General features: G+C 46.1%; 3 protein-coding genes and 1 pseudogene across 6 annotated transcripts; 3 read left to right on the top strand and 1 right to left on the bottom strand.

Annotated features, from left to right (window-relative positions):
- The first annotated feature begins 12,508 nt into the window (after nucleotides 1-12,508).
- Nucleotides 12,509-66,697, top strand: ACCSL (1-aminocyclopropane-1-carboxylate synthase homolog (inactive) like). The gene is made up of 15 exons (XM_045485036.1): nucleotides 12,509-12,654; nucleotides 55,937-56,493; nucleotides 57,722-57,781; nucleotides 58,214-58,284; nucleotides 58,663-58,732; nucleotides 58,976-59,042; nucleotides 60,079-60,176; nucleotides 60,428-60,505; nucleotides 60,849-60,949; nucleotides 62,039-62,128; nucleotides 63,298-63,343; nucleotides 63,437-63,578; nucleotides 64,892-65,034; nucleotides 65,120-65,273; nucleotides 66,300-66,697. Exons 2-15 carry the CDS (start codon nucleotides 55,978-55,980, stop codon nucleotides 66,380-66,382), a joined length of 1,719 nt encoding a protein of 572 aa, XP_045340992.1. The 5' UTR covers nucleotides 12,509-12,654; nucleotides 55,937-55,977; the 3' UTR covers nucleotides 66,383-66,697.
- A 4,948-nt stretch (nucleotides 66,698-71,645) lies between these two features.
- On the top strand, nucleotides 71,646-87,730 carry ACCS (1-aminocyclopropane-1-carboxylate synthase homolog (inactive)). Of its 2 annotated transcripts, none has more exons than XM_045485038.1 (16): nucleotides 71,646-72,020; nucleotides 73,065-73,355; nucleotides 74,456-74,515; nucleotides 77,284-77,354; nucleotides 78,502-78,571; nucleotides 79,068-79,134; nucleotides 81,122-81,219; nucleotides 81,750-81,827; nucleotides 82,528-82,628; nucleotides 83,255-83,344; nucleotides 84,878-84,923; nucleotides 85,033-85,174; nucleotides 86,657-86,799; nucleotides 86,914-87,067; nucleotides 87,203-87,296; nucleotides 87,452-87,730. In XM_045485038.1, the coding sequence occupies exons 2-16, from the start codon at nucleotides 73,065-73,067 to the stop codon at nucleotides 87,480-87,482; spliced, it is 1,536 nt and encodes a 511-aa protein (XP_045340994.1). In that variant the 5' UTR covers nucleotides 71,646-72,020; the 3' UTR covers nucleotides 87,483-87,730. The 2 variants fall into 2 exon arrangements, with proteins under 2 accessions (XP_045340994.1, XP_045340995.1); XM_045485039.1 differs by lacking the exon at nucleotides 71,646-72,020 and adding an exon at nucleotides 72,060-72,264.
- Nucleotides 87,731-95,400: 7,670 nt separating this feature from the next.
- Nucleotides 95,401-243,168, top strand: EXT2 (exostosin glycosyltransferase 2). 3 transcript variants are annotated; one of them, XM_045485042.1, is made up of 14 exons: nucleotides 95,401-95,508; nucleotides 106,197-106,762; nucleotides 107,940-108,029; nucleotides 114,110-114,226; nucleotides 123,350-123,545; nucleotides 125,397-125,536; nucleotides 128,255-128,348; nucleotides 167,589-167,720; nucleotides 195,987-196,176; nucleotides 205,368-205,534; nucleotides 230,834-230,977; nucleotides 233,946-234,074; nucleotides 235,813-235,895; nucleotides 242,404-243,168. In XM_045485042.1, exons 2-14 carry the CDS (start codon nucleotides 106,227-106,229, stop codon nucleotides 242,540-242,542), a joined length of 2,157 nt encoding a protein of 718 aa, XP_045340998.1. In that variant the 5' UTR covers nucleotides 95,401-95,508; nucleotides 106,197-106,226; the 3' UTR covers nucleotides 242,543-243,168. The 3 variants fall into 3 exon arrangements, with proteins under 3 accessions (XP_045340998.1, XP_045340997.1, XP_045340996.1); XM_045485041.1 differs by lacking the exons at nucleotides 95,401-95,508; nucleotides 242,404-243,168 and adding exons at nucleotides 104,847-104,966; nucleotides 239,566-240,675; XM_045485040.1 differs by lacking the exon at nucleotides 95,401-95,508 and adding an exon at nucleotides 104,851-104,966.
- LOC123602862 lies at nucleotides 155,396-155,571 on the bottom strand (annotated as a pseudogene).
- Nucleotides 243,169-257,030: the final 13,862 nt, after the last annotated feature.

Here is a 257,030-nt window from a genome sequence, read left to right on the forward strand (position 1 = left end):
GAGACAGAGCATGCGCAGGGGAGGGGCAGAGAGAGAGGGAGACACAGAATCTGAAGCAGGCTCCAGGCTCCCAGCTGTCAGCACAGAGCCCCATGCGGAGCTCGAACACACAAATCAAGAGATCATGACCTGAGGGGCGCCTGGGTGGCGCAGTCGGTTAAGCGTTCGACTTCAGCCAGGTCACGATCTCGCGGTCCGTGAGTTCGAGCCCCGCGTCAGGCTCTGGGCTGATGGCTCAGAGCCTGGAGCCTGTTTCCGATTCTGTGTCTCCCTCTCTCTCTGCCCCTCCCCCGTTCATGCTTTGTCTCTCTCTGTCCCAAAAATAAATAAACGTTGAAAAAAAAAAAAAAAAAGAGATCATGACCTGAGCCAAAGTCGGATGCTTAACCGACTGAGCCACCCAGGCACCCCTTGACACCCTCTTTTAAGGCCGGCCCAAAGGCAAGGGGGACATATCCTGGGAGGACTGGCAATTAGATTTTACACAAATGCCACCTTGTAAAGGATCTAAGTACTTACTGGTTTATATAGATACCTTTACTGGATGGGTAGAGAGCCCTTTCCTTGTAAAATAAAAAAGTCCACTGAGGTGACAAAAACTTTGCTAAGAGAAATTGTCCCTAGATTTGGCCTCTCTTGGTCCTTACAAAGTGACAACACTCTCTTTTACTGCACAAATAACTCAGCAAGTAGCTTGGGCCTGAAAAATTAATTACTATTTGCATTCGGCCTGGCATCCACAGTCCTCTGGAAAGGTGGCCCTCCAAAACTGAATTGCCCTTGATATTCTGACTGCAGTTCAAGGGGGCTGAAGACTAGATTGCTGGCCTCTAACAGGGCCCCAATGGCTATGCTGCTGTAACTTGTGTCCATGGCTTCCACAGGCTGGTGAGGCTGCTGTATTCTGGGTTTTGCCTTGACGCACAGATGCATTATTAAAACCACTACCAACCCAGCCAACCTTCCAAGTTTAAAACAACGGTGAACACATTCTGTGTTTCATTGGTGTGACCACCTAACGTCCACCCTTGTTTCCTCTTTGGGGCTGAAGAATGTTGTCTGGCACACGGAAACTCTTAATAAGTACATAGTCAAAGCCCTAAATGACACCCAAAATAGCATTTCCCTATAAACACTTAAGTAACACAAACGGGTAAAGCAGTTTTACAAAACAGAACGGCATTAGATGTTTTAACGGCTGCGCAAGGCGGAACTTGTGCTCTCATAGAAACAGAATGCTGTGTATACATTCCAGATTACCACAAAATATTTCTGGGTTTCTGACAGACAAGAATACTCAGTTTGGTGCTTTAAACGATCCCTCTCTTTCCTTTAATGATTGGTTAAACTCCTGGACTGGAAGTGTAATGCCCGACGTTCCAAAACCTCCCACAAAAGACCACCAGAGTCGTGAGTCAAAGCCAAGCGGCAAGGGTCGTTTATTGCAGGTTCGAACCTGGTCCTCTGCGCACTCGTCGCTGGTGACGCAAGAGGCCCCGATCAGAGTTAGTATAGGGTTTTTATAGACAGGGACAAACAGCATAGGTGAGGTTTCAAATTATGAGGGGCCTGATTAGTCGATTTTAAAGTACAGACATTTGTGGTTTTCTGATTGGGCGTCCTTTGTCTGTCCTTTGGCGGGAAGGCTTTGTCCGTTACTTGTGGTGGGAGAAAAAAAGGGGAAGGGGATAGGTGAGGAATGTGCTAAGCAAGCAGGTTTACAGAAGCGAGAAACGCCGGTTAGTTTATGTACAACCACTCATTCCATTACATATCAGACTACATTTAGGAAGGTTTACAACCCATTCTACTACACAGCGGGTTACATTCAGGAAAGGTCTCACAATGCTCATAGCAAACAGCAAGCAAAACAGACTTCTCAGCAATTGTATTTCTTATCAAAGATCCATAATAAGCAGAAAAGAGAACCTAGCTTTAAACTAAGGTAGGGCTGTCATTTGGATTGTTCCTTTCAGAAGAATATTTTGTCAGCTATCGAAGGACTCTTATTTGGGCTCCTTCTTCTTTTTGCTATTCTAATGATGTTTTACCGATTTTCTCCCATGTCTCTCCACCTGGTGCTGAGACTCCTTCACTGACATAACTTCAAGGCAACAGATAGCGCTTTCCACTCGGGAAGATCCATACATGCGGTCTCCCATAGATTCAGCTGCCTCTGCCTTTCATAACTCCCGTAAATTCCCCAACTGACCGATGTTGACCCATAGGTAGAGACATCTCTATGCCCCTCATTCAGAAGATGAGACTTTCCTCCCTCAGCAACCTTAAAGATTTAAGGGTCAAAATTGTTCAGGAGGGAATGACAGGGGAAACAAAGGCAAAAGAAAAATTAAATTTCCTTACTACTTACTACTACAGCCCAGTGACAAGTCCTTGAGACAGGCAGTGACCTTTCTCTGCCTCGAAGATGACACTTTGCTAAGAGCAAAGGGCAATCTTATAGCCCTCCCCGCCCCCGGGATGCTGTGAGTCCTACTTTAACATATAAAAATTCCTTTGGAAACTTCCTTTATCTCCAGCCCCTGAGATATATGTTAGCAATCATCCTCCAAGCATATGGTCCACTGATAGACATCTGAAGGGTCTTGTGACTAAGGTTTTATTTTATTTTGTTTTGTTTTATTTTATTTTATTTTATTTTATTTTATTTTATTTTATAAGGTTTTTGTTTGTTTAAATGTTTATTAATTTTAGAGAGAGAGGGCTCGAGAGAGAGCACGGGCTTAGGAGGGGCAGAGAGAGTGGGGGACAGAGGATCCAAAACGAGTTCTGTGCTCACAGCAGAGACCCTGATGCAGGGTTCTGTGGGGCTTGCAGAAGGGAGATCATGACCTGAGCAGCAGAAGTTAGATGGTCAACTGACTGAGCCACCCAAGTGCCCCTGTTTGTTTGTTTTTAAGTTTATTCATTTATTTTGAGAGTGAGAGCAAGTGAGCGCAGGGGAGGGGCAGAGAGAGAGGGATAGAGAATCGCAAGCAGGCCCCACATTGTGGAGCCCTGATATGAGGCTTGAACCTACGAACCATGAGATCATGACCTGAGCTGGAATTGAGTCAGACGTTTACCTGAGCCACCCAGGTGCCCCTCATGACTGAGGTTTTATTAGACAGTAATAAATGACCTTTTCCTAACAATAGCTAGCTCCTCAAGATGCTGGAAAACTTGCTTCCAAAATTCCTTAGAGACTTACGCTATCCCTAACCCCATCCCAACTTGAAAGTATGCAATCAGTCATCCCATCACAACCCCAGTGCAGCTTTTCCTGGCCACGGGTCCCACCCCTGTACTTTAATAAAACCACCTTTCTGCACGGAAGACATCTCAAGAATTCCTTCTTGGCCATTTGTTCTGAACCCCAACATTGTCACCTCCATTAAAAAGGGCTGGGGACATGGTCCAGGGGACCATGTGGGCTGTGGGATGTCTGAGTCTAGCTGGAGCGACTGGGTCCAGCCTCACTCACGGCATGGAGACAGTCGGTTTCCTGCTGGCCTGTGCTCCACGTGTCCAGCCCTCCTAGCTGGTATCTGGGAATGAAGGGAAGTGGGACAGGACGTGAAATCTGGGTCACCAGCCCACCAAGCACACCCGCCCCGCCATGTTCCCAGACTCTCTCTGCCTCCCTCTGAACTGAGCTTCCTCACAGGCTGTGGAAGTGGCCCAGGTCTCATGCAGTAACTGTCCCAATCTATGGGAAGAGCAGGGTGGGGGGAGGGGCAGGGCGGGGAGCACAGAGCAGGCAGACTAGCCAACTTCCCAAAATAGGCTCACATCTCTTCCCAAGTGAACAGAATCAAGATAATCCAGCCTTCTGAAGTTCAAGGCCAAGGCGGGGCAGAGGTCCCAGCAGAAGTGGGTTTGAGGCTGGGGATATGGCAGGAACAATAATGTGCATTTGGCAGGCAGAGAAGATTTTTCCTTTCAGGCACTTCAGGCGGATGCTTCTTCCTGCACCTCCTGCAGGGAATTTCCTTGGGCCAAGGACTAGCAGACCCTGGAAGAGTCCGCATGGAAACTGGTTTCCCTGGTTTCTGTCCCAGGGGTCAGATCTGCATCCCCATTCCAATCCCAAGCAAAACAGGATGGATGAATTCCCCTGAGGCTCTCTCTCGGCTCTCTCTTGGCACTCTCTCTCTCTCTCTCTCTCATCTCTGTCTCTCTCGGCTCAAGCAAGAATTTTCCATGGTGTGAAACCTTTTCTTCTACAGACTTGGTCATCTCACTAGAAAGTCCCCTTCCCCCTTTCAAGGACAGTAGTTTGTTAAACTAATTCATATCAAGGCGTGAACAATTCCCTGATGGCTTTCAACCTGCTGTGTGCATTTGACTATGAACTCCTGCAGCAGGGGGTGGTGGGGGAGGCTGTAATTAGTGTTTGGATAATAATAAAGACGATGACCGTAATAAGTAATAGTAGATAACAAATCGTAACAGCCAGCAATTACGGAATGTTTTCTAAATGCGATGTAATCTCTTAAAGGCTTTATGTATATTACCTTATCTCACTACCCCTTATGGTAGGTACTATTCTTACCCCACTTTACAGAGGAGGAACCAAGGCTCAAAGAAGGTAAATAAGGTGCCTAGAATCTCACCAGAGCGGGGTGGGTTGGAGCCTCAAATTGGAGAGTCCCTTCCAACAGGTGTGTGGATGGTGGCGGGAGCAGATGGGAGAGGACGGAGCCAGGCCCCAGCTTTGGGGTAGAAGATGGGCCTATGGCCTCTGCAAGGTTTGTGTCGTCCCTGCCTTCCTCCCAGGCAGAACCCTGAGTGCTGAAACCACCCTCACTACCAAGCCTCGTATTGCTGGGGCTCTCCCAGGCAGCCGCGGGGCAGGCATGCCACAAGACTGGTCCTTCCTGAGTCACAAACTTGGCTTTCAAGGGGAGCTGGTCTCACGTTAGGTTTAGGCAAAAGGTAGGGGATTAATAGCAGACCGCAGGCCTTGCCGTCCAGCCTCATGGCTGTGAGGACAGCTCAACACCGTACGCGGGCCTACCCAGCTCTGCCCCTTGCCAGCTGTGTGGCCTTGGACAAGTCACTTTATCTCTCCGAGTCCCAGCCTCCTGATATTTCAAATGACAACAACCCTGGCCTTGCAACCGTGCCATAAGAGTCCACGGAAGATGAACAGAAAACCTGGCAGGGAGAGGTGCTGGGTGAATGGTGGGCGCCTGCTTGGCTCAGGGCTGCCAGCCCATCCACACTCCGGCTGGCCCCTCCCCCGCCCCACTTCCGGCCCAGGCTCGGCCAGATGGTGGGACCTGGGAAACGCAGCCGAGCTGCACGCTCCTGGTCTATTTTGAGAACCCTCCTGTTTCCTTTCCTGCCTGGGGCCATGTGGTGGCTGCGGGTCTCTGCTCACAGGATGGGCTCAGAGCTGGACCTTATCCTTCCCCTGCCCCTCACTTCTAGCCCTTCCCTTCCTCCTGGCCTGGGCCCTGTGAGCCCCCACATCCTGGCTCCCAGCTCAGACACTGCAGCCGGTGACCAGAGGGGCAAAGGTCGGGAGCCCAAAGGGGCTTTGAGGTGGGGGCTGGTCGATTGCCTACAATATCGAGAAGGTGGGCAGCTAGAGCCGGCCCCTTGTTGCCCTGGCCTGGGCCCCACTTCTGCAGAGCCTTGTCCTCAGAGGCCGCCAGCACCCTGTTGTCACTTCTAGATTGCCGGTTGGGTGGAGTCATCTGTATTCCACACACTGTTTCCTTCACAGCCACCTCGGGATCCTACAGAGAATCCTGGCCCAGGCGGAAAGTGAGAATGTTCCCTGGCCTGGGCCCTGGCTGGTTTAAATTCCAGGGGAGCAGGGGAAGCAGAGGTCCCACATCCCTCAGTCACCATGCTGGAAACCTGGGAGTCCTCCCTGCCTCCTCTCCCTCCCTTCCTCCTCTCTGCACAGAGCTGTGATGCCCTCTGCCTGGCTTTCAGTCCCCCCTCCCTCACTTATTAAACCTGTGACCTCTCACCTCTCGGTGCCTCAGTTTGCTCATCTGAGAAAAGAAGGGTACCTACTTCATGGGCCTGTGGGGAAGTGATATTGAGTCGATACTGGTAAAGTGCTTAGGAAAGTGCCTGGCACATAGTAATTGCTCAATAAAGTGTAGCTCCTATTCTCTAACTGGTCAACAAAGTCTGCCTCCTCCAATTCTCTTACGTGGTTTCATCCCTTCTGTTGCTGTCCTTGTTCACCCTCTCCTGGAGTGCGGCCAAATCCTTCCACCGGTTTCACCTCCTCTGTTCGTCACCCTGCTAAAACTGGGCATCTTTCTAAATAAAGTCTGATTTGTGTTGCAGGGTTTTGGAATCAGATCGATTCACTAATTTGCTCAACAAACGCTTGAGCACCTACTGTGCCCTCAGCCCTATTCTGAGAGCTGGACCCCCCGAGTGCCCTAAACAAAGCATGAAGTGAATTTTCTAGTGGGTTCCAGTTCCAGCCCCTACTACCCAGTGGCCATGGGCAAGTTCCTTACCTCTGGGACTCTCAATTCTGTCAGCTACACAACGGGATCATGGAGAACCTGCCCTGGGCTGGCTGTGAGGATTAAGTAAGGATTAAGTGAGCGCATGGCTCTACACGCGGAGTGTATGAAATGTTGTCCCAGTGGTAGCTCCAGAGGAAGGCCTGGGAGGATGGTGTCATTCCACCCCTCATAACCTTCCAAGTTGCATGCTGGCCTCAGGCGTGGCATTCAAGGCGCGTGTGATCTGGTCCCAGGAGACGCCTCCCCACCCCCCACCATTCCTGTCTCTGTGCAACTCCCGCCAACCCAGGTGTCCCCCCAGGCTCCCCCCCTCAGCCGCTCTGCAGGAACGCGTCACATGTACCTTGTGCCCCCAGAGCCTATCCCTGGTGTGGCGTACCGGCATACCGTGGATTTTGGTGGATGCGTGTGCGAGGGCACATGCGTGTGGGGGGTTCAGTGTTAGAGATTCACGCTCCACTGGGGGGGAGAGGGTCCCCACAGGCTGGTGGGACGGAATGCGTCAGCTAGCATCCACTAGCTAGCAACAAGCAGCAACAAGCAGAGCCCAACGTGGATAATGGGGCAAACATAATAGGTGTTCATTTCTCACTTGAGCCTCAGGCCAACGCTGGCCGGGCTGCCTGTGGGTTTCCTCCACGCTCTGATCTGGGGAGGCCGAGGCCGGCTCCCTCCCTTGAGCTGGTGGCTCTGCCACTATTTAGGTGTCTTCTGCATCCGACTGGCAGAGAAAGAATGTGGAGGAGGTACAGCTGCTCTTCAGAGCCTTGCTTCAGCTCATGTCCCATTGCCCAGAGCTCCGTCACACGGCCTGGCCTGGGAGCAGGGGACGTGGGAAACGGAGTCTAGCCATGTGCCCTGGAAAGAGCAGGGAGCTCGGGTTTCGGTGATCACTGACCATCCCTGCCAGTACAGCCACCAGGCTGACGCCGGTTTTCTAGTCGCCCCTCTGTGTGTGTGTGGAGACCGTTGGGCAGACCCCCCAGGCCACCGTGAAGGGGGCTGGGCTGCCGGCCTGGCTGCCCCCACGCGCCTCACCATGTGGGACTGACACAGCTTAATTCACGGGTTACAGCCCCTCCTCTTCTGCTGGGCAGAGAGCGAGGCTGACCCACCCCCCCCGCCCCCGCCATGCATCAGGATGGGGGTGGGGCTCAGGGAAGCCCACGTGGGGCTGGAGGGTGGCTCGAGGTCAAGTGCTCTCTTGGTGGACTGAGGGCTCTGTCAGGGTTTCGGGGACAGGGCTTTCGAGCTGCGTGAGTCCAGACCCCTGCCGACTGCTGCTCTTCCTCCTTCGTCAGGAGTAGTCTGGGCTGTGTCCTGCATAACGTCCTAATCTTCCAGATGGTCACAGCTGCTTCTCCGAAGCCGCAGCACACCATCCAGTAGTGGAGACCAGGCTTATTTCTATGGCCAAGTGCGCTCGGTTGCAGTTTGAAAGGCTCTTTGAGAGCCAAGCCTCTTTGCCGCTCAAAACTTCCAGCCATGGGAAGCAGAAAACAGGCCTCCCCCACCCCTCACCCCCACCCCTCACCCCCACCCCTCGCTGTCGCTGTCGGGGGCAGAACAGTGTCACCTAGAGCACCGGGCAGCCTGGCCAGCCCCGCCCCTCGGCTTCCTGCCCCACCTCCTGCCCAACTGCAACGCCTGCCCCCTCCTCAGCCAGCCTCACTCCAAGGCCAAGAATCTCAGGAAACCCTAGCCCAGGGGTCCTCCCTGGGGAATGTTTAGAACTTAGTGGGGGCATTTTATATTGCTGCCGGGACTGGGGCATACACTGGCCGAGGAAGCCGCAGAATCTGGGCCATGTAAGAACCATCCTGCGCCCTGGGCCACCTCTGCCCGTGCAGCCGTATATTCCTGTAGGACAGTGCTTCTCATCCTCGAACATGCAAGGCCTGAAAACAGACCGCTGGGCTTCGTCTTACAGTTCCTGATCCAGTGGGTCTGCAGCGGGCCAAAGGGTGTGTGTTTCTAACGGTTCCCAGGTGATACCGGGGACCATGCTCTGAGAACTGTCGTAGGGGGAAATCTGTTTTTAAGCATCTGAGCCTCGGTATAATTCTGTTTTACATCTGAACACAAAGTATTCCTTGCGTTTTTATATTCGCGTAATTTTCCTGGATTGCAACTGCTGCGTCAATTAATCTCTTTTGTTCTTTTGCGAACTTTACCAGGAGTTTTTCACCTCAGAAAGCGGCCTCCCCGGCGATGCCCCTGGGGTGTCCAGGTCGTGGGTTTGTCGCTGTAGCGATCTGTGTTCACAGCGGCCACGTGACATTTGAAGTTTGTATCTATCTCTCTCCGTATGTGCCAGTCTCTGTTTCTTCAGGCCTTCGATGTACTCTTAGCATTATTCAAATAGTTTTAAAACGCCCATGACTTTAAAAAAAAAAAAATTTTTTTTAATGTTTATTTATTTTTGAGACAGAGAGAGACAGAGCATGAACAGGGGAGGGGCAGAGAGAGAGGGAGACACAGAATCTGAAACAGGCTCCAGACTCCGAGCTGTCAGCCCAGAGCCCGACGCGGGGCTCGAACTCACGGACCGTGAGATCATGACCTGAGCCGAAGTCGGACGCTTAACCGACCAAGCCACCCAGGCGCCCCTAAAACGCCCATGACTTTATTGCAAAATGCTTTCCTTTTGTTTCTCCCTTGTATCAGAGTTAGAACACTGTGTTGTATGTGTGTGTGTGTGTGTGTGTGTGTGTGTGTGTGTGTGTGTTTGTATTTCAGATTAGCGACTGGATAATTTTTTGTTTCTGAGAATTTCATTTGGGGAGGTCAAGGGGGTGTTTCTAAATATTTATTTTAAAAACGGGGTATTGCATCTGTTAGAATTGAGACCAATGGTTTAGTCCAGTTCCCACACTGGACAGGGTAAAACACACCCCAGATGGGGGAGTGACTTGGGGGAGGCACAGGGACTCCTTCCACCCCCCACCCTGACTCTGGGGTCCATACTCTTTCTCAGCAGAGGAGAACGAACCTCCATGAAAGCCTACTGGGTGCTGGGCACCCTCGTGGGTATTACAGGAGATGGGAGAGGGTGTTGTTAGACCCATTTTCCAGCTCAGGAAGGTTGGGTGACCTGCCCAACAGACACACAGCTGTGGAATTGTAGCACTGGGATTCCAGCCCAAGACTCTGGTTCCACAGCCACTAAGAAGGCTGCTCACCGCTATGCGGAAAGAGGATATTTTCAATGACTGCTGTTCTCACCACGCAGCTGATAATCCACACGTGTTGAGGACATGCACGAGACCCTATGTGCCTCAGCTGTCAACAGAATTGATTTAGTGTCTCTCTTCAGGGAGCTTATGTTCTGGTGGAGAAGCCTGAGCATAAATAGCTCATTGCAAGGTGGATGTTCTAACAAGGTGGAGAGGACAATGAGAGCATGTGCTAGGAAACGTGACCTGACCGGGGAGTGAGGGTGGGAAGGCTGGGGTGGGGAAGGGGGGGCAGTGCAGTCGGTAAGGAGGCAGGAAGGAGAGGGCTCTGTACCCAAGAAGACAGTGGTAGGAACTGTCCGATATGACTTGTGTCCAGTTGTGAGGAACCCAGTGCATTTAAGAGGAAGGAGGCTGGTGTGTTTGGAGCCTGGAGAGCAAGAGAGAGAACAAAGCAGGAAAGGTAGCCAGGTCAGCCCCCACCGGACCAGTTGGGACAGAGGACAGGGGAAGTGTTTGATTTTTATCCTAAAAGCAATAGGAAGCCGGGTGTTATGGTCAAATGTGTCCCTCCTCACACATGCCCCCTAAAAGATGTTGAAGTCCTACTCCCCAGTACCTGCAGATGTGACCTTATTTGGAAATAGGGTCTTTGTAGACAGTCAAGTTAGGATGAGATCATTAGAGTGGACCCTAATGCAATATGACCAATAGCCTTATAAAAAGGGGAAACGTGACCCAGAGGCAGGAAAGGCCATGTGAAGACACAGGGAGAGCTGTCTACAAGCCCAGGAGTGCCCGAGGCTCCCAGAAGCCAGAGGAGAGGCATGGAGCAGGTTCTCCATCACAGTCCTCCAACCCTGCCCACACCTGATCTCAGGTGAGGGCCTCCAGAATGGTGAGACCATGCATTTCTGTTGTCAAAACTGCCCGGTCTGGGGCACTTTGTTTTAGCAGCTCCAGGAAACAAATGCACCAAGGACGGCTTTTCGCAGAAGAATGGTGTGGCTAGATTTGACGTTTTGAGATCGTCTTGCTTGTCATGGCATAGAGAATGGACAGAGGCACACAAGTGGCTGTGGGGAAAAGACTGCCGTGCTCCAAAGACAGTTGATGGTAGCATGGTGTGGGTGCAGCAGACAGAGATGGACCAAAGTGGACAGATGTGGGAGATGCATAGAAGGTAGAGTTTATAGGGCATGTCCAGGATGGATCCTAGGATGCTGGCTTCTGCTAAGGAGAGGATGGCAGTGCCCGTCCCTGAGATGAAGACACCTGGGCCAGGTCTGAGGGTAAAGATCATGAGTTTGTGTCTGAACTTGAGGTGCTTTTCGGGCATCTGGTGGAGCTACAGATTCTGTCCCTCGGGCAATTTGAACTGGAGATGAAGCTTGGACCCACATTCCAGATGTTTCCAGAAGCTTCTGCCTTGGGGACTCAGGGCAGCTTTCATGGGCCTCAGTGTGGCAGAACTCATGTCCTTCAACAGAAGTCCTCGCCTTGGCTTCACATGATGCTCAAGTGGGGAGATTTTAAGGTCCCAATGCCCAGGCCATATCCCAGACCAACTAAACTGGGACCTCCTGCGGTAGGACCCAGGCATCAGTGTTTGTGTTTTCCCTTTCAGCCGAACAGAGAGTGCCATGTTGCTGCTCCGCTGTGGGGTTGTCTGACTGAACTGTTTTTGGAAACCCCTGGTGTTAGTTTCTTTTGGGCTGTTGGAGTTCCAGAGATTCTTCTAGTTCCCTCGCCTCTTCTGCTTGGGTGGGGTTGGGTGGGAGAGCCAGGGTGGGAGGGGTTGCCCAACCTCAAGGAATGGAAAAGGGGATCTGGGACTCTAACTGCTGTTCTAAGACCTTTCAGCCAGTCCCCTTATTTTAGCTCATCTCAAACCTCACTCCCCCCAACATCCACTTCCAGGCATCCTGATCCTCTGGGAGATTCTGCCGTGCAAATGAGGTGAACTCCCCATGTTTCCCCACGCGCAGGCTCAGGATTCAGCTTGCCGGGGTCTGCGAAGTCAGAGGCAACCTGCGTGGCTGTTTACCAGTAGCAAACTTTTTCAAGCAGCTTTTTCCTTTCCTGACCTCGCGATCCTTGGAGCTGCGTGCCTTAGAAATCATCCTTCGGCTATTGTTTCAGTGAGGTTTGGGGAAAATCAAAAGTAGATGTATATGTTTAGGGTTCACCCAGCCAAGAAGCGGGTGTGAACACCCGGAGATACGGGTTACTTATTGCCAATGTAGCATCAGGAAGGCTTTGGGCCGTGTGTGATAGAAACCCCAATGAACAGTGGCTAAAACAACTGTGGCTTTGTTTATCCTCCACGAGAGGCTAGATTCAAGCAGCTGAAGACTTTGGTTCGAGGGCTCCGCGGTGCTGGTGGCTGCTCTCTGCAATCCTCTTGGCCTCGCCTCATGGGAAGAGAATGCCTTCCTTCTTCATCTGTGGGGGAGACAGGCAAGGGAGAAGGGGAGTGGGTGCTGGGTTAGCCACGCAACAGTCTCTCTCGCGGTCACCAAATCGCCGTCAGCATGGCATGGTAGTTAAAAGTGAGGCGTCTGTGGGGCGCCTGGGTGGCTCAGTCGGTTAAGCGTCCGACTTCAGCTCAGGTCACGATCTCGCGGTCTGCGAGTTGGAGCCCTGCGTCGGGCTCTGATGGCTCAGAGCCTGGAGCCTGCTTCCGATTCTGTGTCTCCCTCTCTCTCTGCCCCTCCCCCGTTCATGCTGTGTCTCTCTCTGTCTCAAAAAAATAAATAAATGTTAAAAAAAAAATTTTTTTTTTAAATAAATATTTAAAAAAAAAAAAGAGGAAAAAAAAAAAGTGCGGCGTCTGGAACCAGGCAAACCTTGGTGTAAATCCCAGCTCTACAGTTTCTTAACTGTTTTGAGCCTCGAATTCCCCATCTGTGAAAAGAGAATTATAGCAGCACCTCCCTAAACAAGGGATCGTGAAAATGAAACGAGAGGAGGTATGTAAATGGTTGAGCCGGGGTGGGAGTGGAGGGGTGGGGTGTCCTTTTGGAGGAATTGAGTACATGGAGGTGTTCCACATCATTGTCACCACCAGGTATAAATGTTAGCCAGGTTAGGCTGGCCAGAGCCATTTAATCCTGTATTTGACCCAATGAAATAAATACTGTCAGCACATTTCACAGAATAGGAGGCTGAGGTTAAGAAAATTGAGGCTAGATTCAAACCCAGGCAGTGTGATTCTCGAACTCATCCTCATGACTATTTTTTTAAATGTGTATTTATTTTTGAGGTGGGGGAGGGGCAGAGAGAGAGAGGGGCACAGAGGATCTGAAGCGGGCTCTGCACTGACAGCAGTGAGCCCGATGTGGGGCTCGAACTCACTAACTGTGAGATCCTGACCTGGGCTGACGTCAGACGCTCTACCGACTGAGCCACCCAGGCACCCCTGGAGCTTATAACTTTTACACCGAGCTGCCTTCTTGACATACGGTAGCCAGTATTGTTATCATTCATTAATAATAACTATTCATTAATAATAGTAACATTAAGTAAGCTCCTGTTTTGTGCCAGGTTCTGTTCTGGGCATAGGGGTCACAGAGATGTGCTAAGATAGAGTCTCTACCCGCAAGGAGCGAGGAGTCTTGTAGGGGAGACAGAACCATAAACAGACACATAATAACAGGCAGTGTGGACACCGGGACCCATCTACCAGCAGAAAAATTGGTGAGTGGTACTCATTATTTGTATGCAAAATGAAATCCCAACGGTGAATTGTGCTTGCAATCAGGAGCGAAACAAGCTTCCCAGCTTTGGGTGGTGGCTTGCTTCCAGCTTTGCCCACGGGTCTTTTCTGGCTCTTTCCGTTCAGACTTTTGCTGGCAGCAGCAACAGGCATCCAGGTTTAAAAAAAAAAAAAGGAGGAGAAATTTCAAAATTATTAAAATTGGGAAATGCTATAAGATTTAGGGGAAAGGAATGGAAGTCGGTGTCTCTTGCGCTGGTGACCTGCCAGTGGCCTCACTTTGCCCATCTGTTAAATGGAGACTCACTCACGCGTTCCCGCATCCATTCAGGAAACTGTGAGACAGATCCCACCCACCCTGTTCGGAGCTAATTATAAACACAAACTTTAAGTGGACAGGAGGAATTCTAGAAAAGGAGGCTCGGCTTCTGCCTTAGAACGCAGGGGTTGCAGGGTGGGAAGGGCTGGGATGAAGGGGTTTAGTCCGAGTGTAAGAAGGAAGCTGAGCCCTGCTTCCCCACAGGCTCCTTCTCCCACCTGGATGTTGAAAGGGCTGCGGAGATCAGAGTCCCTTTTTCCCTGGTACCCCTCACCCCCCTGCACCCTGAGTAACAGGTCCTCTCAGAGGCAGAACGGCTTGTTCCCAGTATTAATGGCTCAGGGAGGGGGCCTTGGTGACAGGCGATCAGGGAGAAGGAAATGGTTTTGCAATTACAGTCTTTATCTCTCTCTCTCTCTCTCTCTCTCTCTGTTTTTTCCATCTGCAAGCAAGGAGGTAGGGAAAGCCTTTGTCCCTGCTCCTTTGTCCCTGCTTCTGGGCCAGGTGACACAAGCCCTCCCTCCTCTTGTGCTCTGTGACCCAAGACCGTGTGGGCGTGCATTCTAGTGGGACTGAGCGTCCCCATGCTGCTCTGGGCTTTGTTGGAGCCTGACCTTGAAGGACTATCTCCTCAGACTCCTTCCAGACCTTCTTGCCTCTGAGCTGGCCTGGTGGCACCCAGGTGGGGTACAAAGGACCCCCAGGAAAAACCCACTCTTTGGAAGAAGATGCATCCCAGATGGTTTTCAGAGCAAGCTTGTGACATGGGGGTCTCTGGCAGTTAGTAAACATGTCTCCTCTGGTTTCTGTTTATGGCTTCTCTGGCCTGACACAGGAAGGCCAAATTAGTCCCTGCAGCCAACTCATGGTTTTACAGCTCACTTCCCCAAGAGACTGGGCCTTGAGAACTGCCATCAGGCCATCATTCCCCAGGGGCCACCCCTCCCTTACTCGGGGCCCTCCCAAGCCTAAATTGGCATCTGGAAAAGGGCAATTTGGGAAGCTGCCTTCTATGGGTCTGAATGCTGTGTGACGTTTTAACCTCTCTGGGCCTCAGAATCCTCACTGGCAAAATGGGGATAGTCAACTTACCTGGCAGTGATTTTTGTTGTGGAGATTCGGTGAGATAAGATGCAAAATCCAGTGCCTGTGGAGAAGCTAGTCTACAAGAGAGAGTGACTGCTGCTATGGCCTTGTTCAGGGCTACAGGGTCTGGATGGGGCACTGTGAGGGTGGCCCTTCTGGGAACGAGGAGGGAGAAAATGTGACCCCGCCGACGTGCAGAGGGGCCACAGCTATGCAGGCGGTGTTTTATTGCTTAAACTGGGTGGGTGTTCATGGGTAAGACTTTTTGGTTCATCTGAATTATTTCATAATAAACATTCCTAAATATAAAAGGTTATGGCATTTTGCAGAAAAGTAACTCAATTACTAAAAACCTGTGGTTAAAATTTTTTTTTTAAATTTTTAAAATGTTTTGTATTTATTTTTGAGGCAGAGGGAAAGCACGAGCTGGGGAGGGGCAGAGAAAGAGACAGGATCCAAAGCAGCCTCTACACTGACAGCAGACAGCCCGATGCGGGACTTGAACTCATGAACCATGAGGTCATGACCTGAACCAAAGTCAGACACTCAACTGGCTGAGCCAGCCAGGCGCACCTAAAAATTAAAAAAAAAAAAACCTTTTTTTTTTTTTTAACATTTATTCATTTTTGAGAGAGACAGAGTGTGAGTGGGGGAGAGTCAGAGAGAGAGGGAGATGAGAATCCGAAGCAGACTCCAGGTGCTGAAGTCTCACACTGACTGTGAGATCATGACCCGAGCTGAAGTCGGACGCTTAACCGACTAAGCCACCCAGGCACCCCACCTAAAAAAATTTTTTAAAGTAATCTCTACACCTAACATGGGGCTTGAACTCATGACCCTGAGATAAAGACCCACACATTCTACTGACTAAGCCAGCCAGGCACCCCAAGAAACCTGTTTTTAAAAAGAGTGAGAGAGAAAAATTATAACAAAGCCCAGGTTTCAGTGGCCAAGGGCTGTGGAAGGCGCTTCTCAGGGCCCATTAGTCCTTCAGACTCCACCCTGTCTTTTCACCTGCCCTTCTGGTTGCCGGCATGGGGAGGCAGGCTGGGAGGTTTCCAGAAGCTCACTACCAGATGCTGCCTGTGGGCTGTGGGTCTGTGTCCTGCTGGGGGGGGCACCTGTTACCCAGGAGACTGTAGGTGCCTCACAGGGAAGAGCCTCGCCCAGGTCCTCAGCTGGCAGGCAGGGAGGCACTCCTTCTGGAGTTGTGGGCTGGAGACAGGAAGGTGACGGTGCGTGAGAGGGGCTGCAGCTGGCTGAGCAAGGCCAGGCATCTGGTGCGGGGGGTGGGGGTGGGGGTGGGTGGCAGGCGCTGGGGACAGGATCACCAGAACCAGGCCCCCTGGCCCTTGAGCAAAGACTGCCTCACTACCTGCAACCAAGGGAAACTGAGGCCAAGGAGCTCTCGGGAATGAGTCAGGTGAAGGGGAGGAGAGTATCCCAGGCAGCTAGAGCCACTGCACAGAAGCTTGGAGCCGGAAGAACCTGGAGCAGGACAGTCAGGAATGCAAGTCAGGGGAAGGGCACGGATCAGGTTGTCCTGGGCCAAGCTCTTCTTGGTGTCTGCCCACCCATGTGCCCCCCTTGGGGACCCCCAAACCACCCACAGACCCAAGATCAAGAGGTGAGAGAAACAGTTCCGACATCTGAGCTCAGGCTGATCCCTACCCCCACCCACGGCTTTCTGGGTGAGCTGCGCCAAGCTGAGGTCCCGCTGCTCCCCGACATGCCATTCTGCAGCTCACGAAGGCGTATTTTCAGCTGCTTTTCCATTTTGTTCATAACACAGCCCAATGATACAGACACAATGTCCCCTTTTTTCTGTGTTAGGATAACGAGGCTCTGGGAGTTTAGGGGGCTTGCTCAATGTCACAGAGCAGGAAAATGACCCCAGGGTCTTCCTCTCCCTTCTGCCCACGCCATCCCCAGAGATGCATTGGAACCTCGCTCCTCAGACTGTGGTCCAACATGAGGACATCGGCAGCATCTGGGAGCCGGTTAGAAATGCAGAATTTCATTGGGTGCCCTGGTGGCTCAGTTGTTTAGCATCTGACTGTGGCTCCGGTCACGATCTCACCGTGTGTGAGTTCGAACCCCGCCTTGGGTGAGCTTGAGCCCTGCTTGGGGTAAGACATGAACTCCGGCGAGCCCCACCTCTCTCTCTCTCTCTCTCCCTTCTCTCTCTCTCCCCCTCATGGGATTCTCTCTCTCTCTGCCCCTCACTCACCTGCACCCTCTCTCTCTCTCAAAAAAAAAAAAAAAAAAAAAAAAAAAGAAATGCAGAATTTCAGGACCCTCCCTGGATCCCCAAACCAGAATCTACATTTCAGCAAGAACCCTGGTAATTTGCAAGCACTTTCCGGTTGGAGAAGCAGCTCTTTAGAGAAGTTCTTTCCTGTTTAGATGAGACTTCCCAACAGGGAGGCGATACCTACTTCAAAAGGGTGGGCCCCTAATGAAGGACGTTGAGGACACTTGTGGAAGATCTCTTTTGTGGGGCATGCTGCAGTGATGAGGGTGGCCCTGTCTTCAGAGACCCTCCCCTCCCCACCCACCACTTCTCCCCCATGTCAGTCTGCCTGGCGCTTTCGGATTCCAGCAAGTACACCCTCACCCCTTCATCTACACGACAGCTGTAGAGGGGTGGGGGGGAGCTGTTTCAATGGCTGCCTCCCCACGACTCCCAATCTTTCCCTGCCCCCAGCACCCCTGCCTGGTGAGGCTGATTGTCCCATTCAGCACCCCCTCGCCGCGGCATCGGCTGATGGGCTTTCAAACCCCCTTAGATGCCTAATTACCGCTGATCGGGGGCTGCACGTGCAGGCTTCTGTGAATAAGTGATTCTGTAATTATGGCTGGCACCCAGCCTGCCAGGATGGGGAGGGAAGGGTTCTGAGGACAAAGGGGTTCCTCTGCGAGGAGGGCCTCCCTCCCCGCCAGGGCAGTACTGGGCTTTGTTCTGCTCTGGGACTCCAGTGGCAAATCCCCTGCAGTGAGGCAGGGCTGATGTAGGGAGCCCCAGCTGAGGAGTGGGCTTGTTAATGCAAAACAGTTTGTGTGCCTTGAGTGTGTTCTGGGCCAGGCTCTCTGCTCCGTGCTTTGCATTCTGGATCTTACCGGGTGACAACTCATCTTGGTTTCCCTGGGGCATTCCCAGTTTTAAAGCTTCCCCCAGAGACCACACCCGCACCACCACTCCCCGCACCAGTTCCAGGCAAACGTGGACAGGTTGTCATGCTACATCTAATTCTCTCAACAACTGGAAGATCCCGGAGACCCATTAACCCCATTTTACAGATGGAGAAAGCAATGCTCCAAGGCGTTGAGGATTTTGCCTAGGGCCGAACAGCTGCTGAGTGGCAGAAGCTAGCTTTGGACCCAGGTCTGTCTGATCCCAGAGATGTGTGGTGCAAGGAACCTGCCCAAATGCCAAAGTGCAGTGGAAGGCTGGTCTGTGGTGTCCCTCTAGCCCCATCTTTTCTCCGAACCGTGGCTAGGGCCCAAAGCCCCCTCCCACCCCTTCCCCAGCTGCCCACAGGGTTTCCAGCCTTTCTCTGCGCAGACTGTTTTCTCTTGGATCCCAGCACTGGACCTGGCTCAGGAGGGCTGGGCTGTGTACAGCCAGGACGTGGCTAGAGGCTTAGGGGCAGGGTGCCCAGGGCAGGGTGCCTGGATCTGCCACCGACGAGCAGCCTGGAGACCCAGGCTCCCCTGTGGGCTGGAGGCGTTGGCTTGGATGCAGGCTGAGGCCCCTTCCAGCTCCGTGTGCCAGCTGGATCCAGCTCGTTCGAGTGGCTGAGAGCCAATGCGCCTGGCTCTGCAGCCCCTAGATGACCATGTGACCTTGGGCAAATTACCTAACTTCTAGAAGGCGCTTGGGAAGGAAGGATAATGATGCTGCCCACCTCTTTAAGGTCTTAAAGAAACAATGGATGAAAAGCTCTTAGTATGATGCCTGGTGGAAATAACAGCTAGTTGTGGCTATTGTTATTATTTTTCTTATTATTTTTGGTGATCTCCTTCTCCCTGAGATTGGGGACTCAAGCTAATTCCCCCCATTTCCTGGCTGCGTCAGGGTCCTGGCAGGCCTGGCTGACGTTTGAGCCAAGGAGAGCTGAGGGGAGAGACTGACACTACCCTCGGGGCCTAAAATAGAGATAAAGCTTGCTTTGCAGGAGGATTTTGCCCGTACAAGGCCAGAGGCGTGCCACCTTGCAGCCCCTTGGGGCAGGGAGCCGCGGGGCGGACTGCCTCGGGTCTGCCCCAACGGTGTCACAGGCTCTTTCTCCCTCTGATGGATGACTCTCTGGGGGCTGACTTTTATTTAAAATCAGTTTAAGAGAAGAGGCCCCCGGCTCCAGGCCCCCCCTCCCGGCCAGACAAGCCAGAGCCGGCCAGGGAAAGAGGCCCCACAGCCCGAGATTTCCCAGATGCCCCTCTTGGATGCGGAATTTGGAGCCGCTGCTTCTGGGGAGTGTCTGGGCAAAAGCGAGGGGCTTCAAGATCTACCCCGCACTCCCCCGCGAAATAGACCTCTAGGTGGCTGTTCAGTCATGCGTCACTTAGGTCCTCTTTGTCCTAGAAGGAAGCTGGTCCCTCAAACCACGTCCCCGTTGCCTCATAGGGGAAGGCCTTGGAATCGGTCCAAGAAAAGACACCCAAGTGTAAGGGGAAAGGCAATTCCTGAACCTGGCCTCTGACACCCAGGAGCTGTGTGACCTTAGGCTAGACGCTTAACCCCTCTGCGCCTCGGCTTCTCCTCTGGTAAATAGGGATAATAATGCACGCCTTGTGGGTTTGTGGTGGGGGTTGAACGAAACAACGAAGGATGGAACGAGCAAGCCCAGGGCTGGCGCACTGGAGGCGTTCTGTACACGCTCCCCTTACTCCTCTGGTCATAAGACAGTGTGGGTGATGGTTTGGGTGGTGCAGTGACACCTGTTTCAACTCCTGGAAATAGCACACGGGGTTCAGCTCTCTCTCTCTCAAGGTTGCATCAGGCACTTGAGGGTAGGAAGAAGGCACCAGACGGCGTCCACCCAGGACTTGCGTACATGGGGCACTGGTCTGGCCTGGAGCAAGGCGTAGCTGCTGACCCTCCAGCCAGTTTCTGGGCTTCTGTCCCATCGTTCCCATCAACCTGGACGTGGCGATACTTCAGTACCCAAGGGACACCTCCCAAAAGCCTCTCACACCCCAGGAGGTCGTCCTGTATGGCTGCCACTCACTCCAGGCCATAAGCAGGTGCTCAGTGACTGCTTTTGGGGGTGGTGGTGGGGACCCCGACCACTGTGAGTTTAGATACGTCCTCCTCGGGATGTGATCAGATTATAGAAAGCTAAGAGAGGTGACCCACCGGCCCAGGGCCAGGTACCTGGCCTGCAGGGATCTGTTTGTGCTCTGGTCACCTCTTGGGCATGTCCTGGAGCTGTCAGGGCAGAGAGCAGGGCTGGGGGAACTGATCGACACCCTAGGGACCGTCCTATTCTGCTGCTGCGGTGAGCAGGACTCGTCTGCACCTCGTTTTCCTCGTCTGTAAAAGGAGGATTTGCTGAGACCCTGAGCTCAGTGGTTTAGAAGGTGAGCTTGGAGCCAGCTGCCTGAATTTGAAGAGTAGGCCTCCTACGTGTGACCTGTGCCCGCCTGGGTGGGCTATTGAGTCTTTCGGGGCCTCTGTTTCCCCATTTGTAGAATGCCAATGGTGACAGAACCTGTCTCCTAAGTTTGCTGCTGTAAATGGTCCAAGGCACCTGGTAACACAGGCTGAATGCCTGCCAGATGCGGGCCGCCTGCATCGACGGGTGCCATCTTCCGGACAACTCTCGGAAGAAGGTGCCAATGCTAGTCCTGTTTACAGATAAGGAAACTGAGGTCCAAGGTCACGTAGCCAGTGATTGTCAGAGCCAAAGCGTCTGTCTCCATGAGCCCACATTCTTTTTTTTTTTTTTTTTTTTAACGTTTATTTATTTTTGAGACAGAGAGAGACAGAGCATGAACGGGGAGGGGCAGAGAGAGAGGGAGACACAGAATCGGAAACAGGCTCCAGCCTCTGAGCCATCAGCCCAGAGCCTGACGCGGGGCTCGAACCCACGGACCGCGAGATCGTGACCTGAGCTGAAGTCGAACGCTCAACCGACTGAGCCACCCAGGCGCCCCGCCCACATTCTTAATAAATAATGTTACCTTCTAGTGTTCTTGTTGTAATTAAAATTAAACACAATTCCGGTGTCCCATAAATGTGACCTGCCTTTGCTGTTGAATAGGACAAGGGTGAGGTGGTGTCAGTGTCCCCAGGCCTGTGCTTCCCTCAGCTGCTAAAGAGGATTCTGTTGTTTCTCTTGTCCGCCTGGGGGATGAGGGCTGCCTAGTGCAGGGCAGTCCATAGCCATAGCCAGGACTCAGAGAAGAGGGACCAGGAGAGCTGGAAGGGAGCACCAGAGAACAGAGGCAGGAAACAAAATTGGGAGAAGAAGAAAACTGAATGTAAAAAAAAAGTCGCCCAGAGCTATGAACTGGTCTCTTAAGAACCCTTTAAGAAATGAGAGTTAGGATGGGGCGCCTGGGTGGCGCAGTCGGTTAAGCGTCCGACTTCAGCTCAGGTCACGATCTCGCGGTCCATGAGTTCGGGCCCCACGTCAGGCTCTGGGCTGATGGCTCAGAGCCTGGAGCCTGTTTCCGATTCTGTGTCTCCCTCTCTCTCTGCCCCTCCCCCGTTCATGCTCTGTCTCTCTCTGTCCCCCAAAAAATAAATAAACGTTGAAAAAAAAAATTAAAAAAAAAAAAAAAAGAAATGGGAGTTAGGGGCGCCTGGGTGGCTCAGTTGGTTGCACGTCAGACTTTGGCTCAGGTCATGATCTCACAGTTCAGGAGTTCAAGCCCCACGTCAGGCTCTGTGCTGACAGCTCAGAGCCTGGAGCCTGCTTCTGATTCTGTGTCTCCCTCTCTGCCTCTGCCCTACTCACGCTCTGTCTCTTAAAAATGAATAAACATTAAAAAACATTTTTTTAAAGAAATGTGAGTTAAGAAAGAACCTATTTAATTGTGAACTGTCATTTGTGCTGTCTGAATCCAACACCACCTACAGGCTTAGCCATCAGCAGGGTTACATTTGGGGTTATGCCCGGGCCTCAGGGAGGCCCTGGATGCCTGGGGGAGGCGCAGGGAGCAGGCTGACTTCTGGTGCCTCAGAACGGCAGGTGAGTCTTGACACTATTACGTGTGCCTTCCCTCTTGGTGAGGCGAAATCCTCCACCTTCCCTTGTCCTCTGGCCTTCTGAGGTCTAGGGGGGCTCAGGCCTCTCCTGGTGACCCCTGATGAGGGGCCTCAGCTGCATCCCAGTGAGTCCTGAAGCAAAGCCCCTCTCTGGGAAGCCCCCTCTGGGCAGTGAGGACCGGAGGCCGGGACTGCAGTGGGGACCCATCAATGTCTGGGTCAAAGGCCCAAAGAGCCCTTGTTCTTAGCATTCCTGGTGCAGCCTAACAGGACTGTGAAGGATGAGGGCCACTGGGCAAGTGCAGAGTCAATGTGTGGCTAGGGGAGCAGACAACGAGGCTGACCGCTAGGGCCTGCGTCCCCAGTGGAGCGCCGAGATGTCTTGTCGGGCTGATGTGATGAAATGCGCTGGGGGCCAGGATAGTGTTTTATTTATTTATTTGTTTGTTTATTTATTTGTTTATTTAATGTTTGTTTATTTTGAGAGAGAGAGAGAGAGAGAGAGAGAGAGAATCCTGAGCAGGCTCCATGCTTTCAGCACTGCACGAACCGTGAGTTCATGACCTGAGCTGAAATGAAGGGTTGGTCGCTCAACTGACTGAGCCATCCAGGCACCCTCAGGATAGTGTTTTAAAAATGAATATACTACATATTTCCATCCATTATAAGACAAACCATTGACTTTATCCTAGTTCTTTGGAGGGACAGGAAAAATAGATGTCTTTTTAAACGTATTTATCAATTGGGAGGCCCATTCAGGTACCCCTACTATAAAAATGTGAACAAATTGTGTATCTCAGAATCAGGGACTCTGCTGCTCATGGAAAAAGTGTCCTCACTCTGAGAAGACAGGTCACCCTCACCAGCCCTCGGTTCTCTCTTCCCTCTGTCCTTCCTGGTCATACACATCTTCTCTCTTATTAAGTGATGCTAAATGTGAGGCCAGAGCTGCCTGCACCTGACTCTTTGGTGATGGAAGACTAAGGGGACTGACACATACATGAGCGATAACAAAGCATCCTCCCATTCATTCATTCATTCATTCAACAAATATTGAACACTTCGTACGTGCAGACAGTAGTCTGGGAGATGGCGATGAAATGGAAAAATGGTCCAAGTTGACTTGGGTCTTCGTAGTGTGCTGGCTACATGACTGGCAACATTGAAATCAAGCCCTCTCGTGTCCAGGTAGATAACAACATAGGAGGCAAAGTCTCCCTTCTCTCTTGAGCTCTCCCTGCTGAGTGGCTCTGCAGGTCGCCGAGCAACGCATTGACAATGCCCTTACCTTGCAGATCCTGGGTAGTCGAAACTGAGACAGAACCACACAGGCAGATATGGTGTAGTATGGTGCAGGTAGCTAGAAGCAAGCAATGAACTTGCTCATCTAAAGTCAAAGCCCTTTCCTGGGTCTCCTGAGAAGTTGTCTGCACTGGAAAATGGCAACGAAAAGTTGAAAAATAGAAGAGGGAACGAGAAGTACGGATAGCTGAGTGAGGTTTCACTCCCGTGAAAACCAGGATTAAGGAGCTTGCACCCAATTTTTAGCAAGAAGTTGTAAACATATCCATGTAAGTTACCTCTGTCCCTAGTCGGTGAGGGTGACTCAAGTTAGGCAAATGGCATGATGGAAAATCTGGGAATTAAAAGTCCAAATAAGTTAAAATATTGTGTTGCACTCAGGGCCTGGAATCTGGGACTTTCCCAATGTTTCCATCCTCTGGAAAAGACTCCACCGTGAGCCAGAAACCCAGGAGTCCCCTATTCCTCCTTCCCCTTGTCCTACTGTGATTTTCCTTCCTAAGGATCTCAGATCTGTTCACGTCTCTCCATCTCCCCTGCTACCTATTGGATTCGTGCTGCTGTCGCCTCCTGCCTGGACATCTTCTCAACTGGTACCTCCAGCCTCTCAACCCCCATGAGTCAGGCCAAATTCCCCCCATCACTAGCTCTGGCACTAGCAGTTTTCCACGGTGCTCATCGTGGTCCTAACCGTGGATTTATTAGTGAGCTTGTTTAAGTAATGGCTGCCTCCCCCGCTTCATTATAACCTCCTTGAGTGCAGGGACTACATCTGTTTTTGCTCATCATTCTGTCCCCTGCACTTAGCACGAAGCTAGGAAGGAGTTGGAAACATATTTTGACCAAGACTTTGTAAACATACCCATATAAGTTAGCTCTATCCTTACACTTCCCCTCTATCTTTGCTTATCCTTAGCCATGGCGGGTGCTCAATAAATATTTGTTGAATGAATAGATTAATGACTAAAGCTGTTTTAAACATAAAAGAGAGAGACATAATTTTTACATGTATGAAATCAGCTTTTTTTTTCTCCCCCACTAAACAAATGCTGAAGACATATTTCAAGACTGTCCATTTGGAAGGACATTTTGGCCTGTTCGGAGGCCAAAATGTGGGTGGTGGAGCCCCTTACAAACAGTGTGTGTGTGTGTGTGTGTGTGTGTGTGTGTGTGTGTGTGTGTGTTTGAGAGATTATTCCCTGGGGAGTGCACAAAGAGGAAGACAGTGAGGATTATCTATGATCTGATCATCTATTATCTGATTATCTAATTATCTGTTAAGACAAACACATCCAACTGAGAGTCCCGGGGACTTCCATGAAGTAAAAATAAAATCCTGCTAAGTATTTGCACACTGAATGCTGACATGAAGGAAGCATTAGCCTAGTGCTGATGCTATGAATGGGTGTAGGAGAAAAGATAGGTATCTTCTTTGCAGACTTTCTCTCTCCATCTTGTCAAATCTTTTCCTGGATGCTGCTGCGGGTTCCTGGGAGGAGGTGACAGCCCCGGAAGTAGTCTGCTGTGGTCAGTGGGGCTACCGGTTGGTCCTTGCCCCTCCCTCCGCTCCCCCATCCCCGCCTTTACGCCCACTTTGTGCTCAGCCATCAACAAGACCTGTGCTGTCTAAGTTAGAGAAACAGGCTCTCTTCTTTACTGTTTTGGGGGCTGTAAATTTGACCCACATTTTGCAGGGCAATTTAGCAGTACTAGCAAACATTTAAAGACATATCCACCTTGATCACGGCCAATTCTCTTCGAGAACTGTATTTCCACAGATATACTTGGACTTGTTTGCGGAGATGGATGTGTGAAGATGTCCGTTGCAGTATCATTTATGCCAGCAAACAAAAATTAGAGCAATTAAATGTGAAATGTAGGAAATGGCCTAATAAATTGTGTCCATCTGTACTGTGCAATATTATAAAGCTGCGGGATGGCTTTCTCGAATGGTTCTTCCAGACTCCAGAGTGTTCCTTCTCAGTGTCCTTTTGAGTTCACTTTCTCTCGACAACAAAGAATTATCTGGCCCCAAATGTCAATAGTGCCGAGGATGAGAAATCCTGGGCTAAACCCGAGCCTAGAACGCAGAAAGTGCTCATTAAATGTGTCATAAATGAACAGAGTCTGGCACGTGTTAGGTGCTCTGTGAGTAATCAGTAAATGATTGAAGGAAAGAAAATGAGGTAGATCCACACATTTCAATAGGGAAAGAAGTCTCAGATACGGTGTTAAAAAAAAAAAAAAAAGCAAAATTGCAAAACTGTGTATATTACTATTACTTTTTGGTTAAAAATGATATAAACAAATGAATATGCTTGTCTATGCATAGGAAATTCATGTAAGAGAACGTAAGTAAGTCTTACTGGTTATCTCTGTTAAGTGGGACAGAGTTTGGAGTGGGGAACAGGGGAAAACATTGGCTTTTCATTTCATAGGATATTTGAACTCTTTTAATTTTTTTTAAGTTTATTTATTTATTTTGAGAGAGAGACAGAGCACCTGAGCAGGGGAGGGGGAGGCAGGGAGAGAGAGAGAGAGAGAAAGAGAAACAGAGAATCCTCAGCAGGCTCCACACTGCCAGAGTAGAGTCCAATGTGGGGCTCGAACCCACAAACTGTGAGATCGTGACCTGAGCCCCTGAGCCGAGGTTAAGAACCGGATGCTTAACCGAGTCAGCTGCCCTTGTGCCCCTGAGCCATTTTAATGTTATATCATGAGCATACAGTGATTCTAGAACACCCACCACCACCACCGAACCCAGCTTAATTAAAAAACCCAAACCAAAACAATAGGACGGCCTGGTCTACCTCAGCGGCAACAACACTCGGTGTAAAAAGTGGCACGTGGGGCCTGGTGGACTGAACCTCTGGGTGGGGGGAGCTGTATGTGGTTTTCGCAGCCTAGAGTGGTGCCTCACCCCCCCCCCCCCCCCCCCCCCCCCAGTAAGCCACCTCCGACTCTCAGCTCATCTCGGTTGGTCTTCATATCAGCCCTGAGAAGGCCTGTCATCATTTTTACTGTTGAGGAAGCTGAGGCTGGAAGAAATTATAGTGCCTTGCCGAGGGGGTGACAGCAGAAGAGTGTCCTTTTGTGCTTTGACCCCACGGGTATTGGTGGGGAGGGGGTGTGTATTAGTTATCTAATGCTGCGAAACAAAAGATCCCGAAACAGCATCTTAAGACAAGAAACCTTTATTGTCTCACAGTTGCTGAAGGTCAGAGGTTCTGGTTCGTGGTTTCTCCTAAGGTTGCTGTCAAGCTGAAGGCTGGGACTGCTGTCCTCTGAAGGGGGAGGATCCGCTTCCTCTCACCCTGTGGGCATTGGCAGGCCTGGATTCCTCAGTGGCTCTTAGAGATTCGCTTCCTCACCATGTCGGCCCCAGGGCTGTCGGAATGTCCGTATGGTGGGTCAGCTGGCTTCCACTAGGGCAATGAGCTGAAAGATTGAGGGAGAGAAAGAGAGAACCCAAGGCAGAAGCGCGGAGTTTTATGGCCTAATCTCAGAAGGGACATGCAGTCACTTCTGCCGTGTTCTGTTGGCCACACAGTACAACTTGGGAGGAGACCACACAAGGGTGTGGGTTCCAGCAAGTGGGATAACTGGAGGACGTCTTGGAGGCTGGTGGCCACAGAGCAGCTTCTGGAAGTCTTACTCTGAAAGCCCGGACTCTATCTTTGGGTGGCCCCTGGGGCGGGAGAATAGGAGGACCCACCTGGACCGGTGCTGTGGTGCAGCAGGGGGTACCATGGAGAGACATCCGGAGGGACAAAGGGGTACGGACCTCCGGAGCACATCCCCAGTGTGGGCTTCTGTCCCAACCCTGAGAAATCACAGGCAAATCGTCGTGCTCTCTGGGTCTCAGCACCCTCCGTCCAGGGCCAATGGCGACTTGACACCTTAGCCTTCCCTCCGCTCGGGAACGTGGTGGCCCAACTGTGGGCAGTGCCCGGGAGCCAGTGAGCCCTGTCAGCGCCATAATCACAGGCCTGAGTGACCCGCTCTGGACAAACGACCTCGCCGAGCTGGCCACGTGGCGAGTGCTAGACAAGCGCTCGGTGACAGGTCAATGGCTCCCTTTGTAAACACATGTACTCATTGTTTACCGCATGCCAGGTCCTCGGCTAGGCCTCCAGTTCACACATTACATCGGTGTTCACCCCCAGCACACTCTAAGGTTGGTAGTTATATTAGGCCCCATTTTACAGATGGGAAACGGAGGCAGGGAAGTTCAGCACGTTGCCCCAAAACCACACCGGACTTGGGCCCCAATCAGCATGGCTCTAAGATCTCTGTTCTCCCTGCTGATGCGGCACTGCCTCCCATTCGCTTCCCTGCAGTGGGAGTCAGGGCTCTTTAGCGGGAGGGCATGAGTCTGCGGCCTGAGAGGCTTCTGGGTCCTCTATTCCCCACCGAAGGGGTGGAGAAGGTACGGTCCCAAGACAAGAAGCCTCCTCTTCCCTCCTTGAGCTGGAGGCAGAACCCAGACCCAAAGCCTCCTAAGAGCCAGACTGGTGGTCTTTCACTTCCGTCTGGAAGCCCAGTCCTCATACCACCTCCTGCAAAAATACTTCTGCAACAAGCAGGAGACTGGTTCATTTTCAAGGCCGGAGCTAATTCCTAGTAGGCAGCCTGCTAGAAAGAGCCTGGGCTGTGGCAAGAGGCAGATCTGTGTTAAGTCCTTGGGCAAGCAGCTAAGCTTTCTGAACCTCAGCTTCCATATCTGCAAAATGGAGACAATCGCACTAATTTCTAAGTTAGTTGTGAGGATTAAGTGAAACACAAGAAGTGAAAATACCTGGTATGTGGTAAGTACCAAATCACATTTGTTTCTTGGTTGTCTTGAGTCCTTTTAGATCATATTGCAGAAGCTCCGAGTCTCCCTCCAATAAAAATGTTCTTCTTTGCATTAAAACGGGGCCCTCAGGGGCACTTGGGTGGCTCAGTCAGTTGAGTGTCAGACTTTGGCTCAGGTCACGATCTCACGGTTCATGGGTTCAAGCCTCACGTCGGGCTTTGTACTGACAGCACGGAGCCTGCTTTGGATCGTCTGCCTCCCTCTCTCTCTGCCCCTCCCGGCTTACACACTCTTTCTCTCTCAAAAATAAACATTAAAAAAAAAATTAAAAAAAGGGGGGGCCCTCAGTCTTGCCTGCTAGGGTTTTTTCCCTGTGTGACCGTAACATCTCCAAACACTTCTTCCAACCAGTGAAGACCTCCACAGCGTTGATGGGGGCGCTTTCTCTTCTGCACCTTGTTAGAGCCGGACCTGAAGCCCCCAAGAAAAGGGAGCCTTGATATAGCCGACCTAATTCCACCAACTGCTCCTCTAGTGGGCCAGGTTGGGGGAAGTTCCTGCAGTACTTCTGGAGTGGAAAAACCCCAGGTCTCCAGGTGGTGGCTGTTGCACTACATTTGGCCAGCTTAGTCACTGGCGGCAGGCCTAGGAAGTGGTTGGATTCCAGCAGCTGAGGTCCCATGGGGAGCAGCTGCTTCTGTCCTAGGGAGCTGGGGGAGGGGGCATGGGAGAGCAGACATTCTAGAGACTCTCATCTAGTCCACAGTGGGATTGGAAATGAGGCTAAATTCTCTCCTAGCTACTCTGGCCTGAAGTTTTAGGGTGAAAACCAGGCCCCTGTGGCTTGCTTACTCACAAATGGTTTATTTAATAGAAACAGAAAAAGATAGTATAGGGGCGCCTGGGTGGCTCAGTCTGTTAAGCGTCCAGCTTCCGCTCAGGTCATGATCTCGTGGTTCGTGAGTTCGAGCCCTCACCGGACTCTGTGCCGACGGCTCAGAGCCTGGAGCCTGCTTCGGACTCTGTGTCTCCTTCTCTCTCTGGCCCTCCCCCACTCACGTTCTGTGTCTCTTTCTCTCAAAAATAAATAAACATTGAAAGAAAGAAAGAAAGAAAGAAAGAAAGAAAGAAAGAAAGAAAGAAAGAAAGAGAGAAAGAAAGAAAAGAAAAAGATAGTATCCTTTCAGGTAGGGAGGCTGGCTCCTGGTAAAGGTTGGGTGGCTCTCAGGGAACTGAAAGGTGGTCAGACCAGGCCTTGAAGGTCATTTCCAGTCCCCAAAATGCAGGGCTCCATGATTTGGGACATTGCTCTAGATCAAGTAGATAAGAATGAGGGCTCATAGCAAACCCACCACAGCATCCCTAGGGGAGAAGCAGGGCCAAGAGCCAAGACCCAGGACGGAAAAAGTACCAGAGCAAGTCAGACCTCTGACTGACCTTGTGACCCCAGGCAAACCACTTTCCTTGCTGAGCCTCGGTGTCCCCGCTTATAAAATAGGGAGGGCATGCTCCTTTACAGACACTTGCAGCTCTGAAAATCCCTGCTTCATTTCTGGAGTTTTGGCCTCGTCCCTGGTAATCTGGAGACCTGCCAGTACGCAAATATTTATGGAACATTTGGCACCTTGTCAGGTGAGGTAGGAGAAACAAGTAATTTCAGAGTCAGCCTCTGTCCTCCTGGAGCTCATCAAGGACACTCAGATGTAGGCAGGCACACACACAGAAGCGGCTACCTGATACCCAGTGGATGGTGCCTGTTACAGGACCACCCAGCGTGGTCCACAAAGACTTTCTGGAGGAGGCAGAATTTGAGGCAGGCTTTGCAAGATGGGAAGAATTCACTAGTTTAGGGGAAGGGACTAGGGTATCTGTGCAAGGCCTGGTGAAAAGTCAGGGCTCACACATACAGCTGTGTGGGATGTGCACTGCACAAGTTCAGAGGCACTCTGCATTGTAGCTCATGTGACTAGCACTCCCTCCCTGTGTATAACCTCCATGGCCTTGTGTAAAAACCCTGGAAAAATGCTGGGATAGGTGTCTTCCAGGGCTGGTGGGGTGGGGCCCATTTGCCCACCCCTGGCCTGAGGTGATACGATTCTCTCGGCCTTGGGCTGTAAGCTGTGCTCCTTCTTGAACAAGTCTCCAAGGGTTCATGAAAAGAGCTCAAAGAGATCAGATTCGGGTGTTTCTTCCATTGCTTTGTGGGATCCTCAGCAAGTGGCACAACCTCTCCAGTCCTCGGTTCCCTCCTGAAAGTGGGCATCATCAGAATTCCACTCTCCTGGGCGTGGAGGAAGTGAAAGCAGATCACGTATTTAAAGCGCTAGCCCTGGGCTTGAGAAATGATCCGTGCGATGATGACTGACTTGGGGGCAGAGAGAGAGGACGGAGACAGAGAGGTTGGTTCCTGGAAACTACTGGGTTCTGGGGACGGTTGAGTGGGGGCAAGCGGCTTGCAATTGGGCTGGGCAAGAGCTGTTGCCAAATAGCAATGATTTTGCCATGAACTTTTAAATGGCTCCCAGGGCACTAGCAGGGTCTTGTGGGAGAACTGTTTTAGGAAAAAATATTTTGTGAAGAACATTGGAGCCGGGTCCTCAGGGGATTGGAGTTCTTTGCTTCGCCCAGCAGGGATGCTGGGCCACTCCCTGAATCTGAGTTTCTGTGTGTCCCTCACCCCATTAGGGGAAGGACCTCACAGTGGCTAGACTCCTTGGCCACCCTGGGCACTGCCCACCCCAGGCCCGGTTAAGGAGCCGGAAAATGCAGGTATACCTGGGGGAAGTTGAGCTTTCCAGGGAACATCAGGACTCCAGGCAGCCAGACTGGAACCTGAACTCACAGCAGTGGAGTCTATGCAGTCAGTCTTAGTTTCACTCTGCTTACACCGCTCTGCAGACACAAGGCTGAGCAGCCGGAGGCTCCAGCTCACCCCCAGTTACCCCCAGGTTTGCCTTCTGGACCCAGGAATCTACTGATAGGACGGAAGCTTCTTCCAAAGGCTTGGACTCAGCCCAGGCTCAACTTCCTCTTCCAATGGCAGGTGCAGACAGGAAGTGAAGGGGTCTTCACTTGGTGGGGGCACCAGCCCCTCAGTCCTTCAGATCCCATTCTAGAAGCGTGGCCAGGCTCAGGGCCAGCATAATAATAAAAAAATAATAAGTGTTCATTTTTAAATAAAACAGCTTTATTATAATTCTCAGATCTTAAAATTCACCCTTCAAAAGCATACAATTCGGTGGTTTTATTTTATTCACAAAGTTGCGCAATTATCAATCCCTATTATCTAATCCCAGAACGTTTTCAACAAAGACACCCGGACCCAATTAGCGGCCAGTCTCCATTCCCTCTTCCCCCTCAGCCCCTGGCAACCTCTGGTCTCCTTTCTGTCTTCATGAATGTAATTATTCTGAGCATTTCACATAAATGGAATCACACAAAGTCTTTTATGACCGGTGTGTTTCACTTAGCATACTGTTTTCAGTGTGGCATGTATCAGCACTTTGTTCCTTTCTTATGGGTGAATGATATTCCATTGCAGGGATAGGCCACGTTTTGTCTGTCCATTTACCAGTTGATGAACCAGGCTGTTTCCAGCTTTTGGAATACTATGAATAATACCGTTATGAATAGCTAAGTTTTTAATATGGCAGGGGGCCAATATCAGCCTTCACATGTGGATGTCCAGTTGTTCATGTCATTTGTTGAGGCTCTTCCCGCCCCCATTCAAATGTCGTGGCAGTCTCACTGAAAACAAATTGACCATAAATGCAGGGGTTTATCGCCAGGCTTTCAATTCTATTCCGTCGATCTATAATATACGTTTGCCTTTCTTTCAGTTGATTACTGCAACTTTGTAGTAAATTTTGAAATTGGGAAGTGTCAGTCCTTCATCTTTGCTTTCTTTTTCAAAATTTTGTGGGGGCTGTGGGGTGCCTGGGTGGCTCAGTTGGTTAAGCATCCGACTTCGACTCAGGTCACGATCTCATAGTTCGTGAGTTTGAGCCCCGCGTGGGGCTCTGTGCTGACAGGGCAGAGCCTGGAGCCTGCTTTGGATTCTGTGTCTCCCTCTCTCTCTGCCCCTCCCCTCCTCACACGCTGTCCCTCTCCCTCTCAAAATTAAATAAATATTTAAAAAAATTAAAAGACAATTTTTTTGGCTATGTAGGTCCCAAATGAATTTTATAGTATCAGCTTGTCAATGTCTGCAAAAAAACGCAGCTGGCGTTTTGATAAGGATTTTTATGGAATCTGTAGTTCAATTTGGGGTTTATTACCATCTTAACAATTTGTTTTTCATCCATAGACATGTCATTTCATTTATTTAGATCTTCTTTAGTTTCTTTCAGTGATGTTTTGCAGCTTTAAATGTACAAATCTTACACTTCTTTTGTTAAATTTATTCCTAAGTATTTTATTCTTATATCTTTAAAACAAGTATGAAATTGTTTTCCCAATTTCATTTTTGAATTGTTCATTGCTCGAGGGTAGAAATGCAACTGATTTTTATATTTTGATCTTGAATCCTGCAACCTTGCTAAATTCATTGCTTAGGTCTAATTGTGTGTGTGTTTGCACGTACCTGTGCCCATGTGTTTCCTTAGGATTTTTTATATATAAGATCATGTCATCTGCAAATAGTTTCCTTCTCCTCCTCCTCCTCCTCCTCCTCTTCCTCCTTCTCCTCATCCTTCTTCTTCTCCTCCTTTGCAATCTGGATGCCTTTTATTTTATTTTATTTTTCTTGCTTAATTGTCCTGGTTAGAACCTCCAGTACAATATTGAATAGGAATAGTGAAAACAGATATTCTTTTCTTGTTCCTGATCTTAGGGGAAAAGCTTTTAGTCTGTCACCATTAAAAATGATGTTAACTGTTGGGGTGCCTGGCTGGCTCAGTCAGAAAAGCATGTGACTCTTGATCTTCGGGTTGTGAGATTACTAAAAAAAAAAAAAAAAAAAAAAAAAGAAGAATGATGTTAACTGTGGAGTTTTCATAGATGTCCTTTATCAGGCTGAGAAAGTTCCCTTCTATTACTATTGAGTATTTTTATCATGAAAGAGTGTTGGAGTCCTTTAAATTCTTTTTCTGATTCTATTAAGATGATTATATGGTTTTTGTCCTAATTCTGTTTTTTCAAATATATTTATTTATTTTGAGAGAGAGAGAGAGAGAGAGCAAGGGAGGGGTAGAGAGAGGGAGAGAGAGAGAATCCCAAGCAGGCTCCGCACTGTCAGCGCGGAGCCCGGTGCAGGGCTTAAACCCATGAACAATGAGATCATGGTCTGAGCTGAAATCAAGAGTTGGAGGCTTAACCAACTGAGCCACCCAGGTGCCCCTGTCCTAATTCTATTAATATGGTATATAATTATACTGATTGATTTTTGGATGGTAACGCAACCTTGTATTCTGGGATAAATCCTACCTGGTCATGGTGTATAATCCTTTTTATGTGTTGCTGGATTCTGTTTGCTAGTTTTCGTTTAAAATTTTTATGTCTACATTTATAAGGGATATCTTTGTAGGTTTTTTTTTTTCCTTGTGCTAATTTTATATGGAGGGTAATACTGTCCTCGCAGAATGAGTTAAGAAGTATTCCCTCCTTTTCTGTTTTTTAAAAGAGTTTAGATTGGTTCGTCTTTATATATTTAATATAATTCACCAGTGAAGCCATCTGGGTCTGGACTTTTCTTTGTGGGAGGATTTTGATTATTACTTCTGTCTCTGTACTTATCATAGTTTTGTTCAGGTTTTCTGTTTCTTCTTGAGTCCATTTTAATAGTTTGTGTCTTTCTAGGAATTTGTCCCTTTAATTTAAACTATCTTATTTGTTGGCATATAGTGGTTCATAGCATTCCCTTATAAACATTTTCATTTCTGTAAGGTTGGTATTCTTGGTACTATGTCCTCTCTCTCATTTTTTATTTTAGTAACTTTAATATTTTCTTTTTTTTTTTTTTTCCCTCGGTCAATCTAGCTAAAGCTGTATCAGATTTTTTTTTTTTTTAATTCAGGAAATATTTATTGAGACCTACCCTGTGCCAGGCATTGTTCTGTTTTGTTTTTGTTTTTGTTTTTTTTACATTTTTTTCCTTAAAAAATTTAATTCCAATATAGTTAATATACAGCATTATATTAAAAGGTTTGTCAATTGTGTTATCTTTATCTTTTCAAAGAATCAACTTTTGATTTTGTTGATTTTCTTTAGTATTTTTCTATTCTTTATTTCACTTATTTTGTTTCAGTTTTTATTTCTTTCCTCCTGCTTCCTTTAGGTTTTGTTTGTTTTTTTTCTTATTTATATTTTGATTAAGATATAATTGATATGTAACATTATATTGGTTTCAGATGCACAACAAAATGATTTGGTATTTGTACATATTGTGAAATGATTATCCCAATAAGTCTACTTAATACCTGTCATCACACTTAGTCACAAATTTTTTTCTTGTGATGGGAACTTTTATAATCTACTCTCCTAGCAACTTTCAAATATATAATAATATAGTCATCATGTTGTACATGATATCCTAGGACTTATTTATTTTATAACTAGAACTTTTTACCTTTGACCCCCTTCACACCCATCTCACACATTTCTTAACTACTTAAGGTGGAATATTAGTTTATTTATTTGAGATCTTTCTTCTTTTTACTTTGTATTATTTATTTTTAAATATTTTATTTTTAAATTTTTAAATAATTATTAAAAAAAATTTTTTTTAACGTGTATTTATTTTTGAGAGACAGAGAGAGACAGAGCATGAGCAGGGGAGGGGCAGAGGGAGAGGGAGACACAGAATCCCAAGCAGGCTCCAGGCTCTGAGCTGTCAGCACAGAGCCCGAGGCGGGACTTGAACTTACGTGCTATGAGATCACGACGTGAGCCGAAGTCAGACGCTTAACCGACTGAGCCACCAAGCCATCCCTTAAATATTTTATTTTTAAGTAATCTTTGCACCCAACCTGGGGCTTGTACTCATGACCCCAAGATCAAGAGTTGCTTTTTCCTCCAACCGAACCAGCCAGGCACCCCACCTTTTGTCTTTTTTTTTTTTTTTTAATTTTTTTTTTTTAACGTTTTTATTTATTTTTGAGACAGGGAGAGACAGAGCATGAACGGGGGAGGGTCAGAGAGAGGGAGACACAGAATCTGAAACAGGCTCCAGGCTCTGAGCTGTCAGCACAGAGCCCGACGTGGGGCTCGAACTCAAGGACCGCAAGATCATGACCTGAGCTGACGTCGGCCGCTCAACCGACTGAGCCACCCAGGCTCCCCTCACCTTTCTTCTTTTTAAATATAAATGTTTACAGCTGTCAATTTCCCTCTAAGCACTGCTTTATCTGCATCTCATAAACTTGGTATGTTGTGTTTTCATGTGTACTCATTTCAAAGCATTCTTATTTTCTTGTGTTTTCTGCTTTAATCTATTGGCTATTTAAGAGTGTGTTGTTTAATTTCCACATATTTTCTTCTGTTAATTGATTTCTAATTTTATTCCACTGTGTCCAGAGAACATACTTTGTATTACTTCAATCCTTTTAGATTTATGGCCTAAAGTTTGGTCTGTCCTGGAGAATGTTCCAGGACATTCTGTGAGTATGCTCACAGCCCTGTGCATGTATGTGGAATTCTAGATTCCCCGAATATAAGGGCACTTTTCACAGCCCTCTATGGACATTCCATTCTTGTGTCTACTTTTAAGTTTAAGTTTGGTGAGCATTTACTGTGTGCTAGGCCCAGGGCTAGGTCTCATGAACCTCTTTCCCTGATTCTTATAAGAATTCAGTTGATTTTTTTTTTTTTTAATTTTTTTTTTCAACGTTTATTTATTTTTGGGACAGAGAGAGACAGAGCATGAACGGGGGAGGGGCAGAGAGAGAGGGAGACACAGAATCGGAAACAGGCTCCAGGCTCCGAGCCATCAGCCCAGAGCCCGACGCGGGGCTCGAACTCACGGACCGCGAGATCGTGACCTGGCTGAAGTCGGACGCTTAACCGACTGCGCCACCCAGGCGCCCCCAGTTGATTTTTTATTGGAGCATTTACTTTATGGATTAAAAGGCTGGGGCTCAGAAAGGTGGAAGAAATGTGCCCAGGGGCGCATAGCTGGTTGAATGGTGAAGTTCTTCTCTTCTTCCCATGCCTCTACTATACCAGTGTTTCGACATCACAAGATGATTTGAGGTAATATATAATCACTTAACAGTTTTTTTTTTTTAAAGGACTTTTTTTTTTTTTTCAACGTTTATTTATTTTTGGGACAGAGAGAGACAGAGCATGAACGGGGGAGGGGCAGAGAGAGAGGGAGACACAGAATCGGAAACAGGCTCCAGGCTCTGAGCCATCAGCCCAGAGCCTGACGCGGGGCCTGAACTCACGGACCGCGAGATCGTGACCTGGCTGAAGTCGGACGCTTAACCGACTGCGCCACCCAGGCGCCCCGCACTTAACAGTTTTAATTGCGCGCGTGCGCGCGCATGTGCACGTGCGTGTGTGTGTGTGTGTAATTTGTATACCCAATCCATGCCTTTACGTTTAGGACAAGGCATTAATCCGTGATTAACTTTGAAGAGTTAGTCAATCTAAAAACAATTTTAAGGGCACCTGGGTGGCTCAGTCATTGAAGCATCTGACTCTTGATTTCGGTTCAGGTCATGACCTCAAGGTTCATGGGATCAAGCTTCATGTGGGGCTCTGAGCTGACCGCATGGAGCCTGCTTGAGATTCTCTCTCTCCCTCTCTCTCTGCCCCTCCCCTGCTCTCTCTCTCTCTCTCAAAATAAATACATAAATATCAAAAAATTAAAAACAATTATTAAATAATATATGGTTACAGGTGATATCTGTCAGGACAAAAGTTGAGCATGATGGAAGTTGGCATGACACCACATTCTGCCTACACGCCCTCCACTCTGACATTGGGAGTTAGGGTGGGGGAGGGCAGAAGGCGTGTCTATACGGCACCATCCGGTAGGATTTTCTGTGATAACGGAAACATTCTGCTATCTGTACTGCACAATATGGTCGCCACTGACCACATCAAGTACTTGAAATTGTGTTTAATTGTAATTCTTTTAAATTCGAATTCATACAGCCACATGTGATTAGTGGCTGCTATATTGGAGAGGTCAGCCACGGCCAATTTCAGCTCACCTGCTCCACAGGTCTGCCGGCTTCACTGAGCTGGGAGTTGTCGTCCCAGAAGCTCGTACCCAGGAGAGCAGCAGTCGACAAGGCTCCTGTCTCTAACTCTGGATTGTGTGGCTATTCGGTCTTGCCCAAAGGACTGAGTCTTTTCACGCCTCAGTTTCCTTATATGTAAAACAGGACTAATAATTACTGCCCCATATATCACATAAGCTTATGATGAGGGTCATGTGACTAATTTAGGAAAGAAAGTTTTATGAACCATTAAGTAGTGGAGAAATGAAAAAAAACCGTCTAAAAATATTTTCAGAATAGATGCGTTTCTTGGAACAAGTGTGGTCAGGCTGGGCTGGGTGTGGGGAGGCAGTGTGAGTGAATTTGGGGTCATGGAATCTGACCTACACTACAGCCTGGACCTTGGCTTGTCCTCTAGACCACACAGCCTGGGTCTGAACTCGCCTGTGGGCTGTTCCAGAGTAAATGCATCCGATGATATGATGAGAGGCCCTCGGGGAACCCGTACTGACCTCAGGCTGGATCCACACCATTTTCCCGTGGTTTCCCCTACCTCCGTAAATGGCAACTCGAGCTTTCCAGCAGTCGTCCTTGAGGCCTTTCTTTCCCTCCCATCCCACCCCTGAGGACTTGACTTCTATCCAGAATCAGCCACTTCTTACCATTCTCACATTATCACCAGCTCACCCCGGAGCTATCATAATATCCTCCTATCTGGTCCCACCCTTGACCCGCTACAACAGCATCTTTTCCACTATCATCAGGGAGATCTTTTCCAATGCTAAATCAGATCAAGTCTGCCTTAAAACCCTGTAAAGGCTTCCTGCTCCACGGGGGAAGCCTGCATCCTTCTGGTGGCCCACAGAGCCTACCTGCCTGTTCCCTCTGACCTCCTCTCCAAATACTCCACTCCAGCCATCCAGCTTCTTGCTGGTCCTTGAACACATTAAGCCTCAGGGCCTTTGCACTTACTGTCCCCTTGCTTGGAATGCCCTCCTGCCAGATACCCTGTTGGCTCACCGCTAGTGCCTCCAGGTCTCTGCTCAAATGTCACCTTATCAGACGGGATTTCTGTGTACACCTGACAAAATGATCATCTCTGTCTCTGGCCCTTGCATGCCAACTTCCCGAGGACAGTGCCCGGGACGTACTTGGCAGTGTCATTCTTGCTGGATGAATGATGTTCTGGGCAGATGGGATCACTAGCAGCTCAGGAAACTTGCTATGTGGTTTGGACAAACTGCCCTCTTTGGACTTCAAATGCCCCATCTGCACAATGAGGCCTAAATAAGGGACGGCACAGTCTTGAAGATTGCTCACAGTTTGAAAGAGTCCTTAGGGCCCCCGATTCTGCTCTCGCGTTCGCCTGATGTTGGTGAGGTGGCCCTCCAGAGGGGTGTTGGACCTCGGGCTGGCTGAGGCATCACTTAGGAAGGAGAAGGATGATGGGGCGCCTGGGTGGCGCAGTCGGTTAAGCGTCCGACTTCAGCCAGGTCACGATCTCGCGGTCCGTGAGTTCGAGCCCCGCGTCGGGCTCTGGGCTGATGGCTCAGAGCCTGGAGCCTGTTTCCGATTCTGTGTCTCCCTCTCTCTCTGCCCCTCCCCCGTTCATGCTCTGTCTCTCTCTGTCCCAAAAATAAATAAACGTTGAAAAAAAAAAATTTAAGGAAGGAGAAGGATGAGATCTAAGTTGGGTCCCTGGGGTGGTCCACAGGGCCAAAAGACAACTTCTGCAGAACATGGGCCTCTTGGAAGCTGCTCCGTTGGCCTCGGATCCTTTTAGATACTTCAGTCCAGGTCCCCTGGGCCTGTTTTGTTTTGTTTTGTTTTGTCTTTAAGGTCCTCAGGAGCTCCTCTCATCTTTCTTGCTTAGAGGCACGGTGGCCTGCCGCTCCCCTTCTGGTTTATCAAGTCTAGCCCCCGGCACTTCCTCTCCCCACTTCCTGAGCAGTATTTCCTTAGGATTTTCTGGCATTTCTTTCTCCTCTTCTGGGAGGTCTCATCTCCCCACCATCCCCTCAGACCCCAAACTGCAGAGCCCCACTCCCCCCGCCCCGTTTCTCATGGACATGGGCGTGTGTCCAGGAGCCAGGCCCGTCCCCTCTGTTCCTCCCTTTTCTTCTCCAGCCGCACAAGGGGCTGTCTGCTGCTTGGGCTATTTTTATCCCAGGAGCTTTCTCAAGGAGAGAGCAGCATGGTCCCCGAGCCAAAGCATGGGGCTGTGTCCCTGTGGAAAACCTCCCCTCATGGGGAAAGAATCTGGGGTTTTGGGGTGTTTTTTTTTTTTTTGGGTCCTGGCTTCAAGCCTTCAATTTTTGTGTGTTCCTTGCTAATTTATCAAGGTTTCAGTTGTTGAAATGTTGTGTTTTTATAGGGACGAAGGCAACACCAGATTATGAGTCAGGCTTGGATGTCGTCTCTTGTGTTGTTGTGATCAGCCTGCGTTTGGGTTTTTAAAAAAAAACTTCTTACCTTATTTCTGTCAATAGTGGAGTGGAACAAAGAGGTATAATGAGGCAGGAGTGGCAGTGCAGAGCAGAGCTAATAGGTCCTGAACACCCACTAGCATCAGATTCTGTTTTCTATGCTTACAAGGCCCCTAGGAAGAAGGGACAGTTAGTGTCCAGGTTTTATATGTGGGGAAACAGAGACTCAAAGAGATCAAATAACTCGCCCAAGGTCGTCCCGGAACACATGAAAGAACAGAGATTTACCCCCAGGATTTGGGAAGCAACTGATGGCTCAGCTTCCTGGGTTTAAGTCTCGGCCCTGCCACAAGGTAGCTGCGTGACCTGAGGCAGGCAGCTTCACCTCTCTGAGCCTTGTGTCCTCACCTGTAGAGTAGGGATCGTAATACTGGCCTTATGGGCATTTGGGAGGATCCAGCGAGATGCTGTGTAAAGGGCTTGGGGCAGAGAAGAAAATATATGTTGGCATCTGCACTCCCCCTCCCCCCCCCCCCCCCCCCCCCCCCGCCTTTCCTTCTGGGTCACAATCGTTCCAAAGAGCCAGCTGCCTGTCGGGCTCCCCAGGCATGTCTGTGGAGGTTCCTGCACCTTGTTTTTCTTGTCCTGGGAGTTTTCCTTTTCCGCGGCCTCAGAGAGTCTGAGGTCTGGACAGTAGCACCCTTTGAAGATGGCTGTTTTTGCGGAGAGGAAAAGAGTAGGGAGAGAAAGAAAAGGAAGTGTCAGCGGAGATTCCAAGGGTTGAGTCTCAGTGCTGTCGCTGCGTTCGTTCATGTACTCTGAGAAGCGGGCACCACAGTGCAATTCAAAATATAGCATGTTTATTGGAGGCAACACCTGCGAAGCATGACTGGAGGGGGCAGGAGGAGGCGGGGAAGAGCCTTCAGACCGTGCTTTCCTGGGAGAGAAGAGAGAAGGAAGGGGAATGAGGGATAGAAGACTCTTGCATTGCAAGACAATTGCAAAAAAGCCTCAGCCAGGCCGATGAGGAGTCCTTGAGCCAAAGTAGGCCGGTGGAGGAACCCCACGTCTCCCGGGAAGAGCCTGTGCTGCTGGCACCCTGGTCCTCCATGGGCTGGGAGCAGCCTGGGGGAAGCAGAAGCGGACCGCAGGGAGACTGCAATGGTGGATCCAGGCGGACAGTGGCTGGGGCCGTCAGTCCATTAAGCCCCACCCGACAAGAGATCCCAGTGGTCATTCTCACAGCCACCAGCTTGCTTACTCACTGGGCAACCGTGGGAAATGTGCTGAAGCTCCCTGACCCTCAGAGTCGGCATCTGTGAAAAGGGGATGATGATAGTATATCCAGGTCCAAGGACTTGTCTCCGTGTTCCACTGCTGTGTAACAAATCATCCCTGACAGTTTTGGCTTAAAAGAGTGATGTATTATTACTCATGATTCTGTGGGTTAACGGGGATAGTTAGGTAGTTCTGCAGCTTTGCACATTATGGCTAAGGTTACTCGCAGGGGCTAAAATCAGATAGGCCCTCCTGGCTGGGAGCGGATTGTGCAAGGTGCCTCCCAGCCTCCAGGCTGTCTCTCCACATGGCCTCTCCCCACTACGTGGTCTAGCCTGGGCTTCCTTACAGCATGGTGGCTGGCTTCGAAGGACAAGCATTCCAAGAGGACAAGCCCCAGGGCCTGAGCACTTGTCACACCTCTGGCTGGTACCAGGCTTGCTAATGTCCCATTAGCCTAAGCGTATGGCATGGCCAGTCCAGGGGACCACCCAGGACATTCACAGGGCTGTGGGAGGGGAGGGAAGTGATAATGTTGTTAAGTGCTTCAAACACGCACCCAATGAAGAGTGGCTGGAGCATCATGAAATTGCTCTCAGAAGGGCTGGAGGGTGAGGCTGGGGTGGGGTGGGGAGGGGAGGGTGAGGGGGGGCCCTCTCTGGCCCTGAGGGGAATTAGAAGACTGGGCTGGGGGGAGGAAAGATGCCGGAAGCTGTGTGGCCAGAAGGATGCCCAAGAATTCCTAGGAAGAAGGGAGGTGGTAGGGACCAGCTTCATGGAGTCTGGGGATGGTGTGTGTGTGTGGGGGGGTGGTTAACTCAGGTCAACAGAAGCCTGATAAGTCGGGGCAGGCCTCCCTCTCAGGGGCAAGAAGACTTCCCGCCGAGAAGTTTCCTGGTGGGAAGGATATGGGCACATGTGGTGTGACTGGAAGGAAAAGTCCTGTGGAAGCTCCGCTCATCATTTCCTGGGTCTGCCGGGTGAGAGTCACAGGAGTCAGCTCCCTCCAGAACATTCCTTGTAACTGCTTCAGTCTTGAGAAACTGGTGAGTGTGTAATACAGCCCAGTAGTGATGGATGGAAAGAATGAAGGTTTAAATGACGGGGTGGAGGAATGCTTTGGTGGATGGATGGCCGGACAGACTCTGGAAGAGGGGAGGCTCCAAATTTATCTGTTATCTCACATAATCTTCGCAACCGCCTTCCCTTATGTCTTCACAGATGAGCAGCCGATGCCCAGAGATGCTTAACAACTTAGAGCCACACAGTGTGTAGGTGGCTGAGCTGGGACTTGAACCCCAGAACCCTGAGAACAGCTCAGTATAGATCCCATCACACCATATCCCGTACAGAGAAAGGGACATCTGAGGGGACCACAGCAAAGAGGGCCAGAGAACAAGCAGATGAGTCTGGCACCTGCCAAGGCCAGTCAGCCCCGCCCCCACCCCCTAGGGAGCTGGGCCACCTGCCTGCTTTCCCTAGTATACCCAGGGCCGAGGTCACTCGGTCTCCCTCCCAGGACCTGGGCTCTTGAAGGGGGGGGGGGCCTCCACTTTGAAGGGTGGGTGACATGCGTAGATAGTGTCACTGGAAAACGAAACAAAACTCTTTTCTTTGTGCCCTCGGCAGTATACCAAGTCCTGGGCAGAGGGAGAAAAAAGCATTTGGAACAAACTCCTCTTTGATGGCCGAAGTAGGAAGACCTTGGGGGAAAAGCAAACAGAAAGAAAAGTCTGACCTAACTGAGCCACAGCTCTGGCAGGGAGAACAGCTTATTCACGTTTGAAGAGCTATCGAATGCTGGCAGCATATTAAGTGCTGAAGGCAGGGAGACACTGCCATCCAAATAAATCTAGGCACAGTAATGAGATGGAGAAGCCAGAGGGGAGAGCATTGGCAGGAGAGGTGGGGTGGTGGGGAGGGAAGGATCGGGGAGGCGAAGGGGCCGGCCAGCATTCCAGGCAGTGGGTTAGGGCGGCGGTTTCCCTAGCAGACCCACTTTGTTTGCCTTGGAATGTGGTTCTCTGTCTTGGGGAGTCTGATGGAAGCTGTGGCCTTTATCATCCCTTCGCCAAACATACGCGCAGATAAAATGTGGGGTGGGAGGAGAGACCCCCTGCGTCCCTGCCACACAGCCCCTCTGAGACAGTGGTTCTTAACGAGTGGCATTCACCTTCCTGCCCGCCCCAGAGACACTGGTTTTGGGGAAAAGCTTCCCAGGTGATTCTGACATAGCGTCCTGGTTGAGAATGCTGTCCAGGGGCTCCGGGAACTCCAGGTGAAGTTCTTTTCGGGAGCAAAGGTTTTTTTAAGCTAGCAGTGAGAACAAGTGAATCCAAGCCAGGAATGTACCTCATATAGCTGGAGGTGTCCTTACTGGTTTGGGACCCCCAGCCAGCTCTACAGGGCAGTTAGTGATTCATATACCAGCTCTGGAAGATCTGTGCTGTCTTCCCGTCATGCTTAGATTCAAAGCCAAAGTCTTTATCGAGGTTCACAAAATCTCACGAGATCCTTTCCTCAAATACAGCAAATACATGCTCCTACCTCAGGGAGGATACTGTCCTACCTCTGGACAGTGTTTCCTCAGAGAGCCCCATGGGTTACTCCCTCACTTTTTGTGGGTCTTTGCCTAATGACCTTATCTAAATAGCATTCCTTCCCGCTGTTGATCCCTTACCCAACTGGAGTATTCCTCAGCATTTATCCAACCATATCTATTCATATATGTCGTTCATTTTCTATCACCTGCTTGAGAAGGTAAATTGCAGGAGGGCTGTATCTGTTTTGTGGCCATCCTTGTCACCAGGACCTAGAATAGTGTCTACCACATGGCAGTTGCTCAATAAGTATCTCTTGAATGGCTGAATAATGCTAATGTGCTTCTCCCGGTTGTCCAACAGGATACGAATGTCATTTTCAAATTTGGTTAAAACCGCCATGTAAACAGCAAGCTGCTTTTTGGATCTGTTTCCCATATGTAAACATGTAAACTGTAAACAGGTAAACAAAGAGCAGTTAGTTACCTGACACCTACTATACGCTCAGCCCCCACAGGCTAAAGGGAGGTACAAGCAAAGAGTCTTTCTCTTCAAGGTCCTTAGGGTCCTGTCAGGTATGAGTGCTAAGGTCAGAATACCCAGGTGGGCAGCTGCTCAGGACCTTGAAAGACAGTGGTCGCTGCTGTGAGGGGCTGGCGGGGTCAGAGGGGCTTAGCGGAGGTGTGCCCTTTGAGGAGCAGGACCCAGAGGGCAACCACGCGGGAACCAGTGAGGTACCTGGCTCTGAGGCCCCGCCAGAGCAAGATGAGTTGCGTGAGCCAGAGCCACGGGCCCCTGACTTCATGGCGTCTCTCCTCCACCTCCCTACTTGGGGTGGCCTCATACAACCCGGAGACCGGCCAAACCCAACAGGACCGTTAGGGGACTGGTGCTTTGGCCAAGTACCCAGAGAACACTGGGAAGAAGGCCTGGATTCAGACATGCCTGGAGTCAGGCATCAGTGCAGGTGGCGTAAACTCGGATAACGTTGAGGAAAACTCGCTGGGTCTCAGTTGCCCCACTTGTAAGGTGAGGCCAAGGGCACTCTCCTCACTGGATTGTGGGGAAGGCCAGAGATGTGGACCCAGAAATGTGGATGTGGACCCCTGGACCCGTGTCAGCAGAGAGAGCCCCTCATTACAGACTCCCAGGTTCTGGTCACAGGTGTGTACGGGCCACAGTCTTCTGGGGTAGCACCCCCCCCCCCAAACTTAGTTTCATGTCTGTCTTTGAGAAGGCACAAAAGACCGTTTGTTTGCAGCCTCCTCCCCCTTCTGCCTTTCTCTGTGCCTCAGGCTCCTCTCTGAAGTGGATCTTCCTGTGGCCGAGTGGCTACTTAAAAGATCAGGGGACTGAAATCAAGGGGGTAAGAGTGATAGAGACAGGGAGATGGTGGGGGTGGAGGGCCCCTGGGTTCCGTTCTTGAGGGAGGAGCTCTGCCTCCCCCCCCCCCCCCCACCGCCTCCCTGCTCGCTTTCCAGACCTGGAAAGAGAACCCAAGGGCCTTCCAAGTTAGGCCACGCCAGGCACAGGACTTGGAATCTTTCTTGCTTTGCTTTTGGAACAGAGAGATGCCAAAAGCAGCTGGGGAGGAGGACGGAGGGAGGAGCAACAGTGCTCGTCCAATCTGGATTCGAATCCTACCACTGATGTTTTCTAGTCGTGTGACAATAGCCAGGGCACCCCACCTCTCGGAGCCTGGGGTCCTGTCTATAAGCCCGAGACCCCCAGGAGAGCCTCAGAGCACAGGGCGGCGGTGCGTTAGAACGGGTTGTGTCGCCGGTCCCTCGCGCGGCGCGCGAGCCGCTCGGTGCCCAGGCTTCCGCGGGTGCGCACTGCGCGCACCGGGCCGGCTGCTCCGGGAGGGCGCGGCCCTTCGCCCACCTTTCCTCGTCCTCCCGCCCGGGCTTCGCCGCGTCTGGGGAGGTGGCGGCCCTGTTCTCCGAGCCAGAAAGGAAAATAGGGGTTTCGCGCCCCCTCTTGGCGAATCCATGTTACGGCTGTTGTGGTCGGAAGTGGGACCACGGGAGAGGCTCTGGCTGCCGCAGGTTGTGGGCAACGTAGGAGGTCGTGGGAAATGGGGGTTTTCCTCTGGACAAGTCTTCACTCCGCCGTCAGCGTTCTCCTGCTGCTGACAACTAATTCCCTCAATTCCGTCTCAACCGCTGATAAGTTGCCAACAACACTGAACAGACATTTTATAACCAAGAAGCCCCTCTGTGCCTTGAAACTATGGCAGAACCAGAGGGGGACACAGACCTTAAATTGCATATGGCATCCGTCCGTCCGTCCACCCACCCACCCACCCACCCATCTGTCCACCCATCCGTCCACAAATATTGAGCTTCCCTAAAGGCCAAGCACGGTTCTTTGCCTTTGAGGAACATCAGTAAACAAAACAACTGAAGAGCCTTGGCCCTTGTGGAGTTTATGTCTGAGAAGGGGGACTGATAACAAGCAATGCAGATAACAAATTAGAAAATATATGGTACACTTGGAGGAGAAAAGTGCTGTAAAAAATGACAGATAGAATAGGGGAGGAGGTACCACGGTGTGGTGAGGGTGGGAGCAGGTTGTGGAACAAAGTAGGTGATCATAGTAGACCTCTGGGGGAAGGTGACGTTTGAGCAAAGACAAGGAAGTGAGGGAGTGAGCCAACCAGGTACTGGGGGCAGGGCAGCGCAGGCATCAGAGCTCAGCTGGAGCAAAGGCCCTGGGCACACTCCCTGGCTTGTGTGCTTTATACCCTTGGCATGGGCCCCTACACCTACCTGGGGAGTCAGGGAGGAAGATTCCTTGGAGGAGCATAGACTTAGTCTGCCGAGGAGGTGAATCTGTGAGTGGGCTTTCTGAGTGGAGGGAACAGCATGTACAAAGGATGAATGAGAGATCCTGGCATGCTGGGAGAGTTACGGGAGGGTCAGTGTTTGGTGTTGTTGCCTGGAGGCGGAATGGAAGAGATGTGCAAAGAATGGGGTTAGGGAGGTAGGCTATCATCGATTATTCTAGAATCTGATATGCCACACGAATGAGTTTGGATTCAGAGGTTGCAAACTGATGGCTGAGGGGCTGACATAAACTGGTCAAACCATTTTGCTCTCTTTGCACATTTGTTACCATTGTGTCCCCGAGGTATTTGAGTTTATAACCCCTCAAAAAAGGGGAGCCGTTGGAGGATCTTAGGCACAGGAAAGATGTGATCAGATTTTTCCATTGGAAGGTATTCTGGGGCTTCTTGAAGCCAGGGACCTTTTCCTGCATTCTGATAGTCTCAAGGTCTAACACAGCCTAACACAGGATCTAACACATGTATCATGGGTACATAATAGGTACCCAGTGAATTGTTTTTAGCTTTAATGAGTGGGGGGGTGAACAAATAAATGACACAAGGAATGGGCCGTCAGGGCGGGCCAGGCTGGGGGACATGTGAGGTCTTAACCCTCTGCAGTAAAGTGCCAGCCCGCAGCTCATGCTTCCTCTCACTGCGGAGTCTGCCTGGGCAATGTGTCTCCAAGAGTAGTCCATAATCACCTGCCATGTTTGTTTTAGAATGCAGACTACCAGGCCCAAGTGTAGAGCTACTGACTGGAATCCCTTAGTGGAGCCCCAGGCATCTGTACATTAAACCAACACCCGCTAAAGTTGGAGGAGAGTCGCAAGGCAGGGTATTTTCAGACTACAGCCTGCCTTTGGCCTTGCTTCTGTTTGTTGGCCCTCAGGGAAAACAGAACAGGAACTGTCAAGCGTGAAACTGATAAGCCCACACATAGTTATGCAGCAGTTCTCTCATTTTGGCATATATCCTCTGATTCGGCCTCCACATCACCCTCTGTGAGGTAGGTTTCTTGATCTGCCCCTTTGACAAGGAGTAACTGAAGACCGGAAAGACCCGCAAGGATATGCTGACAGGTAAGGCTGGGGGGATTGGGACCGGGCTTTCTGGCAGCCAGCCACTCCAGTGCTTCCTTGTCGAGTTGTCCTTCCTGCCCTGGGTTAACCCACTTCAACCTGGTCTCAATCATGGCCTCTCCAGAAATGGGGAAAATTAGTAGCTCATTTGTGCTTTAATTGAGATTTGCTCGCTACCAAATGCTGGTAGTATTTGAATCACCTGACCGTCTTGAGCTACCACACGGCCCCGGCCCTAGTCTACTTCCAAGAGCCCCTGGCTCTTTCTTACCTCTCCAGGTGGTGCCAATGCCTCCAAAGTTTGAGAACTGTGGCTCAATGTGTGGTTCTTCCATGTGTGGATATTGCTGAGCCTTTCCTGTAAAGATGCGAAGAAAGGCCATTTTAGGTAATGGGGAGCTCCTGGGGAGATCCCTGTGGAAGGGAAAGGGTGGATCTTATTATTGCCCTTGACACTACTTTGTACTTAAAAGCAGAGCATGCGAGCACAAAGCAAGCTTAGTGACAGGAGGAGGGTGGTGGAGAGGTCTCTGAGCCCTGACATTCAAGGACAGTTTCACCAGGCATAGTAAGGATTTTAGGCTGGAGAAGAGATGAGTGGAAACAGAGATAAAGGTAAATGTGGAATGGTAAGGAGGGGGAGCCGTGGGATATGGAGTCTGAGGCGGCTTTGGATGAGACATTGCTGTGGCTTCAGCTGGGGCTCCTGGACCCCCAGTGGGGTAGGACCCACCATCTGACTTAGGTTTTGGATTCCCAAAAGTGAGTACCAAGTTTTGAAGGTATGTGCACCCTTCCAGGAAGAGGCCTTGAGGGAGGATGGGGCCTGGGGTTAGCAGACTTGGGGTTAAAGCTCCCCTTTCCCATCCTACTTGTGTGAGTCACCTCCTTCTTTTGGGCCTCTGGTTTTTCGTCTGTAAAGTGACGCTAATGGCAGTGCTCTGCTAACAGAGTCCTTTTGAGGATTAAATCACCCAGGCCAGAGCTTCGCTCCGACAGTGCTCAGTCAGTGTTAGCTGTCACTGATAATATTGTGATTTGGGAGAGTTTTGTGTCCTCCCCCCCTCCAAAAGTTTACATCACTCATGCTCATCCTGGATATATTGGGGGGCCTTGTTGAATTCAATGGACTGTAATAAATTATGTCATTAGTTGCTCCATCCGAAAGCTGGGAATAATTCTTATCACCTAGAGGTTAGGATTAAATGCTGCGTGTGGCTGGGGCTGCTGGGCAGCCGCTAGGCTCACTCATTAGGTAAGTGACCCGGGTTGAAAATGCTGGTCTAGTGTTTATTACCAAAGTCTGGTTGGCATATGTGTGCAACACAGGTGAGGCTGTGTTCCGATAAAACCGTATCTACAGAAACATGAGTCGGGCCTCTATTCTATCACTACACTCAAGTCTCTTGTAGATCATCTGCTAATTCTCTAGTGTCTTCCAGGCAGACACTAGTAATCTGTAGATAGCAGAACTCCAGATTGCCTTGTTCTAACTCTAATTTCTTTCCTTGTCTAATCTCAGCCAAGACCTCTGGTACAATGTCAGCTATTTGACAGTGACAATGGGTGGCCTTTCCTTTTGTTCAGGAGTTCAAACCTTTCAGAATTTCCCAAATGAGTAAGAGTCTGGCTTTTTGGCTGAGAGATGTCTAATGTTAAAGAGGTATCCATTCATCCTATTGTCTAAGTCAAGAATGGGTGTCTAATTTTGTCAGATGTCTTTTTAGTGTCTATAGATCAAATGATTTTTATTCCCCTAGGATCTGTTAAGGAGAAGTTCATTCAAACCATAGGGTTGAACCATCCTTCCATTCTGTATGATTCCATTTGGTCATAAGGTTATGTTACGATGCGTTTGGAGTCTGTGTGCAAAGTGCTATTCAGCTTTTAAATATTGATAATCTGATGATGGGTAAACTTGTCCACAGTTCTTCCTATAAACTTCATCAGATCTGTTATTGTTTAGTTGTAAAATGTGGGTGTGTTTCCTCTTCTCTGGACAGTTTAAATAGAACTGGAATAATATACTTCTTTAAATATATGGTAGAGTTCCTGGTGAGACTGTCTGGACCAGTTACTTTTTTAGGGAATTAGTCCTTTGATAACTTCTATGTAAATTGATTTCTTTTGACTTTATTTCTCACCTGGGATTAGGATTAATACACTAAATTTTAAGCTAAATTAGTAATTTCATCCAGACTTAAACATTCTCTAAATGTGCTTTTTTTTTTTTTTTTTTTGAGAATTGGCTCTTCATTTCTTTCCTACTATAAATAATTATGTAAATGTGCTCCTGTGTCCTTGGCACCTGCCCCCATATGGGTCTTGCCACTTAATGGGCTAGCACTGGAAGCAAACTTACTTGGCTATTTACATCCTAACAGAATTTTAAATTAGCTACAGCTGCATTTGAAAAACCGGCTTCCTAAATATATTAAAATTCCTAAGTGTACAATTTGAACTATGACAAACGGTATAGCCATGTAACCACAACCTCAAGTTATAGATCACGTCATCTCCCCAGAATGTTGCCTGTACCACATTGCTGTCATTTTCCCAACCTCCTCCCCAGGCAACCTCTGTTCTGATTTTTGTCACTATGGGTTACTTTTGCTTGTTCCATAAGTAGAACTGTGCAATATGTACTGTGTCTGGTTTCTTTCACTCGGTTGGCCTTAGCTTTTAAAGGCAAACTTACTTGCTCAGATTAGTAGTATCCTCTGCACAAATCTAGTCCCTCTAGCAGGGAGGAATTGGTAACACCTATTGAAATATTGATCATTTGATGGCTACAGGATTCTAGGTTGGGAGTTACTTTCTCTCTATATGTTGAAAATAACATTTCAGGGGTACCTGGGTGGCTCAGTCGGTAAAGCATCCGACTTCAGCTCAGGTCATGATCTCACGGCTCGTGAGTTCGAGCCTTGCGTCGGGCTCTGTGCTGACAGCTCCGAGCCTGGAGCCTGCTTCAGATCCTGTGTGTGTCTTTCTCTCTCTCTGCCTCTACCCTGCTCACACTCTGTCTCTATTTCTCTCAAAAATAAATAAACGTTAAAAAAATCTAAAAAATATAAGAACATTTCATTGTTTTCAGGTTTCCGCTGTTGGCTGAAGTCAGCTTTTGGTCTATTATTCCTCTGAGGGTAACTTTTTTTCTTGGCTGATTTTTGAGATGTTTGTCTTTTTGTAGATATATAATCTCCTAAATATATACGTATATACATATATGTATGTATATGTAGATTGCTTTATTTTAATTTGCATTTGTTGGGCTTGCTGAATCCATGCTGCGGTGTCTGGTTATTTGGCACTGATAAAACATCTTACTCAGATTGCTTCTGCTCTATTTTTCTCTTCCTTTGGGACTCGAAATGAATATGTATATGTACATTTTAGGTCCTCTGCTATCTTCTTTTACTTTTGTGTCTTCATGTCACGTTTTAGAAAGTTTCTTCAGCCTCTTCTTCTGGGTCATTAATTTTTTCTTTAGCTGTATCTAATTTGATGTTAAACTCTGCCGTTGAGGCTTTTCACTTTTGGTCAGTGGATTTTAACCTCTAGAATTGATTGATTTCTTTCAAATTTGTCCTCTTAATAATTTCCATTTATTCTGTCAGTTTTCAGACTTGAGTTTCTATCTCCTTGAGAAGAAAAGCAATCATTTTATAGTCTACTCTTAGTAGCTGGAGTCCAGTTTAGTCTTTCTGTTGTCTGTACTGGTCTTACCTCATGCTGCTTATTCATGTGTCTGTATTTTGTGTTCTGGACACTGTATTTGAAAAGTCATCCTCTGAAAAATGCAAGTAAGTCTAAGGTAACCACTTCCAGAGTATTTGTCAGCTTCTGCCCAGGGGCTTGGAGTCAATACAGGAGGACAAGATTGTTGGGTGAAGTTAATCCGCCTTCAGCAATTGAGACTTCCTGGACATTGTGACATGAGGCCAAGCTGCTGTCCATGTAAGGGCTGGTTTTCTTCTAGCTTTCTCTTGTTCCCAGGAGTTCTGGGCTAACGTGGGAGGTCTGAGGTTTAAATCCTGGCTCTACTGTGGCCTAGAAGTGACTCATCTTCATGAAGCTTCAGTTTTATCCCCTTGAATTGAGGTATCTTCTTATCTTACATATGAGAAACTGATGCCCAGACAGGGGAGATCATTCTCACAACATGCTACAATTGGTGAGTAGGAACTACAAAATAGAATCTAGGCTCTACAAGGCTGCTTTTACCTGAGACTTCAATTTTGCAACTTGTGTTTAGGGGTCTATTTCCCCCACACCTTGCTTCTCACGCACATAAAGGAGGCTCCGCAATCCGTATCATACTTTCCATAACAAGGAGGAAGTATCTGACTGAGGCCCAAGGACTGGGACACCAGGAGAAGCTGGTACATGGCAAAGGAAAGGAAGGTCAGAGGGCAAGACCGAGCTAGAGAGCTTGTAGGGTCCTAGGGAAAGTGACATAAAAATTGTCCTGCTTGGAGTCAGGTGCTGGCATTGCAAACAAATGAGCTTGTTCTAGCTCATTTCCCATGTTCATTCCCTATTCCCAGCTTCTACTGTTTGTCAGCCCTTTGGCTCTTTTCGGAAGGTTGTTGGTATCAGTTGGGCTCGTTCTGAGCCATGGCTTCTAGCTGTTATAGAAGACCCCTGAGTGTGACCTAATAGGCAGATGGTTGGAAGCTGGGGAATGTTGAAACCAAGGGTATGTACAAGACAACTTGAGGAAAGGGTTGGTACACCTCAATACCAGACAATTTAGGGGCATTATTGCCTTTGTGGGCCAACATTTTTCACAATAGACTTTTCTTATAGAAGATAAAAGTCTTGGCAGAAATCTAACTGCCAGGTTTCCTCCTGGCCTTACCACATACTCATTTCAAATACATTTTGGGGTGCCTGGGTGACTCAGGTTAAGCGTCAGACTTTGGCTCTGGTCATGATCTTGCAGTTTGTGAGTTTGAGCTCTGCATCAGGCCCTATGGTGACAGTGTGGAGCCTGCTTGGGATTCTGCCTCTCCCTCTCTCGCTGCCCTTTCCCCACTTGCTGTCTCTTTCTCTCAAAATAAATAAACTTAAAAAGAATTTGGGGGCACCCGGGTGGCTCAGTTGGTTAACCATCCAACTTTGGCTCAGGTCATGATCTCATGGTTTGTGGGTTCGAGCCCTGTGTCGGGCTCTGTGCTGACAGCTCAGAGCCTAGAGCCTGCTGAGAATTCTGTCTCTCTCTCTCTCTCTGCCCCTTCCCTGTTCACACTCTGTCTGTCTCTGTCTCAAAAATAAACATTTAAAAAAGAAAAAAAAATACATTTTGCCAAGAAAACACACTTCTTCTAGGTACTTGCCTTAGCACTATTTGCTGTTCCATAAGCCTGCCTGGAGAGGTTCTCATCCTAACTGCTTCGAGCAGCCTTTCTCCTCGAATAGCTTGTTGGGCCACACTGGCCTCCAGTTTCCCTACCTGATCCTGATCACTGTTTTCTTTGTACCTGGAGTCCCTGGCTGAGGGCTGGGTGGATGGGACAGAGTCGTGGAGTTTTGGTAACATCAAGGACTTCCAGGGCAAGAAGTTCAAGAGAGCCCCTAATCCAGCCTGAACTTGGATTACTGCTTAAAGTCTGGGACCATGTGCTGGTCTAGTGGATATTACAGAGCTGCGATAGCTTTGGTTTTGTTATTAAGGTGATACAGGACAAAGACCCTCAATATGTGAGAGCGTAGCCCTGGAAGAAAGCAGAAACCCCCTACTTCTTGCCCATTGAAGAGAAATCTTGTCCAGCAGTGTGGCCCTTCCCGCCAAACTCCTCAGAACCAGCAGGGATGATAGGCACCACCTTTTGGAAGGCAAAACCACAGGAATCTCTGTTGACACGTAACTACCCCTCTATGCTATCCGAGTATAGATTTTCCTTGACTTATGATGGACTTCTGTCCTGATAAACCCGTTGTAAGTTGAAAATGCATTTAATACACCTGAACTACTGAGCATCATAGTTTAGTCTTGCCTACCTTAATTATGTTTAGAACACTCACACTGGCCTACAGCTGGGCAAAATCCTCGAACACTGTCCATTTTATAATAAAGTGTTGAGTATCTCGTTTAGTTTATTGAATACTGAAAGTGAAAAGCAGAAGGGTTGTATGGGTACAGGATAGTTGTAAATGGTTTTTACCCTCGTGATTGTGGGGCTGACTGGGAGCTGGATCTTGCTGCCAGTGCCCAGCATCATGAGACGGGATCCTACGGCACATCACTGGCCCAGGAAAAGGTTCAAATTCGAAATTCCAAGTACAGTTTCTACCGAATGCGTGTCACTTTTGCACCATCGTCAAGTCATAAAGTCAAGAACTGAACCATTCTAAGTTGGGGGATGTCTGTATCTGGAAGGACCGTATGAGCTCCTTATCTGCAGGGTTGAAAGCCCCATTGAAATGACCCTTTAACTTGTAGGGGAGGGAGTCTGAGCCAGAACAAAGGATTTTGCTTGTGGAACAAAGGGTTAGTCTAGACATGAGAATTTATATCTGTTCAATCTCTTTCTAAACAGTATGCGTGTTCCTAATTCTGGTGCGTGAAGTTCTTTGTATCACTGCTGATGAGAAGTTGCCACCCTAAATCAAGACTCAGTACTGTTTCATCCTGTGGCTGTATCTGGTCACCGCTCCATCTTCTATAGCAAAGTCCTCATGGCTTTGCTCTTCTCTTCACTGACTTGGCAACATCCTGTGGTTGTGTCTCTCCTCCTAGCTACCTATAAGCCAGGCACTGTGCTAACGATAGAATGATGAAGGCTGACCTGGGGAGATACTGAACATGTAACAGTATTAAGTGTCATGAGGGGGATGTATAGATTGCTATGGGCATATCCCAGGCAGACTGAACATGTTTTGGAGAAGTTGGGCAGAGTGTCCAGTACTTTGAAGCGCTGGTGCAACAAACCTGTGAAGGAGGTAACGAGGCTTTGCATATGGCGGGGATGGAACTTAGAATAAGAACCCAGAATATGGCATCTAGTGGAAGGGCTGTAAATCTAGAATTTTTTAGGAAAAGAGGTCTCTGTGTCTGGGAATATGAAGATCGCCATACAAAGAATTAGAGGCAGCTGTTGGCCTCAGGTTTTCTTACTGTGTGGCTTCTTGCTCTCCGATTTGTTTGGTTGATTCTTCAAGGCTTTTAAAAAGGTGTTTCTTAGGTCTTTCCCATCATGTTGACTTCTCTTCAGATGAAAGGTTGGTCTGAATAGTTAGAGGCTCTAGGGGCGCCTGGGTGGCGCAGTCGGTTAAGCGTCCGACTTCAGCCAGGTCACGATCTCGCGGTCCGTGAGTTCGAGCCCCGCGTCAGGCTCTGGGCTGATGGCTCAGAGCCTGGAGCCTGTTTCCGATTCTGTGTCTCCCTCTCTCTCTGCCCCTCCCCCGTTCATGCTCTGTCTCTCTCTGTCCCAAAAATAAATAAACGTTGAAAAAAAAAATTTTGAATAGAGGCTCTCAAAGTAGAGTCTCAGGAACTTGTTCGAACTGAAAATTCTCAGGCCCCACCCCAGATTTACCGAATCAGTCTGGCAGTGAGGCCTCGCCATCTCTGTGCTAACAAGTCCTCCAAGTGATTCTGGTGAAGTTTGAAGTTCAAGAACCATGTATCTAGCCCCTGGTTACTAGTGATGGAAGTCTGAGGCAGCTGTCACAGGGAGCAGGTTGAAGGTATTTATAAGGAAATGACACAAAGAAGGATAGAAGGACTGAGGAAAAATAGACAAAAAGAGGGGCTGATGTTCTAGAACAAGGGATGGCAAACTTTTTCCAAACAGGGCCAGATAATGAACATTTTATGCCTTGTGAGTCCTATCCTATGGTCTGTGTCACAGCTATTCAGGCCTGCCATTATAGTGTGAAAACAGCCATAGATGATATATCAACAAACAAATGTGACTGTATTCCAGTAAAACTTTATTTACAAAAAGAGGTAGTTGGATTTGGCCCTTGGGCAGTATGCACCTCTATGCTAACAGAATAATTTACTCAGGCTTTTTATTCTTTATCTCTCTCTCTCTCTCTCTCTCTCTCTCTCCCTCTCCCTCTCCCTCTCCCTCCCCCCTCCCCCCCATCTTTCCCTCTCTTTCTTTCTTTTTCTCTCTCTGTCTCTTTATTTCTACAGAATCCCCTTTTCTTAGAACACTGTAAAGCAGGAATTGCTCTGATGGAGGGAGAGGGAGGAGACCCCAGAAGCATACCTGTTCACTTTCCCCTTTTTCTCAAAGTGGGCCCTAATGCTCTTCTTCAGAACACATTTTAATGCCATTTAACTACAGTGTTCCAGGGTCTGGGCTTGGGGCCTCTTAGGCATTGCCCTTGAATGAGTCGGTAATTCTCCCTGAGCCAACATGTACCTATACCCAAGGCATGGAAGTAGGAGGAGGCAGTGAGGAGCCTGAGATCCGGCCTGGATCTCCTCAGGGTCAAGGAGGGTTTCCTTTAATGCACTTCGTGGTCTCTCGCTTTCTCTGCAGGTTCCAGCCAGCCTGCTGAGGCCAAGACAAAGACCCAGAGCATGAGTCATCGATTAGGCATGTTCCGTACGCCCTCTGCCCAGATGAGGGGTCAGGGCCTCAGAAACCATAGAATCCACACCCACCTGATGGAGATGATGCTGCACTTGAAGCAGACCATAGAGAAGAACCTCATGCACCTAACGACCAGGCACCTGCAGCAGGACCTGGTGCTGGAGGAGCAGAGGCACAGTCAAGCCGCCAGCGAGCAGGAAGCCCTCCTGGGCCGCTTAATGTACCAGTTGGTCAACCTCCTACAGTCTGGCGCCATGGGTGGCCTAGGGCTCCAACCGTCTTGCCCTTCCCTGGACGTTAGGCGTGATGTCAGAGGTGGGCGATGGGCCCAGTCCTCCAGGCAGCCTGACTGGCCAGTTCACCAACTGAGTGATCCTGAAGCTACATTTGTCAGTCAGCACCTGTCCAGCCGTGGGATTGACATCTCTGCCTTATACCACTCCAGCTTCCAGGACTACAAGATCTACCAAAGAGACAAATACCACGAGGACAAGAACACCATGGTGAGGATGAGGGCAGGGGGAGACACCTATTCAAGGGCCCCAATCACTAGGGTTGACTGAGTCCTGTGCCAAGTACTGGGCTCTCTTACTCTTCTTAGCTCCATAAAGTAGACGCTATTGTCATCTTATAGATAAGGGAATGGGCACAGAAACAAGGTGACATGCCTAATAAAATTAAGAGCTGTGTCTGAGTCCCCTGCCTTCCAGTTCCCCCAGACTCCCACCACCCCTGCTCCCCCCCGCCCCCCCGCAGCCTGCTTTCCCTGAGTCCATGCTCTTCCCCACTAGGAGTCACTGTGGTCAAAGTGGTAAGCAGACATGCCCTCATGGAACTCAGTCTAGTGATGAATGTAGTCAGCCATTGGGGAAAGGAACATGAATAATAATTCTGAGTGTACAAGGGGTTGCCTGCTTTGGGTGGTCTAAGGTGTCTTAAAGACTAAATCAGCCAGCCATATGGTGGAGGTGGTGGGAGGGGGGACCTCTAGGTAGGAGGAACTACATGTGTGAAAGCTTCGTGGTGGGAAGGGCTGGGAGGGATAAGGGAAAGGCTAGGTTGGGGGAAATGAGTGCAGTGACGAGGCGTGGATGGGGGCAGGCCATTGTGAGGTGTTGGGATGGTATCCTAGGTGTTAGGGAGCCAACGAGAGACTTCCAGCAAGGGAGGTTCACTACAGCTCTCCAGCCAAAGGATGGAGGACAGTGCCTTCTTTTCTGTTTCTAGCTAAGTGATGTGTGGTCAATGGCCATCTGCTTCTCTGGGGACCAACTGAGCCCAGTATCTCCACTGGACTCTGAGGGACCATATCTCCTCCAATAAGTTGAAGGGCCCTCTCATGGAAGCAGAGATGGGTATGAGGCAGGTACTGGGTCAGGCAGGTGGGTTCTGCCCATCGCTGTGGTCACGTGGCTAGTAGGTTATTCAATCTTTCTGAGATTCACTCTCTTTAAATCATGTGCTAGGGTCTGGCACATGATAAGAACTCAACGACTGGTATCTGGTATATAAGTACTATGTGGCTCTGAAGGGGGAAACTTGCAAGCTGTAAGATTTTTGGGTCTGTGAAAGTTTTCTAGCACTTGAAGTTGTTAAACATGGATTGAACTGCCTCATGGGGCAGTGAGATTTCCATTTGAAATAACCTAGGATGAGTATTTACTAGAATGTTTAAGGAGGCCCATATAGGGCAGGGCAAATGGACTGATCTCAGATTCCTTCCATCTGCAGGGCTTCATTAACCTTGGACTCAGTGAGAATAAGCTCTGCCTAGATCTGATGACTGAACGGGTAAGCCAAGCCCTGTGCTATGCTGGGACCCACCATCAGGCCTAGTCCCACTAGAATGTTTCTTAGCAAGTGGTAGATACAGGAGTTGGACTTAGGAGTTTGGGGAAAGAAGGGAGAAAAGAGCTTCTAGAATAGCACATCTAACCTTCTGGCTTACTGACTGTGTTTGGAGGTGGGCTGTGGACGGGTATATGGTGGGTAGGCTGCCAAGGGAGCCTCTGGCCCTGTAGGGTCATCAGACACTCCCCAGTGATTCTCTATTTGTATAGTCTATGACAAGATGGGGCTTCCATTCATTAAGGGGCATGTTTCCCTGTTCGTCTTCTGTCAGGCCCTGTGTTGTAGGGCAAACACCCAGATGTGTCTGAGCCGTGGGATGAGGCCTGTTGGGCTTCCTTGGGCTGGCTGTCCTCATGCTCTGTTTGTCCACAGTTGAGTCAGAGTGATATGAACTACATTGAGGATGACTTGCTGCAATATCCTGATTGGAGAGGGCAACCATTGTAAGTAACTTCCAGATCTAAAGTCTCTTGGCCCCTAGACACCTGCTCTCATCCAGGGAAGGACCCAAAGCACCAGATTCTTGGTTGGCTACCTCCCTATTTCTTTGGGTAACAACTTCTACAAAATATCTAGAGTGAAACCTCATCAGGAGCCTGGTGTCATAGAAATAACACTGCCCTATAATTCAAAAGGCTTGATTTCTTGTCTCCACTCTCATACTTCTTGTCTGTGTCGCCTGGGGAGTTGATCGCCTCAGTCAGTAACCTGTAACATGAGGTTGGATTCCTTGCTCTTTGGAAAAGACTGTAGTCTAGATCCCGAATGAGGAAGGGCCCCTGGGCCTGGGCACCACAAAGTCTCTCTGGGTTTGTCCACAGCCTGCGAGAAGAGGTGGCCCGGTTCCTGACCTACTACTGCAAGGTACCTGACCAGCTTGATCCAGAAAATGTGAGTCAGTTTCCCACCCTCACTGCCCCTTGGTAGAGGGCTTTATTCTTGGGGGACTCTTTTGTATTTTCTAGAGTGAGTAGAGACCCTCAGGGCCAGGACAGAGGAAAGGCCAATGGATAAGGCCAGTGGATAACCAGATAAAGAGGTTCCTGATACCCGTCCTAGGGGGAGGGAGAGAAAAGGGCTAGACCTTCTTATATGGGGGATGGGTTTTGATTTCTGTCTTCTGTCCATCTTCAGGTAGTTGTTCTAAATGGCTGCTCCTCTGTATTCTCCACACTGGCCATGGTTCTTTGTGATCCAGGGGGTAAGTTAATGGGCTTTGCTTTCCCTCTGGGAAATAGCAGCACAATGGGCACTGGACCTTAGGGAAGAAGAATATCTTGACCCAAGGCCTTTCCCCTAAAGTACTGGGACTTCTACATTGATCAGAACATCTTCCTACTATTTCTGTAGTAGCGAGAGATTTGGGTCCCCATTTAATATGGAAGGAAAACGTGTGATGGTCCTCAGTGAGTTATGCTTTAGAAATGTGACAATGGGAGCCAATTCAGTATATTCTTAGCTGGGCTTCTGGACTCAACTCCAATACAGAGAGCCCTGGTAAACTGGCTCACAAGATAGATTTCCTATCCTCGTCCACCAAACAAACAAACAAACAAACAAACAAACAAAATACACACACACACACACAACCCCTCCCCCCCACCTGAACAAACAAACAAAAAACTAATTAGTTCTAGATCAAACAAGGCTGAGGGATCTGTTCTTGGTCTCCCTCCTAACAACACCCAAACAAGAGTCTCAGATCTTGATGAGCTCTGGCTGCATAGAAGGAAGTTACCAAGATGGCGGTTTCATTCAAAGGAGTGAGTCCTTGGTTTGCTCATCAATGAGGCCAAAGGAACGGGAAGAAAAGAACCCATGGGTTCACCAAGTCTAGGTAACCTGAGCCATGCAGAGAGATGAGCGCCCTCTCTGGGCACAGACCTCAGCCTCTTGTGTTCCTACTGGAGCTGGTAAGACTCAGTGGATGACTAGCATTTCACCTGTTAGCAAGCCTATTTTGGTTTGTAACCTGGATTCTGAGCCATTCATAGCAATATTCTTCCCCTTCTCCTTCTCTAGCATACCCCCAAAGAAGAAACTTCTCTAGTGTTCCCTAAATAACATTTATAAGAATGCAACTTTTATAGAGCCTGAGCCCAAAAGCAGTAAGCCCCAAGCAGGATGGATTGCCAAACTAACCTTCTCTGTCTATAGTGTTGCTGCTGGTCTAGGGGGCCTGGCGTGTTCTGACGGGGAGACCATGGACTGACGACTTTGTCTCCCTGTGCTTCCAGAGGCCTTTCTGATTCCTGCCCCCTTTTATGGTGGCTTCGCCTTTAGTGCCTGCCTGTATTCGAAAGTTGAGCTGATTCTTGTCCACCTGGACAGTGAGGTCAGAATGGGGACCCTTCCCCCTGCTTAGCCCACCTAGGCAATGGAAGGTCTCTAGGGCATTTAGAAGGTGTAGGGGAACTCTCTTTCCTCCTATATAAGTGACAGTGGGGGGAGATGGAGAAATTAGAGCAAAGAAGGCATGTGGGGCTGCAGCCCTGGGCATGAAGCGTTGTTCAGTGTCTGTGGGATGAGGAACTAAGGCTTAGAAGCTTTCCGGTAGGCAGTTCTCAGACAGCGTTTGTCTTCCAGGTCACAGATGCAAATCCCCATCCTTTCCAGCTCACTGTGGACAAGCTGGAGCAAGCTCTACTTGAGGCTAGGCTTACAGTAAGGAAGGACTTCTGTCTTCAGGGTGGGCACTGCTGTCCCTGAGAAGGGTTGAGGACTGAGACCCGGTACAACCTTCTCACCACGGTGGTGTGGGCTCCTTCGGAAGAAGGAGTGTCCCAGGGGCCATGTCCCCCTGGGAGCCCTGAGCCTTGTCTATGGCAGCCCCCAGAGCTCCTTCTGGGGCTGCATGTTCAAGATCCCACCTAAAGGAGCTGAGATCCCAATGAGGCCTTGGTTGGGTGTCGATAATGGGGCGTCCTGATGTGACCTTTAGCTGAACTTCAGGTAGATGTGTAGGACTTGTGTTCACTCAGTTATGGTTTTTTATATTTTTTTTTAGGGGAAAAAGGTCAGAGGCCTCATTCTAATCAACCCTCAGAATCCTTTGGGAGACGTCTACTCTCGAGACTCACTACAAGAATACCTGGAGTTTGCCAAGAGGTAAGAGTTCCACCCCTCAAGACTACACAAAGTCCCTTAACAATGTTCTGATCACTCACGGTCAAGAAGTCAGAACCAGACAAAACTTACTCCAATATTTTTACTGCACAGTATACTTTGCAAAGCTATGTAGAACTCACACTGAAATTGAAGGAAAAGGTGCCCACATGCTTCAACCCTACATTTTTGGGCCATTTTGCCTTTTTTCTTTTTTTTTCTTGCCCATGTATAGACACCTACATAACAATTATGATCTGGTTTTGTTGCTTTTCCAATTCTTGTTGTGTAGCCACTCTCTTCCAGCATCCATTTCCCAAACTACTTGGCCTGAGGTGCTGAGAAAGACAAACTTTCAGACCTTGTGGGGTGAAGATGTGTCCCCGGAGAACCTTCATGTCCCATTCCTACAAACATGTTGACATCCGCCATCTCTGGAGTTCTGAAATAGCCCTATTGTTTAGGGTACCTAATCTCCCATTTTCTAGAAGAAACACTTATTCAAATTTCATAACTCTAATCCAGACCAATTCATGGCAGAACAGGAGGACAAGAGGATGAACACTGGAAGTCCGTGGGCTGGAATTTGACAGAACTAGGTTCAAATCCCAGCTCTAGCATCTGCTGATTGAGGAAATGAACTATGTCTCAGAAACTGTTTCTTCATCTGTGAGATGGAGATACCACCACTGCTTCAGAGGGTTGTTGGGAAAATAAACAAGATGATGTGCATTAGCACTGAGCCCACCGAATGCCACTACTCAGTTCGGACCCTGGGTGGGAGCTCCCTGACCACACCAGATATAAAACTCTTTGGGACACCCAGCCCTCCTCGTTGGTCTCTGCTTTACAGTTGAAGGGTTAGATGTTCTCCTGAGTGTCTTTGGGTCCTCTTCCTTCCTACCCCTGAGCCAGGTCTAAAGACCCCTTCTGGTGGCCACCCCCCTTCTACCTTGCCATGCCGCTTGGAAGGGTTGGATGGGCTGCTGGAGCAGTAGGAGTATCTGATCTGTGTCCAGAGAAGACCATAAAAGAAAATGAGTTGAGATTGGAGAGCGCCTAGACATTCTCCTTCTTTTACCCAACCTGCAGGTACCACCTTCATGTAATTATAGATGAGATTTACATGCTGTCTGTGTTTGATGAATTCATCACATTCCACAGTGTTTTGAGCATGGAAAGGTGAGTTGGCCTCAGCTGTTGGGAATGAGAGCCAGGAGGTTCCTGCTTTTGCAGGGTGAGTTCATGTGCCATAAACTTTACCAGCTATGTGCTAGGAAAAGGGCTAAGTGCCACTGGGAGTGTGAAAATGAGCAAAGCATCATCTTTCCTCTCAAGTGTCTTTAAGTTTATTTATTTTGAGAGAGAGGATGTGAGTGGGGGAGGGGAAGAGAGAGGGAGAGCAAGAATCCCAAGCAGGCTCCACGCTGTCAGCACAGAGCCTGATGTAGAGCCTGAACTCATGAACTGTGAGATCATAACCAGACCTGAAATCCAGAGTTGGATGCTTAATCGACTGAGCCCCTCAGGTGCCCCCCAGGTGTGTTTTTTAAATGCCATTTTGTACATGAGATAACTTGACAGCATGGTAGAAAGGTTACTGTCAACATAAAGCCCTACAGAAGGTCAGGGAGGAACTTCTTGATAAGCAGTACACAGGGAGAGAATAGAAATAGGGGGAAACTTTTAAAAAAATTTTTATTTTGAGAGAGATTGAGTGAGCACGAGCAGGGGAGGGGCAGAGAGAGAGGGAGAGAGAGAGAATCCCAAGCAGGCTTGGTGCTGATAGCACAGAGCCAAATGCAGGGCTTGATCTCATGAACCATGAGACCATGACTTGAGCTGAAATCAAGAGTTGGATGCTTAACTGACTGAGTCACCCAGACGCCCCTAAGGCAAAACTTTCTTAAGGATAGTATATGGCCCTAAGATAGGATCCCAGCAGCCAAAGCAAGGCAAGGGCATGCCCAGCAGAAGGAACAGCTTCACCAAAAATGGGACAATAAGAAATAGGTGAGCACATTTTAGAAACAATGGGTGGCCCATATGTGTGAAGAGCTAACTGCTAAAAAGGTGGCTTTGGACCAGCTATAGGAAGGCCACCAGACAGGCTGAGGGTCCTGGACTTCGTTCAGTGGGCGCTTGGGGGTTGTCCCATCTAGTTCGCCAGTGATACCTGTTGTTGATTTCTTGGCTTAACTGGGGCAACTGTTTCTTGAACTTTGGGCCCTGTAGGCCTTTTTGTGTAGGAAGGACCTCAAGTCCATTTTCCCCTTCTTACCCGCATTGACCCCAAGTCTTCATTCTTCACATACTTCTTCATAACCATGATTGTACTGTCTCCTCTCCAGTTTGCCTGACCCCAACAGGACCCATGTGATCTGGGGCACCAGTAAGGTGAGCCCCAGCTTCCTGTCTTTGGGTAGGAAAGGAAAGGGAGCCAGGAGGTGGGCAGACCAAGTATTCCTTCCCTTACTTCTTTTCCTCTAGGATTTCGGCATCTCTGGCTTCCGCTTTGGTGTTCTCTACACCCACAACAGGGAGGTGGCCTCTGCTGTGAGCTCTTTTGGCTACCTCCATGGCATTTCTGGCATTGCCCAGCATAAGTTGTGCCAGCTGCTCCAGGACAGAGGTACTGAGTCCCATCCCGGGCTGGGATCTTGGCTAGACTCCATGGCCATGGGGATTCCTGGGTCTGCTTGGGCCTCTGATGTATGCCTAAAACACTGAGACTCTGTTTGCTGTCTTGGGCTCAGTGGTGGCAGGACAGGAAGTTTTGAAGAAGGGCAGGATGTGGCTCTGATAGTGTAGTAGGGCAGAGATGGAAGACGGAGCTGCTGGTCTGAAACGTAGATGGACCTTGTGTCTAACTGGGAGCTCATGCTCTGCCTGGACAGGGATAGTCAAATTGTACTCTAAGGCTTGAAAGCCCAAAATTCACCTTTATGTGGAGGTCAGTTTTCCCTCCCCAGTGCCCTGCTTGCTTTAGGCAAAGCTTACAAAGAAATGCCATGACTCCTTGAATATGACTTGACTTCATCATCTAAGGTGGCCAAAGGAGGGCTGCCATTTGGGCAAGTTGGTGTGGCTAGATCTATGGCACCTCGATTCAACTTCCTCCGTGGATCACAAGTGAATACTGGCTTCAGAGGAAACACCCCCCACCCCCTCTGTCTAATGCCATGGCCCAAACTTAGATAAGGCCCTCTCTCTTTAATTCCCTATAACAGTACAGATGTCAGGCTGGAGGATTTAAATTAAAAGCTGGTATATAATGTTACAAATGAATGTAATTCAATAATCTGGTTTAGAGACACTGTCTTTCAGCTTTGGCAGGGGGAAAGGGGTAGATAGGAGAAATCCAAGCAGATAGCTCTGGTGGATGGTGCCAGGCCCTTTTGATATTTGGCAGAAACCAGGTTCCTAGCCCCTCGAACACTAGTTCTCAGCCTTCGACACATGGGAACTGTCTGGGGAGCTTAAATGCTGATATATGGGTGTTCTCCCCCAAGATTCTGATTTAGATGATCTAGAGCTATAACCTGGGCATTAGGACTTTTAAAAGCTCCCCAAGCATATCTAGGTTTCTCAAAGTCTGCTGCGTGAGGCTCTGAGGCAGGAGGTAAGGAGGGCTCTGATTATCTGCTACTTGCCCAGTTGACAATAGGAGCATCAACCTTACTTAGGGGGTACCCTGACTCTTTGTATCAGGGGTATAAATCCAAATAGAACATCCCTACCAGACTATTGAGAAGCCTGATATCTCTACCCCGGCTCTAGGTAAGTGGTGGGTGTGTTGGGGATAAAGGTCATCAAATATAATACAGAGTCAGTCTTGAATAGGAACAGCTGGCACAAAGCCCAGGTAGGGAGCCTTGGGTAAGGATCCCTCTGGCAGATCTCTGCCACAAGCCCTGTGACAGCGGTCTTTCCCCACCCATCCAGAGTGGATTGACAAAGTATACCTGCCCACCTACCGCTCCCGGCTGCAGATAGCTCACGGATACATGACCAAGAAGTTGGAGGCATTAGGGATCCCTTTTCTCAACCGTGGCTCTGGCCTCTACATCTGGATGAACTTGAAAATGGTGAGCTCTGGGATGAGGCCCAGTGCCGTTGGGCAGACCTACCGGATGGGTCCTGGGCTCAGCTCTGTCCTTCTGCCTGCCCTAGTACCTGGATCCGTGCACCTTTGAGGAAGAGCTGCTCCTGCATCGCCGCTTCCTGGACAACAAGCTGATATTGTCCCGTGGCAGGACCTACATGTGCAAGGAGCCCGGCTGGTTCCGTATCACCTTTGCGGATAAGCCCCTCCTGCTAAAACAAGGTGAATGGTCCTGACCTCCAAATCCTGGCACCCTTCAAAGATGCCTCACCAACTCCTCTGTCGCCCGATTCCTGAATCTTCCTGTTTTTGGCCTTTAGCAGCCGATAGCGCTAGCCCTCCTATACCATCTGTTCCATTTTCCGTTTTTTTTTTTTTTTTTAAGTCTATTTTGAGAGAGACAGCGCGAGTGGGGGAGAGGCAGAGAGGGAAAGAGTGAGAATCCCAGGCAGGCTCTGCACTGTCAGCACAGCAGAGCCTGACTTGGGGCTCGAACTCATGAAACCTTGAGATCATGACCTGAGCCGAAACCAAGAGTTGGATGCTTAGCCATCTGAGACACCCAGGTGCACCCCACTTTCCTATCTCCTATTTCCCAAGCTCCTTTGCAAACAGGAACAGATAGGCACTTGAAGGACACTGCGCCCTTTGGGTATCTGTTCTGTGCATGCATTGAGCAGGGCAATGGGACTATCAGCTAATCAAAAGCGGTGCACTGCCCTTGTGCAGCCGTGGTTTGGTAGGTGAGACAGACGGAGGACCATGGAGGTCCCTGTACATTATGCTGTGGTGTTTCAGATTCTCCTCTGAAGGTTATAGAGAACATGACCTTTATTTCACCAACTTTTTTATTGCATCTCTCCACATACCAGACACTCTTCTACCTGCTGGGAATAGGAGTGTTAACGAGAGAACGTTTATGTTACAGAAACATCTTTTAGAGCATGGGCTGAGCCAAAGGACACTAGAGGCAGATAGAAACCCTGATGAGGACAAAGCCATAAGCCAGGTTACAGGATCGGAGATATGAAGGTGTCTGGCAGGTGGATGCTGTGATAACGAAGCTTAGCAAGAGACCCTGGGGAGGCGGCAGGTAGACTGGGAAATCTGTCCCAAAGAAGGGAGGATTGAACTTCAGCATCCCTGAACAAGGGGCTCTGTGGTGGTCTGCCATGATCTAGGGATGTCTGGAACCCACCCGCAAGCCCATTAAGTCTTCATGTCTCTGTCCCCATTTGGACCCTCTAGCCATGCACCGGTTCTATCAGGTGCTCTCGGAGCAGAAGCAGGATCTGATCGTGAAGCAACTGGAGAATGCAGAGAGAGAGTAAGTGGGCTGCCACCAGTCACATGCTCAGGGCATCCCTGACATCAGCGTCTGGTCCAGAAGGCTGAGGGTTTTGGCCTGATGCTGTGACAGAGCCGACAAGGGGCTCTTCCAGGAATGGGCTCATCTGACCCAATCATCAATTTTCTCAAGCTGAGCATCTGTCGTTTTGGAAGCGTTGCACCTTTTTAGTCTTTGCTAGCCATTGTGTGCCTATGTGGAATGCTTTTATAGAGTTTGGGGTGGGAGCTTTCGGGGTCCCTATTTTGATGGTTTTACTTTTGTATTTAGTATCTAATAAATTTAATCTTCTCTTAAACTCTAGGCCTATTTTATTTCTTTACATTCTTTTGTATCATCTTTGGGGGATTTTTTTTTTTTTTTGGTCCTTTTTAAATTCTAAGGCAGGTTATATGTGAAGAATACTGCATGGGGAAGGTCAGAAAGGAGGAAAAAAAGCGATCTCTAATTGACAGAGCACGTTCTAGCTGTCAGGATCCTATGAGACACTGCATCCCATGAGATCAGGCCCACCTCACACCTGAGTGGGTAAGTGCAGGGTGGGGGCAAAATACCAGACGTCCCTTCTTCCAAATAGGAGTTCTTTCCATTTGCGCCCCGTTCAAGAGGCTTTTAAAATGAATCTCTGGCGATGAGCCTGGGATCTCCCAGTTTCATATCGAGTGTTTTCAGCTGTTGGAATCACATCACCTGGGAGTTGCTCTGTAAAGCTCTTGGATATCTGCACTCTAGTTGGGGGATTGATGCTGTGAAACCGGCACAGCAGGGACTACCACATTTTGTAGAGGACAGAAGAGCTTTTAGCTCCAATTGATAGCTTTGGTCGGTCACTTGGGTTTGTGATCATCCTCCCTCTCTTGGGTCCAGAGTTGGTGGTTCTTGTTCTTCAATGACAATCTTTCTTCTTCTTCTTCTTCTTCTTCTTCTTCTTCTTCTTCTTCTTCTTCTTTTTCTAATCATCAAAAAATAGCATGCCAACAAATCCTGATTCTTCAGTTTTTTTTTTTTTTTTTTTTTAAGAGAAATTGACTAATAAGGTAATGGACAAGGGGGAGTTCACTGTATGAATGAGGGAGCTCACAGGACCAGAGAGAAGATGAAGATCAGAACCACAAGTGCTCTCGGGATCTCTCTAAGGGACCTAATAGCGAGTCTCATCAGCACACTGTGCTGGGGCAAAAGGGGTGGTGACTTCCATGGAAGGGGTAGACTATTTCTGTCTTCATTTCCACTCAAGATTTGAATGGTTGTAGGGGCGCCTGGGTGGCGCAGTCGGTTAAGCATCCGACTTCAGCCAGGTCACGATCTCGCGGTCCGTGAGTTCGAGCCCCGCGTCGGGCTCTGGGCTGATGGCTCAGAGCCTGGAGCCTATTTCCGATTCTGTGTCTCCCTCTCTCTCTGCCCCTCCCCCGTTCATGCTCTGTCTCTCTCTGTCCCAAAAATAAATAAACGTTGAAAAAAAATTTAAAAAAAGATTTGAATGGTTGAAGGGAGAGAATTTAATATCTCCCTATCTATGAGCATGGAGTCTCCTTCCATTTATTTAGGTCTTTAATTTCTCTCAGCAAGGTCTTTGTGGCTTTCATTGTATGCATTTTGTTTTACACACATTTTAAGTTTATCACTATCCTATGCTTTTCATATTCTGTTAAATGTATTGTTAACTTCATTTTCTAATCGTTGCTAGTACGAAACAGATGTTTGTATCTTGTATCAGGAGCTTTGAAGGCTCTGAAGTTTTACCGTAGTTATAAATGAACAGGTGTTATGGATGCTGGCAGAAGGCATGAGAATCCAGGGTCAGAGATAAAGGACAGCTTATTACTCAAAGAAGTAGCAGGAATCAGAGTAGCTGGTTTTGGCTTCCAAGTCCTGATTCCTATAGGGCAAATTGAAGAGTATCAACTGATGCTTGCATGTGCAGTGTGGTATTTTGCAGAAGAGGAAACCCAAGCTTAAGGAACATGATTCTTTTATGGTTAGCAGTAAGCCTGCCTGAACTTTGGCCCCAAGGGAGACATTATCCCTATTATATTGAGTAATAAACCCACCCTTTGCTCCAGAGGGAAATACTATTGCTATCATTCAGGGCTGTTCACTCTACACGTGTGTGTGTGTGTGTATCTCCTTGAAGATAGCCTAGAACAAAGACAGTCAGTGCTCCTTTTTATAAGACAGGCAGAAACATGAGAGACCCAGAAAGAATCCTCTTGTGACATTGCTAAATTCATTGATTAGCCCTAGCAGTGTCGGGTGAGGGATTTCTTTGAATTTTCAGTGTATACAATCATGTTGACTGTGAATAAAGATGATTTTCCTTCTTCTTTTTCAGTATTTCTAATTTTTCTGTTCTAATTGCATTGCCTGGAACCTCCAGTGCAATGTTAACTAAAAGCAGTGAAGGAGGACATTCTTGTTCTCAATCTTAGGAGGACCTACATCACTCTCTCTCTCTCTTTTTACTTTCTTTTTTTAACGTTCATCCATTTTTGAGAGCGAGAGAGAGAGAGAGAGACAGACAGACAGAATATGAAGCTGGCTCCAGGCTCTGAGCTGTCAGCACAGAGCCCAATACAGGGCTCAAACTCATGAACCAGGAGATCATGACCTGAGCCGAAGTCGGACGCCCAACTGACTGAGCCGCCCAGGCGCCCCACTCTTAGTCTTAAGTACAATGTCACTGTAAGTATTTTTTATACTATCCTTTCCCAGATAAGAGTTCCTTTGATTCCTAGTTGCTGAGAGTTTTTCCATGAATGAGGGGTCAATTTTTGTCATGTTTTATACCTCTAGAGAAGATACAATTCTTTTAATTATTAATGTGGCCAACTACATTAAATTTTTTAAACGATGGGGTGCCTGGGTGGCTCAGTCGGTTAAGTGTCTGACTTTGGCTCAGGTCATGATCTTGTGGTTTGTGAGTTCGAGCCCCACGTCAGGCTCTGTGCTGACGGCTCAGAGCCTGGAGCCTGCTCCGGATTCTGTGTCTCCCTCTCTCTTTCTGCCCCTCCCCTGCCCATGCTTTGTCTCTCTCTCTCTTTCTCAAAAATAAATAAACATTAAAAAAATTTTGGGGGGGCACCTGGGTGGCTCAGTCGGGTAAGCATCCGACTTCGGCTCAGGTCATGATCTCACGGTCCGTGGGTTTGAACCCCGTGTCAGGCTCTGTGCTGACAGCTCAGAGCCTGGAGCCTGCTTTGGATTCTGTGTCTCCCTCTCTCTCTGCTCCTCCCCTGCTCATACTCTGTCTCTCTCTGTCTCAAAAATAAATAAAAACATTAAAGAAAAAAATTAAAAAAAAATTTTTTTTAAAATATTAAGCCAAGGTCCTATTCCTGCAATAAGGCCCGCACAGTCATAATGCATCCTCGATTTATATATTGTTGGATTTGGTTCAGTATTAAGAATTTTGCATCTATTTTCGTGAGGAATATTGTGCTATAATTTTCTTTTTAGTATTGCATTGTTGGTCTTGGTATCAGAGTAATACTGACCTCTTAAATGTTTTTGGAAGTGTTCCTTATTTTTCTGAAAGGAAAATTTCCACATTTTGGCTATTGTGAATAATGCTGCTGCAAACACGGGCGTACAAATATCTCTTCAAGAATATGCTTTCAATTCTTTTGAAAACATACCCAGAAGCGGAATTACTGGGCCAGATTTACTTCTATTTTTAATTTTTTGAGGAATCTCCGTATTGTCCACAGTGGCTGCACCATTTCACACTCCCACCCAAAGTGCGCAAGCGTTCCAATTTCTCCTTGCCAACGTTTGTTTTCTGGTTTTTGGATAATTGCCATCCTCTTATTATTGGCATGGTATATACTTTTTCCGATTCTACTTTTAACCTTTTGTCTTTTTATTTAACATGTCTCTTGCAATTACCATATACTTGAACCTTGCTGCTTTGTCCAGTCTGATGATCTTTTAATTGGTCCTTCATGATTACATTTTAATGTGATTATTGATATGGTTGGATTTCAGTCAGCTATCTTGCTGTTTTCTATTGTGCCATATGCTCTTTGTTCATTTTTTCCTTCCTGCCTGTCTTTTTTCAGATTAATTAAGCATTATTTAGGATTATTTTTTATTACCTTTTTTTGGCTTCTTGGTTATAGCTTTTGATTTAAAAGAAATTGTTTGGTATAGAGCAATGCTCTCAGTGAAAAGTTCACAGTTCTTATCATGGTTGGTTTACAAGGACTCATGACCTGAGCCCTGCCTCTATCTCCAACCTTTCACCCCCAACCCCGCAAGCTCCAGCCATGTTAGATTTCTTCCCGTTTATTAATGTTCCACGTTGACCCTGACCTTCAAGGCCCTATCAAACACTTCCATCTGCTTCCACCATTCCACCCTCTCACTATCTAGCTAGGACTTAGCCTTCAGAACTCAGCCATCACTTCCTAAGTGTTCATAGCAATTTTATGCGTGTGTAGGGCTTCCTATGTGGGGCCAACGCATGTGCCGGGGTTGGCAGTGAATCTCCCTGCTGCATGCTTCCATGGCACTGGGTAACCTCTTTCTTAATAGTCGTCATATTTGTATGTCTGCCTTCCCAATCAACCACGCAGGCCCACTGTTAGTTTTGCTCATCATTGTACTCCAGTACTTTGCAGAGATCTGGCACAAAACAGGCATTCGATAAGAGTACTTATCAGAATTAAACAGAATATGACTTAAATGGGGAGAACTGGCTTGTTTTACAGAACATAACACAGAGGACCGAAAAGTCAGGAGAACTGCTTAAGGTCACAAGGGTAGTGGCAAGGCCAAAGAGAAGACCAGAGGTGGAGTGGGCAGAAGACAGCTCAGTCTTTCCAGCCATACTTGTGTTGAGTTAGCCTGCCGATTTCATGAGAAAGATTTTTCCTACTCAAGGCTCTGCGCAGGCTGAGGCCTAGGTAGCTTCACTCACTGCCCAAGCACCGGAACGTCTAGGGTCCACGGCGGAGTTCAACAAATATTCCATGTAACGCCCGTAAACCAAACTCTCACAGGGGAAGGACGTTTTGAGGATGGCCTCACCTTAACCTAGAAAGGCTGTTCCACGGGTGCAAACAGGCAGACATCTGCCAAGTAACCTCCGTGACTCTAACTGCTTCAAAATCGGGAAACTGAGGCCGAGAGGCAGAGGGAAGGGCGTCTCTGCTTCGGCCGCGCCCCGGCGGGGGTCGGCACCGGGAGGGGCGGGGGCGGGGAGGGGGTCCGGGTGCGCCCGCTACACGGAAGCCGGGCGCCGGAGGGCGGGTCCGGGCGGAGGAAGAGGCCCCGGGGCGCACGGCTCCGCCGCGTCAGCGCCCGCCTCCCCAGCGCGGCTCTGGGGCTGCGGTCCCGCCTTGCAGGGCAGCCCTCCACGCGGGCTCGGGGATCGTCCGCAGGCGTCCACGCCTCCGTCTCGCAGCCCCGCGCCGGCTCAAGCGTCCTCGTCCCGGAAGCTCCGCCGTCTCGTCTCGCGAGGCTCCGCCGCCCGCCCAGGCCTCGGCCGTCCCACCGCGGCGTCCGCCCCTGGCGCAACGCGGAGGCCCGGTGGCGCGACGGCCGGAGCCGCGGCCCTGCGCTCCCGCTCGGCCTCCGCCCGCGCCGCCCGTCCGCCGGCCTGCGCTGTCGCGGGGAGCGAGGTGAGCGCCCGGCAGAGCCCGGCCACTTGGGGAGGGGAGGCGCTGCGTGGAGCAATGTTTAACCGCGGGAGCCCCCTGGGGTTCACGGCCGCTGGCCGTCACCCGTCACTTGGCGTGCGGGCTGGCTTCAGGACTGGGAGACTGCGAGGAGCTGTAATAACACTTCACTGAACTGCAGCCATGAGCCAGGCTTTGTTCTAAGCGCTTTATCTGCTTCTAGCCTCGCTGCTGCCCTGCTCGGCAGGTGAGGAAACTGCCTTACAAAGTGGAGGAGCTCACACCCGCTGGCAGGAGGTGACTGCCCTCCCTGGCACATGCGCTTCCCTCCCTCTGGTGTGAAGACCGGCCCCTGGAGCTCTGCCCAGGTGCCTGCCTACACGCGGGAGACCCCCAGGCGTCCTTCCTTTAGTCCCCACCCATCATCCGCTCCAGACCACCAAATAATCTGTCCTTTACCCCAGCTGTCGTCAACCACCACAAGACCCCTGGGACTCCCCAGTCTTTCTGCCTTTTTTTGTTGTTGTTTAAGTTTATTATTTACTTGGGGGGGGGGGCAGAGAGAGAGGGAGACAGAGAATCCCAAGCAGGCTCCACACTGTCGGCCCGGAACCCACCAACCCTGAGATCATGACCTGAGCCAAATCAAGAGTCGGACACTTAACAGACTGAGCCACTCAGGTGCCCCCAGGCTCCTTCTGCTTTAAGTCAGAAAATTTTAACCTGATTTTTGGAAATCGAGGTCAGCAAGGATAGAAAAGGAACGTTGGTGATCCTTAGGCTGCAGAGTGAACTCCCATAAGCTGTACGTTAGAGTCAAGTACAACCCCTGACACTGAATAGATCCTTAACAGAATTTACTTGTTGAAGGCTTTGCCCACATGGTTACAACCAGTAAGGGACACAGGAAGCGGGGAATGTATAAATGTAAAGGAAGGGGCAGATGGAGAATGGGAAGGATCTCGACTCCCAGTTCATTTCCCCTGCTACGAAAAGCCCTCGAACAGGCGCGCTCAGCGCTTTGAAATGCTTTTGTCTTTTTTGCAGATGTTCACTCTGCCTCAGAAGGAATCCAAGGCACCTACCACCTGTCCAGGCCCAGCCTCCACACAGGACCTGGACAGTAACCATGGGGATGGTCTGGAAAGAGAATGCTCTAGAAAACCAGACTGGAAGCTGCCAGAGTTCTGTGGAGTGGGTGATCCTACTGCCACAGCGTCCTCTGACAGCTCCCACCTGTCCTCTAGAGGAAGCATCATTAAATGGTTCTGGGACTCAGCTGAGGAGGGCTACCGGGCCTACCACATGGACGAGTACGATGAGGATAAGAACCCCAGTGTGAGTGAAATCCCTGTTCCTGCTGGAACCCAAGGTGGGATACCCGACCTTGACCACTAGGCAGGCGCCCAGCTTGCTCTTGTCAGGTTGGAGTTACAGTCCTCTGACCTCCAAGAAGGCTTCTGCTGTAGCTCAGAGAGTCCCCGGTTCGTTGTCTGGATCAGAAAACGGCCCGTTAATGATTGAGGGGACCCTAATTTGTGAGGGAGGAATTCAAGAATCATGGAGAGCTCCCCTGTGGATTCTGACCACAGCCCATCGACCATGCAACTTGAGAGCTGGGACACAACTAGAGGTCAGGCTACAGCCGTCTCACTTAGGGGTTGTGTATTCTTGAAATAATTTATTTAATTTCTTCGAACGTCAGTTCCCCTCTAAGTTGAGATGACGATGTCTGTTCTATAGCAGAGTCACAATTAAATATGAGGTATGTTACTAGCACAGCACTACTGAATAGAGCATCCAGTACATGGTAACTGCCATTATTACTATTCTCTGTCCCAATTAACCTGTTTCTGATAATACCTTCAGAGGGCAGAGAGCTGTCACAAATAATCCTGTAATAATCTTTGTTAAGCATCTAATCAGGGGCAGGGCACTAGGTCCAGCGCACACTCAAGGCTTCTAATGAACAGAATATGGGGGTGTCACATCCTGCAAGAATCGGTCATAAAGTCTGTGGCTTCCCTCTTGGGTATTCACGGTGTCTCGTCCTCTCTCTCGGACGGCCTGCCCTGGGGGAAGCCAGCTGCCCTTTCCCGAGGCAGTGCTGTGGGGAATCCCGTGTGGCGAGGGACTGAGGCCTGCCAACAACCGTGTGAACGAGTCTGGAAGTGGATCCTTCCCCCAACAGAAGATCCTTTCTAGATGGGGTTCTGGGTGGGGGGGCTTCCTGGAGGAGATGGCATTTGAATGGAGCTTTAGAAATGGGAAGACGGAACCAGGGAGCTGAGTGAAGGTAGGGCTCGAACAAGGGCAAGGAAGGGTGTTTGGAAGGGCAGGTTCACTCTGGCTTTGCTTTGCTGCCTCCCTATGCTCCTCGGGCCTTCTTTTGGGACCCCTCGGCTCTGTTGACCCTGCCTCTGTATCTCTGTCTCCAGGGCATCATTAACATGGGCACCAGCGAGAACAAACTCTGCTTTGACCTGCTGTCCAGGCGGGTAAGTCCCAGTGCTCCTCTGGGTGGTATCACCAGTTCCCAGGGAACTGTCCTCTCTTGGACTTCCCCCGAATGCTTCCCTGACAAGAGCCTGCTGCTCACCTGAGGTCAGGAAACCCGGGTTCCACATCTGCCTTGGGGGCAACTTTCTCTGTGATCTTGGGCAAGTCACTTCCCTGTTCTGACCCTGCTTCTTGAAGACCTCCTCCCCATACTTGGTGCCTCCTGCTGGCTGGGATCTACTCTGAGTGGGGAGCACTCAGCAAGGTGAGGTCAGTATTTAACACCTGGCTCTGGGGTAAGGAGGACTCTGATTTGTGGCTTTTGCCAATTCCCATAGTGTAAATACTCCCACCGTGGCTGGTTTCAAGGTACGGATGTGACATCCCTGCAGACAACTTGGGAAAAGCGGTGTTAGAGGCACCCATGAGGTAGTGTCCCCACTGTCTAGACACATAGATGGAAGTAACCTCGAGGGCACACATAAAAATGTAGTAACATAGGGGCGCCTGAGTGGCTCAGTCGGTTAAACGTCCGACTTCAGCTCAGGTCATGATCTCGCGGTCCGTGAGTTTGAGCCCCGCGTCGGGCTCTGTGCTGGCAGCTCAGAGCCTGGAGCCTATTTCGGATTCTGTGTCTCCCTCTCTCTCTGACCCTCCCCCGTTCATGCTCTGTCTCTCTGTGTCTCAAAAATAAATAAACGTTAAAAAAAAAATTAAAAAAAAAATGTAGTAACATAACCAGAAACGGTGATGTTTGAGTTATTACCTTGTTTTTTTTTTTAATTTTTTTTTTTTCAACGTTTATTTATTTTTGAGATAGAGACAGAGCATGAACGGGGGAGGGGCAGAGAGAGAGGGAGACACAGAATCGGAAACAGGCTCCAGGCTCTGAGCCATCAGCCCAGAGCCCGACGCGGGGCTCGAACTCACGGACCGCGAGATCGTGACCTGGCTGAAGTCGGACGCTTAACCGACTGCGCCACCCAGGCGCCCCTATTACCTTGGTTTTTAATGCACTTTACTTATTTATAGAGTTATATAATTTAATTTTTTTAAATGACTTTTTTTTTTTTTTAACACAGCTTGTAAAATTCCTGGAAACTTAATTAAGCAGATTTCTTGAGCTGGTATGAGCCCTCTCTAGCAAACCGCTGGAAATACCTGGGAAATGTGTCTCCCAAGGCCACGGAGTCAGAGTTGGGGACTGTAGAGAGAGTGACGTCTAACCCAAAAGAACTTCTTTCCAGAGGTGACAAATCCAACACCTAAGGGAAGAGGAATGTAGGGAATGGGTTCAAAAGGCGCGTTCTCCCTGACGCCAGGTCCCCGCTGCACTGTCCAAAACAAATAAAATGTGAGCCACGTATATAATTGAAACTTTTCTATTAGATAAGTAAAAAGAAACTGGCAGATTCATCTTAATAACATATTTAGCCCATTATATTCAAAAACAGGGCCATTTCAACATGTAATCAATAGAAAAAAATGAGAATATTTTGCATACTGTTTTTTTTTTAATTTTTTTTTTAATTTTTTTTTTTCAACGTTTATTTATTTTTGGGACAGAGAGAGACAGAGTATGAACGGGGGAGGGGCAGAGAGAGAGGGAGACACAGAATCGGAAACAGGCTCCAGGCTCTGAGCCATCAGCCCAGAGCCTGACGCGGGGCTCGAACTCCCGGACCGCGAGATCGTGACCTGGCTGAAGTCGGACGCTTAACCGACTGCGCCACCCAGGCGCCCCTTAAATTTTTTTTTTTTTTTTTTTTTCTAAGAATTTATTTTTTTATTTTTTTTCCAACGTTTTTATTTATTTTTTGGGACAGAGAGAGACAGAGCATGAACGGGGGAGGGGCAGAGAGAGAGGGAGACACAGAATCGGAAACAGGCTCCAGGCTCTGAGCTGTCAGCACAGAGCCCGACGCGGGACTCGAACTCACGGACCGCGAGATCATGACCTGGCTGAAGTCGGACGCTTAACCGACTGAGCCACCCAGGCGCCCCATTGCATACTGTTTTCGTATCAAGACTTCAAAATCCAGCGTGTCTCCATTGAGGCCAGCCACATTCCGCGTGGTCTGTAGGCAGCTGTGGCTGGCGGACTCCATACTGGACAGCCAGCTCTATGGGATCAGGGAGAGGGAAGAGGCTGGAGTTATATACAAGGGGCTGATTGCCCTTTTTCTTCGGGTCCTCCCCCCAAGACCCCTACCTTTCCTTGACATTGTGTATGTGATGCCCTGGGAGTTCCTAACCCAGCACCTGGTCATGGTGGGGATGGTCTAGACACAGCCACACTTTCTGGAGTGTAATGTTGAGCAGAGCCTGCAGGCCGAGTCCCTCCAGAAGTTGGAGCCAACACCGAAGTGATGGCACCCGATTCTGGGACCCCTTCTGTCACCCCAGGGAGAAGCTGAGTAGCGCGATCTCCTGTCACAGCCTCCACAGATCCACCCATCTGGGTTTTTTAGATGGCAGTGTTGTATAAAGAGCACTGGATTAGAAGGCAGACATTCTGGGTTTTGTCTCAGCTCTGCCACTTGCTAGCTCTGTGACCTTGGCTGAGTCACCTCACTTTTTTGAGCCTCAGTTTCCTCATCTGCAGAACGGGCAGGAGAATGCTGTGCCTGTGCTGTGTCACAGTTTCTCTGATGAGCAGACCGAGCCCAGGCTTTAACGGCCCTGGTGCTGTGTGGATGCGGGTCAAGTGCTGGCGGTCACCCTGAGGACGCGTGGCCCTCAGTCCCGCTCTTCCCTCTGTCCCCAGCTGAGTCAGAGCGACATGCTGCGGGTGGAGCCATCTCTGCTGCAGTACCCTGACTGGAGGGGACATCTGTTGTAAGTAGTTGCCACGAGCCAGTGGTTCTCAGTCTGGGCTGGTTTTGCTCCCCAGGGGACAAAGGACATCTGGAGACATTTTTAGTGGTCATCACTGGGTGGGGGGGGGGGGGGCTGTCACTGGCATTTATCAGGTAGAGACAAGAGATGCGGCCAAGCCTCGTACGATGCCGAGGGTAGCCCCCACAACAACTAGCCCGCCCAAAGGTGAGTGGGGCAGGCGGAGGGCCGGTCCTGGGGACCTGGCGATCGCGTGGTCTCCTGGAGCGTCTGCAGGGAACTCGTACCTCTGCCAGTCCCAGCCCAGCTCAGGAGCTCCCAGCTTGGCTTCCCTGGGTCTGAGGCGTGGGGAGGGCCTTCAGGCATGGGGTCTTTGTCCCTGCTTTCTCGGTAGTCTTAGAGGAACCAGAACTAGCACTGGGGGCGAAGGGGGGCTGGCTAAGGCATTTTCCTCCTGGAAAGATGGGAGGTGGTACCCAATACTAATTGGAGTTTGTCCTCGTTGAGCACTTGCTAGGGGCCACCTGCTGTTCTAAGGACTTAGCGGCCAAGCAGGACTGGATTCCAAAGTGCATGTTCTTCTAGTAATTAGGATGGTGGGTCCTGGAGACAGGCCACTGGCATGAGTGTGGAGTCTGCCGCTTACCAGCAAGCGACTGATTTCCTTCAAGCCTCCGTTTCTTTGTCTGTAGAATGGGAATAATAGTAATAGCATCATAGAGTTGTCATGAAGATTAAATGAGTAAAATTCCCCCAAGTAACTCCTGCATCATGTAAATGCTCAATAACTGTTAGCAACAGTAACTATGATGACAGTTATTGTTATAACATTATTATCTGCTAGATTTACATGCAGATAGAGTGTTACTTTTGATATTCCTCCCCTCCCCTACCCCTGGATCCTACCCAATCCAGCTGATCAGGTGGGTTGGGGGTCCTAGAACTACAGAGAAGGCAGGTTTTTATGCCTGTGGGTGGTGGTGGAGTGGGGGGCCCCGAGATGTGGAGACAGCACTGGCCTCACTGCCCTCGTGAGAAAGTGGAGAAGGATAATGGCAGCTATCTGAAGATTCACCAAGGGACCTTTGGGATGGACTGTGGGTTGGGGACCCTCTGACAAGTGTCCGTCTCTCTGTCCAAACTTTAGCCTCCGGGAGGAAGTGGCCAGATTCCTCTCTTTCTACTGCAAGAGCCCTGCACCCCTGAAACCAGAGAATGTGAGTAGCCCCTTCCTCTGCCTTCTGCTCTTCTGTCCACCTCCCCCCATTTTTGACTGGCCAGGGGTAAGGTAGGGCTGGGATCTGCCTTTCACTCAGTTTTGACTTGTTTCCAGGTGGAATTAGGAATACCCCCTCCCCCTTTCCTCCTCACCCTAGATATTTAGGATATAACTGGGATGTAACTTCTGCTCCACTTGGTTCTGTGGTTCCTTGTTGCCTCGACACCTTTGGGCAAGACCCTCTAAGCAACCAGCTCCCTCTTCCTTGCTCTGTTGATCCAGAGCATCGACCAAAGAATAAGCCACACAAATGCGCCTGGCTGTTAGTCAGGCGGGGCCTGTGGCTGCCTCTGGTGACTGTGCTGTGGCAGAGCCCCAGAGGGCCCCGAGGTGGGGCCTGGCCGTCCCTCTCTGCCAGCCTGGATACAGCCATAGGTCCTTGCTTCCACTTGCACAGGTTATTCATCTTTCTTGTGTGGATGTGTCACCCTCAGGTGGTGGTTCTGAACGGCTGTGCCTCTCTCTTCTCTGCTCTGGCCACAGTGCTGTGTGAGGTGGGGGGTAAGTAAACTGTGGGCTGCTCAACACTGGGGGCTGCCCTCCGCCTGCCGTGTCCACAGCCGCCTGTCTTTGCAGGCTACACCGGAATGCTTTGGGCCATAGTAGACCGCTAGATGGCAGGGGGAAAATTAGCACTTTGACAAGATACTGGATGTTGGCAGTTTCAGGGGGGGTCAATTGATGCCAGGGTTCTGGGCTTCTCTCTGCCATGACTTTGGTTTTTCCTGTCGTGTGATGCTATGGCCTCCTTACATGACAGTGTGTCCTAAGGCAGGATGGAAGGGATGAGGTGGTGCCTTGCCTGTGTCTTTTTTATTGGGAGGGTGCAGGACTTTCCCAAAAGAGTCCCAGCAGGGCTCCCCTTATGTCTTACTGGCCAGAACTGACTCTCAAACCCGTTCCTGAAGCAGTCCCTGAAAAACGGGATTAAGAACCACGGTTGGCTTAAGCCAAACATGGTTTATCCTCAGGGGCTGGGGAAAGGCCATCTTTCCTTCCCTCCCACCTTCCTCGGACTTATTGCTGGCCATATCTGGGAAATCTGATGCTCTCTTCGCAAGAAAGTTGGAGTGGCTGTTGAGTAGGCCACCAGCAGTGTCTGAAACAGGAGCCAAAGTCAGATTGAGAACGGGTCACGGTCAGGGGTTATTGTCGCCAGAATAGAGAGACCAGACCTACTCACCATAGCTTAACTGGTAGTGATTATACTGGTAACAATTACTGACCACATACCATGTTGCAGGCACTGGCCTAAGGCTTTACACCTAGTCCGTCATTTAATCCTCAGTACCTCCCTCGGAGGTAGGTTCTGTGTCAGCCCCATTTCACAGATGAGAACATGAAGGCACAGGGGGTTAAGTAACCTGTCAAATTCACACACACACAGAGCTCGTAACCAGGATTCGAACCACAAAAAGAAGATTCATTGCAAGGGTATAATAGGTAATTTCCTACCCATTCTAGAACAGTCAAGAACAGGATTGGTGTCACACTCTCCATCTCTCATTGGGGTATATAGTTCCTCTTCCTCCCCTTTTTATATGCGAGCCTCTCTCCGGATCTTTCTCAGCTCCCGCATGGCCCAGTGTAGCTGCCCCAGCTCCCACTGCACGTGACCTTTCTGTCCAGGTGCTCATTCTCATCTGATGAGCGTCTGTGCTTCCTAGAGCAAAGTCATGAGAGAGAGCACGTGATGGGCTTCTGGCCAGCCAGTGGATGGGCTCGCTTGGGTGCCTTGTTTACCTCCCGTCCACTCCCCGCGGCTGGGGTAGGGAACATGTAGGACGAAGGCTGTCCCTCCCAGAGCTGCGAGTGGGGCAGGCGGGGGGAGGGGAAGGCGGCCTGACCATGTGTCCTCCCCAGAACTGGAGGAATGCCTTTGCTCTGCATTACGATAGACCTTGGCGGTCATCACCAACCACCCCCCGCCCCCATCCACAGCTGGGGTCTTCTGGATGATATCCCCTCCCCAGCATGCCATCTCAGCCTTTGGTTCCAATGTGCCCAGAGGGGGAAAATCCACTCCTCCCGAACCCACTCTATCTCTGGGCAGTTCTGTCTGCTCTCAAGTGTGTCCATTTGTCCAGCCCAGATCACCCTGCAGCTTCAACTCAGTGGATCCCTGTCTTCTTGGAGTGACCCAGCACATTGAGTGCTTTAGAGGGATCCTCTGAGGTTCAGTTTGCTCATCAGTAAAGTTACTGACATTACAGAGTGATAGCGAGGACCAAATGAGCTAACACGCAAGTGCATGTTTAACACAGTTCCCAGCATGTAGTAAGTATTGAGTAAATGTTGGTTATTGATTATCAGCAAAGGGACTGATCTCAGTGGATCCAGTATGAGAGCTTGAGAGTTGAGAGACACAGTGTGCCTCCACTGTTCCCCTGAGGACGTGGAAGTCTGGGAGAGGTGTGGAGCCCGTGGATGGGGGGATTGGGGCATTCGGGCCAGAGAGTGACAGACCCTGGCCCACTCCTGCCCTCAGAGGCGTTCCTGATCCCTGCCCCTTACTATGGAGCCATCACACAGCACGTCTATCTCTATGGCGGCGTCCGACTGGTCTGTGTCTATCTGGACAGTGAGGTAAGAGCTCCTGGGACCCCAGGCAGGACCCACGCCTTCCTATAGATGAAGACTTTTCTCTCTATGAATTTGAGGGTGGACATGGGAAGAAGTCCATGCTGAGGGCTTTGGGGTTATGGCTGCAAGGAAGTGGAGCCTTCTGTTGCCCATGACTGTCCATACCTGGGTTCCCCAGGGGTTCTCCAAGTCCTGGTTTTGAGAGCTCTGGGGTCAATGTAGAAGCCAAGGGCAGCCCCAGGGAGACTACATCAAAATGGTGGGGTGAGGATGGGGCAGAGAAGATCTCAACATGAAAGTTCTTGGACCCCAATCAGAGTATCTCTCGGGCCTCTTCCTAACTAAGAGTGATGAAGTGTCCCTGATGTGATGGGGTGGGGGTTGGTGGCAATGAGGAGAGTGAGCCTATCTGTGTTTTTTTTTCAGAAACTGCTTTGGGGAGGCCAGAGATGACAAGGGTTGGAGAGGCCCCAGAAGTTCAGGTTTAGGGGATCCCTGAATTTGGCTGGTGGCTTTTCTCCATCTTTGTCTAGGTCACTGGGCTGGACACACGCCCCTTCCAGCTCACAGTGGAGAAGCTGGAGATGGCCCTACAAAGAGCTAATTTTGAGGTCTGGAGGTCATATCAAACCCAAGGCTGGGAGTGGGTGGGTCTAAGCAGGACAACAGACTTCCTGTGGCTGATCTCATCCTGGGAGTGGGTTGGCACTCCCTGATGGGGATGGGGCGTCGGGGGGTCAAGTAGGAGCCTGCCCAAGGAGGGTCTTTTCACTGGAGGAAGACCCTGAGACCTCTGTGTACAAAGAGTCAACCAGGGAACTTGATTAACACCCCCGCCTCTACCACCCTATTTTGATTTTGTGGTCAGGTGTGGAACCTAGCCGTCTGTAGTTGAGCAGTCTCCCTGATGATTTGAGGACATGATTCTCCTCTTGCCTTGAGGGGACCTCCTGAAGAAAGGCAGAGACAAGTACTACTCCTGTGGTTCCTTTCTAGTCCGAGGTCATTAACGCTGTACATGTAGGAATTCCAAAAGTGAAAATCCCCACCCGTTATTCTACCAACAAAGGCAACCTTTACCCTTTGGGCATATTTGCCTCTGGGCTTTGTTCTCTGCCTTGTTTCCTTTCCTGGTTGACCCCATGCTACCGACATTAATTCTCTGCCCTTGTTCACTCCACGTTGGGTGGTGAACACATTCCCATCACGTTTCCCTGGGAGCCTGCCCAGCAACCAGCCCCATCTAGTGGGGCCGTGTGGCTCTGGCCTTCAGGAAGAGCTGAGGGTTTCCTGCCCCGCTGATGGTTTCAGGGTGTGAAGGTCAAAGGCCTCATCCTCATCAACCCCCAGAACCCTCTGGGTGACATCTACTCCCCAGGAGAGCTGCGGGACTACTTGGAATTTGCCAAGAGGTGAGGCACCTTGCAGTCCCCCCCACAAAACGTGCCGGCAGGTCAGGAAACTGACGCAGGCTTTGGTACAGGCCCTTCTACCCTGTTCCCTCCACTGTGGGCTGCCACCCGCTTTGGTCCTTCCCCCCCAGTGGGGTGGGGAAGCAGGGATTCGTGGGATGCCGCTTCTCTTTCTTTCTCTCTTGTTACAACAACAGCTGTCATTCAGTGTATAGGCTCTAGGGGCCAGGCACCCTGCTAAGCACTTCATGTGCTGTGTCTCCTGTAATCCTCCCAGTCACCCTATTATCACACTGTCATTATCCCCCGTTTGCTGAGCACAGAGTGGAGCCAGACTCGAATCTGGGTTTGTCTGTACGTAACTGTGTTGCACTTACTCGTGGCCTTCGTGGAGGTGCCCACGGCCTCTCGGCCTCTCCGCCTCTCCCAGACGGTGCTTCGAAAGCCCCACTGCCGTCTGCTTTGTGTGTGCGGCTTCCTGTTTGAAGAAACAGGCACAAGAAGGCTGTCTCTGGAAGAAAGTTTGGTAACCCTGGGCCAGACTGTGGTCCCCTTGGATTTCTGATTCATTGCTTCCCCCACCCCGGGGAACCTATTTGGCCTGCAAACCAAGCTCTCTCCTCCAGGCACAAGCTGCACGTGATGGTGGATGAGGTCTACATGCTGTCCGTGTTTGAGAAGTTGGCGGGGTACCACAGCGTCCTAAGCCTGGAAGGGTGAGGCTGCCCCACCAAATCTGACTCTGCCAGCCCCCCAGTCCCCCACGGTGCCCTGGCCCCTTGTGGCTCGGCCCTCAGGATGTGGCCCAAGTTCATTTCCTCTCACGTCCAGCTAATCCCGCCGTCCTCAGATCCCCTAAGGAGAACATGGGAAGCCAGGCTGCATCATGGGTTTTCACATTGTTCTGTGGGGTTTCTGTAGAGCCCCAAGGAGGGGCCGGGCCATAGGATTCCTGGGGGGGGGGGGGTGGGGAGGGTGGTGCTGCGAGGGTGGGAACTGGCCTTCTTTGCTGTTTTCCAGAGTAGCTCTAGCTTTATCCATTCACTCACTCACTTACCCATTCATTTATCCTTTCATTCATTCATTCATTTACTCAGTCGTTCACTCCCTCACTCATTCACTCACTCTCTCATTCACTTACTCCCTCATTCACTTACTCCCTCCCTCACTCCACTCCCTCCCTCTCTCCCTCACTCCCTCCCTCAGTTGTTTGTTCCCTCACTCCCTCACTTGTTCACTGACTCACTCATTCACTTACTCCCTCACTCACGCATTCCCTCCCTCAGTTGGTCACTCAGCAAATCCTTCTGCAGCCCCAGGCACGTGCCAAGCACTTCCCGCTGTTTGGGCTCTTTCACTGGATTTGGTATAAGCCAAACATTTGTGGCTAAAACAGCTCTGGAGACTCTTAGACCAGATCATCTGTAAAGTCTGCAAATCCGACATTCAGAGATTCTAACGGTTCCTGATACTTGTTCAGACCTGTTGACCCTGTGAAGTCCTTTCCATTGGTTCTCTCGGCTAGTCCTCATGAGGCCAGGTAGACGGTTGTCGCTTCTGTTTGTTTATGGGTTAGGAAAGTGAGACACAGAGAAACAGTGACTTGCCATCTACTCTGTGCCAGACATTGTGCCAGGCGCTGGGATACAACAGTGAGCAGGAAAGGCATAGGCCCCTCTTGGGTGGAACTTCTATTTGTAGCCAGGAAAACGTAAGCAGCTAAATACACAGTGCTTTGATTGTGGCCGTGAGAAGTGCTAAGACGGAGAAGTCTGGGGAGCTGTGAGGGGATCTACTTAGGGTCCTCCATTGGCCCCGCCTACGGGGAGGTGGTCAGAGAAGTGTGTTTGAGGAAGTAGAACTCGAGCTCTGCTCCAGATCGGGGATTGGCAAATGTTTTTTGGATCAGATGGCAAATATTTAAGGCTTTATAGGCCATACGGTCTCTCCCTCAGCTGCCATACAGCATGAATGCAATCATCGACGGTATGCACACGAAGAAGCATGGCTGTGTTCCAGTAAAGCTTTATTTACGGAAACAGGCAGTGGGCTGGGTTTAGCCTGCAGGCTATGTCTGCCGACTCTTGCTCTAAAGGATGTGTAGGAATTGCTGATTCAAGAGATGAGGCCGGAGCTTCACACAAGAATCGGAACCAAATTCGTCCACCCATCTCATTTGTTCAGCCGAACATGTGTGAGCCTTTGTGGTGGATCTGTGTTCCCATGTTCCCACACTGTGCTCTCTGCAGGTTGCCTGACCCCCAGAGGACTCATGTGATGTGGGCGACCAGCAAGGTAGGTTCCTGTATGGCCTCGGGGGTGTCGGGGAGGTGAGAGGGCAGAGAGGTGGGTGGAACCAGCTTCTCGTGTGGCGGGATGGCCACCGGGTGCCTTTCTCCTGCAGGACTTCGGGATGTCTGGGCTCCGCTTCGGCACGCTGTACACAGAGAACCGGGACGTGGCCACTGCGGTGGCTTCCCTCTGCCGCTATCACGGCCTCAGTGGCTTGGTCCAGTACCAGATGGCACAGCTGCTCCGGGACCGTGGTGACTGCCTGGGCCCCGTCACTTGAGACCTGGGGGGAAGGTTGTAGTCAGTCGGGGACTGGCCAGGCATCATGGGTGCTTCTGTCATGAAAAGAATTCAGGGTGGCGTTTGGAAGCCCCAGTGACCTGACTCGGGCACTCCCTGGCTGTGTGGCACCTTCCTTTGCCTCCCCAAACCTCAGTTAGTGTGACTTGTGAATTAGCGATAGCACCTGGCGTAAAGAGGCGCTTGGTCAGCGTGAACCCATTACTATTAGCTGTGAGCACTTAGAAATAGTAGAAGCTACAGAGGGAGAATGGTTCTAAGGCAAGTCTCTCTCTGTGAGCATCTCAGTGTAGACAGCAAAGGTGGTCTGTAATTGCCCCCGTTTATTGAGCCCTGCTAGATGTTCTCAGTGCACCAGCTCATTTGTCCCTCCCCTGAATCCAGGAGCAGATATTCCTGTATCTTCCCTGGTATTTTGTAGATGAGGACAGGAGGACCAGATACCATACACCTGCTGTAGCAGCTAGAATTAAAAAAAAAATAGCGACACCATCAAGTGTCGGCGAGGGTGTGCAGCAGCTGGAACTCTCACGGGCCACCCTGGGAATGCAGGAAGGTGCGGCCACTTTGCAAAGCAATTGGCCGTTGCTTACGAAGTTAAACACATGCTTACCAAATGGCCCAGCGATCCCTCCCCTAGCTCTTTACCCTTACGGTCACCCAAAACCCACTACGTGAATATTTATAGCTGCTTTGTTCACAATCACCCCACACTGGAACCCGCCCCCCCGCAACGTCCTTGTGGGCATGAACAGGGGAACAGACTGTGGCCCATCCGCACAATGGAATACAACTCTGGCATAAAATCCAAGGCAACGCGGGCTGAGCTCAAAGGCATTGTGCTGAGGGAAAGAGGCCAGTCTCAAAAGATGACGTGATGTGTAATTCTACTTATGTGACGTTCTGGAACAGGCAAAAGTAGAGTGACGGAGAACAGGCCAGTGGTTGTGGGGCCATGGGGGAGACTACAAACAGCATGAGGGTGTTCTGTGGGGCGAGGGAACTGTTGGTGTCCTGCTTGGGTGGGGGGGGGGGTGGTTTACACAAATCTGCACATGTGTTAGAACTCATCAAACTGGACACCACGGAAAGTTAATAAAAAAAAGGTGGGGATGGGGGGGTGAAGTTGCTCAAGGCCCCACAAGTTGTCAGCGGACAGGCTGGGACCTGAACCTCAGCCTCTGTGAGTCGGAAGCATTGCTCTGTGAGTGGGCCATCCCTCGGGTAGGATCCACATCCTGAGGGACTTTGTGTCTGCGGGACAGGGAGCTGTCAGGCCAGGTATCTGGATTTCAGATGCTTTGTACTGGATATTGAATATTTCCATCGCCCCCATCATCCAGCTGGAGGAAGGGTCCTGGCCTTTTTGTTGTCACTCCTGGGACAGAGTGAAGGATTGATGAGAGTTTTGTGTTTTGGCCTCTCTTTGTACCCAGACTGGATCAACCAGGTGTACCTACCTGAGAACCATGCCCGGCTCAAGGCCGCCCACACCTATGTCGCAGGAGAGCTCCGGGCCCTGGGGATCCCCTTCCTCGGCCGTGGGGCAGGCTTCTTCATCTGGGTTGACCTGAGGAAGGTAATGCAGGTGGCGGGGCTGGTGCTGCAGGCTGGGAGGGAGTTTAGGCCTCCCTCCAGCAGGTGAGGGGCAGGGCTGTCCCATTTGCATCCTGAGCCCCTTCCCCCCTCCCAGTACCTGCCGGAGGCCACCTTTAAGGAGGAAATGCTGCTTTGGCGCCGCTTTTTGGACAACAAGGTACTGCTGTCCTGCGGCAAAGCCTTCCAGTGTAAAGAGCCTGGCTGGTTCCGTTTGGTCTTCTCGGACAAGGCCCACCGGCTTTGCCTGGGTAAGCGATCCCACCTCCTCACACACCCTTCGGTCTGCCTTCCCTCCTCCGGTCCCCGCTGTGGCTCCAGCAGCCTTAGCTCGTGCGTCCTGCCGCCCAGCTATCGGTGCCAATGCGGCTGTCCCTTCTTCCCAGGGATGCAGAGGGTCCGGCAGGTGCTGGAGGGCAAATCCCAGGTGCCAGATGACCCCGCTTCCTGTCAGAGCCAGGAGTCAGGGAACCAGCGCAGGTGAGCTGGTCGTTGCCTGGTGACCGCAGGACCTGGCAGCCGCCACCAGTCTGACCCATTTGGGGCTGTGAAGACTGGCGGGGGCGAGCCGTTTGCCAGGAGGGTACCTGACTTGGCCTTGGCCCTGAAGAAGAACCATTGCTTGCCTCTCTCAGTGGCGGTGAGACTCCTCCAGCGGTGCTTTGACTCGGCCCCACCCCCTCTATTAAACAAGACTGGGAGAAACTAGAAGCCTCGGTTGTAATTTGCTGAATGGAGGAGTCGTGACTGCTGCTAACCCCAACCCTTAGGACCCACCCCTCCCAGGATGTGAGAACGAAACAACGCGTACCTTCTTTCTTCCTTCTTCTTTGTTGCCAGGGAAACAAGTTAGAGGAGCAACACATATGAGAGAGAATATGCCCCCGAAATAAACAAGAGTGATAATCCCCGAACTGCTAGGTGAAAGGAATTAATTCTGTATGTTCAGATTGTTCTCCCCACGTTAGGATGTGTGGGCCCACAGTACACCTGGGACCTGGGACAGGCCTCTGCTTGGGCCGTGGTGAAGAGGACCCAGTGCTGGTGATCAGGAAGAACTTCTCTCCCTCCTCCTTCCTGGCAGGGAGCTGCCCTCACTGATGATCTCAAACCTGAGTGATCTAGCCATGACTGGGGCGGGGGGGGGGGGGGGGGGGGGGATACGGGCTAGACCTTGAACCAAGGCTTTCCACCCTACGCATGCAAAGGGCCACTCACCCCATCTCCAGGGGTGCTTTAGTCCAGGGCCCAGATGAGCTTTCTGAACTGGTCTTAAAGCTTTGCGCTGAGGACCCTTCTCTGGTGTCTATGCTCCTGATAAGAAAAGCTGTCTCTTTCCTTGTTTCTGTTTTAAAAGAATGTCAGTGCGATCAGTGTTTCATTTCTGTAAACCGTGGTGCTCAGTTTAGGATTTGCTGTCCTCTATCTTTCTGCCTTTCATTTATTCATTTCTTCTCCCTGTCTTTTCTTTTTTTTTTTTTTTTTCCATTTTTTTTTTTCAACGTTTATTTATTTTTGGGACAGAGAGAGACAGAGCATGAACGGGGGAGGGGCAGAGAGAGAGGGAGACACAGAATCGGAAACAGGCACCAGGCTCTGAGCCATCAGCCCAGAGCCCGACGCGGGGCTCGAACTCCCAGACCGCGAGATCGTGAACTGGCTGAAGTCGGACGCTCAACCGACTGCACCACCCAGGCGCCCCCTCCCTGTCTTTTCTTGAATATGTTCCATGTGCCAGGTACTGTGCTGGCAGTTTCTATGCGTTATTTCTTACTTTAACAACCCTGGGAAGCTGATGTTATGATCCCCCATTTTAGAGATGAGGAAATGGAGTCTCAAAGATATGGAATGATGTTCCCAACGTCACGTAACTAAAAAGTATCAGAGCCGGGATTCAAAAAGTCAGATTGGTTTGGTTGAAAGTCCTGTGCTGTTTTTACTCTGTCACACCAGGTTCCAGCAAGATGCTCTGACTCTCTCCAGGCCTGAGAATCAGGCTTTGTGTTGTCATTGTCGCCCCCTTTAATTATTCTTCAGTGTCTTTGGCTAAGTATTGCTCCTGTCTATTCCCACTTCCGGGAAACATTGGTACTAGGATTTGCTGAGTCACTGGAAAGCCTTCAGGTTTACAGAGGATCAGAATGAGAATGGCCACATGGAGAGCCCTTTGCATCCCCTTCAAAAGCCTCTGTTGTGATGCTTGCCATTGCTTAAGGTCCCCCAGGGAAGGATCCAGGTGATACATTCAGTTTAGAATTCTCAGAAGAATGACTCCTCCTTCTTCAGAGGGAATCTAAGCTGGCTTCCCATCAGAGGCGGACTGAACCGGGAATTGGCCTGAATGTTTCAGTAGGCGGAAGAGGGGCCTACAATCCCAGCTGGCCTGTGCTGTGCTGATGGGCTGTGTTCCACGTGTATCTCTTTGTGAAGTGTGGGTCCGGCATGTTCTACACCCATCTCAAGTCCTCCCTAGTCACCTTTCTGCTTTGCTCTTTACTGCAGCCAGCCAGCCGTGTGTGCGCTTAGCCCAAGGGCACCTCAGCTGCTCCAAATGTCACTTTCTGGCACAGCCTTCTGGCACAGCCACTTGGGGCACATGTACACTGGGAGGTCTGAGGGAGTTCACACTTCTGGGGTGATCCTTAAGCAATGGGGGCTGGGGCAGGAACCGGTGGATAAATATCCCTCCCTGCAGTAGACAGTTCTGACACTCTGCCTGGCTTCTTCAAGAGCCCTGCTGGGAGTGAGCCCCGGGGGGCCCACGACAGTACCCTGCTCTATAACACACCCCTGGATGGGCTTTCTCTTTTCTCCTGGACTCATTCCAATTTCACTATTCCCTTAAGATTACTTCCCCAAATAGTTACCTGCATCAAGCCTCTCTCTCAGGGAAGGGCAAGACAGAGGGCACATGATAGGTGAACAACATCCACCATGTATTTTCTGAGCTCAAGCCATTTTCCCCCACAACCCGGAGATGCAGGCCCAGGTTTGGGCACCAAGTGATTGGATTTCTGTGAGTCTTTGGGAGAACCCTCTACTGTTGGCAGTTACAGGGAGAAAGGTTTTTCATAGGGAAATAATATATTTCCCTTTCTCAATCGATGAGAATTTCTAAGTTACTCTCTTACTTAAGACTTGTTTACAAAAATGGTGAACACAGCTCATATTTAAACAGAAGGGTAGAGGGTTTATTGAATTTACTAGGAAGGGGAAGGGCAGATGTTTCAGGCATGCCTCTAGCCAGGAGTTCAAATGATGCGATCAGATTTCGTGCTCGCTCTCGTATCCTCTATGTAGCCTCATTTTCAGACATGCTCCATTTGGGTTGTGGCAAGATGGCTTCCAGACAGCTCCAAGCGCCATGCTCCTTGTAGCAGATACCTACAGGGTGTTTGAAGGATAGATACCCTTTCTTCCTCAGCATTCATGTCTCTCCTGTTCCAGGAGGCCAACTGGCCTTACCTCAGTCACCCGTATTCCAGGGGAATGTGGTGCTTGGAGCCCAGGTTCTGTTCATCTGCCCACCCTGCTCTCCTAACACATTGATGTTTCCCATTCGGGCTTCCTTCCTCACGGTCTCAATATGGCCCCAGAAGCTCCGCACGTCACCCTCTCACCAAGCGCTTCCAGAGACAGAGAGGAGAGTATGTTTTCTGGTGCCTCCTTTTTGCTTTGTTTCAGTCATTTATTCGCTCATTTATTTAAAAAAGATATTTGTGGGGCGCCTGGGTGACTCAGTCGGTTGAGTGTTCAACTTCAGCTCAGGTCGTGATCTCCTGGTTTGTGGATTCGTGCCCCATGTTGGGCTCTGCACTGACAGTGTGGAGCCTGCTTCAGATCCTCTGGCCCCTTCTCTCTCTGCCCCTTCCCTGCTTGCTCTCTCTCTTTCAAAAACAAACATTAAAAATAAATAAGGGGTGCCTGGGTGGCTTAGTCGGTTGAGCATCCGACTCCGGCTCAGGTTATGATCTCACAGTTTATGGGTTCGAGCCCCACATCAGGCTCTGTGTTGATAGCTCAGAGCCTGGAGCCTGCTTCAGATTCTCTCTCCTTCTATCTTTCTACCTCCACCGCTCATGCTTTGTCTCTCAAAAATAAATAAATGTTAAAAAAATTAAAATAAGTAAATAAGAAAGATATTTGTCAGGCTTCAAATGTGTAGGGGTTTGTTATCCAAGTGAGCACTTTGCCAGATACTCTGAAATTATTCACATTCATACTTCCATTATTTATTTATTTTAAGAATTTATTTTAGAGAGTGCATGCACACAGGGGAGGGGCAGAGAGAGGGGGGGAGAGAGAGAGAATCCCAAGCAGGGTCCACAATATCAGTGCAGAGCCTGATGCGAGGCTGGAACATAAGAACCTTGAGATCATGACGGGAGCCAAAATCAAGAGTCAGATGCTTAACCCACTGAACCAGCCAAGCGCCCCAACATTCATACTTTTAGTATTTTCTTTACCCTTCTCTTAAGCATGGAAACGCCCTTTTACATTTAACTCTTACTCCTTTATTTTCATCTCCTGTGACACTGTTGACTAGTATTTTAGTTAATGCCTAGGTGGTCTGTTTGTTCCTTCTTCCTCCAGAAACTGTGCTTTGGAGATTCATGACAACCCCAGTTTAGGTAAAGACCAGGCAAAATAGAACTTCTACTTTAAATTTTTTAAAATGGTTATTTAGTTATTTTGAGAGAGAGAGAGAGAATAAGCATGAGCGAGGGAGGGTCAGAGAGAGAGGAAGAGAGAGAGAATCCCAAGCAGGCTCCACACTATCAGCACAGGGCCCAACGCAGTGCTTGAACTCGGTAACTATGAGATCATGACCTGAGCCAAAATCAAGAGTCAGATGCTTAACGGCCTGAGCTACCTAGGCGCCCCTTGTTTTTGTTTTTAGATTCTGCAAATAAGAGACATCACCCAGTATTTGTCTTTCTCTGTCTGACTTATTTAGCACGATACCCTTGAGGTCCATCCATGGTATCACACGTGGCAAGATTTCATTCATTATTATGGCTGAATAATATTCCATTGTACGTGTATATATCCCCTTTTCTTTATGCACTCATCTATTGATGGACAAGTAGGTTGTTTCCATATCTTGGCTACTGTAAATAATGCTGCAGTGAACACGGGGGTAAACCTCTAGTTTTTAATCTCCAAATCAGTCATTTTTATTTTTATAGTTTTATACAGTTACTATTTGTTATTGTTGCTTTAGTCAGTATTTGTTTTGATTTACCCATGAGTTTATCAGTTTCATTGTTTGCCATCCATCCTTCATCTCAGTACTTTCTTCTGGTTCTAACATTCCTTTTCCTGAAATACATCTTTCAGAAATTCTGTTAGGAAGGGTCCACTGATGGTAAATTCTTTCTATTTGTGTCTGTCTCTTTCTATTTGTGTCTCGTATTCTTCAAAGATGGTTTTACTAGGTATACAATTTACATGGACTGCTAGCTTCTCTTGGCCCTTTTTTCCATTATCTTATGACTCCTGTTTTTCTTGAGAAGTCTGCTGTTAGTCTTACTGTCCATCCGTTACAGATAGTCATCCCACCCAATAATGGAAAATTCTCAGCTGCTCTATCCCTGGATACCAAAATCGAGTCAGACACTTAAGCAACTGAGCCACCCAGGTGCCCCAGGCACCTTTCCTCTGATGGGCTTGTTCATGTGCTCATTCTGGATTGTGAACTTAACATTTGTTTGGGTTTTATCTGTCAGCATCCTGGGCAGCCTGTGTGGAGGCATGACCCTCTGGGCGGGGGGTCGGAGGGGGGGTGGGCATGGATTTATATTTCCTTCTTCAGGTGCTACCAATCTGGGTTGATGATACTTCATGTTATTCTCTAGGCTTGGAGCTTTCTGGACCATGCTGGTAATATAAATTCAAACCCCACATCGTTGTGAAGCCTGGTGTTAAACGTTCTCAGCAGAGACTCTTCTTTTTCCGCTCTCCGGACAAGACAGTTTTTTGGTTTGTTGTTACTGATGCTGAGTCAATTTTCCAGGCTGCCATCTCAGTGTCCTAGCTTTACATGGCCTTCTTGGTATCAGCTCCCCACCTTATACACCCAACTTTGTAGCTCTAACACTCATTTTTCTCACTGTGCTTCATTTCTGCCTCCTGTATATTTTCTTTACTATTTTTGTGAGCCCAGCCACCCACCTGACAGAGTGTTCATTGTATCTGATGTGGTTTTAATAGGTGTTTTCTAGTTCTCCAGGCTGCCTGCCGGTGTTGTTTAAGCTGAGCCAACATAAAATACCACAGAACCATTCTTTCACAGAGTCTTTTTCCTTGGAGATGACACCTTTCTTCATTCTTGCAAACTGCTGTCATTTAAAGGAAGTGGTAAATCTGGGATTCAACTGCACACAGGCAATTCTTCCTACTGGTAACCTTGCTTTCCCCTGATGATGCCACTTTCCTTGAAAGCCACCCCTTTTCTAACTGCCACCTTTGCTTTTCCTGACTCTCTGGGTAGGTGGGGGTCGGTGCGGTCTCTGTTTTTCTTTCCTTCTGTACCTTCAAAGTGAGTAATGCAACATCTTTCTATAGCCTCTCCTCTTTTAACTGCTGACCACTATAACTTTTCTACCTTCCCAGAGGCTTCAGGTCTGGCTTATAGTTTTATTCCCCACTCTTTGCTATCATCCCCAGCTGCTTTAGCATGGCTTCTAATATCATAACTTCTGTGCTTTCCTACCTCCAATCACTGGCATGGTTTCTACCCCTAGAAATGCAGCCACATCATTCCAGTTACACTGGATTAAAAAAACACTTGGTTGTTCTGATGGCTTCTCCCGTTTTTACACCTCCTCCTTCTCATCTGGGTTTTTGCTCATGACTTTTTCTCTGTCTGGAACGCCCTATTCACAGCAAAGATATTAAATCTTGGGTGAAGGCTTCCCAAACCTTTGCAACTGGATGGGTTGCTTTCTCTTTTGAGCCCTGTAGCACTTGGTGTATATTCTCCCACACCACTTTTCACCCTCAGTTTTGGCTAATCTTGCTGGTATACTTGTCTTATTCTATTGAGGCCCACCTAGTTCTTGGGCACCCTTTATTCATATTCACTGAGCACTTACTGTGTGCCAGGCACTATACATGTGTAGGGTTATAAAAAGTAAATAAGATAGGCAGGTTCCTCAGAGGCTGAGCCTAACATAGGCCTTTAACACAGAAAGTCCTCATTTAATGGACGAATAATGATTAATGAAAAGCATATATACTATAGATATATTTAATTCAGAGGAAGACAAAGAAGAAAAAGTATTTTCCATCTTTCCATTTATCAAATGGGGTGTATGTACCTGTGCTAAATTTCCTATGGTTTGGGGAAGATGTGGACTTGGATAGCAGAGCAATACTCTCTCGGATGCGGAGAAGAAAATGTGGGTTTCCCATCTCCAGAACATTCTCATCCCAGTCTCCCTGGATCTGTGACAAGCAGACATTAACTCACAATATCCACGGAATCACTGTTGCTGCGGGAAGCCCCAGTCTCTGGACTCGGAAACATTCCCATGAATATTGAAGCTGTAAGGGACAAATTCCACCAGGTGGCGCTAAGGGATAGCTGGGCCTAAAATGGATTTGGCTTCTGTCGCCAGTTATCTGTAAACTACACAAGCTCAATGGGGTCATCTCATTAACCTCTCAGTAACATCACTCTGCATTTAGATTTAATTTTTTAGACTCCACTTATGCCTTATGACGGGTTTTACTGTGCCTGGATGAGGCCAGATCATGTAAATAATACAGAAAACAAAACAATCTCTTTCCCCCTTCATAATTACCCCCCCCCCCCCCCAAACTCTTCATCGCTTCTTGGATTCCTTCCAAAAAAAAGTATTATACGTACGCTTGAATATAAACATCTACATGTATAGTTTCTCTCTCCTGTTTTTGCATGTAAATATATTTTACAGAAAAGGGATCATACTTGCTCACCGTTTTAGAGCACGCTTTCATATTAACACATCTTCGAGATTATTTTATACCGACATCCATACGCATTCTCACATGATTCTATTCTAATCATAACTTTTTTCATAGTTTATTTTGCCGGTTTCCGGTTTTCAGGAATTCTTAGGAACAATGCTGTAATGAGTAATTCTGGTAAACGCTGTTGAGAATACCTGTGGGGTAAAATCCACACAGAGGGATTGGAGGGGCAAGGTTGCGGGCATTTCACGTTTGATGGATACTGCCAAATTGTCCCCCGGGAATCTGCACGCTCGCCAGTGCTGATTGTAATAAGACGTTTACGTCTGTGTCAGTTTTGTAAGTGAAGCACGGTGCGTAGCTATTTGGGCCTGCAGTTACTTTGATTATGAGCCTGCGGGTCTTTGCGTGAGAGTTTCAGGTTGGAGCCTGAGCTGCGCGTGCCTGCCAGGGAGACATCCTAAGCGGTGCCCTGACTCCTCCTGTCCAGCAGGGGGCGCGGGCCCGGCCGCTCCCGCATGCGCAGTGAGCCCGGTGTCAGGCGTCACCAAGCCCGGTCGCTGGCGCCTCGCTCCCCGCTCGCTTGCGCCTCGCTCCCCGCTCGCTTGCGCAGACCCGGCGCCGGCGGTGGCGGCCGGCGACTCGGCGCGATTCCTCCTGGGCGGCCGTGGCCCGCGCCCCGCGGCATGCGCCGGTGACCGAGCGCGGGGCCGAGCGGGAGGCAACCGTGGCCGAGGTAAGCGCGGCTCGGAAGGGCCTCGGTGGCAGCGGCAGAGTCAGGCCGGGCCGCCGGGAACCGCGGGCCGCGCGGAGGCCTGGAGGCGGTGAGAGGCGACCCCACCCCCGCCGGGGCCGCTCGCTACTTCTCCAGCTGTGGGAGCGCTTTGATTTCCGCACCGCCTTCTCGTCGCTCCCCTGGCCCGCCCCGCGCTTGGGTGCCCACCTGTCTCCCTTGCCCACGCCTACCCCGCCGGCCCCTTTCCTCTCTTTCCGGACCCCGAAAAGAGAGGGCCCATCCTGCGCGGTGACCTCTGCCATCCCGCGGCCACATCCGTCCCGCGAGCTGCGGAGATCTGCTTCCCTACGCGGCGCCTTCTGGAGCGCTGGGCTCTCCCGTGGCCTGTGGCATCCCGGCAGGTTCTGGTGCGCGGAAAGACTGGTGGGGAAGGTGGCCAAAGATGCCCTGAGTTTGGGCATCGGCTCGAAGCTCAGAGGCGTTTGGAGGTTTACTACTGGCGGTGGGAACCAGATCTGTGTGTACAGTTTCGAGATTCACATGATTGCTTGGTGTAACTTAACTGGGAGTTGCTAATCTGGAAGCGTCCTTGACTTGCTCCTTGTCTGAAGATCCCTTGAAATAGAAACATGCCAATTTTAATTCTTGAAGTCAGTTGAGTGCTCTAAGGACTTACATTGGACTTGGTTTGTAAATTTCAGGGCTCACAGGCTGTTCGCGGTAGTATATGAGTCAGTTTCCAGCATTTCTCACTTCCGCGGACTTAAGCCTTTTGGCTGCATATGCTGGGTATGGATAGGTTTGGGTTCGTCAAGTTATGCTGGCTTTGCTAATTGAGTGAAAAAGGTAGATCTAATCTAGGGTGTTAAAGGTAATTAGGGGAGGCATGGGGCTTGAGAGCTCAGGCTCCAGAGCCAGGCTACCGTCCTCCAAATCCTAGCCTTGGCATTTTCTAGTTTTGTGACATTGTGCAAGTTACTTACGCTTCCCGTTGCACTTTCCCTGTCTGTAAAATGAGGATAATAATAGCTTGTCAGGTGGCACTGTTGGAAAGATTAAATTAATACAAAATGCTTAAAACAGATTGTAGCAGGTAGTAAGTCCTCAATAAAGTTTAGTTATTAGTTAGTGTATGCACTGTATTATAATTCCCACAAAGAAGCACTTTTTATTCCCCCTTGAAAATTTCACCATTTTTAGGGATGGCTAGCCATAATATAGCTTTAATTATAAAGGACCCTATCAGGTAAGGCAGTGAATTGCAGATTTTCCTACCTTTGCTAATATTTGGTTCCTTTGTTTTCAGGCACTGTTGGGTTGAGTTCCAGTGTAGCAGTGGCCCTGGGAGTTCAGTTGTGAGGGCTTTTCTAAAAAGGTTAAGACCAGAGATTGTGACTCAAAGCATTGGACTAAGTGGATTGGATATAGCCCGAAGCACCAAGGAAAGGGTTTTTCAGGCAAATTTTAGGAATAAATAATTCCAGGAACAGAAAATGCAGCTCATCCTGACATTAGAGTGGAGTTAAAAGATTTTTCCAGTGAGTCAGTGCTTGACAGCTAGCCAGATGATTCCAGTGTTTTGCAGGGACAGGTTTGATATGTTTTAAGGAAGATGAAGTTTGTAGGGCTTAGTTATGAAATTCTTGTTTCATCTGGGTTGTGGTATTACATGGAACATTACTTAGCAGAAGCCTCCTTTCAGTCTGTTGTCTTCAGAGAAGCCCAGCATCAGGAGCTTTGGACACGGTGGTGGTAGTGAGTGTCCTCTTTGGATGGAAAGATGATTACTTGTTCTCTTGGATGATGGTTTTGGGGAATACATCTTTCTGAGCTTCAGTGTGTGGAAACTGACTACAAGAACATGACAACCAGTAGAAGAGACTGGCAAATATTTATTTTTATTTTTTTAAATGTTTATTTATTTTTGAGACAAGACAGAGCATGAGCAAGGGGAGGGGCAGAGAGAGAGGGGGACCCAGAATCCGAAGCAGGCTCCAGGCTCTGAGCTGTCAGCACAGAGCGTGATGCGGGGCTCGAACTCACGGACTGTGAGATCGTGACCTGAGCCGACGTTGGATGCTTAACCGACTGAGCCACCCAGGTGCCCCAGACTTGCAAATATTTTATATAACGTGGCAGATACTGTGATGAGGTCAGTAAAAGGTGCGTGGATGCTCACCAAGAAGGTTCTCTGTTTCTGAAACACCACTGAGTAAGGGACTTTTTCGCTCTATCTCTCATCCTTTCCTTTCCTTTTTCTTTTTTTTTTTTTTTTCCAACGTTTATTTATTTTTTTGGGGACAGAGAGAGACAGAGCATGAACAGGGGAGGGGCAGAGAGAGAGGGAGACACAGAATCGGAAACAGGCTCCAGGCTCTGAGCCATCAGCCCAGAGCCTGACGCGGGGCTCGAACTCACGGACCGCGAGATCGTGACCTGGCTGAAGTCGGACGCTTAACCGACTGTGCCACCCAGGCGCCCCTCCTTTCCTTTTTCATTTAAGACTTCCCCCCTCGTTTTAAAATAGTTTTTATTCTACCTCAAGCACTCACCGTATCTGTTAGCTATTTGGCAAAAACTTGTGGGAGCTCGCTTAGCCTGTGCAGGGCATGCCTTGGAAATGTGAGTTTATATCTTGGAATAGCCCTCAGCCACTGGGGGATGGGCTACAGTGGATAAATGCCATAGCTTCTCATCCTTTAAAGAGACAGTTCGGAGGTGTGTTCTGTATAGTCCCGCAGATGGATCCTTCTGCAGAGGACAGAAGCCCATTTCCCAGCTCAGTGCGGTAACCCTGATGGCTTTCTGTCCTTCCCTGACTCCTCTCCTTTGTCCCGCACTCTGGCTCTGTGGACTCCCCTTCTACCAGCTACCTGCTTTCGAGTTTTTTTTTTCTTAGTTTGGCAGAACATAAACTGAAGACAGATGGTACGAGAAGTGGCTCTAGAAAGCCAGCCCTGATGAGAATGGTATTGTGAAACTGGAACCCTTCACCCTCAGATGGCAGCGAGGACCCCTCTGCTGGTGGTGGGAACCATTGGTACTCTCTGGCATCACAGTTACATGACTTGCCGGCGGTGGGAGGGATGCGATTCAGGGAGAAGGGGAAGCAGTGACTACTACAGTGGCTCTAACACTTAAGCAGTATGTGGGCAACGGTAATGATAAGGCCGGCGGAGTTGGCTGTCTCTTGCCTTCTTCCCGGGAGCCTTGAGGTAAGGTCTGGCTCACGTCAGCCAGACACCAACTCAGGATACACCGTGAGCGACAGAAGGCTCTGTGGCGGCATCTCCTGCAGCTGGAGGGCAGGCTGTTGAAAATCAGCCCCAGAGCTTAATCATCATCATGGCAGAACTGCAGGGGAGGCCGAATGCACAGCCTTGGCAGGCGGCCGCTGCTAAAGCGAGACCGGGTGAGACCAGGGTGGAGATGTTTGGTAGAAGCGCTGAGAACTTTGAAGCCCCAGGTTTCCCTGGATCCCCTGGGCCAGCGGAAGGATCCACTGCTTTTCGGACACTCTGCAAAGACCTCGCTTAAGGCCATTGCCTTGCAGGATGGTATATATCCTCCTCAAGATCTGCCTCCCCCTTCACCAGATCTCAGCATTGCCCGAGTGGGCAAGGACAGTCCCTGCTACTGGAGAAATAGCTTTTGTACCGAATGAGCTATGGGACCTGGCTCACAGGCAGGAGCAGGAGCTGGGGGCGCACGCGTGGGAGTGAGTCTGGAGGTCGCTAGGTGAAGAGCGGGCTAGTGGTGGACTGTAAAGCCGCTTGGGACAGGCTGTGTTGCTTTGGGAGTGTTGCCTCAGGATTCAGGATTTAATGATCTCGCAAGAGCAACTGGAGCCAATCTGCTGGACAGATTCCTTGAAACTTGAACGTGACAGTGATCGGTACCACTGGTTCTCAGCTAGGGGTGACTTGGCCTCCCCAGGGGATGTTTGGCAATCCGGATATGTGGTGGGTTGTCACAACTGGGGGTTGTTTCTGCCTCCCCGCAGGAAAGGATGACCTGGCTCAAAATGTCGGTGGTGCCGGTGGGGCCTGGCCTATGGTAAAGGAGGTGGAGACGCCAGAGCTGTCTTGGCAGGTGTTGAGGAAGTTATCAGGGGCATAGGGAAATGGAGATTTGAAATTGATTTATTGCTTGAGGCTGGTGTTCCCAGGAGGGCTCACTCCCTTCTCTCTGGTAACGTGAACACCCAGAGGAGGCCAGCGTCTTTGAGAAGCTTGGTGTTGGTTGTCCCCTGCGGGCCAGAATTGACTCCAGAAGGTGTGACATGGAATTGGGTTCCTGAGGATCTGTGGGCATGATAGGATTCTGAAGTAGCAGAGGTGGTGGCACTAACCATCAGTGACATGCTAGACCAATACTCATAGTGGGATATAAGGCCCAAGTCGTAACCTATGTGTCTTCTGTGATGCTAAAAGAGTATGGTCTTTTTTTTTTTTTTTAATTTTTTTTAATGTTTCATTTATTTTTTTTATTTTTAAAAAAAAATTTTTTTTTCCAACGTTTTTATTTATTTTTGGGACAGAGAGAGACAGAGCATGAACGGGGGAGGGGCAGAGAGAGAGGGAGACACAGAATCGGAAACAGGCTCCAGGCTCTGAGCCATCAGCCCAGAGCCCGACGAGGGGCTCGAACTCACGGACCGCGAGATCGTGACCTGGCTGAAGTCGGACGCTTAACCGACTGCGCCACCCAGGCGCCCCAACGTTTCATTTATTTTTGAGAGAGAGAGAGAGACAGGGTACGAGGTGGGGAGGGACAGAGAGACAGGGAGACACAGAAGGTCAAGTAGGCTCCAGGCTCTGAGCTGTCAGCACAGAGCCCACTCGTGAACCACGAGATTGTGACCTGAGCCGAAGTCAGATGCTCAACTGACTGAGCCACCCAGGCGCCCCTAGAGTATGGTATTCTTGAGGGCAGTATAGATGGGCGGCCAACTAGGGTATCGCTTGACTTGTTTTACCAGAAAAAAAACCCCGAAAAAAACAACAACCCAAGAGTGGGCAAATAGAAGCCTGATGTCAGCTGTTGCAATGGAAAAATCCTGTTTTCCGACATGAGCTCAGACCCATATCCTATGTATTGAGAGGGAGGCTGGATCTCTTTGAAGAGGACTTTGCAGCATCCTTGCAAATATAGACGGAGGTTCACCCAGTCCTTCCTCAAGAAACTGCAGCTCTGTATCAGACTGACGTACATCAAAGAAAGGATAGTATCCAGATATTTTGGGGGTTGTTGAGTACAGAGTATGAGCTGATAATAATACCAGGCAACCCTCAAGCAGTAGTGTGCAGGAGTTGGGAGATAAATGCCTTGGGCTCTCATCCTTCTGAGGGACAGAAGGTGTAGTCTACATGATTCTTAAAGGCTTCCCAGCCCTCCTAGAGTCCCTGTTGCCCACCGCAGTGACCGGCTTAAATCACGCACCTCTTATTGGCTTTCCCTGGTTCCCTGTCTCTCTCTTCTTGATAGCTGCTCTGGCTTTCTGGGGTCACCTTCCAAGTAAGTAAACGACCTGCACCTCCATCCTTGTCTCTGGTTCTTTTTTTGGGGGGGAGGGGGCAGAGGGACCAAACTGACGAGTAGAAGCAAAATGTGATGCCTAGGACTCTAACGTAGGAGCATTAGCTCCTCTTCTCTCCAGCCCTTATGCTGACCACCTGGGACTCTGGAGCCTGTTCACATTCCTACCAGGATGTGCCAGGTCCCTGCCAGCACTGGGTGGTGTGTTTGATTCTTATACTTCTTGCGCTTGTGGGTAGATGGTGTCTCATTGTGGTTGTACTTTCCCTGATTAATGAGACTAAACGTGTTTCTCAAAAGTTGGTGTGCTGGTTTTGTTTCCTCTTCTGTGAAATTCCTGTTTGTCTTTTGTCCGGTTTTCTATTTTTTGTTTGTTTTGTTTTTATTGTTTTGTAGGCATTCTTTATTCTCATTGCTAGTCTTTATTGGTTATATGTATTGCAGGTATCTACTAGTTTATTGATTGTCTTTTAACTTATGGTGTCCTTTTTTTTTTTTTTTTACAAAAAACTGTTTATTGAGAGAGAGGAGACAGAGAGAGTGAGCAGGGAAGGGCAGAGAGAGAGAGGGAAAGAGAGAGAGAATCCCAAGCAGGCTCCACACTTTTAGTGCAGATCCCGACATGGGGCTCGTACCCACGAACCGCAACCAAGACTTGGTCGCTTAACCAACTGAGCCACCCAGGCAACCCGATGAACAAAAATTCTTAATTGTGACACAGAATTTATCATTTTATCTTTTTATGGTTTGTACTTTTTTGTATTTTGTTTTAGAAATCATTCTCTGCTCGGAAGCCGTAGAGATCTCTGTTCTAAACATTTTATAGTTTTGCCTGTAATGTGTAGCTTTTTAATCTACCTTGGATAGATTTTTCTCCCCTCTGGCCGCTTTTAACATTTGTCTTTGGCTTTCTTTTCAGTAGTTTTACTTTGACATACGTAGGTGGGGTTTTCTTTGTGTATATTCTGCTTGGACTTGAGATCTTGAATCTGTGAGTTGGTATCTTTCATTATATTAGGAAAAACTTACCGGAAGACAGCTGGATTCTCATATCTATTTCTGCAGTCTTTGCAATACCATGGATCACATGGCCTCAAAAATGAAAGTGAAAAAATCTTACCAGTATTCTTATAAAAACACTTCAGAGCCTTTGAAAGGATTGTGGGGAGCCCTCAGACATACTTTGAAATCCACCTGTGTGAGATTTTGGTATTAAGGTTATACTAGTCTCCTAATATAAGCCGGGGAATGTTTTCACCTTTTTTCTGAACTTGGAACTTATTTGTGTAAAATTGGAATTATTTCTTGAATGTGTAGTAAAACTTGGGAAATCTTCTGGGCCTAGGATTTGCTTTCTAGGAAGATTTTTAAACCTTTGATTTGATTTCTTTAATGTTATACAAATATTCAGGTTTGCTGTTTCTCCTTGAAAAATTTTATATATATATATATATATATGTATGTATACATACATATATATATATACATATATATGTATATGTATATGTGTATATATATATATATTTTTTTTAATGTTTATTTTGAGAGAGAGAGAGAGTGAGCAGGGGAGGGACAGAGAGAGAGGGGGAGAGAGAATCCCAAGCAGGTTCCACACTGTCAGTGCAGAGCCCAGTGTGGTGCTCAAACCCACAAACCATGAGATCATGACCTGAGCCAAAATCAAGAGTCAGATGCCCCAACCAACTGAGCCACCCAGGTGCCCTGGGAAATTAAATTTTATATATAAATTAAATTTATATATATATACGTGTGTGTGTGTGTGTGTGTGTGTGTAATTTTTTTAAGGTTTTATTTATTTTTGAAAGAGAGCACAAACGGGGGAGATGCAGAGAGAGAAGGGGACAGAGGATCAGAAGCAGTCTCTGTGCTGAAACTCATGAACTGCGAGATCATGGCTAGAGCCGAAGTCAGACACTCAACTGACTTGAGCCACCCAGACGCCCCCGGGGAAATTATATTAAAAATTTTTTTTAAATGTTTGTTTATTTTTGAGACAATGCAAGAGACAGAGTGTAAGCGGCTAAGGGGCAGAGAGAGAGGGAGACACAGAATCTGAAGCAGGCTCCAGGCTCTGAGCTGTCAGCACAGAGCCCGACGTGGGGCTTGAACTCACAAACCATGAGATCATGACCTGAGCCGAAGTCGGACGCCCAACTGACTGAGCCATTCAGGTGCCCCAAGAAATTATATTTTTAAAGAATTTTTCTAGTTCATCTAAGTTTTCAAATACCTTGGCATAAGTTTATTGATATCATCTTATCTTTTAAATCCAGGCATCATTTAGAGTTATGTTCCCCTTTTCATTCCAGATATTTCTTTGTGCTTTTTTTCTCTTTATCTTGATTAATCCTACCAGAATTATATCAAATGTCGATTTTATTCATTTTTTTTAAAAAGCAAACTTTAGCTTTGTTGATCCTTTCTGTTTTGTTTAGTTAGTTAATTACTGTGTTTTTATTATTTCCTTCTACTTAGGTTTATTTTGTTGTGATAGTGCCTTTCTCATAGTCTATAACTTGTGAACATTTGTAAGCTCATGTGTGGATTCTATTTTTGTTCCATTAATCCCACTTTTGTTACATATGAAATCAGTTTTTTTCTAAACTATGGGTGTCTAAATTATTGGCTGATTGAACTGATCTAGTAGGTAAGGCCAGAATTTTAACAAAAGCAGTAGAGTAACAATGGAAAAAATTTAGTATTCATTACATATTCTATGGCTAGTGCTGTATACTAAGATTAAATGTTTTGTCAAGCTTTTATTTCAAATACAAACACACACACACACACACACACACACACATGCACACACCTGTGTCTGTACTGGGTCAATATAAAATGTAAAATGTAAAATGCATTTCTTATGGCAGGTTTTAGTTAAAAAAAAAAACAACCTTGAAAGCCACTGTGTTAAATTGGTTTGTTTAATTTCAGTAAAGACTTCAAACCTGTTTGCACAAAATAAACACTGAGGAGCCTGCTAAACTGACAGATTCTATGACCCTATTTTAGACCTGCTAATACAAAGCTCCCACACTGGGGCCAAGGACTGTTTTGTAACAAGTGGTCTCTGTGATTCTCACCCGTTGGGTGTTCGAGAACCACTGATTCAGGCTGTAAATACACCTGGAGAGCCTGTGGGACGTTCTAACTTGCAGCAGTGAAGGCCGTGGAGCGTGCAGCTGGCTCCTGGCACACATTTGTCCTGAAACTTCCTGTCTTCTAAGTCGCGCAGAGACCCAAGAGTGTGGCAAGAAAGCTACGGGGGTAGGGTGGGGGTGGGGGTGGGGGGGCGGGGCTGGCAGTGGTAGGTAGTAGGGGCAAACTGGTTGTTAGAATGGCAGAAAAAGTGAAATCACTCCCATCTTCCTGGACCCAATGAGTATATATTGGATGACTGATATATATTCCCCAGCGATGCTAATTTTTGAGCTTAAAATGTGTGTGCTTTCGTGCATCAGTCTGTGACCAGCAAATTTTCTAGGTTCTAACTCATGGTCTCAAGAGATGGGAGTTGAAATCGTTCATGACTATTTACATTTTGCCCGAAAAGCTGATAAGGGTTACAGCATTCAAAGCTTGGCGGTATTCAGCTAGCTGGGCAGGGGGCAGTTTTGTGGTGTGGGCAGCAGTTGGGGAGAGCTCCATTTAGCCAAAGTAAAAATGGCTGTTAACCTTTGCGATGGTCTGTGGACTCCTCAGTTATTTTCCCTTTTTATTAATAGCTTTTCTGCAAGACCAGTGAGTGGAATGAGGCCATTTCATAGGCTGGGACTTTGACACTTGGCATGCCAAAGTGGCTTACTGCAGTAACCTCGTGGGTCTGTGAGGCGTGGCACCGCCCACGTGGCTCTGCCCTCCCTACAGTATCTAGGCATCGGATGGGGCAGGTTTGTCTGGTAAGGATCCTAAGTTGTGATCTACAAGGAAAGTCTGTCTTTTCAGTTGAGGACTAAGAATTTTCTATCAGTCAGCGATGGTTATTGGCTGTTTCATTTACGTGTTGCTGTATGACAAACCAACCCCAAGTGTTGTGGCTTAAATGACAGTAACAACCATGGATTTGCTCCAGATTCTGGGGTTGGTTCTTACCTCTTCCACAGAGTTTCCACTGGGGTCTCCCTGCAGTTGCCCTCAGCTGGGAGCCCAGCTTCCTTGCGGTGTGGCAGCCGGAGTCCCAGAGGACAAAAGCAGCCGCTGCGGAGTCTCTTAAGGCCTGAGCTCAGAAGCCCTCGAATGTCACTTCTGCCACATTCTCTTGGTCAGAGCAAGTCACGAGGCTAGCCCAGATTCACATTCTGCCTTTTGATGGGAAAAGTAGCACGCACCCTCAAAGATGTAGATTGCTGGCACCAGTCTTCGGAAATCGATCCACCACATCGAGCCTTCTTTCCCTCCTCCTGGTCTCCCTGTGCTCTTCTTCATTCCTTCCTTCTATCCGAGCGTGTCATCTGTCACCTTCATTATGAAGCACCAGCACCAATGTGTATTTTACTTAAAGATTCATCTTTTCTTCTCTAACAGCCCTTGGCACTTCATTGATACTTTCCTAGTGATATTTTTGCATTTGGCATTTTGTTAGAGTTTTGTCTTACCTCCCCCAGTGGAATATCCGTTCCCATGAGGTGGGGCCTTTGCTTTCCTCCTCGTTTCCTGCACAGTGCATGGTGGGTGCCTGCTCACCCGGGGCTGCTTGGGTAAGTGAATGAAAGCAGATTTTAGAATAACCAAGAGTCAGCTTGTCTAGATGAAGCATCAGTTTCTATTGGGCAAGTGTTAGAGAAAACAAAGCAAAACAACTATCTAGCTATTCTGCTTTTGATTTTTCTTCCTTGGTCAGAGCCCTTCTTCCTAGGCCCCACACATTTACCACTTAATGCTTTCCTCATATGTGTAATTATAGGTTATAGTTCTCTTTTTATATTTATCAATATTTATGTTTAGTATGTGTAGTATTAAATATGTCATGTAGCATTTAATGCACAAATATATATTTGTCTATGTTTATAAGAAGGGTCAAAAATCCCTTTTCGTTATTTCATTAAATCACTTAAAGGAAAGACATAGGTATACTAAGTCATTTGCCACCCTAAAGACTTCATTTTTCTCGTTTCTCCCCCTGGAACTAGGAGCGTGAGGAAGAGGCTGCCTGTGTCATTATGTGTGCGTCGGTCAAATACAATATCCGGGGTCCTGCCCTCATCCCAAGAATGAAGAGCAAACACCGAATCTACTACATCACCCTCTTCTCCATTGTCCTCCTGGGCCTCATTGCCACTGGCATGTTCCAGTTCTGGCCGCATTCCATCGAGTCCTCCAGCGACTGGAGCGTGGAGAAGCGCAGCGTCCGGGACGTGCCGGTGGTCAGGCTGCCCGCCGACAGCCCCATCCCCGAGCGGGGCGATCTCAGCTGCAGGATGCACACGTGCTTTGACGTCTACCGCTGTGGCTTCAACCCAAAGAACAAAATCAAGGTGTACATCTACTCTCTGAAGAAGTACGTGGATGACTTTGGTGTCCCAGTCAGCAACACCATCTCCCGGGAGTATAACGAACTGCTCACGGCCATCTCTGACAGTGACTACTACACCGATGACATCAGCCGCGCCTGCCTGTTCGTCCCGTCCATCGACGTACTTAACCAGAACACGATCCGCATTAAGGAGACAGCACAAGCCTTGGCCCAGCTCTCTAGGTAGCTAGTACTTTCACAGACGGGAGCAGTCCTTGGGGAACTAAAGGGAAGGCCAGGGAGAGGGAGTGGTTCTTCTCTTGATCTGGCTCCAGCTGCTGTCTCTTTGCTCGAGGGAGGGCATGCGTGTGAGTGACTGACTTGGGGGACGAGGCCAACGCCATAAGCACCTGGCCTGTGTTCCAGTGAGAAGCAGTTGGCCATCAGTGCTATTGCTGTGGGCTCTCAGCATCTCAGAGTTTAGAATCTAAGGATGGCTTATCTTCCCACACCTTTCCTTTTATGCTTAAATGTTCCCTCTTTGTTACTTACACAATACATGTTCACTGTAAAAAGTCTGAAAATACAAGGAAGCAAAAAGAAGAACGTAAGGTTTGTTCCATGATGCTGCTGTGATGTTAGTTTCTGGTCACTTTTTTTAAAATGTTTTATTTGTTTTTTGAGAGAGAGAGTGCGAGTAGGGCAGGGGCAGAGAGATTGGGGGACAGGGGATCTGAAGCAGGCTCTATGCTGACAGGCTGACAGCAGCGAGCCTGAGGTGGGGCTCGGACTCATGGACCACGAGATCATGACCTGAGCTGAAGTCAGATGCTCAACCGACTGAGCCACCCAGGCACCCTTTCCAGTCACTTTTGTATAAAAAATAAATACATATGCGTGTAATATTCATTTTTGTATGAAATATATGCATACCTCAGTGTACATATACGTTTTGTCAAGGGATTACACATTATATATTCTTATGCTGTTTTTTTCCCCTGATATGTTATGAATCTGTTTCTGAATAATTCCATATTCTTTTACTATATAATTTTAAGAGTTGTATAGCATTCCATTTTACACGTCCCATTCTGTATTTAAGCCAGCCTTATATATTTTATATATTTTTTTGTTTCTTTAACCAGATGGTGCACATTCAGATAGTTTTCAGGTTGTCCTAATCATGGGCACTTCTGTAGTGGATAAACTTCAAGTAAACATCCACCCATGTTTTTCTTTTGAGGAACCAGGGTGGCCTGGGATGTCCTCTTGGGACTTCTAGGAATTCACTTTGCACACCCGAGAAGTGGGCCTATTTTGGGTTGGGGATATTTGCTGCTTGTCATTCAGTAACTGACCCTTGTATTTGTTTCCTGGGAGTTGACATGTGAATTCCCCTACATGTATACTTTTTTAATAGGTGGGATCGAGGTACAAACCACCTGCTGTTCAACATGTTGCCTGGAGGTCCCCCCGATTATAACACAGCGCTGGATGTCCCCAGAGACAGGTAACTGTATTTGGAGTTGTCCCTGTGAGGGGTTTCTGAGGATCAAGGAAATACAAGACCCTTTCCTTCCTGTGAAGTCATTTTCTAAGCCTAGTGGGACGGACTGCGTCATCAGAATTGTTTGTTAAATTAAAAAAAATGCCCTTGGCATTTACCTCCTCAGGACCTAGATGTAGTGAGACCTGACCTACTTAAATCTGTTGTGTTGAACCGACCAGAACTTCCACTGTATCATTGCATTTTAGTTAGTGTATTTATTTATTTATAAAAAGTTTTTGTGTATTTATTTATTTTGAGAGAGAATGTACACACAAATGGGGGAGGGGCAGAGAGAAGGAGAAACAGAGTCCCACGCAGGCTCCACACCATCAGCACAGAGCCTGATGTGGGGCCCGAACCCACGAACTGTGAGCTCATGACCTGAGTTGAGATCAAGAGTCGGAGGCTTAACTGACTGCACCACCCAGGCGCTCCTGTAGCATCGCATTTTAAAAAACTGTCTTTTTTTCTCGGTCTGACTTATGCTGTCCTTAGTGCCGCACCCCCACCCCCAAGACTGAGTTCATGATTGGCTTGTGTGTGCTCTGTCTGAATTTGGGAGCGTTTGCCAAAAGTGGAGCCACAGCTCACTGTGGGAAGGGGTTGCAGAAGTGTGAAAGTGACACCCACAGCCCGTCACGTCGGAGGACAGGGTGGGGGCAGTCTGGTTGTCATTTACTCTCCATTGCCTAAGTCAGTGGGGCTCTTCCTTCCTCCCTCCCCTCCTCGCCCCCACCCATTTCTTGCCTTCCTTTCTTCCTGATGAAGCCTTCCCGACAGGACTTATGTTACGGGGTGGCCGAGATCGCATGATTATGATTCTTAGTTCATGTACTGTACTCGTCAGCCCTTTCATACAGCGGCTGAACCCCTTGGGCTGGAGGCTTCCTGGAAGGCTTGGGAATGAGGTCCGCTTGGCCTTCCTCTCCTGGTACTTGATTCAAGGCTTTGAGGAGAGCAGAAATGTTAGGCCCAGGGTAGGGCTCCCGGGCAGTGCTCAAGGTACAGGATTGTTGTAAACTTACGTAAAACTCACTTAAAAGTAATTTTATTATGGTTGATATTTAATTCTTAAAGTGATTGTTACTGGCAAAGGTTAGAGAGTAACCTGAGGCCAGCCATGCTCTCAGCTTCCCGGAGGCTGACACTGTTGTCATTTGTGAAAATCTGCACTTAACACTACTTTTCCCTGGAAAATTAAACCCAAGCTCTTTTCGCTTTATGTGATTATATAGGGTCAGTGTTGTGTTTTTATCTGGAAATACTGTTAATGCTACAAGAGACCTACATACACTCCAGGACCACTCTTCACCTTTGGTGTAGGAACCATTTTGGTCGATAGAGGGCAGTCAGGCCACACACATTCGGTAGAAACCAGCCGAACACAAGGTGAGCCCTGGTTTGTCCCTCAGCCCCAGCCAGACCTGAGTGGGCTACTGTTTTATGGATTTGGTTGCTCGGGGAAAGAGAAATACTTTAGGGAACAGAGAAGGGGAGAAAAAGCTGTTAGGAATGCAGTGTCTCTACCTGCTGTTTTGGGATTATTTTGAGAAGGACTTCTTTCTTTCTTTCTTTTTAATTTTTAATGTTTATTTATTTTAGAGAGAGAGAGAGAGAGAGAGAGAATGAGCAGAGGCAGAGAGAAAGGGAGACACAGAATCTGAAGCAGGCTCCAGGCTCTGAGCTGTCAGCACAGAACCTGATGCAGGACTTGGACCCACTAACTGCGAGATCATGACCTGAGCCAAAGTTGGATGCTTAACCGACTGAGCCATCCAGGCGCCCCCCCCGCCTCCGCTTTTTTTTAATTGTTTATTTTTGATAGAGAAGGCCTTATTTCTATATGGGACGTTGCACTTTTTGCTGACATTTTGGTATATGTATTTGCATGGGAGAAGGATTTTATTTTTATCAAGTGCACATGTGAAATGGGGTTTCATGTCTCTGCAGGAAAGTGTCAAGTGGTCAGGAAGAAGTTTGAGTTCCTGCTGGTGCTTAGGTGTTAAGGATCAGGAAGGTTAAATCTTTTTCCCTGTGCATGTATTTTTGTAAGCGGTTATGGCAATCCTATAGCAAGTAATGAATCACTGTTTAGTCTTCGTTATCTCTGCACATGGGAAATTGCGTTTTGAGACCTGGGTGGTCTTCTGGAAGGAAGGAAGAGCAGATTTTTTGTTAGTTTTTCTTATCATTTGTCCTTGCTCCTGGATTCAGAGGAAGCAAGAGCCATGAATATACACTGGTTTTAGCAGGAGCTGCGTATCAGGTTATTTGGAAATTAGAAAGCAGGCAGCCTAGATTAGACTGTCTCTTAAGGTCTCCTGAAGTCTAAGGTCATAGGTGTGATTATTTGAGAATGATTTGACTCAGGGAAATGCAAGGAACAGGACAGAAGGAAATGTCTTCTCAGCATATAATCTTTCGTGCTGCTTAAATCTGTCTTTATTTCTCTTTCAATTTTTAAAGATCCTACACATGATATACCTGATAACGTATACTTTCTTTGTACAAGACTGTAACAATGTGCAAGTGTATAAAGAGTGAAATATAAAAATATGCTTTCAAACCCTCCTCTATTTTCACTCCCTTACCGAAAGATAATTAAGTACTATGTATTTTTTCTAGCCTTTTTCCTGTGGGTTTTATACATAAACGTGTGTGTGTGTGAGACACCCATTTTTTAAAGTTTTCTTTATATTTTGAGAGAGAGAGAGCTAGAGGGAGAGAGAGAGAGAAAATTACAAGCAGGCTGCACACTATCAGCATGGAGCCTGATGTGGAGCTCAGACCCACCAACTGAACTGTGAGATCATGACCTGAGTGGAAATCAAGAGTTGGACGCACAACTGGCTGAGCCACCCAGGTGCCCCGGTATATATGCCCACTTTATGTATGTATGTATGTTTATTTAGAGAGAGCGAGTACGTGCACGTGCATGAATGGAGGAGGGGCAGAGAGAGAGGGAGAGAGAATCCCAAGCAGGCTCCATGCTGTCAGCACAGAGCCCGACGGAGGGCTCAAACTCACGAGCCATGAGATCATGACCTGAACCAAAATCAAGAGTCAGTGGTTTAACCGACTGAACCACCCAGTCACCTCTGTATACACCCATTTTAAGTGGGAGCAAATTATACCTCTTCAATGCTTACTTTACTAATCTTTGTTTTCTCATATATGTTCTGTAATATTATTACTACCCTGGATTTTTATTATCATTTCTTTGCACGTATCTCTCACAGAGATTTCCACTTTGTGTGGGTTTTATTTAACTTGTTATGGAAAGTTACAAACCTGTATAAAAGAAGAGATGATGAGGCACCTGAGTGGCTCAGTCACTTGAGCATCCGACTCTTGATTTCCGCTCAGGATCCCAGGTCATTGGATTGGGCCCTGTGTATGGCTCCACACTGAGTGTGGAGCCTGCTTAAGATTCTCTCTCTCTCTCTCTCTCTCTCTCTCTCTCTCTCTCCCCCGCCCTCTCTCTCTCTCTCTCCCCCCCCCCCCCCTCTCTCTGTCCCTCTGTCCCTCCCTCCAGCTTGTGCTTTCTCTCTCTCTCTCTAAAAAAAAAAAATAAAATAAAAAATAAATAAAACAGACTAGCACAGTGAACCCGTGTGTCCCTGTCCAGCTTTAGTAATCGTCATCTCGAGGCTGGTCTCCATTCATCTGTACTCCTACCCCTGCCCCACCTGATTATCAAGAAGCAAATCCCAGACATTGTATCATTTTATCTATAAATATTTCCATTTGAATCTCTGCATAAGGGATTTAAAAATATATATAACTATAGTACTATTTCTGCACCTAAAAAATTAATAGGAATCTAATATCACCAGATATCTAGCCATTGTTCAGATTTACTTGTCTCACATATGTTTTTACAGTTTGTTTGATTCAGTAAACAAGTAAGGATGACTAATAGAATTGGTCAGTTTTTGTTTTGTTTTTTTTCTTTACGAAATTTGAAGCTTTATATTTGAGGAATTTGCAGGCCTGATTACATGGAAAGGTTGACCTTGCAGACGAACTGTGTTTAGGCCCTGCCGACACTCAGGAGGAGGAAAGCTGGGGGAACATCTGAGGACAGATCAGAGTGGGGACGGTGGAGTGCATGAGTGGAGCAGGTGGCTTGGTGATAGATAGAAGAGCTGTCCTATAGCTTCAGAAAAGCCTGCCACATGCTAAAAATGCTAGAGGACACTTTCAGTGACATAACACTTGGCCTGGCATGAGTCTGATCATCAGATTAATACTTGTGTAGCTGCAAGTTTTCTCTTCACTCTCTTGCAGCTTTGGAACTGATCTCTGATTTTAGGGATACATAATGGGAAAACAGAATGTGCTTTTCAGAACTGTGCTTTTCCCTCAATGTAAAACACATGTTCTGTAAAGCAAGGGAAGCTTACTGTATTGTCTCCATTATAATATTATGGAGGGCTTGGCAGAAGACGATATAGGGACTTGCAGTCTTAGCAGCAGCAGGGCTGGCATGAGGTCTGTTTGACTGATTGCAATCCTGGCTCTTGCCGAGGTCACAAGTGGAGATCTTGAGTGTATGATGTGTGACGTAAGCCATGCTTCAGATGGCATGCTTTCCTCCTACCAGTGCATAACCCCCACCCTACTCTCCTGGAACAGAGTAACAGTTGGGACCCCAGGGACAGAATTATAGGAAAAGTTGGTGTGATGCACACCTGCTTCCTTTCTTGCCACATACACATTCCCCTCTCCTCTGGGGCTGTGGCTGTAATTACCTAACCACCTACCACCCTGGCTTACCTGGACTGCCTGGTGCCCCCATATTGGATCTATGTTTGTTTCTCTGTGCATAGGTCATGGGGCCCCATACAGTCCGCGTGCTGTTGTGGAACTGGCCCAAATTCATGTTGGATGGATTCATTACTGAATGCTAATCAGGAAAAATAAGACCGTATGTTGGTACTAAGGATAGTCATTAAGTTTTACAGAGTAGACTGGCAGCTGGAGAGGTTTTTAGCCTGCACATTACCTCACTAACCAATTCTTGGTTTCATAAAGCTTAAACAAACAGATTGGGATTTCCAGGGGTGGTTGGAAAATCTTTGAACTTAAACTGGTCATGTTAGAAGGGAATGTAGGTTGTCATCAGGGCAGGGAAAGGATTGGTAGCAATCAATATTGCAAAAAGTGTGGTTTCTCAGCTCAGACATTTTGGCTCAGACTGTGCAGTGCGTGGAATTGGCAAAACTCTGCCCCGGTAGGTGATTTTGATGGGTTTGGGGCCCCAGGGACAGAGTAACAGTCAAAGTTGGTGTGATATACACCTGCTTCCTCTCTCTGATGAAGTGTCACCGCACTACTTGCTGGATCCAATTAAAGCAGTGTGTTCACAGCTTTCTAATTAAGGAGAATAAAAGCTAGTACATGCAAACTGCAAGAGAAGCAGTAAAGGTCGTCCTGGATTCTTGCTTCCTGAATGGGGACTGAGTAGCTGGAATGGATGGCGAGAGCTGGTGGAGGCTACATGATCCACACGCAGCTCTTGGACGACACTGAAGGACCTGCCTGGGGCAGCAGTTGCATGGGACCAGATACTTGGCTGTCACTGCTGCTCTCTGTGTCCACTGTCTCCTGAGATTTGGGCCAGAGGGTGGGTAAGTGACCGCCCCGGACAGTCTTCCCATGCAGACCTATAGTTTATTCCTGCTGTCGTGAATGTTGCGAATGACTTTGGGGAGAGGCGAATGGGATCTGAATAGGGAGGCAGAGGGGCTGTTCAGAGGGTGTCCTCTGGGCTGTGATGTGTTTTATAAAATGGAAAATAAGGAAAGACTACCTAGGACTCCAGAAGAAGGCCGATGACTCAGGGATAGAATGCAGCTGATGTCCAGGAGATGTGAGTGTCAAACACGTAGCACTGTGTCTTTATAGAAGACTGGGCCAGTAAACAAGTTTTTGTTGATACGATAATATTAAGACTCAATTCTTCTATCCCTTCTCACAGAGCTTATCAGAATGAAGGGCTTCTTTTCTCATTGTTTGACAAAATCCTTTCCTTTCAGGGCTCTATTGGCTGGTGGTGGCTTTTCTACATGGACTTACCGGCAAGGCTACGATGTCAGCATTCCCGTCTACAGTCCGCTGTCAGCTGAGGTGGAGCTTCCAGAGAAAGGACCGGGGTAAGGTGCATTCAGCTCAGCCGGGTGTGCTGTGAGATGCTGACCAGGTTCAGCGTGGTGGGTATCACAGCAGCTGAAGCCTCGGTTACAAGCCAGTGTCTTGGAGTCTGTCATCTGCCCCCTGCCCCCCGCCCCCCGCCCCCAGTCCTGTTTGTCCTCCGCTTTTCTCTGGCTCGGTGAATGTACCGTGCTGTGTACCCAGCTTTCCAATCTGGAATCGCTGTGATGTCCTTGACTCCTTCCTTCCCTTACTTCCTGTACCAGAAGAGTAAGTCCTATTGATTCTGCCTCCTAAATATGTCTTAGCTCTGCCCTATTTCTCCATCTGCTCTGCTCCCCCGCACACCAGGTTACTGTCGTCTCTCCTGTGGATTGTGGAAATGGACCCCTGTTGCGTTTCCCTGCCTCTAGTCTTGCTGCCCCGACAACCTGATTGTTGACTTCCCGTTTCCCTTTGGATAAAGCCCAGATCCCTTAAAATGTCTTTCAAGACCCTCTGGCATGTGACCAGTCTCTCTGTCTCTAGATTTTTTTTCCCCCTTTTAGTTCTTTTCTCAGGATGAGCTTTGCTGTCTCGGTTTTTCTGGGTTGCAGATATTCTCCACTGTCTGGAGGTCTTTTTCCTTATTTTCATCAGACTGATCACCTGCCTGTCCTTTGGGTTTCACTGGAGTACCTCTCACCACTTTGCTAGCCCTGGAATGGCTCTTCTGCCTTATGCGCCAAGAGCGGTCGTGTGCCACTCACGAGGCCACGTCGTAACGGCTTGCTCGCAGCCTCTCCGCTGGGGATTTTGGATTCTGGTGCCAGATCTGTTTTTTAATAGCCATGTTCGCTGTGCCTGGCGCATGATTGGCTCATATTGTTGACATGTGAGTGGGTAAATGGAAAGAGCTGACAGCATGGACGTGCAGGACATCTTGTGTAGCCTTTTTTGAGGTAGTATATTTAAAATTGTGCTAATTCACAGTGAGAATCTCAGTAAGCTTTAAACAAATATGGTCAGAATAGTATTCTGTGTGCCAAGTGCTCAGGTATGAAAGTGATGGATTTGTGCATTGCCACACTAGAAATCTCATACAGGGGGAGATTTAAAAACCCACACGTAGCATTTGGTCACAGAAATGAGTGTCAAGGAAATAGTTTGCAAAGCATCTCAGACTTCCCCTTAGAAGCCTTTATGGATTCTCCTGTGTATGTGTGTCCTACTATGTGGCCTGGTGATCAAATTCTGAAACTTTCTTTAGACATAGCAAATTTTGTTATTTAGACAAGATTGAAATGTTTTTCTATCTTTAGGCAAGTGCCAAGAAAGACTAAATAGTTCATGAACTTCTTGCCTAGATCAACTTTCCGGATTTTTCTGTTAGTGACTTCCAGAGTTGACTTTTTGTTTTGTTATTTTGTTATTTTTTTATCGAGATGTAATTCAGTTACCATAAAGTTCACTCTTTTAAAGAATATACTTCAGTGGGTTTATTTTTAAATGAGATATAGTGGACATATAACGGTAGGTAAATTTAAGGTATACAACTGCTGATTTGATACAGTTCAGTGGTTTTTAGTGTATTTGTGAACTTGTACAACTGTCATCACTGCTGTCTCATTACAGAACATTTCATCACCCCCAAAATAAGCCCCATACCTGTTAGCAGCCACTTTTCTGTCCCTGCCCTCAAACTTCACACCCTCTACCCCCAACAGCAATTGCTCAGCTACCTTCCTTCTCTGTGGATTTGCCCATTCCGGACATTTCCTAAAAATATAGTCATATAACGTGTGGCCTTTTGTGTCTCTTTTCACCCAGCATAACACTTTCAGGGTTTATCCATTTTGTAGCACGGAATCCACGCTTTATTCCTTTTTTGGCTGAATACTGTTTTGTCATATGGATATACCACATTTTGTTTATCCTTTTATAAGTTGATGGACATTTGGGTTATTTCCACTTTTTAGCTATTCTTAATAATGCTGCTATCAATATGTGTATACAAGTTTTGTGGGTTTTTTTAATGTTTTTTTTAATATTTATTTATTTTTTATTTAAAAAAAAATTTTTTTTTTCAATGTTTATTTATTTTTGGGACAGAGAGAGACAGAGCATGAACAGGGGAGGGGCAGAGAGAGAGGGAGACACAGAATCGGAAACAGGCTCCAGGCTCTGAGCCATCAGCCCAGAGCCCGACGCGGGGCTCGAACTCACGGACCGCGAGATCGTGACCTGGCTGAAGTCGGACGCTTAACCGACTGCGCCACCCAGGCGCCCCTTTAATATTTATTTTTGAGAGAGAGACCGAGTGTGAGCAGCGGAGGGGCAGAGAGGGAGACACAGAATCTGAAGCATTCTCCAGGCTCTGCTCTGTCAGCACAGAGCCCGACGTGAGGTTCGGACTCATGAACTGTGAGATCGTGATCTGAGCCAAAGTTGGATGCTTAACCAGCTGCGCCATCCAGGTGCCCTGGACATTGAAAAACTCTTAGCAGTATTTATCACTAAACATGAGCAAAAATATGCCTCTACTAATTTTTTTTGGATCATCATCAAGATGAAAATACAAAATCTTATAGAGGATTTGTAGACTGGAGAGAAGTATGCAGTTGGTGCTGTGTTTTGAGACTGGATTTTCCTCTGATGAGAAGGTACCGGCCTAGCTGGTACCTGTTGGGGTGGTACAAATTTCTGTCATGTATCTCGGATCTTAATTTGGCATCTTTATGTAGCAGTAGATATAATAGATATTAGCATAATATAAATATATTATGATGGATACTATAATATGAAACTATGATAGTAGAGAAAAGTCCACTGAACTTAGAAAAAAGATTTATCTTCTCTGTTGCTTCTGCGAACATTTAAATTTAAATCAGCTGTGTGATTTTTGAAAGTTGATTTTTAACCCTTTGCCTTTTTTTTTCCCCGTGAAGTTGTTTTGGAAACCGTTTAATTCCGTTCACTTCAGTTCTAATCAAACCTTTATTGAAGGCCTATCTGGACCAAGCATGGCCGGATGAGCGGTTCTCAACATCGGAGGGGTTGATTTTATCTCCCCGGGGATATTTGGCAGTCTGTGGAGCCTTTTTGACTGTCGTGACTGAGGAGTGTGTGTGTCAGGGGTCCCCTAGACCACCTCCGATTTCGATGATTTGCCAGGAGAGCTCAGGACTCGGTATGTAGTCCTACTCGTGGCTATGACTGTAGCAGAAGGAGACAGAGCATAGTCAGCAAAGGGAAAAGGTACGTGGGGTGAAGCCCAAGGAAACTAGGTGCAGGTATCAAAGGCCCTCTCCCCATTGGTGTCACACCGTCACACAGGATGGGCAAGTGGTGACAGCAGGCATGAAATGTCACTTACCGGGGACTCGTTAGAGACTCTCCGTGCCCGCAGTTTTCATTGGGAGTGAATCACATGCAGTCTCTGCTTGACACGTGCCCCCGTTTCAGATTTCCAGAAGGAAAGCAGGTGTTCGGCATAAGCCATATTGTTTGTACAGTTCGGGCCCGGTAAGCCACTCCTCTCGGTTCGGGGGAGGGTGGGAACTCTCCCAAAATCAGCATTCCCATACACCAGCCAAGAGCCAGCCTCGAAGAGTAGTCAGGCCTGCTGTGTTGACTCTGTTCTGCGCGGGGTGCTCCTGGCGGCCAGTGGGTGGAGGCCGGGGGTGCCAGTAAACCTCTGTAGCGCACACACTGCAACAAAGACTCCGGGGCCCACATGGCAACAGTCTGCTGCAGAGAAAGCCTGGCTGAGGCCAAGACGAGCGGCTGGGGCCCGGGTCTGTCCTGTCAGCACGGCTGACTCTGGGCCGCGTTTCCTTAAGACTACTTCGGGGCGCCTGGGTGGCGCAGTCGGCTAAGCGTCCGACTTCACCCAGGTCATGATCTCGCGGTCCGTGAGTTCGAGCCCCGCGTCAGGCTCTGGGCTGATGGCTCAGAGCCTGGAGCCTGTTTCTGATTCTGTGTCTCCCTCTCTCTCTGCCCCTCCCCCGTTCATGCTCTGTCTCTCTCTGTCCCAAAAATAAATAAACGTTGAAAAAAAAAAATTTAAAAAAAGACTGCTTGAACGCTACTCTCTTTATTCACTAATCTCTCTAGTGTGTAACCCAGCTCTCTTAGGACTCTTCCTTCCCTTCAGATTTGACCTAGGGGCAAAAACCTACCGAAAAGAAAAGATTTAGTGAAAACAAAGGAGAACAAACCACCTCTAAAGAGTAAAAATTATTTTCAGGCGATTACTTTTCAGAGATTTAAACTGCTGCTGGTGGCTATTTTCTCAGTAACGACACCTCCCTAGTTTTTACGTGTATCAAGATTGAAATTAAGATCTTTAACCAGATCACTAGATGTCAGAGTGTGAAATTCTGCACTCAGTAGCTAGATGGAAGAAAGTAGATCTTCAAGGAGCAGGGAAAAAGCTAAAGGCTGCCTGGGGCACGATCCTCCCTCTGCTGGCCAGTTGGTGGATTTCTAGAGCTCAGCCCGACCCACACTTGTGTTCCCTCCAGCTTGCAGTTCCCTTGTCTCTGAAAAGAAGAAAAGAAGGAGGAGGAGAGGGAGGAGAAGAAGGAAAAAACAACAAAGGGCAAAAGCAGGCTCCAGACTCATCAGCCTGTCCAGGGACCTGGGAGGGAGGAGGCAGGGAGGTGACCTCATGGCCGTGCTTCGGATTTGTTGCTCTTGGTGAGAGTTGCTTTTCAAGGGGATTCCCACATCTCTTGAGGGCTACATAGAGTAGTGAGAGCTTTGTTTTTATTTTTATTTTAAATCTCTCTCAATATTTTTTCAATGGGAAGCTGAGGATTGTTGCTATTGATAGCTTCTTCTCACAGCTGTGCCGGTCTCAGCTGGAATTCTTGTCATTTTCTTTCTAAAAGGAACTAAATTGGGAGTTTACAACTGTTACTATTGAGGGAGACTTCAAGTTCTCAGCATGATTTTACTTAAACTTAGATTTCAGCGCTGCTGGGAGGAAACATGAAAGTCATAGCTAGTAATTCTAGTCCTTAAAAGAAAAACAAGTCCACCTTAACATTTTGTTTGCTTAGAACTAAAATGGGCACACACCCCATCAACCATCTGTCAGGTCAGGGAGAGCCGGCAAGCAGAGGGAACATTTTTAGACTCTGTGCACATCTGCACATTTATGTTGAAAATGCAGTAATGGTAGAGTAGGGATCCGGTGATCCTGGCAACCGAACGTCTAAAATAGAACTTTGTTTCTCAACAGCGAAACCTCAACCAGAGTCCTCTCCTCAGGAGCTTCTTGGAGCACCACACACTAGCGTCTGTATTTTTTCCTGTATCCACCTGGGTGGGTGGTCTCTATGTGATCTACGTGCGTTCCTATCAGTATCTCCAGTTCCACCCAGCACCGCACGAGCCTTCCGGTCTTCTCTTTTTGCGTGTTTGTAACTCCGTTCTCAGACAGTGAGAAATCTGGCTCCCATTATCCTCAATATCTTCACTTATTTGATCAACCCTCCACGTAACCAAAGTTCTGTGCTGCCACTGCCTCCATCACTGCACGGTGCCCTCTTCGGCCCTACTCAGACACTGACTCCCCCATGTTGGCTCTTGCTGCTGTCTCCTTCCCACCTGCCCCAGCAGATACCCTCCTCAGCCTTCTTGGGTTCCAGCACCCCACACTGGGATGATGGGACTGTTGCTATCATCCTCCCCACAAACATGGCACCCTTTTCAGCCTGACCAGGCTCTAACGCTCTGTCCTGGGATTCCCACACGGCCTGCTAACCTCGCTTGTTCTCCAGCATCCCACTGGGTTGTCATGGCTACCTTCACCCCTGCCCCCAGTGCAGAATCGGGTACCCTTGTAGGACTCTCATACCCTGCATTGAGCCACCTCCCAGCTCTTCCCTAAGTAGAAGCCTTCACTGGGGTGAAAACCTTTGTGGGGAAAGGCTCCAACACTCTGTGTGGGCCATTTCTGTCCCCACACACGCCATGCGGAAATAGAAACACCCTTTTCTCTCTAGAACTCCCAACACTCTGCGCCCTTCTGCATGGACACCCTCCTGGATGCCAGTGTGTCTCTTCTTACTCTAGATGGCATAGAGCCTGCCAGTTTTATGCCAGCAGCTCGACTTAAATAGAAAGTCCCTAGAAACATCTGGCAAGTATCAGTGCCCGATGAGATCCATCATAGAACCAGTGTCTTAGGAACTGGAAAGACCTTTAAAGGCCATTTAGCTCTAACTTGATGCATGGCACTATAACTTGTTAATGAAAATTTTTCTGATTTGAAATAAAAAAAAACCCAGTCCATTTCATTTTCAAATAGCTTTAAGTGTTAAGATGTTTTTAAACCCTGCTTGTCTTGTGATTTTTGCCTATAAATCTTTCTCTTGTTTAAATAGACAAGTTTGATTACAGAAATAATTTCAAAGTAGATGGTATTCACTTCACAATGATCTGCAGGTGCTCTTATATGTGATCTTTCCATCACAACGTCATCCCTCTGAAAGTTAATACTTTTTAAAAAAAGTTTATGTATTTTGAGAAAGAGAGGGAGGTGCGAGCAGGGGAGGGGCAGAGAGAGAGAGAGAGAGAGAGAGAGAGAGAGAGAATCCCAAACAAGCTATGCACTGTCAGTGCAGAGCCTGATGCGGGACTCAAACTCACAACTATGAGATCATGACCTGAGCCGAAATCAAGTGTCGGATGCTTAACTGACTGAGCCAGTCAGGCGCCCCTGAAAATTAATGCTTTTACAAAAGAAAAATTATTGAGGCTCAGGGCTGAACATAGAATCCAAGAGTCCATTTCAGTGTCTAGAAGGAATACTTTTAACTATATATATTCAGCATATTGTTCAATAAATTATAACTTAGGGGGAAGTTGTCCGGGATGACAGGAACCGATCTGTGCAGCTGATCCAAACTCACTTCCCCATGGATTGCTCTTCCACGTCTTTCTTATCTCCACTTACTTTTCCCCTGGTTTCTGGGTCTGAACAACCATTGAGGGCCACTCTATCAAATAGACCTTTCTGCGGTGGGGAGACCATCTGTATTTGAGCTGTTAGGTACCCACTAGCCACGTATGGCCATTGACAATTTGAAATGTGGCTAGTGTGACTGAGGAACTGAATTTTATGTTTTACTTAAATGGCCTCAGGACGTCTGGGTGGCTCAGTCGGTTAAGCATCTGACTTCGGCCTGGGACATGATCTCACGGTTCGTGAGTTCCAACACCATATCGGGCTCTGTGTTGACAGCTCAGAGCCTGGAGCCTGCTTCAGATTCTGTCTCTCTCTCTCTCTGCCCCTCCCCTGCCCACGATCTGTCTCTCTCTGTCTCTCTCTCTCTCTCATAAATAAACATTAAAAAAAATTTTTTTAAATGGCCTCATGTGGCTAATTGCTATTAGACAGTGAGGTTTTAGGAATGCGTGCATCCCTTTCTTTCCTAACTGTGGCATGGGAAGTACCCTTTGCTTTCAGTTTAGCTGCTTAAAGAAATGGTTCTGAGGATTTGAAAGCAATCTGGCTGTGGTATGCGTTGCTCTGTTCTCTGGAGTTTCTTTAGCTGATCTGGCTGGTGAGGTGAGGGTTCCCCTTCTCCACTCATTGCTCTATGTGTCTGGGACCTGAAGTTCAGCGCTGGGTAAAACATGATTTTCAGTTTCAGGATGGGTTGTTCTTAGTGGGTTAGGTGTTCTCTAGCTAGAACCTCCAAGTAAGTCTGAGAAACTGAAAAAACAATAACCCTTCCATTCTCTCAAAGCAAGAAGAGAGAGAGACAGAGAGAGAGAGAGAGAGAATGGGGTCATAGAGTATAGGTTTTGGTCCTTTCTTATGTGCATACTCATATCAGCTTGCCTGGTGGCATTGCCTGTGAGATCTACCAACCCCTGGGACTTCCCCTGGTGTAGACCATTGGGGGTAGATTCATGTGACTGCTGCTTCTAGGTTTAATGGGTGCTTCACTTCTTCCTGGAACCTGCTTTATATTATTTATGTCTTTGTTGGTGATCACTAGTGGTTCCTCAACCTATGTAGTGTTTATGCTCTGGAACCTCTCCGCTCTGTAGGAGTCTTGCCTTCCAGGAGAGAATTACCATCTGGTCTTCCTCAAATCTCCCCCGTAACTTCTGGCTTATGAACTTTGTATTCATGTTTTTGACTCTTGTGGAGATCTAAATGGTACTAGACCCATGGAAATCCTTTCTTCACTCCATTTTCTTTTAGATGTCCTTGCTATCCAGATGTTAAGACTGGTTCCATACTTTGGTGAAGATAGTTTTTTCCACTTGCTCTCAACTACCAATTCCGTCTTCCTGTGTCCAGGTGGCTCTGGACATGGGCCTCTCTTCCCTGCAGCATCTCTGTAGCATGAGGAAGCCATTCAGCACCCGGAAGCAGTCCTTCACCTCTTCCGTTTTTTGTTTTGTTTTGTTTTGTTTTTTTTACATTTATTTATTTTTAAGAGACAGAGAGAGACAGAGCACAAGTGAGGGAGGGGCAGAGAGAGAAGGAGACACAGAATCCGAAGCAGGCTGCAGGCTCTGAGCTGTCAGCACAGAGCCCGATGCGGGGCTAGAACCCACAAACCAGTGAGATCATGACCTGAGCCGAGGTCGGACGCTCAACTGACTGAGCCACCCAGGCGCCCCAGCTCTTCCGGTTTTATAGCCACTACTGCCCATTGTTTGTCTTCCTTCCTGTTTGAAGGATGCAGGCAGCTGTTGGTTCTTTCTCAGATCAGAGACCTCAGATATAGCTAATGATAATATGTTGATGCTTCTTGCAAATAGCCATCCAGTCAGTTTCTCTCTTTTCCCACACACACGCATACACATATTTATGGTATGCTCTCCAAGCTTGGCATATTATAAGCCTTTCCTCAAAACGTGAAGAACTTATCCCAAATAAAACCTTTAATGATTGCGTAAGATTTCAGCACATGAATGAGCCGTACCTTACATTCTGACAGGGTATGATATTGTAAATATTCAGCAATGCTACAGAGTATAATTTCCCAGAAAATCGAGGGGTGTGAAGCCTGGTGAGGACACCCCTCCTGCCGTAGGTTTAACGCCAGAGTTTGTCTCACTTTGACCAGCATGCCGGCGGCAGCGTCGCAGTCACCCTCTTTCCTCTCTCGCAGTCCCCGGCGGTACTTCCTCCTGTCCTCTCAGATGGCTGTCCACCCCGAGTACAGAGAAGACCTGGAGGCCCTCCAAGCCAGACACGGGGAGGCGGTGTTAGTCCTGGATAAGTGCACCAACCTCTCAGAGGGCGTCCTCTCCGTCCGTAGGCGCTGCCACAAGCACCAGGTCTTCGATTACCCCCAGGTGCTGCAGGTGAGTGTCCGTCATCGTCTCTTGAGGCTTGGGAGAGGTCACTTCCACAGAGTCACGTGCACCCCAGCGCAAGAGGCTGGTTTCCACACGCGGCTGGGAGAACTACCCAAGGGGAGAAGAGGAGGACGTAGTGCTGCTCCTTACCGGACACGCAGGCCTGCGGGCGCGTCCATGCCTGCCACGTTGTTGGTGTGCAGCCGCTTGGCCTGTGCGCATCCCTCCTCCTTTCCGGTGTTCATCATATTTCGGAATCGCAAATCTGATGGATTTGCAAAGAAGCCACACGGACAAAGCGGGCACATGTATTTTACTTGTACCCTTGTCTTCACAAGCCCGTCCAGGGAAATTTCCTTCTTTCAGGAGGCTGCTTGTATCCCCTGCCATGCTGGCCCACAAGGCCGCAGTCGGCTTTTGCTGGGAGTGGGAGCTTTTCATTTTTTGTTACTGTCTTGTCCGTTGGTGTTTTGCCACCCTTGGCATGTCCTGCTATTAGTGTGTCCTTTGCTTGGTCCCGGGCCTGGCAGTACTTCCTTAGCCATGGGCAGAGTGGTCCTTTGGGGATGTTTTAAGCATAAGCAGGATGCTTGACATTCCAAGGGCCGGGAGCGGGGGAGGGGGGCTAGGAAAGGAGAAAGTGAGTTTTTTTCACTGAAATATTTAAAATAGCTCAAGGAGAAATAGCAAGGAGCTGGTGTGACTTTTTTTTTTTTTTTTTAAATCTCCACAGAGAACTGGCCCATGCTGAGATTGTTAAAATACTTTCTCTCAAAAAGTGCTGCATGTCCTGTGGAATGTCTGACTGATAGCAGTGGTGATGCGAGTGGGAGTATTTCTAGTAACCTTTGTCTAGACAGGAAAAATGGTTATCGGCGTGCGTGTCCACATCTGGATGCCGACTCTTCGGGGCAGGCTGAGCTGTCCACCTGCACTCCGGGCGCCATGATGCATTGTCTTCTTCAGCCCTCGCCCTGCTTTCTCATTTATTCCCAGAGGAGTTTCTTTATATTTTTTTTCTGGACTTTCTTTTACTCTAGCTGTAAAGGTTAAACAGTGGGTTTTGTTTTTTTTTTTTTTTTTTGCTTTTTATCTTTTTTTTTTTTCCCCCTCCCGAAGGGGCAAGCACTGGGAGAAACTAAGTGTTGGAGATAGGATCATTTCTTACTTTGGTTTACCTGCTGCAACTGCTTGTTCTCCTGCATGTCTTTTATTTTCCAAAATGTTCTCCACTTTGACTAGGCTTGAGGGAGTGAAGGGAGAAGACATTTTTTGATTTTGCTTTCTGTTTGATTTATTGTTCTACGGGAACCTATTTGTCATAGTATGTTTTCAAAGGCATTGCATTCACGAAATGAACATCTTCTGTGTGCAAAGCACACCGCTAGATGCCACGAGGGGTAGAAAGATGAAAGGAGAGTTTGCGGCTTCCCTCTAGGGGGTCCTCGAGGGAGCCCGGAATGCCCAGACAACGTAATCCCGTGACGAGGTAGGCTGAGGTAGGCACTGTAAGCCACGCTCAGCCACCGTGCCACGGTGTGTTTGCATCACACACTAGGGCTGCAGGGGACCGGGCTGTGGGAGGTCACACTCTTGAGTGCCCAGAGGAAGACTTGGGCTTTGGTTTCGGACATTTCAGATGCTGCCAGTGGAGGCAGTGACATAGCACAGAAGCATTGCAGCCGGTGCAGCTTTTCAGGTTCCACTGGGGTGAACTGTTACCTGTTGGCATTTTCCACCAGGATGTCTCAGTGTTGCTTGGCCTCAGCCCTTGGGAGAAGGTGGTCTGCCGCGATCAGAGCAAGCGGATTGGCGAAACTGGCGTGTAATCTCCTACCTCTGCTTGTGTTCCTGCAGGAGGCCACTTTCTGTGTGGTCCTTCGAGGTGCTCGGCTGGGCCAGGCGGTACTGAGTGACGTTTTACGCGCCGGCTGTGTCCCTGTTGTCATTGCAGACTCTTACGTTTTGCCTTTCTCGGAAGTTCTTGACTGGAAGAGGTGAGTGTTTCCTTCTGGTAAACTTTATACCAGTGGCTCTGTGTGTATGGGATTCGGAGAGCCCCTTAGGTAACTGTAATGCATACCTAGGTTTGAAAACTACTCCTTTAGATTATCGTGCTGTATTTTCCATCAGAAGAGTCCGTCTGTTGGCCTAGAGCAGGGGTTCGCAAACTGAGGCCTTTGGGTCAGATATGGGAAGCTGCCAGGTCTTGTAAATAAAGTTTTATTGAAACACATCCACACCCATTCATTTGCATATTATCTGCTGGTTGTTTTTGTGCTATGGTGGCAGAGCTGAGTAGTTGCAGCAGAGATTCTCTGGCCCACAAAGCGTAAGATATTACTTACCTAGCTTCTTATCTAAGATGTTTAGCAACCCTTGGTCAAGAGCAGTGGCTCTCCATTATAACTGCAGTGCATACTCACCTGAAGGACTTTAAAAGATGCCTGGGCCTCATCCTCAGGAACGCTGTACTTGAAGCTCCGCGGGTGTGATTTGTAGCCATAGTTGTGAACCACCGCTCTTAGAGACCAACGAGTTTGCATAATGTTACCAGCTGGAGATGGAGTGTCTGCACGTGGGTAAAAGCTTAGAAACAGTCCCAGTGAACAGATGGACAAACGTAGGTTCCGCTAGGTTGTAGGTTGTTCCCTAGGACTTTGGCAGTTGAAGATTATTGAAAATCAGCTGCCTTTGTGTTTACCTCTCTGGCTGGACTGCCTCAGATATTGCTTTCTCCTCTCCCGACTGTTTGGATATTTCTATTCGCGTCTGACTACCATAAATAGGTATTTGAACAATGTTAAGTAGCACTCATTCATGTGTACGTTCATTCGTCTTGTACTTATTGGAACGTCTATTGCAAGCAATGCGGTCTCTGCTTCTAAGGAGGCTGGCATCTAGTGGGGAGGACAAACCGAGAATTCTCATAGCATGTGATATGTGCTGTGGCAGAGGCCTGCACAGGGGGCAGTGGAGGCCCAGAACAGAGGGGGAGCCTCATTCAGCCTGAAAGAGGGCTCTGTGTAATTCTGTTTATCTTAGAGAAGTGCTGAGAGCCACAGCCAGTCGACCACGCATCTGTGGAAACATTCGTTCAGGGCCCTTTGTCTGCCAGGGGCCGTGTTAGGTATGGGGATGCAAAGATGAGCAAGGTCAGACCTTGCCTCCTGGATGCTCCTAGCCTAGTGGTGGGAGATAGACAAGTAGACCGATAACGGCCAGCTACCGTCAGGGGACGCAGCCCAGGCTGGGTGGGATGCTGGGAGAAGGGTGAGGTGGCCGCACACGCCATCACTGGCAGTGGAGTTGGTGAGGGCTCCGTGGAGGCAGTGACCCTGAGCTGAGTCTGGAAAGATACTCTCGTGAGAATCCGGACTGGCTTGGGTAGTTGTAATTACGGTTAAGTGGAGGCAGGGCTCTGAATTTGGAGCCAGAAGGCCTGGGTTCAGATAACCATCGCTGGCTAACTTTGTGATCTTGTCAAATCATTTTTTTTTGAGCCTCAGTTTTCCCATCTGTATAGTGGAAATCATGGACTGACTTAGCAGAGACTTACTAAGTGCCAGCTCCGTGTGCCAGACGTGGTACCACGTGCTCAGGGTGTGTGTTCGAAAGCAGGTGTGGTTTCCATCCTAACGGACTAGTTTTGTTGGGGAGGGGGTTTCGGGTTTTGATAAGTTCATCTGTACAGATATAACAGCAAACCCTGCTAAATGCCACGATGGGTGGGTCATCGCGGAGCCGTCCCTCTCTCACCCAGGCATCTAGCCTGCCAGCGAGTCCTGCCGGCCCTGTCCGAGCCACTTTTGCCGGCTCTTCTACTGCATTTTGCGATGGTCTCCAGCTGTTCTCCTGCTCTCTGCCGTTTCTTCTGACACCTTAGGCAGAATGACCCCGTTGGAGCTTAGTCAGATCATGCCAGCTCTCCTAAACCCTTCCTTCTAATGGCTTTCTCTCTCAGTAGAAGCCGAGTCCTTACAATGGCCTGCAAGGCCCCGTGGCTTTGCTGAGCTTCCCTCCCCGCCCCCCGCATTTGTCTCCTGGTCTCCTCCTTGTTCTTTACTGTACTCTAGCCACCCTCACCTCCTTTCTGGTGCCAGAGCATTCCCAGCGTGCTGCTTCCTCAGGGCCTCTGGCTCGTTAGCCCTTCTGCCTGGAATGCTCTCCCACAGGTGTTCTTGTGGTGCTCAGCCCTGGCCTTCTCTGTCTTACGTGGTCACCGTCGTGATCCCAGGACCTGGCACGTAACGGGGACTCCATAAATACATGCGGACTAAGCGAATGGATTTGAGTAGGTAGCTGAAGGCCAAAAGTCCTCGTTGGTTCAGAGTGGGCAAGTATGAGAAGGGAGAGCATACCAGGCAGGAGGGAGTTCACAGCCACAGACCCCGTGGCGGGTAGAGCATGGTTTGTTGAAATGACCAAAAGGGTGCCAGTGTGACTGGAGCACGCGGGTGGGGGCGGGGTGGAGGGAGGTGAGGACACGCAGCAGGCAGCAAGCGGGAACTGTGCTGAGGAAGGGGGGGGGGAGGAGGAGGGGGAGGAGGGAGAGGAGGAGGGGGAGGAGGAGGAGGCACGCACCGGAGGGAATGTGGGTGAAGGAGGGTGCGGGTGTTCGTGTCTCTGCTCGGAGGGGCTCAGCAGGACATGCACGTGGAAGTGCTTTGTGTGAAGGCCTGTGTGTATGTAAACTGTTTTGCCGTTGTCTCCAGAGCATCTGTGGTTGTGCCAGAAGAAAAGATGTCAGAAGCGTACAGTATTTTGCAGAGCATCCCCCAAAGACAGATTGAAGAAATGCAGCGGCAGGTAAGAGGCCAGGCAGCCCTGCTGGGGACGTGACGTGGGTGGCACGAAAGGGCGCCTTGCACGGTTGGGGTACACGTCCCAGCTGACACGCGAGCGAGGCTTGTGGCCTCCACCGTGTCGGCTGACCACACTGAAGCGAGGAGAGCAGACTCCGGTGAGTTCCACCAAATGAGGGTTGAAATAGTAACTGTCAGAGATGTGAAAACTCTCCCGAGGTAAGCCTGCCATGTTTTCAGGGTCTTGCATAGCAGTGTGTTCAGCCCGCAAAGCTGAACCTTTGGGTGGTTGTGTTCACAGCAGGTGCCACTTACAGTGACTAAGGCGGCCCTGGAAGCAAGGATGCTTCAAGGTGACGCTTCTGAGCAGCTGTTGACCAGGAGAATGTTGTCGTGTCAGCTGGCCTATGGTTCCAGCTTCCTGGTCCCAGAGGCTTCCTCACCGAGAGGCCTTCCCTGCCTCCTGGAGCGGGTGCCGTGCCCCTGCCTCACTTTCCAGTTTCTCTTCCACCTTCTGATAGTCCTTCCCCTGGGCTGCTCTCGACAGTCTGAAGCACGCCACTGGGGGCCTCAGGTGACCCTGCTTCCCTTTCTTTTCTCTTTCCAGAAAGGAATTTAGTTGGGCTGAAATGTCAAGCGAGTTAAACAAAAAAAAAAAAAAAAGAAAAAAAAAGAAAAAAGACTATCCCAAGTTGTTACTGTGCTTGTTGTTTCTGTTTCTTTTCTTTTTAATGGATTTTTAAGGTTTTTATTTTTGTCAAAATTATCTTTGTAGGAGATGCGTGGGAGCGAGGTTTGGAGGTACTCAGCATTAAGTATGCACCTGTTCCATGTACCCTCTGCTTTTGGTTTGACACCCCCACCCTGGGCAGAGAGCCTGCACGTGACCTTGTCCAGGGAATGGGTGTCAGGCCTCTGTCTGGGTGACGGCAGGGTGGTCACCTGCCAGTGGGGGGGGCGGGGTCTGGGCTTCTGACCACTTCGTAAGTACAGGTTCAGTCTGTCCTTCTGCTTTTGGCTCATCTTTGCCCCCACTTGGGGTTCCGCAGTGGCTGACCTCAGGTTTTTCTCAGCTGATTTTTCTCAGCAGCTCCCTTGGGTTTGCAGAGTCAGCTACCCTGTCTCGTTCTGCCCCTCAGCTTCCGCATTTTATTGCTGTCATCTCGTCTCTCATTTTCTTTATCTTGGAGTGATTATGACTTTGCTTTTAAAAATTTGTCTTAATTGTCGTTTTTGGGTTTTAGGAGGCAGTGAACATTAGTGGATGTGTCGAGTCTCCCCTCTTCATTAAACCAAGGGATGGCGGCATCATGCAGTAATTAGTCTGTAGGCACTGACCTTGGACTGCCTGCACTGCATGCGCACGGCTCTGCCCTTGGCCAGGGATTTGCCGTCTGTGGACCTCAGTAACCTCATCTGTAAAACACGCTGGCATTCTGCTTTGAAAACAAATCACAACTTGATTTTAGCCTCCCCGTAGTAGTTTCACAGCCCGCTCATGTCCATTTTAAGTTTCTGGGCCTCTCAGTTGTTATTTAACTACTGACCTCATCTGAGTTTAGTCAGTTAGAAAATCCATCTAGGGATCTCTAGATTCTTCATCTAAATCTCTGGTTGCTATAACTTGTATAGAAGAAAATATTCCTTTTCACAGAAGAGTCCTCTTGTCTGAGCTCCTTGTGTTTCTTTTGTGGCGTCTTGATTTATTAACACAACTGAGTATCTGCCAAATCAGATACCATCTTAAGATTCCAGTCGGAGAAGGCCGAGTAAGCACCCTGCACCGTCATGTTGGGAAAGAGAATCATTTGGTTTTAGGAGCAGAGCTCCTACGGCCAGCTTCTAGAACACTGTTATTCCGCAGAGCCTGGCTGGGGAACCGCACGTCTGAGACCAGCGCGGCGGGTTATTTCTGAGTCCGGGCTCAGACTCCTAGAACCATGGAGATGGAATGAATAGAGGTCATTTAAAATAGGGTACTTTGAGGTTATTTGGGTTCAGAGAGATATACTTGGAGTCAGAAGACTTGGGTATGAGCCCTGGCTCTGTCCTTATGAATTGTATGACAGTGGTAAGTCACCAGAGCTCCCTGGGCTTTCATTTTCTCCTTTACGAGATGATGGGATGGCTGGATTCTCTCTCATGTCCCATTTATCTGTTTAAAAACTCTGTGAACCTCGGGGCGCCTGGGTGGCGCAGTCGGTTAAGCGTCCGACTTCAGCCAGGTCACGATCTCGCGGTCCGTGAGTTCGAGCCCCGCGTCAGGCTCTGGGCTGATGGCTCAGAGCCTGGAGCCTGTTTCCGATTCTGTGTCTCCCTCTCTCTCTGCCCCTCCCCCGTTCATGCTCTGTCTCTCTCTGTCCCAAAAATAAATAAACGTTGAAAAAAAAAATTAAAAAAAAAAAAAAAACAAAACTCTGTGAACCTCTCGTCCTTAGCAAGAATGTCACTGTCCTTGACAGCATTCATGACCACGTGGCTATCTCTTCTCTGCTGTTCACCTCTAGGCCTGAGGACCAGTCACCTCCTGGGGTGGTGACTGCCCCACCTTGTGTAATTGGACAGAAAGGCAGTCTTGGCACTTTCCTGCCTCCCTTTCCAAGTCTTCCTTCTGCTTTCTGATGCCCTTCTTCTCTGCTGCTTTCAGACTTTCTAAAGCGCTCTGCTGCCGTTCCCCTGTGTAGTCCTGCTCCCCTTTCCCTAAGTATCCTGTGTTCTAAAAGTGACCTTTTTCTTCTCCCAGTCCCAGCTCCTAGATGGACTGATGTCAACTAGAAGTGAGATTATCTGGTTAAGTAATTCCCGGATAGATAGAAAGGAGGACCAGGTTCAACTACTAGAGGCCAATAGCACACCCTTTTCCCAAGTTGTGACAACCAAAAATGTCTCTAGACATTGCTAAATGTCCCATGTGGGGCAACATTGCTTTGATTGGGAACCACTGTTCTTTTGGTGGTGATGATCTCATCCCAGATTAGAGAGAGTTCCTTTGCTCTGTAGGACGCTTTGCAGGATATGTTTGTCATTTTGCCCTCTGTTTACTGTCCATCGATTTAACCTGACCTTGGCAGAAGTAGTGAAAAAATAGCACATACTTGGTGCTGGAAAGTTTTTATACCTAGTGAGTTCTCTTTAGGGGGTTCAGATTCAGATCTTTCTGTAAGATAAGTTGCATAAACTTTTAGGGGAAAACCTGTTGCCTCAGCCGTTGATTCCTTAGAGCCTCTGGTTGATAGGTCAGAATGAGCTGAGGCTGAGCAAGTCTGATTTCTTGCTCAGCAGTTGAAAACAAGCTCGAGGAGCTGCATGGACAGTTGCAGCCAGCAGAGGTCTCCATCCACTTCTAAGTGACTCCTTTTCCTTGGGACCGTTGAAATGTTTCCAAGAAATCCTAAGGTGCTTCTCACTGGCCTTGTCCTCATAGTCAGTCTCTAGAGATTTGTTCTTTCAGATGAGGAAAAATAGTGCCGAGTGTAGGGTTTTTGCTGTCTGTAGATGGAGCAGAGCTAAAGTTTCTGAACTGACCCCAACATTGTGGGATGGGATCTTGACGATGAAAATATCGCAGTGACGTTTTGTAGCTTAGAGCTCGGGATGAGGGAGGCTACAGCGTAACTGGTGGGCACAGCGGCGAAAGTCCTCATCGTGACCTGGGCATTGGGACGCACCAAGGGAGAGACATTTTGCCTGACAAGGAAAAGTGAATCTGCCTTCTGACCGTAGATATGATATCAAAGCAACCATAAAGTTAAGTACAATGCTAGAGCAAAAGGAAGTAAGGGTTAAGCTAAGGTTTGTGAAGACAAGGACCACCTCTGCCTCCACTATGTACTCCTGAAAAATGACAAGAGGGCTGGCATATGTGGCATTGGACAAGCTAGGGGCTTACAGGTTTATGTGTGTGTGTGTGTATGTGTGTGTGAGAGAGAGAGTAGTTAAAAACCAGCTCCTTCAGTTAGTAGAGGGTAAGAGTTATAACAGGATCAAGCCAACATATCAGTTGGCCTTTTGTCATCCTGTGAGCTAAATTAACTAGTTAATTTAGTGAAACACTAATTATTATTTTTTCAACGGGAGATGGTGGGAGATAATAATAAATCTGTGATCCCCACTCACAAAGGCTTGTTCTCTTGGGGCTATAGGGACATAAGCACAAAGAAAGTTGAGAAGACAGTGCGCATTTTCCAAAGTACATTAGGGGTCTGAAATGGAAGGGAGAAGTTATGGGCTGGAGTCAGGGACAGATTTATTGGGGAGGTGGCATTTGAGGTAGGCCCTAAAGATGGAGAGGCCTATCAAGCACCTTCCCTACACTGGAAGGCAGGAAGCAGTATGCAACTGAATATTTTTCTGTAGTCAGAAGAAACGTTCATATCCGCAGTGTCGCTTGAATGACAGTGGAAAAGAAAGCAATCTAGGATCTTGGAAGGCTGGGTAGACACGGGACCGTATAGTTGGAAATGTTTGTGTGGATAGGGAGGAAGGCGTAAATGGATCCCTGGTTTATCTGTTGAGTGGAGTTTCCAAACATTCTTTTATTGGTCAGTGGCTCCACCAGCACTGACCTCTAACCTCAGCCACACTAGGAGGTGGAAGTCAGGAGCCTGCTTTGCCTTTGAACTCTTCTTTGTACTCAATTGACTGGGAGCCTTTGAGGTGGCAGAAACAGTCAGCATCTTCTTTTCTCCCTGGCCTTTAAGCTTGGGTGAGTTAAAATACCAGTTTCTTTTCAGTCTGTTACACTGACCCGTCTCACTTTGCCTTCATATTTTCCTACCAAGCATAGCGAATATTCGTGCCGCTACAGAGTACTTGAAGATGTAATTGGATGATTGGGAAAAAGACAAAACACTTCCATTTAAGAAAATAAAACCCCAGGCCTGTGGCACCCTCACTGACCAGGACTATAGTTAGGTGGCCAGTGTGGCTATGACTAAGGAAAAAGCAGAAAAGAACACAGACAGAGTCCAAATGTGTGCACACCAGAGGTCACATACTTTGTCCACACGACAGCCTCTAGACCGAAGCTTGTATTTTATCCTACTTGCATGTAATTTCAGCACAGTGACTTACCCGGTTTCCATAGCCGTAGTAGCTTAGCAGTCACAAATTTGAAGGGCGCAAGGCTACAAGGGAGGGTCTGTGAGATGGGGCATCTGCCATCTAGTGTGAAGAGCAAAGACAGGAAAGCTGTTTTAACAATAGGACTCTCAGTACGTTGGATAGACGGATAGACGACAGACAGCTCCGCAGGCTTTGCCGTGTCCTGGGTGCGTCGGGGCAAGATGGCGGACTTCCTTGACTCATAGAAGTACGTGTTTGTTTGCTTTTCATATTTTGGATTTCTGACGTCCAAATGAGACCTACCATCAGTTTGAGTATGACTTTTGCTTTTTCCTCTAAAGCTGTTCTTGATGCGGTATCTTAAAATTGAGGAGACACAGAAATTGCTATTCTTGGTGATACCCTCGAATCTTTAAGTGAAGATTTGAATTTTGTTTAGCATATATATAAATATATATATATATATATATATTTTTTTTCTTTTTTAAATAGTGGCTCTTAATGTAACATACTTTATAAAGCTTTCTGTCTAGAATGTTTGTTTCTACAGACTCTTAAATACTCTTAAATACAGAGAACAAACTGATGGTTACCAGAGGGGAGGTGGGTGGGGGATGGGGTGAAATAGGTGATGGGGATCAAAGAGCGCACTTACCGGGGCGCCTGGGTGGCGCAGTCGGTTAAGCGTCCGACTTCAGCCAGGTCACGATCTCGCGGTCCGTGAGTTCGAGCCCCGCGTCGGGCTCTGGGCTGATGGCTCAGAGCCTGGAGCCTGTTTCCGATTCTGTGTCTCCCTCTCTCTCTGCCCCTCCCCCGTTCATGCTCTGTCTCTCTCTGTCCCAAAAATAAATAAAAACGTTGAAAAAAGGAAAAAAAAAAAAAAAAAAAAGAGCGCACTTACCATGCTGAGCACTGAGTAATGTAGAATTGTTGAATCACTGTATTGCACACCCGAAACTAATATAACACTGTATGTTTACTATACTGGAACTGAAATTAAAAATTTAGGGGTGCTTGGGTGGCGTAGTTAGTTAAGTGTCTGACTTCGGCTCAGATCATGATCTCGCACCTTGTGGGTTTGAGCCCCGCGTCGGGCTCTGTGCTGACAGCTCAGAGCCTGGAGCCTGCTTCGGATTCTGTGTCTCCCTCTCTCTCTGCCTCTCCGTCATTCACCCTCTGTCTGTCTCTAAAAAATAAATGAACATTAAAAAAAATCGAAAACTTAATAAAAATGAAGAAAATGAAAATGTTTTTATTTTTAAACAGTGTTTTGTGATTTACTTAAAGGCGTAAGCTCTCCAATGTCTAGAAACCTCGGCAGTGCAGTTCTCTGAAGGTTCCCTGCGCGGGTGGCTTGACCGTCCTGTCCATTGACAGTTATACAGCTGTCCGAGTCCACTTCCCCTCACTCCCCCACCGTTTACAAAGCAAACTGTTTAAACAGAGTAGTGAGATAGGCAGTCAGACAAGTAATCTGAATGTTTTAACGTGAGGAAACTGAGAATAAAGAGATGTAAAGTAATCCTCCCAAGACCGCACACCATGTGAGGGACAGACAGGGAGCATACTCTTTTGCTGCCCACAACTTTATTTAAATCGCAGAGCTGTGTGGCCTGGATTGAGGCAAAAAATCAGACGAACTTGCCAATAATTCAAGATGACTGCTTACTGGATCATCTTCTCAAAAAAGTCGTCGCCTGAGACATTTAGGACTGGATGCCTCCCTGGAAATATATTATGAAGAATATGGAAAATATTTCACTTCTGATTTCCAGAATCAATATTGTAATGTATGTCATTTTTATCCCTCCACCTGTGAAATTGAAAATTTTTTATGTACATGAACTGAACTCTCACAGCTTTTTAAAAAATGCCAGATATTCCCTGCCTCCTTTCCTCCCCCACTCCCAGGCCCCAACAAGTCACTCCAAGCTGTGTTTCCCAATCTCTGCTTTCGTACTTGCCCTGAAAAAAGCTGCTGGATTGCTTGCCCTTAAACAAAACACATTGACCTGACCCTGGAGTTCTTCCTGTGAAACAGACAACCATGGTTCTGACCCAAAGCTGGGCTTTTTGGCCCATGGGAGAGCCTTGAGGACTGAGCATGATCGCTTTGTGGGATATTTTGAATTTCACAATTTCTTTTCAATAGCACTGGACTCTCTGTGTCTGAGTTTTCCTGAATGTATAAATCCACATTGTGAAGGAGATGGGTTAATGTATGTTGTTTAAAGCAGGATAAAATAAGGACTCGTTTAATTGGAACTCTTAGGGAAGAGCATTTTTATGTGTTTCACTTCTTTCCCCCCCACTTTAGTATTAAGAACCTTATTGGAAAAAGACTTCTGCCAAGTATCTGATGGGAAGCCAAGAAAAGCATTTTAATAGAACTGTCTCAAATTTATAGTGCACTAGGGCCTGTAAATAAATTTTCCTGTCTTTAAGGTTTGCGCTGATTTGCAGTTATTTTGTATGGCTTCTGAGATTTAAATCCTCACAGTCCAGATGGAGAGACCATAAAGCTGCTTTCCTTGGCAGCCCTGGCAAACCTTGTCCGTGGGCAAACGGTAGCGAGTAACGTGCAGAACCTAGTCTGTAAATGCCTGCTTATCTTATTATGGCGCCACTTTTAATTCGTTCGGTGGCTTTTCCTAGAGCAGCACACCTACAAGTTCTCAAAATGTAGGAGAGTTAGTCTTTAATCTCATAATGCAAGCCAATCAAATAAATATGTGTTAAGCACCTGCTCTCAACATACTGCATAGGCAAATTGAGAGGGATTTTTTTTTTTTTTTTTTTAAGTAGAGGGCATGGCACAGATCCTGCCTTTAAGAAAGGCCCTGAGGTTGCTGGGGAGAGTACTTTCGGTAGTATACCCATTGAAAGGCCAGAAGTGCTGTCACTCAGTTGTGCTACGGAGAGTCAGGAATGGATCAGAGGTGAAGGGAATCCTCACAACCAGGTAGTCTCAGATAGGAAGACCGGATGCTCTGGAAGGGTACTGACCTCCGTCTGGAGATGGCTTCTATGAGAAAGACTCAGCAGATGGAGCAGAACGAGCAGGGACCTTGAATACTAGTGGCAAAGAACTTTGCAGAGAATTAGAAGGCAGGGAAGGTCAGTGACAAGTGGAGAGTAATGAAAAGATCAGTGATGGAGGGGGAAAGCAGTGTTCACTAAGGAGACTGAGAAATAGAATCAAAGAGCTGGAAGGGACCTTCAAAACGGCTCAACCTGTTCCTTGTATTTAAATTTTTTTTTTCTTAATGCTTATTTATTTTTGAGACAGAGAGAGACAGAGCATGAGTGGGGGAGGGGCAGAGAGAGAGGGAGACACAGAATCCGAAGCAGGCTCCAGGCTCCGAGCTGTCAGCACAGAGCCCCACGTAGGGCTCAAACTCGTCAACTGCAAGATCATGACCTGAGCCGAAGTCGGATGCTCAACCGACTGAGCCACTCAGGTGCCCTGTTCCTGTTCCTTGTATTTTATAAATGATAGGCTCTTGAGTTCAGGTGATCTTGAGAATGAATTGTCAGGGCTGGGGTTGAGCCTGACTGGAGCCCAGGTCTCCTGACTCCTGGTCTGATGATTTGGGGCGGGGGGCGGTGCTGGGCATTGGGTACTGCAGTATTTTCCAGACTGAGGCTCTTGATTTGTTAGGAGATCATGCAGTCAATTCATTGGGTGATGACTGGCATTTTATTTTATTTTATTTTTTTAAATGAAATAGAATAGAAAGGAAAATATCAGCATATTCCGCTGTAAAGATAAGTAGTTCCAGAAACCTCTATTTCAATTATAAATGTAGATGAGTAGTAAGTTGCAGTATAAGATGTATTTGTTTCTTAGTGTGGGTCCGAGTCCAAAAAGTTTGAAAAATGTTGGTAGTGGAAAGCACAGGGGTTTTTGAGTTGGAGAGACCCGAATTCAAATCCTAAACTGTGCCACAAATCCTAATTTGTGACTGTGGTCCAGTTACTTAACTTTCAAAGCTTCCCTTTTCTTATCTCAGACGTAGGGCTAATAACACTGTAGAGCAGTCGTGTTGATCACATGAAGTCATTAAAGCATCTGGGTTCTGGTCTGCCTGCTCCACTCTGACAGTCATTTGGGGTTGCCCTGCCTGGGTTTGTGTTTGAATATCGGAAGGAGCCTTCTGGTATGGAGTTTGGTCTTAAGGAACCACAGTGAGTTACCACCATGGATGTATTATGCATTTGCTTCTGGGCTTGGAAACTTGAAACGGAATTTATTCCTGTGGGTCTGGTGTACTTTCTACATCTTGGCATGGAAGGTGGTTCACCTCTCTGTTTTTCTGTTGGGATCAGAATGACTGATTAAAATCAGTGGTTCGCTAGCTGGCCTTAAAAAAAAAAAAAAAATCATTGGCACATTTGGATAAAGAACTATTACTTTTTCCCCTTTCTAGTGAGAGAAAATTTTACAGTGAGTCTTTTTTCCCCTCTTAAGACGTGTTTTCTGCCAAATGATGATTTTATTCATTTTTTGGACTGAAAAATCAAAAAAGAAATGAACTTAAAGAGAAAAGTCAGTATGGACGTGTGGGGGACGAACAGTTGAAGAACGTGAGTTGCTGAGTAAGAACTAAAAATAAAGGGCATTTTTATGAGAACGTAAGAGGACTGGTCAGATCTCTTTTTGAAATAGCTGTTGTCCACATCTCACTGAAAAGAGGCTGAGTTCTGTTGTATGAGTTTCCTGGTACTCTCTGCTTCTTCCTTTTTCCTCTCCTCCTCCTGCTACCCATGCCTCCCTTCCCCCATTCCTTTCTGGCCAGCTCCATCCCAGATTTAAAATCCCGCTGGAGAGTGGGGACGAGAGCTTCATCCCCCAGATGATTTGGGCCAGGGGCTAAAACACTGCCATAAATCTGCAGCTCATTTTAATGCCACGTTAAAACAGTGTGAGCGGCTGGTTTCCGTGGCCCCTGCCCTCTTTCTTTATGGGCTTCTTTGGCTCTTCTTTATAAAGAGGCCCCGCGGAGTCATTTTAAAGTTCTTATCAGTTTGCTGACAGCTATATGGGTCTTTCTGCCGAGTCCAGGAGCTCAGGCAGGCGTGTGAAACTTCTGATATTAAAACTGAAGAAAAATGCCAGGCAGGAGGGATTGGGTGGTGCAGCCATTATTCGGAGGTAAAAGACTAGTGAGATCATTAACCTTTGCAGGTCCAGAACCCTGCCGTTGGCCAGATGAATCACTTTCTTAGTTGAGGGAGGCCGGGGCAGTGAGGGCTAGGCAAGAGAGGATTTTCCAAGGGCTTTTATTTTTATCCCTTGATTAGAAAATGCCGTTCCGCTGGCAGTTTGTGCTTTCAGGCTTCAGCAAGTCAGTTGGGCAGCCCTGAAGGGCTAGGGGGAGCCAGGTTTACGATGTACTTGTTTTCTAAAGGCCGTCTCACTGGCTAGGCCTCTGCTCGCATGTCTTTGCCAGCGCCAGCTTGCTGTCTCTGTGCCCACGGCATCAGTTATCAAATTTAAAGGGACTTTCATCAGTCTGCTTTGCTGCCCCTTTTAGACCACATTGCTAACCCTCAGTAATCCTCCCAGAGTGCTTCATGGAAACGCCAGGCCCTCTATAAATGTCAGCCTGCAATGCTTGGCCCTTTTTACCCTCTCCGTTACAGAGAAATGGACTGGATGTGGCTCCTCCCTCTTCCCTACCACTTTTCCTTTCTTTCTTTTCTGGAAAACTCCCGCAGCAGACAGCTGAGGGGAAGGAAAAACCATTACCTGGAGCAAGGCCAGCAGCTTGAGGGGAGCTTCAAAATCTCTGGCATCTCCCGACCAGAATGTTTTTCCAGGCATTTCAAAAAGTGCATCCCTGCCCTCCTTCTCCTTTCAGTTTTCCAGCCTTGATTTTCAGAGCAGCTGGGGTGGGTGGAATGTGCCCTCAGGATGGACTTTATATCTGCCTGCTCTTCTAACTGAGGCACTTAGGAAGAGGTTAGTAGAAAGAAGCAAAAATCCAATGGATATATATATATATATATATATATATATATATATATATATATTTAATTGCTCTGCACCCTTTTGGCACATACACATTATTTTTCCTTTTCAAATAGTTTTCGACATGAGCAGTGTTGCAAGTGTATTCAATTTAAAATAGCCATTCAACTTGAGGTTGAGGCAAAAGCAAGAAATTCTTGTAGCAAGTTAGTCAGATTATATGGCTGTTGATCTAGGATTAATGATTTTCATTGAGCGAACAATAAAAAAATACTGGTTTCTTTTATTGCTCATGTAACTCCTGTGGGGAAAGTAATTAGTTATAAAGGCCAAACGAGCAGTAAAACAAAATATCCCAAACTCTAAAACGATAGAACTACTTTTTTATACATTTGCTGGGGACTAAATTGATACCTGGTAGTTAGTTAAGAAGTTTAATGAACTGGATATTATTGCTTATAGTATAATTATAACAGACTTACTGAAAATATTGAAGTTACCAAAGATAAGCCATATAAAAATAACTTAAGTATATTGGACATTTTCCATAAATACGTGATGATGAACAATCATTGCACGGCTTTTTCCAGGGGTCAGGATAGATGGAATGGTCCGTTTCCTCTTTGGGCATTGGTTGAAGAGCTGTATCTAGAGTTAACGTGGGTTAATCCCTTGTAATGAGTCCCCAGTATGGGACATTGCTTCAGGAAATGGCCTCTCTAATAAAAGTGTTAAATATTAATTTGTAGCCTATGTAAGAATTGTCTGACTCTTTGGGGCTGGTTGCCCACAGAGTGGGACTCTTTGTGAGGCATTTCTGAGAAATGATTGCTCATTATAGGAAACTCAGTGCAGCTTTTGTAGATTTGTTTTATACTTACTTACAAAAATATCTAGGTTTGTTTACAAAACAATGACTTGTGAGTTATCAAGGGTTGCTATGTTTGGTGAAGAATTCACTGTATTCAGGTCTTCGGTAAGGGTTCAAGTGATCCGTAAGATCTCTGTCAATATTTATAAATGTCAATATAGGTTATACATACATGCATATATGTGTATATATTCTGTCTCTCTCAGCATTGCAGAGGTTGAGAGGATTTGGTGTTGCATACTTATTTTTGGCATGGCATAATTTTTGGCTCTATAATAGCACGATGTTATAATTCCACGCTACTCTTCTTGGGAATGTGAGACAACAGTCATCTATATTTATTTCATCTCTCTTCACTTAAAGACATTTAATACCAAATCAGACCAGGATTGGTACAGAAGCAGCTCCACGTAAAGCACTTCTGGCAATACGGTTATCTCTGTCCTGTAAACTTAAGGCTAATTTGTTATGTTGAAACGCGTACTTCCCGTTTTGATAAGGGCCTTAGTAGGGCAGCAGTTCGCTTGTTATCTTTCAGATTCCAGTACTTTTCCTTGGAAGGTTTCTCTTCAGCCACGTGCAGTGCATATGTGTATTGAGGTATTTTTAACTTTCAGGTTAACTCGAGCAGGTCTTGATGATCTTCTGTATGTGTCAAAGAGCTTTGAGTTTTTGTTTTAACTATAGACCGAGGGTTGAGTTCAGCAGTAAGGCTGAACTTTGGCATTTGGCCAGAATGGAAAGACCCAGAAGTTGGCGACGCAGTGAAGGGTCTGAGTGACACAGCCAAGGATTGTGGTGCAGTGTGGGCAGGAACGGAGGACCCGAGTGGATTCCCCGGAGCCCAGAATAACCGCAAATCCGTATTCCCCCAAGTCTCTGCCTAGCGAGTTGTAGGTAGCTCTGGATATGGTGTGACAGCAAGCACGACCTTTGAGAATCTTTCTGGAGTAACCCGCAGATGGGAAACTACAGAGTAGAAAGGTTTTAACGGTCTCATCAGCTGCCGCAGTGATTTTTAACTGTGAGGCGAGGGAGGGCTCAGGATTCCCCGCCAGGATTTTCAAACTTCGCATACTTCTCTCACTCCCACTCAGTTCTTTTTTTTTTTTTAATTAAAAAAAATTTTTTTTTTTAGCGTTTATTTATTTTTGAGACTGGGAGAGACAGAGCACGAGTAGGGGAGGGGCAGAGAGAGAGGGAGACACAGAATCTGAAACAGGTCCAGGCTCTGAGCTGTCAGCATAGGGCCCGACACGGGGCTTGAACTCCCGGACCGCGAGATCATGACCCGAGCCAAAGTTGGACGCTCAACCGACTGAACCACCCAGGCGCCCCACTTCCACTCCCACTCAGTTCTTAACTGCGTTCTGGTGTCGGGTTGGGGAAGGGGGGACTGAGGACATGAATTTCTGTTGAGAGTCCCTGCTACGATGAACCTCGCCACTGTTACTCACGGGTATACATCATCCTTCAGGTGAGAAGGGTGGGGGGAAAATTGAGAGCCACTGACATAGCAGGTGTCGCTACTTCAAGCTTCGCCTCTGTTCAGAGTCGCAGCTCGGAGGCTGGACTTTGGGGTTTCCGCTCAGAGTCAACAGGGGAACTTGTCTTAGTCATCTCTAGTCAGAAGCAGCAGGCAGCTTATAGAGGACTCGTGCCTCTGGTCAGGTGGAAAAGTGAAACACAGCATTGGACCCACACTATTCTCAGTTTCTCTCTTTCTGGGAATGTGCAGGGACAGTGGAGAGGGCTCACCTGTGACCTGTCTGCTGAGTTAGTGTCCCCAGCGAAAAAAGAAGCAACCGCCAAAGAATGTCTCCTTAGTTTTCTCTAGTTGGACTGTCACCGTGTGGGAAACAGAGCAGAGGGGAGAATATCACGCTGCCATGGTGTCACGTGGTAACAGCCTCAGGGATGAAGTAAGCCTTCACATCTGCCCTCTTGGTCGCTTCGCCTATTGTGTTTGTTGTGTTTTAATTAGAGGGGGGAGCGGAGCAGTCCCTTCCAGTGTGCCTGGGTGGAGTGGGGCTTCTTTTACACTGGTCTTCTCTAGTCATACTAACTTACACTCCTGTTCTCCTGGTTTTAGCGTAGCAAACACGGGCAGTCTCACCCCAGGCAGAGTGCTGTACAAGTAGTTGGCCCATGTTGTGCTGTTATTTATTTTTTTGATGACAGATCTTGATTCAGGTTTTCCAGTCCACTTTGCAGGTATTTCATGGAAGCAGCTGCGGGGGTGAGGGGCGGGGGCAGAGTTGGCGAGCTGCTAATCACTAAAGAAGCTCCTTGATCTGACCTAGGGAGTAGTGGGATTCAGAGGCGTGGATAGCTCAGAAAACTGGGCACAGCCAAAATGAATCTCTGATCTCTAGTCTCTTTGCTGAGAAGGTTTGACCACGCACAGTTTTATTGGTCAGTGGCTCCTGCTTTAGTAACCTTTCACCTCTGTGACTCTTGGAGGTACAAGCCACTGGCCGGCCTTGCCTTTGAACTCCTCATGGCTCCTGCCACCTCAAAGGCTCCCAGTTAGAGGCTTGTGTTTTGCTTGGGATCTCTCCTCACAGCAGGGTGTCAGCAGTTGGGAAAACTGATCCACCCTTAGAACATTGATATATTTGAAGGTGATACCCCTGAGAGTTGAAACCTATGGCTTTCTGTTTCAGGAGCTGTCTGTCATATGTCAAGAAACACAAGTCAGACTACCCCTTTTTTCTTCCTGGATCCCATCTTGTTTCCCATAGGACAGGAGATCATAACATTTGAGCATTCCCTAGCCGTATTCACAGTCTTCCCCTTCCTTCAAGCTCTTTTACTCCTTTTTCTTCCGACTTGCCCCAAGTAGCATCCATTTTGAAAGAAGTTTCAAATAGCTCTAAAACGTGCAAATCATAGCCATCTTTGGTGTCTGGGATCATAATTATGCTGAAGCTGGCACGGTACAAATGTCACAGGGCTCTCACGATCTGACGAGCCCTCCTCGTGAGATGTGGCTCAGCCGCACTCTTCACTGCCGTCTTGAGTCCATCCCACCTTTTGGGGAAACTAGGTCTTTCAGGGAGACGTAGAGAGAGTGCAGATCACCCTCCCACATCTGCTTGGCCTCCAGTCGGAGGAGCAGGAGTAAAAGCTCTATTACTGAGAGGCAGACCCAGGGACCCATGGCTATGAGATGATTTCAGCATAGCTTCTTTGGCAAGAAATCAAACTTCTCACTCTGAGAATACTGAGTAGAAAACGTCTCTTCTACTCAAGATGCCTTTAGCCTAGGAGAAGGAGCAAATGATCTCTCTTGAGGTCCTCTGCTTTTCGAGAATTCAAATAGAACATTACTGATCATCTTTAGCAGAAAAGACGGTCTGGCAAAGTCTTTTTCCACGTCAGAGCAAAGGTTGAGTTTTTAGCAGAGACTTAGGCGTTGGAAAAGCCGGGCCTCATTTCCCCGCTGTCTAGTTCTGTGGTCACGAGCTTACATTTCCCAGCTGACAGCGGGAAGGGGAGAATGAACATTTACGTTAACTCCTGTGTTTGGCACTGTGTTAGGAACTTCCTTAGGAAAACCTGATGAGGTAGCTGCTGTTCTTATTTTTATAAACGAGGAAAGCAACTCTTAGAGGCTAGTGGACGGCGTGAGCTTACACGGGGTAAGTGGCAGATTTGGGATTAGAAGGAATTTGTGGCAATGTGATCGAAAGGTATGAAGTTTATTTATAAAGCTCTAATTTTCTTCGTTTAGAGCACCTTTTGAACTGTTACAGTAACCTGAAATATTTATAAAAAGCCCGCGCTGGGTGAGGTACTGTCCATGATCCAGAGCTGCTCTTGTTCTTGGGCAGCCAGCAGCCTTTTGTTTTTTCTTATTGTGTATTTCCTTTTTTTTTTTTTAATGTTTATTTATTTTTGAGAGAGAGAGAGAACATGAGTAGAGGAGGGACAGAGAGAGAGAGAGAGAGAGAGAGAGAGAGAGAGACAGAATCTGAAGCAGGCTCCAGGCTCTAAGCTGTTAGCATAGCCCCAATGTGGGGCCCGAACTCAAGGACTGAGAGATCATGACCTGAGCCAAAGTTGGATGCTCAACTGACTGAGCCACCCAGGTGCCCCTATTTACTTATTTTTTAAGAGCTAGAGAGAGAGAGAGAGAGAGAGAGAGAGAGAGAGAGAGCACGCGTGCGTGTGTGTGCTTGGGGGAGGGGCAGAGAGAGGGAGAGAGAGAATCCCAAGTAGGCTCCGCAGGATCAGTGTGGAGCCTGAATCAGGCCTTGATCTCACGAACCGTGAGATTATGACCTGAGCCTGACTGAGCCACCCAGGCGCCCCACCCAGCCAGCGGTCTTAAGGGGTGGTATGTGATGTCTGTGTTAGTTTGGTACAGCTGCCGTACCAAACCACGACAGGCTGTGCGGCTTAAACAACAGTAATTTATTTTCTCACAGTCCTAGAGGCTGGAAGCCAAGGTCAAGGTATCATCAAGGTTGTTCTCTCCTGAGCCCTCTTCCTGGCTTACAGATGGCTGTCCTCTTGCTGCTTCTTTATATGTTGTCCCTCTATGAATTTTGACGGGATACAGTTGTGTCCCTCAGTGTCTATATAAGGTACAAGAGCCAAAGCCAGTAGTTATCATTTAATTGGCTCCATTGAATTGGGTTTTGTGGAATCCACGTCTGAGGCATTTTTTTCCTAATCCCATTCTCAGCTCCTGACTACGTAAGCGGGTGGAAAGGGGGTGCGAGAGGGCGAAGAGTAACCCGCTTTCAGCGCCACCTGCACATCCACATCGTGACACTGCACATCAGGACACTGACAAGTGGACCGTGTGGCTCCACTCAGAATTTGCAAACTGCCTCTGCCCTGGACACCAGTCAGTGAGGGGGGACTTCTGTTGTGCTCTTTAAGCACAGCAGGGTGACAAGGATATTCTCAAAAGAGTTTGTTAAGCCCTATAAAAGCTCAGTTTTCATCTTGTTTTGCTGGATCAGTGGAAAGACTCATAGAAGTGAGATGGTTTTTCTCATTGAAATTTTGAATATCACAATCCATGTTTTAACTATAGAATGGAAAGGTTACAAGTGTGGGATTGTGTGCTAGGTTGAGAACTTTACGACTTTAAATTTTTTTTTTTAATGTTTTTTTATTTATTTTTGAGACAGAGAGAGACAGAGCATGAGCAAGGGAGGGGCAGAGAGAGAGAGGGAGACACAGAATCTGAAGCAGGCTCCAGGCTCTGAGCTGTCAGCACAGAGCCTGACGCAGGGCTCGAACTCACGGACTGTGAGATGATGACCTGAGCCAAAGTCGGACGCCCAACCGACTGAGCCACCCAGGCGCCCCGAGAACTTTACGACTTTAAAAGTACTTGAGAATTTTAAAAAGATTTAATAATGCAGAAAACCTCTTGTTTGTGCTAAAAGTGATTTCATTTTTCATAAAACCTGTGTCATTCAAGATGGTTGATGTGGGGGCAGGAGGAATGGAGTGTGGAAGAGGAAACAGGTGTATGAAAATAATGGATTCCCATCCCCTAAAGAGATCTTATTCATTTATCCTCCTAACCATACATGCCTACTGCTGATTGCCTCACTTAAATACGTCATCTGGATCAACCCCACCCCCACCCCATCTCATCCATGTTACATCCTGGGCATCAGAATCAGGTAGATTGTTAGTTTAGTTTAGTGGTGAATTGTAATAAAGAAGGCATTTGTTGAGCAATTGTTTTTTTTTTTTTACTTTTTTTTTTTTAATGTTTATTCTTTTTTTTGAGAGAGAGAGAGAGAAAGAGAGAGCACGTGCGAGCAAGGGAGGGGCAGAGAGAGAGGGAGACACAGAATCCGAAGCAGGCTCTAGGCTCCGGGCTGCCAGCACAGAGCCCGACGCGGGGCTGGAACTCACGGACTGCAAGATCCTGACCTGAGTCAAAGTCAGACACCCAACGGACTGACTTTGGTTTCACTATGGTTTTCAATGACAGAAACCTTATGTGCTTGTTGGCCAAGATAAGTTCATAGTCTTTAACTACATCATTTGTGTGTTTTTCAGAGCATTGGATTCTCCTTGGCTCATAGCCAGAGCACACGTTTTTCAGAAAACTAAGGACACACAGGGCTTCTAAGTTTATCTTCCGTAAAGCATGTAAATAATCTCTCCAGAAGTTTTCTCTAAGTAAACCAGTTTGCTACTACCGCACTCTTAAAGCCAGCCCCACCATGTGCATTTATTTCTAATGGGCCAGTCCTGGGAGGGAGGAGATGTCTGTATTTTATCGACTCTTTTGCTTTTTTTTCTTGTTCTCTCTGCATTGGTTTTCTGTAGCAAACTTGTTGACATTATTGGTGCACTTAACCTCTTCTATCTTGTGATCTGAGAGATGACATTTCCCATTAACGGACTCGTTTTTTTCATCAGAGCAGTGAGGCTACTTTGCAGGTGATGTGGGACCCCCTTTCCTCCTAAGAAAGAAACTCTCAGGGGAATTGTGAGCTGAGCATCAGACCTGGAGAAAGGCACAGCTGAGTACCAGTACTAGGCAGGAGAGGTGCTGGGATGGTGGTCGTATGCGCTATTTTCATCCTGTCCTTCCCACCGATGCCTAGTGTGTGACTTAGGGTAAGTCACTTGCCTTCAGATGTCTCCATTTTATCACGTTTGTTTTTATAATTTCTAGTAAGGACTAACTCTTTAACTGTGTTACAATAACCAGTGAAAGAGATCCAGGGGGAAGGTGGGTGTTAGGTTGTCTAGACAACAACTCTCTAAACGTTGCTGAGGAAACTTCCTGGTTATCCAGGAATATATATATACACACACATATATTTAAATGCCTCTCTTAAATTGGCTAAAAGCATGTAGGCATGTGGCTGGGAAAGGGAGGCTTCTGGAAAAGCTGAGCATCATGGAGGGGAGGGAATCGAGGTCATGCACTGATTCCTTTCATGAGCTACAGGAAACCACAGTGCGGCTCATGCTCCAGTGCTACTGGAGTTAAATCAGGGGGTGTAGAGAAAAGCGGGACCAGTAAACCCCCGTGAACCTTTCAGTGGCTCCTTTTTCTCATCTGTAAAATAAGGATGCTGACCTTGGGTTGTGAGGATTAAGTTAATACAGGGGAAGCACTTAAAATAGTGCCTGGCTTAAGCAACAATATTTATCAAGTTCCTGCTTTATCTGAGGTGTAGACCGGAGGGCTGGGACGCAGCAGTTAACAAAATAGGTGCGAACCTCGCCTGCGCGGTGCCTACGTTGCTCTGTGGGCAGCACGCGTTAGACGGTGAGCTGATGATCATCCTCTCGGGTTGGGAGTATTGGACACAGCGTTCAGTTCACTTACCCTTTCTCCTGGGGCATTTGCCATTCACACTGAGAGCATGTACGTCTTTTGAGACATTCTTGTATTGCTAACGGTTTATAGTTTGCTTCCTCTTGTCTCCGTTTTCTGTTTCCACCTAATTGCAGATTTTCTTCTCCCGTTCTAAACCCTATGGCGTGACTTAGAGAAAGAAAGGAATTTGGCATCTCCGGTTTTCATTTTCTTCTCTTCATCCCATGTTTTCTAGTTTTTTCTCTCTATCCTTTCTTTGATGATAACGCAGGTTTAAGCTCTTTATAGGAACCAACCATGCAACATGATGCCATGTGAGCTTGTAAAGAGCTTGTAAATGTGTATTAGCCCTTGGAAAAAACACTCTGTCTAATGAAAAACTCTGTGAACTTAGGCAAGCACCCTGTCTTCCCTTCAGAAAGTATTGCCCTGGACTTCAGCTTTCAGACCTGTTCCTTACATTTTTCTGATTACTGGGGAATCTATGCCGTGGCCATTTTCTTTGGTAACTATATGGAGAACTAACTGTATTAATTCTTTAATCACTGCCCGTAAATATAACGACTGAGACTGGAGATGAACAGAAGGAAATCTTTGCTTCGAAATAGACGAGATGCACATATGTACGGGCCTTTGGGAGTTTTCCAGCCAGCTGTGTGGCAGAGTAGGATCTGAGTATTGGTCCGTGTGCTTGCTTGTTTTCCTACCCTTTGAGTGAGTGACTCATAGTTTTGGATGTGAGAATAAGATCTAGAACTTTTTTTTTTTTAAGCTTATTTATTTTGAGAGAGACAGACAGCCTGAGTGGGGAAGGGGAGGGGCAGAGAGAGAGGGAGACAGAGAGTCCTAAGCAGCCTCCATACTGTCATACTGTTTGAGACCCAGCACAGGTCTCAAACTCATGTGGGATGCTTAACTGGCTGGGCCACCCAGGCGCCCCAGATCTAGAACTTTTATAAATAAGCTATACGAAGGGGAAGCTGTGTATTTGAGTATTCACGCAGGGATGTGGCTGCTGCTGCCGTCCTTCAGAAATTCTTGGGAGCGTGCTAGGGAGACACGGCTTGGGGGACTGTGTAAAGCTTCTTCAACAAATCTCAGTGCCAGGAAAATGGGATTAAATTAAGAGATGGTTAACAAAAATGCTAGGCATGGAGAAAATTGGATTTGGAGGAGTAAGTCCTGTGCATGCCACCAAGGGGAAAGCTCGTGAGCAAGTTTTCAAAGCCCTAAGAGGGGCGACAAAGAGAAAACAGCGTTCATTGAGTATGGCAGAATTTCGTAACTGTGTTTCTTAATATTAAGGTGATTTTTTTCTTCCTTTTCACTATTTATGTGCTGGATAGAGACATTTAAAATTTTTTTTAATGTTTATTCATTTTTGAGAGACAGAGAAAGACAGAGAGAGAGAGAGAGAGAGAGAGCGAGAGCATGTGCGAGCAAGGGAGGGGCAGAGAGAGAGGGAGATACAGAATCCGATGCAGGCTCCAGGCTTGAGATGTCAGCAGAGCCTGACACAGGGCTTGAACTCATGAACCGCACAAGATCATGACCTGAGCCGAAGTCAGATGCTCAACCAACTAAGCCACCCAGGCGCCCCTGGATGGAGGCTGTTTTAAACAAGACAAAATAACAACAAATCTACTGTGGATTCTAAATCCTAATGTTCTTTTTAGAAGGCTGAGAATGAGGGATAAGGTGAAAATAAAATTGAGATTAACTCCTAGCAAGAATTAGTGGGCTCTGTGTGGGATCCTAGAAGAGCAAAAATTTGTTCACTAGGGTGTGATACCTGAAATCTTGCACTGGGCAGTGGCTGTATTTAAAATGGTTCTTAGTGGTTCTTAGCTGTTCCCCTGGTTAACCCTACTGGTTACGCCAAGCCTAATCCTGCTTTGTTGCTGCTCTTGGGAAAAAGGAGTTGTGACGTGGTGGATGGCATTCTGTCTCCTTAATCCATTCCAATTTTCCAAGCCACTTGGACCCATCTGCAGGATACCAGCCTACAGAAGCTCTGAGAATTAACAGAAACCCACTGCCCCAAGTCTGTAGGATTTATGGGCTGTTTTCTTGAATGCTTGCCCGTAGGTGGGGGCTAGGAAATTCTGGTTTGTATTGTGGGCCCACCATCAAAGAGTTTTTAGTCTAACTGGGAAGATAAGTTTTTTTCCCTCTATAAAATAACAGTGGGACAGAGGATAATGCTGACTTTTGTGTAAAAATTGTCAGATGAATTAGAAAAGAAGGGCCTTGTATAGTTTCAAGGAGGAGGTGAACCTGGAAGGATTTTTAAATTAGTAAATTTTATTTATGTATGTATGTACGTATATATGTATGTATGTATGTATGTATTTATTATTTTAGAGTGAGGGAGAGTGCGAGCAAGGAAGGGATGAAGGGAAAGGGAGAGAGAGACTCTTAAGTAGGCTCCATGCTCTGCACGGAGCCCGATGTGGGGCTCAATCCCATGACCCTGGGATCATCACCTGAGCCAAGATCAAGAGTCAGACACTCAAGTGACTGAGCCACCCAGCCGACCCTAATTTTATTTTTCAGAGCAGTTTTAGGTTTATAGGAAAATCGAGTGGAACGTAGACACAGTTCCCGTTACCGCCTGTCTCCACAGATGCTCGGACTCCCCCGTATCGGCATTCTGCACCACAGTGATCCATTTGTTATGGCTGAACCTACACTGATACTTCATTATCATCCAGTCAGTAGTTTATGGTTCACTCTTGGTGCTGTATATTCTCTGGGTTTTGACAAATGTACAATGACATGTATCCACCATGTAACTATTTTTAATTTAATTCCATTGTGGTATAAGAGCTGACATTATAAGATCTTTTTTTTTTTTTTTTTTTTTTAAATTTGTTAAGGTATGTTTTATGGCCCAGAATGTGGTCTGTCCTGGTGAATGTTCCATGTGAGCTTGAGAAGACTATGCAGTCTGCTGTTGGAGAAAGTTGTCTACAGATGTCACTTACATGGTGCTGTTGAGTTCCACTGTGTCCTGACTGATTTTCTGGCTTTCGGATCTGTCCATTTCTGACCGAGGGTGTTAAAGTCTCCAGCTTTCATAGGGGAGCATCTTTTTCTCTTCAGGCTTGTGTCAGTTTCTACTCCACATATTCTGATGGTCTTGTGGAGGGTGCATACACGTTCATGACTGTTGTCCTCTTGGGGTATTGACCCCTTGATCATTATGTGATGCCTGAGTACTTCCTGGCTCCAGATTCTACTCTCTCTGAAATTGATATAGCTATTCCCACTGCTTTGGATCAGTGGTAGCATGGTGTATTTTTCTCCGTCCTTCTACCTTGAATTTATGTGTCTTTATATTTAAAGTGGGTTTCTTGTATTTATTTTTAAAGTTTACTTATTTATTTTGAGAGAGATAAAGTGGGTTTCTTATAGGCACGTGTAGTTGGGTTTTGGTCTCGATCCGCTCTCACGATTTTTTAATTGGTATATTTAGACCATTAACATTTAAAGTGATTATTAATATAGTTGGATTCATATTGGCCATATTTATTACTGTTTTCTGGTTTTTCCTTTGTTCCTCATTCCTTTTTCTGACTCCCACACTTTTTATGTCTTTTGTGGTTATAATTGAGTATTTACATGATTGCATTTTCTCTACTTTCTTAGCATGTCAATTGCATTTGTTTTTTAAAACATTTTTAGTGGTTGCCCTCAGGTTTGCGCTATACATATCCATCAAATCCAAGTTCACTTTTTTTTTTTTCTTTAAAAAAATTTTTTTTTATGTTTTATATTTGGGAGAGAGAGAGAGAAAGAGATGGAGGGAGGGAGGGAGAGAGAGAAAGTGTGAGCAGGGGAGGGGCAGAGAGATGGAGACAGAATCTGAAGCAAGCTCTAGGCTCCGAACTGTCAGCACAGAGCCTGACGTGGGACTCGAACTCATGAGAAGTGAGATCATGACCTGAGCCGAAGTTGGACGCTCAACTGACTGAACCACCCAGGCGCCCCCCAAGTTCACTTTCATATTAACACTTTACTGCTTCATAGGTTGTGGAAGTACAGATCTTCCTTGACTTACGATGGGGAGATGTCCTGTAAACCCATGCTGAGTTGAAAGTATTACAAGTTGAAAATGCACTTAATACAAACAAACTGTTGAACATCATAGCTCAGCTTAGCCTCTTAAATGTGCTCAGAGAATTTACATTGGCCTCCAGTGGGGCAAAATCATGTAATGCAAAGCATATTTTATATTCAAGTGTTGGGTATCTTGTAATTTGTTGAATCCTGTAGTGAAAATAAAAAACAGAATGGTTGTTAAGTGTAGCGGTCGTTGACCCTCACGGTCACGCGGCTGACCGGGAGCTCCTTGCCTCTGCCCAGCGTCACCGTATCACAGATGGCTAACCTGGGAGAAGATCCAAATTCACAATGCAAAGTATGGCTTCTACTGAATGTGTATTGCTTTCATATCATTGTAGAGTCAAAAACATGTAAGTCAAACCACCTTAAGTCTAGGAAACTGTCTATACCTAACATTAGCAACAGAATTTTATTTCCTCTTATCCCTTGTATCACTGCTGTCATTTAATTGATACATAAGCATAGGTAATGGAATACATTTGTTGCCATTATTACTTTGAACAACTTGTTAGATGAATTAAGAATAAGAAACATAAAAGTTTTGGGGCGCCTGGGTGGCTCAGTCAGTTAAGCATCTGACTCCTGATTTTGGCTCAGGTCATGATCTCACTGTTGCAAGATTCTCTCTCTCCCTCCCCTTCCCCCACTCATGTGCCTGCATGCACACACGTGCTCGCTCTCTCTCTCTCTCTCTCTCTCTCTCTCTCTCGGTCTCCGAAAAAAAAAAAGAGAGACATAGAGGTTTTTTTTATTTTACCTTTACTTATTTCTTCTGATTCTCTTCCTTCCTTCATGTAGATCTGAGTTTCTGACCCATGTCATTTTCTTTCTCTCTGAAGAACTTCTTTGAACATTTCTTGCCAGGCAGGACTACTGGCAACAAATCCTCTCAGTTTTTGTTTGAGAATTTCTCTATTGTTCAAAACTTCACTTTTGAAGGAGAGTTTTCCAGAGTACAGAATTCTAGCTCGGTGGGCTTTTTTTTCACTTTTAATATTTCTGAGGAGATGTTGCACATAATTGTCACCTGTGCTTCTCTATAGGTGAAGTGTTTTTTTCCCCTCTTCCTCCAGGATTTTTAAAAAATATTTGATTTTCTGAAGTTTTAGTGTGATATGGACGGGAAACAGGTGCAGTGCGTTTGGTCACTCTCCTGCTTGGTGCCCTCTGAGCTTCCTGGATCTGTGGTTTGGTGTCTGACATTAGTTTGGGGGAAACTGGTCATTATTCCTTTAGATATTGCTTCTTTTCCTTTTGTTTTTCTCCTGGTGTTTGTATTGCGTATATGTTCCACCTTTCACGGTTGTCCCACAGGCTTTGGATATTCTGTTCTGGTTTTTTGTCCGGTCTTCAAGCCCAGAGATCCTTTCCTCAGCCCTGTCCATCCCATACTGATGAGCCTGCCATAGGCCTTCTTCATTTCTAACAGTGCTTTTTTTTTTTTTTTTTTTTTAAAGTTTATTTATTTTTGGGACAGAGAGAGACAGAGCATGAACGGGGGAGGGGCAGAGAGAGAGGAAGACACAGAATCGGAAACAGGCTCCAGGCTCTGAGCCATCAGCCCAGAGCCCGACGCGGAGCTCGAACTCACAGACCTCGAGATCGTGACCTGGCTGAAGTCGGACGCTTAACCGACTGCGCCACCCAGGCGCCCCTCTTAACAGTGCTTTTGATCTCTAGCATTTGTGATTCTTTTTTAGAATTTCCATCCCTCTGAATTTTGAGTGTAGAAGAGTCCTCTCTCAATTGTAAGGTATGAAAATTGAGATCTGGAAAGTTAAATGGCTTGTCAACATTTATTTACTATTTAATGGCAGAAGCCCAAATGAGAATCCTATCTGTTTGACTCTCGTACTCTTTCTACTACACGTATTAAAGTTGGTGCTGCAGACAAGCGTTGTAAGTTGTGGGCCGTCCTCCAGCTGATACTCACGTCACTACTTATGCAGCACAATCCCTAGTTTCCCTGGGAGACTTATTGCTTTCATGCACTTTGGAATCATTTAATACAAGGCCTCTTTCACTTAATTTGAACATGTGGTATTATTAGTGGATACTGCCTTGGTGATTGAGAATCATGTTCTGTTTAGTTAATGACATTCAGAGAAACCTGTGTTGGAGAAAAGCCTTAACAGGTGAAACCCAACCTGATTCAAAGCCCGGGTACAGTTCTGGATTTATCCTTTAAGGCAGTCTGTGGTTTCATCAGAACTATGATGAAAAGAACACCGACTTCAGAGTTAGACAAAGTGGTTTTGAATTCTGGATCTGTCAGGTTAAAAGCTTTGTGATGACAGACAAGTTACTATTAATCTTTCTGAGCCTTGTTTTCTTGTCTGTAGAGATATGTTAATTATAGGATTGTTGGGAGGATGAAGTGAAAAAGTATAAACCATATTTAACTGATTCTTCTCAGACCTATATTTTTTCACATTTTAAAATCTCTGATGTCATAGGGCGCCTGGGTGACTCAGTTGGCTAAGCATCCCACTCTTGATTTCAGCTCAGATCATGATCTCACGGTTTGTGGGATTGAGCCCCACATAAGGCTCTGTGCTGTCAGTGTGGAGTCTACTTGGGATTCTCTCTCTCTCTCTCTCTCTCTCTCTCTCTCTCTCTCTCCCTCTCTCCCTCTCTCCCTCCCTCTCCCTCTCCCTCTCCCTCTCCATCCCTCCCTCCCTCCCTCCCTCTCCCCCTCTCTCCTCCTCATGTGCATGCACACACACCCACTCTCTCTCTCTCTAAATAAATAAATGTTAAAATCAAATAAAGTCTCTGGTGTCAGCTTTGTGTTACAATTGATAATGTTTTAGTGTTGTCTCATACCTTGAGAACTTTTTCTTAGGGTTATATAACATAATGGTGCATCTTATGATTCTTGGTGGCAGGCAGCTATCCCACATTAACACAGATGCACAAATCCTAAACAAAATCATAACATTGAATCTGGCAGCATATAAAAAAAGGATACTGTGTCATGACTAAGTGAGATGAGGAATGTAAAGTTGGTTTGACATTGAAAAAAATTAATCAGTGTAAATTACCACATTAACAAACTGAGGGAGAAAACCCATCTCATCATCTTCTAAATGTAGAAAAAAAACATTCGATAAAATTCAACGATTCTTGAGAAAAACTCTCAGCTAAATGAAAAATAGAAAGGAACTTCTGCAATTTGATGAAGCATATTTATGAAAAACCTACATCTAACATACTACTTAGTGATTAAATATTGAATGCTTTCCCTTAAGATTGGGATCATGTGAAGGATGCTCACTCTTACCACTTGTATTCAGTATTGTACTGAAGGTCCTAGGCAGTGGAGAAGGAAAATAAAGACATAAAAATTGGAAAAGAAAATGTTAACATGTCTTCATTTGGAAATGACATGGTGGTATAATCAGAAAAGCCAAAGTAATCTACAAACTATTGAACTAATAGGTGAATTTAACAAGATTATAGAACACAAATGATTTGGCTCTAAAAAATAGACAGATTTTTACTTTGTCCAATGTTTTTTTGTGGTATAGATGGTAGTCTTTTGTGATCTTCTGTAACCTAGCTAGAAGTAGAATCAAACTATTGATTTTGTTATATATATTTCGTAGTTGTTCACCTTCCTGGATTTTATCCTTACTGTGCAGATTTCTAGCTCATGCTCTTGATTCTTCTAGATATAAAGTCCTATCATCTATAAATAATGATTGCTTTATTTAAGGTCATGAAGTTCATATTATGGCCTTCACAGAAGAGGACAGTATCAGGAGGATATCTAGGAGAATATAAAAGAAAACTCTACTAACAATTGCCTAAGGAAATTAGGGTTTACAGGTCTCACACTACACTTGATCTTAGCCAAAAGGCCGAGAAGCGATACAGGTCTCACACTAGAAGAAATGCGGAAGTAGCTCATCCAGGACAATTGTAGTGATTCAGTGATGCTGCGAGGGAAGCAGGTTTCTTTCTGTATTTCTGCTCTGTCACGTCAGCAGGCTGGCCTTTTCTTTTCAGTTACAGTACATCTGCTTCAATCCCAGCCAGCCATGTTTGCATTCTAGGCAAGCAGGAGAGAGAGGGCCAAGGGAAAAGACCAAAAGGCTTGTAGCAAGACTTTAACTTTTTTATTTAGGAAAGCACACCTTGTTTGCATTGCCGCAGAAAAGGCTGGACTATTTTGTTAGTAAAGATGAGGAGGTAAAGGATGTTGGGAAGGCAACTATTGTCGATCACAAGGACTAAGTAATCTGGACTGTGAAAATTGGGGTAATGGGAAGGGCCCTGCCACTAACTTGTGTGTGTCCAGTCTCACTGAGTATTGCTGAGATTTAACAGTTGGGAGTTTTGTTTTATTTGTTTATGAAAAAAATTATTTTGTAGCTGGTTACTTTAGTGATCTTCCTTACTAGTTCTGATAGGTTTTTAGCTGATTCTCTAAGTTTTATGAATAGCCAATCTATGGAAAGCTCTTGGATTTCTTTTCAGATTCCTTTCTTTTTTTCTCTTTTCTTATTAATTACTACTTGTTTTCTGAACTTTGTTTCATTCTTTTCCAGATCAAATTGGGTGGTTGCTTTATTTTTGAACAGTAATTCTGTGTTTACAAGCAGGGTAAAATTAAATATGAGACTGGAACCCATTGAAATTTAGAAATGTTTGAGGGCTCAGTAGATTTCATGTCTGAGCTTTTTAATAAAAAGTAGCTATGTGTTTTCTCTTTTAAATAGATGAGATATATGATTGGGCTTCTACTTAACATTTAAGGCAAATGTCATGTTTTTTATTTAGTAAAATTATTAGTGGGGAAAGAAAATGTTTTAATATTTCCACAAGCCACAAATCCCCATGGGTTTAAGGATTTTTTCTTTTCTTTTCTTTTTTTTTTTTTTTTTTTTTGAGGGGGAGAGAGAGAACATGCGTATGTGAACGGGAGTGGAGGAGGGGCAGAGGGAGAAGGAAAGAGAGGTGGAGCTTAATTATCCTCCCTGGGAATGCAGACAAACACAGTGACTTGCTTCTGACAAATAGAATATGGAATGGGGACAGTAACTTTACAGTGGAGAAGCCAGCAGACCCCACCTTAACCAGGTGATCAGGGTTCATTTCCCCATGATAAGTCATGTTGATAGCGTATGTCCCTTGATATGATGTGAGAAGAAGGGCATATCACCTCTGGAGCATCCTCCAAAATCCATAACCTCAGTCTCATGATTAGAAAACATCGGACTGACCCAAACTGAGGGACATTCTACAAAATGCTTGACGAGTACTATTCAAAACTGTCGAGGTCGTGAAAGACCAGGAAAGACTGAGAAACTTTCTCAGATTGGAGGAAACTAAGGAGACATGACAACTAAATGCAGTGAGGCCTCCTGGACTAGATCCTGGAACAGAAAAGGACCTTAAGGGAAAACTGGGGAAATCCATAAAGAAAAAGTCTAGTGAATGGAATTAACTACATGTTAACTTCTTAGTTTTGATCATTGTGCCATGGTGAAGTAACATGTTAACGAAAGGGGAACCTGAGTCAGGGATGTTTGGGAACCCTCTGTACTACCATTGTTTCTTGAGGTCTCAAATTATTTCAGAATAAAGTTAAAAAGAAAGCAGTTACCACTTTGCATGGTAAAGAAACAAAAAAGGATTTACACCTACCAAAAAACCGCAGAATGACTTCTGATGCTGTTACGTAAACAGACATCTGTGCTTTTGTGAGCATGATAGACGTGGGTTCCTATGGTGCTGTGTTCAGGTAATTGAGATGAGGGGACTAGGAAACTTCACTGGATGGTGGAAGAGTGTCCCAGAGGTATTGGACTTTCAGGCGGAGAATGCATCTGGAGAGGGCAAGTGCAGCAGCTCATGAACAAGGGAGTGAAAAAAACACTCTCGTATTTTATGTTGTAAAGTATCCTAAATGCAATGAAATTAACAGAGTAAGTATTTTAAGTGAAGGAAAAAATGGAGTGCTGATAAATCCTAGGTATATTAATCCTTTTCTTCAGAAATTTTATTTTTTTATTAAAATTTTTTTTAATGTTTATTTTTGAGAGGGAGAGACAGAGTGTGAGTGGGGGAGGGGCAGAGAGAGAGGGAGACAGAATCCAAAGCAGGCTCCAGGCTCTGAGCTGTCGGCACGATGCGGGGCTCAAACCCATGAACCATGAGATCATGACCTGAGCCAAAGTTGGACACTTAACTAACTGAGCCACTAGGCACCCCAGAAATTTCTTTTTATTTTAAAGAAAGTAAATTCTATTTATTATTGTTTGTTTAATCATTGAGTGAAGGTGTATTACCTGTTTGTGAACTTTCTCTGCTCTAGAAAAACCTTCAGTCCAGGAGAAGTGCCTCTGAGGTGTTTGGCTGATATATATATATATGTGTATATATATATATGTATATATATATATATATTTTTTTTTAACATTTATTTATTATTGAGAGACAGAGACAAACCATGAGCAGGGGAGGGGCAGAGAGAGAGGGAGACACAGAATCTGAAGCAGGCTTCAGGCTGTCAGCACAGAGCCCAACGCGGGGCTCGAACTCACAAACCGCAAGATCATGACCTGAGCCGAAGTCAGATGCTTAACCGACTGAGCCACCCAGGCGCCCCGGTTGATATTCTTTTCACGTAACTCTTATGTTTATAAACATAGAGAGTAAGCAAAAGGAAAAACAAAAGTAGTCCTGCCGACAGTAATTGTCAACTAGAAATCAGGATGCTTGGGTTATCATTTGACATCACCGCTGAGTTTTTAGCTGTCAGGTAGAGACGACCTGAGCCTGTCTCTGCTGCCTCCAGGATGTGACATGGTTGTCCAGGAAGGGCCCCCTGCTCCGGCGCTGTCACCTCTCCTGTAAGGCAGTGAGGGAAAGAACCCGTGTAACCCTGAGCGTGCTGCCCAGGAGGCTTGGGAAAGGCAGGAACGCGCGTGGGGTCCATTTTGTCGCAGCAAACAAACGAAAAGGAGATAGTGAGCCTTTGGTCCGTGTGCTTGGAAAGACTTGGAATCCCTTTGGCAGTTCTGAGATTCATCTTCAGACACAGCTTTGAGAAATTAATGTGTGGGGCGTGAAAATACCTTGCAGCCCTTCACTGGAAAGGAACGGTTCCGTCGACCTTAGCGCGCTGAGAGAATCTCCCGTGGCTCAGATCTCTCGAATGTCCTGCGTGCTCAGAGGCAGACGTGCTTTCGCACCTTTAACAGTACAGCTATTCCTTCAGCTTTTTGAGGGAGAAGGTGAATGCTTTATTTAATGCTTGGGTTCTCTGAGCTTCTTGAGCCTATGTGTTGTTGTTTTTCATCCATTTTGGAAAACCATTTAAATGAATACATCTGTTTCCTTGTTTTCCACCCCATCTCCTAGGGCTCCAATAACTGGCATGACAGAACATTCGATACCGTCCTGCAGTTCTTGGATCTCTGTTTTCTTCCACACCTTTTCTTCTGTGCATTTCAGTTTGGATAATTCTCCATTTTCAAGTTCGCTGTTCTTTTCCCCTCCTGTTTCCAGTGGGCTGATAAGCTGGTTGAAGGAATTCTTCATTTATACTACATTTTTACTTCTGGCCTTTCATTTGGTCATTTTTGTATAGTTTCCATTTCTCTATTGAATATTCCCGTCTGTTGACGCAAGTTGTCTCCCTTCTTCCCCAGATTCTGTAACGTATTAATTGTAGTTATCTTAAAGTTCTTGTGTAATAATTCCACAACAGCTTGGTCATCTTTGGTCTGGTTCTATTGGCAGCTTTATATCATGACAGTGGATTGTTTTCTGGTAAATTTTGATTGGATGATGGATACTGTGTAGTAAAAACACCCTAAAGTAGATGTCATATTCAGAAGTGGGCATGAGGCGGACGGGCCTAGTGTATAACAGGCCGCGTTTGGGTTTTCTGCTGCCTGGCTCGCCTTCACACACCTCGACCTCAGATGTTGCCGGTGGCCAGCCGCTGCCTTGTTCTCAGTGTGGGCCAGTGTACTGAGGTTTTCCTCAGAGTTAGCCTCACCCTCTGCTTTGAGCAGGCCCTGCCTGCCTGTGCCCTCAGCAACGGACTCCCATTGCTTGTATGTGGTGCTGGGCTAACGGTGGGGACGGTGGGATTCTCCCTTCTCCCGGTCCAGTGGTAGTCTTGAGCAGACACGTTTGCCAGGGTGTTAGAGGTGGGGCTTCTCAGGTTCTGCTCCTCCTCCCTTTGGAAGCCCTATTTTCTTCCGTACCTGGGAGAGGTCTCGGGTTAGAGAGAGTTTCCTACCCCTCCCGTGGGGGCCGAGGCTTCTGCTTTGCCCTCTCCCTCAGTGGTGGTCTGGAGGGAGCTGAAAGGGTTCCTACCCAGCCCCGGTGGCTGGCTGCCTTTCCACACCTGCCCCACAGCCAGTACGTCTGTGATTGTATCTGGAGTATGGGAGGGCTTCCTGCTCCTCCCCCAGCCCTTTAAGGCTTTGCTTTGGATGAAAAGAAGTCCAGGAAATGGGCAGAGTGTGTGCCTGTGTGCCACTGGGGCGGCCTCTCTTTGATTTCCTTCCCGGCCGCAGTCCTTCTCAGGAACATCCAGCAGCAAAGAGCTTGCAAGGGATTGCTGACTCCCCTTGTGCCTAGAGCTTCCCAGCAGTCCTGCTAGCCGACACTTTTTAAGAATTCATTAATACTTTAGCTGTTTTCTTTGGTGGCTTTTACTGCAGCATCTCTACCTTCTGTGATCTTCCGAAGCTGGAATAATTTGTCCCATCTTTCCTAGAGGAGCTTGTCACCCTTTGAAATCCGAATTCCCTGATTGCCTTATGACCACAGCCTTCTGATGGGCCTAAAACAAGTTATGATGTTGGTGGGTTATTGGTTGTGTTTTCTCATTGTTATGGTGGAGTCTGTGTTCTTGTGGCTTTCTACCTCTTAAACGGAAGCAAATACTTTATGTTGTGACCACCCAGTGGATTGGGGGCAGGGGAATAGAGCAGTATCCGGACAAGTTCTGATCCATAGGTACCTGCTGTTGTTGGGTGTTTGGACAGCATTATCACTTGGAATTCGGGACAGAAGCAAAACCGGCTGATTTGTTGTTTGTTTTGTGTGCGTGTGGTTTTCATTAGAAAACTCCAGTATACTAGAACGAAGCCATCAACATGGGTCACATTCTGGAGGTTCTGATGAAAAGGACCGTTCAGAGTTGGCTGGTTACTGAGAAGGCACTGAGAGCCATTGTTGTACTTTTGGGGTGAAGATGCTCTTGGACCACTTTGGGGTAATTGAGGGGTTCTTCTACATAAACTTTGCACAGTTAGCTATCCCGACCACTCCTAGGTAGCAAACTTACATGGCATAGTTTTTAAAAAAAAAATTTTTTTTTAATGTTTATTTAGTTTTGAGAGAGACAGAGCATGAGCCGGCGAGGGGGAGAGGTAGAGAGAGGGAGACACAGAATCCGAAGCAGGCTCCAGGCACTGAGCTGTCAGCGCAGAGCCTGATGCGAGGCACGAACTCACAAACTGTGAGATCATGACCTGAGCTGAAGTCGGTCATTTAACTGACTGAGCTACCCAGGCGCCCCTCCATGGCATAGTTTTAAAACTGTTTATCTCCCTCATGGTCTATACCTAGTCTATATAGTCTACACTAAGCATAATGTGTGGGACACTGTTAGTCCTGTTTCTGCCTTGATGTCCCAGCTAGGAATGGATTTGCCTTCTTTTCCCTCAAATCCACATCCCCCATGTCTCACCTTTTAAAATTCTGTATACAAGATGTGATCATTCTTATTAAATGATGGCTTGGCACTTACAAGGTTTGGAGATTTCCATGAGGTACCTGTAGTCCCCATGCTGCCTTGGGCCTCAGGGTTGGTGCCAGGTGGGTTCAGTCTTCCGGCAAGTGTGTGCCTGCTTCCTCTTTGACAGGCACCGTGCCGAAGGTGGGGACTTCGTGGTGAGCAAAGCCGGATGTGTTCCCTCTCTCCCAGTTTCTGGAGAAGGACTGTCTTCTTCCTTGGAAGCTTGGAGGTTAAGCTAGAAGGGACGTGTTAATGGCTGTACTTTTCAGTATAAAGTTCTGTCACTCCCATGTGATGTGTTTTTATTATTTCTGACTCTCTGATATGGTGGATTTCTTCACTGCCTTCAAGAATTGAGATGAGTGGAGTGTGACACTGGGGTCCCGTTCTGTCACTCCTCTTCCCCTCCCCGCGTTCTCACTCCAAAACGGTGTGGAATGTATTCTAATGTAAGTGACAAAGACCCTGAGGGAACAGGACGGGTGGGAGTGTTGAGGACAGAGCCAACAGTTTCCAGTTGTCTGTTCTGCACTAGTACCCAGTGAGGAGCTTTGTAAACATCATCGAATCTTTACGGCTTCCTGACCTAGGTGGTATGCTTTCTGTCTTACGGATGCAGAAAAAACGGAGGTTAAGTAACTTGAATTGTGCTCATGGCCATGGCTTTTCAACAGTGCTGCACTGGCTTCCTTTAAACACTGGTTATTGCTCATCCTGGTGGCTTTATGTTACTGAAAATCAAAGCAATTAATCACATTTAGCTGATGTATAAACCGAGGTAGCAATTTTAATTTGATACTTATGATAGTTTTAAGTGGGTCCAATTCCAGATCTGTAGGAACTTTGTAATTCTCAGGATTGGAAGCGTCGTAAGAACTTTGTAGTTCTTATGCTTTGAAATCTGCATGTTTTATAAAATTACGGAGGCATATGTATAATGAAGAAAGGTTAGATGCTTTGTCCGAGATTACGTTGGTATGACCAATGCCTCTGTGACTTAACTCTTCCAACTGTGCAGCTCCCACGGCTTAAGTGACTGAGAAATTTGCATAGATGCTGAAGAGACCCTCATTTAACTTTTCGGGTAGTGATAAATGTGGCCCCTGTTTTGGGGGAAAAAAGGAAACCAAAACATAATAAGCATTTGCTTACTGAATGGGAGCATTGCCAGCATAGCTGAAAACTCCTTCCCCTCTGCTGACAAGTGGCTGATACTGAGTCCTGGAGGGGCCATAAATTATAATGCCTTCTAAATACTACAAGGTGTTACCGAGGTCCTGCAGAAATAATTAAGCCTGAGAAGTTCACTTATCCTCAGGCTGAGACACTTGAGCTATGATTATGTGCAAAGCTTGCTTCCTTTCTGAGTGAACTACAATTTGGTGGACAGGACGAGATGATTTGAGACATCTTAAATTAGAAGCTTTGTCCTATGGTTGTGCCTTTGGCTGGTATGCTAGATGGATTTGTTACCGATCATTGTTTCCTGTAAATCCCAAAGGCTACCGCCTCCACTGTGATTGAATGGGAACATAAAGCTTTGGAATGCTTACGTTTGAGTGTGGTTTAATTTGAGTGCGATTTAAAATGAAAGAATACTGGGGCGCCTGGGTGGCGCAGTCGGTTAAGCGTCCGACTTCAGCCAGGTCACGATCTCGCGGTCCGTGAGTTCGAGTCCCGCGTCGGGCTCTGGGCTGATGGCTCAGAGCCTGGAGCCTGTTTCCGATTCTGTGTCTCCCTCTCTCTCTGCCCCTCCCCCGTTCATGCTCTGTCTCTCTCTGTCCCAAAAATAAATAAACGTAAAAAATAAATAAATAAATAAATAAATAAATAAAATGAAAGAATACTTAATGGACTTGTTGGGGTAGAAAAGGAGGTGAATATTTAAGATGTGTGTGTTTTTGTGCGGGCTCATGCTTCTTAGTGAATTTTCACACCTTTCAGTTTCTTGAGAAAGGATCGTCTCCTAAAACTTAGTGTGGCTGGTACTCCTTATACTCTAGAACAGGGTGGGAAAAGTCCTGGGCTTGAGTTGTGACTCTACCACTTAACATCTTTGGATCTTGGTTTCCTCACATAGAAGAGGAAACTGCCGCAGATAAGTGACATGCTGGTTATAAACAGCAAATGAGATCATGCCTACCAAAGTGCTTTGCAGCAGGTCAGACATCCTCACACCTACAAGGAACTCATAGTCTAGCTGGGGAGAGAAAAGCTATCATCTGAAATAACAGGAAGACCATTCTAGAATAGAATATAGCAGAAACAACCTGTAAGGTAACGGCTATAAGTGCTGTGGGATTTCATGGTAAGGAGAGATTGTTGGTGTTTGGGGTGATCAGTGAAGGTTTCCCAGGGAAGATGGATTCTTTCAGGTCTCATAAAATGTAAATATTTTGACTGGATGATGGGCAGGACAGCAGTAACATGACTAAGCAGGAATGAAATTGGAGTGAGTAGGGTATATCTAAGAAGCAGTGGCAGGCAGCCAGCCAGCCACGAGGCTTACCCAGATGGCAGACTACAGGACAGCATAAGCCAGGTGCCCTTGGTAGCTAAACCTGTGTCAGCTTTTCTTTGAGTAACAGAAATTCTCTTTGTGAGGCTTTGCTTCATTCTTATACTTAGTGGAGAGAGTAGTCATCATATACTTTCCTTAATTATTGGAGCACTGACTGGGAAACAGAACAAAAGTCAGCAGGTGTAGACTAGAAAGTATCTTTTTCTTCTACCTGCTTTAGTTGTCTTTCGAATTTCTCTTGTCCCATTTTCAAATGTCCCCTCTCTTGCAGAACTCCTCATGGCCTCTGATTCCGAGTGGAATCACAAGTCTGAATGAAGCTGGACGGGTCACATAGACCAGCGTCTTGCTTTCTTGGGGACTGAATCTGAACTCTGCTTGGACGAGAAAACTGTCTTCTTTCAAAAAGCCACATTGGGCTGTGACAGAGTAGCTAGTATTAGAGTAACCCTCCTCCTAGGAAAAGAAAAAGAAGTATCAAAGCTTATTAAAATAGATAGAGCAACAGTTGAGAGGCATTGGAGAGCCATCAGCACAGTCAGTTCTTGAGGGACTGTGGCTCCTGGAGGAAGGGACTCACGCTGGGCGGCATGTTCCCTTGAGCTTTTTCCCTGAGGGCACTTTCTAATTCACAGTCTGTACATCTGGAGTCTGAGCAGAAAGCAGCAGCCCCCTAGGGCCGAGAGGTTGGAATTAGGGGTACCCCAAAGTGTCGGGGACATGAAGGACAAAATCCCTGGAAGACGGGAACCGCAGGAAGTAAGCAAAAATTGGGCATGTGGCCTTCCCTTGAAGTGTCTGCCAACTCCTGAGGTGAGCAGAGCAAGACTGTAAGAATCCCTGCAGAAAGAAGCATCTGGGAGCCTGACAAGCTGTGCAAACATCCCAGCCGCCATATATAGTACTGGTGAGATGGAGCTTGGTGTCCCAGGCTGCCAAGATACAGGGGACCTGGTGGACACTCCAGGCTTTACTTGAAGGCCCCAAAGGGCCCCACTACAAGAGAAAGGGAAAGCCAGGAAAAGTTAGCCCTAACAAAAGGTAAAGTCACCCACTGATAGGATTAAAGTGGGCTGACTGCATTCGCTGTGCCCTCCAGAAGAAATGTTACACTCTTAGGAGGAAGATAATTTGGTACATCCAGAACCGCTACAGTTTTTAATATAGAATGTTTGGTGTCCAATAAAAAAATTAAGAGGTACATTGGAAATGGAAACCAGATGACCAAAACGAAGAGTAAATACAGATAGTAGAAAGAGACCCACAGGTGATTCAGATGTTGGGGTTACCAATCAGGAACTATGCTCAAAAAATAAGAGAATTGCAACAAAGATATGAAATCTACTTTTTAAAAAGTCGAATGGAAATTCTGTAACTGAAAAACATATGAACTAAATGGAGAAGTGAATATATGGGTATGATAGCAGTATAGACACACACACACTCACACACACACACACACACACAGGACAGAGGATTATTAGACCAGGAGAAAAATTAGCAGAAAATACCCAGATTGCAGCACAGAAAAGAGAATAAGAAACCTATGGGGCATGGTGAAGACATTTCTGTCTATATATCTGGAGTCCTAGAAGAGAGTGTGATAGAACCAATATTTAAAGAAATATTGGCTAAGGTTTTTCTAAAACTAGTGAAAGACATCAAACCACAGGGTGAAGAAGCTCTAACCTCAGTGGGGTTAATACCATGAGCCACACCTAGGTACATTATAGGCGAACTATTGTAAGCTGAAGACAGAGGGCAAAGTTTTGAAATAACACATGCTCTCAGACTATAGTGCAATCAAAGTAGAAGTCAGTAACAGAAAGATAAATAGAAAATCCCAAAATGTTTGGAGATTAAACGGTATACTTCTAAAAAGTTCATTTTTAATGAAAATGACATACAATTTTGTAGGATGCATTTAAAATAATGCATAGAGGTACATTTATAGCTTTAAATGCATATATTAGAAATGCATAGAAAGAAAGATTAAAATCAGCAATCTAAACTCCAATCTCAAGCTAAATGCAGGGCACCTGGGTGGCTCAGCCGGTTAAGCATCTGACTTCGTCTCTGGTCATGATCTCGCAGTCCGTGAGTTCAAGCCCCGCATCGGGCTCTTCTCTGACAGCTCGGAGCCTGGAGCCAGCTTCAGATTCTGTGTCTCCCTCTCTTTTTGTGCCCCTCCCCTGCTCGTGCTTGTGCTCTCTTTCTCTCTCTCTCAAAAATAAATATTTTAGGGGCACCTGGGTGGCTCAGTCGGTTGAGCATCCGACTTCAGCTCAGGTCATGATCTCACAGCTCATGAGTTCAAGCCCCGCGTCAGGCTCTGTGCTGACAGCTTGGAGCCTGGAGCCTGCTTCAGATTCTGTGCCTCCCTCTCTCTCTGCCCCAACCCACTTGCATTCTGTCTGTCTCTCAAAAATAAACATTTAAAAAAATTAAAAAATTAAAAAAAAAATAAATATTTTAAAAAATTTAAAAAAGAAGCTAAATGCAAGATGAATTAAAGTCCCCCCAAATAGAAGAAAGGGAATAAAAATAAGAGCAGACAAGATAGAAAGATAAGAAAAAAAAAGTATGATAAAGAAAATCAGCAAAACCAAACATTGGTTTTTTGAAGAGATTAATAAAGTTGATAAACCTCTGGTAAGAGGAAATGCAAAGAGAAGACACAGATTATCAACATGAGGAATGAAAAGTGGTATATTACTGCAAATTCTACAACGCATTGAATAGATTTAGTGCAATAAATTTAACAACTTAGATGAACACGTTTCTTGAAAAATACTACTTTTGAAGCCGACACTCATTAAAATACGCATAATCCTGTGTGGATGAAAGAGGACTAATCATGATTTAAAACCCTCACACACCAAAAAACACCTAGCCCAGATGGCTTTTAGGTGAATTCTTCTAAACCTTTCAAGAAAGAAATAATGCCAACCTTGCATTAAATTTCTCTGGGAATAGAAAAAGAAGGAACACTTTCAACATTTTATGAGGCCAGCATAACCTTGGCAGCAAAATCTGACTTAAATGTTCTAACTGTTGACAAAAGAAACCAGGCACAAGAGAATAAGTACTGTTTTGATTCCATTTGTATGAAGTTCAGTAGCAGGCACAATAGAAATCAGAATAATGATTACTCTCGGATGATTGAGAAAGTGCCTGGGAAGCATGAGGGAATCTTCTGGGGTTGCTGGAATGTTCTATACCTTTATATGGGTAGTAGTTGTAAGAGTATGTACATACCTAAAAAATCATTGAATTGTAAACTTTAAGGTTTGTACACTTTATCTAAAAAAGGACTATAACTTGTTCTGCTATAATGTGTTGCTATCATCGGACATAGTTTCTCTTATATTCAGATTGAATCCAGTGTGCACTTGACTTGCTTACACTGTTTTGACTGTATTTGATAAACTATTCCAGCACTGTTCTGCTGCAGCTGGCTTGAACAGCAGGGAACGTTTGCTGTAGGCTCTTTCCCTTTGGGAATAAAGGAATTACCCAGACCCAGAGGTGGCTGTGATGGAGCATCTAGTTCTTCACTCTGTCTCGCTTGCTTACTTAATTCAGTGTTGTTTTCTTTACAGGCACGGTGGTTCTGGGAAGCGTACTTCCAGTCAATTAAAGCCATTGCCCTGGCCACTCTGCAGATCATCAATGACCGCATATATCCATATGCTGCCCTCTCCTATGAAGAATGGAATGACCCCCCCACTGTGGTGAGTGAATTCCGCTGCTAACCATGTCAGCCATGGTCCAGATGTCAAGATGGGACAAAGAAAGACGTCCTGAGTTTGTAAAGATTATTTAAATTCTAGCTATCTAAGATGAGGCTGTGCTTGGGGTCTGACAAAGTCAGCCTAATTCTGAAGTGATAACAAAAGTCAGAAATACAGAAGCAGCAGCTTCTAGTTTGTTTTCAATGTGGTTAGGAAGACGGTGTGCTTATTTATTGCAGAGGTAAATGGGGAGGCCTGGCTCTCGTTGGAAATCAAATGCTTCCCGATGACTTTTGCAGTTATAGTGCGTAGAACTCTGGAAAAGATTCTATAGGCAGCGTAATAATAATAGCTTATATTTTGAATGCTTAGTCTCTGCCAGGGACAGTGCTAAGTGCTTTGCATGGATGATTTCAATCAGCACTGCCATCACTGTGTGAGGAAAATAATCAGCAAAAGCGATCTAGAGACATTATGGATTGCCACAGTCAAAACTTGCTCACGATTGTCCTTTCAAAAGACTGTGCCGGTTAATACTTCTACCGACAACATTTTGGTTATTTGGGCTCTCCCTGCCTTCCGTAACCCTGAATGCTTGAATCTGTGCTCATCCGCTAGGTAAAAAATGATCTTACGTGTGTGTATTTTTCAAGTGGAAGGTTGATATGTCTGTTAGTTTCTCCCAGAATATAAATATAGATCCTATTTGTATTTTGTTGGTCACATGGAATTTTTAGATCGTTTTAGGCATTTATTCATTCAGTAGGTATTTACTGAAGGTATTTACCTTCTAAACAGTGTTCTTGGTACTTGAAGTGTATCAGTGAACAAAGCAGAGAAGATCCATGCCTTTGGGGAGTTTACACCACAATGGGTCTTGCTATCTGGAAGCAAGATTTATCTTTCTAGTTGAATTTTAAAGTTTTCTTAAAAAATTTTTTTTTAAGTGTTTTATTTATTTTTGAGAGAGAGAGACAGAGACAGAGACAGAGTATGAGTGGGGAGGGGCAGAGAGAGAGGGAGACACAGAATCCAAAGCAGGCTCCAGGCTCTGAGCTGTCAGTGCAGAGCCTGATGCAGGGCTCGAACTCGTGAACCATGAGATTGTGACCTGAGCCGAAGTCGGATGCTTAAACAACTGAGCCACCCAGGCGCACCAGAATTTTAAAGTTTTCTTTATATCAGTTCTTCACAATTGCTGATTAATTTTTTCTAATTTTACCTTTCTTATTCTCTATAAAGGAATACTTTCTGATATTATAGTTTCTAACTAGTTACCATTGTATAAAGACACATTATTGTTTTTTTATAAAAATTTTGTTAAGTATTCTTTTACTGAGTTCTACAATTTTTTCACTTTTATTTAGTTGATTCTCTTGTTTTCTAAATCTGCAATCATATGTGCAAATGCTGACTTTCCCTCTTTTTCCCAACACTTAAACCTTTTATGGTTATTATTATTATTTTTTTTTATCTAAACACGTTGGCTAGTACATTCAGCACAATGCTAATTGATGATCTGAGTGTTAAAAGAGAAAGGAGGTGTTATCTAGTCCGAGAAAGGGGGGATATTGGTCCCATGCAGAAGGAACAGCAGATCCAGAGGTTCAGAGGCGCTGGAGAACATGTGGGTTTAAGGAACTGCAAGGAGGTCAGTGTGGCAGGACTGGCAGAGGCTCACGAGGGAGAGGCCAAAGATGAAGCCTGGAGAGGGCCCCAGTCACAGAACACCTCAAATGTCATGGAGGTGTTGGCCTGTTATCTGTGGGTGTTATTTAAGCTGGGAAGTAAAGTGGGGAGATTGTATTTTGGGTCAATCAGACATCAGTGTGGAGAACGGATCCCTCGCAGTGGGATGGGTCGAGAGCAGAGGCAGGGGCCTATTTAAGGAATCCAGGTGAGAATTAGTAGGGGGCAGTTTGAGGGACCACAGGAAGAACTGGCTATGCTAACTGGCTGGTGAATGAGAGCAGTTAGGGAGAGTGAGGCATACGGGGTATTTTATCCAGATAGGGAGTGTGGGCACATGGAGGTTGCGGGCAAGCGTGCTGCTCGAGTCCAAACTCAGTCTGACTGCAGGGCCTTCCAGTCTGGCTCCAGCCTGCCTTTCCGGTTTTATTCCCTTCTGTTCCCCTTTAGGGAGTTCTGGGTTTCTGCCAACACAACCTTGTCCTTCTTGTGTATGATCCATGCTTTTCCTTCTTTGTGCCTTTGAGATGCCTTTCTCCACCATTACCTCCAAGTGTCCATATTTTATCCAAATTTCAGTGACCTGCTCATATACCTCTCCCTCCATGAGGTTTTCCTAGACCCCTTAAATAGAAAGTAATCTTTCCTCCTTGTAACTCTTAGAGCATATTTCTGTATTTCTTTCCTGCCTTTTAACACGCATAGAAGCATAATTTCCCGTAGAGTTTTAAGCTTCTTAACGGAATTTCTGAGTTATCTTGGTATTTCTTGTAATACCTAGGACAAGTTAATTCAGACAGGAGGCCCTTGATGTATAAAGGAGGGAGGGAGGAAAGGAGGGACATTGGGATCCCAGGACATGAGCCATCTAGGGCTTACTCACATGCTGATGTGGCATCCATTGTTTCATTTGACCTAAACCCTGTTGAGAAGATGGGAAAACTGATATATTCTTTCCCTTCTATTAAGTGGACATAATGAATGTCACAATGTGTAATGACTTGGCTGGGGTCATATAATTGGCAAGTTGCATAAACAAGTGAGAACCCAGGTCTTCTGATGATCTTGAATTCTTACGGAGTTTTGTAGGTGCCATTGGGCCTCCTCTGGGCTGAAACATTTCTACTATTCCAACTCAATGGCATCAGCTTGAGACGAAGAATACCACCCTGTTCCTCTACAGGAGAATCATACAGGTGGGGTGTCATGACCCAACCAGAAGGTGTGGAAAGAGTGGGACTTTATTTCTGTACTTTTAATCTAAAACTCTAAGAAAAAGTCCAATGAGAATAAATGGTTGCAATTTTGATTCTCTGTTTTTCATAAGACTGTTGGGCCAGGGGAAAGTAGTACATGAAAATTTGTAGTTTTGAAATACTTGTGTTTTAATGGAGGACAAAATGGTCATAGTGCTGGACTATCAATTTGGGAAAGAATGTAAGTATAAAAAGCTTAAATCTGGATATGCAACTGGAAAATATGATCAATTTTTTTTTTTTTTTTTTTACTTCTTAAACAGTTCTTTTTAGGGGAATTTAGTGCTCACCACATTTCTAGGAGCTCAGGTGATGAGAGCCCTGATTTAAAGCAGTGGGTTGTACATTTCTGCGTTTTCAGCAAAGGCAACTGACAGGAGGTCTGAGTAGTACTGATTTATTTATAGCTAACTTTTCCCCTCCCCTTTGGAAATATTTAACCTACTCTAGATGTGATTTCTATGAGCCCAACCTGCAGGGGAGTCTCCTGTCTAGATTCCATCAAATTTACAATATCAGACACCACGAGGTGGGAGGAGGTGTGCATCTTGGTCAGTAAATCAAGGGATGGTCTGGTGTTTTCAAAGATACGCTGTCCGGGCCTCCAGCCAGCCATGCACTGAACTTGCTCAGGCCAGAGAGGAAAGAGTGAGAGCAGAGTCCTGTTTTGCCAGATGTTACTGCCTTAGTTGAATGTAAACAACAACAACAACAACAACAACAACCACCTGTGTGTGTGTGTGTGTGTGTGTGTGTGTGTGTGTGTGATAAAGATAGCGAGGGGTGGCCTTGTAGAAACCAAGTGTTTCTGTCACCAGATGACACATTTGCCACTTTTATCTTTAGCTAGGTAGGAGGTATGTTATATCATCCACGTCGTGCCACACTCTCGAAACTTGAACAAGTTTGACAAAATAATTCTTGAGCATAACTTTAAAGCAGCAGATGTATCTGGTTTGGAGAGATTGGCACTTTGTTTTCATTCTCCTCTTTGGAAGGAATTTCTCACCAAGTTAAGCTTCCTTACAAGAGCACAACAAGTTTTATTTTACCAATGATTTTCTTAGCTCCTCATGGCAAGGCTGTCTGTATTTCCCTGCCTTTTTGGTCTTTCCATATGCTTTTTCAATCTTTCTCCCCTTTTTTGCAGATATCAGCAAAACTTTATCATCTTCCCAAATACTCCACACCTGCATCACTTGTAACATTAGTGTCATTTCTGGTCTTGCCTGTGGCAGGCCTCATCCGTACATCTGGGCCTCGCCTGTGGAGTGGAGGGGCAGGGTGGGGGGTGGTGTTCCTCAGACACCCTCTCCTGCCTTAACTCTGGTTCTTTGCCAAATGTGAGCATGTCTGGCAGACAGAGACCAGCAAGTGAGCATTCCATGTGCTCTGGGGACGCAGTCGGCCAACAACTGTGAATTTTGGGTTTCTGACATGTGTGACCAAAACCATATCCTCTCGGTGACAGTTTTTTAAAAATTCAAGATATTATGGCCCTCAAGTCATGTTCGAGAGTGCAGTATTTTCCTAGGTCATGTTTCTACGACGTGACTTGAAAGACTGTACCCCACCTTTATCAGTAAGTCGTAACCTTACTTACCCAGTCCCTTTAGACAGACACTTCGTGTTTTTCAAATTTGCCATCCTAGGAAACGCTAACAGAGAGACCGCAGGTTATCCCCTCTTCCGCACTGGCTCTACTGGCCCTAGAGCAGAAAGGAGAGCTAGCTACAGTCCCATGGCCTTTGACAAAAATTGATGAGAAAAATACGAAAATGACTTCAAATGGATTATTGTATCCAGCATAAGAGTGAGGTTGAAAAACAAGAGCTTTTTCCTGTGAAATCTAGCCAGAGGGGCGACTTAGCTGCGAGCAAGACTTCAGATGAGGATCATGTGCTTGGCTGGACTTCTACGAGCCTCGTGTCCGAGCCTCAGCAAGGGACCGGCAGAGGGGGCTTGTGCATCAGCGTCCTTGATTGGTACTTTTCGCCCTTGAGGAGCAGGAATCAGAGTTGTGGCTAAAAGATGGCAGAGCCTGCCGTAGCCCCGTAAGGCCTTAAGGAGGTGAGTGCAGTCTTTCTCCTAGAAAGCTTCTTCTAAAACACAGACTGCTGCCACTCTAGCCCAAGTGACAGATTGAGTAGGTCTGGGCGGGGTCCTGGAACTTGCATCTCTAGCAAGTTTCCAGATGGTGTTGATATTGCTAGTCCAGGGACCCCACTTTAATGTGGAGTTGACGCACTGTGTGTGTCCTGACTCACCCACTGGAGAGGAAGACTCTCCCTATCCTATCCAGTGCCTCCTCTGGACTCCTTGGGCCTGGATCCGAAGCATCCAGAGACAGTTCAGACTGCATCTATCTGAGCCACATGAGGTAGCCCGGGCTGGCCGCACTGAGATGTCCAGGCTGCAGCCCCCACTCACCAATGTTGTGGTTGTACGAGCAGTTGAAAATATCACTCGCTATAAACGCTACCAAGCAGTAAATCACTCGGCAAGCTGAAGAAGCGCCAGCTCACATGCATGAAACAGAGCTCTGAGTTGAAGAGATATGATGTTAACAGTCTGTTTAACTCTGCTCAGTGCCCTTGAACTTCCAGGTTGTGGAATGTTTCTCTGGAATTTGAAAGCCTACCCTGCCCCCAGGAGGCCTCCTGGGCTTATTCTCCCCCTCCTTCCTCCCACTGCCTAGATATGGACTAAAGTATGTATGGAATTTAGAAATTTAAGCTTGAAATTTTAAGTACACGTAGGTTTTTTGAAGTCTTGTTTTTAGAGGTATCACATTTGTAGGATCACAGTTGCACAAGGGGTCCAGTACACTACTAGGAATTCAAACCTTCCCGTGTGTAGACTTTGCCACTGAGCTGTTTCGTATCTGTAGTGACTTCCATGGAAACAAGCTAGAAAGTCTCAGATCATCAGTAGCCAGGGAATAAAGAAAGCCGAGTTAGGTCTGTGATGGACAGATGCATAAGGTCCCAAGAGCTTAATCTGGGGCGCCAAGCAAAGAACTTGGCTGATGGTCAGGTAAAGATGGGAAAGATGAGGTCACAAGCCGGATCCAGACGGAGAGGACGTGTAAGCAATCTGAAGAGATGAGCCTGGGGATGTGGCTAAGATGATTGTGTCAGTTAGGTCTTTTGCATGAACACCCTAGATCCTTCCTAATAGAGGCTTGTATACCTGTGGAGCACGCACCTGTATGGCAGCTGCAGTGGTGGTGGTGGGTGAATCGACTCACACCGTTTCCCTGGATGCAGTCCTACCTCCATTGCCTTCGTAGAGTCCATTTTTCTGGCTCTTGCTTTCATGAATCCAAACCTGACTGCTTCTTTACATCACACAGCTGGTAGGAGGAGGGTGGTGACTAGAATGGTTTTTCAGAGTCCGTGGAAGCTTGATCTGACAGCAGATTAAGAACATACTGAATGTTTTGGCACAGTCATCCTTGGCACATGTCCTAGCGATCAGTTATTAGCACAGATTCCCTTTCCCCTTTTTGGGGGGCCACTTTAGTTCTCTCTTGATGTCTGCTTAAATGATTCAGCAGCAGAAGTTACCAGGAAACTAGAGTTGCTGGGTATTATAACATCAGGATAATGATTTTTTTTTTTTGTTTTCATTTCTACTATCCTTTGGTAGTTACATGCCTGCCAATTAATGAATATTTGAGTGTAATTTCTTAATAAGTGGGTTGTTACAGCTGCAGAGTAGAAAAATTTCCCCATTGCTTAAAAGAGAGGTTGATTGTTGATGTTTGGTTTTCTTTTTTTTTATCTCAACTATATTTCTTTATTTTACTTTTTTTTTTTTCTTACTTTAAATTCAAGTTAGTTAACATATAGCGTATTATTGGTTTCAGGAGTAGAATTTACTGATTCATCACTTACATATAACACCATTGCCCATCAGGCATTTAGCCCATCCCCCCACCCACCTGCCCTCCAGCAACCCTCAGTTTGTTCTCTGTATTTAAGAGCCTCTTATGGTTTGCCTCCGTTTTTATCTTATTTTTCCTTCCCTTCCCCTGTGTTCATCTGTTTCTTAAATTTGACATATGAGTGAAATCATATGATATTTGTCTTCTTTTTTTTACTTATTTTGCTTAGCATAATACACTCTAGTGCCATCCACGTTGTTGTAAATGGCAAGACTTCATTCTTTTTGATTACTGAGGAATATTCCATTATACATATTCCATTATACACACATACCATATCGTTATCCATTCATCAGTTGATGGACATTTGGGCTCTTTCCATGATTTGGCTATTTTTGATGGCACTGCTGTAAATATTGGGGTGCATGTGCCCCTTTGAATCAGCGTTTTTGTATCCTTTGGATAGATGCCTAGTAGTGCAGTTGCTGAGACTCAGGGTAGTTCTATTTTTAACTTTTTGAGGAGCCTCCATACTGTTTTCCAGAGTGGCTGCACCAGTTTGCACTGCCACCAACATGTATGGTTTAAAAATTAAAATAGTAAAATAAAGCATATAACTAAAATTGAGGCAACACAGTTTGTCCCAAGGGGCAACTGCTCTCAACTCTCAGCTTTCCTCTGGGATTTAATCTTCCCATCTCCCCCAAAATGCTTACAATGCTGTTTTTTTTTTTTAATTTCTCAATCATAGACATTATATTTTTACTACCTTTGGGTCAGGACTTCGTCTCTTGTTCTCTTCTCTTTCTTTACACATTTCACTTTTCCCATCTTACCACTAGGGCTTTATCACCATTTTTCATTAAAGCAGTATTTATTGTATGCATTATTAGGACTATATATAATATGCATTATTAGGACTAAATAATAACTATATATTAGGACTGTTTTTAATTTTTTTTTTAACGTTTATTTATTTTTGAGACAGAGAGAGACAGAGCATGAACGGGGGAGGGTCAGAGAGAGAGGGAGACACAGAATCTGAAAGAGGGTCCAGGCTCTGAGCTGTCAGCACAGAGCCCGACGCAGGGCTCGAACTCACAGACCGCGAAATCATGACCCGAGCCGAAGTCGGGCGCTTAACCGACTGAGCCACCCAGGCGCCCCATAAATACTGTTTTTAACTGAACCAAGAGTAAACCATGATTATGCTTTTTTTCGTGTACAACTTTTTATTTTCCAGGGAGTTAATAACTGCCTCTTTTTTTTCTCCTCCTAGTTTTATTATTTTTTTTATTATTGTTTAAATTTTTATTACACTTATTCATTTTTGAGAGACAAAGAGAGACAGAGCACAAGTGGGGGAGGGGCAGAGAGAGAGGGAGACACAGAATCCCAAGCAGGCTCCAGGCTCAGAGCTGTCAGCACAGAGCCCGATGCGGGGCTTGAACTCAAAAACCACGAGATCATGACCTGAGCTGAAGCCGGACACTTAACCAACTGAGCCTCCCAGGTGCCCCTCCTCTTAGTTTTAAATGTTCCTATCACTAATTGATTTTTTACTCAGTTCTCCAACAAAAGAGGAAAATGGTCAAGCATAAAAAAATTTTTCTTACTTTTTTTTTCTTTCCGTTTGTCTCCTTCTTTCTTATTGTCTTTTTTTTTTTTTTTCTCTCTCTGCGTTCCTCCCACCCCCTCCCTTTTCTCCTATAGTGATTCATCTTAAGCTTCAGTCTGGATTGATTGCTCCTGGAGTTTCCTGTGCAGCAGTCATTCTAAATTTTAAGTTCACTATGATTCTGGGAATTTGTTTTTTCTCTCCTTTGTTGGATTCTTTATTTCCAAGGTCTAACATCTTCCTCTTTTTTTTTTTTTTTTTTTTTTTGGTTTATTTTTTCCAACAGTTTCTGGAAGAGGAGAGACCATTGGGAGATAAATTTGCATGTCTGAAAGTGTATTTATTCTATTTCACATTTGATTAATAATTGGACTGGTGTGGACTTCTGGTTGAGGTGGGTTTTCTTCTGAATTTTGAAAGGATGGTTCCATTGTCCTCGAAGTTTCCCATTTTAATTTCAGAAAATGAGATGTCATTCTAATTCCTGATCCTTTTATGTGACATTTTTATCCTGGGAAATTCTGTGTTCTCCAATTTTATGATATGCCTTGGTATGAGTGGTTTTTTTGTTCAGTGGACACTGATTTGGGTTCTTTTAATTGGAAATTCATGTCCAATTCTGAGAAATTTTTGTTTTGTGTTCTATATGTCCAATTCTTTTCTTCCCATGTTTTTCTCTTTTTTCTCTTTATGGAACTTCTGTTACCTAAATGATGAATGTGTTAGATTGAGCCTTGTTTTCCTTATCATTTCTGTTCTGTTTATCATCTCTTTTTATTTCAATGATCTTTTTGTTTTAGTTTCTTTTTTTTTTTTTTTTTTTTTCGACGTTTATTTATTTTTGGGACAGAGAGAGAGACTGAGCATGAACGGGGGAGGGGCAGAGAGAGAGGGAGACACAGAATCGGAAACAGGCTCCAGGCTCTGAGCCATCAGCCCAGAGCCCGACGCGGGGCTCGAACTCACGGACCGCGAGATCGTGACCTGGCTGAAGTCGGACGCTTAACCGACTGCGCCACCCAGGCGCCCCTTGTTTTAGTTTCTTAGATATTTTCTCAATTTTATCTTCTAACCTTTCTTTTGATTTTTAAAATTTTGTTCGCTTTTAATTTCTAAGTTTTTCTTGATTTCTAATTAATCTTCTTCTGTAGCTTCCTATTGTTACAAGGATACAGTACTTTCTTCTCTGAAGATAGTGTGATTTTGTTTGTTTCTTAGCTCCTTGTATTGTTTCTGTCCTTTGAATTCCTCTTTCAGTTCTTTGTTTTTTTTTTTTTTTAATATGAAATTTATTGTCAAATTGGTTTCCATACAACACCCAGTGCTCATCCCAACAGGTGCCCTACTCGATACCCATCACCCACCCTCCCCTCCCTCCCACCCCCCATCAACCCTCAGATTGTTCTCAGGTTTTAATAGTCTCTTATGGTTTGGCTCCCTCCCTCTCTAACTGTTTTTTTTTTTTCCCTCCCACCCCCCCCACCATGGTCTTCTGTTAAGTTTCTCAGGATCCACATAAGAGTGAAAACATATATAGTATTCCATTGTGTATATAAGCCACAATTTCTTTATCCATTCATCAGTTGATGGACATTTAGGCTCTTTATAATTTGGCTATTGTTAAAAGTGATGCTGTAAACATTGGGGTACAAGTGCCCCTATGCATCAGCACTCCTGTATCCCTTGGGTAAATTCCTAGCGGTGCTATTGCTGGGTCATGGGGTAGTTCTATTTTTAATTTTTTGAGGAACCTCCACACTGTTTTCCAGAGCGGCTGCACCAGTTTGCATTCCTACCAGCAGTGCAAGAGGGTTCCTGTTTCTCCACATCCTCTCCAGCATCTATAGTCTCCTGATTTGTTCATTTTAGCCGCTCTGACTGGCGTGGGGTGGTATCTCAGTGTGGTTTTGATTTGTATCTCCCTGATGAGGAGTGACGTTGAGCATCTTTTCATGTGCCTATTGGCCATCTGGATGTCTTCTTTAGAGAAGTGTCTATTCATCTTTTCTGCCCATTTCTTTACTGGGTTATTTGTTTTTTGGGTGTGGAGTTTGGTGAGTTCTTTATAGATTTTGGATACTAGCCCTTTGTCGGATAGGTCACTTGCAAATATCTTTTTCCATTCTGTTGGATCCTAAACCAGACAGAGACCCAGCAAAAAAGAGAACTACAGGCCAATATCCCTGATGAATATGGATGTAAAAATTCTCAGTAAAATACTAGCAAATCAAATTCAACAGCATATAAAAAGAATTATTCACCATGATCAAGTGGGATTCATTCCTGGGCTGCAAGGCTGGTTCAACATTCACAAATTAATCAATGTGATACATCACATTAATAAAAGAAAAGAAAAGAAAAGAACCATATGATCCTGTCAATTGATGCAGAAAAAGCATTTGACAAAATTCAGCATCCTTTCTCAATAAAAAACCCTCAAGAAAGTCGGGATAGAAGGGACATACTTAAACATCATAAAAGACATTTATGAAAAGCCCACGGCTAATATCATCCTCAATGGGGAAAAACTGAGAACTTTCCCCCTAAGATCAGGAACACGACAGGGATGTCCACTCTTACCGCTATTGTTTAACATAGTGTTGGAAGTTCTAGCATCAGCAATCAGACAACAAAAGGAAATCAAAGGCATCAAAATTAGCAGAGATGAAGTCAAGCTTTCACTTTTTGCAGATGACGTGATATTATACATGGAAAACCCGATAGACTTCACCAAAAGTCTACTAGAACTGATACATGAATTCAGCAAAGTCGCAGGATACAAAATCAGTGTACAGAAATCAGTTGCATTCTTATACACTAATAATGAAACAACAGAAAGACAAAGAAACTGATCCCATTCACAATTGCACCAGGAATCATAAAATACCTAGGAATAAACCTAACCAAAGATGTACAAGATCTGTATGCTGAAAACTATAGAAAGCTTATGAAGGAAATTGAAGAAGATATAAAGAAATGGAAAAGCATTCCGTGCTCATGGATTGGAAGAATAAATATTGTTAAAATGTCAATACTACCCAAAGCAGTCTACACATGCAATGCAATCCCAATCAAAATTGCACCAGCATTCTTCTCGAAGCTAGAACAAGCAATCCTAAAGTTTGTATGGAACCACAAAAGACCCCAAATAGCCAAAGTAATATTGAAGAAGAAAACCAAAGTGGGAGGCGTCACAATCCCAGACTTTAGCCTCTACTACAAAGCTGTAATCATCAAGACAGCATGGTATTGGCACAAAAACAGACACATAGACCAATGGAATAGATAGAGACTCCAGAATTAGACCCACAAACGTATGGCCAACTAATCTTTGACAAAGCAGGAAAGAATATCCAATGGAAAAAAGACAGTCTTTTTAACAAATGATGCTGGGAGAACTGGACAGCAACATGCAGAAGAATGAAACTAGACCACTTTTTTACACCATTCACAAAAATAAACTCACAAGGGATAAAGGACCAGAATGTGAGACAGGAAACCATCAAAACCCTAGAGGAGAAAGCAGGAAAAAACCTCTCTGACTTCAGCCGCAGCAATTTCTTACTTGACACATCTCCAAAGGCAAGGGAATTAAAAGCAAAAATGAACTGTTGGTACCTCATGAAGATAAAAAGCTTCTGCACAGCAAAGGAAACAAGCAACAAAACTCAAAGGCAACCAACGGAATGGGAAAAGATATTTGCAAATGTTTTTTATCTTTCATATTGGAAACTTTCTTCAAATACCTGATGTTTTCAGCAGTCTTCTTTTAAGGGTGAGATTCCAAAAGCTGAACAGAAGCTTTGTGTACATGTGTAAGGCTTATCAACTGGTGGGCTTTACTTAGGTTAAGAGGTTGAGGACGCAATTGGTTGCCCAACTGTCAGTATTCATGTGTTATTTCTGTTGAATTCATTCATTGATCCGGAGAATAATCCTTCTGCCTTTGGGGGTGGGAAAGGATATATAATGTTTGGGCTGTAAGTGTTTGGGGAGCTGAATGGGGGATGGGGGGGAAGGAGAGTTTCTCCTTTTTCATTTTATAGATAATCACTTAATTCATAGTTTTCAGTGTGGTGCCTTGCCCTGCCTTCCATGCCTGGGGTCTCTGTGGACTCTCTCAAATTCATTTTCTCCAGAGAATAAACTTCCCTTCTCCTGAAAAGGTGGTGGGGTGGGGGGTGAGGGGTGTGGGGTGGGCGTAGGGTTCGGGAAGGGAGGACTGGGAGAGCGTTGGCCTGCCTTTGCCTCTTAGTTTAAGTGATCTTGGAACCAATGTTCCTTAGGTCTGTTTTCAGAGTCCCTTCTTCCTGGACAGTGGAAAGTTTACCCTTTTTTTTTTTGCTTTGCTTGGTAGTTTGTGTTGCTCTATCTACTTTTTGTTTGTCTTGCTTAAACAGCCCTAAAATTCTCTATATTTTTTACTTAATTTTTTATTTTGACATAATTTCAAACTTAAAGTTCCAGAAATAGTACAGAGTCTCTGTACATGCTACACCATATTTGCCAAATGTTAATATTTTACTATATTCTTTTTTGCCTGTGTATATACATTTGTATATTTATATATATTTTTCCTGAGCCATTTGAAAGCTGCAGATGCAACCCACCTTTACTCCTGAATACTTCTCGTATAGAATCACAGTGCAGTTATCGAAGTCATCTGAAGTAGACATTGATATAATATTTTTACTTAATCTGTAGACCTTATTTAGATTTTGCCATTTTTCCTAAATGTCCATTTTGTAGCAAAAGAAAATTCCAGACCATGCATTGCATGCATATATTAGTTGTCATGTCCCCTTCATCTCCTTACTCTAGAACAATTTCTCAGTCTTTGCCTTGCATGACATTGATGTGATTTAAGAGAACATGGCAGTTATTTTGTAAGATGTCTCTTGATTTGGCTTTGTCTGATAATTTTTGTATCAACTTATGCATTCAATTTAAAATTGTTGAAATTCTGGGGCGCCTGGGTGGCGCAGTCGGTTAAGCGTCCGACTTCAGCCAGGTCACCATCTCGCGGTCCGTGAGTTCGAGCCCCGCGTCGGGCTCTGGGCTGATGGCTCAGAGCCTGGAGCCTGTTTCCGATTCTGTGTCTCCCTCTCTCTCTGCCCCTCCCCCGTTCATGCTCTGTCTCTCTCTGTCCCAAAAATAAATAAACGTTGGAAAAAAAAAATTAAAAAAAAATTGTTGAAATTCAAATTATGCATTTTTTTATAGGAATACTTCAAAAGTAATGTGTTCTCAGTACATCATGATGGTGGACACATTATGTCAGTTTGTCCCGTGACAAGGGATGCTAACTTCAATCACAGGTTTTGGCTGGATTTCTCTAATGCCACATTACTGTTTTGCTCTTACTGTGTCTTGTGGGGAAATGCTTTGAGACCATGTAAATATCCTGCTGCTTCTCAAGCTTTGCAGGCTGGTTGTAGCTCCCACCGGTGACTTCTTGCCTGCATCACTTGTTACAATGGTTGCTAACTGGTGACTCTAATTCCCATTCTCTGTCAGCTTTTGAGAGTGTTTTTGTTTTTGTTTTTTGTTTACCTTTGACCCGAGAGTTCATGTCTTTAATCAGTTTTGGAAAATTCTCCATTGTTTTCTCTCTGAATATTACATATCTGTCATTTTCATTAATCTTTCCTTTTCCTGTTAAATGTATGTCAGACCTCCTTCATCCTGTTGTTATGTCTCTCAGGGTTTTTTTTTTTTTTTTTCCCCTCACGTTTCCACATTCTTATCTCTTTGTACTGCACTCTGGATAATTTTTTCACATTGATTTTGCTATTCCCTTCAGCTGTGACTAATTTTTCACCCATCCATATGAGATTTAAATTTCAGTGGTTATTTTTAGAAACTCTAATTATGTTTCAAGTCTGCCTGGTCTTTTTTTCAGTGTCTTTTTTACAAGATATGTTTATAATTCCTTCTTTTATATCTTTAATTATTTGAGATACTTTATATTTTCCAATTATCCAATTTTTCAGTTTCTTACAGGGTCTGCTCCTATCGTTGGTCTGCTGCCTTGTGCTCTTGTTGCATTGTTTCCTTATATGTTTTATGATTTTGGAATGTGTGTTCACTTATTTTTTAATGTTTATTTTGAGAGAGAGAGAGAGAGAGACAGAATGCAAGCCAGGGAGGGACAGAGAGAGAGAGAGAGAGAGACAGGGAGAGACAGAATGCAAGCCAGGGAGGGACAGAGAGAGAGAGAGAGACAGAATGCAAGCCAGGGAGGGACAGAGAGAGAGAGAGAGACAGAATGCAAGCCAGGGAAGGAGGGACAGAGAGAGAGAGAGAGAGAGAGAGAGAGAGAGAGAGAGAGAATGCAAGCCAGGGAGGGACAGAGAGAGAGAGAGAGAGAGAGAGAGGGAGAGGGAGAGGGAGAGGGAATCCCAAGTAGACTCCATGCTGTCGGCACAGCAGAACCCGATGCGAGGCTCAATCTCACAACTGTGAGGATATGACCTGAGCTAAAATCAAGAGCCAGATGCTTGACCAACTGAGCCACCCAGGCACCCTCTGAGTTCATCTTCAGTAAGGTTTTCTGTGGTAGTCTTTGCCACCTAGGCTAAGGGGGTGTCACTCTAGAGGGTTGGTTTGTTCTTGTTTGTCTGTTTTGGCTTCTGCTGGCTATTCCAGAGGTATCCTGGAGATAAATCAGTTTTTTACATTAATTTCTCAGTAGGAGGTTTCCATACGGCAGATACAGATTTCGTTTAACCCCCAAACCTGTATGAGGGCTGGCCTCTGTTAAAGCACCCCAACCTAAACTCAGGTTTTTTTTTTAATTAAAAAAATTTTTGTTTTAATGTTTATTTTTGAGAGACAGAGCATGAGCAGGGGAGGGGCAGAGAGAGAGGGAGACACGGAATCCCAAACAGGCTCCAGGCTCTGAGCTGTCAGCACAGAGTCTGGTGCAGGGCTCGAACCCACAGACCACAAGATAATGACCTGAGCCCAAGTCAGACACTTAACTGACTGAGCCACCCAGGCACACGCCCCCCCCCCCCCCGCAATTTTTTTAATGTTTATTTATTTTTGAGAGAGAGAGAGACAGAACAAGTGGGGATAGGTCAGAGAGAGAGAGGGAGACACAGAATCGGAAGGCTCCAGGCTCCAAGTTGTCAGTACAGACCCCTATGCGGGGCTTGAGCCCACAAACCCTGAGATCATGACCTGAGCTGAAGTCAGACTGAGCCACCCAGATGCCCCCAAAAAGAAGTGTTTTTTATTGCCTCTATCTACTAGGGAATGACCTTCTGGGCCACCTTTTTGTTGATTGTGCAGGCCTTGAGGGATTCTGCCTTTGTGTGTCTGTCCCGCTTCTAGTTCCCTCACTTCCTGTGCCCAAAGACATCGTCCCTCTGCCAGCATGGACATTACACCCGAAGTCACTAAGCCCAGCAACTACCTCTGCCCTCCACAGGGTGCCAGAGTGCCAACCACCCCCTGTGCTCTCAGCCCCCAAATGCGGCTTTTTCTTCATTTTTGGTGCCTGGGACTTTCGCTTCCTGTGACCTCAGCTAGGCATTTAAAAGGAGTTTTGTTATATTTTATCCTACATTTCCGTGTATCGTTTAGCAAGAGACTTCATCTGTGTCGCCTCCCAAAACGTGTTGAATTCTTGTCCACTGTTGTCGCCTTGCCCGTTCTTTCTGCCTTTGTAGGTTCATGCCTTTTCTTTCTCCAGGAGGAAGCCGAGATAAAACAGAGTAGACAAAACATACGCCTTATTGGAATTCCAGAGAAATGAAGAATTAAGAAATGACTGCATTTTAGAGGTTGCTCTTTCCACATTGTATCAACTTAACTGGTGGCATTATACTCCTGTCAGCTCAGAACCACACAAGGCTTTGGTTTTCTTGCTCGTAACTGTGCTGGTGTTTTGTGCTTAGATGCCACAAGGTGTAACTCTTTTTCAGGAGTTTCTGTTTACTCCACCAGTGAAGTCTTCTCCGTACCATAGCTGGCCTCTTACAGCCAGTGGGCTCAGCAAACCTTTTTATGCCTGGGCCAGAGAATGAACTTCTCTTTCCAACTGTCAGAATATTTCAAGTGCAGGATAGTCAGACGAAATCATGAATTTGTTTTACCTCTCGTGAGAAGTAGCTGTTTCGGCTGCCATTAACATTCTTGAAACACTTTGGATTGTAGATCAGCTTTGTTTATTTGCATCAAATAAATCACTAGTGTTTTCATTAAAACATATCTTCTAAGTGTTTTCAGTACACTTCTTAAGTAACAGATCTGCGGATGGTAATTATGTTCTAAAAATAATCCAGATCTTGTGAACTATGTCAACTAGGTGAACTGTTATTTTTAATATATCAAAGTATGAACCAACAAAATCAATGATGTGTTATTTTTGCCCCATTTAATTGATTAGACAGTGTCTTAAACTATCTTACCATAGATATATTTAGCGAAATTTATTACTTGCAGACTGATATAACTCATGAATTATTAAAAGCATCAGCATATGGAACCCACTCTTTCCTCATTCCAAATTCTTTTAATATGGCTTATGTTGAGCCATTTAACTGGCTTCTATCCATCCCACCGATGGAAGCTGCAGCCAGATGAGGATTCTTATAAATGATTGGCTTCCTTTCCAAGCAAAAGGAGGATGAAATGTCAGCTTTTTCCTCCACTACCTGAAAAGCAATCAGTGGCAACCTTTCCTGGCCTTCTTGACAGTAGTTTGGCTCTATAGAAGAGGGTGGGCATTTAGCCAAATGTGAATTTCAGTGCTATATCAAGAAAAAAGTAGCTAAAACTCAGATAATAGCTGGAATTTGCAGAGAGGCATTCAGATGGGTCTAACCTGTGAGTCTTCAGTAAGCTAACCATAGCTCAGAAATTCCTGAAGTGCGCATTTTAATCCCTTCTTTCCTAGGGATGAGCTGAGTGACCAGAGGTTACCTACCAAATCTGTCTTCCCGGCTGTGTGCGCTCCTCTGTAGGACTGGGTTTAGGGGTACCAACAGCTTCAGAATAGTGTAGCATGGTGACTGATTACCGACGACAAATCAAGACCACTGAAAAGGACTCCAAGGAATCAAACCTTGGAGTTCAAGCCCATTTATTAACTTGAACTTATGCTTTGAAATTTGTTATCCTTATCTGTAAAATGGGGATATTACTTATTTCGCAGGATTATTATGAAATCTTAAATAGTATATGTGGAAGCATTTTGTAAGTGGTGTGGGACTATAAAAAGTAAAGTGTTGTTAACATAAGGCTGCTAGTATAATGCTTTATCACATGGAACAAATTTTAAAATTGTGAAGGACACTGGTGGGGAAAAACTGAAATTCACAGGACAGTGGTTTTTTTGTTTTTTCTTTTTGTTTTTTGTACCCATATAGGCTCTATTATGTTTTTTCTGTTGTTTAATCCTTACAACTCCAAGAGTTAACATTCTGTTAGCTCTGTTCTTACAGACGAAGAAAGTAAAACTTACTTAAGATCTACCTCTCCATCATTCTGTCTTATAAAAGAGGAAATGGAGACTAAAGAAGATTCTCAGTCCATCATTCCATCTATTATAATATACTACTGTATTTTCATAACTGTTTTTATCTTGCACACAAACTTGGCCCCCAAATTAAATAGGAAACACAATAGCAAATAATTAGATTGACAGTCTAAATAGAGACAGACTTCCGTCACTGGCGTTATGATGGATTAGATATGCTCCATGACCCTCCCAACTGAACAAGTAAAATACTGAATGAAATGTCATAAACCAGTTTTAGCGTATTGCTAAGCTGGCATGAAAGTAAGATATTTGTTGACTCACTAAACAAAATGAGGCTGGGTATCCTGGCAGGTGATTGGGAACCAGAGCCAGCTTTGCGTGGACATTTTTGTAATTTGATGACCTGGGGCTTCTGCTATGAAGAATGGGGCAGGGAAGCAGGATGGACAGCCTGTGGCCTATGTAAGTTGGGGAATCTAGAAAGAACTTCCTGGAGAATCCAGGAAATCAAAAGACTATATTTTCAGTTTAAGGGGAAAAGAAGTAGGTCTGGAATGATCCTGCTGTTGAGAACTACAGTTTTAAGCCACCTTCACGTGGTTCGTGGTCCGAATTCATACAATAGGTGTCATCCAAATACACTTTCAGAGAATTTCGTTGGAAGTGGCCCTGAATTGGTAGGGACCAGCAGAAGTAGACAAACCCACTCTTGAGTAATTCATCTTCAATCTGGGTCTCAATTCTTACAAATAAAGTATCTCAGGAAAATCACAGTTACAACCCACAAGACCATAAAGAAGTAAGGCAATATCATGACTGAGAACCAGCAGAAATTCACCTTCAAGGACTCTGATTATGGGATTAGATTATTAGATTCAAAGAAATTGTTGAGGGGCGCCTGAGTGGCTGAGTTGGTTAAGCGTCCGACTTCAGGTGGTGATCTCTTGGTTTATGAATTTGAGCCCCTCATCAGGCTCTATGCTGACAGCTCGGAGCCTGGAGCCTGCTTTGGATTCTGTCTCTCTGTCTCTCTGTCTCTCTGTCTCTCTCTCTCTCTCTGCCCCTCCCCCACTCATGCTCTTTCTCTCAAAAATAAATATTAAAAAAATTAAAAAAAAAAAAAGAAATTGTTGAGATACAACCCAAAGAGACCGAAAAGTGAAGTGAGAGGAATGGTGGAAAGAGGCCCTCTGAAAGGATAATGGCTGAGAACTTTCCGTCATTGTTGAATTCCAGACTTCAGATTCAGGAAGACCTATATATAAATCACGAAGCAGGTGAAACCACAGTACACCAAAGAAACAGAGAAGACCTTAAACTCGTCTGGAAGAAAAAGAGACTGACAGTAGAAATGACTTGCCCCACGCTCCTGTGACCCTGGGTTAGTCTCTCAGAGAGTCGCCCAAGCCTGTTATTCTGGTACACTCAAATGCGGTTAGACTCATTCCAGCTCCACCATAGAAAACGTATTCGGGAGCAAATTGCCCTAAGGAAGTTCTAGGGATGCTAAGTTGGTAATTTACTATCTCCCTTACTTAAGTCTGCTGCACTAAGGGGATTTCTGACCTTTGATTTTCTTCATCTTTCGTGTGTCTGTTTACTGTGAAGTCAGTGAGATTGTAGCCGTCCGTGTTACCTTGTGTTTGTGAACGATCAGTTGTTTTTTGTGGGTGGAATGAATTAAAGGTAGGACGCAGCAAGTAGACTTCAGACCTGTCGCCGAATCTTTTCTCCCTTGATCTAAGAGAGCCGGCCCGAAGACCGCGCTAGGTCTCTGTACTTCTCTGGTTTCCTGAGGCAGCGCATGCCCAGTGGAGTGTGTGCCGCCAGTTGTTGGGGCTGCAGAGGTTTAATGGTTAAGGTAACATGGGCCACATTACTGATTGCCCCTTTCAAATCTCCCAGTAACCATTAACATAAATATCATCTCACCATTTGGGACAGGGGACACCACCCTTATGCACGTTAGTAATGTGATGCTAATGCTTAACCCTTTCCTGGCTCTGTTCGCTTCCGAGGCCTTGCTCTGTATCCTTTAGTAGGAGGGCTCTGTGAACCTCGAGATGAAATGGAAGGGTTAACTCCTTTTGGTTTTGCCCTTTGACCACTTCAGGATGAGAGGCATGATGAAATACTTTTCAAAATCTTCAGTGGAAACACATCATGCATAATTGGAGCAAAAAAGAATAAATCAAAGCTTTTCCCCCCTTTTAGTCTGGTAATTCATAATTGAAACCACATTGAGGTAGGGGCTGATAACTTCAAAACAAGCAGGGAAACTGCCCTTTCTGTCAAGGTAGGGATAGGTAAGGCTCCTCATTACCAAGGGCTCTAAAGCTTCTGTATAACAAGCCTGTCCTCTCCTCCCTTCCTTTCTTTGAATTCTCACTCTTCTGCTCAGCCAGATACCTTGAGTTAAATCAAATCTGGGTTCACTCCAATGTGCTTAGTTCTCTTCTTGTCACATGAATTTATACGTGGTGACATTTAAAAAAAATCTCTGATATGGTGAGTAATAGGAATTAAATTTTGAATCATCCTGCTTCAAGGTTGATTTCTTCTGTCTGGTATTTGGTTGGTTTAGGTTGAAAGAGTCCTTTAGTTAGTAACGGCATATGGTTTTCCTCTCTCTTGATTTTATAATCCTCCGGTAGTGGCAGCAAGAACATTTCAGAATGGTTAGCAAAGGCCATGTACTTGCTCCCTGCCTTCCTCTGCTTTCTGTATGGTAGGTAACCTTGGCTAGAATGGTTTTGGCTAGGCTCATGTCGGGCTACCGTGACCTTTCAACTAAAAAAAAAAAAAAAAAAAGGCAAAATGAGATTGCGGGAGAGGTACAGACAACTTTCCTTGTATGAGATTGCCAAAGGCACACCTAATTTGAGTTTGAATTTCTTTCTTGAAGGGGAAAACCCCTTTGCACTGAAGGGTGACCCTATGCGTCTCTTTCAGGCATCCTGAAAGCCGAGCCCATGACTCTCTCTTGCAGGTTGGTCTGCTCACTGCTCACTCACCAGGGCTTTCCAGAATAAGCAATATGAAAGAACTTTTCCTCAGCTGGTCTTGTGACCTGGCAGTTTTTGTAGCTATTATGGATTACTTTTATGTGATTGCAGTTTAACAATCTGGATTTCTTATTGAAGCTTCTAGAATGAATGGCTGTTGTGGGAGTGAAAGTGAAGTTTGGGAGGAGGGGCGGGAGATGGCCAAGGTATTCTGGCCACATGCCAGTACTCTGCCACAGTGATACATACCTCTCCTCTTGGCTTCTCCTCCCATCTCTGAGTAAACGGTTTCATGGGGGAGATTTGAAGGCGGTGTCGATAGCCCAGATTCTGGCGGTGCCGCTGCGGTAGGTGGGCTTTGCCTTTTCTTCAGGTCACTGTTGCTGGGTGCCTGGTTCCATGCCCTGTCCTGCCATGATGGAGATTTAATCAGGCAACAGAGTTAATTGCCAGCGTTGTTTGCCTTTTCCCTGGCAGAAGTCAGAGTCTTGAGTAAATTATGGAGGTTTAAATTTGCTTGATTTCCTGCAGAAAGTGGGGTCAAGAGGTCCCAGACTGTAGACACTCTCTCTGGTCAGCCAGCAGGGGGTCAGTTCTTAAGGGTATTTCAGAGGAGACTGAATGCCATTCTTGAAATGTCCTTCTCCACCAGTTTTTTTCTCTGGGGGTTAGTTTGTTGACCTTACCCCAGTGGAGCAGAGGGTCTATGTGAAGGCACACACCCCAATTAAAGCCGCCTTTCTCCACGCTGTCCTTGTGCTCCAAAGGCAAATGGGATTATGTTTGAGGAGGAAAAAAGCGATTGGCACAGAAGCCTAGTTGTAGAGCAGCATTTCCTATTTCTGACCTTTTGAAAAAGAACATAAAGGGAGCCATGTTTACTTCTCAGGAAAACAATACTCAGGAAAAGAAAGTTTTGAAAGACATCAACAGAAAGCTAATCATGTGACTTAAAAGACCCTTCCATCATTCCAGGCTTCTGGTGCCATGGCGTTGGCCTGCCCGGCCGGTCCCTCTCGTTTCCGCTCTCCTCCCTTGTCTCCCTGTCTTGTTTGCTACTCAGTTTGCCAGCACGCGCCTGCTTACCCTTGATGACGACGCAGCAGTCCCCTCCTCGTCTCTTCCAGGGAGGCAGAGGCCACTGTATCGGCCTTCACGTTCCCTGCTGCCCCGGACTTGAACACCTTGTGTTGGTACTTGTTATTTTACCTAGCCGTCTTCAACACCAGATTATGAGCATGTCAAGGGGAAGGCCTTGGTTTGTCTTGGCATCTGTAACCTTCTTCTAGGAATATGGGATGTGCTCAGGAAATGTTGACTGAATGAATGAGCATCAGAAATACTATCAGTAGGAACAATCGCTGAATTGCTAACACCAGTATTTGGGCAGGTTGGAAGAATACGGGTAGGGAGAGCCGCACGTTTTTGTGTTTGTTTTAAACTACAGTTCATGGAGCTCTATGCTGAGCCCTCTGCTCAGAGCTTCTGTGCATCATCTCTCTTAGTCATCATCGCCCTAGGAGATGGTACCATCATGGTCCCCATTTTACAGAGGAGGAAATTCATACAGGAGTAGCTTCACGCATCACAAAACTAGTAAATGGCAGGACCTAGATTCAGACTCTCTGCTAAATATCCTTATCCTACACTTCTTTGGAATATTTGGTACAATAAGATTCTTGGTAAGTGCTTTCAAATGAATGAACTAGGTTGGAAATTACTTTAGAACTCATGACGTCACGCATTTGAGTGTATATCAACTCTTCACATCCATACATGAAGAGGACAGAAAGAACATCACCTGGGCCCTGTGGATTTAATGGAATTTAATTTAATCTTACTCATTTTTATTTATTTATTTTTTTTGTATTAATGGGCTTTTTTGGAAGGGCACCTGGGTGGCTCAGATGGTTAAGCATTTGACTTTGGCTCAGGTCAGTTTGTGAGTTTGAGTCCCATTTCCAGCTCTGTGCTATCAGCACAGTGCCCACTTCGGATCCTCTGTCCCTCTCTCTGTCTGCCCCTCCCCGATCCATGCTATCTCTCTCTCTCTCTCTCAAAAATAAACATTAGAAAAAAAAAAAAGAATCAGTAACAAAAAAATGTTTAATGTTTATTTTTGAGAGAGACAGAGAGAGAGAGAGAGAGAGAGAGAGACAGAAAGAGAGAATGTACACGAGCAGGCGAGGGGCAGAGAGAGGGAGAGAAAGAATCCCAAGCAGGCTCTGCACCTTCTGTGTAGAGCCTGAGGCAGGGCTTGATCTAACGAACCATAAGATCATGACCTGAGCTGAAATCAAGAGTTGGCTGCTTAACTGACTGAGCGGCCCAGGTACCCCAACTTACTCATTTTTAAACAGGTTTTCATCGGGTAGCACTAGGCACTATGCTAGGCGCTAGGTGTTAAAACAGCTATGGTTCTTGCTTTCATGGAGCTTTCAAGGTAAAATATAAAGAGTAGGAAGGAAAAGAGGAAACTGTGAAAATAAAAACAGTATATTTGGAGAAGGAGTAGAGGTAGAGAATCTGGATAAACTAGGACCCTAGAGCATGATAAGGTCAAGGTAGAGAGGAAGAAGGATTTCATCTAGACTTCTTGCTGGAAGAGACTTGACAATTGCCATCCCACTTTCAAGACATGTGTAAAGTAAAGCCCAGAGAAATTACTACTCCCACAGGGTCAACCATTGGTTACCATTTATCGAATGCTTGCATGTGTGAGGTACTTCACATATATTAAATATTTACTTTTATTAACAGCCTCTTGGTTGTTAAGAAATGCTAATTAAGAAATGTAAATAATTAACATTGTTAGAAATTATTACTCTTATTATTTCTCATAGCTGGAGAAGTAGTAGTATCATCACAATTATGGAAACTGAGGTGCAAGAGAGGTTAAGTACTTTGCCCCGGTCACACTGCTGCTAAGTGAAAGAATCTAGATTCCTATTAAGGACACACAGTTCCCAAACTGACCCCAAACATGTCGACTCAGGTTTTGAAGTCACCTGCCTCATATAACCCTGGCGGTATATCCTACAGTAAAGCACCAAGCCCGTATCCCAGTAAATACACGCTCGGCCGCTTCTGGGTTAGGTCTGTGCTCATCTCGAGATCTGTATTTCATGGGGAAGTGTTGGTAAGATTTCAGTCCCTATTCTGCTCCTTGGCGTGCTGTCTCCCCTTTAGGCTGCCTCTTCTTTTCTTTCTTTTTTTTTTTTTTTAATGTTTATTTATTCTTGAGAGAGAGCGTGAGAGGCGGAGGGGCAGAGAGAGAAGGAGTCACAGAATCTGAAGCAGGCTCCAGGCTGTGAGCGGTCAGCACAGAGCCCGACGCAGGGCTCGAACTCACGGACTGTGAGATCATGACCTGAGCTGAAGTCGGACGCTTAACCGACTGAGCCACCCAGGCGCCCCTAGGCTGCCTCTTCTGCTTCCGCCTTCTCAAGCCTTACCTGGTGTGCAAGTGAGTAGTGTGGAAAAGTAGAACACCAAGACAAGTTACCGTCGGGTCCTACCCACCCCCTTCCCCGCCTCTCCCCCTCCCCTTCCACCGCCCTCCACTTCCCAAATGGAGCTGGCCAAGGGGATGAGACCCGATCTGTCGTCTTGCCAGACTCTGGTTCCTTCTCCTGGCAGTGCCTTGAAATCAGAGCTGTGATGCCCTTCAGGGGGTGCCTCAGTTTAAATTCCAAGGGATTCGTTTTCCGAAACCAAGCTTCGCATCTCTCAGGGAACTTTCCTCTCCTTTTAATGTCATACAGGCGTTCGAGTGTGCTAGCATGCCCCACTTCTCCCAAGAACAGACCTCATTTTGTTGGGGTTTTAATAGTTTTTCCTTCTGTGTTAGAGATGTATTTACCTTTTTTAATTTATGTGTTTCCTCTGTGTCAGTGTTACATATTTATTCCACGTACCTTTGGAAATCGTAGAGTTTGGGGTGGGCTCTTGCCCACATGTGATTATCAAGGATAAAGAACTTCCAGCATTTTTGTCTCAGAGAAGAGTTAGAAGTAATAAACTCTGGTGCTCCCCACAGTTCCACTTTCTAGAGTCTATAAAATGGTGATGCCTGCCTTGGACTCGGAGGAGGAGGGCATGGGGAAGGGCCGTGAACCTCCACCATCCAGTGTTCTGGAGCTAGACAGCTTACACATTGTGTAACCTTGAGCACCTAGCATCATTCCCTCCCCTCCCCTCCCCTCCCCTCCCCTCCCCTCCCCTCCCCTCCCTCCTTTCTTTCTTTCTTTCTTTCTTTCTTTCTTTCTTTCTTTCTTTCTTTCTTTCTGGTAAAGCAAATGATTAGACATCATTCACTATTTTTAATCTTATAGTTTCATCATCTGCAAAATAGGAATAACTGTGTCTACCAGGGGGTTGTTGTGAGTGAAACTCAAGTGAGATAATACGTGTAAAGCCCAGTGCCTAGCCCTTAGTAAATACTCGGTAAATCTTTCATCACACATTACATTATTTTACACCCTTCTTCAAAAAATCTGTTTTTCTGCCTTTTCCATTTAAAGTGGTGCTTTTCAAGCGTAAGAGAGTATTGTGTTGGTAGGAGTAAATGAGTGGGTTGGGATGGTGATGGCAGAGAGGCCATGCACCTTCAGGATTAGTTGTGACTTAAGCATAAGCTACTTACTGACCAGTTTCCATAAAAGTCAGGAGGTTAAAAGAATAAGATTTGGGGTCGAAAAGTAAAAGGGGTTCCTACAAATGTGATGAGATGCTAGGGTACCAGTGCTAAAGTCCAGGCACCTTCTTAAGACTGCAGCTTAATGTCAGAGCATGAGGTCATAGACACAGAAAGTCCGCATTGAGCAGATAGCCTTTCCTATTGTGTCTCGTGGCTGTGAAATCTAATTATGGCCTGTTGTGGACGTTCTGGCTTTAATATCCTGATTACATTAGGACTCCTGGAATCCCATTCAGTCTCTGTGAGTTCCCATCCCATGTGTATTCCATGTGTTTGTGTACATTTCCTGTCCCACACTGTTACATCTGGCAAACAGCTGTTGTCCTCTACGTGGTGATGGGTGTCCATCAGTGATAAGGATGAGGTTGAAGGGGAACCTTGGGAATGCCAGAGTAGGAGAGATGCTAGGGAAGTGTAAGCGGCCAGAATAACAGGACATTTCATGTTCAGCCACCTTCTGACAGAGATGAAGTCTGGTCCTGGACTTTTCACATAATATGAATGTGAATGTAATTAATGCCACTGAACTGTACCCTTAAAAATGGTTAAAATGCTGATTTCATGTTATATTTGACCATGGTTTAAAAAAATTAATGTACCAAAAACCATTTTATGCTTTAAATGAGTGGGTTGTATATTATATTAATTATATCTCACAAAAGCTGTTTAAAAATATAAAGTTGTTTTAACAATCTTATTATCAGTACAAAAATATTTTTGCTTATATTACTGTATCAAAAGTTACTTAATGTTTTAATGGTAGCAAAGAATTTGAATTTCCGTCAGTACTTTTTAAACCTTATTTTGAGAAAATTTCAAACCTACAGAGAAATTGAAAGAATTGTACAGTGAACTCACACCTAGAACTCCTTGCCAGGATTTATGCATTTTATGTATTCACACTCTTTATTCCCAGTGTCAGAAGTGATGTGCTTTGATATATTTTATTTTGTTTTGCTTTTTGTTTTTGTTTTTCTTTTTTTTTTTTCAACATTTATTTTTTTTTTTTTTTGGGACAGAGAGAGACAGAGCATGAACGGGGGAGGGGCAGAGAGAGAGGGAGACGCAGAATTGGAAACAGGCTCCAGGCTCTGAGCCATCAGCCCAGAGCCCGACGCGGGGCTCGAACTCACGGACCGCGAGATCGTGACCTGGCTGAAGTCGGACGCTTAACCGACTGCGCCACCCAGGCGCCCCTTTTTTTTCAAATTCAATGTGCTGATTACTTCTTGGGCCCTTTCAATTTGAAAACTCATGTCTCTTCTACTGTTCTGAGAACTTATTTCTTTGGTAATTTTGTTTCTTCTGTATTCTGTGTTTTCTTTTTCAGGAACCTGTTAGATGGATGTTGGACCTCCTGGATTTTCTCATCTTTTTTGTCCTGTTTTTTATCTCTGCCCTTTTTGTTCACTAGATTGGAATATGTTGCCTTTTTCTTTCAATCCTGCTTTTAAAAAAAATTAAGCTATATTTTTAATGTTCAAGTATTCTTTCCTGTTCTTTGATAGATCTTTTTAAATAAAAATAGCAATTTATTCTTATTTCATGGATGAAAAATTCTCTTCCTGAGGATATAATTTATTGATGTTGTTTTAATATCCTTCTGCTTTTCTATTGTCTCTGTTTCCCCTGAGTTCCTGCTTTTCTATTCGTTCATTTGGTTTCTGTCATTATGCGGAAGATATTGTTGGAACGGCTGTGATTCTAGGATCTGTTCATAATTACCAGGGACGCACTGAAAACCTGACCGGAAGGAAGCTCTGTGTGTGAGGGCATGCCTACTTCCTGGAGGGTTGTGAGATGGTAGAGGGACAAGTGGGCTCCATGGCCGCCAGCGTTTGGGGAGCTGGAGAGCAAGAAGGCTGTGGGGCTCATCCCTCAGGACGTAGACTGGCACCTGCATTTTCCTCCCAAAGGTGTCCACATTTCCATACCCAGAGCTTCAGTTCCCCAGAGAATATACCTCCCTCCCCCTGCAGGGGTGGGCAAGAAGAGGAGTCTTCTGGCTGAGTGGCTGGGTGAAGGGAAGTTTTGTGGATCTGGGTCTTTTTTTGCTCCTTACACATATTTTTAACCAGTCTTCCTGTTTTCAGCCCTGCCCCTCCTCTTACCCCACAAGGTTCCTGCTGAACTCCATTCTGAGCCTTTGGGGGCTGAGCAGTTTGGACTGGTTTGCCTTCGTGGGCCCCCCCCTGTGTAGGCACTTCGCTTCCACTCTCATTCTCCTGCCGCGTTACCATTTCACCCTTCCAGTCTTTCAGAAACCCGTCCCTGCTGCTCATCAGCCGTTGTGGCCTCTCTCATTTCACTGTCGTCGTCCATTTCTATTTCCGATCTACGGTCACTTCAGTGGACTTGAGGAGAGAATGGAGATAATGCATGTATTTCATCTGCTGGGTTTAACTAGCAATCTCTTCTGGGCTACAGACATTCTCTCCTCCTGTTTTAGTGGCATCAGAGCTAACGCTAATTAAAGAGAGTCCGTACAAAAGCTCTTGGGCTGGTCACGGTGACAGCCACCCGATCTCCCACGTTCTAGCCTGCTGACAGCAGTGGCAAAGAGATCAGCCCCATGGCTACTAGACCCTTCGCTGACTCCTATTCATCTGTTCTCTTGCAGAAGCGGGGCAGTGTGAGCAACCCACTCTTCCTCCCACTGATTCCACCACAGTCCCAAGGTTTTACCGCCATCGTCCTCACCTACGACCGAGTGGAGAGCCTCTTCCGGGTCATCACTGAAGTGTCCAAGGTGCCCAGTCTGTCCAAGCTGCTCGTTGTCTGGAATAATCAGAATAAAAATCCCCCGGAAGGTAAAAAGGGTGGGAAGGTGCTGTGTTCAGGAACGGCCTGCTTTGGGTGTCGGCGCGCCTCCCAGCCGGGTCAGTTTGGGATGGCCACATTATTTGCATCCTTAGGCTTGCATGAAGTTTCCTGCTTTGTCAACAGTAATGCCATTTCTGAGGCAGCGTGACCCCAGTTTAGTCAGCCATCTCATTCTTGTTCTGGGGTGGCCCAGCTCACTGTGTGCCCAGGGTGTGAGCTGCAGCCACGAGGGTCTGAGAGCTTAGGAATCAGTGGGATCAAAGGCCAGCAGCCTTGGGAAAACAGACCTCAGCTTCCCTCGGCCATCTCAGCTGATTTGTTTACATGAAAGCTCAGTTTAAAAGGCATTAGTTTTCTCCTTCCTTATCTCGGCTCTGATACTGTGCTTTCCTTAAAAAAAAAAAAAAAGAAAAAAAGATGGCCTCACTTCCAGCTGGGCAAGTCAGCAGAGCATGCCGTCTCCAGGCTTCGAATCAGCTCCTTAAAGTGAGTGCGCACTACGGTCCCCAGGCGGTTCATCGCTAATCGCTTTGTCCCTTGCCTTGGCCACCGTGTGAGCTGCTGGCTGGCGCTGGCAGCTAGGGTTGAGGACTGTTTGATTAATTGGATTTCTTTTTCATTCAGGAGGCATAGAGTATGTTCCACCTGCATTTAGTTTCTCATTCAGTCTGTCTATTACTGATCCTAATCCCAGGCACTTCAAAGCTCCTGCCCTTTATAGCCTATTAAAGCCAGGAAGTTTCTGATGGATTAGAGCAAGGAATGAGTTTGAAGTTTGTAATGTGCACCACTATCACTGATAAGGTCTAGTTTATTGCCTGACAGTAGTATCTGCACTTTTTATGGCTATTCTCTTTTAATTGGGAATACTGAAGTCAGGATAGTCAACCCTGGAAACTACCCCCGGTAGATCTATAGTTTAGGCTGGAAGAAGAACATTTACTGTCTGTGAGGCAAATCAGAAATTACCCCCAAGAAAATTCTTTAGTACCTCCTGAGACATTTAAGAAATGTTCCTTAGTGGGATTTTTGTTCTCTGAGAGAATCCTACACTTTCTCTCTAGATTTAGGGAGTCGTGGTTTAAGTAAACAAAATGTCTACTTTAAATGACGGTCCCATTTTACGCTCCAAAGAACAGTGCTTTTTCTTATTAAGTACATCTTTTTATGCCAAGTCCGTTTTCCTCCCAACAACCAGTTTCCTGGATTTTTGTTTGTTTCATTTATTTGACTCTCAAGAAAGGGGTAGAAGGAAAAGGGAGGAGAGGGGAAGAGGAAGAACTGGGCAGGAGGAAGGGAAAGGCAGAGGGAAACGGGAGCTGTGCAGGGAGGGGCATGGAGAGGGCCCAGCCCGGTACCTCACCTCGGGGGTGGGGGTGGGGGGGTGTTGAGCCGGCCGGCACTGTTGTGCTGCTCCTTGGTCTGGCACTTGAAAGGGACGAGTCCTGTTTTGAGAAGGAAGGCTGTGGGTCCCTGCTCGGATCTGCGGTAGCTCACTGCATCCTGCCACGTTCCCCCTCCTGCGCCTGCTCCCATGCACGCAGGCCGCCGGCTTTCAGAGGGAGCCCCGCCCGCCCGGATAGGCACAGGTGCAGAATCTGGAGCTAAATGCAAAGGAGGCTTCTCCTTCCTTAGACACCTTGGTCAGGCACTTTGCGCTCCAGGGGAATGATTTCTCGTGAGTGCGAGTCCCTCGCAGACCGTGAGAAGGGAGGAACCGTTCTCTGCCCTCCTAGTCGAAGCCCTCGCCTCGGCCTGGTTTGACGGAAAGCAGTAACACAAACCTAGAGGTTTTGGAGCTGGGTGTTCAGTCTTAATTTTGGGGAGACCTTGCTAAAATGTGGTTAGTTTTATGACCAGGAGCTTAGTTTATTTTTGTAATGTTTTGGCTCCAGGGAAGAGAGCGAGCCCTCAACCGATGAGGCCCCAAATTTGACACGTTTAGAGACTGAACCAGCTTTTTTTTCCCTCGCAGTGGTTTTTAGGTCTCCACTCAGGCTCTGGCGATGTGGTTGTTTGGGGAGAGCGTGAACCATGTTTAATCTTCTATGGGGTGTTTGTTCAGTTGGTAAATGAGGCTGTCAGCTCTGGTCCTCATGCCAGCAAAGCCATCTGAGTCTGCATGTATGGCATTAGTAACATATATATCTTTTATAAAGCAAGTCCAAGGCTTTGAAATATTAGAGGCGAAAATGATGTTTTTCACTTTCTCTACATTTACTAAAATAAATATTGCGGTGAATATGTCTGCTGCTGGGAGGGTTAATGTAGGCAGAAATCCACCCCCCCCCCCCGGCTCCCCCCACCACTTTTTTTTTTTCACTCTCCAACACAACCAAATACTTTTTGCTTTTTGGTTACATTTAAGCCTAAATTGCTGGGTTTGAAGTTTAAGTAAATACTTAGACTAGGCAATAGAAATTTCCAGTGAGCTTTCGTCACATCGGTTTCGAGCTCTGTCAGAAAAAAAAGGCAAGCCACTGCCTTCGTCCTCCCCAGCTCTTCAGTTTCCAAACTTGATGGATATAGAGGTTGTTTGGCTTGGCCCCTGGCCTCCGTGTGAAGGAAGCTCTTACATTGTGCATCTCAGACAGGTTTAACTCAGCCTTCTGTTTTAGCTGATTTCAGTGTTAAATTTGAACTGACCTTAGGAGCTCCCTGGCTTCAGATTGTGACTTTGATAGTTGTTAGCAGGCGGGCTGGGCTGAGCGTGTTGGGATGGTCAACCCAGAGGAGGCAACAGAGAAGTAGAAGTCACAGCCAGCCACCTTGCATTTGTGCTGAATTCTGGGACTGTGGGGAATTAACGTCATGGGGACCAGCTGGACACCAGCAGCTTGAGCACTCCAGAAGTGAGCTCAAGGTTTGTATGGAGATAATCTGACCATTTATTTTATGGATCTGTGGTTGTGTTTGTGACAGTGTTGGCCAGGATGGGCTTGGGGTCATCTTCAGTCAACCTGAGCATTTTATGGTACCTTTGCCAAGATGGAGGGAAAATTCTCTTTGCTCACATCTTTCTTGGCATCCAACATGGAGAAAACCATTAATCAGTACACATTTTAAAAAAACCCTCAACACAAGGAGTTCTTTTTCTCCTTAGAGCTAGACTAAAGCTCCTAACTGTGAAGTTATCAGGTCACCTGGCTCAGCTGTTTGTTTTTCATAAATTCAGCAATGTGCTTGGAAAACCCTTGTTTTTCAGACTACTTTGTGTGAATGGAAGGTGACATTTTTATTTTGCCAGCTGCAGATTCACAGGATGAGACATAAGGTACATTATTTTGAATTCATTTAGAATTTAGAAGGAGTATAGAAAAAGAGACCCCATTTGGGCTCAGCAGTGGAATTGGAGCCTGAAGGTCTTTGGCTATGCTTTACTGTGTCCTTCTGCATCCTAAGGGGCCTCCCCACAGCCGTGTGTCTACACCTCTTCAGATTGTCAGGGGAGAAGTGAAGTTTGTAAGACTTTACAAGAACCCAGTTATAAAGATGAAAACGATACGATGTTTTTATAACCACGTATTATGTACCTTTTAAATCCCAGGAACAGGCACTGTGCCAGGTGCTTTACACATACTATCTCTAGTCCTTAGGACAAAGCTGCAAGGAAGCTGTTCTTATTCGCATTTTACAAAAATGAAACTCCCGATGAGACGTGTGATTTGCCCGAATCACAAAACTGCAAATGGCAGAGCCAGAAATAAACACGTGTCTCTGTGGATGCGAAGCTCATGCCCTTTGCACAAAGCCCCACTGTATCTATTTGGATTACCATTTAGTAGTAGGCAAATCATCGCGCTTTGTCTGTTCTCTGATTTGGGATGATGTAGACGAACTAGGTCCTTGTCAGGGACTCAAAAGAGAGACAGAAGAGTAAGTCTGTTCTTTTGAAAATACTAGTGGAAATTTTTCTCTCCTACCTTGAGCTTCTGTCCTAATTTTTTAAACAATCAAAATCCCATGTCAGAATTATCTACTTTAAGGGCAGGGGGTAATTTATAATGTTGATTTTTGGCGCTGCCCTCCACAGAAGGAATGCTGAAGCCTGGGCGAATGGTAGTTCCTTTTCTTGGAGGCCTATTTTACTTGAAAATGTGAAAGCGAGAAACTGGGAGTTCTGTCGGGAGGCCTGTCTGTGCTAATGATGGTGCATAGACAGCTGACTGTTGAGGTGGAGACTGATCTTGCCCTGGCTGACTTTCGGCTACCGAGGTGTGACTCGGAACAGGGAAGGGTAGTCCCGTGTCCATCTTCTCCTCCTTGGCCCATATCATCCTCCTTGGCCCTGCATCGTTCCCTAAAACTTCCCCATCAAAGACTTTACAAGGGCAGGGGCAAGTTAGTTCCCTATGGATATTGTCTCAAGTAATTCTTTGGCTGTGTAGGTGATACATGTGGAAAGCCGTCTGTGCTTGGAACATGCTGTGCACGTTCACCAAGTGGAAGTCCAAATCCCATGCAGGGTAGAGGAAAGTTCATACTGAACCCAAGCAGCTAGCCTGTTGTCTATACACACTGCAGAAAGAGGAGCTGTTTGTTACTTTGTGTTCTTTTGCTTCATTTGTGTGTTCCGTTGTCTCAGCTCTAGAGGATTAATAATGGCAGGGATCCTATTTATTTAAAAGTGGATATGGGGGCACCTGGGTGGCTCAGTTGGTTAAGTGTCCAACTCTCGATTTCAGCTCAGGTCATGATCTCACCATTTGTGAGTTCGAGCCTCACATGGGGCTCTGTGCTGACCGTGTGGAGCCTGCTTGGAATTCTCACTCTCTCTCTCCTACCTGGCTCACGCTGTCTCTGTCTCTGTCTCTGTCTCTGTCTCTCTCTCTCTCTCTCTCTCTCTCAGTAAATACATACATACATAAAAGTGGATACGGAAGGTATAAGCTGGGTGATGCCACTGGATTTTCAGAGTAATGTATCAGATCTAACATATACCACTTTGCCACCCCTGAGGTTCAAAAGAAGTCCTTTGGTTCTGTAAATAGACACATATGTTCAAAGGAAGGCACAGCTAACATTTACTGGATATCTGCCATGTGCCAGGCACTGTGCTGCTAAGTGCTTTCATGTTCATTCTCACAGTCAGTGATGGGAAGATAGTGTTATTCTGTCTTCGTAGTTGAAGACAGGTTAAACGCGATTGATTTGTTTAGGATCACATGACTAGTAAGGAGTACACCTGGGATTTGAAGCTCTTCCCAAAGACTGTTCGTTTTTTCTTTCTTTCTTTCTTTCTTTCTTTCTTTCTTTCTTTCTTTCTTTCTTTCTTTCTTTCTTTCTCTCTTTTTCTTTCTTTCTCTCTTTTTCTTTCTTTCTTTCTTTCTTTCTTTCTTTCTTTCTTTCTTTCTTTCTTTCTTTCTTTCTTTCTTTCTTTCTTTCTTATTTAGAGAGAAAGTGAGTGTGAGTGGGGGAGCCACAGAGAGAGAGAGAGAATCCCAGGCAGGCTCCAAGTGAATGCAGGGTTTGTTCCCATGACCCTGGCTGGCATCATGACCGGAGCCGAAATCAAGAGTTAGATGCTTAACTGACTGAGTCACCCAGGCACCCCCAGAGACTGTTCTTTCTATGATATATTACTGTCTTATGTGATCCCGGACCTTAGAGACATCTTGTTTGGTTTCTCATATGATGTCGAGTAGAAATCTGACCTAAATTAGTACATTTCAAGTAAAAGGGTGCATTGAATTGCTGAAGGCATTTCACTGTGTCTAAAACAGTTTCTGCCATCAGAAGATTCCTACCTATTTTGAATCTAAATCCGTTTCCCTGCAACTTTCACCCAGCTACTGGTCATGGTTCTAACTTTAGAGGCCATGGAGAACAATTCCCCTTTCATCTGATAACCCTCCTGATAGCCTAATGTATTAGTCAAGGCCAACGTAGAAGACTGAAACTACCAGTAACCTGAACAGGAAAAATTTAATATAAAGAATCATTAACCAGTAACGGGTGATTGGTGACTAAGAAGTAAAAACTGTCCAGATAACAGGAGCCCCTTCCCCAGCTAGACGTGAGATTCAGACCTTGTTGGAGAGCGTGTGACAATATGTAGCCCACTGCATAGTGAAGTGTGTGGGGGTTGCAGGCTCAGTCTGGTGACCAGGAAACCTACCGCTCCCCTTCGGTACCCACGGAATTCAATAGGAAGCTACCCAGAGCGTGTTCTTGAACTTACTAGGAAACTGTTGAGGGCTTCAGTGAGCTCCCGTGGAACCACCCATGGCGAGGGACCCTCAGCTGCATTGCTCTTGGGGGTCTCTGCAGAACCTGTTGTGAAGGGGCCCCTTAGAGGTGCCACTTACACTTGGTGGGGAGAAGTGCGGCTGCCTGTCTGTCTTCTGGCCGAGGACCGAGGAGCAAGAAGTTAAAGAGGCACACTGAAACCTAGAAGAAAAGCCCCCTTCCCTCCCAAGGGTCCCTCCAGCACCCTCCACAGACAAAGCCTAGAATTGAACTAGTTGGCAAAAGGGAAATGTATACGGGATCTAGTTCCAGTATGAGAAACAGGGCAATGAAGGGTGGCATTGGAGCTGAGGGGCAGTACGCTGACAGCTGGCACAGTTGGTTTCTTTAAACATTCCATAAAAATCCTGGATTCATGTGCCTGCACTGCCCCTGTCACTCCTCCCAGACTGTTTTCCAGGTTGTTGGAACTTTCTCCGTATTTTGACACCCAAATCTGAACACAAAAGCTCTCAAAGTGTGGTCCAGGGACCTGGACATCCATGAGAATCTTGCAGGGGGTCTGGGAGGTTGAAATTATGTTCATAATAATACTAAGTCACCTCCATTTCCCACTCTTTATTCTTTTACAAGGTGACAGAGGAGTTTTTCAGAGGCTACGTAACATGGGATAACATCAATCTAGTGGCTAGTGGAATGTGTGCTTGTGTATTCTTGTGTTTTAAAATTTCCTCAGTTTTCATTTCTCATACAAATAAATAGTGTGTGTGTGTGTGTGTGTGTGTGTGTGTGTGTGTGTGTATCTCATATAAGGAAAACTTCTTTGGGGTTCTCAACGATATATATATATTTATTTATAATATAAATTATTGTCAAGTTAGCTAACATACGTTGTATACACTGTGCTCTGGGCTTCAGGAGCAGATTCCCACGATTCATCGCTTACATACAACACCCACTGCTCATCCCAACAATGTGCCCTCCTCAATCCCCATCACCCATATCCCCCTCTCCCCCACACCCACCCCAGGGTTCTCAACAATTTTTAAGAGCCTGTAGGAATCCTGACACCAGAAAGTTTGAGACTCAGTGGTCTAGTAGGTGGGGCTATAACCTCTTATATTTTAGACGTTATGATTCATGTTTTATAAGGATTTAGACAGTAGATTTATGCCAGGGGTTTTATTTACCTGGAAGAGGGAGTGGGGAGCAAACGAGAATAAGGATGACTGCTGGAGAAAACATTGAACTTCATTGTTTTGTCCCAGATCTAGACAAGCATGAGGTGTTCAAGCTGCAATAGATCGTACATGTTCTGTTTGGTTTTTGATGCTAAACAGACTTAGATTCAGTCACAGGCCTTCTCATTTATTAGCTCTGTAACTCCTGCCAAATTATTTAATCTCTGTGAGCCTTGTAACTACTGCTACTACTTTGTAAGTAATTTCTGCGCCACGGGGTTGTCAGGAGGATTGGATGACATTGCATCTACAAAGCGTGTGGCATATACTAGTTGCTTAGTAAAGGTGCCCTCCCCCCACCCCTGCTTATTCTTAGAGGAGAACGAGAAGGAGTTGCCTGAGACCCCATAGGTAATACAGGACTCAGGTCTTCAGTCTCTCAAGTCCTGTGTCCGTCCATTTATTCCAAAGTTATTTATTATGTGCTTCTGTGCCAAGAAGGAAACTATAATTAACTACTGTTATTGATTAAAAGGCAGTGACCCATAGGATCATTTCTTTGGTGTTCAGTTCAGTCTTTTCCCAAACATACTTCTTGGAGTTGACTGCTTTTTCAGGCTCTGTGCTTATTTAAGGCTGAATGCCTTCCTTAATTACAGGGCCTCCATTGTGCCGGCTTCTTCCAGGACTCTGGAAGTGTCCCAACAATGTGTTACATGGATACACTATAAAATGTACCTTAGTGAGATATTTCATCCGAAGGCAGTAAAGACAGCCTTTTCCCTTCTGACTCTCCCTCACCACACTTCTCTTTAGTATGGGGACCTGGGAGCGGCCACAGGCATTTGGAACTTCAAGACCTACGCAGACTGCATCTTTCCACAATTACACAATGGAGTTTTGGGAACCAGTACGATACCTAGCTTTCCTCTTGTCATTTGACAAATGCTGTGTGAAGAACACACTGCCCTCTGTAAAGAACCCCGAGGTCTATGGACAGGGGTGCTGTGCTAAATGCACCATTTTAAAATGAGGAACCTGTGGTTGAATTGCTTCAGTCATTTCAGAGTAGAATGGCAAAAAATGTAAGGCAGGTCATGGGTTGGTGTTTCTTCAGTATACTAGAAAATCCCGCATAATTGGACCTAGAAATTTGATATTTATTCTGTAAATTGGTCATGATGAGAAACCAAACCTAGTGAATCAGAGCGAAGGGGTGGTTGAGGGGATAAAGTGCTAAGTTAAGAAACCCACGTCATTCAGTGAGACCCATTTTGAGGGCTGGATTTTAGTGGCATTGATCTCCGTTTGCGATTGCATTGTGGAGGCTGGCACATCGGGGCAGACACCTCGAGCGCGTGCTTTGTCTTTGCTGGCAGAGCGGAGGCATGCTTTGAGCTGGGGTGTGCCTGGCCAGAGGTATTCAGGGGAGCCGGTGGAATTCTGGTAGCAAACCCTGGGCCTGAGAATGAGACAGTGTGGACTTGACCCCTCCTCTTGTTGTGATCTTGGGTCTCTCTGCTTCTCTGTGTCTCAGTTGTGAGCGGAAGCCATCTGTGCACTCTGGCTAAGACAGCCTTGAGGTTGAGTAGTGTTGTGAGGACCTAGAGAGGACAGAAGTACTTACCAAATTTTATAACCAGGCATCTGTAAGAGCTCCCCCGTGCACAGTTGTACGTGTGGGTTGAGTGGGAGTCGTGGAAGTAAGTTCCATCACATCTGTGGCATGGTGCATTCACTGCTTTATCTCCTCACAGAGGTTAGAAGAGTAATGCATGCCTCGTTTCTTCCCCCCCCCCCCCCCCCAGACTCTCTCTGGCCCAAAATCCGGGTTCCATTGAAAGTTGTGAGGACTGCTGAAAACAAATTGAGTAACCGATTCTTCCCTTACGACGAAATCGAGACAGAGGCTGTCCTGGCTATCGACGATGATATCATCATGCTGACCTCTGATGAGCTGCAGTTTGGTTATGAGGTAAGGAGGTTTCAGACAGTCTGTTTACATATTGACTGTTTCTTGCCTAGCGTTGCTTGTCTTTCCTAATGAAGAGGATTAGATTTCATCATCTAAAGCCATAGTTTCTACTCCCTAGTCGATAGTGCATAAGAGCGTGGGTTATGAAGCTGTTCTCCCAGACTTTGGGGAAACCCTATCCTAGAGTGACAGCTGTGGCCTCCACTACTTTTGGGAACTCCCAGGGAGAGTCCCAGGGGATATTTTCAAAAGAGCGTCTATAGCATTTAACGAGCACTTAATTGATGTCTCCTCGAATGGCACTTCCCCTGACTCAAGCAGCTGGGCGCGGCAACAATAAAAACGCCAATGAGCAGAGACGCTGGAGACGCTGACAAACAGAAAGCAGACCCTGTTGATGGCTTTCTTTCTGAGGTTTAAGTGGAGAGGTTGGCTGCCTGTCTTTAGGGAGAAACATGCTCTATCACCGTTCATTCAGTGCGGCTGATGGATTAGGCTGGGTTCAAGGGTTAAGTATGGAGACCAGTAAAGGTCTCCCCAGGGGAAAGTGCCAGAGCCGAGGCCTGGTGAAAAGCAATAGGAATTGATGAGCTCTGTCAGGGAGGATGTGCGTGAGATGCATGGCATGACGGCGGCAGGAGGAGGCCTGCGGTGCGGGGATGTGACGGCGGCATCGGACCTAAGCAAAACAGAGAGTATACGTCAATTAGCGACGGCCGACACAGGGAAAGTGGTGCGGTCTGTCCCCTACACTCGTCCTGCCCATGAGAGAGGCAGCCGTCTTCTGTAGTTGACTCGGGGTTTGCTGAAGTTGAGGTTCTAAGAAATCACGAAATGTTATTATATGAGGCCATATTTGGCACTCAGATTTTATTAAATGAATATGTATTCTATATTGTATATTTATTATAGAAGTTCATTTTCTAACCCTTAAGCTTTAGAAGTGGATTTTCAGGGGAAGAAATAGGAATCCCCCTGTCACCACCACCAAAAATTAAAAGCTCAAGTTCTTTGTTTTTTTAAGTTTGAGTGTAACAGAAATTGTTGTGAATTAGGCTGGTGTGTGATACAGTCAGTATAGTTACTGGCCGGTGAAAGGTGTGAGAGTGGCTAATCAAACATGTACGTCATCTTTTTGGGCTTATTCTCATTCACAGAGATGTCTTTTACATTATCACATCTAGGATATTAGATGATTTGTAGCACACTATCATTCCCATTTTTAAAAAAAGCAAATTACCTACTTGTTTCTCTAGCCAACTCATGGCAAAAAGACCTTTTTTTTTGGCCAGTGTTTCCTCTCTTCGTTGCATATAGTGGCTTCAGACTATATTCATGGGTTTTTTTTGTGTGTGGTGAAAGGGAGGTGGATAAAAGGGAACATTTGGAATGATATAGCCAAGACGGTAGAGTGCTCCCTCCTCAGTATTTTCAGTTGGGCTAAATGAAGTCTAGTGAAAGAAAGGTAGACTTGAGGCACCTGGCTGACTCATTCGGTTGAGCGTCCTGCTCTTGATTTTGGCTCAGGTCTTGATCTCACTGTCGTGGAGTGGAGCCTGCTTAAGAGTCTCTCTCTCTCCCTTCCCTGTCTCCGCTCATGCTCTCTCTCTAAAAAAAAGAAAGAAAGGTGGACTAAATGTATTCCTTTTGACCTTGAGTTGAAATCTAAGATGTTATGTATATTGAACCCTGGGATTTCTTTCAACCTTGAGTTTGTTTCAAGCCTCTTCCGCTCTTTCCTCTGATGACCTCTGTTTGATTCCACATCACCTTGAAGGAAGTACCTGCCTATTGGAGGAGTGGCAGGCAGGAAAACGCCTCCTCTACATTAATCTGAATCTTCTCTAGATGCTGTGGAAGGCGAACTTTCATAACTACCCTCTGTATTCCAGTGAATGTTCTGGGTGTTCTTATATTACTTACCATCTTTTCTCAAACCTGCAAGACAGTTACTGCTTTTCTCATTCTTTACTAAGACTAAGAAGGTTAGATAACTTATCTACAGTCACACAGCTAATGAGTGGAAGGGTTGGAATTTCAGTCCAAGTTTGTCTACACTATGCTGTCCTCTAAGGTTTTACCCTGTCAGAGAATACTGGTTTGCAAAAGTAGTACGAAGAGCCATGAGCATATCAGTTGTCTCTCACAGAATTATCCTGATGCTAAGGAAAACAAACAGGTTTCTCAGGCATCCCTACCATTGGTGCTTTAGGGTAACTTTGTAAAAGTTATTTCTTGCATAGTAGTTAATATAACGGACAAAGTTAGGATAGCTCTGGACCTGAATTCCTGCCCTTTCACTGACTAGTTAATGACCATGGACAAGTGTTTTAATCTCTCTGGATGTTATTTTATTCTTGCATAAAATGGCAGTAACAATATCCACTTCATTAGGTTATTGTGTACATAGAAAATTCCGTAGTGCCTAGCACATGGAAAGAGAATGCTCAGTGACTGCTCCTTCTATGTGGTAGGCAGTATCCTCTGCACTTTACAAGACACCATGTTGGCTGCTATAATGGTGGCTACTATGGTTATTCCCATTATCCCACTCATGACTCCGCTGTGGTTCATGGGAAAGGTTGTTGTTTCCATTCTTCTTGGGACATTACTGTTCTAGAGAGGGTACCCGCTTTTGTGTTGAGTCAAAAGACAGAAGGTGATGGGGCTCCTGATCCTGTTTTTTGTTTGTTTGCTTGTTTGTTTGTTTGTTTGTTTTTGGCCAAAGCCTGGGATTATTTCATGCAGGAATTGGGAGCAAGCCTGACTGATAAAGTGAATTAATAAATCTGTTAACAAAAATTTATGTCCAAGGGGAGTTACGTTGGAACCCAGAGCTACTTTCTTGTGCTGAGCACAGTGCATTTGGATTATATCTATCTTATTAATTGCTACTCATCCGTCAGCACTCAGCTCAATTGTTGCTATCTCAGAGAAGCTTTCAGGGAGGTTAGGTTCAGAGCACTCTACCTCTTTGTAAGCAAATAATTAATTGTGAAGTATATTGTTTAATGTCTGCTTTTCTTCTAGAATGTAAGCCCCACAAGGGCAGGAATCATGGCTGTCTTGTTCATTGCTTTATCTCTGTGCCTGACCCAGTTTATTCCATTCAGTGGTTACTCAGTAATAGTTGATGAATAAACAAACCTTTATCACCAGCATGCATATGAAAGCTATAGAATAAGTTACTCCGGCGTGCGTGCCCATCCACCGTGATCCACAGTCTGGATCCAGCCATTTTTAAAAACCATTTGGAATTTCAGATGCTAAGCATATACCTACCATGTGACCCACCATTCTTCATATAGAGATTTACCCTAGAGAAATAGGAGCACACATATACACAAATACTTGTACACCAATATTCATAGCAGTTTTTATTTGTAAAAGCTGGAAACGACAGGAAAAACACAGAATGTCTGTCCAATCTGAATGAATAATCGTGGTATATCCATACAATAGAATACTACTCAGTAATAAATATGAATGAGCTATGGGGACATACCATGGATGTATTTAATAATAATTATGATGAGTGAATGAAGCAAGATGAAAAAGAACATATATTATGATTACCTTTACGTAAAATTTTAGGAAATACAAACTAATTTTCAGTGATTGAAAGATCAGTGGTTGCCACACTTAGGAGTGGGGAGGGTCAAGCTGTGAAGGGCAAGCTGTGAAGGGAGAATAACAAAGAGGCAAAAAAGCTTTTAGGGGTTATGGATATGTTCATTATCTTAACTGGGATGATGATTTTACTGTGTATATAGATGTACACATACCAAATTATGCATATCAAGTTATACACTTCAAATAGATTTAGTTTATCGTATGTCAAATCTTATTTCCAAAAAGCCGTAAAAAATTATATTCACGCAAATGTGTAAAAAATGCTTGAAAAATTGAAGGTAATGTGTGCCAGATATGTTCAGTAAAAACTACAAAATGTTGCTGAGAGAAATTGAAGTACAACTGCATAAATGGAAAGCTGTAGATTCAAAGCAATCCCAGTCAGAATCCCAGACGGCTTTTTCTTTTTTCTTTTTTTTAATTGAAATTGACAGACTTGTTCTAAAATTCAAATGGAAGCAGAGTAGACCTGAAAAAGCCAAAGCAATTTTGGGAAGTAGAACAAAGTTTCAGGACTACCTCATTTTCAGAATTATTATAAAGCTACAGTAATGAAGACACTGTGGTATTGTTGTCAACTTAGACATACACATCAATGAAACCCAATAAAGAGTCCAGAAGAGCACACATGCATGTCGTTAATTTTTGACAAAGGACCCAAGTCCATTCAATAGAGATGGGAGACTCTTTTCACTAAGTGGTGTTAGAACAATGTGATATCCTTATGTCAAAGAAAAATAAATCATGACCCTCACCTCACAGTGTATGTAAAAATTTAACTAGTCCTCAATGTAAGAACTAAAATTACAAAACTTCTTAAAGAAAGCAGAGGAGAAAATCATAGCACATTGAAGCTAAGCAATTACTGTTAAATAGGAGACAAGTAGCATGACTTATAAAAGAAACCAAAATGGATAGGTTGGACTTCCTCAAAATTACAACACTTGAAAAGACGCTTCTAAGAAAGTAAAAAGGAAAGTCCTATATTGGGAAAAATATTTTCAGAACATACATGTGGTAAAGAACTTGTATCTAAAATACATAAAGAGCCCTCACAACTCAGGAAGAAGAAGACAAAGAAGTCAGTAAAAAAGAAAAGGGGCAAAAGATTGGAGCAGTTACTTCACAAAGGAAGATAAGATATGTAGGTATAAACTAACATACGAAAAAGTCCTCCACATCATAGTCATTAGGGCAATTCTAAAATAAAAGCACAGTGAGTTACCACTACATACTCACTAGAATGACTAAAAAAAATGTAAAAGAATGACAATGCCATGTGTTGATGAGGCCATGAAGCAACTAGAACTCTCACATGTTACTGGTAAATATGCGAACTGGTACAACTAATTTGGAAAACAGTTTTGCAGATTCTCATGAAGTTAAACGTATACTTTTCATATGATGCAGCTTCCAAAAGAAATAAAAACATATGTCTTTACACAAAGACATGTACTCAATGTTTACAGCCTTATTCATAAGATCCCGAACTGTAGATATCAGCTGGCAAATGGAAGAGCAAACTGTGGAATATCTATGCAATGGAATGCTACTCAGCAAGAAAAAGAAATGGACTACTGATATATGGAGCAACCTGGAAAAGTGTCAGAATCATTATGCTAAGTGAACGAAGCCAGATACCAAAGAGTACTTCCTATACGTGTTGCCCATGTACATGAAGTTCTAGAGTAGAAAAAACTATGTTGCCAGGGGTAGTGGATGAGACTGACGAGAAAAGAACAGAAAGGAACTTTTCAGACAATGGAAATGTTCTAAACTTTGTGATGGTGGTTTTATGACTATATACGCTTGTCAAAACACACTTAAATTTGGTGATTTTATTGTAAGTAAATTCCATTTCAAAGCTGAAAAAAATTTGTGGGACGCAACTAAAGTGGTTCTTAGGGGAAGTTTATAGCATTAAATGCTTATATTAGGAAGGAAGAAACGTCTAAAAGCAACACCTAAAGTTTGTTCCACCTTTAACGACTTTGAAAAGGAAGAGTAAGTTAAACCCAAAGCAAGTGGAAGGAAAGAGTAAAAGAAGTGCTAATGATGAAGTAGAAAACAAACCAACAGAGAAAATTTACAGATACAGAAATTGACCTTTTGAAAGAATGAACAAAATTGGTAAGCCCCTAGCCAGAACACTCAAAAAAAAGAGAACACAAATTATCATTGTCAGGAATGAAAAGGAATTAAAGAAGGATTGACATTATAGATCCTACAGACATTAAAAGAACACTAAGAGAATACTATTAGAATTTTTATGAAAGTAAGAATTCTTTGGAAATTACAGCGTATGTAAAATTAAATAGAATACATGTATATATATAATTCTCTATTAAAAAACTGAAGTTGTTATCAAAATCTTCCTGCAAAGAAAACTCTAGGCCCAGATGGTTTTACTGGTGACTTCTTAAGAATATAAGGTGTTGGAAAGAAAATTAGAAAGTGAAGAATAAAGAAAATTAGAGATAATGTAGCTTCCTCACGTTATGGATAAGGCCCATCTGTAAGCTATATATGAAGCCCTTAAGTGACTTACCCGGTGTCACCCAGTTAGTAATTGGCACTAATAGGGCTTAAACTCATTTAAGTGGTATTTTCACCATACCATGTCACCTGTAAAGATTTCATTATATAACTGGGCTTAGAGAGAACCAGTTACAGTATATAGAATTATAATGATCATTATATATATAGCTGTTCTTATTTTTGGCTGTGTACCATTCAAACCAATTTGTTGAAATCTCCCTGTGGGGAAGATAAAAACACCTGAACGTTTTCTTTTTTATTCTAATATTCACAAGCAAGAATCCATATCAGTCAGGAAAACAAATCCATACTAGTTGTTTCGATAGAATGGATTTAATATATGAAAATTTCTGATACAGGGTATTAGAGAGCTTGAGAGAGCAAAAGGGAACCCTGGAAGTATAAAGAGATGATAACTGTAGGACATGAGGAACAAAGGAAAGGAAGGAAGTGGTTGGGGTCATTAGAACCTACATGCTGGGAAGAGAGTCTTCCCCCTCCCCCAGTGCTGGGCCTTAGACCTCCGCAAGGGGCCACTGGCTGACTTTTGCTGGTAGTTCAGAGAGCAAAGAAGTAGCACCTCATCCCTTCCCAGCCAGAGAGTGGAGGGAAGATTAAGGAAAGGAGGAAGCTGGAAAAGGGATTCTCTAAATCTGTGTGTAAAGTCCTGGGGGCACTCCCACCTCTCCCTTCAAAGCAGCCCATGCGCAGAACTAATTAGAATCAACACAGCAAAAACTTTGAAAAATGGACAGTGGTGTAGAATACCAACCAGGTTTCAGGAATTGGCGCCTGGGTAACACCCAAGTTGGGCAGACCAGAAGAGCACTATCAAGTCTTTGAAGACTGAATTGTTACTCGATCCACAGCCCACAAAGGTGGGTCAGGGCATACATTCTGAACCTAAACTCCCTGATAAAATATGGAAACTTAAAAGGAACAGGGTCTCGTAGTAATATTCAAAATGTTCAGGGTACAATTCAAAATTACTCGTCATACCAGAATTGGGAAAATTGCAACTTTTATGAGAAAAGACAGTCAACAGATGCCAACACCAAGATGATACAAATATTGGAATTATTTGACAAGGATTTTAAAACCACTATCATAAAAGATGATTTAATAAGCACTTATGAGCACTCTTGAAACAAATGGAAAAATAGAAAGTTGCAGCAAAGAAACAGATATAAAGAACAACCATATGGGAATTTCAAAACTGATAATTACAGAAACCAAAATTTAAAATTCACCGATGGGCTCAGTAGATGAATGAAGATCACAGGAAAAAATTAGTGAACTTGAGGATAAATCAGTAGGAATTACCCAATCTGAACAACAGAGGGAACATAGACTGAAAAAAAGAAATGAACAGAGCCTCAGGGACTTATGGGACAATCACAAAAGATACATTTGGGTCATCAGAGTCCCAGAAGGAGAAGAGAAAAGAAAGAATGTGGGGCAGAGGAAATATTCGAAGAAATAACGACTGAAAACTTCCAAAATTTGGCAAAGGACATTAAACTCACAGGTTCAAGAGCTGAAGAAGCCACAGACATCCAAAGAGTTGTATAAATTTACGTACATTGTACAAACTGAATAAATTGTAGCAGAAATTCTTATGTCAAATAGTAATTGGAGAAGGAGACAAAGAAATTGGTACACACACACACACAAGGAAAGGAGAAAATCTGCATAGCTACAGTGGTCTCTGTACCTATAATAGCTTGGTCGTGAGAGCATAGTTGATATTTATAACTTTCTCCTTACACCACCCATTCGATGTTCCCTCTGTTCTTGGCCAGCTCTCTAGCATATGAATTACACACCCAGTTTCTCTAATGACTCCAGCACTGTTCAGACTTTCTATTTCTTGTTGTGTTCATTTTTGATAAATTATGTTTTTCAGGAAATCTCTTCATTTCATTTGTATTGTAAAGTGTATTGCTATAAAGCCGTCATGGCTCTTATCTTGTTGTTTAAAGTCTAGAGATCTGGAATGATGTTTTCTTTTTCACTCCTGGTGTTGGTGGTTTTTGTTTTCTTTTTCTTGATCAGTGTTGTTACAGGTAGAGCAGGGTCATAATCTTTGCAAAGGGTCAGCTTTTGATTTTGTTGATTTTTCTTTATTGTGTATTTGTTTTATCTTTAACTTTTCTTGATTAGTTTCTTTGTTTACTTTCATGAATTTAAGTTGCTGTTATTTTTCTAGTCTTTTGATAGCTTAGATCTCAGTATTTATTTTTATAATGTATGCATTTAAAGCTGTAAATTTCTTGGTAATTACTACTTTAGGTTTATTCCCAAGTCTTGATTTCATATCTCTCTTGTCCTTAAGTTTAAAATATTTTATTTCTATTGTAGAATCTTCTTTGACCCATAGTTATATAAAAGTATATTGCTGGGGCGCCTGGGTGGCGCAGTCGGTTAAGCGTCCGACTTCAGCCAGGTCACGATCTCGCGGTCCGTGAGTTCGAGCCCCGCGTCAGGCTCTGGGCTGATGGCTCAGAGCCTGGAGCCTGTTTCCGATTCTGTGTCTCCCTCTCTCTCTGCCCCTCCCCCGTTCATGCTCTGTCTCTCTCTGTCCCAAAAATAAATAAACGTTGAAAAAAAAAAAAAAGTATATTGCTTACTTTTGCCAGTTTTTAAAGTTATCTTTTTCTTAATTGATTTCTCATTTGATTCTACTATGGTCATATACTACATATGGTTTCATTATTTTTGAAATTTACTGCGACTGGATGGTCCAGTGAAAGGTCTATTTTGGTAAATGTTCTGTGTGCACCTAAAATAAGTTTACATTCTGTAGGGGCACCTGGGTGGCTCAGTTGGTTGAGCATCCGCCTTCGGCTCAGGTCTGATCTCACGGTTTGTGGGTTCGAGCCCTGCATCAGGCTCTGTGCTGACAGCTGAGAGCCTGGAGCCTGCCTCAGATTCTGTGTCTCCCTCTCTCTCTGCCCCTCTCCTGCTCTCATTCTGTCTCTCTTTCTCTCTCAAAAATAAATTCTAAAAAAAGTTAAAATTTTAAATGAGTTTATATTCTGTAGTTGTAGATGTAATGATCTTATGGGGCCAATTAGGTAAGATCAGTTATCTCGGTGCTTTTAATTTATTTTTTTGTTTTTATTTAAATTCCAGTTAGCACACAGTGTAATATTATTTTCAGGTATACACTATAGTCATTTCACACGTCTATAAAACACCCAGCGCTCCTTAATCGCCGTCACCTGTTTAGCCCATCCTTCCACCCACCTCCCCCCAGTAACCATCAGTTTATTCTCCACGGTGAGACTTTTTAATTTTAATATAATCATCCCTGTGCTTGTTCTTCTCTATAATAGGCATCTCCGATTCTTCTGTTATTTTTCTCCCAAAGACTTTCTCATTTCTGTAGTAAATTCACTACCCTCGTTTAAATTCAAAAAAAAAAAAAAAAAAAAGTTTAAATACAGTATTTAATATGTAAGAACCAAAGAGAAACCAGCAACAGACCTTTCTTACTGTGGCTCCAAAGAATTTTTTGAGAAATCTGGAGAGACAGAAGCATCTCCCCATTTGGGAATTTTTCAGAAAGAGGAAGCCAGCAGTCTTTCCAGCCTCTAGAGTGGTTTTACTAGTGCTGCCAGGAGACAGAAGAATAGACCAGATGACTTCCTGCAATCCCTTTGGGTGTAACGAATCTGAGGGATAAAAAGTACAGGCAAAGCAGTACGGTGTGGTTGCATGTGGAAAAGCGTCCAACTTCTGTGCCTTTATATAAAGTGACAAACCCCTTCCCTTCCCTGTGAAATGTGGAAAGCTCGCACGAGGGAGGATCCAGGGGGGCGGTGGCCAACAGCAACGTGTCGGGAGTCCGAGGGGAGAATACGGCAGTTACCGGAAGGGGGAGCCCAGGCCTGCTGTGGGCGCGGTTCTGCCCACGCCCCTTCTGAGGCCTAGCACCTACTCAGGCACAGAGTCCCAGCACGGTTTTCACAGACGTGAGGGCATTTTAAGGTAGCGCATCTGTCAGAGGGTTGGAACCATCCATGTGCAGAGACCGTTTTGGAGTGGCGGGCTCCAGGGCGTGCCTGAGGAACTAGGGCAGAGACCAAAGGGCAGCTCACAGGCTGCATGCATCCCAAAGCGAGAGAGGGAAAGGTGGGGCTAGTGTAAGAGGTGAGAGAGAGAGTGGATCTAGAACCCTTTTCCAGAAGGCGGCTCACCAGAGCACAGCTAGGTCATGTTAGCCCTGTCTCCCGAGGCATGTAGACTGGCCGAGAGGGTGGGGATCACTGTGCACCCGGTGACCGTTCACAGCACCCCGGCTGGAAGGCTGTTTTAGAGAAACACAGTGCCAGAACGTGAAGGGACCTTAGGGATCATCCTGTCACCTGATGCTTTGTTGCCGAGCAGACAGGGGTGCAGAGAGGGCAGTGACCTCTTTAAGATGTGCCATGGGCGTGGACTATCTCCCCGCAGGTGCAACACAGCAGGCCCTGGGCACGGAAGGCCAGGCTGTGTTCCAGAGCCCTCTTTCCTTCCAGTGGCAGTGATTTGAGCCCACAGACGTTGGATTCGAGACCTAATACTGCGGATCATTATTTGTTTAATTGGAAGAAAACACAGGGGTCACTTGCCTGTTTATATGGGTCATACTCCCTGTTGGAGAGCAGAGGGTTTGGGAAATGTTACATTCCCTCTCCAGCCCTGAAATCAGGAGCTGAAGAATGCTCTTTTCTGGCCCTGCGTGTTTCTGACTTGTTTGACAAGCTCTAGTGAGCTACCAGATGTGGGAATTCTTTTCAGCCTGGGATAATTTATTTATCTGTTTATGTATTTTACCAGGAAAGTATCTATTGAGTCCTTGATACTCATTTGCAAGGAAACCCTGGGGGAGCAGTAGCAGCGTATAGTGTTACTTGAGTGTGATTTTTTTCCCCCCTAAGTCTGGCTGCTTTTATTCCAGACCTAAAGAGCTGGGAAATAAAATGCAACTTGTTCCTCCTCCCCTCCCCCGCCTTTAAGAGCGTTTCAAACATGTGGCAGAAAATGAGCCAGGCGGACTTGGCCGAATGTATGAACCCGTGAATTTATTTTTCCTTTCATACTTTGATCCTCATTTCCAACCATAAAAATTATTAGTAGCACTTAAGCGCTGAACATTTTTCACCTGAGAGATGTGAAACGCTCTTGGCTAATAATACTGGTTATAAAGTCAGTACTTCATGTGCGGATGGGAATTGGCTTAGAGTGGCTGTGTGTTGCTAGGCGCACAAAAATGCTGATGCCTTCCTTTCACTGGCTGGGTATCCGTAGGTGGCAGAGGCTGGTTGAACCTCTTGGGTGCTAATGAATTTTGAGAATTTAGTTGTATTATTTTGTTCATAACTCCCTGGGGTAATGGCAAGTACATACTTTCAAAGAATCGTGGCAAGACAGCAAGATAGCTTAGAATGCTCCACTTTTTTTCTGGACGGCATACAACCATCTCTGAGTGGCTCTCCTGGTATAGGAAGAACCGAGAGGAAAGGCACCAAGGGGAGAGTGAGCTCGGTGTGTGTGGTCGGCGAGAAGCAGATTGACCTGAGGAGGGAGGAAGTTGTGCCTCGGTTCACAACGGAAGCTAGCTTGGTTACACAACGTAGGGCCAGCTGAAAAGCTTAAGAAGTGGTAAAAAGAAGGATTGTAGGTTTGTACGAGTGTCTGGTCCAAAGCAGTCAGATCACAGGATGAATGCGAAACAACAGACACTAAAGACAGCGAAGGCCAGGTGGATAGAGGTGGGAAGTCTATAGACTTAATGTTCAAGTGGATTAAAGAACCAAAGAGAAGAAGACAGGCTTCCCCATAGCTCGCATTTAATTTGTGATGAGGGAGCTTGGCTAATTGAAGAATTCCAGAGTTGAGGCTCTGTATAACAGTTACATTTGAAACAGAATTTGTAGAATTTGGAGATACTTCTATATTCATCCAGGGAGAGCAGACAGATGGTGTAATCTGCGATCCTAAGTAAACTATCCCACTTTTTCTCTCCTTGCTAGAGGAGCTGAGAGGTGAAGACAGCCTATCATAGAGTAGCCTTCACGGTAACCTCTAGCAGATAATTTAAAGAGAGAGAGAGAGAGAGAGAGAGAGACTGTCTCTGTCCTCTTCATTTCTCTCCAAGCTTTCTGCCAGTGAAAGTGCCCCAGATACTGAGCCGGGGGAACAAATAAATGTAAAACAAGTGTTGGGCTGGGTCTGAAGATTGTTTCTCTCAGACTTGTGGTTATGATCCTTCTGATAGGTTAACTGCTTTCCTCCCTAGATGTAAGCCAGAGCCCTAAATCTTACGACGTGCTCTGGTTTGTTGGGAATACAGGAGGCTGACTTCAGAAGAGTTTTCCTTGATGGCACATGGAACTCATCCTGCCGTGGGCTCTAGGGCAAGCTTACCCGTAGGGTTCATCTAGGGCACCAAGAAACTCAGTTCTTACACAGCCAAGACAGATAAAAAAGGGAACGTCCCTAAACGAGGGCCCAAAATGCAAGGGATATCCTTGCAGTGGGCGGATAATCTAATTGCTGGAACCGTCTCAGCCTTCGGAAAGAACCGGTGCCGTAGATTTCCATTCTTTGACCTCTTGGCTGACTCAGATCCTTGAGCTTTCACAGCGTCTGACCTGGTGGGTGGCTGAGAGGTTCCAGTATTTCCTTCTCTTCTCTGAAGGACGGACTCTCCTCATGGCCGCCGGCCCTAGGATTCACTGTGAGCTGGGCCCATTTCTGGCACGCACAAAGTCAAACCTTGCAAAAGCTGTTCTGGATTAGCATTTGTGCTGGGTCTGACACTAAAGCTTTACAGTGTAGCTAGAGCCTAAGTGGAGCTTTTTAGAATTGTACGTTTCTTAGGACTCGTGGTGTGCCCTCCTCATCAATTACCTGGAGAAGTAGATGGCTGTAAGCTCTTTGGACCTTGTGCATTATGTCTGAGTGAGTGGTAGTACATTTCCCGAGCCCGGCCGTAATATCAGGACAGTGGTGAATGTTGAAAAACACATCTGTCCGTCTTTCCTTACGTTGTTCACTTTCTTATGTACCCAAAGAGTGGGCATTATAGAGACTGTTGTCTTCAGAAGAGGGCTAGGCCAGATGGCTCATTTCGGTGACTGTCCCTGCCCAGAAGGTGTAGTCAGAGCCTCCCTCAGAGGAGACATGTGGAAGACTGTGGCTCTTTCATAGAGAGTTCTGTCCCTGGGGTGTCCCTCATTGCTGCGGGCTCCGTTTTCAGCCTGGAGGAGAGTCCCGAGGAATCTGTTAGGTCTGTCCTATCTCCAGCTTGCACTGATTTACACCCGGGGCTCCCGGGAGCCGGGGAAGCCGTGCATGTGGGCCACTGCTGCCGCCGGGGCTGCTGAAAGAGGACCCGAAGCCGCGGCCAGGAGCCCACGGAGGTGCTGAGAGGAGCTGCGGTGAAGTTTGACCTCTCAGAGCTCTTCTAAAGCGCCCAGTCCCCACTGGAGAATAAGTCAAACAAATATTAAGGGAAGGAAATCGAATATCTGTGCTGAACACTGGAGTAAGATCTGAGCATTTTAAAAGAGTGCCCAGTTGGGAATTACAATAGAGTGACACTTTTTTCTTCCCCACTGAGCAAATTAAAATGACAAGCTCAGAATTTATTTACCTAGCCATTAATGAAACATCCTATCTTCCCTGTCCCAAAGAGGGGGAGTGTGCTTCCTGCTGGCACATCTTCCCACCGAGGTGTCTCCTCCTCACTGACTTCCCCCCCAGATAAGGCAGGTGAGTCGGTTTCAGTATGTTTTCCGTAAGCGCTTATTTCTTGCGGGGCAGTGCTGGTGCTCTTCTGCCCTCTCCACCCCCGGGCCCTTGTGCTCCCCACCGAGGCTCCTCGTCTCTCCCGTCTGGTCTGCGGCACCAGCGGGCCCACCTGGCTCTGTGGCTCCGTGCCTCAAAGAGCTAATGCTTATAATGTGGGATAGTTATTTTAAAGAGGTGTTGGTACACTTGATGGTTTAAAGAATGCATACTTTCCCTCCCCCCCATTCAAAAGGAGATATCTGCAATGATATTCCAACCTGAAAGGATCCATATGTTTGAGGGTTATTGTTCCAAAAGCTGCCTGTTGTCTCGTTGGGATTGATTACAGGCTTTGGCTGCTCCAGGAATTCAGAGCTTCAGAATTTGGCTTATGATTTGGGGATATGGGGAATTCGTCTTGCATGGGCTGCTTATCTGCCTTGATTTTGATAGAGTTGCTTCAGGGAGGTGTGTGGGCAGGCCTTGGCATAGGGCCAGGGGAAACGAAAGCCATAGCAGCATCCAGGCCATGAGCGTCCCCAGCATCTGGGGGGCTGGGCGGGGGGGGGGGGGGGGGGCGGTGGGCAGCGTCTGTAGCTTTCCAAAGAAAATTCTGTGTTGTTCCCCAGTGTGAACCTGCGTCCTTCACTGCCGGTTATAAACCTGCTTGCAAAATCATGAATTGGAGACCGTGGTTGTTGATTGCTGCTGCATTAAACCTAGCAATTCCACATTTCGGAAGAATAAAAAGAAAGCAAGCTTAAAGGATCAGAGTAGTCCCCTGACTTCAGAATGGTCGTGACTAGGAACAGTGAGTCTTTAGAAAGCAAGGTGAACTAGTCAGCGTAATGTTTACGGCTCCCCTCTTAGATCAGGTTTATTTCTTGGTGCTCGCAAGTTGGTGCCTAGGGTTCGCATTAATCGTGATTGCTGTATGTTTGCTACTCTCTGTTGACGGGTTTAGATCAGGCATTGGCAACCTTAGTTCCTAGTTTCCCCACCAGCCTTTGAGTTGGACTGAAGATGTGAGGGTTGGGGCAGAGGTCCTGTCGACCCTCTGCTCGCTTCTTACAGCTAGGCCCCTAATTACACCCACGGTCTAGATCTCTGGGGCTAGATTGAAAAACTCCCCTAATTCAGAGTAGCCCATTCAGGCAGGATTGTGTGTGCCCTGTTTACTACTCCGTGCCTAGTGCTTAACACATAGTGGATGCTCAGTAAATATTTATTGACTGAATGAGTGAACTTAATGTGTTCGGACATTGAATTTTCTGTAACATACAGTTTCTGAGAGTAAAATTACTTGTTGTTCAAAGTTAAATGATCCCCTCTTCTGTATTCAGTGAGAGAATCCACGTAGAGGTTGTCTACTTGCTGGCCTGCTAGTAAACACATAGCAAAGAGTAATTTTGTACTAATTACTTACCTGGTTGGGGGCAGTGGGAATCTCAACCCTCACTTTGTAGTTCTCTTAAAATGAAATCCATGAAGCCTTTTCCTTATTCCCTGGTCTCCCACCCCCAACCCAGAAGTAATCTTACCATCCTCTTAACTCACTTTTGTGCTTTCTCCTGTGTCCTTGCTTTCTTTCATGTCTAGCTTTTTGTGCATATGTCACTAGCTTTTCTAAACGATTAGGCCCTTAATAATAAGATACATGCTTTATTTTTGTATACATTCTTCGTTTGTTGTTGTTGTTGTTGTTGTTGTTGTTGTTGTTGTTGTTTAATACTGCATTTTTTCCCTCTTAAGTCACGGACCTCTTCAGTTTTAACGTTTATTTATTTTTGAGACAGACAGAGACAGAGCATGAACGGGGGAGGGGCAGAGAGAGAGGGAGACACAGAATCGGAAGCAGGCTCCAGGCTCTGAGCCATCAGCCCAGAGCCCGACGCAAGGTTCGAACTCACAGACCGCGAGATCGTGACCTGAGCTGAAGTCGGACGCTTAACCGACTGAGCCACCCAGGCGCCCCTGTATACATTCTTTGGATTGTAAGACAGTCCCTAAAAATTATGCTGAGTGAAAAAAGCCAATCCCAAAAGGTTGTATACTACGTGATTCCATTTATATAACCTTCTTGAAATTATAAAATCATAGAAATGGAGAACCCATTAGTGGTTGCCAGTGATTGAGGGGGAGGGTGTCTATAAAAGATCAGGCAGAGAAAGCTCTGTATCTTAACTGTGTCAGTGTCAGTGTCATGTGATATCACACTATAGTTTTGAGATGTTGCCATTGGGGGAAACTGGGTAAACAGTACACAGGCTCTTCATTACTTCTTACAACTGCTTTCGAATTTGCAATTATCAAAATATTTGATTAAAAAAATAGTAGAGACTCAGTAAGTATCTGTGAATTGAATGTGTAAATTAATTGACAAATAGGAATACTCATATCTCTCTATTCCCAAACTTTATGATTTTAGCTTGCTGCTCGATTGCCTTTCTAGAACTTGATATTAGGATTAATATTCTTAACAGTAGATGGAATGAGTCTGAATTTTTTAAAAAATGCTGTTGAGGACATCCTTTGTTTTGACAGTTTGGACTTTAAAAAATTTTTTTTAAATGTTTTATTTATTATTGAGAGACAAAGAGCGCAAGCAGGGGAGGGACAGAGAGAGAGGGAGACACAGAATTTGAAGTAGGCTCCAGGCTCTGCGTTGTCAGCAAAGAGCCCGGTGTAGGGCTCGAACCCACAGACCATGCGATCATGACCTGAGCCAAAGTCGAATGCTTAACCGGAGCCACCCAGGCACCCTGACAGTTTGGACTTTATTTTAGTTTTTGCCTTTTATTGTAAGGAAATGCATTTTTTGGAAATGCATGGGATATAAATAAATAAATAATTTGAAAGAGTCCCTCAGCTGCTTGATTCCCCACCAGGACATTATGGGGTTTAAGCAGACATATAAGGAGGGCATTATGCTGAATTAATTCATGCGTAATCAGTTTGGAACCACACTGATGCTTCAGCCAGGATTACAGAGTTTATGGTCAGTGCCACTTCTTCCCTTTGCACGGTGAGACGAGAACAAAGTATTGGCCGGTTTTGTAGTGGTGTCCCCGATTGCTAGGCGATGGAAGTCACCAGGGCAGTGACCTGAAGTAAGGAGAGTTCCCCCTTACTGGACAGAGCTCGTATCTTTGGTCCCCCAAAGATCTTTTAAATTGAGCCTCACCAAAATCAACTGGAAATTCTGAAGCCTCAATAATAGTTATTCATAAAAACTAAAGTTTCCGTTTTCCACTCGATTTAAAGGATTTAAAGAGAGTAGCCATTTGACTTATCACTTTTCTTCTTTTAACTTTATTAAACAATCCCATGGGACCAGACGTAGAAATAGTGTCCCCCGTCCCCCCCACCCCGAGCTGAGGTTATGGAAATAAAAATGATTTCATGTTTAGTGTGTCCTGAGGAGTGTGAGATTGGAAAACCCACGACCCAGTCCTGACCCATCCCTTACCCCTCCCGTCCCCTCAAACTCACGTCTTTCCTTCTCTCTGTTATTCTCTCTCGGGAGATTCATTGCCTCGTGAGAGATAGTAGTGGAGTTTAATCTTTCATTCCGCTGCTTTTTGCTTGTATTTCCTTCTCTGTCCCGAGCCTCACAGATTACCAGGATCCAGCAGACCCACGGATGTCATCTGTGGGGTCTCACTAGTTTGCTGCACAGCTGACAGGACTTCCTTCTTTTAATGGTGTGAGCATGTGGCTTTCTTTGCTAAATGGGAACCACATTCATGAAGAGCCTTCAGCTTTTAGAAGACGAATGCCGGGGGGGAGCACAGGGTTTTGTGGGTTTCCCCACCTCCTCTCCCTACCCGTTCTACCCTCAGCTTGGTCAGTACGCGTGCGTGACTCTTCCCGTGTCTGCACTAGCACTCGTGTAGAACACCGGTCCTGAATGCCATTCCAGACAGCACCACCTGACTTCTTTGTTTCCCAAGTGGGGCGCTGAGTGTGGGGAGATGAGGCGCTTTTCAGCCTCGGAAGAGTGGGAAATCCTGCGACTTCATGAACAGATGCCCAGGCTGGGAGTTAGGCTCCAGCTTCAGCTCGAACTGACAGTGTAACATTGGGAGGGCCTCTTCTTCTCCAGCTGTTTTCTCATCTGTACGGCGAGGGAGCCGCACAGAATGAGCTCTGCCTTCCACATGGTCTCCAGCTGCGGATCTCTGAAGTGGCCTGGGCAGGGGCCAGCAGCTCAGACTGCCAAAGCGTGAGTCTTCTCCTTACCATCCACAGAAGACCCCTGGTTGTGCCATCGGGTGAGATGGTACAGATCAGGATGAGGAGAATGTCTCAAAGCCAGCTCCTCCAGCAGGGTCTTCTTAATTGTGGTTACCATTGCGGGATTTAATGGTACACTCTCTCAACTCTGGCCAACCCCAGCCTGTGTCTTTGCCTTCATCACTGCCCCGAGTCCGAAGAGAGAACTCGAAAGGAACGGGAGAGCATGTCTCCCAGCACCAAGGCACTGACCTTCAGCCAGACTGGGGCAAGTAGAATGGCTGCCCAAATCCCAGAAGCCTCCCCATGATCCTGGCTTTGCTGCTTGGCTTATTTTAAGCAAACCCTGGCCTCGGATTGGAAAGGTCTCTCAGGCAGACTGAAGTGATCCAACAGGTAAATCTTAATACTTAACACAGCATGTACATGTATTTGTCAAAACCAGCCGGCATCAGGGAACTCCAGGTGACAGCTCAGGGCTCCCTCGCTCTAGATGTCTAGCGTTGGCATTTAACTGCATCCCGGGTGTGGATGGAGGCTCTTTGGCTTTTTTGCAAAAAGGGAAAACTACCAACGAAAACTACCAACCACCGGTGTGACTAAAACGCATGAGCTGAGGGGCGCCTGGTGGTCAGTCGGTTAAGCGTCCGACTTCGGCTCAGGTCATGATCTCACAGTTTGCGACTTTGAGCCCCGCGTCGGGCTCTGTGCACACAGCTCGGAGCCTGGAGCCCGCTTCGGATTCTGTGTCTCCCTCTCTCTCTGCCCCTCCCCTGCTCACGCTCTTTTTCTTTCAAACATAAATAAACATTTAAAAAAATAAAAAAAAGCATGAGCTGAAAATGAAGCCAATCAACTCAAGCCCCAGTCTACTTCTTTTCAGGAAATTCCAAATATAAAAGGTGAGCTTTGTTCCTGGAGGGCTGAGAGCGAATCCGATAACTGGCCCTTCTGTGGAAACTAGCCAGGAATTGGCATGCAGCCAGCTAGCCCTCTCCCATCTGGGCAGCATGCAGGACAAGCCCGAGGGAAGAAGGGCCACTAATCCAAAGATGTTCGAAAGTCAGGATCCCGGCAGCTCTGCCTCCGCTGACCCAGGCGTGTGACCACGCGGTTTGGGCTGGTTCCTGGGGTTCTGTTCCACTCTGATGGTTAGGATGGACACAACCCAGGGGCCGTGTACAAGGACAGAAGTGAAACCCCAGCCCGGTTTGATGTGCCTTGGATCCATATTTCCTGCATTTCCCTCACTGCTTCTTCGTCTGTCTGGGCTCCTGACTCCTGATACATGTGGTATCCCTCTCACCCAGTAGCAATATTCCTGTGGAACTGTGTCTTTGAACTGTGATGACTATAGCAGCCCCTTCAGAGAGTTGCTTTTCTCCCAAAGCTGACCCGTGATTTCATAATTGCGTAGCCCAGATGGGTACCACCTGTTGTTACACCTTCCCCCTGCTCCCCCCGGTCTGTTTCCTGAATCCGTGGTTAGCACACACCCTGGGTTTAAAATGCACTCTCCAAGTTAGCTTGGAATATAGTGCATTAGCTAGCCTCTTTTCAGGAACATTTGTTGGGTACCCATATGTGAACGGTACTTTAAACCAAAGTTAAATAATGCGGGCCGCGTACTTTAGAGACTTACAACTCACAACTGATCACAGCTGGGTTAGTGTCTTTGGGAGTATGTCAGTGAGGAAGAAGATAGCAGATTTGAGCCCTGAAAGGACATTAGAGGTCATTTAATCCAGCCCCTCTTTTGCAGATGGCAAAACGAAAGAGGGACAACCTGAAGAATTTGCTTGCACAACTCCTCAGTGGCCGGGCGAGGCCTGGATCTGCTTTAGCCAGGTCCTCTTGGTGCACTTTCTGTAGCAGGTGATCTAGGCTGCCTCCTGTGCCTTTGAAACAAAGATAGACGGTCTTAGTTTGATCAGCTAGCATTGGGAAGCCACAGAAGACCTCAGGAAGTTGGAGGGAGGGAGGAAGGGAGAGAGGAAGAGAGAGAGAGGGGGGGGGAGATAGATAACTCTGAAAACAGCTCAGTGAGCATAGCTGGGAGTTCAGAGAAGAACAAATTTCCATGATCCAGGTAAGAGGTGGTCAGGACCAAGTTTGTAAACCTTTGAGTGGAAGCAAACAGCATGGTATTACATTGTTTAAACAGTGATGTGGAATTGGCCCCTAAATGTAAGGATTCTGTGTCTCCCTCTCTCTCTGCCCCTCCCTCCCTCTCTCTTCCCCCCCCCCCACCTCTCTCTTAACTCTCTCACTCTCTCTCAAAAATAAACATTAAAAAAATAGATGAGGACAGTCTATACAGAGGACTTCAGCAGTGCAGGCAAACCATCGAGTAATGGCTTAGTGACCTGAGCATAGCTGTGGAAGCACTGTTACTAGAACTCCAGGGATATCGTGTGAAGTTTCAGATGTCCGCACTGCAATATATAAAGGCATCTGTTAGTAATGACAAAAGGCTGACCCCGGAGCATTTCCCTGAGGTAAAAAGAAAAAAGTTGAATTAGAGTGGGAGGTGGGTAGCCATGAGGAGAGGGGGTGGAATTAGAGTTCTCGCTCTTCTGGCTGGGAAGATGCTTTACTGTCTACATAATCGACTTCATACTACACTGGGGCTCGATCAGAGAGGGCCCATCCTGCTCGGCCCCACTCCGTTTTGATCCCGTAGTCAGCTGCAGAGTTATAGATGAAGTGACAAGGATGGTATCTTGATTGTATCCAGCTGCCTGGAGTAAGTCAAGGGCAGAGAGGCCCCGCCTGAGGAACAGCGCTCACCAACGGCTCCAAAGGAATCTGAAGTTCAGGACACCTCTGATGCTTTTAGAACAGCATAGTTCAGCATTCTGTGACCCAGTGTCACCGAGTTAAGTCCCTGTGGAGGGAAGCCTGATAAGTGGCTTCAGCCAACAGGAAGAAGACTGAAACCCTGACGGCGTTTGACCCGAAAACTGAGCCAGTGTTATTATGGTTGCTGCCAATGGGGGCTTGCAGAGAAGGACCCGTGGGAAAGCGCAGGGATTGCAAAGCTTTGTTGACTCAAAGTAGATGCGGGGAAGATGCAGCTTGCATCCGGCAGGGGTGTTCCCCACCCCTGGTGTTTAGTTTACTTACTTGTGCCTGGAGCCCTTTCAGAAGCTCTTTCATTCCACTGAGGTGACTGCGGCAGCGGCGTGACTTGAACAGGCAGGTGTCCGGTGTTGGCAGAAGGAAACTGGCGGTGCGTTTCATGGAGGGTGCTCAGGCCCACAGACAAAACAGCAGTTATGGCTCACACACTATGTTGTTGCTCTGCACTCTATAAAACTGTAAGAGTATCATATTATTTTAATCTGCTGAAACACAAGCCCCAGAGTAGGAACACAGCAGCAGCCTTACACATCCGAGGAAGTGTTTGACACGACTTCGTTTGTCTGCAGCTATTATGACGATGGCTGTGGCTGATTAACTCTGTTGGTTACAACATGGTGTTAATGAGGCCAAGGTTGTGGATTTGAGAGGTTTCAACAAAGGAAACCCCAGGCCATGCTCAAGACCCAGGTCAGAGAGCCCATAAAAGCACGTGGATGATCACAGGAGGACTGGGTGAGACAGTGTAATGACTCAGCGAATATCCCTTATCCGCTTCTGGAGAAGCCGTTTAAAACATGTGCTTTGGTGATGGTGAATTATTACTGTGATCCTCACACGCAAGGGATATCCCAGTATTACTCGTGGTAGCTGTCGAGCGGTACCGTTGCAGACTTTCTAAATAAAGGAGGACACTGGCTGTGATCTGCAGTGCCTTCTTGTATTCTCAGCTTTTTCGCCCGCGAGAGCCTCCGTGTCCGTACGTTCAGAAAGTGCGCGTGGAACGCTGCCATGCGCGCGTGCTGTTCTTTGTGCTCGAGAAACCACAGGGAAGAAACTTCTGTCCTCATGGAGATAAACAACAAGGAAACAATAAATAACCAAAGCAATTTCAGAAAACGAAAGTTTGGTGAAGAAAAAGATGGGGTGAGGGGATGTGATGGAGAATGGCCGGGTGGGAGAGGTGTTCACCTTGGCTAGGAAAGTGTGAAAGGGCCTCTTAAAAGTAGGCGACATTTAAGCAGAGACCTCACTGATGAGCAAGAACCAGCTTTTTGAAGAGCTGGGACAATATCCCCGTCAGAAGAAAAAGACACAGAGGTTATGATTAAAGAACAGAAAGGCCACTGAAATATGGAAGAACATAGTAGAAGAAGTTGGAGAGTGGGGTGTACCCTTCAGAATATGCTAAGGAATTTGGCTGTCATTCTGGTCATGGGAACCCATTCTTTGTTTTGTTTCAGAGCTATAGCATTTCTTAAAGATTTTGGGGGTGTTGGGTTGAAGTGTGTCCCTCTAAGAAAGATATGTTGAAATCTTAACCCTTAGTAACCTTATTTGGAAATAGGATCTTCTCGGGTAATAAAGTTAAAATGAGGTCATTGGGGTGGGCTCTAATCCAGTTGGACTGGTATCCCTATAAAAAGGAAAATTTTGGGCCCAGAGACACACACACAGAGGGAGGAAGGCCATACGAAGACAGAGGTTAGGAGTGATGCACCTACAAGCCTAGAAAGACCCAAGATGGACAGCCAAATGAAGCTGAAGAGCAAGGAAGCATCCTTCCCCTATAGGTGTCAGAAGGGAGCATGGCCCTGCCAGCACCTTGACTTCAGACTTCTAGATTTCTATTGCTTTAAGCCGCCTGGTGTGGTGAGTCTGTTCCACTAGCCCTAGCAAACTACAGAAGGGGCGGGGGGCGCTGGCCCACTGGCTGTGCCTCTGGGCAAGCAATGACACATCCTCCCTGGACTCAGTGACACCTAGGCATTGAGGAAGCCTCTGCTTGCTGCAGCATGTGACCATATGACATATATATGCGGGGACACATATGATAAAGATAATATTAAGATGTATATATGTGTATATATATATGTATATATGTATATATATTCATATGTATATATGTGTATGTATATATATATGTATACACATATATACATATATATGTATACACACACACACAACACACACACACACACACACAATGGGATACAGCCTGTTGGCTGAGTTACCCTGTATAGAATACAGATTTTTCTCAACTTGCCATAGGGTTACCTGATAAGCCCATTGTAAGTTGAAAATGCATTTAATAAACCTGATTTACCAAACATCCCAGCTTAGTCTATTCTACCCTAAAAGGTGCTCAGAACACTTACATTAGCCTACAGTTGGGCACAATCATCTAACACAGAGCCTATAAAGTTGAGCACCTTGTGTAATTTATTGAATACTGTACTGAAAGCGAAAAACAGAATAGTTGCCTGGGTACAGGATGGCTCTAGATGTATAGATTGTGGACCCCGTGGTCGCATGGTGACTGGAAGCTGCAGCTTGCTGCCACTGCCCAGCCTCATGAGAAAGGATCGTACTGCAGATTGCTAGCCCAGGACAAGATCCAAATGCAAAAAATTCGAAATACGGTTTCTACTGAATGCGTATTGCTTTTGCACCATTGTAAATGTCAAAAAACCGTAAGTTGAACTATCCTAAGTTAGGGACCATCTGTATTCTAATATTCTTTTAGGAATAGTCCTCTTAGAGATACTCTATAAACAATGGTCTGGAAGGGTGAGAGTGAAAACAAGGAGATGAGTTAGAGCCCTGTTAACAACAGTCTAGGTGAGAGAGGATGGTGGTTTGGGCCAGAGAGAGGGGTGGGAGAATTGGCAAGAGGTGGTCAGAAGTAGAGCCAGCAGGGCTTGCTGATGGATGGGGTGTGGGGAAGCAGGAAAGGGAGGAATAAAGGCTGTCTCGTAGCTTTTGGGCTGGGGCAGTCAGGTAGCCGATTTATTGAGATGAGAAGATTGAGAGAACGGCTTATCTGGGGATATGGAATCAAGAGTTACGTGTTGGCCATGTTAAGTTTGAGATGCCTGTTTATCCAGTGGAAGATATTAAGTAAGTAGTTGGTTATCTCTGGAACATTCTGGGAAACAAATTTAGAGGTCAGTAGATTATAGAAGGTATTTAAAGGGATGAAAACTAGTTGAAATTAGAGAGTTTAAAGAATAGGGCACAGGACTGGACCCTCAGGAGCCTTAGAGGCCTGGTAAAGGATGAGGAATCATGGTGCTGGGACGTGGCAGCATGAACAGCTGGTAGATTGTCAATACTCCTTAACGATACACACTTCCTCTTTTTTAAAGGTTAAACTAACTTACACAGAAATACACGGGGAAAGATCATTGGAGGTACCCCACCCCCTATACCAAATTTTGTTTCACAAAACCGTATCTAAGAACCTTTCCAAATGTGGAATTCAAGTTTTTGTTTTCAGTGTGTTACATTATAGAATCAGGCACATTCTCTACACATGAGGCTTCTAAAAGGCCATAGGAATGGCTGTGTGCTCCAGAGAAATTGTTTTGTTTTGTTTTGTTTTGTTTTTTAAGAAACAGAGACTTTCTAAGGTTTCACAATTGCCAAATTTAATATAAACTAGGACGGTTGAGTTGCACGGTTCCATTTATTCTTCATGTGTGCATTCATTAGAAATGGAACCTATTTCCATAATTATTTGTTAAGGGATTACCTACCTTAGCCCAATTCAGTAAGCTATTTTCTTTTTTTTTTTTTTTTAACTTTTTTTTACTTATTTTTGAGACAGAGAGAGACAGAACATGAGCAGGGGAGGGGCAGAGAGAGAGAGAGACACAGAATCTGAAGCAGGCTCCAGGCTCTGAGCTGTCAGCACAGAGCCTGATGGCGGGGCTTGAACTCACAGACTGTGAGATCATGACCTGAGCTGAAGTCGGACGCTCAACCGACTGAGCCACCCAGGCGCCCCTCAGTAAGCTATTTTCAAGCAACCGCAGGAAGATTTGGAGGAAATTAGAATCCGCATCTGTCTTTGAGTATTGACGGAATAACTAGCACCTGTTTAATTGAACATCTTCAGGGGCCCATTCTGATCTGAGCTGGTGAAGAGTTCAACCTGGCGAGTCTGCATACCATGTGTATAACTTAGCACTGTGCTCCGTCGTCGTCTGAACTGGGAATTGATTGTTGATGTATTTCTTGCCTTAGGTGTGGCGGGAATTTCCTGACCGGTTGGTGGGTTACCCAGGTCGTCTGCATCTCTGGGACCATGAGATGAATAAGTGGAAGTATGAGTCGGAGTGGACCAACGAGGTATCCATGGTGCTCACGGGGGCAGCGTTTTATCACAAGGTAAGAGGGGGGCAGCAGGCGGGGGCAGGTGGGTCTGAGGTGACCCAACTGAGCGCATGCTGTTTGTTCTGTTTGGCCCAGTTGAATTTCTGCTGAGTTTAGGAAAAATGTTCTAGTCAGAGGGCTTATGAAGGCCGTGTCGTGTCGTGTGTCAACTACACTAGTTAAGGAAGAAAGGCCGTGTTGTGTGATTTTTTTAGTTATATTTATTATACAGATAACACATATACTGCTATTAGAAAATATGGAAAATTCAGAACAAATGTTATCATAGAAGAAAAGTCACTTGTAGTCCCATCACTTAGAGACAATCATTGTTACCGTATAGATGTTTTTTGCGGTTTGCCTTTTATTTATTTACTTATTCACGTACGCAGACTGTTGTAAATATTCTCATTAGCCTGCTTTTTGCGTGTATTGTGAGTTTTTTTAACACTAACATTTCTTCGTAACATAACTGCTAATATGCTATTGTATTAATATTCCATAAATCATGTGTAACTATTTTTCTATCACTAGATGTTTAGATTGTCTCTAATTTTTTATTTGCTATTTTATTTATTTATTTATTTTACTTTTTTTGTTGAGAGAGAGAGAGTATATGAGTGGGAGAGAGGAGCAGAGGCAGAGAGAGAATCTTAAGCAGGACCCAAGCTCAGTGTCGGTCCCACGACCCCCAGCATCACGACCTGAGCCGAAATCAAGAGTTGAGCGCTCAACTGATTGAGCTATCCAGGCACCCTTTGTGTTTTTTGCTTTTGGTTTTTTTGTTTTGGTTTGTTTTGCTATTTTAGATAAGCTTAATATCTAATGCTTAAATAGTGATCAGTATCCATTTTCATAATTGTGCTTGTGATAGATTTCTAGAAGTAGAATTACATCAAAGGGAATGAACATTTTGGGGAGGTTTTGATGTACATATTTGTCTGTTGTTTTTTTTTGTTTTTTTTTTTTTAATTTTTTTTTTTTCAACGTTTATTTATTTTTGGGACAGAGAGACAGAGCATGAACGGGGGAGGGGCAGAGAGAGAGGGAGACACAGAATCGGAAACAGGCTCCAGGCTCTGAGCCATCAGCCCCAGAGCCTGACGCGGGGCTCGAACTCACGGACCGCGAGATCGTGACCTGGCTGAAGTCGGACGCTTAACCGACTGCGCCACCCACGCGCCCCTTTGTCTGTTGTTTTGAGCATTGTTTGCGCCAATTTGCACACCCAGCAAAATATAGAACTATCTTACTATTACCCCTCCTTGCATGAAATATGTAAAAAGAGAAAAATCAAACTGAGCTGTTTTGGTAAGTGAAGACGAATCTTACTATTTTCACTCTGATTTGATTATTGTGGTTGAAATTCCTTTTGTGTCTTTTGTGTTTCCTCTCTTCTGAGAATTGTCACCTCATGTGTTTGACTTTTTTTTACTAGGGAGAGGTTGATGAGTGCGTATTGGACTTTAGAATATTCGGTTTGATGATTGAGTGCCCCTGGGAGTGTATAGTTTAATTGAACTCTAACAACTTGTCTGTTGTCAGCAGTAGCACAAGGTACTGATGTCAGGAAAACATCTGTGTGTCTGTCCACCCCAGTGTAGTTAAGTTAACGAGCTGTATTGTAGTGATTGCTTGTTGGTATCTCGGCAGTGCTGTGTATTTTTCAGGGCTCTGAGTTTAGAAATGGGTTTTTGTTCTTAGCAATAAATAAATAAATGTTTATAATTCTTGGAGTTTATGGTAGTACAGCATGTGCACTTTTTTCTCCATGAATTTCCACACTATTTCATACATGTAAGTGATGGAAGTAGCAGAATTGCCTCATATGTATTTTACTTTTAAAAAACACATACTGGGGTGCCAGGTGGCTCAGTCGGTTAAGCGTCAGACTCTTGATGTCAGCTCAGGTCATGATCTCATAGTTTGTGAGTTTGAGCCCTGCATCAAGCTCTGTGCTGACAGTGTGGAGTCTGCTTGGAATTCTGTCTCTCTCTCTCTCTGTCTCTCTCTCTCTCTCCCTCCCTCTCCTTCCCTCCCTCCCCTTTCCTTCCCCCCCCCACTTACTCTCTGTATCTTTCTCAAAAATAAATAAAAATAAACTTTAAAAAGAAATAAAAAGCACATACCTTTGCAGTGTCAGTCCACCATTAATTTATGTCTGTCTCTATTTTCAATCTGCGGGGAGAATGTAGCAAAGAGGATTGAGCATTGTGACTCAAGGAAAAGAATTTGGTAGCGATCCATATACAGTGTGTCTCTGAATGATATTTTACTTACTAAGTCTGAAGCATCTGCATTCAAGGGCTTCACGCTCTACCTACGCTGCTTATAATAGGTGATTTTTATTTTTTATGTTATTTATTTATTTGGGGTTTTGAGACAGAGAGAGCGCACACAAGTGGGGGAGAGAGGGAGAGAATCTTTTTTTTTTTTTTTAAGTTTATTTTTGAGAGGGAGAACACAAGCGAGGGAGGGGCAGAGAGAGAGAGGGAGAGAAGGAATCCCAATAGGCTCCACACTGTCAGCACAGAGTCCATTGCCGGGCTTGAATTCACTACTGTGAGATCATGACCTGAGCTGAAGTCGGACACTTAACCGACTGAGCCACCCAGGCGACCCAGAAGAGAGAGAATCTTAAGCAGGCTCCACCCTCAGCTTGGAGCCTGACATGATGCTTCATCCCAGGACCCTGGGATCATGACCTGAGCCGAAATCAAGAATCGGATGCTTCACCGGCTGAGTCATCTAGGTGCCCCAACAATAGGTGAATTTTAAAAGAATGACAGTATTAAAGATACTTGATCACCTGACCAAAAGCATTCTAATACTTTTTACAGCCTTGTGATTAATCCTATGAGAGAAAGCTTGTCTCCGCAATATGATTAAGTGACTCTTTGTCTTAACCATCAACCATTAAGTGGCCCCATCAACCTTGGCCCACTGCCATTTGCGTCTTTCTTCTTTTTGTCTTACCTGACAGTATTTTAATTACCTGTATACCTACAAAATGCCTGGGGATATCAAGAACTGGGTGGATGCTCATATGAACTGCGAAGACATTGCCATGAACTTCCTGGTAGCTAACGTCACGGGAAAAGCTGTCATCAAGGTAGGAGGCATGCTGGTCCAGCTCTGCTGCTAACTTTGTGATCTTGGGCAAGTCTTTGTTTCTCTGAGCCTGAGAAGTTCTCATAACTATAAATGAAGTGTTGGATTGGATGACTTTAAGCTCTCTTTTAGCTTTAAGATGCAGTCACATTGTAACGCTAAAGCTAGGCTTTGATAATTTAAACATATTTTCTTTTTTTAAAATACAGTTTCTTTAGTTACAGTTTTTAATCTCCAGTATGAGAGATAAAGGCTGTAATGGTCAATCTACAAATCACGTTTTTAAAAAACTTTATTCTCAAAGCTGATAGGGAATCTAGATCTGTTAGTTAAAGAACGCAACTTACATCTTTCTTAAAGTAGCTGATTTTTATTTTTTATAGACATAGAGAAGATAGTACACTTTGTACAATGATAACTGTAGTTTTTCTAAACATTTTAAAATATCAGTTACCAGTTTTTAAAAGTATCTTTCCCATAACATATTAAAAGCTAAGAGTAAAAAAATAAATAAAAGCTGAGGGTACACAAGGATCACATGGGGATCTCTGTATCTGTAATGGATGTCTGTTTCTGAAATGTAGATTTTGCTCAAACCCAGATCCCCAGATACGAAGAGAGAGTTTCCTTATTTTTATGAGTGGAATCATCCTGACCTTCTTTCCTTCCGAATTCGGATTCCATATAAAAATGGGCTGTGCTTCAAGGACAGATTCCTATAATGGAGTCTTGCCATACCGGAAGTACATTGGAAGCTTGGTATGGCCCCCACTGATTGTTCATGCTGTTAGTTGAGGGGAGAAGTCAGATGAAACCAAAGTGACGAAAAAAGAGGAAGAGTCCCTATCTGTAATCTGCAAACTTGACCCAGTCCTCCCCCTGCCCTCTAACTTAGTCAACAGCTCACTGCAAGAAAAAGTCCAATATGTAAATCACAAACTTAGTTTTAAAGGAACCCCTCTTATCTCCAGAGTTGCTTTTTGATGTGCTTTAAGAGATTTTAGCTGTGCCGGCTTGCTCTGGACAGTCATTCTGGCATCTGTGTGCTTCTTAGCCTGGCCTTAGTTATCTAGCATTCTCCCTCTGCCCAACCTCTCTCTGCTCTTTCTTTAGTTTCACTGGGTTTGGATAACAGTCTCCCTGGGTTTGCTAAGAAAATCATTAGGAGTTTAAGGTTCGGGAGAGCGGGAGGGAGAGTCAGGGAAAAGAATTCAGAGGGCGAGAGACCATGGGATTTTTGTCCTGATTGAAGGGAATTGCAAAAGAAGCTGGCACCTTCAGGAGCATGGTGCTGCTCAAAGCATTTGCCATCAGCTGGAAGAAGGAAAAAGAGTGCCTGTTGGAACCGAGGTTACGGTGAAAGTTATGGGAAGCTGTATTTCATCGCCCTTATGGCTGCAAGAACAAATGGTGTTTATACAAGGACCTTGGCAGTGAGAAAACAGTCATTAAACAGGAATTAAGGAGCTTGTCATCACCACTTCTTTCCAGTTACAGAAGGCAAAAGCCCTCCAAGCCTTTTTTATTGGGCCCTTGTGAGTTGTGCCGTTGGCCAAGCCAGACAGAACTGAATGGAGGAATGGCGAGGGGTGTGTGTGTGCGCGCACGCGCGTGTGTGTGCGTGTGGAGAGAGCAGGAAGCTCAGCTTACAGAACAGAAGCATGCAGAGTGTTGTCACAAGCGTGATTTTATCGTCCTTGGCACTGACGGCCAGGTGTATTTTTGTACTTCTCTGGCAGGTAACACCGCGAAAGAAATTCAAGTGTCCTGAGTGCACAGCCATTGACGGGCTTTCGCTAGACCAGACGCACATGGTGGAGAGGTGAGCGAGCCTCTAACCAAAAGTCTGCCCTAGCCTCTGATCCCCATTTCCTGCCTTGGGCCTGTTTATGGGACTTGTTGGAGATATAAGGACAGCAGCTGGTAGCCATAGTCACCTCCTTTTGCACTGTGGGAATTGGGTTAGTTCAAGCCCAGGTCACCCAAAGAATTAATTTGGAATGCTACTCACTCAATTTGTAATGGCTGGAAGGGTCTTAAAAATATAGCTGGCCTTAAGCTCCTGAAGTCAGATTCTCCATGTGGACTAACAGTCAGCCATCCACAGTCATTTGGGTGGAGGCTAGTTAATTCCAAGAGAATATGGCATTGTTTTGCAGGGTATCTCCACGTGACAATAAAAGTTTGATTAGAAGGAATGAAACCAAACCTAGAGACAAATTACCTTTTCTGACCAAACACCTACCAAGAACAGAATGGAAAGCACAGCTCTTTACATTACAGAGCGAGAGGAACAAGTCAGCTCTGAAATCCTCCTTTTATTTCAATTCAGTCAGTCACTCAACAAGCGTACTTTTGTGTGAGACATAATACTAAACCTCGTAGGGGAGCGGATGTAAAAGGAGTGGGAAACCTACATCTTCCCTTCGGATCGTTATAATCTTTCCCTAGACCTCACCATTCTCACTTGTATCCTGAAGGTCCCCAAGCTTGGCATCTCCTGAATCAAACCTAATTCTTCCAAAAGCAGCTCCTTACATAAGACAACAAGCCCGGACATCCCATAGCAGTGCTGTCAGGGGACCAAAGTGCACTCAGGGAAGGTTGTAGTGGCCCTTAGAGAATGAGCTATCTAGCGCAGGTGTCCACGGGTCCCATGTGGGTCTGCTTGCAGTCTTTCTGAAATCTATCCACCGTGTTAAAATCCTTAAAGCCTGGAAGATCTTTTTGTGCAGAAAGTTGTTTCACTTGGCCTGGATTCTATAATGCTTTACTCCTTCGTATTCCTACTTCTTTCCTACCCTGTAAATAATCCTTTTATCTCTTTCATATATAAATATTTTACCCAAATGACATGACTTTTATTAATTGTCAGTGTGAAATAACATATTACTGTGATTTTGGAAATATCTGTCACGGGTATCATAGTTACTACACAGTCAAGGGCAGTCACAATGACTGTCATAGCTCATTTGGAAGAGACCCCAATTATAGTTATATTGGAGTACACGAAATTATTATTAAACCCACCTCCATTCTTTGTGTTGGGAGAATTCATAGCATTAAGCAATTGGTTGTTGAGTAAGCTGAGTTAAAATGATGGGGTTATATGGTGTAAGATAGGAATTTTAGGGACCAACGTTGGCCTGATAATGGCCTTGAAGTTCATGCTAAGGCTAAGCAACTCTTCTCCAGCACCACTGAGATGACCAATGTAAAGAGACTTAAAATACGGTGAGAGAGATTTAAGTTAGATATAATTATTATTAAACACTGACTACAGTAACTAAGGGAGATGCGGGGGCTTCCTGTTGGGAACAGACTTTTGAAAATAGGAATACGTGACCACCCAGATGTTGTTAGGCTTAAATCAGATTCTGTCAGAATTTATAATTAACAGCAACACACACACACACCTGTGTGTGTAACAATCCAAAGCTATATGTGATAAGTACCATAAGGGAGGCTCAGAATGTTATAATTGGTCAGAGGAAAGAGACGTGGCTCCTCACTAGGTTGATTACTAGGAATAATTTTGTAAAAGATGGCACTTGAAATAAGCCTTCAAAGATCACTAAGATCACCGGACAAGAAGAGGAGATCCCAGGCAGGGGAAACCAGGTGGTTGAAGGTTCCAGTCATCAGGTTGAAGGTGTATCTGGCAGGCAGTTAGGGGTCCAGTGTGGCTAGAGTGTAGAATTCTGTCCTGTTGGTGCTAGACCCTGAAGGACTGCCCAGTGAAGGAGCTTGAACGAACTTCTTCAGGCTCTGACATGCCGTCGAAAGTTTTTGAACAGCAGAGCTTGATCAAAGTATTGTTTTGAGATTAATTTGGAAGTGGTGCAGAGTAGAATGAAGGCGAAGAAATTGACAAAAGTACATATGGAAATGGGAAGCTTGAGCTAAGTTGAGTGTGGAAAGGAAGGGATGGATTAAATATTCAGAGATGCTTTTTCACCCAAAGGAAGATATGCTAGAACTTGAGGTTATGGAGAAGGAATTGACAGAGGGAGCTTAGATGTCGAGTCAGGAAGAGTGGTAGTACCGTCAACAGTGTGAATAATACAGTCACGGGGAGACGGCCAGCTAAGGGAGGAGGGAACACAGATGGTTGCACCTTTAACAGTGTAATTAACAAGGACGGGAGGAGATTTTAACCATGGGCGAAGTTGGAGAACAGTCAGGTTGGTGAAGATTTGGGGGTCTTTCCCTCTGTATGTGCAGATGTAGATATGGAGCAAGCAGTTGGAAATGTGGAACCTTCAGGAAGAAGATGAAAACAAAGGTAGATATCTGAAAGACATCTTCCCAGAGATGGCCACTGACTGAAGAAAAGCCAAGGGCAGAATCTTGAGAAATTCTGACATTTAGGAGACAGAAAGAGTAACAAAAACAGAGAAGCAGCCGCCGGAGAAGCCAGGAGAGACCCAGGGTCTATAGTGCACAGAAGCAAGGGAGGAGCAGGAAACATGCAGACTGGGAAAAGATCTTTGAATTAAATGGTCATTGGTGACTTCGAAAAAAAATAATGCCATGGAGCAGTGGGGCTTAAGGGTTATGGAGTGTGAGTCTGTGGTGAGGAAGTAGAGTTAATGTATGTAGAATACCCTTTTGAGAAATTTGATAGGGAACAGAGGAAATCAATCTGGAAATCAGAAACTGGGAGCAAAACTATTTGGATTAAAGATTGAATCACTAAATTATTATATAAGGCACTTAGGTCAGGAGGGAGGAAGGCATGATTTAAGCCATCTTGGGTAGATCCAGAAGTGGAGTTATAGTTGTAGAATGGTTCATTTGTTGTTTTTTCTTAATAGTTCCCTTTGCAAAATTCACATTTTGCACAAAACAGTGAAGCAAGTTAACCACTTTGCAAGTTATGACCTTGTGTTGGGTTTTGTGGTTTAATAAGCTTATTTATTCTTATATTTGGGGTCTTGGAGCAGAAATCACAGTTGGGTAGGAAAGTAGCTTTTACTGCCAGCATCCATTTCCAGGATGGTCTGTTAATTCTTTAAGAGCCAGAAAACCAGAAGACTATGTAACTGTTCATTTTGACCAATAGCTTCGACAAGGTAAGGGGATATGGCAGACGGTGCTGATCTTAAGAAAAAGAACACTATTCTGATTCAGGCCAGTCTTTGTTCAAATTATGGATTTGTCGCTTAGTAGCTATCTGACTTAAGACAGTTGACTGACTTTATGCTAAACTCCAATCTCCTTATCTCCTAAAATAGGTGTATTAGTATCTATCACATTACAGTGTCCATTCATGGGTTCAACAAATATCTATTGAGCCTCTTTGTACCAAATGCCGTGTTATATGCTGGGGACGAATGAAGTAATAACATATGAAAGCCTGTAGCACGATGCCTGGCAACATTATTTCCTTCCCAATTTCCCCAGCATTAGTCCTAAAGGCTCCGGGTTACTTCAGGTAATTGCATGTGTTTACAAGGAAAACAGAAAACCATTAGTCCTTTCTCCCACAGACACTTCCAGCACTTCAGAGGTAGACATTGGTGGTTCTCAGCCTGTCTGTACTGGATTATAAAACCAACCCAGGGGAGCATTGACTGACAAGGTGGCTGGACCTCTGACAGAACAACGCAAGCCACCTACCAGCCACCACCAGACTCACCGTCTGCCCCAACCTGTTCCCCAACCCAGATGCTCTGTGTGAAAAGAAGGTAGACAACCCTGTCAGTACCTGGCCGGAGAGTTAAGGACCTTCACCACTCAGAGTAGCCGGCGGCTTCTCCGGTGCAGGCTGCATGGGGAGAAAGAAGCACTCACTAGGCCTGGGTCAGCCAGGGGCAGCCGTCAACAAGCCAGCTGGCCCGAGCCCCAGTGGCCTCCTGCCTGTGGCCCGGCCCTGTTGGCAGATCTGTTTACAGAGGAGACATTGTGCTCAGTCTTCTCCAGCGGGCCAGGGAGCCGCTATCCTCTGCCAAGAACCATGGCTCTTCTTTAATACATACCCACCGGTACCTGTGTTGTGTGTTGGGCCCTGCTGGGCTTTGCTGGCCAGAGTCTACGGGCATAATGACTGGAAACTGGAAGAATCTGTACATGTTTGTAGGCAGAACAGCTGCCAAAAGTAAGACCTCGGAGAGACTAACTTGGTCTGCACTGCCCTGACCCTGTACCTCGAGGAGAGGGCGGCCGTTGTGCTTCCTCGGCAGCACTTTGTCGACACGCCTCGGTCTTTTCCCGGGTCCCCTCTCAGTTTGGAACCTCAGCCGCCACCCCCCGAGTCTCACAGGAGTGGTGGCAGGAGGGAAAGTCATTGCCTCTGCGTTTTGGTAGGGTGAGGGAAAGTACAGAGGCTCTCTTGCCAGTGCAGGCCTGGGCTGCACACCCAGCTCTAGCACTTTCCAGCTCTGGGGCTCAGGCCTCAGCTTTAACTTGTCGGCCCATAACAGGAAGCTGCTGTAAACCAGCCGTTGGGCATGTCAAGGGGGATACTTTAAGGAATCGATGAAATCGTGTTTGTAAATTATCTGGCACATCATAGGAGCGCAAAAGTCGTTAATTTCCAACCGCTCCACTTGGACTCTAGAATTGTGTTCATAAATAAATTTGTATCATCTCATAATTAAGATTTTTTAGCCTCAGGAGCCAGACTGCCTGGGTTTGGTGCTGCCTCTTACTGTTATTTGGCCTTTGGACACATTACTCAGCCTCTCTCTCTCTCTCAGTCTTCCCAGTAGAAAATTGGAATAATCATAGGACCCACCCCCTAGGGTTGTTGGGAGGTTGGAGTGGGTTCCTAATACATATAGGGCACTTGTAACGCAGCCTGGAATCCATAATAAGTGTTAGTTGTTGATTCGTGGTGGTGGACACAGGCATGTTATTAGCTCCAAGAGCTCCGAATGAAGTGGTAACACGTTCTCTTAGAAACGTAATAAGAGAAAGGAATTGAGGATAACTGGCTTCTTTATTAATTGGTTTCTTCCCCAAGCTCAGAAGACTCAAAAACTTACTGATTGAAATAATTTGGAACAAAGCTCGCAGTGTCTCGGGACAGGAGAGGCTTCTGGTCGGGGTCTTGGACTTCCACCCCTCTTGGGGAAATGGTTCTGCCTCCGATTGGTGTGTTCTTACCCTAGCTGTCGGGTGCCGTGGGCCCGACTTGAGGGGAGAGAGCGCTGACCTTTCTGAAATGCATCCTTGAGGTCCCCCTGACTTCAAAAGCGGTGTTTATGGGCTTGTTTTTCCCTCTGGTCCGGATGCGGGAGCGTCCTCATTACCCGGCTGTCACACTCAGTTGGCCTGATTGACCAGAGCCGTTTCCCGCCAGCGTGCCTGACCCGCTCACCTCTGAGGAGATGGCTCATGGGCTTCAGGGGGCGGTATGGAGTCAAGGGCACCGGCGTCTCCCCTCCTGCAGCGCTGCTGGGCCGCCCTGTCCCTAAGCCCTGTGTCGCTGCTGGTTCTGACACGGGAGCGGCTGGCCCGCTCTCGGGGAGGAGCTTGTGGAAGGTGGCCAGCAGTTCCGGCATCGCCCTCGAGAAACGCTGGTTGAGCGAGTGAAGGGCTTACTGTTTGGAAGTGAGCCTCACTGCCCGTTACCTTCTGCCTTCCGTTGCTGCTGGTGTAAGGTCCTCTCTTCTGCTTTTTAAACTCCAGTGAGCTGAAGCTCGGATCCAGGCGCCCCTTCCCTCTCCACCCTTTGCCCTCTCTTTAGCTGGCAGAGACGGGGTTAAGAATTGTTCGCAGCCGATCCACCTTGGTTTGAGGCCTGCTTGTAGTGACGGGGAAGAATGACTGGAATTTGAGGGGGAGGGGGAAAGAGACTGACCTCTGCACAGGCCAGTGACCTCCCGCCAGCATCCTCTGTTCACTCTCTCCCCCTGAACTAATAGTCACAGCACCCCTAGATCACTTCTTGTGTCCACACCCTCCCAACCTTTTCTTTTTTTTTTTTTTTTAATATTTTTTTTTCAACGTTTATTTATTTTTGGGACAGAGAGAGACAGAGCATGAACGGGGGAGGGGCAGAGAGAGAGGGAGACACAGAATCGGAAACAGGCTCCAGGCTCTGAGCCATCAGCCCAGAGCCTGACGCGGGGCTTGAACTCACGGACCGCGAGATCGTGACCTGGCTGAAGTCGGACACTTAACCGACTGCGCCACCCAGGCGCCCCCTTCCCAACCTTTTCTTAGAACCTGGGAGCAGGCTTGCGATACTTGGATTTCTTTTGTTGATATTGAGTAGTGTATATATGTTGCTCTCATGTGTCGGCCCCTTGAACATTTTCTCTCTTCTCCTTACCCCTTTCCCTCTTCACCTGCCTCCCCCGCGCCCACCCAAAACCCTTCAGGTCCGAGTGCATCAACAAGTTTGCTTCAGTCTTCGGGACGATGCCGCTCAAGGTGGTGGAGCACCGAGCTGACCCTGTCCTGTACAAAGATGACTTTCCCGAGAAACTGAAGAGCTTCCCCAACATCGGCAGCTTGTGAAACCCACCAGTGACGGAGGTCTGAATGTGACGCGTGGACAGAGTAGGGGAGCACAGCCTCCCGGCACCCTGATATCAGGGTGTGGAGACCTTCAGTTGACACACTGGACTGTGACACCTAACCTGCTTCCTCGAGAACTGGAACCTGAAGAGAGCGTCTAAGCACCTTCAGCGGTGCGTGCGCTATTCTAGTGTTTCTTATGACCCCGATGGGTTCTTGCTGGAAATGCCAAATGGGAGCCTTTGTGGCATGCTCTGGGTTTAAATGCAGCCCAGGCTCCCTTTGTTTGCAGGGAACAGTCTGAAAGGAAACTTCACTGACCCTCAGACTGTAGAGCAGACAGACCTGTCAACCATGTTCGATCTGGGGAATCATGTAAATCGTGCCCATATCTCACCTTTAGCTATTTCAGATCAGTGAGTTTTTAGGAGGAAAAGCCAAACCAAGAATTTGGCACAAAATCCCAGCAGCTTAGAGGGATTTGACGCACGCCCTAGGACCTGAGGCGCTGGACCCGGGCGTGGGTGGAGCACCCGGTGCTGAATTGGGATCCTGTAAATTCCATGAACCATTCCTCTTTGGTTTGGCTTTTTAATATGATTAAAATAATTTTTTATTCCTTTTTACAATATGTCTTAAATGCTGATTATTGGTAAGCCAAGGAACTTTCTTTTTTGTGTGTATTTTACCTCCATCTTCTGGCCTCAACTCCAGCCTATTTCCACACCTCCTACCACGTCCAGGAGGACACACAGCCAAGAGGAATATCTGGTGCCATGTGCCTCAAGCAGAAGAAGATCTCCAAGCTGTAAACATTCTAAGACAAGACGTCTCCCCAAACCTCCAAAGGACTCTGTTTGCTTCTTGATCAGATCCAGTTTTTCATAGGTATTCTTAGGGAAAAACAGAGGGCCTGTAATAACCATACACTGAGTTGCTGTAGCTGGTACCGTGTTGTAAAAGTCGAGGCAGTTGTGATCCCCACCCCAAGGGGATTCCAAAATTTCCCTCCTCCTTTCGGTGTAAACTTAACGTTAGCCAGGGAGGTTCTGGCTAATGTTAAATACTGCTATAACAACTGCTTTGCCATAGTTGCCGGTATATTTAAATCGTTAAATTTCTGCATTTAGTAATACTGCACATGTGTGAATTATACCTCTTTAAGCCCTGTTGATGAACAAATCTACTCTGGCAAATGTTAGATGTTACGGATTCGAAACAGATTTATCTGGCTCTAATATTAAGATTAGCCACAGTTTGGGCTTTAGCCATAACATATGTCCCCAGAACACAAAATACAGAACAATTTGCTTGGAATATGGTTATAATTACTGAAACCTAGTTGTGTGCCAGTTGAAGTCACTAATATACCACCCATTGTTCTCTTGAGTGACACGAAGGTGAATAGTTACTGTGCTATCGATTTTAAACGTGTGGTTTTAACAAGAGTCACTTCCAGTGTGTGCCTATAGACTTCGAGAGGTCAGAGGAAACTTCAGGAAGTAACAAAATTGAAAGCGGGAATCATGAGTTTTACTCTCTCACACTGAGGAGCAAGAGCCCGGGACTGGTGCTGGTGGAATGGACAAGAAGGGACAAGATGCCTCCCCGCTCCCCGCCGTCTGTTCACGTTGCAGGTGCACACACGGAACCTGTGATTATTCCTCGTGTTGCATTCAAACACTGGTGCCTAATAAATACTTCTGATTTGAATAATTCTATTCCTGTCAGTAGGGGATATGGGAAGGCGCTTAGTCTCATATTCACAATCCTGGGGATGGTAGGATAGAAACCAAGAGAAGGGGAATTCTGTTGTCACAGATGATGAGTACTGCTAACCTTTCTGGGGTTCCTTAGCCATTTTTCCAAGATTCAGGGTGGGTGGAAGGGTTGGGCCTCACACTTAAATCCCTGCCAGAAGCTAAGAACCGGGTGAACGTTGTATACGTGCATGTATGTCACCCCCGGTATTTTTCCCTCAGCATCGTCACCTCAGATTTTCTGCTCTTTTTCCCACCACTGAGTCCTCTGTCTTAGTGGCTGGCTTGTAATCCAGGTCTCCCTCTCTGAGGGTAAATATTTTCTTTCTTTTCTTTTTAAAAACTTTGTCAGCCCTTTGATTTTGGAAGAGGACCACTTCCATCTGAGATGATTGGGAGCCCCAGGGGGCTCTGTTAGTGTAACTTTATCACCTTGTTAGGAGTCACTGGACTTCTCAGGGCATTAAAATTCCATTTAAGGCACCTTACTACCCCCAGAAATATTGTGGGTTAGATCTGGCAACATAGCATAAAACAGTATCTATCGCAGAATGAGTATTACATCCTAGGTACTTGAAACAAACCTCGGAGTTTCTATCCTACGAACAGACAGGTGGTGCAGGTCACAGGGAGAAATTCGGGGCAAGAATGTAGCAGGGGATCATGATTCATGGATTCCAAGGGGCCTGGGGACTCCACCCCTTTCTCTGTGTATTTATTTGCTGCTCACCAGCAACCCTCACCCATAAGCCTGGGTTGGGATCATCTGCCCTTGGGATGCCATAGAGCCGTGTTTCAGAAGCGGAACAATAAGGCTAATTAAAATGTCATGTTCTGGCCTACAGCAGACAACAGCTGGTTTTAGATTAAGAAATCTTTTTTAAGAAATTGCATCCTGCTGGCCTGTACAGAAGATGAACCTGAGCTGGCCCTGGCCCTGGCCCAAATGTGTGCACTGAGTCACTCGCCTTTTCCCCCAGGGACCCAACTGGGATGAGCCAGTTTGGAATGCCAAGATTGGAAACACTTTTTTGCTGGTTAGCATTAGATAGTTCTTAATATTCTTATCTCGTGTGTTTTACCAGCCCTCACACGTGTTTAGGCAAAAACCTCCTTCTCTAGGAAAATTAAAGAGGAAAGCAACAACTTCTGTTCTCAGAATCTCTGGTTCTTTCCTGCAAATGATGCTCTACTGTCTCTTCTTCTTACTCAGTGTCATGAAGTTCAAAACCGACTATCCCGGTGCTCTGCCAAAGTCTGATGTACTTCCAACTGTGCTTCCAGCTTGTGGCTCTTAGGGCCAGTTTCTCTGCTGCCTTTGGGAGGCCGTGAGCATCACGCTGGGGTGTGCTGACCGGGACTGGGAGCCAGAAGGGGCAAGCCGCTTTTTTGCTGTCCTCTGTTGAAGGAGTTGCTAATAACCCTGTGACCCCAGCGGCTGCCTGGAATGGTCCTCTCTGGCAGGAGTGTTTGAAAAGATGCAGGTTTCTAGCCACAGGCTCAAAAGATATGATTGCTGGGGTAAAATTCAAGACCCTTTGACGGTAGAATTCTTAAGTGGCGGAAGGCAGAGGCCGGCCGCTTGGGAAGTGGCTCGGTTCTGGCGAGACTTCGTGGCTGGGCACTGAGAGGGGCAGTCGGAGAGGGTCCCGTGGGAGCCCGGCTGGGAGGGAGAGGTTTGGGCACTTGCAGGTCTCTCACCGGCCACCCATTCCTGACCTCGTGGGTCTCCTTCGCTTTGGGGACGGTGGCTTCTCTTGGGGCAGGCTCCCTTCTCCATCTCTCGGGGCCCAGGTTGCCTTCTGTTGCAGCAGCAGAAGCCGCAGCAGCTGCTCCTCAGGGAGCCGTGGCACAGCAAGGCGGGGACAGAGTGCTCAGTGGCCCCCAGCCTCTTCAGCCACTTCCCAGGAGCCGTTCTGGCAGGAGTGCTCACCATATTGGCAGGCAGCTCCCATCCAGGAAGACTCTGGAAGCAGCTTGAGCTTCCCACCGCAGGGCCTGCAGCAGGTGAAACCGGGGGGCCTGTCTGCTCACCTCAGCCCTGCTCTGTTCCACGCCTCCCTAAGAGCCTTCCCTTCAGAATGTTCAGTGACACCGTTTTCTGTTTCTGAGTTAAAATCAGGAATAGCTTGTGGCCCCATTGTGCCAACCAAGCATGGTCTGGCAATCTGCGAACAGTCTTCCTTGACCTCCTGGCGGAGGAAAGTGAGACAGCACTGTACTCTCAATTTTAAGGTTTCCCCTCTCTTTAGGGTGGGAGCATTCTAAGCTCAACCCACACCCTCTCATCCGCCTTTGTCAATGTCAAATGGACTGTCAGGTTTCAGCTTCAGGCTTTGTGACTTCCAGGTTCTCAGGGAGGAGGCAACTTTGTGCCATGGCTTTTTAATTCCAGACTCACTGTTGCTGGCATCACAGGGAACATGACTGGGCAGAGTTTGGCCCCTTCTCTCAGCCTTCCAGGCCTCTTTCATTTTCCAGAAACAACAGTTGAGTCACCAGCATCTGTGTCTGGCATTTCATTTCCACAATCGTATAACCTTTTCAGGGTAGAGCTTTTTCTTTTCTTCTGTTCCCAAGTGGTTGGGCCCTTGGTGGCATTTCTTCCCAGTCCCCTGAAGGGTACAGAGCTGTCAGGCAGAAGACAAAGAAAGGGAAGGATGCCTGTGTGGCGCTCGAGAGGTACCAGGCCAGCTGTGTCTGCCGGAGGCTTCTCAGCAAAGCTCCCTCTTGTCTGCAACCTCTCAGGAGCGGCACATGGGCTGAGAGGTTCCAGTAGAGCAGGGACTGGAGTCCATATGTCTTAGACCCAAACCACCAGCCACTCCATCTAGAGTGCTTTCCTATGGAAGCCTCCATAAGAGCCTTCCCTTCAGAATATGTCTATTTGGGCTTTTATTTATAGCCACCAACTTACATCATTAGCAACTATGCCCAAGAATAAACTCCAGGAATGCCTGGTTTTCTGGTAATCAAAGCTGAAGCACAACCAACTAGTTACTGATCCAGGTGAGGTAAGAGGACATTTATTGGGTCGTTGAGTTTTTCTAATCATTCATCATTCATCAAAATACACTTTTTGCTGGATTCTGTGCTGGGTCCAGGAGATAGAGTTGAATAAGACTCTGTCCTGAGCTCAAGGCGCTCCAACTCTACTGGGAGCTCTTGAGCTGTGTAAGATGGCATGAGCCCATCAGTGGCCAAGGACTCTGTATACCTACGTTTTAGTCCCAACTGTAAGTGAAGACTCTGTTAACACCATCTTCTCCAGTGTCTGGAGGATGTAAGGGTTTTGTTTTGTTTTGTTTTTTCCCTCTTCTCTTAGCACCTTCCCCTTGAGTTGAACCCTAGCCTTCCTTGGTCTTGAGAGTCCACTCCCATGCCTCAGTTTCCTCAACTAGGAACTGGAGGCAGCAAGATCACTTAGACCCAGGATGGTGAGATGGGATGATGTATTAGATCTTTTCCCCTTCTCTCAGGGCCTTTACAAGATTGTACCTGGTGATGCTGGCAGCCGGCCCTCTTCCGGCCCCTATTTCTGTTCACCCTGTTACCAGAGAGCTTGGGGGTCTGGATCCTATCTGGCCCCGTCAGGGTGGATTACCAAATGAGTGGTTCTTTTGCCCCAGTCCCTTTCCTGAGCTATAAATAAGCCCCATGTTTATTTTCTTATGTTATTGAAATGAGCACTTGGGATCTGGGCCTCTTGACGGGTCCAGAGAGCGTCCATCCGGTGCCTGGTGAGGGCCCTGTGTGGCTGGCTGCTGTCTGAAGCTATTTGGAGTCCTATCCCCTGTGTTCTGGATGTGGCTTAATTTCAATAGTAAGGGCCGTATGTAGCCCTGTATCTGCTGATTTTCAGGTTTCAGCTTTCTGCCAGCCCCACTGTCTGCTTAGAAGTGAAGTTGTGTTTCTCATTAAGGGAATAACAGCCACAATTGAGGTAATTAACGAAAATTGTGCATTGGTGGCACAGCTCCTATAGGATTTCCAATAGTCTTTCTTTAGTAGATCCTGAGAGGCTTACCTTCATCCCCTCCCTTCTGCCTACCCTGTGCCCAGTCTCTGTTCCTTGTTTTCTGGATGTAGTCCCAATAATTTCTCTCCAGATAGCCTTGTTCTTGTCACCAGTTTGGGTCAATGTAGTGACAACTTGGCCAAATGAGGATTCCATTAAGTCCATCTTCTTCAATTCTTGGGAGATGCAGGGATTTTTTTTTTTTTTTTTTTTTTGTCTCTTCTCATAGTATCTTCCAGTTGCCAGTTGTATCTTAGCCTTTCTTCAGAAGTAATAAGGATGAGTATCCATTAAAATCAGATTGATGCTCCTTTTAGTCCCATGGCTACACCATCTTACTGGAAAGGATGACCTAGGACAGTGTTGGAATAGAAAGGAAACATCTGAACTAGGAAATGTTCTGAGTTAGGGCCTCCTAAGGAGTGATCTCTACCTTCTTCAGGCTTCAGCAACACATCAGAAGTACACAGTGAGACTATGGGCAGGACAAAACTTTGTCTGTCAGAACTTGGACTGAAGAGCATCATTCACTCTGGATGGATTGGCCTGGTAAGTCAGTAGAGAAATCTTTTTGTAGATACAACCTGACCCTGAAATATGTTAATGAAGACAATTGCACCTAACAACCAGATTTAATTCACTTTCAGAGAAGGGACCAGGAGAAAGTAAATTTTCATTCTGGTGTTTTTAGTCTACTGACTCCTAAAGATAATTTTCCTTGAGAAAATAAACCAGATGGGGTGGATTCATTCAATCAACAAATACTTGTTGAGCTTTATACCAGATACTATTCTTCATGTGATGCTGCTGCATTGAACAGAACAACAAAATGCCCCCACGTTTATCTAAAGGTTTACATTCTAAGAAGGAAGACCACCAAAACAAGTGAATGAATATAATTTCAAATGACAGTAAATGCTGTGAAGAAAATAAAGCAGAGTAAGGGGAGATAGTGGCTTGGGTGTGAGGAAGTATTTTAGATGGGTTGGTCAGAAGTGACGTTTAAGCACAGATATACATGTTGAGAAGGAGTGAACCATGAGGGTACCAGGCAATGGGAAGAGCTAGCATGAAGGCCCTCAGGTAGGACCAAGCTCAGCTTGTTTTAAGAACAGCAAGAACGCCTGTGTATTTAATGTGGAGAGCATGGGAGAGACGATGCCAGAAAAGTAGGTCAGAGCCAAATTGTGTTAGGACCATGTAGGCCAAAAGGATTCTAGATTTTTATTGTGTGTGACAGGAAAACACTGGAAGGTTTTAAGCAAAGTGGTAATACCTGAATGGTATTTTTTTTTTAAGATAATTTCAACTAATGTGTGGAGCTCAGGCTACATGCAGCAAGAATGAAGGAAAGGAAATCAATTAGAATGCTATTTTAGGGAGCCCAAGTGAGAGATGGTGGCTTCATTAGACTTGGATGGTAGTAGCAGGGGTAGTAAGAAGTTATGCTGGGAATAGAGTCTTATTGGACTTACTGATGAATATAGGAGAGGAAAACAATAGAGGATTCACAGCCAACTCCTAGGTTTTTGTCCTGAATAATGGAATGATACCATTAACTGAAATATGCTGACTATGCAGGGTTGAGGGGAGGGAAGTGTTGAGAGTGAAAATCAAAGACCTTACTTCAGACATGCTCTTTGAGTTACCTTTTGGAAACCTAAGTAGTAGTATCATTTAAGCAGTTAGGTATCTAGAGCTCAGGGGAAAAGTTAAGACTGAATATATAGATGGGGTTTAAAACCATGAGACTGGATAAGATTGCCCAGAGAGTCAGCATAGGTAGAGAAGAGAAAAGGACTGGGACCTGATTATTGGGCCCACTCTAACCTTTATAGATAGAGAAAAAAAAGGAAAACCTAGAAAAGGAGACAGAAGAGTTGCTGGTGAGTTAGGAAGAAAGCTTGAAAGATATCTGAAAGATAGACTGTGATAAATTAAAGATGTGCATTGTAAACCCTAGAGCAACCACCAAAAACATTTTTAAAAGAGGTATAGCTAATAGGCCAATATTGGAGATGGAACACCAGAAAAATATTTAATCAAAAAGATGGCAGAAAAAGAAGAAAGTAAACAAGAGATGGGACCAAAAAAAAAAAAAAAAAAAAAAGTAGACTTAAACCCAAATATATCAATGATTACATTAAATGTAAATGGCCTAAACATTCTAATTAAAGGGTAGAGATTATTCTGAGTTAAACAGCAAAAACAACTAAATGCTATCTACAAGGAAAACGCTATAAAATACAGTTAGAGTAGAAAGAGATATACTAGATAAACATGCGTCATAAAAAAAAGTGGAAATGATTATATCAACGAAGGACAAAATTAACTTCAAGAATATTGAAGGGTGCCTAGGTGGTTCAGTCAGTTAAGTGTCCGACTCTTGGTTTTGGCTTGGGTCATGATCTCACAGTTCGTGAGTTCAAGTCCTGCATTGGGCTCTGTACTGACAGCATGGAGCCTGCTTGGGATTCTCTCTCTCTGCCCCTCCCCCACTCACATGTACACTCTCTCTCTCAAATAAACTTTAAAAAGAAAAACAGGAATATTGCTAGGAAGGAAGAGCAATAGTTCATAATGATAAAGGAATCAATCAAGAAGACAGAACAGGTAATACTAAATTAGGCACTGAATATCAATGTTTCAAAATATATAAAGCAAAAACTAATAGCTGAACGTGAACAAGAAAATGTACAATTATATTTGGATATTTCAACATTCCTCTGTTAGTAATTGATAGAACAAGTCGATAGAAAAGTAAGAAAGTTATAGATGACTTGAATAATACTATCAACTGTCTTGGCTTAATTCATAGTTATAAAACACTTCATTCACTAATAACTGAATACACATTCTTCTCAAGCATACATGCAACATACACCACAAATGGGTTGCAGCATAAAATAAGTCTCAGTAATTTTTGAGGAAATGAAAACATAAAAACTATGTTCTCTGTTCACAGTGTAATTAAATTAATAAAAGATATCTGTGGAAGTCCCCATTAGGTGAAAATTAACATATTTCTAATTGATATATGAGTTCATAAAGACACAAAGGAAATTAGAGAATATTTGGAGCTAAATGAAAATGAAACAATAGATCTAAATGTGTGGGATGGAGATCTATAGCTTGAAGTGCTTATGTTAGAAAGGAACTAAAATCAATTAAGCTTAAGAAACTACCTTAAGAAACTTGAAAAAGAAGAATAAAGTCCAAAGTAGAAGAAGAAAGGGGTGGAAATAAATGGAAAATGGACAAACAATGGAGAAAAATCAGTGAAACAAAAACTGGCTCTTTGAAGAAAATCAATAACTGCCCTATACTGTTCAAGGAAAAAAATGAAGATATAAATTACCAGTATCAGGAGCCAAAATGAGGACAGATTCTAAAAATATTAAAAGGGGATTCATATGAGCAACTTCATACCAATATATTCTGCAACATAGGTGAAATGGAAACAATCCTTGAAAGGCACAAAGAGATAAGATTGCCCCACGAAGAAATAGAAAATCTGAATAGTCCTGTATCTGTTAAAGCAATCAAATCCATAATTTAAAACTTCCCACAGAGAAAAACCCATAGTTTTTACTGGCAAGTTCTATCAAATAATTAAGGAGGAAATAATACCGACCTTATACAAAAACTTTTCTCAAAAAATAGAAGAGGAATAAATAAGTATAATTTAGATAATGTTTTAAAAAATACATATAGAAAACATATTTCCACACAAATGTTCATAGCAGCTTTATTCACAGCAGCCAAAAACTAGAAACAACTTAAATGTTCAACAGATGATTAGATAGATGAATTGTGGTATATCCATACAATGGAATACAACTAAGCAATAAAAATAACAAACTATGGAGACACACAACATGGATGATTTTCCAAAACAAGTGAACAGAGCCAGACACAAATGAGTACACACTGTACATACACACAATATATATTCTCATATATATAAATACATTCCACTTTTATGAAGTTTTACAACAGGTAAAACTCATCTGGAGTGATAGGGTAGATCAATGCCTGAGGCTGGGGATTGACTGGGATGAGGCACAGGGAACTTTTTGGGATCTGGGGAATATGGTGATGGTTAGCTGTGTGTATATATCCATATTTTCCCAAACTCCTCTAATTATACTTAAAATTGATGGTGTAAATTATACCGCAATAAAGATTGTTTTTTAAGTGGTGGTTAAACACTGTCATCTTTCACAGCTCCTCAATTTTGTTATGGACTGGTATTCCTTTCCCTTCTTAACTTGGATGTTTGCTTAAGGATTCAGGATCTAGGCTGCCTCCAGTTCCATTGCTTCAATTTAGTGTTTTCTGGTATGTTCTTGATGTGGAATGCAGACTTGCCAGCCATCCAGCTAACAGTAAATGCTTATTATGATGCTTTGCCAGATGCTACAGATAAATAGGTGAGGAAGATACCATTTCCACCTTCAAGGAGCTTTTAATGGAATTAATGAATACAGGAGATAAGTCACTTTATAATCCTATCTACTATATAAGACTGCATGATTAAGGGTGAATTGCACACATTCCCTGTCATGGAAGGAGAGTGTGATCATGTTTGGCTTGGGAAAAGAGGTGGCACTTGAGGTGGTCTTTAGAGAATTAATAGGTAGAGATGGGCATTAGGTGGATAGGGATGTGTTGAGAAGTTGGGGCAGGCACTTTGACCTGAGGGCAGTGAAAGGAAACAAGAAGATGGGAAACTGTGATGCAAAAATCCTCAACAAAATACTAGTGAACCAAGTACAACAATATCTTTAAAAAATCACACACCACCATCAAGTAGGATTTATTCCCAGGATGCAAGGGTGGTTCAATATTCGCAAAACAATCAATGTGATATGCCACATCAATAGAAGAATGGATAAAAACCATATGATCATTTCAATAGGTGCAGAAAAAGCATTTGACACAGTACAACAACCACTCATGACAAAAACCCCTCTGCAAAATAGGTCTAGAGGGAACATATCTCAGCGTAAGAAAGACCTTGTATGAAAAACCCACAGCCAAAACATCATACTCGATAAAAAACTAAGAGCTTTTCCCTGAAGGTCAGGAACAAGACAAGGATGTCCACTCTCACCACTTTTTTTCAACAGAGTACTAGAAGTCCTAGCTACAGCAATCAGACAACAAAGAAATAAAAGTCCTCCAAACTGGTAAGGAAGAAGTAAAAATTTCACTATTTGCAGATGACATGATAGTATATATAGAAAACCCTAAAGATTCCTCCCCAAAACTACTAGAACTGATCAATGAATTCAGTAAAGCTGCGGGATACAAAATCAATGTACAGAAATTGGTTGCACTCCTATACAGTAATAATGAAGCCACAGAAAGTAAAATTAAAACAATGTCATTTACACTTGCACCAAAAACCATAAAATAATGCCTAGGAATACATTTTTCCAAGAAGGTAAAAGACCCTCATACTGAAAACTACAAGACATTAATGAAAGAAATTGAAGAAAGTACAAAAAATGGAAAGATACTCTGTTCTCATAGATTGGAAGAATTAGTATTGTTAACATGTCCATACTACCCAAAGAAATCAACAGATTTAATGCAACCCCTATCAAAATACCAACATCACTATTCACAGAACTGAAACAAATGATCCTAAAATTTGAATGGAACTACAAAAGACCTTTTGTAGCCAAAGCAATCGTGAAAAAACAGAGGCATCACAATTCCAGATTTCAAGTTATATTACAAAGATGTAGTACTTGAAATAGTATGGTCCTGGCACAAAAATAGTCACATAGATCAATGAAACAAAATGGAAAACCCAGAAATAAATCCACAATTATATGGTCAATTAATATTTGACAAAGCAGGAAAGAATACCCAATGGGAAAAAGACTGTCTCTTTAACAAATGATGTTGAGAAAACTGGATAGCCACATGCTAAAGAACGAAACTGGACCACTTTCACCATCTACAAAAAATAAACTCAAAATGGATTGAAGACCTAAATGCGAGACCTGAAACCATAAAAATCCTTGAAGAAAGCACAGGCAGTAATTTCTGTGACATCTCCCGGAGCAACAGTTTTCTAGATATGTCACCTGAGGCAAGGGAAATAAAAGCAAAAATAAACAATTGGGACTACATCAAAATAAAAAGCTTCTGCACAGCAAAGGAAACAACAAAACTAAAAGGCAAGCTATGGAATGGGAGATAATTGCAAATAACTGATCAAGGGTTAGTATCCAAAATATATGAAGAACTTACAGAACCCAATACCAAAAAAAGCAAAATAATACAATTAAAAAAATTTTTTTTTTCAACGTTTATTTATTTTTGGTACAGAGAGAGACAGAGCATGAACGGGGGAGGGGCAGAGAGAGAGGGAGACACAGAATCGGAAACAGGCTCCAGGCTCTGAGCCATCAGCCCAGAGCCCGACGCGGGGCTCGAACTCACGGACCGCGAGATCGTGACCTGGCTGAAGTCGGACGCTTAACCGACTGCGCCACCCAGGCGCCCCAATAACACAATTTAAAAATGGACAGAAGACATGAACATACAGTTCTCCAAAGAAGACATCCAGATGGCCAATAGACCATGTGAAAAGATGCTCAACATCAGTCATTGTCAGGGAAATGCAAATCAAAACCATAATGAGACATCACCTCACACCTGCCAGGATGGCTAAAATCAAAACCGCAAGAAAGTGTTGGCGAGGATGTGGAGACAGAGAAACGCTCCTGCACTGTTGGTGGGAATGCAAACTGGTGGATTTCCACTGTGGAAAACAATCTGAGGGTTTCCTCAATAAATTAAAAATAAAACTGCCTTGTGATCAAGGAATTGCACCACTGGGTATTTACCCCAAAAATACAAGCAGTAATTCAAAGGGATACATGCACCTCCATGTTGATTGCAGCATTATCTACAATAGCCAACTATGGAAGCTGCCCAAGTGTCCATTGACTGATGAATGGGTAAAGAAGATGTGGTCTACATAAATAATGGAATGTTACTCAGCCATAAAAATAGTGAAATCTTGCTATTTGCAAAGACATGGATGGAACTAGAGAGTATAATGCTGAGTAAAATAAGTCAGAGAAAGACAAATATCATATGATTTCAGTCATATGTGGAATTTAAGAGACCAAACAAATGAGCAAAGGGGAAAATAAAGAGGCAAACCAAGAAACACACCCTTAACTATAGAGAATACACTGATGGTTACTGGAGGGGTGGTGGGTGGAAGGGTGGGGGAGATAGGGGATGGGGATTAGAGTACACTTATGATGAAATAAAGTGATTTTAAAAATATGGGAAAGTGTAATGGATGACTTGGGTTTGCGGGAACAGTGCATCCAGTTTGGGGCGTTAGAAAATTTGAGGCTAGGGGCGCCTGGATGACTCAGTCGGTTAAGCATACAACTTGATTTCGGCTCAGGTCATGAGATCACGATTCATGAGATCGAGCCCCACGTTTGGCTCTGTGATGACAGCACGGAGCATGCTTGGGAGTCTCTCTCGACCCCTCCCCCGACCTGTCTCAAAAAGAAAAGAAAAGATGAGACTGGATAGGAGTTTAGGCCTAATTAAAAGGGCTGAAATGTCAGTGAGTAGATACTTCAGAGACTTTTCGGATGTTTGTTCTAGTGAAGGATGTAATCAGAGCTGGTCTTTGGCAGTCAGTCTGGCGTTGGTGTTGGTGATGGGCGGAGTGGGCGGGGACTAGGAATGGCACGTGACCACTCAGCGGTGGCCTAGGTGGAAAGCGACAAGGCACCAAATCACGTGGTTGCTGGGCACGTGTGGGAACTGCTGGCACCTGCTGAGGCCCTCTGGGAAAGGAGGATGGGGAAGAGCAGTGCTGGTCTATTTCTGTGCCTTCCCCTCACTCGTATATCACACACCAGCTGCTTGTAACACACTGAATTGTGTCCCCTGCAAAACCCCACTGAAGCCCTGACCCCTCAATGCGACTGCTTTGGCCTAGAAAGAGGTAATAAAGTTTCAGTGAGGTCCTAAGGGTGGGGTCTTAATGCGATAGGACTGGTGTCCTTTTAGAAAAGGAAGAGACACCAGAACTCTTTTTGGCACGAGCACAGAGACCAAGGCAGTGTGAGGACACAGTGAGAAAGTGACCGTCTACAAGCCAGACGCTAAGCCTCACTAGAAACTGAGTCGGCCAGAACCTTGATCATGGACGTACAGCCTCCGGAGCTGTGAGACAATAACCATTATTTAAGCCACTCAGTGGATGGCGTCTTGCTCTGGCTTCTACACTGCTGACCACCCCCTCCTCAATCCCGTAAGCATAAGATCAGGGGTGCTCAGTGCTTCCCAGGCTGGTGGCCCACTTTGTGAAGCAGTACCCCAGGCTTTGGCGTCTGTCCCTTGGCCATTTGGCCAGCCCAATGGCCCTCCCCAGACCCCAGCGTGCGAGATCTCTCCTGCCTGTACAGCTCTTCACTAGCTTCAAATGCGTTCATTCTCTCGGACTTCATAACAGCCTTGTGAGATAAGCTGGTTGTGCCCATTTTACGGATGAAGAAACTGAAAGTTAGAGATTGCTTGAGATAACGAAGCTGATAGGTCATAAAATCAGTTGTTAAACCCAGGTCTCCTGTCCTCCACTTCACCACGTGGCTTCCCGGCCCGTCCTTTTCCAAGCTCTTGTCTGAACAGAACTGTCTGTCCAAAGCTACCTCTG

The sequence above is a fragment of the Leopardus geoffroyi genome, chromosome D1 (assembly GCF_018350155.1).
Source record: "Leopardus geoffroyi isolate Oge1 chromosome D1, O.geoffroyi_Oge1_pat1.0, whole genome shotgun sequence".
NCBI lineage: Eukaryota > Metazoa > Chordata > Mammalia > Carnivora > Felidae > Leopardus > Leopardus geoffroyi.

What these genes read in the sequence shown, in the direction of transcription:
- ACCS (XM_045485038.1), top strand. Translation starts at nt 73,065, where the DNA reads ATGTTCACTCTGCCTCAGAAGGAATCCAAGGCACCTACCACCTGTCCA. An exon ending in GTGTCTATCTGGACAGTGAG is followed by an intron (nt 81,220 to 81,749) that starts GTAAGAGCTCCT and finishes ATCTTTGTCTAG; the next exon opens with GTCACTGGGCTGGACACACG. An exon ending in GGCCCACCGGCTTTGCCTGG is followed by an intron (nt 87,068 to 87,202) that starts GTAAGCGATCCC and finishes CCTTCTTCCCAG; the next exon opens with GGATGCAGAGGGTCCGGCAG.
- EXT2 (XM_045485040.1), top strand. Translation starts at nt 104,856, where the DNA reads ATGCCAAAGTGGCTTACTGCAGTAACCTCGTGGGTCTGTGAGGCGTGG. An exon ending in GCCTTGGCCCAGCTCTCTAG is followed by an intron (nt 106,763 to 107,939) that starts GTAGCTAGTACT and finishes CTTTTTTAATAG; the next exon opens with GTGGGATCGAGGTACAAACC. An exon ending in GGAATGACCCCCCCACTGTG is followed by an intron (nt 167,721 to 195,986) that starts GTGAGTGAATTC and finishes GTTCTCTTGCAG; the next exon opens with AAGCGGGGCAGTGTGAGCAA.
- ACCSL (XM_045485036.1), top strand. Translation starts at nt 55,978, where the DNA reads ATGAGTCATCGATTAGGCATGTTCCGTACGCCCTCTGCCCAGATGAGG. An exon ending in ACCAGCTTGATCCAGAAAAT is followed by an intron (nt 58,733 to 58,975) that starts GTGAGTCAGTTT and finishes GTCCATCTTCAG; the next exon opens with GTAGTTGTTCTAAATGGCTG. An exon ending in AGTGTTTTGAGCATGGAAAG is followed by an intron (nt 62,129 to 63,297) that starts GTGAGTTGGCCT and finishes TCTCCTCTCCAG; the next exon opens with TTTGCCTGACCCCAACAGGA.